This window comes from Drosophila suzukii, unplaced genomic scaffold (genome assembly GCF_043229965.1).
Source record: "Drosophila suzukii unplaced genomic scaffold, CBGP_Dsuzu_IsoJpt1.0 scf_10, whole genome shotgun sequence".
NCBI classification, from domain to species: Eukaryota; Metazoa; Arthropoda; class Insecta; order Diptera; family Drosophilidae; genus Drosophila; species Drosophila suzukii.
Window position 1 is genome coordinate 1,184,834 of NW_027255897.1, and position 245,167 is coordinate 1,430,000.

The 245,167-nt window shown below is 40.9% G+C and overlaps 2 protein-coding genes, 1 long non-coding RNA gene and 2 pseudogenes across 6 annotated transcripts; 3 read left to right on the plus strand and 2 right to left on the minus strand.

Annotated features, from left to right (window-relative positions):
• The first annotated feature begins 30,633 nt into the window (after positions 1 to 30,633).
• On the plus strand, positions 30,634 to 38,578 carry LOC139354590 (uncharacterized; annotated as a pseudogene).
• Positions 38,579 to 61,570: 22,992 nt separating this feature from the next.
• LOC108020456 (thyrostimulin beta-5 subunit-like) lies at positions 61,571 to 62,092 on the plus strand (annotated as a pseudogene).
• Positions 62,093 to 65,419: 3,327 nt separating this feature from the next.
• Positions 65,420 to 236,563, minus strand: Tim23 (translocase of inner mitochondrial membrane 23). 2 transcript variants are annotated; one of them, XM_070998822.1, is made up of 4 exons: positions 236,357 to 236,563; positions 235,984 to 236,260; positions 235,752 to 235,921; positions 65,420 to 65,566 (listed from the first exon to the last, which is right to left on the minus strand). In XM_070998822.1, exons 1-4 carry the CDS (start codon positions 236,406 to 236,408, stop codon positions 65,451 to 65,453), a joined length of 615 nt encoding a protein of 204 aa, XP_070854923.1. In that variant the 5' UTR covers positions 236,409 to 236,563; the 3' UTR covers positions 65,420 to 65,450. The 2 variants fall into 2 exon arrangements, with proteins under 2 accessions (XP_070854923.1, XP_065724748.2); XM_065868676.2 differs by lacking the exon at positions 65,420 to 65,566 and adding an exon at positions 235,425 to 235,688 and having other exon boundaries at positions 236,357 to 236,534.
• On the minus strand, positions 226,606 to 227,400 carry LOC136117707 (uncharacterized). 2 transcript variants are annotated; one of them, XR_010655272.1, is made up of 4 exons: positions 227,386 to 227,400; positions 226,983 to 227,153; positions 226,827 to 226,916; positions 226,606 to 226,772 (listed from the first exon to the last, which is right to left on the minus strand). It is a non-coding gene; the product is annotated as an uncharacterized lncRNA (long non-coding RNA). The 2 variants fall into 2 exon arrangements; XR_010655271.2 differs by lacking the exon at positions 227,386 to 227,400 and having other exon boundaries at positions 226,983 to 227,257.
• LOC118879092 (thyrostimulin beta-5 subunit-like) lies at positions 234,380 to 236,552 on the plus strand. Of its 2 annotated transcripts, XM_065868678.2 has the most exons (3): positions 234,418 to 234,557; positions 234,712 to 234,857; positions 234,919 to 236,552. In XM_065868678.2, exons 2-3 carry the CDS (start codon positions 234,835 to 234,837, stop codon positions 235,397 to 235,399), a joined length of 504 nt encoding a protein of 167 aa, XP_065724750.1. In that variant the 5' UTR covers positions 234,418 to 234,557; positions 234,712 to 234,834; the 3' UTR covers positions 235,400 to 236,552. The 2 variants fall into 2 exon arrangements, with proteins under 2 accessions (XP_065724749.1, XP_065724750.1); XM_065868677.2 differs by lacking the exon at positions 234,712 to 234,857 and having other exon boundaries at positions 234,380 to 234,557.
• Positions 236,564 to 245,167: the final 8,604 nt, after the last annotated feature.

Here is a 245,167-nt window from a genome sequence, read left to right on the forward strand (position 1 = left end):
CAACCTTCGTTTTGGCAAAGAAACGGTTGTCATTTTGCACTCTCACCACCGTGTCCACCACCTTTTGCTTGAGTCGGCGATAGTCTGCTCGGGCATCATATAATTTTAGTATTTTCCGTGTTGTTCGTGTCTCGCTGTCTGCATCTTCCGAGCCAGTGAAGATACGTTTACGAGTAAGTTCGTACTCCCTCTCTCGTTGTTCTTGGAACTTATGGGGGGAGATTTGGTTGGGCCTCGGTGTTCTTTCCGGGAAGGGTTGGTCCTGATCCGCCCGGCTATCCCGGTCTTGCCTGACAGACTCCGCGCAAAAGCCGCTGGGTTAGCATCTACATCCGTCCCGCTTTCTAGCAGAACCTACACGTGGCATCGTGGAATTTGATCGGGCAGGATTCGTCGTTCGAAGGATGCTTCCTGTAGAAGTCTGCTCCTTTTCCACACTTATAACACACCAGCGCGTGTAATGGGCCTCGGCATCCTTGTCCATCCTCATAACGCCCTCGTGTGTCTTTCCGCTGCCGGTTAAATTCTTACACCGTGACCGTGTCCGGCAAGTCCTCCAGGGTCTGGAATTCTTCTATTTCGTTGACCGCCGCTCGGCTGCGCATGTTTTTTCCTGTGTTTCTCAACCAGCGATCAACTCGGAGACCCTCTCTTTTGAGCTCCGCTAATGAGGTTTTTGGGGATGTTAACAGCAATCCCCCCATCTGGGAATTCATATTGTCCTTTAAGAGCTCGACAAATTCATCTTCAGCCATTTTGTGCTTGATCTTGAAATGCAAGTTGTGCATATCCGAGACAATCGCTAAAGGTTTCGTGCGGCCCTTGCTTGCGTTCCATTAATTCCTTGACTTTCATAAGGTCACTTCCGGTAGTGGAAAATGCCCGTCTCGTTTCCTGGGTCAATGAGTAGTAGTCGAAATCGTAATCTTCTGTCTTGTCCTCCATTAACTGCCAATACCATTTCGTGGCTGCATCTGCCAGCAGAAGATGGAATTCATGAAAGACTTGTTGACGGCTGAAGTCATACAATTCTTGCAATCGGTCCACGCGGAACAGGAAACTTTCAACTGTCATGCGGCGACAGCTTCCATCGAACTTTAGGTTCCACCTGTCTAGTCTGGCATCTGGCTATTGAGCATGTCCTGCGTTACTGGTTCAAGAGGCGGATTCTCTTGATATCTCAAGAAGCTGTCTGTTGGATTCGGAATAGTTCGGGGCGACGAGGGCTGCCCCTTCTGTTCAGGTCTCCTGGGTGTCGGAGACTGCAATTCGGTAATTTGTGCCTTCAGCGCTTCTATCTGGGCGCCTATACCACGCTGCATTTCGTTGCTCTGCCCTAAGAGCTCCATCAACCTTTTTTCCCGCCGCTCGGCAGCCTCTAATTTGTCCTCCTCATGCCTCTGAAATTGGGGAATTATACTTGATCTCCCCTTCGGCGGTCCTAGGGGTAGATTCTCCCCACCAGCGGCTCCTTCCATTTCAGTGTATTGGTTCAGATTGTTTTCTTCAGACAGGGTATTTACATTGCCTGGCTTAATCCGTGCGAGCTCCAACGGCTCTCATTCAGGTGAATCTCCCAGCCTTGACGCGCTTGCACTACGGTGTTGGTGATTTTCTCCGCTCGTTGTTGCTCGGGTCACTCTTCCGGTGCTGGGTTGGAACAAGAACTTCTTCTTGGCCATCTTCATTTATATGATTGGTCCTTTTTTTTAAAAACCTCCTCTTTTTTTTATTAACTTTAACTTTGTGCTGATTACTACACGCACTAAAATTGTCTTCACGTTTTTTTTTTCGTTTAATATAAAAGGTTCTCGTGATTCTTTTTAAGACACCCGGTCAGCAACGTAAACGCTGAATAAGTCGACAATAAAAATGTTTATAAACTGGGGGTGCTTCTCTCTGCTTCTCAAGTTTCTTTTCGATCAAGAACCGTCCGATATTTAAGCCCCAAACATATAACAAAACAAATATTCCTAACTAGGGGTATTAGCCGCTTATACACAACGGGGTTCAGCTAAGCTAACATGTCCTTACTTTCCCTTTTCCTAGTCAGCTCAAATGTTCCAAACGGAAACTGGCTGTGTTCTGTCCAAAAAAAAACCCCTCCCACCAGTCGTCGGAAAACTGGTTGTTTGACCGATCATTCTCGGGCTTCACAACCGTCTCCTATTTCTCGGGACTCGAACCAAGCAAACGACCTGACCAACTAGCCTAATACGTTGTGGGGCGTCGGCCAGAGAAACTAAAGATCGTCCACCGCCCAAATATGTCAAGAGAAACCGCATAGACTCGAACCGAGCAAACGACTGGACAAATGCCTAGTACGTTGTAAGGCTTCGGCATTGCGTTTCCTGTCAGTTCCCAAACCTCCCATTCTGTCCTGGATCGACAAACGAGCAGTAGACCCGCACCGCAACAGCTAAATGCGTTACCGTAATGCTCGCGCTATTGCTCTTTCTGGACTCGAACCTATCAAACGACGACAAATGCCTAGTACTTCGTGGGGCGTCGGCCAGAAAGCACCTATAAATTGTATTTACGTTAGTTTCAACAAATAGTCGTTCAGCACGTAGTTATAAGTATAGTATTGTAAAAAGGATAACTTATAGTTCTTGATTTAAGGAAATTCTGGTAAATTTTCCCATCAACTCAACAGGAAATTCTTCGATTAATAGAAACATTTCAAAGTCAGGCCTCTATTCTGCGACAAAGTTCTGATTGAGTGACCTCTCAACACTGACGGTCACATAAGTTGGGGACTTTACAGTTACTAATTTAAAGACAAAAAGATGTATATATATATAAGTTCCCTGCTCTATAAAACAGTCAAATTACTCATGGCAAATAAAGATGAAAGCTTTGCCATCCCTAGGTACATCCACTCTGATACCGCAGTCATCGGTAAAATTCCTTAAGGAATATGGAATGTCCTAGCGTTGGGCGCCAATTCTGTTACGTGGGCATATTAGTGCCCGAGTCCTAAGAGGGACTTGGGCCGAGGGAGAGGCGTCCGATGTTCAGGCATTATTTGCCGGCATAAGCTACGTCGTATTCGGGTCGTGGGATCTTGTAAGCCTCTCTCCTCTCCAACATAAAGAGAATAAATATTAAAAGTGCCTGGAAAATAAAAACAATACATATTTTTCTCAAACTAAATACTAAATCCTTACAACCACTTTAAAGCCCAAAAACCGCAAACAAACTTCAAAAAATCTTAAGTATGAATGCGGATATCTCAGAAACTATCAAAGATAGGGAATTGGGATTTCAGATTTAGATTCCGTAGCACCGCAAGTTTGTTACGCGAATATGCCACGCCCACAAGCCGCCTAGGCCTGTGGCGCCCACAATTTTCATGCTAGGAAAACATTTTAACTGATATGTATTAGTCTCGTCAATACCTATCGATAGACCCAATAAAAAAGTTTGCCACGCTCACTCTAACGCCCATAACGCTGAAATCTGTCTACCGCCCACATAACCATATATTGACACCTCGGGTGGGTGGCCCGTTTCAATCTCGCTTTGCTGCTTGCATACCTCCATTTCCCTTTTGTCTGTTTAGCTGATTAACGGGTATCTGATAGTCGAGGTACTCCTTGTTATTTATGTATTAGTTTGACTTTAAAATGTTCTTTATTGGTAAACAATTTTATTTCAGTGTGTATAATTAAACAAATATTTTTTTTGTAATTTTGGGATTACTTTTATTAATATAGCGATTTTAGATCTGAGACTTTTTTTGCACTTTTGTGCACTTTGAACAACTTAAAAAAAAAATTCCGCATAAAATGAGAACGATTATTATACCCGTTACTCGTAGAGTAAAAGGGTATACTAGATTCGTCGGAAAGTATGTAACAGGCAGAAGGAAGCGTTTCCGACCCCATAAAGTATATATATTCTTGATCAGGATCACTAGCCGAGTCGATCTAGCCATGTCCGTCTGTCCGTCTGTCTGTCCGTCCGGATGAAACTATGGGAGCTAGGCTATTGAGATTTGGCGTGCAGATTCCTGAGCTTCTTACGCAGCGCAAGTTTGTTTCAGCACAGTGCCACGCCCACTCTAACGCCCACAAACCGCCCAAAACTGTGGCTCCTACAGTTTTGATGCTAGAATAAAAATTTTAACTGAAATGTATTGTTCTCATCAATACCTATCGATTGACCCAAAAAAAAGTTTGCCACGCCCACTTTAACGCCCACAAACCGCGAAAACCTGTGACGCCCATAATTTTCATGCTAGATAAAAAAATGTATTGGTCTCGTCAATACCTATCGATTGGTTAAAAAAAAAATTTGCCACGCCCACTCTAACGCCCATAACGCTTAAATCTGTATACCGCCGGTAGGTGGCGCATTTTAATCTCGCTTTGCTGCTTGCATATCTCTATTTAGCTGAGTAACGGGTATCTGATAGTCGAGGTACTCGACTATAGCGTTCTTCCTTGTTTTAAAAAAATATCTAATAACAACAAAAACATGAACACAATAAGCAATTCACTTTGAATCAAAGCGTAATGTGTACTCGAGAAAACTATTTTTTATTTTATTTGGATGAATATGAATATTAAATGCAAATGTTCTATAAATAGATTAAAGCTTTACTGTTCAAAGATCCACAGGTATTTATTTATTTATGACGAAGTATATTTAGCTTATTGCTAGTGTTACATTTGTCTAGTGCTAAACGCCTTTTTCGAATGACAAAGGCAACATCAACTTTGGTTGGATTAAGAACACGTAAATAGGCAACAGCTGCAAGGGCGGCCTGGCTTGCGTCAACAAAAATATTCATTTCCAATTTTTCATAACAACTTAAGTTGGAAGGTATACAGTTCTGATAGCCAGAAGTTCCAGTTTTGATGTAACTCTGTTGGTATAGCCTCATCCCAATTTGTACCATTGCTCCATGTATTCTGTACAAGAATTTTGGCAGCTATGCCTAGTAGCTCTCTCTTAGTTGGAACTCGATCTCCATATATTACTTCTTTTGGTATTCGATGAAACTTAGTTTCGAATTGAAAGACATCTTGCTGCGTATTCCAATACATGCCCAAGAACTTTTCACTGCTCAATTGGTTTTGTAGATAACTTGACAGCTTTTGGAAGTTTTTACCATTCATGACGCTCTGTAATGTATCGGAATTCAACCAAAAACTACGTACCTCGTAACCTCCATAACCATGAACCTCCACAATTTATTTACAGATTTCGATGCCTTCTTCCTCTGAAGTAAAACTTATGAAGAGATCATCCACGTAATGATGTTCAATAATAGCATCTGCTGCTCTTGGAAATTGCTCACTGTACTTTTCAGCATTGCGATTCCTGACATAATAATAATATGGCGCCAAATATTAAGGAAGTCATAGCATAATGCCGAATTGGCTGAGTCGAGTCTCCATTTCGCCATAAAAAGCGATGTGCGTGTTGATCAGTTTCGTGCACCTTTATTTGGGAAAACATTCCCCGTATATCTGCAGTTACACCGATTTTGTTTAGTCTGAACTGCATAAGAATGGCTACCAAAGACTTTAAGTTGTCAGGACCTTTAAGTAACGCTTTGTTAAGTGACATACCTTCGACCTCAGCAGCACATCGAAGACAATTCGCATTTTATCTTCGTGAGTACTGTTGTACCGCGAAATGGGGTACTTACCATACAAGATTGGAAGAGTCACTAATTTCATAGGTACTAAGTTCTCGAGCGTAGTCCTTTGAGAGATATTTGGCCATTTCTGTTTTGTATTCTTTAGCAAAATCTGAGTTAGCGTTGATTTTCCTGTCGATTCCATGTAACCTCTTTTCAGCCATCTTGTAGTTGTTAGTCATAATTTCGTTTTCCTTCCATGGTAATCCTATTGCAAAATGTTTTCCAAATCAAATTGTTGTTTCGGTCAACAGCTTTTTATACCCGTTACTCGTAGAGTAAAAGGGTATACTAGATTCGTCGGAAAGTATGTAACAGGCAGAAGGAAGCGATTCCGACCCCATAAAGTATATGTATTCTTGATCAGGATCACTAGCCGAGTCGATCTAGCCATGTCCGTCTGTCCGTCTGTCTGTCCGGATGAACGCTGAGATCTCCGAAACTATGAGAGCTAGGCTATTGAGATTTGGCGTACAGATTCCTGAGCTTCTTACGCAGCGCAAGTTTGTTTCAGTAGACTGCCACGCCCACTCTAACGCCCACAAACCGCCCAAAACTGTAACTCCTACAGTTTTGATGCTAGATAGAAAATTTTAACTGAAATGTATTGTTCTCATCAATACCTATCGATTGACCTAAAAACGCCCACTTAAACGCCTACAAACCGCGAAAACCTGTGACGCCCACAATTTGCATGCTAGATAAAAAATTTTAACTGAAATGTATTGGTGTCGACAATACCTATCGATTGATCCAAAAGTAAATTTACCACGCCCACTCTAACGCCCATAACTCTTAAATCTGTCTACCGACGGTAGGTGGCGCATTTTAATCTCGCTTTGCTGCTTGCATATCTCCATTTCCCTTTGAGTAACGGGTATCTGATAGTCGAGGTACTCGACTATAGCGTTCTTCCTTGTTTGCTCTAGTATTGTCAACGGGTTCTATTGGAGGAAATTATTAAAATCAAAATTTTCAGATTCCACGAACTCGATAAATAAATCCTGCCATTTGGTCTCTGTTTCCACGAAATGTACTTGAAAAGTTTCATATTGCGTTCTTTTGACATTTGCGGGTATAATGAAGAATTGGTAGGTTGGTGAGGTGTTCATAGTGATACCTTGAATAGGACTGTACTGGTAAATCTAGGTTCTTTGCAGTTTGTACGCCTTTCAGGTCGTAATGTACTTCAGCGTGTACACCAACTATTTGAATTCTTACTCTTTTAGACATTTCAATACTCTTTTTGTTATCTTACCACTGTAGAATTAATGGAAGGTGTTTTCCTTTTAAGCCCAATAGATCTGCGATAACTTCCTTCAACAAGGATACTTCACTTCCGTCGTCAAATACGGCAAATGTTTCCATTTTTCCATTCGGTTTCCATTTTAAACAGGTATAGAAGTGCGACTGCAGAGTTTGGATAGCAATTGAGTAAAGGCTTGTGTGTAGAATTGTGCATGGCAACCTTGAATGGCGCACATTCGCTTGTTTCTGCAAACCTGCATGTTATGCCCATATTTAAGGCATGCGAAGCACAAACGGTTATCTTTCACAATTTCCCATCGTGATTTGACATCAGTTTGTTCATTCCAAATTTACCATGAGTCTGTTACGTGGGCATATTAGTGCCCGAGTCCTGACAGGGACTTGGGCCGAGGGAGAGGCGTCCGATGTTCAGGCACCATTGGCCGGCATAAGCTGCGTCATATTCGGGTCGTGGAATCTTGGTAAGCCTCTCTCCTCTCCAAGATAAAGAGAATAAATATTAAAAGTGCCTGGAAAATAATATTAGTCATAAAGTTTGTAAGTCATCAGTCCACACTGCCCAACAAGCTTAGCTGTCGCTTGATCGCAATACGACCTCCCCTCCACACATTCGTGTGCCAATGGATCGTCGCGGGCCGCGATATACGATCCCCTATTGTCAAGGTTGTCCGTCGAAAGTTATGTCATTATTCTTGACCTACTCCACTTCTGGCGTCAGCACGCCCCCCTTAATAAAGCTCTAGCACTTCATGTTTTGATATTCTTTTACATTACAAATTTATTGGGTAATACTAATATCGGCGTGCGCCGTGGATAAGTAACACAATGTTGGCTAATTCATATGGAAATTAAATTAATTGACAATTACTTTTGTTAGCGGAGAGTATCGAATTTACCACCTGTGAAGGTGCACACATCAGCAAAATGCTGACTATTCACGTCTACAAACGTCGCTCAGAGGGCTCTTGCAATTGTCATACAAGGCTGATACTCGCCGCTGAAAAATTAACATTTAATTATTATATATAAAAATTTAAAATGTATAAAAAGAGGAATGTATATCTAAATGATTATTATTATATTTGAATATTATTATACGAATTCCTAAAAGATTAATTCTTGGTCTTAACTAGGAAGGTATTAACATTGCCAAAAAATAAATTCCTATCTAAACGGGAAAGGACAATGACCGTTGGAACGGTAGAGATAATGATTGCCTTTTCGGTCTTGTTACAGTGGGCAAGTGGTGAAAAATCTAGACGGAAGGTCGCAATATATAAGTACTCTAATTCATGCACAGTTATTGGTAATTTTGCTTTGGATAACAAGTATAGAATTCTTACGTTAAACTTCGGATCATTGTTTATAGTCTTTGCTAAAGTTTCTGAAGTGATCATGGTGCACGGAGATATATATATATTTATTTATAAGAAAGGAACCGTGTTCCGACAAACTTACCCTCCTTTTAATCCTGTGCGATGAGATCTCGACGCTCCGGATCCTGGGCTTTGGGAGATGTTATAATGGGTTTATATATTTGATGGCGGTTCACAAATACATAACACAACAAGGGAGAACGCTATAGTCGAGTACCTCGACTATCAGATACCCGTTACTCAGCTAAATGGAGATATGCAAGCAGCAAAGCGAGACTAAAATGCGCCACCTACCGGCGGTATACAGATTTAAGCGTTATGGGCGTTAGAGTGGGCGTGGCAAATTTTTTTTTGGATCAATCGATAGGTATTGACGAGACCAATACATTTCAGTTAAAAATTTTTATCTAGCATGAAAATTGTGGGCGTCACAGGGTTTTGCGGTTTGTGGGCGTTAAAGTGGGCGTGGCAAACTTTTTTTTGGGTCAATCGATAGGTATTGATGAGAACATTACATTTCAGTTAAAATTTTCTATCTAGCATGAAAACTGTAGGAGCCACAGTTTTGGGCGGTTTGTGGGCGTTAGAGTGGGCGTGGCAGTCTACTGAAACAAACTTGCGCTGCGTAGGAAGCTCAGGAATCTGCACGCCAAATCTCAATAGCCTAGCTCCCATAGTTTCCGAGATCTCAGCGTTCATCCGGACAGACGGACAGATGGACAGACGGACAGACGGACATGGCTAGATCGACTCGGCTAGTGATCCTGATCAAGAATATATATACTTTATGGGGTCGGAAACGCTTCCTTCTGCCTGTTACATACTTTCCGACGAATCTAGTATACCCTTTTACTCTACGAGTAACGGGTATAAAAATTACGTTACACAAAAAAAAATAACACTATCGCTGTATAGATATGTATGTATGTGTAAATTAAGTTTCTCACTAGTGAATCGATTAAAAAAATTTATTTTTATTTTTTACAATCACTTATTCACTATTACAATTTTACAATAGGTCGAACTTATTTAATTCACTGCTCTTGTATTTATTCTCGAATAATTGTTCTGCTCGATTCGGATCTCAAAAACGGACTGCCTGCTCTCTAGTTCAATGATCAATAATCAAACCTCGGCTTAAGAGATTTTATCCCCAAAAATTGATAAAGAGAATGACTCAAGAGAGTCGGAAAATAGGATGATGCAATTTGCCAATTAAATTCGAAGTCCAATCTTGGCCGGAAATTGGTGTTTACATTAGCGGAGTTTAGGGACCGCTTTGGGGATCTTTTTGTTTACGTTAGCGGACTCGGGACTCGCTTTGGGGATCTTTTGTTTACGTTAGCGGACTCAGGGCTCGCTTGGGTCTCCGATTGTTTACAATATCGGTTTGGATGTTTACAGCATCCGTTTGATTCGGACTGCGTGAAATTGATCTGGGTGGGAATGATTTGGAGGCCTGCTTGGCAGAAATAGCTGACCACGGATTTATCTCGGGTCTGTCAGAGTTCTTTGGAAATTAGCTCTCGGCTCAAAGTTGTTTATAAATTGGGTAAGAGCCCCTAAATAATGTGTCATATAACTCCCCCCATTCTAAATTGAATCGTCCCGATTCATTGGAACTGTTGGGTATATTGAATGTAATTGATTGGTTAATTCGACAATGATATTTTCTTCTAGGGTATTTTCATTGTCGGGTGTATTATTTATCTCAATATCGGAAATATTGCTTTCTGGTTCGATTTCTATACGAATTTGCCATGGTTTGAATATTAAAAATTTTCTGAATTTGATTATAATCATAATAATTAAATATATTAATGCTAATATGATTAATATTAACGTAATTGGTATTTGAGTTTGTTTAATTTGAATAAATGGATTTAGTACGTTAATATTATCAAATGAGAGTTCCGAATCATTAGATATAATATATTCGGATATTAAAAAATCTGTATATTTTCGAGCTGTGATGTATTCCAATATCTTATTGTCTACATTGGTGTAGGAAATATTATTAATTATAGAGGTGCCATTAAAAGTAATTAAATATGACCCATTTAAATGAGTGTCATTAACCGTATTTTCTCCATTTACAAAAATGGCTCCATCTTGGATTACATCTACTTTTTTATTTTTTTCTCTGATTTTGTTACAAAAAGATTTTTCTCCATTTAGTAATCTGGTGATATAAGAACCTTCTGGGTTAAGTGTGCAATAATTGTTAAATATTTCTGTCTTAAAATTAGACATTACATAGTACTTATTTCTACATTTTGCGACGTGATTATCAATTAATAATTTTCCATCATCATGTGAAATGGATCTTGAATTGTAAACGTCACAGCGATCGGTAATAATAGGGTATTTTATGTAAATTATAATAAGATCTTGATGCAAAGCGATTTTAAATTCAGATATATCTAAAAGGTCTGTTATAACTACAGGTCTATTTTCGTGCTTATAAATTTCTTGTATATCGTCGTTGTTTAGAATTTTAGTATTAAATACATCGATTTTGGCGAGTGTAATTGTGTCCATTAAATTCATAAGATCGTAAGTAAGCAAACGCAGACGATATTTTCTAAGCGGAATTTCTTGATCTTTAAAGGCTGTTTTGAATTCTTCAGATAAAGATTTTATCTCTTTAAATATTTTAGAATTAATAACGTATTGATCGTTATTATTTTGTATTAAATCATCGATTTTATTTTGAACAGTTATGAAATCATCATGATCTGGTGTTCCCGCTATCCATTTCCAAATAGTGCCTATTTCATTAATGCCTCTTTTCGATCTACTGGGTATAATTTGGGAGATAAGTATTTGGATAATTTTTAAATCGTGGGATATTTCCCAAAGAAAATTGTTGCTGTCGTGACTCTTCAGAAATTCTGTTTCAAGATTAATTATATCTCTATAAAGACTTATATTAGTTATATGAAATAAATCTGCGTATGATTCATAAATAAGAACATCTTTGGTATCCTTGTAAAGAAGGAAATCATGGTTCGTGTAATCCATAATTTCGGATTTGGTTGTAGCTACCAGCAGTAATAAGTACATTATTGAAATCATTATCTGTAATTTGAAACAAATTATTTTATATTATCTTTATGAATCGTACGGTTTCTGTTATTTATAATAACTTTATTAGGGAGATTTTCCTTAACTACTTGTTTTTTGTATCTAGAATTTAGCTTGTTTCTTTCCCCATGTTTCTTTTCGTAAATTACCTCTCCTACGTGATAATTCTTATTTTGTCTATCTTTATTGTGGGAATGCAACATTTTCTCTTGAGCTTGTTGCAATAATTTAGGCATATCTTCGTGTTTGATTTTATTAAATAGTATGTCAAAAGGTCGTTGGTTGGTTATTGAGTGAATTGTTAAATTATATTTTTGTGCTGCTTTAATAATAATTTCGGAATAATCTACTAAATTAAGCTCATCTTTAATGCAGCGAGCAATTTCTGTTAAAGTAGAGTGTGCCCTTTCTATTTGTCCGTTGGACGTACTATGTCGAGGATCTGCAAAGAATAGAGATATCCCATTTCTTTGAGCAAAGGATTTGAATTGGGATGAAGAGAAACTTGGTTCGTTATCTATCATCAACGATTTGGCTAATGGAAATTGTTGTAAAATTTCTGAAACTTTATTTTCTATATTTAGTTTGTTAGGGATTTCTTTTACGACCAAATATTTCGAATAGGAATCTATACAAGTAATGAATATAAGATTTTGGGCGTAATATATGTCAAGATGCAAATTTTCACCTTCTCTTTCTGGAATAGGCGCTTGACCGATAGGAATCTATACTGGGTGTCTGTTGTATTTGTTTTGATTGCAGATTGTGCAATTCTTTATAAATTCCTTAAGCTTTTTGTATAAATTAGGCCAATAATAGAGTCTAGTTATTTGCTTATAATTTTGTGATAATCACGGATCTGTCTTCAGCGTCTTCGACATCCTGGACAAATGTCTTAGTGTATAAAAATGTATTTATAAAATTGTCTTTAAGTGGTTTTTGAATTCTATATAAATCTTCTAGAGTACAGTGAACTCCTATTGTTATATTGGGTGGAATATATTCTCTTAATATTGATATTAAATTTTCTGGAGTATCATACTCTATTATATGTCTAGTATTTCCGAATACATTAATCGACTCATGTATTGTATACCTCCCCGTTGCTATTAGCAATTGTTGCTTAAATTGGTTTAAGGGTTTTCGGGTTTCTTGTATAACATTCTCAAAACTACTCTCTGCTGAATGCTGAGTATTTTGATCTGAGACCGATTCATTACTTTCCGTTAAGTTATTAATTTGTATCCTTGATAATGCGTCCGCAACAGCATTTGTTGCTCCTGGCTTATAAATTATTTTGGGTGAATAGCTTTCAATAAAAGAATACCATCTTTTCATTTCGATATTTGGATTTTTTTGAGAAATGGAAAATGAAAGAGGTTGGTGATCGGTATAGATCTCGATGTTGTTAACCCCATATAAGTAATTACGAAGGTTTTTAAAAGCCCATACTATGGCTAAAAGTTCCTTTTTATTTGTCGCGTATAATTGTTCAGTTTTGGTTAGAGTTTTTGAAATAAATGTGATTGGTTTTCCTTCCTGAGAAAGAACCGCACCAATTGCTAAGTCAGACGCGTCAGTTGTTAGAGTAAATTTTTTATTATAGTCCGGTTGTACTAGTTCTACTTGTGCAATTAAATTTTCTTTGAGCTCGTTAAAAGCTCTTACAGCTGAATCATCAAACTGTATTAAAGTTTTACGTGATGCTTTTTTAGATACTTTGCCGTTTTGGCCTTCTAAATATTTTGTTAATGGTTTAGCTATCTTTGCGTAATTTTGCACAAATTTCCTGTAATATCCTGTAAGGCCTAGGAAGCTTCAAAGCTCTCGAATATTTTTAGGGATCGGATATTTTACAATTGTTGAAATTTTTTCGGGATCGGTTTTGATCACATTGTGAGAAACAACGTAACCGAGAAAGTTTGTTTCTAATTTAAAGAACTTTGATTTTTCAATCGAAATTTTCATGTTTGCGTTCAGCAAAATTTTAATAATGACAATTAGGTCTTTGTAATGTTGCTCAATTGTTTTTGAAAATATGATTATGTCATCCATATAAACATGACATGTTTTACCCACTTGTTCTCTCAAAATATCGTCCATCGCTCGTTGGAATATTCTAGGAGCGTTTGTCAAGCCGAAAGGCATTCTTAGGAATTCGTATTTCCCATTATTTATTGAAAATGAGGTTTTTTGTATGTCAGGTTCGTTCATGAGAATCTGATGAAATCCAGATTCCAAGTCAATTGTTGAAAAGTATTTGGCTTTTCCGAGATTTGATAAAATCACTGAAGGGTCCTGCATTGGATACCTATCAGGTATAGTATTTTCATTTAGTTTTTTATAGTCAATTACGAGTCTTAGTTTTGGAGTTCCATCTTCATTGAAACCCTTTTTTGGTACCACTAGTACAGGGGAATTATAAGGACTTCTACTTGGCCTTATAATTTCTTCTTTTAGCATTCGACTTATTTCAGAATTTACAAAATCTGAAGCTGATAAAGCATAAGGGTATTGTTTGCTGTAAATGGCCCTATCATTTACGGTGTTTATTTCACCGCGTATATCTGTCCTAAAAGGAATCTGCATATTTATTTTTGAATGCTCTTTATTTATAATATTTAATATTTCATTCTCCAGATCTTTTCTTTGATCTGCAGATGATATTTTTATGTTGTTTATTTTTTGATTGTCGGATAGTTCAACGACGGCGTGTTCAGAATTTTTTAATTCCAAACTTTTATTTTTGTCGGATATTTCAACGACGGCGTGTTCAGAATTTTTCAATTCCAAACTTTTATTTTTGTCGGATATTTCAACGACGGCGTGTTCGGAATTTTTAAATTCCAAACTTTTATTTTTGTCGGATATTTCAACGACGGCGTGTTCAGGATTTGCATATCCCAAACTAAATTCGCTTTGATTACCCATTTCAGATTCGGATCTGATTTGAGCCTTTTCATCAAAGTATTTTTTTAATATAAATTCTTTTAATGGAAGAATGGTGTTTTCTTCTGTTAAAGAATGTTGGTTTAAATTGTTTCCGTTGTCATAATTTAATTTCTCTTCTATTCCGTTATATTTAATAACTCCCTTAGCTGTATCAATCACAGCTCCTATTTTTTTCAATAGGTTATAGCCGATCAGTAGATCTGAGTCTAGCCCTTCTATTTCATAAAAAGTATACCGTGTATCCAAAATAGTTATTATATGATAATATTTAATTATTGAATATCCATTCACTGTGGATACTCTTTTGTATATTGGAAGCTCATTCTTATTTTTGTAAACTCCAGTTCTAATATAACACGAGGTTGCCCCAGTGTCAATTAATATTTTTAATTTTTTATTTATTTTCGGGTCATTTCTAAATAAGTAGGGTAAGCCTACTCCTGACTTTTGTCTAAAAAATGGTTCTCCTCAATGTTGTTTAGTCTCATTGTCTTGTTAGCCGGTTGGTTAACAGTTCCAGTTGGTACCCTTTTATTTTGGGCTTGTCCTTGCTGAGTATTCTGGGTCTCAAACTTTTTTGTTTGATCCCACTTGTTTTGGCTATAATTATTATTTTGATATTTATTATAGTTTTGTTTATAGCCGTTGTTAGCCCTATTCTGAACCTGGATAGACTCGTCTACCTCCATTGGTTCTGGCTTATTTTGTGGCTGCCTATAGGTGTTCCACTGATTTTGTTGGTTATTATTAAATCTACCCTGGTTCCAGGAATTATTTTTGTTCTGATTATAATAACCATAATTATTTTTGTTCTGGTTGTTGTCATGATTAAACCTTAAATTATTACTATTTCGATGGTTATTGTAATTGTTGTTTTGTTGTCTTTGCTTTTGGTTGAAATGTGTTTGTCCATTTCCACCAGAGTTTGGCTCACTATTTTTTCTCTGAGTGGTTGAGAAACTATTTGCGAAATGCGCCCTCATGTTGTTGCTTTCCAATTCCTGAACTATGACCATTGCATTCGGTAGGTCAGGTGGATTCATTGAGAAAATTGTGTCTGAAATTTGGCCGTTTAGGCCGGTAATGAAAACTCTAAGAGCAGTCTTCCTATGTTTTTCATTCATTTCTGCTGTTATCGGTTTGTTTCTCCCGTAGGTCATAATTGTTTTATTAATAAGTAGAGTTAACTTTCTATTAACTGTACCATAATAATCCATAATTGATAATTTTCCCTGACTCAAAACACTTAGTTCCTGTTCAATAATATGAATAGGACGTTTGTCGCTAAAGACAAAGTCAAGTCTGGCCATTATGGCATCGAAATTTAATACCGTTCCGTTATGGGTTAAGGCATCGTTTGCCATTCCCGTTATTTTGTTTCTTAATATTGATAGGGCGGAATAAAATCTTTCACTCCCTCTGGCATATTGCCCCATGGCTATTTCAGCCGATTCTCTCCAACTTACATATTTATCTTCTTCTCCTTTATATTCCCTAACAGATTTGATGATCTCATAAGATGTGTCGCACTTTATATTTGGATCTATAATCTCTATCTGATAATCTTCAACCGTTTTAATTTTATGAGAAAGCTGCGATCTTAAGTTAACGATCTCTTCCTTTAATGGATTCAATTCAAAATTTACAATTTGTTTAATTAAATCGCCTACATTTAACATGGTATTGTTTGTAATCGCCTGATGATGTTCTTGAGGCGAGCTTACGTGGAGTCTTTTATTTGCTCCGTTCTGGCTTGTAGAAGGTTCTGACATTTTGAGAATATTTTCGAAATCAGAAATTAATTCTTCCACTTTGTATAATTATATTTTTTTTACAAATTTCTTATTAAATAATAATAATAAAAAAAGGATTATATCGCTCACGAATCGTCCTCCTTATTTTTCTTGTCGTTGTTTTTTTGGGGTTGTCGTTTTTCTTAGATGATGATCCTGCTTGGGGTCGTCCTTCCTTTTTTGTATCTTGGGGTCTTCCTTCCTTCTTCGGGTTTTTAAATTGATGTCTTCCTTCTTTCTTCAGTGTTTATTTCTTGGCGAGGGATTGCCCTTCAGCCTTTTTGTCTTTAAATGTCTTTTCGAAGATTTGTTTGTAGATTTTTGTTTTTAGATATTTTTTTAATTAAATTGTTTTTCACAATGGTTATTTATTTCGATGAATTTTGTTGTCACTTTTTAAATTTTTTATTTTGTCCGAGCAGTGAATTTATGTTACGAACACTATTTTGTAATGTGAGATTTTAAGGGGATTATTCCATTAATTATTTTCCACCTTATTATTTTTTGATCAACACAAACTTTTTATTTTTTTGCCGGTTGTATAGAGTTTAAGGGGATTATTGCATTTATTGATTTCCACCTTATTTTTTTCAACACAGGCTTTATATTTTCGTCGGTTGTATCGGGTTGTTGGCCGCGCAAAATTCCTTTTTCACTTTTAAACTTTCTTGGGGTTTATTTAAAAGCTTAGCTTTAGAATTTTTTAATCACACGGCCCCACGTTGGGCGCCAATTAAGTTTCTCACTAGTGAATCGATTAAAAAAATTTATTTTTATTTTTTACAATCACTTATTCACTATTACAATTTTACAATAGGTCGAACTTATTTAATTCACTGCTCTTGTATTTATTCTCGAATAATTGTTCTGCTCGATTCGGATCTCAAAAACGGACTGCCTGCTCTCTAGTTCAATGATCAATAATCAAACCTCGGCTTAAGAGATTTTATCCCCAAAAATTGATAAAGAGAATGACTCAAGAGAGTCGGAAAATAGGATGATGCAATTTGCCAATTAAATTCGAAGTCCAATCTTGGCCGGAAATTGGTGTTTACATTAGCGGAGTTTAGGGACCGCTTTGGGGATCTTTTTGTTTACGTTAGCGGACTCGGGACTCGCTTTGGGGATCTTTTGTTTACGTTAGCGGACTCAGGGCTCGCTTGGGTCTCCGATTGTTTACAATATCGGTTTGGATGTTTACAGCATCCGTTTGATTCGGACTGCGTGAAATTGATCTGGGTGGGAATGATTTGGAGGCCTGCTTGGCAGAAATAGCTGACCACGGATTTATCTCGGGTCTGTCAGAGTTCTTTGGAAATTAGCTCTCGGCTCAAAGTTGTTTATAAATTGGGTAAGAGCCCCTAAATAATGTGTCATATAACTCCCCCCATTCTAAATTGAATCGTCCCGATTCATTGGAACTGTTGGGTATATTGAATGTAATTGATTGGTTAATTCGACAATGATATTTTCTTCTAGGGTATTTTCATTGTCGGGTGTATTATTTATCTCAATATCGGAAATATTGCTTTCTGGTTCGATTTCTATACGAATTTGCCATGGTTTGAATATTAAAAATTTTCTGAATTTGATTATAATCATAATAATTAAATATATTAATGCTAATATGATTAATATTAACGTAATTGGTATTTGAGTTTGTTTAATTTGAATAAATGGATTTAGTACGTTAATATTATCAAATGAGAGTTCCGAATCATTAGATATAATATATTCGGATATTAAAAAATCTGTATATTTTCGAGCTGTGATGTATTCCAATATCTTATTGTCTACATTGGTGTAGGAAATATTATTAATTATAGAGGTGCCATTAAAAGTAATTAAATATGACCCATTTAAATGAGTGTCATTAACCGTATTTTCTCCATTTACAAAAATGGCTCCATCTTGGATTACATCTACTTTTTTATTTTTTTCTCTGATTTTGTTACAAAAAGATTTTTCTCCATTTAGTAATCTGGTGAAACAAGAACCTTCTGGGTTAAGTGTGCAATAATTGTTAAATATTTCTGTCTTAAAATTAGACATTACATAGTACTTATTTCTACATTTTGCGACGTGATTATCAATTAATAATTTTCCATCATCATGTGAAATGGATCTTGAATTGTAAACGTCACAGCGATCGGTAATAATAGGGTATTTTATGTAAATTATAATAAGATCTTGATGCAAAGCGATTTTAAATTCAGATATATCTAAAAGGTCTGTTATAACTACAGGTCTATTTTCGTGCTTATAAATTTCTTGTATATCGTCGTTGTTTAGAATTTTAGTATTAAATACATCGATTTTGGCGAGTGTAATTGTGTCCATTAAATTCATAAGATCGTAAGTAAGCAAACGCAGACGATATTTTCTAAGCGGAATTTCTTGATCTTTAAAGGCTGTTTTGAATTCTTCAGATAAAGATTTTATCTCTTTAAATATTTTAGAATTAATAACGTATTGATCGTTATTATTTTGTATTAAATCATCGATTTTATTTTGAACAGTTATGAAATCATCATGATCTGGTGTTCCCGCTATCCATTTCCAAATAGTGCCTATTTCATTAATGCCTCTTTTCGATCTACTGGGTATAATTTGGGAGATAAGTATTTGGATAATTTTTAAATCGTGGGATATTTCCCAAAGAAAATTGTTGCTGTCGTGACTCTTCAGAAATTCTGTTTCAAGATTAATTATATCTCTATAAAGACTTATATTAGTTATATGAAATAAATCTGCGTATGATTCATAAATAAGAACATCTTTGGTATCCTTGTAAAGAAGGAAATCATGGTTCGTGTAATCCATAATTTCGGATTTGGTTGTAGCTACCAGCAGTAATAAGTACATTATTGAAATCATTATCTGTAATTTGAAACAAATTATTTTATATTATCTTTATGAATCGTACGGTTTCTGTTATTTATAATAACTTTATTAGGGAGATTTTCCTTAACTACTTGTTTTTTGTATCTAGAATTTAGCTTGTTTCTTTCCCCATGTTTCTTTTCGTAAATTACCTCTCCTACGTGATAATTCTTATTTTGTCTATCTTTATTGTGGGAATGCAACATTTTCTCTTGAGCTTGTTGCAATAATTTAGGCATATCTTCGTGTTTGATTTTATTAAATAGTATGTCAAAAGGTCGTTGGTTGGTTATTGAGTGAATTGTTAAATTATATTTTTGTGCTGCTTTAATAATAATTTCGGAATAATCTACTAAATTAAGCTCATCTTTAATGCAGCGAGCAATTTCTGTTAAAGTAGAGTGTGCCCTTTCTATTTGTCCGTTGGACGTACTATGTCGAGGATCTGCAAAGAATAGAGATATCCCATTTCTTTGAGCAAAGGATTTGAATTGGGATGAAGAGAAACTTGGTTCGTTATCTATCATCAACGATTTGGCTAATGGAAATTGTTGTAAAATTTCTGAAACTTTATTTTCTATATTTAGTTTGTTAGGGATTTCTTTTACGACCAAATATTTCGAATAGGAATCTATACAAGTAATGAATATAAGATTTTGGGCGTAATATATGTCAAGATGCAAATTTTCACCTTCTCTTTCTGGAATAGGCGCTTGACCGATAGGAATCTATACTGGGTGTCTGTTGGGTGTCTGTTGGCCGTTTTGGCCTTCTAAATATTTTGTTAATGGTTTAGCTATCTTTGCGTAATTTTGCACAAATTTCCTGTAATATCCTGTAAGGCCTAGGAAGCTTCTAAGCTCTCGAATATTTTTAGGGATCGGATATTTTACAATTGTTGAAATTTTTTCGGGATCGGTTTTGATCACATTGTGAGAAACAACGTAACCGAGAAAGTTTGTTTCTAATTTAAAGAACTTTGATTTTTCAATCGAAATTTTCATGTTTGCGTTCAGCAAAATTTTAATAATGACAATTAGGTCTTTGTAATGTTGCTCAATTGTTTTTGAAAATATGATTATGTCATCCATATAAACATGACATGTTTTACCCACTTGTTCTCTCAAAATATCGTCCATCGCTCGTTGGAATATTCTAGGAGCGTTTGTCAAGCCGAAAGGCATTCTTAGGAATTCGTATTTCCCATTATTTATTGAAAATGAGGTTTTTTGTATGTCAGGTTCGTTCATGAGAATCTGATGAAATCCAGATTCCAAGTCAATTGTTGAAAAGTATTTGGCTTTTCCGAGATTTGATAAAATCACTGAAGGGTCCTGCATTGGATACCTATCAGGTATAGTATTTTCATTTAGTTTTTTATAGTCAATTACGAGTCTTAGTTTTGGAGTTCCATCTTCATTGAAACCCTTTTTTGGTACCACTAGTACAGGGGAATTATAAGGACTTCTACTTGGCCTTATAATTTCTTCTTTTAGCATTCGACTTATTTCAGAATTTACAAAATCTGAAGCTGATAAAGCATAAGGGTATTGTTTGCTGTAAATGGCCCTATCATTTACGGTGTTTATTTCACCGCGTATATCTGTCCTAAAAGGAATCTGCATATTTATTTTTGAATGCTCTTTATTTATAATATTTAATATTTCATTCTCCAGATCTTTTCTTTGATCTGCAGATGATATTTTTATGTTGTTTATTTTTTGATTGTCGGATAGTTCAACGACGGCGTGTTCAGAATTTTTTAATTCCAAACTTTTATTTTTGTCGGATATTTCAACGACGGCGTGTTCAGAATTTTTCAATTCCAAACTTTTATTTTTGTCGGATATTTCAACGACGGCGTGTTCGGAATTTTTAAATTCCAAACTTTTATTTTTGTCGGATATTTCAACGACGGCGTGTTCAGGATTTGCATATCCCAAACTAAATTCGCTTTGATTACCCATTTCAGATTCGGATCTGATTTGAGCCTTTTCATCAAAGTATTTTTTTAATATAAATTCTTTTAATGGAAGAATGGTGTTTTCTTCTGTTAAAGAATGTTGGTTTAAATTGTTTCCGTTGTCATAATTTAATTTCTCTTCTATTCCGTTATATTTAATAACTCCCTTAGCTGTATCAATCACAGCTCCTATTTTTTTCAATAGGTTATAGCCGATCAGTAGATCTGAGTCTAGCCCTTCTATTTCATAAAAAGTATACCGTGTATCCAAAATAGTTATTATATGATAATATTTAATTATTGAATATCCATTCACTGTGGATACTCTTTTGTATATTGGAAGCTCATTCTTATTTTTGTAAACTCCAGTTCTAATATAACACGAGGTTGCCCCAGTGTCAATTAATATTTTTAATTTTTTATTTATTTTCGGGTCATTTCTAAATAAGTAGGGTAAGCCTACTCCTGACTTTTGTCTAAAAAATGGTTCTCCTCAATGTTGTTTAGTCTCATTGTCTTGTTAGCCGGTTGGTTAACAGTTCCAGTTGGTACCCTTTTATTTTGGGCTTGTCCTTGCTGAGTATTCTGGGTCTCAAACTTTTTTGTTTGATCCCACTTGTTTTGGCTATAATTATTATTTTGATATTTATTATAGTTTTGTTTATAGCCGTTGTTAGCCCTATTCTGAACCTGGATAGACTCGTCTACCTCCATTGGTTCTGGCTTATTTTGTGGCTGCCTATAGGTGTTCCACTGATTTTGTTGGTTATTATTAAATCTACCCTGGTTCCAGGAATTATTTTTGTTCTGATTATAATAACCATAATTATTTTTGTTCTGGTTGTTGTCATGATTAAACCTTAAATTATTACTATTTCGATGGTTATTGTAATTGTTGTTTTGTTGTCTTTGCTTTTGGTTGAAATGTGTTTGTCCATTTCCACCAGAGTTTGGCTCACTATTTTTTCTCTGAGTGGTTGAGAAACTATTTGCGAAATGCGCCCTCATGTTGTTGCTTTCCAATTCCTGAACTATGACCATTGCATTCGGTAGGTCAGGTGGATTCATTGAGAAAATTGTGTCTGAAATTTGGCCGTTTAGGCCGGTAATGAAAACTCTAAGAGCAGTCTTCCTATGTTTTTCATTCATTTCTGCTGTTATCGGTTTGTTTCTCCCGTAGGTCATAATTGTTTTATTAATAAGTAGAGTTAACTTTCTATTAACTGTACCATAATAATCCATAATTGATAATTTTCCCTGACTCAAAACACTTAGTTCCTGTTCAATAATATGAATAGGACGTTTGTCGCTAAAGACAAAGTCAAGTCTGGCCATTATGGCATCGAAATTTAATACCGTTCCGTTATGGGTTAAGGCATCGTTTGCCATTCCCGTTATTTTGTTTCTTAATATTGATAGGGCGGAATAAAATCTTTCACTCCCTCTGGCATATTGCCCCATGGCTATTTCAGCCGATTCTCTCCAACTTACATATTTATCTTCTTCTCCTTTATATTCCCTAACAGATTTGATGATCTCATAAGATGTGTCGCACTTTATATTTGGATCTATAATCTCTATCTGATAATCTTCAACCGTTTTAATTTTATGAGAAAGCTGCGATCTTAAGTTAACGATCTCTTCCTTTAATGGATTCAATTCAAAATTTACAATTTGTTTAATTAAATCGCCTACATTTAACATGGTATTGTTTGTAATCGCCTGATGATGTTCTTGAGGCGAGCTTACGTGGAGTCTTTTATTTGCTCCGTTCTGGCTTGTAGAAGGTTCTGACATTTTGAGAATATTTTCGAAATCAGAAATTAATTCTTCCACTTTGTATAATTATATTTTTTTTACAAATTTCTTATTAAATAATAATAATAAAAAAAGGATTATATCGCTCACGAATCGTCCTCCTTATTTTTCTTGTCGTTGTTTTTTTGGGGTTGTCGTTTTTCTTAGATGATGATCCTGCTTGGGGTCGTCCTTCCTTTTTTGTATCTTGGGGTCTTCCTTCCTTCTTCGGGTTTTTAAATTGATGTCTTCCTTCTTTCTTCAGTGTTTATTTCTTGGCGAGGGATTGCCCTTCAGCCTTTTTGTCTTTAAATGTCTTTTCGAAGATTTGTTTGTAGATTTTTGTTTTTAGATATTTTTTTAATTAAATTGTTTTTCACAATGGTTATTTATTTCGATGAATTTTGTTGTCACTTTTTAAATTTTTTATTTTGTCCGAGCAGTGAATTTATGTTACGAACACTATTTTGTAATGTGAGATTTTAAGGGGATTATTCCATTAATTATTTTCCACCTTATTATTTTTTGATCAACACAAACTTTTTATTTTTTTGCCGGTTGTATAGAGTTTAAGGGGATTATTGCATTTATTGATTTCCACCTTATTTTTTTCAACACAGGCTTTATATTTTCGTCGGTTGTATCGGGTTGTTGGCCGCGCAAAATTCCTTTTTCACTTTTAAACTTTCTTGGGGTTTATTTAAAAGCTTAGCTTTAGAATTTTTTAATCACACGGCCCCACGTTGGGCGCCAATTAAGTTTCTCACTAGTGAATCGATTAAAAAAATTTATTTTTATTTTTTACAATCACTTATTCACTATTACAATTTTACAATAGGTCGAACTTATTTAATTCACTGCTCTTGTATTTATTCTCGAATAATTGTTCTGCTCGATTCGGATCTCAAAAACGGACTGCCTGCTCTCTAGTTCAATGATCAATAATCAAACCTCGGCTTAAGAGATTTTATCCCCAAAAATTGATAAAGAGAATGACTCAAGAGAGTCGGAAAATAGGATGATGCAATTTGCCAATTAAATTCGAAGTCCAATCTTGGCCGGAAATTGGTGTTTACATTAGCGGAGTTTAGGGACCGCTTTGGGGATCTTTTTGTTTACGTTAGCGGACTCGGGACTCGCTTTGGGGATCTTTTGTTTACGTTAGCGGACTCAGGGCTCGCTTGGGTCTCCGATTGTTTACAATATCGGTTTGGATGTTTACAGCATCCGTTTGATTCGGACTGCGTGAAATTGATCTGGGTGGGAATGATTTGGAGGCCTGCTTGGCAGAAATAGCTGACCACGGATTTATCTCCGGTCTGTCAGAGTTCTTTGGAAATTAGCTCTCGGCTCAAAGTTGTTTATAAATTGGGTAAGAGCCCCTAAATAATGTGTCATATAACTTGTATGCATCGTATGGGAGTTCCACTGCGGCTCACGACAGTTCCAATGCTCGGGCTGGGGCTGGTCGGTGCAGCTCCAATTTCTTGTTCTGCGTATGTATTTGGGGGTTCTGTTTACACTTGCATTCAGAAACGCATGTACTCGAAAATTGTTTGTAATTGTTTTTGCGATTCACTTTTTCTGTATAATTTTGGGGTGAAATTTGTTCGCCTTTTATTGTTTTCTATTGTCTTTTTGCCGCTTAGGAGTAGTCTAACGATGAGCTACATGGTCTTGTTGACATCTTGAATATCGTTCTTGTGGTCAACGATCTCTACGGTGTTAATCACATTGGCGGTGCTGCCGACCACTTTGGACATTTTGCTGCCCATCTTGGGGTCCTTAGGCCATATACTTGGTCCACTAGTTCTTTTCGTCCTTCGGAATTTTGCAGGTTGACTTCCTTCAGAGTGTGGCCGATCGCAGGACCGGTAATCAGGTCGTTCTCCTGGGTGAAGTTGATCCTAGGGAAACGGTCAAGACATCTTTCTGGACACCAGGCTTTTTCCAGTCGTGGTCTGTGTTGATGGGAGTTGTACTTCTAGACCACTGTCAGGGAGATCCCAACAATTTCTGTCTCTCTGTACTCTCTTCGCTCTGGAGCCATTCCATCTGTAAGTGAGTTGGAAGTTTATTGTACTGAAAAAGAGATGTTGAGTCATCAAAACTTCTTTTGTACAGCGGGCATTCCTCAGTATTTTCAGAAAACATAGGTAGATCATGAAGGACTGCGGTGGATCCCTGAGGATTTTGAATATTCGCGTACTAAGGTTGATCAAGGCATCCGTTGGTGTCAGTACTGTTTTCTTCACCCGTTCTATGTTTACTCTCATCGTATTGCGTATCGCGTTCACATTCAAACTGCCTCAATTGTCGATCAGATGGAGATTTAATGTTGTTGTTTTATTTTCCCTGGCGGCTGGCTATGCCTCTGTTCATATCCGTCTTTGGTCACCAAAAATACGCTCTCCGCTTCCTGAGACAATTTTCGAACAGACTTGCAGAGTCTAGATTGAGTACGGTAAAAGTGGTGCACAACGGTTTCTGTGTCTACATGTTCTTGTAGTTGTATTCAATACGTCAAAAACTTGGCGTTCTTTTTCGCACGTTTTCGCAGATTTCTGTTGAATTTCACAATGAACAAATTGCCTATAGACAGTAACGGCGTCAACTCTGTAACAGCAATTGTTCTACCAACAACAACAACAAAATATGCCTACAGACAATAACGGCATCTGGTCTGTGACAGCTATACTTTGAACTTCCTCCAGTTTACACAGATTTAGGATCGCTCTAAAAAATTCAAAATGCTTCACAATTTTCAAGACAAAATTGAAAGATGTTCAGACAAATACACAAAAATCGTCGTTTTCAATCTTTATTATGCGTTTCAATTTTGTGCTTTCTTAGCGCGTCAACTTTTCACAACTATTTTTTTCACATTGCCAGTATAACCAGCTCATAACAAATCAAACTTCTTTTCTTTTCAATTCAAATTAAAATATTAAAAACAATACATATTTTTCTCAAACTAAATACTAAATCCTTACAACCACTTTAAAGCCCAAAAACCGCAAACAAACTTCAAAAAATCTTAAGTATGAATGCGGATATCTCAGAAACTATTAAAGATAGGGAACTGGCATTTCAGATTTAGATTCCGTAGCACCGCAAGTTTGTTACGAGAATGTGCCACGCCCACAAGCCGCCAAGGCCTGTGGCGCCCACAATTTTCATGCTAGGAAAACAGTTTAACTGAAATGTATTAGTCTCGTCAATACCTGTCGATAGACCCAAAAAAAGTTTGCCACGCTCACTCTAACGCCCATAACGCTGAAATCTGTCTACCGCCCACATAACCATATATTGACACCTCGGGTAGGTGGCGCGTTTTAATCTCGTTTTGCTGCTTGCATACCTCCATTTCCCTTTTGTCTGTTTAGCTGACTAACGGGTATCTGATAGTCGAGATACTCGACTATATCGTTCTTCCTTGTTATTTATGTATTAGTTTGACTTTAAAATGTTCTTTATTGGTAAACAATTTAATTCCAGAGTGTATAATTAAACGAAATCTTTTTTTTTTAATTTTGGCGTTACTTTTAATAATATCGCGATTTTAGATCTGAGACCTTTTTTAGACACTTGTTGTGCAATGTGTACAACTTAAAAAAAAATTTTGCATAAAATGAGAACGATCATTAACCCGTTACTCGTAGAGTAAAAGGGTATACTAGATTCGTCGGAAAGTGTATAACAGGCAGAAGGAAGCGTTTCCGACCCCATAAGTATATATATTCTCAGGATCACTAGCCAAGTCGATCTAGCCATGTGCGTCTGTCCGTCCGTCCGTCCGTCTGTCCGGATGAACGCTGAGATCTCGGAAACTATAAGAGCTAGGCTATTGAGATTTGGCGTTCAGATTCCTGAGCTTCTTACGCAGCGCAAGTTTGTTTCAGCAAAGTGCCACGCCCACTTTAACGCCTACAAACCGCCCAAAGCTGTGGCTCCTAGAGTTTTGAATCTAGAATAAAAATTTTAACTGAAATGTATTGTTCTCATCTATACCTATTGATTGACCGAAAAAACGTTTGCCATGCCCACTTTAACGCCCACAAACCGCCCACACCTGTGACGCCCACAATTTTCATGCTAGATAAAAGTTTTTAGCTGAAATGTATTGTTCTCGTCAATACCTATCGATTGATAAAAAAAAATTTGCCACGCCCACTCTAACGCCCATAACGTTTAAATCTGTGTACCTCCGGTAGGTGGCGCATTTTAATATCGCTTTGCTGTTTGCATATCTCCATTTCCCTTTGGTCCCTATAGCTGAGTAACGGGTATCTGATAGTCGAGGTACTCGACTATAGCGTTCTTCCTTGTTTTTTATAGTACTGTTGTAGTTTCCATATAAATCTTTTGTGATTCTACTTTATTTATTACATTTGCCGGGGCTGAAATCTTTACAGCGCACACCCACCAAACTTTAACCAAGGATAAACAACTACTGTAACCGAAAAGAACTACATTAACATTACAAAACTATTAATTTTATTTAAATAAATAACAAACTAAATCTTACCAAAGACCGTAGACTACCAAGATGTACATAGGCGTATTTTTTGCAAAGCAACCCTCACACGCATATGAATCTGTTTTTGCCGTTGCTTTACATCCTTCTCTCTCCCACTCCACACTGGGAAAAAGTTAAAAATTCAACTCTTATCTCAATTGTCGATTCTTGAATTATGTTGACGAAAAGGAATCGATCTAAAAGACGCATTGCACATGTGGTTCATATACGGGCTGTGGCGCTCTGCGTATGATGGTGGCCCGTGGATAATGGGTTTGAGTTCCAGGTTCGTGTCCACTTTGAGGCTGGATTCAACTTAATTTTTTTTATAGTTTTGTTTTTTTTTATATTTTCTTAGCTGTTTTTTTTTTCTTTTTTTTTTATATTTTTGATAGGTTTTTATTTAGTTTTTTTAATTTCATATTTTTTTTATTTGTTTTTTAGTTTTTTAATGTTTTTTCTTATTTTAAATCATGTTTTTATAGACGAACATTTTTTTAGATGTACCAACTGGGACTTTAGGAATTAATCACACCTATAGATATATTTTTTTTTGTAAATTACATATCAAAGGTTTTAAAAAAATATCTAATAACAATAAAAACATGAACACAGTAAGCAATTCACTTTGAATCAAAGCGTAATGTGCACTCGAGAAACGATTTTCCTTTATATTTGGATGAATATGGTGAGTGCTTTCCATATCATATGCAAATGTTCTATAAATAGATTAAAACTTTTCTTTTCAAAGATCCCAAGTATTTATTTATTTATGAAGAAGTATATTTAGCTTATTGCTAGTTTTACATTTGGCTGGGGAGTCTAGCCACTTACAATGTTTGTACAGCAAAACTCTAATAAATTTATCTAACATAAGCATATTATGTGAATAGCACTCATCATATTTATCAAACCACGATGAAAAATCGCTTTCTCCAGTACACGTTACACATTTACTAATTATAAACTGTTTAATGTGTTCTGGTTTTTTATTGTTATCAAAAATGTTTACAAGAACCTTGATATGTATTTTACATACATTAAAGAATATATCTGAAGTAGAACTTAACTTTCCAAACTCCGAATCGTTAGAGAAATTTTTCTCTGCAATATAAATTTCGGAAGGCTAATTTAACATATCTCCCTGTTTTAAAATAATCGCTTCACATCTTTTGCAGTTGTTTGATTCCTTACCAATATAACCTACAAAATATCGAGTTGATGTCAATTCATTGGGTATATTGGTGTAACAAAATCATCTGCGGAGCTAGCAAAATGAGCTTGATTTTCCTTCTCAATTTCGGAAAATGAAAAAGTGTCATCATTGCTTGCAAATTAATTTTCATTATGCTCGTAAATTATCGAGTCCAGCTCGACAGGAAGCATAATATCGGTATCGGATTCGCAATTTGATTTCGAAGAAAAATGATGAATTTTTGGGACATTAACTAAGCAATTATTGTATTGAATTGATGGACTGAGGGGATTCTGCAGTTCCCACCATTTGCCCGAACGCAAGCAAACAATTTTTCCAAAGGATCTTGATTAAAACGGCTTGTAAAAACGAAGGAATGTTCCTGATTATCATTAAAAAGATCGTGAACTATTCCTAAAATTGCTTCAGTTGTTTGCAGCAAACCGTCTATACAATATATTTTATATCCCTGCGTTTTGACATTGGATAAATATATTTGCACTTCCTTCAAATTTTTCCAAACCCTATTATCAATTTGTAGAGTACACTTAAATGGATTTTTATCATACAAAACGCCGCTGTTAAGACAGCCAAAATAGTCATTTATTTTCTTTGCAAAGGTTGCAGTTGATTTGGCTATTTCTAAAGAAATTCTTTGCAACTGTCCGTTTCGATAGCATGATCTTATAGCAGCAGCGACTGTATGACTAAAAGTTTGGGTGGCTAAGCAAACACTCATCTGCTCAAACCGGGTTGGGTAAACGTGAGATCTAGTTAGCTTAGTCATTCTTGTGACAGATCCCTTTTCCAAGTCATAAAGCTGTGAGGAGTTGAATAACTCCCCACAAATAGAAGCAGCAGCAGATGGCCGGCCGCTTACCAGATACGCGGCGAATTCGCGTAGTAACGGCGCGGCGAAGAGAGTTTGGAGGCTTGGATGGAGAACGAGAGAGTTTGGAGACCAAGGATGGAGAACGAGAGAGTTTGGAGACCAAGGATGGAGATCGAGAGAGTTTGGAGACCAAGGATGGAGAGCGAGAGAGTTTGGAGACCAAGGATGGAGATCGAGAGAGAATGGAGACTTCGCGGGCAATGCAAGAGTGCTATGTGCAAAAACAGGATAACGGAACTCCACCGGACTTTGGACTCTCCCGTGAACTTTGGACCGGGAGAGGAAGTGCCACATCTCGGCAGTGGAGCGGCATACAGGCGTGCCACAAGCATCACGGGAATCAGCGGAATGGCAGCAGTGGGCGGAGCATCGACTGGAAGCGGTACGTGAAGGACAAGTGGGTCAACCATGAGTCACGGACTTTGGAAACGGAGTGGAGGGATCCAGCGGACTGTGCGCAAAAGGGAAATAACGGTTCCCGGAGGCCCTATATAAGGCCGCAGAGCGCTGGCAGCTGGATCAGTCGATCACGAGGAGTCAAACCTTCAAGATCAGTTAAAGTACCAAGTGAACAGTCAGTCAAGCACGTAATCTACGAGGGAGCCACAACCAAGCGAGTCGTCGGAAGCAGCGCCGTGGGAAGCACACAAGGAGCAAGATCGCCACGTCGAGACGTTCGGGATTGGGACTTATCGCCTCAAGAAGGAGGACTTCGCCCATGTCGCACAGAGGCTTAATGTCGCCCTGGAGGGCAGGCTAGAAGACATGAGGAAGGACTGTCGGAATACCACTCAGAAACAGAGAACGACCCACAACTTGTCGACATCTGGACCGAGCTGGAAGCAACATACCACGACAGAGCCGGCCCAAGCATGACGGTAACAAACGCTGAAGAGGACAACCTGGTGGCAAGCCTGAGCTTTGACAACATGCAAAAAGAGGCCCACAGGAGAGAGTCAAGCCAGGATAAGAAAACAACAGCGCTGACCCCGAGACCAAGCAGTCGGACTATGCAAAGGTCGCTAAACAGGTCCGCGACGGGGCGGAAAAACCATTTGAGTTCTTGGAGCAGGTAGAATGGTCCGCCAACACGTACGGCTTGGACCTTGATATGATCCCTCCAGCGATGCCGGAGTTGCTTAAAGGCCATAGAACTACTCTACGAAAGAAACGTTAAGGGTCATTAAAGAGGACTGCACACCAAGCCTACGGATTTTCTTAAGAGCATACAAAGTGTCGGACCTCGATACCCTAATGATCCTAGCCGACGAGTACGAAGAACTTGAAAAGGAACGGGAAGTTTTCGCACAGGAGAACAAGTTCTCAAAGACCAAGTCGGCGTCACCAACGCAGGTGACATGCCAAAGATGCGAGGAGACAGATTACCAGGATACACGCGGAAATGACCAATGGTCACCACCACACCAAGCCAGACGACAGCAGGTAACAGAAGCACCACGCGGAGGCCATTGGACACCACCCCCACAGCAACAGAGACAGCCAAACAATACCGTGTGGAAGTGCCACCATATCACAGACCCGCAGGAGGCCTGTCGAAAATGCGGTGGGAACGGACACTGGGCTAGAGGATGTCGAAACCAGCGGCTGTTATTTTGCTGGATATGCGGGAAGGTGGGTGTCAGGAGCGTCGATTGCTGCCAACGGTCGGGAAATGGGAAGCGATCTCAGCCGCAGAGAGGCGAGCGGGGATCGCACAATGTCACCTCTCCAAACTAACGGGCAAGCTAATCGAGGAGGAGCAGCAGTTGTCCGCAGCTGTGATGATTGGTGGGAACAGCTACAAAGCCACAATCGACAACGGAGCAACGGCAAGCCTCGTTAGCGAAGAATTGGCGGACAACATTGCTGCTCTAGGTAGGATTACAAAGACGAGACGGCAAGTTAGTTACCCGGAGTAGTGGATCCACTAGTGTTGGAATGGAACTTCCTGAAACAAGTCGGAACCGAGATAAGGTGTGCTGGACACGAGATAATAATACCAGCCAGAAACCGACACAATGGATGGCTCGAGGAGAAGCTATCAGTAGCAGTCGTTCAACAAGTAAACGAGTTGGACGATACTACAGCGTTTATTGAAGCAGAGCTGGCAGACTACAGCACAATGACGGGAACATCGAATATGGCAGAACACCAGATCAAAATGAAGGACGACAAGCCAATCAAGCAGAGATACTACCCAAAGAACCCAAAAACTCAAGGGGAAATCAACGCAAAGGTGGACGAGCTTCTCCAAATGGGGTTCATAGAGCATTCAAAGAGCCCATACAGCTCCCCCATCGTGATGGTGAAAAAGAAGACAGGCAAGTGGAGACTGTGTGTCGACTTCAGGCAGATCAACGCGAAGTCAGTGAAGGATGCCTACCCAATGCCCCGCATAAACTACATCCTGGATCAACTAAGGGAAGCGCGGTACATCAGCAGTTTGGACCTGAAGGATGGATACTGGCAAATCCCACTGGAAGAAAGTAGCAGGCAATACACGGCGTTCACGGTACCACGCAAAATTCTGTTTCAGTGGAGGGTAATGCCGTTCGGACTTCACTCGGCGTTGGCAACGTTTCAGCGAGTTTTGGACCAAGTAATTGGTCACCTCACGCATTCGCTTACCAGGATGACATAATAGTGATCGGTCGCACGCTGGAAGAACACAAAAGAAACCTGAGAGAAGTGTTCCGGCGTCTAAGGGAGGCGAACCTGAGGCTGAGTCCAGAAAAATGCCAATTCTTTAAAAAGGAACTGCTGTACCTGGGACATCGAGTGACAAGCGAGGGAATAGGAACAGATCCAGAAAAAGTAGCCGCCATCGCCGAACTGGAACCGCAATCGACCGTCAAAGAACTCCGGCAATACCTAGGAGTAGCGTCGTGGTACCGCCGATTTGTACCAGATTTTTCCAGAATCGTCAAACCATTGAATGACCTGCTCCGCGAAGGCAGTAAGTGGGAGTGGACACCAGAGCACCAGATGGCGTTTGAGGACGTAAAGGCAAGATACGTGGCAGATCCGGTGCTAGCATGCCCGGACTTCAGTAGAACTTTCATCCTGCAAACAGACGCCAGCGACAACGGCATCGGAGCAATACTGACCCAGGACACCGAAAAAGGCGAAAGAGTAATCTCCTATTCGAGCCGAACAACTACGGAGAAGGAGTGCTTGGCGATCGTCTGGGCGATCCGGAAGCTCAGGCCATATCTGGAAGGTTACCACTTTAAGGTAGTAACCGACCACATGGCCCTGAAGTGGCTCAACGGCATCGAAAGCCCTTCAGGAAGGATCGTCAGATGGGCCCTGAAGCTACAACAGTACGACTATGAGATAGCGTACAGAAAGGGTCAGCTAAACGTGGTGGCCGACGCATTATCAAGAACACCACTACCAGAGACGCTACGAGGATTAAAAGAGGCGTCGGTAACAATAACTTCAGGAGGGTGCAGCTGGATCAAGGACATGGGCGAAAAGATAAGGACCCAACCGCAGAAGTACCCGGACTATGTTATGGATGGAGAGACACTGTACAGAAACATACCTCACCGATCAGGCAGTGAAGACGTCGCGTCATGGAAGATGTGCGTCCCAAAGTCGCTACGAGAAACAGTGTTGAGAGAAAACCGCGACGCACCGTCTGCGGGACACGTAGGAAGCCGGAGGACAATTGCACGGTTGGCAGCCCGATACTACTGGCCAGGCATGCATAGAGACGCCCGAGCTCACTTAAGAAAATGCGAGATTTGCATGCGGTTTAAGCCCAATCAGATGCAGGCGGCCGGGAAGATGTTGACCCAAGTCCCGGAAAAACCATGGGCCACGGTATGTGCAGACTTTGTTGGACCCCTACCAAGATCTAAGCACGGGGACCAAATGCTGCTGGTCATGATAGACAGGTTTTCGAAATGGACGGAACTGGTGCCCCTGCGCAGTAAGACAGCAGAGTCGCTCAAGAAGGCGTTTAGGGAGCGCATAATTGCAAGGTACGGGGTCCCGAAGGTGGTCATAACGGACAATGGAGTGCAGTTTGCAAGCCGCATCTTTAAAAATGTCCTAGCTGAGATGGGTATCAGTCAACAATTCACCGCGCCATACACACCACAAGAGAATCCGACCGAACGAGCAAACAGAACGGTCAAGACCATGATTGCGCAATTCGCAGGGAAGGACCAGAGAAACTGGGACGAGAAGTGGCCGGAGATTATGCTAGCAGCGAACACGAGCACATCGGAATCCACCGGCCATACACCGGCGTTTCTTATATGATAAGGAAACCCTAGGCACTGGACGAGCTACGGAGACCCCTGAGGAAAATGCCAGCAAACTAAGAGAGGTATTCGAGATCGTGCGGCGAAATATGGAAAAGGCGTCCCAGGACCAAGCCAGACTCTACAATCTGAGAAGGAGGCAATGGTCACCAGCGGTGGGCGACATAGTGTGGGCCAAGGAACATCGCCTGTCCAAAGCGGCTGAAGGATTCGCTGCAAAACTAGCCCCGAGATACGATGGCCCTACCAGGTTGTAGATTTCGTCTCTCCAGTGATCTGTAAAATTCGCCAACAACAAAACGAGCAGACAGCAGAAACGTCAGATTGTCTAACGACAGGTACGAGGCGACAGGATTAGGCGTCAGGCCGAAGCGAGAGTCATCCATACGCCACATGGAAAGGACAATCAGGATAGCACAAGGACGTGGATAAGGATTTCACGTTAATCCAGACTGCGAGGCCAAAGGATTATGCGTCAGGCCGAAGCGAGAGTCATCCAAACGCCACGCAGAAAGATCAACCATAAATATAGGTCACAAGAACGGGGATAAGGGTGGATGGTGATCCCGACCGCAAGGCAACAGGATTCAGCGTCGGGCAGTTGCCAGAGTCATCCGCGATTACGCCAGGCGAAAGGGAGACTTAGAAAACGGCACAAGGATACGGGCAACGTGTAGGGATCCAACCACAAGGCAGCAGGATTCAGCGTCGGGCAGTTGCCAGAGTCATCCGCGATTACGTGTAGGGATCCAACCGCAAGGCAGCAGGATTCAGCGTCGGGCAGTTGCCAGAGTCATCCGCGATTACGCCAGGCGTGTAGGGATCCAACCGCAAGGCAACAGGTTTCAGCGTCGGGCGCGAGCCAGAGTCAACCGATTACGCCACGTAGAAGAGAGTATGCGCAGAGGGAGACAAGCAACACAAGTCGCGCAGTCTAGACATACACCGCAGCATCCGGAAATTCTATACGGAATGCGCCGGACGAGCTCGCCCAGTTGTTACCCGAGGAAAAGGGGAGGACGGTGCAGAATCAGATCTACACCGTAGCCAGCTGGTCACAAAAGACAGAAACACGCACCACATCACCAGTTAACTTAAAAAAAAAAAGGAACGGGGCATACATGGGCCGCACCAGCAACCTGAAATTCAAAGGGGGCTTAATGCAGGAAGCAGAAACGGACATCATAATACTTACTTGCTGTCCCGGTTGCAAAGTGAATGCGAAGACCTCTCCGCACCCGCTCTCGTAAGCTGCCAATATGGAGTCAGATACAGCCAACAGAGGACAAGTGAAGAGCGAGAGAGGACGAGAAGAGAGAAAGGGATGAGATCAAAAGCAGTGAAAGGTCGCGGTAATTTTCCGTTACCCCTTTTTTTCTGAAAATTTTTTGGTCTTCCTTTTGACCCACGCTATTATTTTTCGCCCGAGCGTCATTTCGTTGCGCGATTTGTCTGTGTACAGTGCGGTTTTGTATCAATTTTGTGCGTTTTAAAAATATTGCTTTTTTTTTCTAAATGTTATTAATTGCTTAACATATTTAAATATCCCCCTTAACAAAGGGTGCGAAATTAAGTGCTTATCGTGAGCTGTACGATTATTTAAAGCTATTTACGGACAAGCAAGCTGTGGACATTACTTGGCGTGTAACTGCGTATCCAACGATTCTAAACATATTTCATTGTAAAAGGTAATGTCTTCTAGTTTATTTTTACTTTGACGGAACAAAAAAAATTTTTGTTTCTGTTTCCTTTAGAAATGGTTATTAATAAATTTCTTATGTCGACGGAGCTGGACCTAAATAACATTGTTCCGTGTAACAAGCGGACAAAGCCCTTATACAAATAATAAATGCAAAATATTGAAAGTATACAAAAATATGTTTTTATTCAAGTTTTTCCAATTGGGAAAGACTCTTCTAGATGTCTTCTACAAGCAAATGTAAAGTCACCTCGGAGTAACTTCCAGAAGTGACTACGGTGACACTTTTAGAAGTTACGTCGGCGATATCGCAATCGGATCGCGGAAGTGACTCCCGTCGGGAAGAAATGTGCCACTTAGGCGGCACTTCTATGAGTGACTTCGGCAACACTTCCAGAAGTTATTTCGGCGATATCGCATTCGGATCGCGGAAGTGACTCCCGTCGGGAAGAAATGTGCCACTTCGGCGGCACTTCTCGGAGTCACTTCGGCAACACTTCCAGAAGTTACTTCGGCGACACTTCCAGAAGTAACACAGAAGTGACTTCAAGAAGTGTCGCCGAAGTGGCACATTTCTTCCCGACGGGAGTCACTTCCGCGATCCGAATGCGATATCGCGGACGATCGTTTTCATCTTCTCGAAGTCACTTAATAGTGCCTTCCGCGATAGAAAATGCTTGCAGGGGAGCTGGGCATCGATAGCCCATGAGTATCGATGTCCCAGCGGAAACATGGGAGATATCGGCGCGGGAGATTTCAAGTTGCTACGAGGAGGATGACCAGCGCTGTAGAAACTCAAGGGAGTTAAGAGCGTCGAGGGAGCATCGAGGGAGCAACGAGGGAGCGCCGCGGGAATCACAAGGACTCGAAGGCTAGGGCATGCAAGGAAACGCCGGAGAGTAGAGATGGCCGGCCGTCTATCAGATACGCGGCGAATGCGCGTAGTAACGGCGCTGCGAGGAGAGTTTGGAGACTTGGATGGATCAACCAGGAGTCACGGACTTTGGACCCGGAGTGGGGAGATCCAGCGGGCCGTGCGCAAAAGGGAAATAACGGTTCCCGGAGGCCCTTTATAAGGCCGCAGAGCGCTGGCAGCTGGATCAGTCGATCACGAGGAGTCAAACCATTAAGATCAGTTAAAGTACCAAGTGAACAGTCAGTCAAGCAAGTAATCTACGAGGGAGCCACAACCAAGCGAGTCGTCGGAAGCAGCGCCGTGGAAAGCACACAAGGAGCAAGATCGCCACGTCGAGACGTTCGGGATTGGGACATCAGGAATCTCCGAATTGAGACACAAGTGGCTGAGTTCTGGAAGGCATCACGCGGCTAAATCAAGGCGTTTGTTTTCCAACTTTGTCACGACCACACCCTGGCGAGTCGACCGGCGGGTCTGTCAGAGACAAGCAGAAGAGTCCTACGACGAAGAACCGTCAGCTTGGGGAGGAAAGATGTCTGCGACCCAGCGTACCTTGCCCGACCAAGCAGGACCTGGCGTGACGGACGAGCGGTAGATCGATTTGCGGTTTCAAGAGGCGGCCGCCTGGAGAGCCCTGCGATTACCGGCGAAGTTCCCGAACAGCAACCGCCCAACTCCCCGAGTGCCAGAACGACGAGATACTGGTCAGAGGACAGCGCAGAGGACATCGACAGCAACGCCAGCAGACATTTCCGGCACCCACGTTACCATCGCCGCGCGGAGCTCATTGGGAAGCGCAGGAGCGTCGCGGACGTCACGCATTAGGGTGAAGCCGGGTGGAACGTCCGCCTGCGCTAGGCGTAAAGCAAAGTGAACTGCTAGACAGCTTCCTGGCGGCAGCCTTGACTGTCAGCGCGAACTGAGCAAGAACCTAGCGGGACCGTCCGGTACAGAGCAAGGGACAGGTATTGCCTCGAAAGGCGTCGGCCTGGAGAGCAAGGCTTGTTCACCCTAGTTTGAGAACGGTGACGCTTCCCTAAGCCCACAAGGCCGAACTCTCTGCGGGTCTAAGGCGCAACAAGCGACCCCGAGGCAGCGCGTCGGCAAGCAAGCGGAGGCGGCCACTACGAGCGTCCCGAAACCCAGGATCCAGTGGAAGCCGAGTCAACGCGTCGAGGAGCCAGAAAGAGGAGTGCCAGCAGCCGGCGGAACCAGAGCCATGAGATACCGAAGCCAGCCCAGCCACACACCCGCTGTACTAATACCACGAGAATAAATCCATCTGTTACCATTTGAACCCTTTGTTTTCTCACTGATCTACGGGGCAATCACGACATATACATTTGGTGGGACGAACTCACAGTCTTCTGAGCTAGCCGCACGAATCTCGTAGCGAGCAGACACACAAAATCAGTTCTTTACATCTGGCGCCCAACGTGATTGTCCCAACAGTGAGAACAGCACAGTAAAAATGGGAAAGAAGTGGATTTACCGTCTCAAGAAGGAAGACTTCGCCCATGTCGCACAGAGGCTCAACGTCGCCCTGGAGGGCAGGCTAGACGACATGAGGAAGGCACTATCGGAATACTACTCCGAAACAGAGAACGATCCACAGCTCGTCGACATCTGGGCCGAGCTGGAGGCGACATACTACGACAGAGCCGGAGACTGTGTGTCGACTTCAGGCAGATCAACGCGAAGTCAGTTAAGGATGCCTACCCAATGCCTCGCATAAACTACATCCTGGACCAACTAAGGGAAGCGCGGTACATCAGCAGTTTGGACCTGAAGGATGGATACTGGCAAATCCCACTGGAAGAGAGTAGCAGGGAGTGTATGGCGTTCACGGTACCAGGCAAAGGTCTGTTTCAGTGGAGGGTAATGCCGTTCGGACTTCACTCGGCGTCGGCAACGTTTCAGCGAGTTTTGGACCAAGTAATTGGCCCCGAGATGTCACCTCACGCATTCGCTTACCAGGATGACATAATAGTGATCGGTCGCACGCTGGAAGAACACAAAAGAAACCTGAGAGAAGTGTTCCGGCGTCTAAAGGAGGCAAACCTGAGGCTGAGTCCAGAAAAATGCCAATTCTTTGAAAAGGAACTGCTGTACCTGGGACATCAAGTGACAAGCGAGGGAATAGGAACAGATCCAGAAAAAGTAGCCGCCATCGCCGAACTGGAACCGCCATCGACCGTCAAATAACTTCGGCAATACCTAGGAGTAGCGTCGTGGTACCGCCGATTTGTACCAGATTTTTCCAGAATCGTCAAACCCCTGAACGACCTGCTGCGCAAAGGCAGTAAGTGGGAGTGGACACCAGAGCACCAGATGGCGTTTGAGGAGGTTAAGGCAAGACTAGTGGCAGATCCAGTGCTAGCATGCCCGGACTTCAGTAGAACTTTCATCCTGCAAACAGACGCCAGCGACTACGGCATCGGAGCGATACTGACGCAGGACACCGAAAAGGGCGAAAGAGTAATCTCCTACTCGAGCCGAACACTGAACGGCGCGGAAAAGAGCGGCACACAGGCGTGTCACAAGCGGCCCGGGAATCAGCGGGACTGCAGCAGTGGGCGGAGCATCGATTGAAAGCGGTACGTGAAGGAGAAGTGGGTCATCCAGGAGGCACGGACTTTGGACCCAGAGTGGAGAGATCCAGCGGGCCGTGCGCAAAAGGGAAATAACGGTACTTGGAGGCCCTATATAAGGCCGCAGAGCGCTGGCAGCTGGATCAGTCGATCACGAGGAGTCAAACCTTCAAGATCAATTAAAGTACCAAATAAACAGTCAGTCAAGCAAATAATCTACGAGGGAGCTACAACCAAGCGAGTCGTCGGAAGCAGCGCCGTGGGAAGCATACAAGGAGCAAGATCGCCACGTCGAGACGTTCGGGATTAGGACATCAGGAATCTCCGAATTGAGACACAGGTGGCTGAGTTCCGAAAGGCATCACGCGGCTAAGTCAAGGCGTTTGTTTGCTAACTTTGTCACGACCACACCCTGGCGAGTCGCCCGGCGGGTCTGTCAGAGACAAGCAAAAGAGTCCTACGACGAAGAGCCCTCAGCTTGGGGAGGAAAGTTGTCTGCGACCCAGCGTACCTTGCCCGACCAAGCAGGACCTGGCGTGACGGACGAGCGGTAGATCGATTTGCGGTTTCAAGAGGCGGCAGCCTGGAGAGCCCTGCGATTACCGGCGAAGTTCCCGAGCAGCGACCGCCCAGCTCCCCGAGCGCCAGAACAACGAGATACTGGTCAGAAGACAGCGCAGAGGACATCGACAGCGACGCCAGCAGACATTTCCGGCAGCCACGTTACCATCGCCGCGCGGAGCTCATTGGGGAGCGCAGGAGCGTCGCGGACGTCACGCATTATGGTGAAGCCGGGTGGAACGTTCGTCTGCGCTAGGCGTAAAGCGAAGTGAACCGCTAGACAGCCTCCGGGCGGCAGCCTTGACTGTCAGCGCGAACTGAGCAAGAACCTAGCGGGACCGTCCGGGACAGAGCAAGGGACAGGTATTGCCTCGAAAGGCGTCAGCCTGGAGAGCAAGGCTTGTTCACCCTAGTCTGAGAACGGTGACGCTTCCCTAAGCCCACAAGGCCGAACTCTCTGCGGGTCTAAGGCGCAACAAGCGACCCCGAGGCAACGCGTCGGCAAGCAAGCAGAGGCGGCCACTACGAGCGTCCCGAGACCCAGGATCCAGAGGAGGACGAGTCAACGCGTCGAGGAGCCAGAAAGAGGAGCGCCAGCAGCCGGCGGAACCAGAGCCAAGAGATACCGAAGCCAGCCCAGCCACACACCCGCTGTACTAATACCACGAGAATAAATCCCACTGTTACCATTTGAACACTTTGTTTTCTCACTGATCTACGGGCAATCACGTCATATAAATTTGGTGGGACGAACGCACAATCTTCTGAGCTAGCCGCACGAATCTCGTAGCGAGCAGACACACAAAAATCAGTTCGTTACATAGTGATAGTTGTACATTTTATATTTTGATAATTCTGGAACGGTGAAACCAATATAGACAGGTCTATCATAACGAACTTGCACTTTTTCATTTGTATTGCAAACTTATCATCGGTAAATTGTAATACATTTCTAAAATTGAATTCTGCGATAAGTGCTCTAGTTCCTAATTTTCTACCTTTACTCTCCCATCTAGACACTAATTTAGTTGATTTTCTCTTGTCAACGTTCTCCATGGTCTTACCGTAGACTGCATTGTTTAGCAGTTTGAACAAATTATTTTAAAATTCATTTACAGCCAGTGTTCTGTGATGATTATTACAATCAATATATTTTTTAAGCCAATAAGATGTATTCTAAGTCTACCTCTAAAATATAACCAATTGATTGATCATCTACGCATGTGTTTAAATCAAAATTTTCAAAATTTTCCCCTTCTGTTGTTTCTATCCATTTAAAATTTTTATATGGAAAAGCTTGCAACATGGCATATTCAACCAAAATCCGTGATCACCGAAAATTCCATTGAAACTGTGCGTGAATTCATAAAAAATCAGCCGAAATCATCATTGAAATTCATGGAAATAGAATTGAACATCTCCAAAATTTAACTCAGCCACAGTAAAAAATTCCCGATCATAAAGATTGTCCTTAAGATTTGCACTCTTTATTTTTTACTGTGTTCCAGCTGCATGTGTATATTTACAAAAACAATCTAATACAGTCCACTCGAACTACTTTTTTCTAATACAGTCCACTCCAACTACTTTTCTCGACCTACAAATACGGCTAAACTGTTTCTAAAACAAAGTGACAATATCCACAAATTTACTCCAGCAAATCGTTTGCAATTTAGTTGTGCAGGTGACAAACAAACGCACCGACATACAAACATAAGCGAAGTCTTCCCATTCCCGCAACGTTATTCTGCTATTCGCACCCCAAATATATACGTACGTACAGTGTACATACATACGTATACCGTATATCGCCAGTGCACAGTGGGTCAAGAGCTCACAAAAAGTGTTCCTTTCAAACAAACAATATTAAAGACCGTAATTCCATACATAAGTCCGACCATCCGATATAATAAATATTTATTGCCTATCCGACAGTGTGACCGTATATATTTACAATCTTAATTGGTTCCTAAATTCCAATTTGATTCCAATCCGTTTCCTTACATCAGAATTAAAATTCTAAATTTTTTAACGTCATGGCAACATCAGTAAAATCCGCTTTAACCCGATTTATGGCCACAGCTGACTGTCTGATCCACTTTGAGGCCACTGTGAACGCTCCAGGTGCTCCTACACCAACGTTATCCGCCTGAAAAATCCGTCGCGATCACCTCAATTCCTTGTGGCAAACGGTAAAGGCAGCATACGACATATGCTCCGACTGCATTATAGCTGCAGGCGAGAGCGCCGCAGACACAAAATCCATACTAAAGTCCAAGTATTACCAAACGTACTCCACTTACGAAATATTTGCCGCGCAGCTGATGGAACAAATCCAAAAGGGCTCCTCCCAAATACCTCAAGCTCCAGTAACTCCGTCCCAAAATTTCACGTCTTATGGCTGTCGGCTCCCTCCTATCGACACAGAGGTTTTCTCTGGCGGTTATCTTCGCTGGCCGACTTTCCGGGACCTTTTCACGGCAATATACATTGACAATCCGAGTCTAACGCCCGTTGAAAAATTATTCCACTTAAATTCAAAAACAAGTGGCGAAGCTCATTCCATAGTTTCAAGATCCCCACTCACCAATGATGGCTTTCGCTCAGCCTGGAATAACCTAACTGAGCGTTTCGAAAATAAGCGATTGCAGGTAAACAGTCACCTGAAAACACTTTTCAATGTGCAATCCATAGCACAGGAGTCGGGAGCAGCCTTAAAGGAACTTCAACGCACTTTTCAAGGTTGCTTAACTTCCTTAAAATTTTCCGGTGTTAATATTGAGAATGGGGACCCTATCCTGGTTTATATGTGCTCGACAAAACTACCAAAGCTCACTCTCTCATTATGGGAGCAATCCATCCAAAATAAAGCCGAAATTCCTACGTGGCTTGAGCTTGATTCATATTTGACGGAGCGCCATCTAACTCTTGAGGCCGTCGATAGCTTCCGATATGCCAATTTCCACCACGTCCAGTCCAAAGACACAAATCGAGAGGCAGAATTTCCAAAAATAAATTCCTTCAACACAAGGTTAGTTCCGATAACCAAAGGCTGCGATCTGTGTTCGAAGAAGAACCACCCCGTGCGTATATGTCCACGCTTCCTACAGATGACGGTAGAAGATCGCTTAGCCTATATCCAAAGGAAGCAGTTGTGCTCCAATTGCTTTGCAAGTAGCCATCAATTCCGGGATTGCACAAGCGCTCACAACTGTCTCACTTGCCAAGATCGGCATCACACATTGCTGCATCGAAACAGCGGTCCTACTACTCCGACGATTCCATCCGACCCTCCAAGGCCAGTATCCGCCTCAGTTCCACACATCATTTCGTCCTATTCAACGCAAGTTTCCGTACAAAAAGTTCCTCCTAAGAATACTCCATCCGAATATTGGGTTCCATACCCCGCCTTGGATGGCAGACGTACTCGAGGTATTAAATCCTACCAATGCCGAGTCTGCCAAAAGGTCCATCCTCTACGGAAGTGCCACCACTTTCTACGGCTAAGCCCCCAGAATCGGCTTCAGGAAGTACACATCCAGAAGTACTGCTCCAATTGCTTGGCTCACAATCATTCCAAGGACTCCTGCCGCAGTGGTCATCACTGCCACAAGTCAGGAAAGGCCCACCACACTCTCCTACATACGGACGACCGATCTACACTTCCAACATATTCCTGAGCCTACTATCCTGAGGTTCTTGCTACGGGTGTCCTCGCAAGGGGGGGGGGAGAATGTTCACGCCAAAAGGGCGTTTAATTTCAGGAGACAGTGTCGAGCGGCAGTTTTATCCAGATTTCTATATCTCGCCATCTCTCCCCTAAGTCTCCGCTCTGCTCTGGAGCGCTTAAGTTAAGTTAGGCTTAAGCAGTTCATGTTTCAAAGTGATACAATAAACATCTACGCACGTCGCGTAAAAACCCCAAAATACTCCCGTGTTTTTTGGGTACCACTCAATCTTGGGGCTTCAATTATTTCAACGATCAAGCCGCACCGCCCCAACACAAAAGTTCATCTACACGGTTAAGCGCATCAAATCTGTACAAAGACCTTGTATTTTTTATGCTTTCCTGCTAAAACCTTAGCATTCTACAGGAGTTTGTGACATGAGTTTGAACTATTCACTTGAGCTAACAGGTATAAGCAATACAGCGACGATATGCCTAACCCAAAAGCGCCACCAAATGTACACCTCCGTAGGCCAGCTGTAAAATTTAATAAAGTAAATTTACAAATACTACTTAAAGATGTAAGCGAAATCTGCCCACCGCTGGGTTAGCATCTGCATCCGTCCCGACTTTCTCGCAGAACCTGCACGTGGCATCGTGGAATTTGATCGGGCAGGATTCGTCGTTCGAAGGATGCTTCCTGTAGAAGTCTGCTCCTTTTCCACACTTATAACACGCCAGCGCGTGTAATGGGCCTCGGCATCCTTGTCCATCCTCATAACGCCCTCGTGTGTCTTTCCGCTGCCGGTTAAATTCTACCACCGTGACCGCGTCCGGCAATTCCTCCAGTGTCTGGATTTCCTCTATTTCGTTGATCGCCGATCGGCTGCGCATGTTTTTTCCTGTGTTTCTCAACCAGCGATCAACTCGGAGTCCCTCTCTTTTGAGCTCCGCTAATGAGGTTATTGGGGATGTTAACAGCAATCCCCCCATCAGGGAGTTCATATAGTCCTTTAAGAGCTCGACGAATTCATCTTCAGCGATTTTGTGCTTAAGCTTGAAATGCAAGTTGTGCATATCCGAGACAATCGCTAAAGGTTTCGTGCGGCCCTTGCTTGCGTTCCATTAATTCCTTCACTTTCATATGGTCACTTCCGGTAGTGGAAAATCCCCGTCTCATTTCCTGGGTCAATGAGTACCAACCCGCCTGGGTGTTCTTAGCCGGTGCATCTGAGCATCGGAGCATGTCCTGCGTTACCGTTTCCAGAGGAGGAGTCTCTTGATATCTCAATAAGCTGTCTGTTGGATTCGGAACAGTTCGGGGCGGCGAGGGCAGCCCCTTCTGTTCGGGTCTCCTGGGTGTCGAAGACTTCAATTCGGTAATTTGTGCTTTCAGCGCTTCTATCTGGGCGCTCATACCACGCTGCATTTCGAGCTCCATCAACCTTTGTGCCCCCTCCCACCAGTCGTCGGAAAACAGGTTGCTTGACCGATCATTTTTGGGCTTCACAACCGTCTCCTATTTCTCTGGACTCGAACCAAGCAAACGACCTGACCAACTAGCCTAATACGTTGTGGGGCGTCGGCCAGAGAAACTAAAGATCGTCCACCGCCCAAATATGTCAAGGGAAACCGCAAAGACTCGAACCAAGAAAACGACCTGACAAATGCCTAGTACGTTGTGGGGCGTCGGCATTGCGTTTCCTGTCAGTTCCCCCACCTCCCATTCTGTCCTGGATCGACAAACGAGCAGTAGACCCGCACCGCAACAGCTAAATGCGTTACCGTAATGCTTGCGCTCCTGCTCTTTCTGGACTCGAACCTTTCAAACGACCTGATAAATGCCAAGTACTTCGTGGGGCGTCGGCCAGAAAGCACCTATAAATTGTAATTACGTTAATTTCAACAAATAGTTGTTCAGCACGTAGTTGTAAGTATAGTGTTATAAAAAGGATAACTCATAGTTTTAGATTTAAGGAAATTCTGGTAAATTTGCCCATGAACACAACAGGAAATTCTACGATTAAAAAAAACATTTCAAAGTCAGGCCTCTATTCTGCGACAAAGTTCTGATTGAGTGGCCTCTCAACACTGACGTTCAAAGAAGTCGGGGACTTTACAGTTACTAATTTAAAGACAAAAACAAGTATATATATAAAAGTTCCCTGCACTTTAAAACAGTCAAATTACTCATGGCAAATAAAGATGAAAGCTTTGCCATCCCTAGGTACATCCACTGTGATACCGGAGGCATCGAGATTGTGGACCCTGGTAAAATTCCTTAAGGAATATGGAATGTCCTAGCGTTGGGCGCCAATTCTGTTACGTGGGCATATTAGTGCCCGAGTCCTGACAGGGACTTGGGCTAAGGGAGAGGCGTCCGATGTTCAGGCACCATTTGCCGGCATAAGCTACGTCGTATTCGGGTAGTGGGATCTTGGTAAGCCTCTCTCCTCTCCAACATAAAGAAAATAAATATGAAAAGTGGCTGGAAAATAATATTAGTCATAAAGTTCGTCAGTCATCAGTCCACACTGCCCAACAAGCTTAGCTGTCGTTTGATCGCAATCCGATCCGGCTGTGTTTTGGCCATATTCCCTCCTCTTCACAAATTCGTGTGCCAATGGATCGACGCGGGCCGCGATATACGATCCCCTATTGTCAAGGTTGTCCGTCGAAAGTTATGTCATTGTTCTTGACCTACTCCACTTCTGGCGTCAGCACGCCCCCCTTAATAAAGCTCAAGCACTTCATGTTTTGGTATTCTTTTACATTACAAATTTATTGGGTAATACTAATATCGGCGTGCGCCGTGGATAAGTAACACAATGTTGGCTAATTCATATGGAAATTAAATTAATTGACAATTACTTTTGTTAGCGGAGAGTATCGAATTTACCACCTGTGAAGGTGCACACATCAGCAAAATGCTGACTATTCACGTCTACAAACGTCGCTCAGAGGGCTCTTGCAATTGTCATACAAGGCTGATACTCGCCGCTGAAAAATTAACATTTAATTATTATATATAAAAATTTAAAATGTATAAAAAGAGGAATGTATATCTAAATGATTATTATTATATTTGAATATTATTATACGAATTCCTAAAAGATTAATTCTTGGTCTTAACTAGGAAGGTATTAACATTGCCAAAAAATAAATTCTTATCTAAACGGGAAAGGACAATGACCGTTGGAACGGTAGAGATAATGATTGCCTTTTCGGTCTTGTTACAGTGGGCAAGTGGTGAAAAATCTAAACGGAAGGTCTCAATATATAAGTACTCTAATTCATGCACAGTTATTGGAAATTTTGCTTTGGATAACAAGTATAGAATTCTTACGTTAAACTTCGGATCATTGTTTATAGTCTTTGCTAAAGTTTCTGAAGTGATCATGGTGCACGGAGATATATATATATTTATTTATAAGAAAGGAACCGACAAACTTACCCTCCTTTTAATCCTGCGCGATGAGATCTCGACGCTCCGGATCCTGAGCTTTGGGAGATGTTATAATGGGTTTATATATTTGATGGCGGTTCACAAATACATAACACAAAAATTAAGTTACACAAAAAAAAAAACACTATCGCTGTATAGATATGTATGTATGTATGCATCGTATGGGAGTTCCACTGCGGATCACGACAGTTCCAATGCTCGGGCTGGGGCTGGTCGGTGCAGCTCCAATTTCTTGTTCTGCGTATGTATTTGGGGGTTCTGTTTACACTTGCATTCAGAAACGCATGTACTCGAAAATTGTTTGTAATTGTTTTTGCGATTCACTTTTTCTTTATAATTTTGGGGTAAAATTGATTCGCCTTTTATTGTTTTCTATTGTCTTTTTGCTGCTTAGGAGTAGTCTAACGATGAGCTACATGGTCTTGTTGACATCTTGAATATCGTTCTTGTGGTCAACGATCTCTACGGTGTTAATCACATTGGCGGTGCTGCCGACCACTTTGGACATTTTGCTGCCCATCTTGGGGTCCTTAGGCCATATACTTGGTTCACTAGTTCTTTACGTCCTTCGGAATTTTGCAGGTTGACTTCCTTCAGAGTGTGGTCGATCGCAGGACCGGTAATCAGATCGTTCTCCTGGGTGAAGTTGATCCTAGGGAAACGGTCGAGACATCTTTCTGGACACCAGGCTTTTTCCAGTCGTGGTCTGTGTTGATGGGAGTTGTACTTCTAGACCACTGTCAGGGAGATCCCAACAATTTCTGTCTCTCTGTACTCTCTTCGCTCTGGAGCCATTCCATCTGTAAGTGAGTTGGAAGTTTATTGTACTGAAAAAGAGATGTTGAGTCATCAAAACTTCTTTTGTACAGCGTGCATTCCTCAGTATTTTCAGAAAACATAGGTAGTTCATGAAGGACTGCGGTGGATCCCTGAGGATTTTGAATATTCGCGTACTAAGGTTGATCAAGGCATCCGTTGGTGACAGTACTGTTTTCTTCACCCGTTCTATGTTTACTCTCATCGTATTGCGTATCGCGTTCACATTCAAACTGCCTCAATTGTCGATCAGATGGAGATTTAATGTTGTTGTTTTATTTTCCCTGGCGGCTGGCTATGCCTCTGTTCATATCCGTCTTTGGTCACCAAAAATACGCTCTCCGCTTCCTGAGACAATTTTCGAACAGACTTGCAGAGTCTAGATTGAGTACGGTAAAATTGGTGCACAACGGGTTCTGTGTCTACATGTACTTGTAGTTGTATTCAATACGTCAAAAACTTGGCGTTCTTTTTCGCACACTTTCGCAGGTTTCTGTTGAATTTCACAATGAACAAATTTGCCTACAGACAGTAACAGCGTCGGGTCTGTGACAGCAATTGTTCTACCAACACATACAAATATGTTGATCGGTGTCTCTTTTAAACTTGGTTCAAAATATGCCTACAGACAATAGCGGCATCTGGTCTGTGACAGTTATACTTTGAACTTCTTCCATTTTACACAGATTTCAGATCGCTCAAAAAAATTCAAAACGCTTCTCAATTTACAAGACAAAATTGAAAGATGTTCAGTCAAATACACAAAAATCGTCTTTTACATCGCTCTAAAAAATTCAAAACGCTTTTCAATTTACAAGACAAAATTGAAAGCTGTTCAGTCAAATTCACAAAAATCGTCGTTTTCAATCTTTATTATGCGTTTCAATTTGGTGCTTTCTTAGCGCGTCAACTTTCACAACTATTTTTTTTTACATTGCCAGTATGACCAGCTCATAACAAATCAATTTTCTTTTCAATTCAAATTAAAATACCTATAACAATACATATTTTTCTCAAACTACATACTATATCCTTACACCCACTTTAACGCCCAAAAACCGCCAGCAAACTTCAAAAAATCTTAAGTATGAATGCGGATATCTCAGAAACTATTAAAGATAGGGAACTGGCATTTCAGATTTAGATTCCGTAGCACCGCAAGTTTGTTACGAGAATGTGCCACGCCCACAAGCCGCCAAGGCCTGTGGCGCCCACAATTTTCATGCTAGGAAAACAGTTTAACTGAAATGTATTAGTCTCGTCAATACCTGTCGATAGACCCAAAAAAAGTTTGCCACGCTCACTCTAACGCCCATAACGCTGAAATCTGTCTACCGCCCACATAACCATATATTGACACCTCGGGTAGGTGGCGCGTTTTAATCTCGTTTTGCTGCTTGCATACCTCCATTTCCCTTTTGTCTGTTTAGCTGATTAACGGGTATCTGATAGTCGATGTACTCGACTATAGCGTTCTTCCTTGTTATTTATGTATTAGTTTGACTTTAAAATGTTCTTTATTGGTAAACAATTTTATTTCAGTGTGTATAATTAAACAAATATTTTTTTTTGTAATTTTGGCCTTACTTTTAATAATATCGCGATTTTAGATCTGAGACTTTTTTAGCACTTGTTGTGCAATTTGTACAACTTAAAATAATTCCGCATAGTTTCCATTTCCTTTTGTGATTCTACTTTATTTATTACATTTGCCGGGGCCGAAAACTTTACAGCGCACACCCACGAAACTTTAACCAAGGATAAACAACTACTATAACCGAAAATAACTATATTAACAATACAAAACTATTAATTTTAATTAAATAAATAACAAACTAAATCTTACCAAAGACCATAGAATTCCAGGATGCGTAACGTGGAGTAAGAAAATGTACACAGGCGTAATTTTTGCAAAGCAACCCTCACACGTATGGGAATCTGTTTTTAGAATGCCGTTGCTGGAAAAAGTACAAAATTCAACTTTTGTCTCAATTGTCGATTCTTGAATTATGTTGACGAAAAGGAATCGATCTAAAAGACGCATTGCACATGTGGTTCATATACGGGCTGTGGCGCTCTGCGTATGTTGGTGGCCCGTGGATAATGAGATTGAGTTCTGGGCTCGAGTCCACTTTGAAGCTGGATTCAACTTAATTATACCTGTTACTCGTAGAGTAAAAGGGTATACTAGATTCGTCGGAAAGTATGTAACAGGCAGAAGGAAGAGTTTCCGACCCCATAAAGTATATATATTCTTGATCAGGATCACTAGCCGAGTCGATCTAGCCATGTCCGTCTGTCCGGATGAACGCTGAGATCTCGGAAACTATAAGAGCTAGGCTATTGAGATTTGGCGTTCAGATTCTTGAGCTTCTTACGCAGCGCAAGTTTGTTTTAGCAAAGTGCCACGCCCACTCTTACGCCCAAACCTGTAACGGCCACATGCGAGATAAAAAATTTTAACTGAAATGTGTTGGTATCGTCAATACCTTTCGATTCGAAAAAATTTTGCCACGCCCACTCTAACGCCCATAACGCTTAAATCTGTCTACCGCCGGTAGGTGGCGTATTTAAATATCGCTTTGCTGCTTGCATATCTCCATTTCCCTTTGGTCCCTTTAGCTGAGTAACGGGTATCTGATAGTCGAGGTACTCGACTACAGCGTTCTTCCTTGTTTTTTTATAGTTTTGTTTTTTTTTAATATTTTTTTAAGCTGTAGTTTTTTGACTATTTTTTTTATATTTTTGACAGGTTTTTTTTTAGTTTTTTTAATTTCATATTTTTGTATTTTTTTTAGTTTTTAATGTTTTGTATTGTTTAAATCATGTTTTGATAGACGAATTTTTTTTAGATGTACCAACTGGGACTTTAGAAATTAATCACTTCTATAGATATATATTTTTTTTTTAAAATTACATATCAAAGGTTTTAAAAAAATATCTAATAACAATAAAAACATGAACACAATAAGCAATTCACTTTGAATCAAAGCGTAATGTGTACTCATGAAAACGATTTTTCATTATATTTGGATTAATATGGTGAGTGCTTTCCATATTAAATGCAAATGTTCTATAAATAGATTAAAGCTTTACTGTTCAAAGATCCCCTAGTATTTATTTATTTATGACGAAGTATATTTAGCTTATTGCTAGTTTTACATTTGGCTGGGGAGTCTAGCTACTTACAATGTTTGTACAGCAAAACTCTAATCAATTTATCTAACATAAGCATATTATGTGAATAGCACTCATCATTTTCATCAAACCACGATGAAAAATCGATTTCTCCAGTACACGTTACACATTTACTCTTCATAAACTCTTTAATGTGTTCTTGATTTTTATTGATATTATAAATGTTTACAAAAACCTTGATATGTATTTTACATACATTAAAGAATATATCTGAAGGAGAAATTAACTTTCCAAACTCCGAATCGTTAGAGAAATTTTTCTCTGCAATAACAATTTCGGAAGGCGAATTTAACATTTCTCCCTGTTTTAAAATAATCGCTTCACATCTTTTGCAGTTGTTTGATTCCTTAGCAATATAACCTAGAATATATCGACTTCATGTCAATTCAATGGGTATATTGGTGCAACAAAATCATCTGCGGAGCTATCAAAATAAGCTTGATTTTCCTTCTCATATTCATTAAGCCCGAACGCAAGCAAACAAATTTTCCAAAGGACCTTGATTAAAACGGCTTGTAAAAACGAAGGAATGTTCCCGATTATCATTAAAAAGATCGTGAACTATTCCTAAAATTGCTTCAGTTGTTTGCAGCAAACCGTCTATACAATATATTTGCATTTCCTTCAAATTTTTCCAAACCCTATAATCAATTTGTAGAGCACACATAAAAGGATTTTTATCATACAATACGTCGCTATTAAGACAGTCAAAATAGTAATTTATTTTCTTAGCAAAGGTTGCAGTTGATTTGGCTTTTTCTAAAGAACTTCTTTGATAGCATGATCTTAAAGCAGCAGCGACTGTATGACTAAAAGTTTGGGTGGCTAAGCAAACTCTCATCTGCTCAAACCGGGTTGGGTAAACGTGAGATCTAGTTAGCTTAGTCATTCTTGTGACAGATCCCTTTTCCAAGTCATAAAGCTCTCAATTAACATCAAAGTCGACTATGCCATCGGCGGTTAATAGCTTAGATTTTAAAAGACTATTTCTTATTGGTATATCTAAAAACACGAAATATTTGTTATCCTTCAAAGTAAAGAAGGGGATTTCTTTAGTAACTCCAAGAAGAGAACAGCATTTTCTATTATTCCCTCCTTGATCAAAAACTAGACCTCTTAAGGAAAAACCAATTTCTTCAGAAACGAAAATGTTTTTAAAAATAAGAGATTTAAGCTCATCGCCTTTAATATTTGTAGCTGGGACAAAATAAATTAAAACGAATTTCCAATTCGAAAAAAAGACCTCTTAAAATAAAAACGCATATGTGTGTTCCCAAGATATTTGAGCGTTCCAGTAAATGCCACAAGCCGTCAATTATGTCGCTAGATGAATTATACGTTAAGTTCTTCTTAATAGATACTTCGTCGCATGCTAAAATACACTCCCTTTTAGCTTTATCCATCGGTTTGATTGCATCTTTTAATGCTTTATATAAGCATTCATTGTCGCCTGGTTGAAGTTTTTTTATGTAGGTTGATGCTGACCTAAAAACATTTTATAAACATTTTCACTAAAATGTTCTCATTTTCACTTAGGGCCATAGAATCTAATTCCGATACAAAATTCTTGCTTGCTTTTGTTTAAACCGTTCTACTCGTTTCTTTTTCCAGCAATTCCAGTCGTTTCTTTTTATATTGTACATTTTTTTTTTTAATAATTATTTTTTGAAAGGCTTTTGAAGTTGTAACATGTCTATGGCATTGGCGGCAAGACTCCGCCGGAGACTCGGATCAAGTTCTTTTTATTGGAAGGGATTGAAACAGGTTCGCGTCCTCTTCTGTATTCTCCACCTTTTGTATTGGTCTGGACAGACTTAGAACTGGAATGGCCCCCTTTTTTAAATACCTTTGACCGATATTTTCAGGTAAAAAGTGGTCTTCTCATAAAAAGAGCGAACCGGAGTTTGCCACAAAATCTTCCGTGAAGCCGCATTGCTTTGCCCATTCTATGAAAAGAAATGCATCATTAGAAGGAAACTTGAACAATTTCATGCCCGGAAAATCCCGCTTTGATTTCTTACAATGGGCCAGGGAGCATTTATTGCCGGTATTCATTGCTAAAAGTCAAAAATTAATTGGAGAGCTGTAAGATGTGTACTCGTCGACAACCAAATGAAGAATGTGACTTTTGTGCTTGGGTCAATCAAATCGTTGATATTTATTATAGCATCTATTATCGATATTCGACACAAACAATCGACAAAAACATTGAGTGTTAAATAAACATCTATGATGTTTTCAATCGGCCATTTTTTAAAAAATCAAGTAAAACATGGGCTAAATACCAAGGAGATTGTGTAAAACACCATAAACACCATGTTCATTTTACTTAATTGTTTAAAAAAAGACCGAGACAGTCGGAGTTGAACTCCGACCTGCACTTCCCGCGGTTGAGCGACTCGATCCCTGGCCTACAGGCGTTTGACACCTCGCTTTAGTCAAATACGATATTGAGCCCTTATTGCAGCAGACCACACGAAATGATACACCAACACAACCAAAGAGCTTTACACACAACGCACACTAGCAAGATCGAAAATCCACATCGAAAATCCACACCAAAAATTTTGCGGTACATTCAGTTGTATGGCCGTTACTCATCTTGTAGTTTATATTATCTTTGATCTTACCTAGTCAATCACAGTTTTTTATCAAAGATTTTCTCACGAATGTTTCGCCCTCTGCGGGTGCAAATCTTCTCCCTTCTGCGCCAAGATCCTACCCGCAGGTCAACCACTCCTGGGCATACCTCCCGTCCTGCTAAGATTCCTTCGTTCTTAACTTTCCCCCAGCCAACCACATCAAATGCAGTTGCACACAACTTTCTATTGTCCTGCAAGAAATCGATTTAGCGAATAAAAGGAAATTCGCAAGACAACTTAATAATATAAGAAATTATGGATAAAATGACGAAAAAGTGCCTTAAGATTCTGAACAGCCCATTTTAAAACCACTTTGGCATAATTTATAACAGATAAATAGCAAACGAAAAAATTGAAAAAAAAAACAAATGGAATTTTGGGGCAGTTTGGTGTCGCCTATTGCACCAATTTATTTATTTTTATTTATTGTACTCTGTTGCCAAAAGTTTAAAACTTAAGGTACAGGGAGGAATCGGCCATAGTTGCTGAGACTTTCGGCCGGACTAAATTGTAATTACATGTTTACTGAACAACTAGAAATTTACATATGAATGGGAAGAGAAGGAGATTAACAATTTAAATGAGTTGAAGTAGGTTAGCTTATTTGAGAAAGTTGAGGATTTGCTGAAGAGTTTCATATGAAGGGTTAATTAAGAGATCAGATAGTTTTATATTGGAGTTACTAGGTCTATGTGTTTGAAATGTGGTGCAGTCGTTAAGGATATGTGAGATCGATATGGCGTCTGTGGTGCAGAATCGGCATTGGCTGTTTATTGGCTGGGAGAATCGGTATTCGTGTGTCAGTTTTGTGTGTCCTAGTCGAAGCCTGATGATTTTAGTAATTTCTTTCCTTGGCAAGCTGCAAAGTTGTGCGTTTTTGGCGTATTCGTTGATGCTTATCATCTCTGGGTTAATGGCTTGGTACCAAGGAGATGCTTTCTGTTGTAGGTTTGTATTATTTTTAAGTATATTCGTTTTTAACAGTTTGTTAATGTCCGTGCGGTTTAGATTTGGGATGGAAATAAGGGGTGATCTTGTTGCATCTTTCGCTGCTGTGTCGGCGCATTCATTTCCTTTGATCCCAATGTGACTAGGGACCCATAGCAACATGATTTTTGTGGCGAGTTTTATGATTAAGTCCCGGATCGATGTAGTGTAAAATGACATGTTGTTACAATTAAGGACAGCTTCCAAGGTTGACAGTGAATCGGAGCAAATGCAGGTTTTACCTCTTTTCTTCTCGGCTATTCTAACAGCTTCCAGAAACGCGATTGCCTCTGCTGTGTATACTGAGGAGTAAGTTGGTAGGACAGCTTGCTTGACAATTTCTTCTTCTGTGGTAACTGCTAGACCTATTATTTCTTTGTTTTTGGAGCCATCGGTATATAGGAAGGAAAATTTCTTCTTTAAAAGGTTGTCTTTGATGTCCAAGAACTTTTTTAGGTAAACATGTTTGTTGGTAGTCGATTTTTTGGCACAGCTTAATTGTATGTCGACTAAGCTTTTGTCCAGGAAGGTTTTATTGATTTGGGCTTCTGAGGAGCTTGGGTTGGGATATCGAGGTGTTGGCAGCTATTAATGCATTGGTTGATGGTAGAGTTTCTGTATTTATACCCGTTACTCGTAGAGTAAAAGGGTATACTAGATTCGTCGGAAAGTATGTAACAGGCAGAAGGAAGCGTTTCCGACCCCATAAAGTATATATATTCTTGATCAGGATCACTAGCCGAGTCGATCTAGCCATGTCCGTCTGTCCGTCTGTCCGTATGAACGCTGAGATCTCGGAAACTATGAGAGTTACAATACTGGGATTAGGCACGCAGATTCCTGAGATTCCTGCGCAGCGCAAGTTTGTTTCAGTAGAGTGCCACGCCCACTCTAACGCCCACAAACCGCCCAAAACTGTGGCTCCTACAGTTTTGATGCTTGAATATAAATTTTAACTGAAATGTATTCTTCTCATCAATACCTATCGATTGACCCAAAAAAAAGTTTGCCACGCCCACTCTAACGCCCATAACGCTTAATTCTGTATACCGCCGGTAGGTGACGCATTTTAACCTCGCTTTGCTGCTTGCATATCTCTATTTAGCTGAGTAACGGGTATCTGAAAGTCGAGGTACGCGACTATACCGTTCTTCTTTGTTTTTATTTTTGGAGATCCGTTGTATGATTTCGTTGAGCGGGGTGTCTTTGGCCTGAAGGATAGTGTGGATTGATTTTGCTTTTAGGTATTCGGTTCTATTTTCTATTGATTGGATGTTTGCTTCAAGGTAGAGGTTATTTGTTGGCGTAGAGGTTATTTGTTCCGTAGTGCGGAATTTAGTAGGGTTCTGATTGGTTTTAGAGTAGATTTCTTTGACGTGCCGTAAGGGCGTAATCTATCTTGGAAATGCATAGGCTTTTTACGATTTCGATTAAGGTATGTGGGTGGCTATTGTATTTTCCGTCAAAATGTAGTCCTAGTAACGACAGTTCCGTAACCGTTTTGATGGTCGTATCTTGTGTTGATGCCTGGCATGAGCAGGCTTTCTTCCTGCATATATGAATGTGCTTGCATTTTGAAACAGAGAGCATTGCTCCTGATTTTCGGCACCAAGCGTTAATTTCGTTAAATAGATTGTTCAAGTTGATCGACACATTTTTGTCTCGTTTTAAATTGATAAATATGTTAAAGTCAACGGCGTATGCTGTGCGGGAAAGGTTTTTGTGATGGTCTATAATATCGGAGAGGCTGTTGAATGCGAAAAGAAAAAGTATAACCGAGAGTGGGGATCCTTGCGGTATGCCGTTGTGTAATGGTTGTACCGTTGACGTGGTATTGTTGGCTCTAACTCGGATTTTCCTATTAGACATAAAATGTGACACGTAGGTGGATATAATTGGACCACATCCCCATGCCGAGAGTTGGTTAATGATTGTGTGTAGCCCTATTTTTTCAAAGGCTTTGGCAAAGTCTAGGGATATGATTGAGAGATGTCTCTTTTCGTTGAGGGCTCTGTTGATAAGAGCGTCTGCGTAAAGCAGACAGTCCATAGCAGATTTCCCTTTTTTAAATCCGAGTTGTCGGCTATTTAGTAGTTTGTTGGATGTTGCAAACCACCATAGCCGTTTCGATATTATTTTATCTAGTGTTTTTGACAAGCATTGATTGAGGGAAATAGGTCTGTAGGATTCTGTTAAAGTTTTGTCCGTACCTGGTTTGTGTATTGGTATAATTATGCTAGATTTGTAGGTTTGAGGAATGTGTGACTTTAGGATGCTATTGAAGAAATTTATGATTCTCATTTGACCGGGTTTGCGACGTGTTGGATCATTGGATAATTTATTTTGTCCTGTCCTGGTGTTTGACCTTTTAGGCTGTTTAGGGCGGTAGAGAATTCAAGAAATTTTATATCTTGTTCCTTAAATAGTGCTGTTCTGTGTGTGGTGTTTCCTTGGTTGAGTGTGAGTAATTTTTGTTTTTCTTCGATGAAGCTTGTGGAAAATTGTGTGTCCTCTGAGCGAAGAGACCAAAATTTTGCAAATGTGTCGGCAATTTGTTCCGGGCAAGTAAGGAGATTGTTACTATGGTTGTCTTTAATAGCATGGATATTTGTGGCTTTGTGGAGTCCGCAGAGCTTTCTTATTTTGTTCCAAATTGTTTCCGGCTTCGATTGTGGCGTGATTTTGGATGTGAGCTCAAAGAGGCTGTCTGCTTTTCTCTATCTTATTTCTCTTCTGTATTGGGCGTTCAGTTTTTTGTAGTTAATTAGATTATTTGTCGACATATCTCTATTGAAGGTCCTCCAGGCCTTGATTTTTTCCCTTTTTAAATTTTCCAGTTTTTTATTCCACCAGGGGACATTGTGGTGCGATCTTGGAGGTTTTGTATGCGGAATACTTTGGTATGCACTTTGAAGAATAATTTTGTTTATATTACTTGCTTCTTGGTTTATATTTGTTGACGTTGGGATGGAATTACTAAGGATGTTTGTGAGTGTTTCAAATTTATTCCAATCTGCGTTTTTTGTCACAAAGCGTTGATTGAAGATGTATTTCTTTCTTCTGCTGCTTGGAAACATGTCGATAGTAATTGGGAAGTGGTCGCTCCCTTGGAGAGAGTCGCTGATCTTGAAGTCACAATAAATTCTGAGGTCGGGTGAACAAAATGCTAAGTCGATGTGTGTGAGTGATCTATGGGTCGAGAAGTGAGTTGGTTGGCCGTTGTTTAGAATGATGAATCCCTTGTTCAGGATGGATTTGCCTAGTATTCGTCCCCTACGGTTAGTTGTGGGAGAACCCCAGTAACTATTCCAGCTATTGAAGTCTCCTGTAAATAATGTTGGAGAGTTTCCTATAGGGACTATTGATTCCAGGTCTGCTTCGGTAAATTTTCTGTTCGGTGGGATGTAGGAAGAAACGATATTGAGTTTTTTGAAAGACTTAATTTCCAGTGCAATGGTGTCGAATGAGTTTTGAAGTGGAATTATGGTGTGTTCTATTGATTTGTGTATCAAAATTGCTGCACCGCCATCTGGACTGTGCGAGGATGTATAGTGAAATTCAAAGTTAACTGGGATAGGTAAGTTTTGGTAATAAGTGATGTGGGTCTCCTGGAGGGAAACGATTTTGGGATTAAGGTGTTTTAGTAGAATTAGCAGTTCGTTGTAGTTGTTAAGGTAACCATTTATATTCCATTGGAGGATCTTTAGAGTCATTTTTAGATTTGGGTTGGTGTTGGATTTGTATCAGAAGAGGAAATGGCTTTAAGTTTTGCTCTAGTCATGACAGAGTTTTGATCGTTTTTCAGCAGTCTTTTCGTTTTATTAGAGATGTTTAGAGGTAGGATTTTGGCTTTTCTTTTTGTTGTGTGATTCTGATTGGCGTCTTGTATTTCGGAACCAGATGACATGGGTTCATCTGAGTCAAAATTAGACGCGTTCGGGAGGGTAAACTCATCAGATTCGTTTTGCGCTGCATAGGTGTTATTGTAGTTTTTGATGGTTGCATTTGGTTAGATTGAGAGGAGGAAGCTTTGGCTGCGGAGGAGTACAGGGAGCCATCGTGGTGGCGGTTTTTGTAGATGGACCAGGCTGTCCTGTTGTCTACTTTATTTAAGGTCTTAATCGCTTGAACTTCCTTGTGTGACAAGAAAACTGGGCAGTTTCTGTCGCGGGCGTGGTGATCAGTGAGTGGTAGTTTTTTCTCCGTGCAGTTGATGCAGTTGGGTTTGTTTGAGCATATTATACCTTGATCTGTGTTTTCATGAGCTGCAAGGCCACAGTTTGAGCAGATTGCTGAATTTTTGCAAAACTTTGCGGTATGTCCCATTCGCGGGCAGGTGATGCAGCGCATTGGAGGAGGAATGTGTGGGCGGACCTGGACTCTTTCGTATCCAATGTATATATGTTCTGGGAGATTGGTTAGTTTGAATGTTAGTTTAATTAGACCTGTTTCATTTCTTTCAGTTTTTTGTGGTATTTGGCCAACTTCATCAACCTTTTGAGATCTAAATTCTCTAATATAATTTGCTCGTCAATTCCTCGTAGATCGTTTGAGTAAATAACTCCTTTAGTGCAATTAAGGCTTCGGTGTTCTGTTATTTTAATTGGGATAGTGATGTAGGGAGTATTTGAAGGTAGACTGAAGAGATTCTTTAGTTTTTCGGCTTGTAATAGGTTTTTGGTTAGAATTAGAAGTTTTCCGTCTTTGGTTTTTTTACAACTTGTGACTTCTCCTTGGACTGTATTGTCTATTGTTTTTTTGATGATGAATGGTGAGACTTCAGCTAGAGACTTGGAGTCGTCATCTGTCCTAGTCGCTATTAGGAATACTCCGTCTGGCGGGTGCCTTCTCCAGATGTCCGGAGGGTCGGGCATGATGAGGTCAACAAACTTTAAGGCTTCTTTAAAGCTGCCAAAATTGTTAGTTGCGTTGATCGGGAAGCGGGGGCAATCTTTGCGTTTGTTTTTATGCGTTGGGATGCTGCGGTACTTTAATGATACGCGGAAGAACTCGTCCGATGGCTTAGGGTGTCGAGAGTGAACTGGCACCAATTTATACTTAACAAGCGTCTTCGAATTATTTCCGAAATAAGGACTAAGATTAAACTGTCATCTCAACAGAGAGTGCGAAACCCACTAGCGTGAAGCTGTACGATTATATTAATCTATTTACGGGCAAGCTAGCTGTAGACATTACTTGGCGTGTAACTGTGGAAAAAATATGTTGAATTAATTAATTTCTTAACTCCTTTAAAATATTTTTAAACAAGAAAGGAAGTTAACTTCGGCAAGCCGAAGTTTATATAATTATTAAATTTATAAATACAAAACATGATATTCCCAATGGTATAACATAATATGTCTAAAAACAACGAAGCTATAATTTGTTTCATATTATTTTCCGACCATTTTTCCGATTGGTCCTATGGTAGTTATATGATATAGTCGTCCAATTTTGATAAAATTAAATTCGAAATTCAGAACTAATTAAAAAATGTTATTTCCAAGCGTAGGAGGTTATATGTTCAAAAAAACCGAAGCTATAATTTGTTTCATATTATTTTCCCACCAATTTTTCGATCGTTCCAATGGCAGCTATATAATATAGTCGTCCGATTTTGATAAAGTTTAATTCGAAATTCAAAGCTAATTAAAAAATGTTATTTCCAAGCTTATGAGGATATATGTTAAAAAACACCGAAGCTATAATTTGTTTCATATTATTTTCACACCAATATTCCGATCGTTCCCATGGCAGCTATATGATATAGTCGTCCGATTTTAATAAAATTAAATTCGAAATTCAGAACTAATTAATAAATGTTATTTCCAAGCGTAGGAGGCTATATGTTAAAAAACACCGAAGCTATACACAATTACAATTTTAAGCTGTAATTTTAAGTCACCAATCACCAATATTGGTGTCTTAGCATTAACACAACTCAAAATTTAAAAACATAATTTGAAATGGGTATTAAGTTAATTCATACGAATATTTTGTTCGCTTGTTGTAGTAAGCAGTAGCTTTTTATACCCGTTACTCGTAGAGTAAATGGGTATAATAGATTCGTCGGAAAATATGTAACAGGCAGAAGGAAGCTTTTCCGACCCCTAAAGTATATATATTCTTGATCAGGATCACTAGCCGAGTCGGTCTAGCCATGTCCGTCTGTCCGTATGAACGCTGAGATCTCGAAAACTATAAGAGCTACAATACTGGGATTAGGCATGCAGATTCCTGAGATTCCTGGTCCCACTTTAACGCCCACAAACCGCCCAAAACTGTGGGCTCTACAGTTTTGATGCTAGAATAAAAATTTTAACTGAAATGTATTGTTCTCATCAATACTTATCGCTTGACGAAAAAAAAAATGCCACGCCCACAAACACCAAAAAAACGTTAATATGAACTCGGATATCTCAGAAACTATCAAAGATAGAGAATTGGGATTTCAGATTTAGATTCCGTATGACTGTACGCAGCGCAAGTTTGTTAGGCGAATATGCCCACAATTTTGATGCTAGATAAACAATTTTAACTGAAATGTATTGGTCTCGTCAAAACCTTTCGATTGACCCAAAAAAAAGTTTGCCACGCCCATAGCGCTTAAGGCTGTCTACCGCCCACATAACCATAGATTGAGATTGCGGGTAGGTAGCGCATTTCAATCTAGCTTTGCTGCTTGCATATCTCCATTTCCCTTTGGTCCCTTCAGTTGAGTAACTGGTGTCTGATAGTCGAGGTAGTCCACTATAGCGATTTCCTTGTTTTTGTCTTAAGTAATTATTTCTTTAAAATATTTTATTTTTTTGGATGTATCCTTTTGATTATATTGATACCTTGTTTTTAAATTTTGTCGCTACTACCGCTCAAAACGGAAGAAAACTGCATTAAAAACGCTACCAGAACAAAGATTCCTAAGAAAATCCGTCGTTTGTTCAGGACATGGCTGCGTTTAAAAAGTTAAAAATCAATTGCCTCTGTTGCAAAGGAGAGCTGATGAATGGAGCCACACGCGTTCATCAAAAAATGTAAGTGTTAGGGAAGGAAATCCTTAATTCAGTAAAACTGCAAATTTTATTTTTATTTAAATCAGAATCCAGTACCTCTCTGCCCATAGCCAACGAATAGTAGACTAAAAATGAAACCCTTACGCCAAAAAATCTATTTTTGGACTTATTATAGGTGCAGGGGCTGTATCCTGGCACTGCTGGCAGCGCAGGCTCAATGTACACCTTAGTTTGTAAGGTGTGTATATAAATAGGCGATATAAGTAGATAAGGAGAATCACAGCGCACACCATGATGGTTGGTGTGCTGCTTTGTAAGACTGCCTTAGATTGCTAGATATTAATCTAGCTGCGCTCTTATTTCTTTATAGGATCCTCGCTCTCTCCATAGGAACTTCTACGGTGCGTGTTACTTCTTCGAAGTTGATGGAGTTTGAGCCCATTAACAGCGAGCTTACTGTGGCGCCATTGGGCTGTCATCGTCGGGTATATACGTATAAAGTAACGCAGTCCGATATTCTGGGACATGAGTGCTGGAACTATGTGAGCGTATGGTCGTGCTGGGGACGGTGCGACTCCAGCGAGATCTCCGATTGGAAGTTCCCTTATTAACTTTCGTTCCACCCGGTCTGCGACCACGCAAAGCGGCAGCCAGTGATAGCAATCCTGAAAAACTGTCACCCTAAAGCGGAAAAGAGCGTTAGCAACTACCGCAAGTATACGGAGGCAGTGAACTGCCACTGCCAGACGTGCTCCACACAAGATACTAGTTGTGAGGCTCCGGTTAATAACATGATGACTAGGGGCAGCAAGGCAATCATGATAGGAGCCGATACTGAAAACTTGGACTGTTAAGGCGTTCTTAATAAAGCAGTGTTGTTCAAACGGGTGGCTTTATATGCAATAAAACAAGTTTTATGCAAACAACTTTAAATAATGTAAAACAAAATGTTCACGCCAAAAGGGCGTTTAATTTCAGGAGACAGTGTCGAGCGGCAGTTTTATCCAGATTTCTATATCTCGCCATCTCTCCCCTAAGTCTCCGCTCTGCTCTGGAGCGCTTAAGTTAAGTTAGGCTTAAGCAGTTCATGTTTCAAAGTGATACAATAAACATCTACGCACGTCGCGTAAAAACCCCAAAATACTCCCGTGTTTTTTGGGTACCACTCAATCTTGGGGCTTCAATTATTTCAACGATCAAGCCGCACCGCCCCAACATTTTGGTCCTTCGAGCCGGATTTCGAAATCTTTGGACTTTCCTCTCCTGGAGTTTCCTTTGATTTTGTCCCAGCAGGCTTGAAACACTCCAGATAAGTTCCGCTTACTATAATTGCCGGTCATACAGCCAGTTTTTCGAACCCTATTTCGACTAACTTTCTGTATGATATATTGTCTAAATCCAAAAGTGATTAATCCGACGCAACGGCATTTAATATATGTATTTCGATTCCGTTACTTGTGCCCGACAATATTCCAGTTTCCTTTGCCCACAATTGTACACTTGAAACAATTCCAGAAGATATTTCAGTGCTACTATTCAACAAAAATATTTCTCAAATATATTTTCAATTCCAATTGTGTGTAAAATATAACTCAGCCACAGTAAAAAATTCCCGATCATAAAGATTGTCCTTAAGATTTGCACTCTTTATTTTTTACTGTGTTCCAGCTGCATGTGTATATTTACAAAAACAATCTAATACAGTCCACTCGAACTACTTTTTTCTAATACAGTCCACTCCAACTACTTTTCTCGACCTACAAATACGGCTAAACTGTTTCTAAAACAAAGTGACAATATCCACAAATTTACTCCAGCAAATCGTTTGCAATTTAGTTGTGCAGGTGACAAACAAACGCACCGACATACAAACATAAGCGAAGTCTTTCCCATTCCCGCAACGTTATTCTGCTATTCGCACCCCAAATATATACGTACGTACAGTGTACATACATACGTATACCGTATATCGCCAGTGCACAGTGGGTCAAGAGCTCACAAAAAGTGTTCCTTTCAAACAAACAATATTAAAGACCGTAATTCCATACATAAGTCCGACCATCCGATATAATAAATATTTATTGCCTATCCGACAGTGTGACCGTATATATTTACAATCTTAATTGGTTCCTAAATTCCAATTTGATTCCAATCCGTTTCCTTACATCAGAATTAAAATTCTAAATTTTTTAACGTCATGGCAACATCAGTAAAATCCGCTTTAACCCGATTTATGGCCACAGCTGACTGTCTGATCCACTTTGAGGCCACTGTGAACGCTCCAGGTGCTCCTACACCAACGTTATCCGCCTGAAAAATCCGTCGCGATCACCTCAATTCCTTGTGGCAAACGGTAAAGCATACGACATATGCTCCGACTGCATTATAGCTGCAGGCGAGAGCGCCGCAGACACAAAATCCATACTAAAGTCCAAGTATTACCAAACGTACTCCACTTACGAAATATTTGCCGCGCAGCTGATGGAACAAATCCAAAAGGGCTCCTCCCAAATACCTCAAGCTCCAGTAACTCCGTCCCAAAATTTCACGTCTTATGGCTGTCGGCTCCCTCCTATCGACACAGAGGTTTTCTCTGGCGATTATCTTCGCTGGCCGACTTTCCGGGACCTTTTCACGGCAATATACATTGACAATCCGAGTCTAACGCCCGTTGAAAAATTATTCCACTTAAATTCAAAAACAAGTGGCGAAGCTCATTCCATAGTTTCAAGATCCCCACTCACCAATGATGGCTTTCGCTCAGCCTGGAATAACCTAACTGAGCGTTTCGAAAATAAGCGATTGCAGGTAAACAGTCACCTGAAAACACTTTTCAATGTGCAATCCATAGCACAGGAGTCGGGAGCAGCCTTAAAGGAACTTCAACGCACTTTTCAAGGTTGCTTAACTTCCTTAAAATTTTCCGGTGTTAATATTGAGAATGGGGACCCTATCCTGGTTTATATGTGCTCGACAAAACTACCAAAGCTCACTCTCTCATTATGGGAGCAATCCATCCAAAATAAAGCCGAAATTCCTACGTGGCTTGAGCTTGATTCATATTTGACGGAGCGCCATCTAACTCTTGAGGCCGTCGATAGCTTCCGATATGCCAATTTCCACCACGTCCAGTCCAAAGACACAAATCGAGAGGCAGAATTTCCAAAAATAAATTCCTTCAACACAAGGTTAGTTCCGATAACCAAAGGCTGCGATCTGTGTTCGAAGAAGAACCACCCCGTGCGTATATGTCCACGCTTCCTACAGATGACGGTAGAAGATCGCTTAGCCTATATCCAAAGGAAGCAGTTGTGCTCCAATTGCTTTGCAAGTAGCCATCAATTCCGGGATTGCACAAGCGCTCACAACTGTCTCACTTGCCAAGATCGGCATCACACATTGCTGCATCGAAACAGCGGTCCTACTACTCCGACGATTCCATCCGACCCTCCAAGGCCAGTATCCGCCTCAGTTCCACACATCATTTCGTCCTATTCAACGCAAGTTTCCGTACAAAAAGTTCCTCCTAAGAATACTCCATCCGAATATTGGGTTCCATACCCCGCCTTGGATGGCAGACGTACTCGAGGTATTAAATCCTACCAATGCCGAGTCTGCCAAAAGGTCCATCCTCTACGGAAGTGCCACCACTTTCTACGGCTAAGCCCCCAGAATCGGCTTCAGGAAGTACACATCCAGAAGTACTGCTCCAATTGCTTGGCTCACAATCATTCCAAGGACTCCTGCCGCAGTGGTCATCACTGCCACAAGTCAGGAAAGGCCCACCACACTCTCCTACATACGGACGACCGATCTACACTTCCAACATATTCCTGAGCCTACTATCCTGAGGTTCTTGCTACGGGTGTCCTCGCAAGGGGGGGGGAGAATGTTCACGCCAAAAGGGCGTTTAATTTCAGGAGACAGTGTCGAGCGGCAGTTTTATCCAGATTTCTATATCTCGCCATCTCTCCCCTAAGTCTCCGCTCTGCTCTGGAGCGCTTAAGTTAAGTTAGGCTTAAGCAGTTCATGTTTCAAAGTGATACAATAAACATCTACGCACGTCGCGTAAAAACCCCAAAATACTCCCGTGTTTTTTGGGTACCACTCAATCTTGGGGCTTCAATTATTTCAACGATCAAGCCGCACCGCCCCAACACAAAAGTTCATCTACACGGTTAAGCGCATCAAATCTGTACAAAGACCTTGTATTTTTTATGCTTTCCTGCTAAAACCTTAGCCATCTACAGGAGTTTGTGACATGAGTTTGAACTATTCACTTGAGCTAACAGGTATAAGCAATACAGCGACGATATGCCTAACCCAAAAGCGCCACCAAATGTACACCTCCGTAGGCCAGCTGTAAAATTTAATAAAGTAAATTTACAAATACTACTTAAAGATGTAAGCGAAATCTGCCCACCGCTGGGTTAGCATCTGCATCCGTCCCGACTTTCTCGCAGAACCTGCACGTGGCATCGTGGAATTTGATCGGGCAGGATTCGTCGTTCGAAGGATGCTTCCTGTAGAAGTCTGCTCCTTTTCCACACTTATAACACGCCAGCGCGTGTAATGGGCCTCGGCATCCTTGTCCATCCTCATAACGCCCTCGTGTGTCTTTCCGCTGCCGGTTAAATTCTTCCACCGTGACCGCGTCCGGCAATTCCTCCAGTGTCTGGATTTCCTCTATTTCGTTGATCGCCGATCGGCTGCGCATGTTTTTTCCTGTGTTTCTCAACCAGCGATCAACTCGGAGTCCCTCTCTTTTGAGCTCCGCTAATGAGTTTATTGGGGATGTTAACAGCAATTCCCCCATCTGGGAGTTCATATTGTCCTTCAACAGCTCGACGAATTCATCTTCAGCGATTTTGTGCTTAAGCTTGAAATGCAAGTTGTGCATATCCGAGACAATCGCTAAAGGTTTCGTGCGGCCCTTGCTTGCGTTCCATTAATTCCTTCACTTTCATATGGTCACTTCCGGTAGTGGAAAATCCCCGTCTCATTTCCTGGGTCAATGAGTACCAACCCGCCTGGGTGTTCTTAGCCGGTGCATCTGAGCATCGGAGCATGTCCTGCGTTACCGTTTCCAGAGGAGGAGTCTCTTGATATCTCAATAAGCTGTCTGTTGGATTCGGAACAGTTCGGGGCGGCAAGGGCAGCCCCTTCTGTTCGGGTCTCCTGGGTGTCGAAGACTTCAATTCGGTAATTTGTGCTTTCAGCGCTTCTATCTGGGCGCTCATACCACGCTGCATTTCGAGCTCCATCAACCTTTGTGCCCCCTCCCACCAGTCGTCGGAAAACAGGTTGTTTGACCGATCATTTTTGGGCTTCACAACCGTCTCCTATTTCTCTGGACTCGAACCAAGCAAACGACCTGACCAACTAGCCTAATACGTTGTGGGGCGTCGGCCAGAGAAACTAAAGATCGTCCACCGCCCAAATATGTCAAGGGAAACCGCAAAGACTCGAACCAAGAAAACGACCTGACAAATGCCTAGTACGTTGTGGGGCGTCGGCATTGCGTTTCCTGTCAGTTCCCCCACCTCCCATTCTGTCCTGGATCGACAAACGAGCAGTAGACCCGCACCGCAACAGCTAAATGCGTTACCGTAATGCTTGCGCTCCTGCTCTTTCTGGACTCGAACCTTTCAAACGACCTGATAAATGCCAAGTACTTCGTGGGGCGTCGGCCAGAAAGCACCTATAAATTGTAATTACGTTAATTTCAACAAATAGTTGTTCAGCTCGTAGTTGTAAGTATAGTGTTATAAAAAGGATAACTCATAGTTTTAGATTTAAGGAAATTCTGGTAAATTTGCCCATGAACACAACAGGAAATTCTACGATTAAAAAAAACATTTCAAAGTCAGGCCTCTATTCTGCGACAAAGTTCTGATTGAGTGGCCTCTCAACACTGACGTTCACAGAAGTTGGGGACTTTACAGTTACTTATTTAAAGACAAAAACAAGTATATATATATAAGTTCCCTGCACTTTAAAACAGTCAAATTACTCATGGCAAATAAAGATGAAAGCTTTGCCATCCCTAGGTACATCCACTGTGATACCGGAGGCATCGAGATTGTGGACCCTGGTAAAATTCCTTAAGGAATATGGAATGTCCTAGCGTTGGGCGCCAATTCTGTTACGTGGGCATATTAGTGCCCGAGTCCTGACAGGGACTTGGGCTAAGGGAGAGGCGTCCGATGTTCAGGCACCATTTGCCGGCATAAGCTACGTCGTATTCGGGTAGTGGGATCTTGGTAAGCCTCTCTCCTCTCCAACATAAAGAAAATAAATATGAAAAGTGGCTGGAAAATAATATTAGTCATAAAGTTCGTCAGTCATCAGTCCACACTGCCCAACAAGCTTAGCTGTCGTTTGATCGCAATCCGATCCGGCTGTGTTTTGGCCATATTCCCTCCCCTTCACACATTCGTGTGCCAATGGATCGTCGCTGGCCGCGCAATACGATCCCCTATTGTCAAGGTTGTCCGTCGAAAGTTATGTCATTGTTCTTGACCTACTCCACTTCTGGCGTCAGCACACCCCCCTTAATAAAGCTCAAGCACTTCATGTTTTGGTATTCTATTACATTACAAATTTTTTGGGTAATACTTATATCGGCGTACGCCGTGGATATGTAACATAATGTTGGCTAATTCATATGGAAATTAAATTAATTGACAATTACTTTTGTTAGCGAAGAGTATCGAATTTACCACCTGTGAAGGTGCACACATCAGCAATATGCTGACTATTCACGACTACAAACGTCGCTCAAAGGGCTCTTGCAATTGACAGACAATTACAAAGCTGATACTCGCCGCTGAAAAATTAACATTTAATTATTATATATAAAAATGTAAAATGTATAAAAAAAGGAATGTATATCTAAATGATTAGATATGATTAATTATTATATTTGAGTATTATTATACGAATTCCTAAAAGATTAATTCTTGGTCTTAACTAGGAAGGTATTAACATTGCCAAAAAAAAAATTCTTATCTAAACGGGAAAGGACAATGGCCGTTGGAACGGTAGAGATAATGACAGCCTTTTCGGTCTTGTTACAGTGGGCAAGTGGGGAAAAATCTAGACGGAAGGTCTCAATATATAAGTACTCTAATTCATGCACAGTTATTGGTAGTTTTTCTTTGGATAATAAGTATAGAATTCTTACGTTAAACGGTGGATCGTTGTTTATAGTATTTGCTAAAGCTTCTGAAGTGATCATGGTCCACGGATATATATATATATTTATTTATAAGAAAGGAACCGTGTTCCGCCAAACTTACCCTCCTTTTAATCCTGGGTAATGAGATCTCGACGCTCCGGATGCTGGGCTTTATAAGATGTTATAATGGGATTATATATATATATACGTGCAAGATTTGATGGCGGTTCACAAAAACATAACACAAAAATTACGTTACACAAAAAAAAAACACTATCGCTGTATAGATATGTATGTATCTATGCATCGTATAAGAGTTCCACTGCGGCACACGTCAGTTCCAATGCTCGGGCTGGGGCTAGTCGGTGCAGCTCCAATTTCTTGTTCAGCGTGTGTATTTGGGGGTTCTGTTTACACTTTTGGCGATTCACTTTTTGTTTATAATTTTGGAGTCCAATTTATTCGCCTTTTATTGTCTTCTACTGTCTTTTTGATGCTTCACTTCACTGAATCTGCTCGGCTTATGCTCCGATGTGGGTCACCACTTTCTCCAGGGCGTGATGTTGGTCGCGGCGTCTCTGAACAGAGCGCTTGTACATCTTAACCACCCTAAGGATCACTAGAATTAGGAGTAGTCCAACGATGAGCTTCATGGTCTTGTTGACATCTTGAATATCGTTCTTGTGGTCAACGATCTCTACGGTGTTAATCACATTGGCGGTGCTGCCGGCCACTTTGGACGTTTTGCTGGCCATCTTGGGGTCCTTAGGCCATATACTTGGTTCACTAGTTCTTTTCGTCCTTCGGAATTTTGCAGGTTGACTTCCTTCAGAGTGTGGTCGATCGCAGGACCGGTAATCAAGTCGATCTCCTGGGTGAAATTTATCCTAGGGAAACGGTCAGGACATCCTTCTGGACCCCAGCCTTCTTCCAGTCGTGATCTGTGTTGATGGGAGTTGTACTTCTAGACCACTGTCAGGGAGATCAGAACAATTTCTGTCTCTCTGTACTCTCTGCGCTCTGGAGCCATTCCATCTCTAAGTGAGTTGGAAGTTTTGTTAGAAGTTCTTCTAATAGAATTGGGTTATGTAAGTGCTCGTTGTGGTTGGACGCTGAGAAAAAATTAACCACTCCACGAACATTCGTTGAGAAAGTTACAATCTGTTCAGGCTTCTTATATGGCACCTTTGGGAATTAACGAATTCTTGTTAGTTAAGGGCGAATTAGTGATTCCGGCCGACCAAATTTGAATTCCAGCTCTTCCATGACATTTCGTACGTTGCCGGGATATATAAGTAGAGATGCCGCTGTTTCTTTGGCATCCCCAACCAAGCATTTTCGTAAACGCATCAGATTCTGCAAGTTATTGTACTGAAAAAGAGATGTTGAATCATTAAAACGTCTTTTGAACAGCGGGCATTCCTCAGTATTTTTAGAAAACATAGGTAGATCATGAAGGACTGCGGTGGATCCCTGAGGATTTTGAATATTCGCGTACAAAGGTTGATCAAGGCATCCGTTGGTGTCAGTATTGTTTTCTTCACCCGTTTTATGTTTACTCTCATCGTATTGCGTATCGCGTTCACATTCAAACTGCCTCAATCGTCGATCAGATGGAGACTTAATGTCACGTTGATTACTCTGTGTTCCTAAATGTGCATTTCGAATGTCATGCTTAATACTTTTTATGTCTGTTCGGAGCGCTGCTAGTATGGCCACAATTTTGGAGTTGTTCTTCTTGCCTATCTTCTGTTGTCCGATACCACACATACCCTGTTGTACAATTTTGTTATGTATATCCTCTCCTACATCTTGATGTGTTCCTTCGAGTATGGTTTTGTCCAAATTTTCCTGATCAGATTTAACAGAATCTTGCTGATCGAAGGAACTCATCTTTTTGCTTCTTAAATTGTATTGGCTCATTTAGCGAGTTTTAGCGACAAGTTGGGGGTGTTTTATTTTCCCTGGAGGCTAGCCATGCCTCTGTTCATATCCGTCTTTGGTCACCAAAAACACGCTCTCCGCTTCCTGAGAAGTTTTGTTAAAAGTTCTTCTAATAGGATTGGGTTATGTAAGTGCATGTTGTGGTTGGATGTGAGAAAAAACCAACCCCTCCACGAACATTCGTTGAGAAAGTTACAATCTGTTCAGGCTTCTTATATGGCACCTTTGGGAATTAACGAATTCTTGTTAGTTAAGGGCGAATTAGTGATTCCGGCCGACCAAATTTGAATTCCAGCTCTTCCATGACATTTCGTACGTTGTCGGGATATATAAGTAGGGATGCCGCTGTTTTTTTGGCATCCCCAACCAAGCATTTTCGTAAACGCATCAGATTCTGCAAGTTATTGTACTGAAAAAGAGATGTTGAGTCATCAAAACTTCTTTTGAACAGCGGGAAATTCTACGATTAAAAAAAACATTTCAAAGTCAGGCCTCTATTCTGCGACAAAGTTCTGATTGAGTGGCCTCTCAACACTGACGTTCACAGAAGTTGGGGACTTTACAGTTACTAATTTAAAGACAAAAACAAGTATATATATATAAGTTCCCTGCACTTTAAAACAGTCAAATTACTCATGGCAAATAAAGATGAAAGCTTTGCCATCCCTAGGTACATCCACTGTGATACCGGAGGCATCGAGATTGTGGACCCTGGTAAAATTCCTTAAGGAATATGGAATGTCCTAGCGTTGGGCGCCAATTCTGTTACGTGGGCATATTAGTGCCCGAGTCCTGACAGGGACTTGGGCTAAGGGAGAGGCGTCCGATGTTCAGGCACCATTTGCCGGCATAAGCTACGTCGTATTCGGGTAGTGGGATCTTGGTAAGCCTCTCTCCTCTCCAACATAAAGAAAATAAATATGAAAAGTGGCTGGAAAATAATATTAGTCATAAAGTTCGTCAGTCATCAGTCCACACTGCCCAACAAGCTTAGCTGTCGTTTGATCGCAATCCGATCCGGCTGTGTTTTGGCCATATTCCCTCCCCTTCACACATTCGTGTGCCAATGGATCGTCGCTGGCCGCGCAATACGATCCCCTATTGTCAAGGTTGTCCGTCGAAAGTTATGTCATTGTTCTTGACCTACTCCACTTCTGGCGTCAGCACACCCCCCTTAATAAAGCTCAAGCACTTCATGTTTTGGTATTCTATTACATTACAAATTTTTTGGGTAATACTTATATCGGCGTACGCCGTGGATATGTAACATAATGTTGGCTAATTCATATGGAAATTAAATTAATTGACAATTACTTTTGTTAGCGAAGAGTATCGAATTTACCACCTGTGAAGGTGCACACATCAGCAATATGCTGACTATTCACGACTACAAACGTCGCTCAAAGGGCTCTTGCAATTGACAGACAATTACAAAGCTGATACTCGCCGCTGAAAAATTAACATTTAATTATTATATATAAAAATGTAAAATGTATAAAAAAAGGAATGTATATCTAAATGATTAGATATGATTAATTATTATATTTGAGTATTATTATACGAATTCCTAAAAGATTAATTCTTGGTCTTAACTAGGAAGGTATTAACATTGCCAAAAAAAAAATTCTTATCTAAACGGGAAAGGACAATGGCCGTTGGAACGGTAGAGATAATGACAGCCTTTTCGGTCTTGTTACAGTGGGCAAGTGGGGAAAAATCTAGACGGAAGGTCTCAATATATAAGTACTCTAATTCATGCACAGTTATTGGTAGTTTTTCTTTGGATAATAAGTATAGAATTCTTACGTTAAACGGTGGATCGTTGTTTATAGTATTTGCTAAAGCTTCTGAAGTGATCATGGTCCACGGATATATATATATATTTATTTATAAGAAAGGAACCGTGTTCCGCCAAACTTACCCTCCTTTTAATCCTGGGTAATGAGATCTCGACGCTCCGGATGCTGGGCTTTATAAGATGTTATAATGGGATTATATATATATATACGTGCAAGATTTGATGGCGGTTCACAAAAACATAACACAAAAATTACGTTACACAAAAAAAAAACACTATCGCTGTATAGATATGTATGTATCTATGCATCGTATAAGAGTTCCACTGCGGCACACGTCAGTTCCAATGCTCGGGCTGGGGCTAGTCGGTGCAGCTCCAATTTCTTGTTCAGCGTGTGTATTTGGGGGTTCTGTTTACACTTTTGGCGATTCACTTTTTGTTTATAATTTTCGAGTCCAATTTATTCGCCTTTTATTGTCTTCTACTGTCTTTTTGATGCTTCACTTCACTGAATCTGCTCGGCTTATGCTCCGATGTGGGTCACCACTTTCTCCAGGGCGTGATGTTGGTCGCGGCGTCTCTGAACAGAGCGCTTGTACATCTTAACCACCCTAAGGATCACTAGAATTAGGAGTAGTCCAACGATGAGCTTCATGGTCTTGTTGACATCTTGAATATCGTTCTTGTGGTCAACGATCTCTACGGTGTTAATCACATTGGCGGTGCTGCCGGCCACTTTGGACGTTTTGCTGGCCATCTTGGGGTCCTTAGGCCATATACTTGGTTCACTAGTTCTTTTCGTCCTTCGGAATTTTGCAGGTTGACTTCCTTCAGAGTGTGGTCGATCGCAGAACCGGTAATCAAGTCGATCTCCTGGGTGAAATTTATCCTAGGGAAACGGTCAAGACATCCTTCTGGACCCCAGCCTTCTTCCAGTCGTGATCTGTGTTGATGGGAGTTGTACTTCTAGACCACTGTCAGGGAGATCAGAACAATTTCTGTCTCTCTGTACTCTCTGCGCTCTGGAGCCATTCCATCTCTAAGTGAGTTGGAAGTTTTGTTAGAAGTTCTTCTAATAGAATTGGGTTATGTAAGTGCTCGTTGTGGTTGGACGCTGAGAAAAAATTAACCACTCCACGAACATTCGTTGAGAAAGTTACAATCTGTTCAGGCTTCTTATATGGCACCTTTGGGAATTAACGAATTCTTGTTAGTTAAGGGCGAATTAGTGATTCCGGCCGACCAAATTTGAATTCCAGCTCTTCCATGACATTTCGTACGTTGCCGGGATATATAAGTAGCGATGCCGCTGTTTCTTTGGCATCCCCAACCAAGCATTTTCGTAAACGCATCAGATTCTGCAAGTTATTGTACTGAAAAAGAGATGTTGAATCATTAAAACGTCTTTTGAACAGCGGGCATTCCTCAGTATTTTTAGAAAACATAGGTAGATCATGAAGGACTGCGGTGGATCCCTGAGGATTTTGAATATTCGCGTACAAAGGTTGATCAAGGCATCCGTTGGTGTCAGTATTGTTTTCTTCACCCGTTTTATGTTTACTCTCATCGTATTGCGTATCGCGTTCACATTCAAACTGCCTCAATCGTCGATCAGATGGAGACTTAATGTCACGTTGATTACTCTGTGTTCCTAAATGTGCATTTCGAATGTCATGCTTAATACTTTTTATGTCTGTTCGGAGCGCTGCTAGTATGGCCACAATTTCGGAGTTGTTCTTCTTGCCTATCTTCTGTTGTGCGATACCACACATACCCTTTTGTACAATTTTGTTATGTATATCCTCTCCTACATCTTGATGTGTTTTTTCACGTATGGTTTTGTCCAAATTTTCCTGATCAGATTCAACAGAATCTTGCTGATCGAAGGAACTCATCTTTTTGCTTCTTAAATTGTATTGGCTCATTTAGCGAGTTTTAGCGACAAGTTGGGGGTGTTTTATTTTCCCTGGAGGCTAGCCATGCCTCTGTTCATATCCGTCTTTGGTCACCAAAAACACGCTCTCCGCTTCCTGAGAAGTTTTGTTAAAAGTTCTTCTAATAGGATTGGGTTATGTAAGTGCATGTTGTGTTGGATGTGAGAAAAAACCAACCCCTCCACGAACATTCGTTGAGAAAGTTACAATCTGTTCAGGCTTCTTATATGGCACCTTTGGGAATTAACGAATTCTTGTTAGTTAAGGGCGAATTAGTGATTCCGGCCGACCAAATTTGAATTCCAGCTCTTCCATGACATTTCGTACGTTGTCGGGATATATAAGTAGGGATGCCGCTGTTTTTTTGGCATCCACAACCAAGCATTTTCGTAAACGCATCAGATTCTGCAAGTTATTGTACTGAAAAAGAGATGTTGAGTCATCAAAACTTCTTTTGAACAGCGGGCATTCCTCAGTATTTTCAGAAAACATAGGTAGATCATGAAGGACTGCGGTGGATCCCTGAGGTTTTTGAATATTCGCGTACAAAGTTTGATCAAGGCATCCGTTGGTGTCAGTATTGTTTTGTTCACCAGTTCTATGTTTACTCTCATCGTATTGCGTATCGCGTTCACATTCAAACTGCCTCAATCGTCGATCAGATGGAGACTTAATGTCACGTTGATTACTCTGTGTTCCTAAATGTGCATTTCGAATGTCATGCTTAATACTTTTTATGTCTGTTCGGAGCGCTGCTAGTATGGCCACAATTTTGGAGTTGTTCTTCTTGCCTATCTTCTGTTGTCCGATACCACACATACCCTGTTGTACAATTTTGTTATGTATATCCTCTCCTACATCTTGATGTGTTCCTTCGAGTATGGTTTTGTCCAAATTTTCCTGATCAGATTTAACAGAATCTTGCTGATCGAAGGAACTCATCTTTTTGCTTCTTAAATTGTATTGGCTCATTTAGCGAGTTTTAGCGACAAGTTGGGGGTGTTTTATTTTCCCTGGAGGCTAGCCATGCCTCTGTTCATATCCGTCTTTGGTCACCAAAAACACGCTCTCCGCTTCCTGAGAAGTTTTGTTAAAAGTTCTTCTAATAGGATTGGGTTATGTAAGTGCATGTTGTGGTTGGACGCTGAGAAAAAACCAACCCCTCCACGAACATTCGTTGAGAAAGTTACAAGATGTTCAGGCTCCTTATATGGCACCTTTGGGAATTAACGAATTCTTGTTAGTTAAGGGCAAATTAGTGATTCCGGCCGACCAAATTTGGATTCCAGCTCTTCCATGACATTTCGTACGTTGTCGGGATATATAAGTAGAGATGCCGCTGTTTCTTTGGCATCCCCAACCAAGCATTTTCGTAAACGCATCAGACTCTGCAAGTTATTGTACTGAAAAAGAGATGTTGAATCATTAAAACGTCTTTTGAACAGCTTGCATTCCTCAGTATTTTTAGAAAACATAGGTAGATCATGAAGGACTGCGGTGGATCCCTGAGGATATTGAATATTCGCGTACAAAGGTTGATCAAGGCATCCGTTGGTGTCAGTATTGTTTTCTTCACCAGTTCTATGTTTACTCTCATCGTATTGCGTATCGCGTTCACATTCAAACTGCGTCAATTGTCGATCAGATGGAGATTTAATGTCACGTTGATTACTCTGTATTCCTAAATGTGCATTTCGAATATCATGTTTAATACTTTTTATGTCTGTTCGGAGCGCTGCTAGTATGGCCACAATTTCGGAGTTGTTCTTCTTGCCTATCTTCTGTTGTGCGATGCCACACATACCCTGTTGTACAATTTTGTTATGTATATCCTCTCCTACATCTTGATGTGTTCCTTCGAGTATGGTTTTGTCCAAATTTTCCTGATCAGATTCAACAGAATCTTGCTGATCGAAGGAACTCATCTTTTTGCTTCTTAAATTGTATTGGCTCATTTAGCGAGTTTTAGCGACAAGTTGGGGGTGTTTTATTTTCCCTGGAGGCTAGCCATGCCTCTGTTCATATCCGTCTTTGGTCACCAAAAACACGCTCTCCGCTTCCTGAGAAGTTTTGTTAAAAGTTCTTCTAATAGGATTGGGTTATGTAAGTGCATTTTGTGGTTGGATGTGAGAAAAAACCAACCCCTCCACGAACATTCGTTGAGAAAGTTACAAGATGTTCAGGCTCCTTATATGGCACGTTTGGGAATTAACGAATTCTTGTTAGTTAAGGGCAAATTAGTGATTCCGGCCGACCAAATTTGGATTCCAGCTCTTCCATGACATTTCGTACGTTGTCGGGATATATAAGTAGAGATGCCGCTGTTTCTTTGGCATCCCCAACCAAGCATTTTCGTAAACGCATCAGACTCTGCAAGTTATTGTACTGTAAAAGAGATGTTGACTCATCAAAACTTTTTTTGAACAGCTTGCATTCCTCAGTATTTTTAGAAAACATAGGTAGATCATGAAGGACTGCGGTGGATCCCTGAGGACTTTGAATATTCGCGTACAAAGGTTGATCAAGGCATCCGTTGGTGTCAGTATTGTTTTCTTCACCCGTTCTATGTTTACTCTCATCGTTTTGCGTATCCCGTTCACATTCAAACTGCCTCAATTGTCGATCAGATGGAGATTTAATGTTGTTGTTTTATTTTCCCTGGCGGCTGGCTATGCCTCTGTTCATATCCGTCTTTGGTCATTACAAATACGCTCTCCGCTTCCTGAGACAATTTTCGAACAGACTTGCAGAGTCTTGATTGAGTACGGTAAATTTGCTGCACAACGGGTTTTGTGTCTACATGTACTTGTAGTTGTATTCAATACGTCAAAAACTTGGCGTTCTTTTTCGCACGCTTTCGCAGGTTTCTGTTGAATTTCACAATAAACAAATTGCCTACAGACAGTAACGGCGTCGGGTCTGTGACAGCAATTGTTCTACCAACACATACAAATATGTTGATCGGTGTCTCTTTTAAACTTGGTTCAAAATATGCCTACAGACAATAACGGCATCTTGTCTGTGACAGTTATACTTTGAACTTCCTCCAGTTTACACAGATTTCAGATCGCTCTAAAAAATTCAAAACGCTTCTCAATTTACAAGACAAAATTGAAAGATGTTCAGTCAAATACACAAAAACCGTCGTTTTCAATATTTATTATGCGTTTCAATTTGGTGCTTTCTTAGCGCGTCAGCTTTCACAACTATTTTTTTCACATTGCCAGTATGACCAGCTCATAACAAATCAAACTTCTTTTCTTTTCAATTAAAATAAAAATACCAATAACAATACATATTTTTCTCAAACTAAATACTAAATCCTTACACCCACTTTAACGCCCAAAAACCACCAGCAAACTTCAAAAAATCGTAAGTATGAATGCGGATATCTCAGAAACTATCAAAGATAGGGAATTGGGATTTCAGATTTAGATTCCGTAGCACCGCAAGTTTGTTACGAGAATGTGCCACGCCCACAAGCCGCCTAGGCCTGTGGCTCCCACAATTTTCATGCTAGGAAAACATTTTAACTGATATGTATTAGTCTCGTCAATACCTATCGATAGACCCAAACAAAAGTTTGCCACGCTCACTCTAACGCCCATAACGCTGAAATCTGTCTACCGCCCACATAACCATATATTGACACCTCGGGTAGGTGGCGCGTTTCAATCTCGCTTTGCTGCTTGCATACCTCCATTTCCCTTTTGTCTGTTTAGCTGATTAACGGGTATCTGATAGTCGAGGTACTCGACTATAGCGTTCTTCCTTGTTATTTATGAATTAGTTTGACTTTAAAATGTTCTTTATTGGTAAACAATTTTAGTTCAGTGTGTATAATTAAACAAATATTTATACCCGTTACTCGTAGAGTAAAAGGGTATACTACATACGTCGTATGTAACAGGCAGAAGGAAGCGTTTCCGACCCCATAAAGTATATATATTCTTGATCAGGATCACTAGCCGAGTCGTTCTAGCCATGTCCGTCTGTCCGTCTGTCTGTCCGTCCGGATGAACGCTGAGATCTCGGAAACTATGGGAGCTAGGCTATTGAGACTTGGCGTGCAGATTCCTGAGCTTCTTATGCAGCGCAAGTTTGTTTCAGCACAGTGCCACGCCCACTCTAACGCCCACAAACCGCCCAAAACTGTGGCTCCTACAGTTTTGATGCTAGAATAAATAAAATAAAATAATTTTAACTGAAATGTATTGTTCTCATCAATACCTATCGATTGACCCAAAAAAAAGTTTGCCACGCCCACTTTAACGCCCACAAACCGCGAAAACCTGTGACGCCCACAATTTTCATGCTAGATAAAAAATTTTAACTGAAATGTATTGGTCTCGTCGATACCTATCGATTAATCCAAACAAAAATTTGCCACGCCCACTCTAACGCCCATAACGCTTAAATCTGTATACCGCCGGTAGGTGGCGCATTTTAATCTCGCTTTGCTGCTTGCATATCTCCATATAGCTGAGTAACGGGTATCTGATAGCCGAGGTACTCGACTATAGCGTTCTTCCTTGTTTTTTTTTTGTAATTTTGGCATTACTTTTAATAATATCGCGATTTTAAATCTGAGACTTTTTTAGACACTTTTTGTGCAATTTGAACTTAAAAAAAAATTCCGCTTAAAACGAGAACGATTATTATACCCGTTACTCGTAGAGTAAATGTCCGTCTGTCCGTCTGTCTGTCCGTCCGGATGAACGCTGAGATCTCGGAAACTATGAGAGATAGGCTATTGAGATTTGGCGTACAGATTCCTGAGCTTCTTACGCAGCAAGTTTGTTTCAGTAGACTGCCACGCCCACTCTAACGCCCACAAACCGCCCAAAACTGTAACTCCTACAGTTTTGATGCTAGATAGAAAATTTTAACTGAAATGTATTGTTCTCATCAATACCTATCCATTGACCCAAAAAAAAGTTTGCCACGCCCACTTTAACGCCCACAAACCGCGAAAACCTGTGACGCCCATAATTTTCATGCTAGATAAAAAAATGTATTGGTCTCGTCAATACCTATCGATTGGTTAAAAAAAAAAATTGCCACGCCCACTCTAACGCCCATAACGCTTAAATCTGTATACCGCCGGTAGGTGGCGCATTTTAGTCTCGCTTTGCTGCTTGCATATCTCTATTTAGCTGAGTAACGGGTATCTGATAGTCGAGGTACTCGACTATAGCGTTCTTCCTTGTTTTTTTTGTAAATTACATATCGAAGGTTTTAAAAAAATATCTAATAACAATGAATATGAATATTAAATGCAAATGTTCTATAAATAGATTAAAGCTTTACTGTTCAAAGATCCCCAAGTATTTATTTATTTATGACGAAGTATATTTAGCTTATTGCTAGTGTTACATTTGTCTAATGCTAAACGCCTTTTTCGAATGACAAAGGCAACATCAACTTTGGTTGGATTAAGAACACGTAAATAGGCAACAGCTGCCAAGGCGGCCTGGCTTGCGTCAACAAAAATATTCATTTCAAATTTTTCATATCAACTTAAGTTGGAAGGTATACAGTTCTGATAGCCAGAAGTTCCAGTTTTGATGTAACTCTGTTGGTATAGCCTCATCCCAATTTGTACCATTGCTCCATGTATTCTGTACAAGAATTTTGGCAGCTATGCCTAGTAGCTCTCTCTTAGTTGGAAGTCGATCTCCATATATTTCTTCTTTTGGTATTCGATGAAACTAAGTTTCGAATTGAAAGACACCTTGCTCCGTATTCCAATACATGCCCAAGAACTTTTCACTGCTCAATTGGTTTTGTAGATAACCTGACAGCTTTTGAACCTCCACAATTTATTTACAGATTTCGATGCCTTCTTCCTCTGAAGTAAAACTTATGAAGAGATCATCCACGTAATGATGTTCAATAATAGCATCTGCTGCTCTTGGAAATTGCTCACTGTACTCTTCAGCATTGCGATTCTTGACATAATAATAATATGGCGCCAAATATTAAGGAAGTCATAGCAATGTCGAATTGGCTGAGTCGAGTCTCCATTTCGCCATAAAAAGCGATGTGCGTGTTGATCAGTTTCGTGCACCTTTATTTGTGAAAACATTCCCCGTATATCTGCAGTTACACCGATTTTGTTTAGTCTGAGCTGCATAAGAATGTCTACCAAAGTCTTTAAGTTGTCAGGACCTTTAAGTAACGCTTTGTTAAGTGACATACCTTCGACCTCAGCAGCACATCGAAGACAATTCGCATTTTATCTTCGTGAGTACTGTTGTACCGCGAAATGGGGTACGTACCATACAAGATTGGAAGAGTCACTAATTTCAGAGGTACTAAGTTCTCGAGCGTAGTATTGAGAGATATTTGGCCATTTCCGTTTTGTATTTTTTAGCAAACTCTGAGTTAGCGTTCATTTTCCTCTCGATTCCATGTAACCTCTTTTCAGCCATCTTGTAGTTGTTAGTCATAGTTACGTTTTCCTTCCATGGTAATCCTATTGCAAAATGTTTTCCAAATCGAATTGTTGTTTCGGTCAACAGCTTTTTTGCTCTAGTATCATCAACGGGTTCTATTGGAGGAAAGGACCTCTGCTCGTGACTCTTGTTCTGATTCTGATTCCAGTTCTGATTCTGGCAAGCGGATGCAACAATGGTAGTGTTTCGTTTTAGCAACTGGGTCAATCCACTATTTATATACGGCATTGGCCGAATATGGCCCAGGTATCGAATCCAACTGGGATGAGCTGCAACCTCAACCCTCAACTCAAAATATTCAGATTCCACGAACTCGATAACTAAATCCTGCCATTTGGTCTCTTTTTCCACGAAATGCTGGCCTGGGCCATAAGCTAACCATCCCAGCTTTGTGTTAATTGGTACTGGCTGTGTAGTTTATTTTTTCACAATATTTTGCGGCCACCCTAAGTGGGCGTTATCGAGCCCGATTAGCAAAACTGGCTTGACGTGGGTATAATCAAGAATTGGTAGCTTGGTGAGGTGTTCATAGTGATACCTTGAAAAGGACTGTACTGGTAAATCTAGGTTCCTTACAGTTTGTACGCCTTTTAGGTCGTAATGTACTTCAGCGTGTACACCGGCTATTTGAATTCTTATTTTTTTAGACATTTCAATACTCTTTATACCCGTTACTCGTAGAGTAAAAGGGTATACTAGATTCGTCGGAAAGTATGTAACAGGCAGAAGGAAGCGATTCCGACCCCATAAAGTATATATATTCTTGATCAGGATCACTAGCCGAGTCGATCTAGCCATGTCCGTCTGTCCGTCTGTCTGTCCGTCCGGATGAAACTATGGGAGCTAGGCTATTGAGATTTGGCGTGCAGATTCCTGAGCTTCTTACGCAGCGCAAGTTTGTTTCAGCACAGTGCCACGCCCACTCTAACGCCCACAAACCGCCCAAAACTGTAACTCCTACTGAAATGTAATGTTCTCATCAATACCTATCGATTGACCTAAAAAAAAGTTTGCCACGCCCACTTAAACGCTCACAAACCGCGAAAACCTGTGACGCCCACAATTTGCATGCTAGATAAAAAATATTAACTGAAATGTATTGTTGGCGCCAATACCTATCGATTGATCCAAAAATAAATTTGCCACGCCCGCTCTAACGCCCATAACGCTTTACTGCTTGCATATCTCCATTTCCCTTTGAGTAACGGGTATCTGATAGTCGAGGTACTCGACTATAGCATTCTTCCTTGTTTTGTATAGTACTGTTGTAGTTTCCATATAAACCATACATTTGCCGGGGCCGAAAACTTTACAGCGCACACCCACGATACTTTAACCAAGGATAAACAACTACTGTAACCGAAAATAACTATGTTAACACTACAAAACGATTAATTTTAATTAAATAAATAACAAACTAAATCTTACCAAAGACTATAGAATTCCAGGATGCGTAACGAGGAGTAAGAAAATGTACACAGGCGTAATTTTTGCAAAGCAACCCTCACACGTATGGGAATCTGTTTTTAGAACGCCGTTGCTTTGCTTCCTTCTCTCTCCCACTTCGCACTGGGAAAAGTACAAAATTCAACTTTTGTCTCAATTGTCGATTATTGAATTATGTTGACGAAAAGGAATCGATTAAAAAACGCATTGCTCATGTGGTTCATATACGGGCTGTGGCGGCGCGTATAATTATGGGATAATGGGTTTGAGTTCCAGGTTCGAGTCCACTCTGAGGCTTGATTCAACTTATTTTTTTTATAGTTTTGTTTTTATTTTTTTTTTAAGCTGTGCTTTTTTGACTGTTTTTTTTTTATATTTTTGAAAATTTTTTTTTTTAGTTTTTTTAATATTACTTTTTTCAAGTTCTTATTATTTTTTTTTAGTTTTTTAATGGTTTTTATTATTTTAAATCATGTTTTTATAGCCGAAATTTTTTTTTTGATGTACCAACTGGTACTTTAGGAATTAATCACTGCTATAGATATATTTTTTTTTTGTAAATTACATTTCGAAGGTTTTAAAAAAATATCTAACAACAATAAAAACATGAACACAATAAGCAATTCACTTTGAATCAAAGCGATAGGTATTGATAAGAACAATACATTTCAGTTAAAATTTTTATTCTAGCATTAAAACTGTAGGAGCCACAGTTTTGGGCGGTTTGTGGGCGTTAGAGTGGGCGTGGCACTGTACTGAAACAAACTTGCGCTGCGTAAGAAGCTCAGGAATCTGCTCGCCAAATCTCAATAGCCTAGCTCTCATAGTTTCCGAGATCTCAGCGTTCATCCGGACAGACAGACGGACAGACGGACATGGCTAGATCGACTCGGCTAGTGATCCTGATCAAGAATATATATACTTTGTGGGGTCGGAAACGCTTCCTTCTGCCTGTTACATACTTTCCGACGAATCTAGTATACCCTTTTACTCTACGAGTAACGGGTATAAATATGGCTCATAATGATCATAAAATATGGTTAAGAGAGAATAATATAAATAAAATGTAGAAGTGTGTAAAAGCTAAGAAAGGTTAAGAACAAAATTGCTGAGTGTGCCGTAACCACGCTTTTTGACCGGGTGCTACTCAGCTGTATTGTGAAAATTGAAAAGTTTTCCCATTTTCCGAAAAAAGGGATAGTATAAGATTTTTTTTTATGGTTTGGTTTTTTTTTTTATTTATTTCAAATTTGATTTTAAATATAATGATTTACAATACTACATTTTCACGATGGCGGCTATTTCTTGCCTCGCTTGGATCCCAAATTGAGGGCTTCATGCGCCTGCTCATTTTCCACGTTTCCCGTTGTATCCGGGCGATGCGTGTTTGGCTCCTTTGCAGTTGCTCCTGGACTCGGAGCAACTGATTCTGATCCTCCTCCTGATCTCGGCTCCGGTGCCGGATCTCTCGCTCGAGTTCTTCGGCGAGTTCTTCATTTCCTGTCTGGTATCTCTGTATCCAACACTGCTAGATATGGTCCTCGTTCAAGTGGATGCTACGGCTGAGCCCGTTCATCCACTCGACTAGGAGCGCAAGATATGATGCCTGGTCCCCGTATCTGACCTGTAACCGACGAAGCCGGCGGGCAGCTCGGATGGCTTGGTTGTACATGTTAGAGGACTGCATCATGTCTGGTGTTACTCTGCCTGTAGTTTTTCCTACAGACAACTTGTCCCACGGAAAACTCTACTAGCTTGCTACGGGTGTTATATGCCTTTTTCGCGCGTTCATGAGTTCGGTTTAATCCTTGGGTCACTTTTTGTCGGATGAGTTCCATCTCGTTCGGGAGACTTATCTGTGGATCTCCTGCCTGCATTCCCCCCAGCTTTCGTAGAATCGGATAGGCTGTTCCATGGGTAACCATCCGCGTTCTGAACATGGCGTAATATGGTTCCATGCCTATAGACTCGTGTAGGCCATTCCTAAGGGCTCACTCTATTCGACATAGTTGGGTATCCCAATTTCGCTAACCGGTGGCAATTGTCGCTCTCAAAATTTGGAGTACCGATCGGTTTACCCTCTCGGCCGTGTTCGCTTGCGGGGAGTAAAGTCCAGTCTTTACGTGTCGAATACCGTAGCGGGTCATAAGCTCGCCAAAAATTTCAGACACAAACTGCTTGCCGTTGTCCGAGTGTATGAACTCGGGGACCCCATTTTGATGGAAGCTTTTGTTACCCATTTGATGACTTCTGCAGCTACTGCATGTCTCATCGGCTGCAGCCAGACAAACTTTGAGAAATGGTCTAGGCATACAAAAATCACAGAATTCTCAGCTTCGGTCCTCGGGTATGGTCCCATAAAGTCGATGAACAACCTTTGGCCAGCCCGCTCCGTAACCCGCTTTACTCCCATGGGTGGTCAGTCATTTTTGTTGGCGGTCTTGGTGATCTTACAGACCTCGCATTCCTTCACTCATTTTTGGACATCTACAGCCATCCCTGGCCAATAATAAAACTTTCTTAATTTGGCTAGTGATTTGTGCAGCCCCCATGCCCTGTGGTTATGGCATGATGTGCTCTCTAGACTAAATCGGGACGCAGCTCGGCCTGAACCCAGAGCTTCCATGCTCGAGTTTCATCCACGGCGTCGTTTGGGCAGAATCCCATCCGTTTATATACATAGCCTTCTGATGTTTGAAGGTCTTTTACCTAAATTTTTGTCCACCGCCTGCACTAGGTTGACATACTCCGATGACTGGAACGCTGTCGAATCGAGGTTGATGTGTATGTCCAGTTCTTCCGCACCAGCCTTCTGTAGCTCGTCCATATGAACTCGTGAGAGAGCATCTGGGACTACATTTAGTGACCCTTTCCTGTGTTCTATGGTGAAGTCAAACGCTTGTAGCTTCAGACTCCATCGCGCAAGTCTGCCTGATAAGTCTTTCTGACCCATCAGCTATTTTAGACTAGCGTGGTCAGTGATCACTTTGAAGGGCATCCCATCTACGTAGGCACGGAATTTCGTAATGCTGAGGATAGCGGCATAGAATTCCAACTCGGTTATGCTGCAATTCCGCTGTGCTTTGTGCAATTTTGCTAACATATAGGCAATTAGATGTTCTCCGCCCTCGTCATCGGCTTGGAACAAAACTCCCCCCACTCCAGTGGTCGAGGTATCACATTGGATGGTAAATTTTGTCTTAAAATCTGGGGTGACAGGTGCTGTTGCCATGCTGGTTTTTAAAGGTTCAAACGCCTTGATTGCCTCTTCTGACAAATCAAATTTCTTTATGCGGTCTTTCTTCAAACAATCGCGAAGCGGTGCCGCTGTCTGGGCGTAGTTTTGGATGAACCTCCTGTACCATCCAGTTATTCCCAGGAACCTCCGCATCTGATTGGCGGAGCTAGGCTGGAGAAATTCCTGGATCGATTATATTTTCGCATCATCCGTTCCGATGCAACCTCCCCCAACTATATATCCTAAATATTTTGCCTGGCTGTAGCAAAACTTGCTCTTGTCTATATTTATTGTTAGCTCTGCCCGCTGTGAGCAGGGACTGACCTGGCTCAACATATCAATGTGGGCTTCAAATGTAGGTGAACAGACCAGTAAGTCATCCAGATATACAAATACATTTTCGCGTAGCGCCGCTGGAATAACTTTATCCATTAGTCGGCACATTTGCTGCGCGGCATTGCACAAGCCGAACGGCATGACTGTAACCTGATACAGTGGTCTGGCGGGCACTGTAAACGCGCGTTTTTCTCTACTTTTGGTTTCGAGAGGTATTTGCCAAAAGGCGTCTTTTAAGTCAATTGCGGAAATGTAACACGTGTCCTGTAGTCCGCTTAACAGACTCTCAATATGTGGTAGTGGATAGGCATCTTTGATCGTCCGGGAATTTACTTTACGCGCAAAGGCGATTTTTCGTCCCTTTTTGCACCAGAGTTACCGGTGAACTCCAGCTACTATTGCTCTCCTCTATCACGCCTAGACCTAACATGCGATCTAGTTCGGCATACACCAGCTTCTGTTTAGCTGGGGATATCGGGTAATGTCGCTGCTTGATTGGTAGGTCCTCGTTGGTCACTTCAATTGTATGTTGCTCTAAGCTCGTCTTTCCTAATCCTGTTTCTAGACAAGAGGCATATGTGTCTATCACTTGCTGCATACCGAGGAATGTGAGGCCGAACGTATCCCAGAAATTAATTCCGAAATAAAATCGTTGTGCCAGACCTGGCACTATCAAAAACTCTAGGTCCTTGGTTTCTTTTTCCCATTCAACAGGTAACGTTATGGCGCCGGTTACTTGGGTCTCACCACCGCTGGCAGTGCGTACACATTTTCCACTTAGCTTCCTTATCGGCCTCGTCTGGTTTATTAAAAAAGCATTCGCTCCTCTGCCAATAGAGTGCGCACTGGCGCCTGTGTCCAGTAATGCGAGTATCTCTTCTCCATCGACCTTCGTTTTGGCAAAGAAACGGTTGTCATTTTGCACTCTCACCACCGTGTCCACCACCTTTTGCTTGAGTCGGCGATAGTCTGCTCGGGCATCATATAATTTTAGTATTTTCCGTGTTGTTCGTGTCTCGCTGTCTGCATCTTCCGAGCCAGTGAAGATACGTTTACGAGTAAGTTCGTACTCCCTCTCTCGTTGTTCTTGGAACTTATGGGGGGAGATTTGGTTGGGCCTCGGTGTTCTTTCCGGGAAGGGTTGGTCCTGATCCGCCCGGCTATCCCGGTCTTGCCTGACAGACTCCGCGCAAAAGCCGCTGGGTTAGCATCTACATCCGTCCCGCTTTCTAGCAGAACCTACACGTGGCATCGTGGAATTTGATCGGGCAGGATTCGTCGTTCGAAGGATGCTTCCTGTATAAGTCTGCTCCTTTTCCACACTTATAACACACCAGCGCGTGTAATGGGCCTCGGCATCCTTGTCCATCCTCATAACGCCCTCGTGTGTCTTTCCGCTGCCGGTTAAATTCTTACACCGTGACCGTGTCCGGCAAGTCCTCCAGGGTCTGGAATTCTTCTATTTCGTTGACCGCCGCTCGGCTGCGCATGTTTTTTCCTGTGTTTCTCAACCAGCGATCAACTCGGAGACCCTCTCTTTTGAGCTCCGCTAATGAGGTTTTTGGGGATGTTAACAGCAATCCCCCCATCTGGGAATTCATATTGTCCTTTAAGAGCTCGACAAATTCATCTTCAGCCATTTTGTGCTTGATCTTGAAATGCAAGTTGTGCATATCCGAGACAATCGCTAAAGGTTTCGTGCGGCCCTTGCTTGCGTTCCATTAATTCCTTGACTTTCATAAGGTCACTTCCGGTAGTGGAAAATGCCCGTCTCGTTTCCTGGGTCAATGAGTAGTAGTCGAAATCGTAATCTTCTGCCTTGTCCTCCATTAACTGCCAATACCATTTCTCCTGGGTGTCGGAGACTGCAATTCGGTAATTTGTGCCTTCAGCGCTTCTATCTGGGCGCTCATACCACGCTGCATTTCGTTGCTCTGCCCTAAGAGCTCCATCAACCTTTTTTCCCGCCGCTCGGCAGCCTCTAATTTGTCCTCCTCATGCCTCTGAAATTGGGGAATTATACTTGATCTCCCCTTCGGCGGTCCTAGGGGTAGATTCTCCCCACCAGCGGCTCCTTCCATTTCAGTGTATTGGTTCAGATTGTTTTCTTCATACAGGGTATTTACATTGCCTGGCTTAATCCGTGCGAGCTCCCACGGCTCTCATTCAGGTGAATCTCCCAGCCTTGGCGCGCTTGCACTACGGTGTTGGTGATTTTCTCCGCTCGTTGTTGCTCGGGTCACTCTTCCGGTGCTGGGTTGGAACAAGAACTTCTTCTTGGCCATCTTCATTTATATGGTTGGTCCTTTTTTTTAAAAACCTCCTCTTTTTTTTATTAACTTTAACTTTGTGCTGATTACTACACGCACTAAAATTGTCTTCACGTTTTTTTTTTCGTTTAATATAAAAGGTTCTCGTGATTCTTTTTAAGACACCCGGTCAGCAACGTAAACGCTGAATAAGTCGACAATAAAAATGTTTATAAACTGGGGGTGCTTCTCTCTGCTTCTCAAGTTTCTTTTCGGTCAAGAACCGTCCGATATTTAAGCCCAAACATAAAACAAAACAAATATCCCTAACTAGGGGTATTAGCCGCTTATACACAACGGGGTTCAGCTAAGCTAACATGTCCTTACTTTCCCTTTTTCTAGTCAGCTCAAATGTTCCAAACGGAAACTGGCTGTGTTCTGTCCAAAAAAAACCCCCTCCCACCAGTCGTCGGAAAACTGGTTGTTTGACCGATCATTCTCGGGCTTCACAACCGTCTCCTATTTCTCGGGACTCGAACCAAGCAAACGACCTGACCAACTAGCCTAATACGTTGTGGGGCGTCGGCCAGAGAAACTAAAGATCGTCCACCGCCCAAATATGTCAAGAGAAACCGCATAGACTCGAACCCAGCAAACGACTGGACAAATGCCTAGTACGTTGTAAGGCTTCGGCATTGCGTTTCCTGTCAGTTCCCAAACCTCCCATTCTGTCCTGGATGGACAAACGAGCAGTAGACCCGCACCGCAACAGCTAAATGCGTTACCGTAATGCTCGCGCTATTGCTCTTTCTGGACTCGAACCTATCAAACGACGACAAATGCCTAGTACTTCGTGGGGCGTCGGCCAGAAAGCACCTATAAATTGTATTTACGTTAGTTTCAACAAATAGTCGTTCAGCACGTAGTTATAAGTATAGTATTGTAAAAAGGATAACTCATAGTTCTTGATTTAAGGAAATTCTGGTAAATTTTCCCATCAACTCAACAGGAAATTCTACGATTAATAGAAACATTTCAAAGTCAGGCCTCTATTCTGCGACAAAGTTCTGATTGAGTGACCTCTCAACACTGACGGTCACATAAGTTGGGGACTTTACAGTTACTAATTTAAAGACAAAAACAAGTATATATATATAAGTTCCCTGCTCTATAAAACAGTCAAATTACTCATGGCAAATAAAGATGAAAGCTTTGCCATCCCTAGGTACATCCACTCTGATACCGCAGTCATCGGTAAAATTCCTTAAGGAATATGGAATGTCCTAGCGTTGGGCGCCAATTCTGTTACGTGGGCATATTAGTGCCCGAGTCCTAAGAGGGACTTGGGCCGAGGGAGAGGCGTCCGATGTTCAGGCATTATTTGCCGGCATAAGCTACGTCGTATTCGGGTCGTGGGATCTTGTAAGCCTCTCTCCTCTCCAACTTAAAGAGAATAAATATTAAAAGTGCCTGGAAAATAATATTAGTCATAAAGTTCGTCAGACATCAGTCAACACTGCCCAACAAGCTTAGCTGTCGCTTGATCGCAATTTTAATTCTTTTTATGTCTGTTCGGAGCGCTGCTAATGTGGCCACAATTTCGGAGTTGTTCTTCTTGCCTATCTTCTGTTGTGCGATACCACACATACCCTGTTGTACAATTTTGTTATGTATATCCTCTCCTTCATCTTGATGTGTTCTTTCGAGTATGGGCTTGTCCAAATTTTTCTGATCAGATTCAACAGAATCTTGCTAATCGGAAGAACTCATCTTTTTGCTTCTTAAATTGTATTGGCTCATTTAGAGAATTTTAGCGACACGTTGGGCGTGTTTTATTTGCCCTGGCGGCTAGCTATGCACCTGTTCATATCCGTCTTTGGTCACCAAAAATACGCTCTCCGCTTCCTGAGACAATTTTCGAACAGACTTGCAGAGTCTTGATTGAGTACGGTAAAATTGGTGCACAACGGTTTCTGTGTCTACATGTTCTTGTAGTTGTATTCAACACGTCAAAAACTTGGCGTTCTTTTTCGCACACTTTCGCAGATTTCTGTTGAATTTCACAATGAACAAATTGCCTACAGACAGTAACGGCGTCGGGTCTATATAAGCAATTGTTTTACCTACACATACAAATATGTTGATCGGTGTCTCTTTTAAACTTGGTTCAAAATATGCCTACAGACAATAACGGCATCTGGTGTGTGACAGTTATACTTTGAACTTCCTCCAGTTTACACAGATTTCAGATCGCTCTAAAAAATTCAAAACGCTTCTTAATTTACAAGACCAAATTGAAAGATGTTCAGTCAAATACACAAAAATCGTCTTTTACACAGATTTCAGATCGCTCTAAAAAATTCAAAACGCTTCTCAATTTACAAGAAAAAATTGAAAGATGTTTAGTCAAATACACAAAAATCGTCGTTTTCAATCTTAATTATGCGTTTCAATTTGGTGCTTTATTAGCGCGTCAACTTTCACAACTATTTTTTTCACATTGCCAGTATGACCAGCTCATAACAAATCAAACTTCTTTTCTTTTCAATTAAAATAAAAATACCAATAACAATACATATTTTTCTCAAACTAAATACTAAATCCTTACACCCACTTTAACGCCCAAAAACCACCAGCAAACTTCAAAAAATCGTAAGTATGAATGCGGATATCTCAGAAACTATCAAAGATAAGGAATTGGGATTTCAGATTTAGATTCCGTAGCACCGCAAGTTTGTTACGAGAATGTGCCACGCCCACAAGCCGCCTAGGCCTGTGGCTCCCACAATTTTCATGCTAGGAAAACATTTTAACTGATATGTATTAGTCTCGTCAATACCTATCGATAGACCCAAACAAAAGTTTGCCACGCTCACTCTAACGCCCATAACGCTGAAATCTGTCTACCGCCCACATAACCATATATTGACACCTCGGGTAGGTGGCGCGTTTCAATCTCGCTTTGCTGCTTGCATACCTCCATTTCCCTTTTGTCTGTTTAGCTGATTAACGGGTATCTGATAGTCGAGGTACTCGACTATAGCGTTCTTCCTTGTTATTTATGTATTAGTTTGACTTTAAAATGTTCTTTATTGGTAAACAATTTTAGTTCAGTGTGTATAATTAAACAAATATTTATACCCGTTACTCGTAGAGTAAAAGGGTATACTACATACGTCGTATGTAACAGGCAGAAGGAAGCGTTTCCGACCCCATAAAGTATATATATTCTTGATCAGGATCACTAGCCGAGTCGTTCTAGCCATGTCCGTCTGTCCGTCTGTCTGTCCGTCCGGATGAACGCTGAGATCTCGGAAACTATGGGAGCTAGGCTATTGAGACTTGGCGTGCAGATTCCTGAGCTTCTTATGCAGCGCAAGTTTGTTTCAGCACAGTGCCACGCCCACTCTAACGCCCACAAACCGCCCAAAACTGTGGCTCCTACAGTTTTGATGCTAGAATAAATAAAATAAAATAATTTTAACTGAAATGTATTGTTCTCATCAATACCTATCGATTGACCCTAAAAAAAAATTTGCCACGCCCACCCTAACGCCCATAAACCGTCCACAATCTTAAAAAAATGTAAATATGAACGTGGATATCTCGGAAACTATCAAAGATAGAGAATTGGGATTTCAGATTTAGATTCCGTAGCCTTATACGCAGCGCTAGTTTGTCACGCGAATATGCCACGCCCACTCTAACGCCCATAACGCTTAAATCTGTATACCGCCGGTAAGTGGCGCATTTTAATGTCGCTTTGCTACTTGCATATCTCTATTTAGCTGAGTAACGGGTATCTGATATTCGAGGTACTCGACTATAGCGTTCTTCCTTGTTTTTTATTGTAATTTTGGCCTTACTTTTAATAATATCGCGATTTAAGATCTGAGACTTTTTTTAGACACTTGTTGTGCAATTTGTACAACTTAAAAAAAGTTCCGCATAGTTTCCATATAAACCTTTTGGGATTCTACTTTATTTATTACATTTGCCGGGGCCGAAAACTTTACAGCGCACACCCACGAAACTTTAACCAAGAATAAACAACTACTGTAACCGAAAATAACTATATTAACAATACAAAACTATTAATTTTAATTAAATAAATATCAAACTAAATCTTACCAAAGACCATAGAATTCCAGGATGCGTAACGAGGAGTAAGAAAATGTACACAGGCGTAATTTTTGCAAAGCAACCCTCACACGTATAGGAATCTGTTTTTAGAACGCCGTTGCTTTGCTTCCTTCTCGCTCACGACACTCCGCGCTGGTAAAAAGTAAAATATTCAACTTTTTTTCAATTGTCGATTATTGAATTATGTTGACGAAAAGGAATCGATTAAAAAACGCATTGCTCATGTGGTTCATATACGGGCTGTGGCGGCGCGTATAATTATGGGATAATGGGTTTGAGTTCCAGGTTCGAGTCCACTCTGAGGCTGGATTCAACTTAATTTTGTTTATAGTTTTGATTTTTTTATATATTTTAGAGTTACTTTTTTGACTATTTTTTGTATATTTTTGATGAATTTTTTTTTTTTAGTTTTTTTAATTTTATTTTTTTAAGTTTTTATTATTTTTTTTTTAGTTTACTAATGGTTTTTATTATTTTAAATCATGTTTTTATAGCAGAAAATTTTTTTTAAGATGTACCAACTGGGACTTTAGGAATTAATCACTGCTATAGATATATATTTACACCCGTTACTCGCAGAGTAAAAGGGTATACTAGATTCGTCGGAAAGTATGTAACAGGCAGAAGGAAGCGTTTCCGACCCCATAAAGTATATATATTCTTGATCAGGATCACTAGCCGAGTCGATCTAGCCATGTCCGTCTGTCTGTCCGTCCGGATGAACGCTGAGATCTTAATACCCATCGATTGGTTAAAAAAAAAATTTTGCCACTCCCACTCTAACGCCCATAACGCCTAAATCTGTATACCGCCGGTAGGTGGCGCATTTTAATCTCGCTTTGCTGCTTGCATATCTCTATTTAGCTGAGTAACGGGTATCTGACAGTCGAGGTACTCGACTATAGCGTTCTTCCTTGTTTTGTTATCTTACCACTGAAGAGTTAATGGAAATTGTTTTCCTTATGATCCCAATTGATCTGCGATAACTGCCTCCAACAAGGTTACTTCACTTCCGTCGTCAAACATGGCGAATGTTCCCATTTTTCCGTTCGGTCCATACAAATTAACTGGGATGATTTTAAATAGGTATAGAAGTGCGTCTGCAGAGTTTGGATAGGAATTGAGAAAATGCTTGTGTGAAGAATTGTGCATATTGTGCATGGCAACCTTGAATGGCGCACATTCGCTTGTTTCTGCAAACCTGCATGTTATGCCCATATTTAAGGCATGCAAAGCACAAACGGTTATCTTTTACAATGTCCCATCGTGATTTGACATCAGTTTGTACATTCCAAATTTAGCATGAGTCAAAATTATGTTCTTCTTTGCACAAAGAGACTGAGACTGTATGTGTATTTGCTATAAATACTGGCTTCGATTTGTGTGTAAGTAATTGTCTTCCTGAAGTATCCACCACTGCTGGTAATCGACCAACAATTCTTGCAGTAGAGCTCAACCAAGAGGAAAAATCGGTGATAGAGGGAGACACGGCTTTACTCTCTGCGCTCTGGTGTCATTCCATCTGTAAGTGAGTTGGAAGTTTTGTTAGAAGTTCTTCTATGTAAGTGCTCGTTGTGGTTGGACGCTGAAAAAAAATTAACCACTCCACGAACATTCGTTGAGAAAGTTACAATCTGTTCAGGCTTCTTATGTGGCACCTTTGGGAATTTACGAATTCTTTTTAGTTGAGAGCGAATTAGTAATTACGGCCGACCAAATCTGAGTTCCAGCTCTTCCATGACATTTCGTACGTTGTCGGGATATATAAGTAGGGATGCCGCTGTTTTTTTGGCATCCCCAACCAAGCATTTTCGTAAACGCATCAGATTCTGCAAGTTATTGTACTGAAAAAGAGATGTTGAGTCATCAAAACTTCTTTTGAACAGCGGGCATTCCTCAGTATTTTCAGAAAACATAGGTAAATCATGAAGGACTGCGGTGGATCCCTGAGGTTTTTGAATATTCGCGTACAAAGTTTGATCAAGGCATCCGTTGGTGTCAGTATTGTTTTGTTCACCAGTTCTATGTTTACTCTCATCGTATTGCGTATCGCGTTCACATTCAAACTGCCTCAATCGTCGATCAGATGGAGACTTAATGTCACGTTGATTACTCTGTGTTCCTAAATGTGCATTTCGAATGTCATGCTTAATACTTTTTATGTCTGTTCGGAGCGCTGCTAGTATGGCCACAATTTTGGAGTTGTTCTTCTTGCCTATCTTCTGTTGTGCGATACCACACATACCCTGTTGTACAATTTTGTTATGTATATCCTCTCCTACATCTTGATGTGTTCCTTCGAGTATGGTTTTGTCCATTTTTTCCTGATCAGATTCAACAGAATCTTGCTGATCGAAGGAACTCATCTTTTTGCTTCTTAAATTGTATTGGCTCATTTAGCGAATTTTAGCGACACGTTGGGGGTGTTTTATTTTCCCTGGAGGCTAGCCATGCCTCTGCTCATATCCGTCTTTGGTCACCAAAAACACGATCTCCGCTTCCTGAGACAATTTTCGAACAGAGTCTTGATTGAGTACGGTAAATTTGGTGCACAAAGGGTTCTGTGTCTACATGTACTTGTAGTTGTATTCAATACGTCAAAAACTTGGCGTTCTTTTTCGCACACTTTCGCAGATTTCTGTTGAATTTCACAATGAACAAATTGCCTACAGACAGTAACGGCGTCGGGTCTATATCAGCAATTGTTCTACCAACACATACAAATATGTTGATCGGTGTCTCTTTTAAACTTGGTTCAAAATATGCCTACAGACAATAACGGCATCTGGTCTGTGACAGTTATACTTTGAACTTCCTCCAGTTTACACAGATTTCAGATCGCTCTAAAAAATTCAAAACGCTTCTCAATTTACAAGACAAAATACACAAAAATCGTCTTTTACACAGATTTCAGATCGCTCTAAAAAATTCAAAACGCTTCTCAATTTACAAGACAAAATTGAAAGATGTTCAGTCAAATACACAAAAATCGTCGTTTTCAATCTTTATTATGCGTTTCAATTTGGTGCTTTCTTAGCGCGTCAACTTTCACAACTATTTTTTTCACATTGCCAGTATGACCAGCTCATAACAAATCAAACTTCTTTTCTTTTCAATTAAAATAAAACAAGGAAGAACGCTATAGTCGAGTACCTCGACTATCAGATACCCGTTACTCAGCTAAATAGAGATATGCAAGCAGCAAAGCGAGATTAAAATGCGCCACCTACCGGTGGTGATTTAAGCGTTATGGGCGTTAGAGTGGGCGTGGCAAATTTTTTTTTGGATCAATCGATAGGTATTGACGAGACCAATACTATGGTTTTGTTAATGAATAGATGTAATACAATTAAGTATTAAACAGACAACCTCCCAATGAACAAATAATAATGCAAACTTAGATTGTGTGAACCGCACGCTCTCAACGCCAGAATCGAAGGGAACGAAAATATCAAGAGAGAAACAGAACAACGAGAAGATAGAAAAAGAAGCACGGTAGTCCCGTTTCCTTAAGCGGTTGCCTAGGAAACCAAGACATCGGAATGTGCTTCTACCTCTCGTACACATACATTCATGCAAACATGAATTGCACAATTATCCATGTGACTTTTGTATATTTGAACATGCAAACTCCAACACGCCGCCTCAAAAGTTACATTGATTATCACTTCAATTCCTGACGTGAGTTTGTGCTTTAGTTTAAATTTTTTGTTCATGTCATTTCTTTTCTTTTTCAAATCTGGGGATACATTAGATCCGGCATTTGCTGCAAGAGTTGGGGAAACCCAGTAAAACCCAACTAGATCCATACAAAAATTAACATAATTAAAGCTTTGACAAATGAAATTAAACAGGAATAAACAGTAAATATGAAAATTGAAATTAATTACAAGTACTTCATGAGATCCATTTGAAAAAATAAACAAGAATATGAATTCAATTCAATTACTTAAGTCTTAGTAAGTAAAAAAAAATAATCATAAATGACTTCATGGGATCCATTTCATGTTTTGCTTCGATGGATTTTCAGCAACAGTTCACAAGGTTCGTAGTTGGATTATTCAAAAAGATCCAGCTGGCTTCTCAGGGAAATAAACCGGGCAGATGGTAATGGCTTCGTCAATATGTCGGCTAGTTGCAGATCTGTGGGAATATACTTTACACAAATTAGTTTATTTTTAATTTGCTCTCTTGTAAAGTGATATTTAATATCTATGTGCTTTGTTCTCTTATGGCAAGTAGGATTATTTGCAATACTTATACAACCTTGGTTGTCTTCAAAAATATCAATAGATATTAATTCTAGATTAATCTCATTTATTAGCGATTTTAACCAAAGAGCTTCTCTTACACCTTCAAACAAGGCCATGTATTCTGCTTCAGTAGATGAAGCAGCAACCTACTTTTGCTTCATGGTACTCCATGAAACCAAACAATTTTCAAACATTTTAAAAAGGTACCCAGTGGTACTTCTTCTGTCAGTTTCATTTCCAGCCCAATCGGAATCTACATAGCCTGTAAGAATATTATTAAAATTAGCTACCTTCTTGAATCTAAGCTTGATATTAACAGTTCCTTTCAGATATCTAAGAACTCTCTTAAGGCATTGCCATAGTTCCTTATTGTTGTTGTTTGTATATCTGCTTAGAATACTTATTGAAGTACTTAAGTCGGGCCGTGTACATAACATTATGTACATCACGCAACCAATTAAATTTCTACACGGTGCATCACATAATTCTTTTGATTGCAGAGCTGTATAGTCTAACTTACTTGGGAGGGGAGTACTAACTGAATTACACTCTTCCATATTAAATTTTCTCAATACATTTTTAATATATGCTGACTGACTAAGACAAATCTCTCCATCAGTGCTTTCAATTTTTATGCTAATAAAGTGTCTAACTTTACGTAAATCGGTCATTTGAAACTTGTCATGAAGGTAAGATTTAAAATTGGACATTGTATCAGATTTGTTTGTAGCAATTACTACATCGTCCACTTTTAACAAGACATATATATTTCTCGAAATATCTCCCTTATCCAAAATATAAATACACCTATCAACTCCTAAGTTTTTAAATCCAACATCCTTCAACACACTTTCAAAAACTTCGAACCAACATCTAGCAGCTTGCTTAAGACCATATATAGCTTTATTAAGTTTACATACTTTATTTCCATAAGAGTGATTCAGGCCTTTTGAAACGCTCATGTAGATTTCATCCTTAAGAGTTCCGTTTAAAAAGGCAGTTTTTACGTCCATATGATGAACCATTAAATCGTATTGATTTGAAAGTGCCAACAAAAATCTAAAACTGGAAATTCGTGCAACTGGTGCAAATGTCTCATCGTAATCAGTCATATATTCTTGAGTGAAGCCCCGCGCTACAAGTCTTGCCTTGTACTTTACTAAGTTCCCAAATTCATCTTGTTTTATACTAAATAGCCATCTGCAATCAACTATGTTTTTATTTTCTGGCTTATGCACTAAGGACCAAGTATTATTTTGAAAATGAGAATTAAGTTCATCTTGTATAGCTTTCTCCCAGAAAGAGATATCATGAGATATCTTTCTAAAAATCGATATGATAATTTGGGTCTACTTTTAATTCTTTCACTGCGTCTGATTTCTTCTTCCCTTTTATTTTCTTTTAATTTATCACCAGCTTTAACAACTGGATCGGCATTCTCTAGACATGTGGAATTTTCATTGAGATGTTCACTTAACTCAGAATCAACAGATTCATTATTTTCTATCAAAGGAAAAACCAACTCTTCATTTCCTTTACTTAAAGATTCATTATTTTGTTCAACAGTATTACTTTGAACCTCAGAATCTTCCCCACGTAAAACTCTTGATTTTAACATGTTTATTTCATCCACCACAACATCTCTTGCTGTCATATATTTCCTCGATTCCTCAGACCACAACTTATAACCATTTGGTTCATATCCAACAAGTATAGCTTTAATTGACTTTTCGTCAAACTTTCTTTTTCGTATTTTATTCAAAGCATATACGGTCGAACCAAATATTTTAAGATATTTCAATGTTGGCTTTTTGTTATGCCATATCTCAAATGGTGTTTTATTAATCTTTTGCAATGCTGTACTTGGGGATCTGTTAATTAAATAGGCTGCTGTTAAAACAGCCTCACCCCAAAAATGCTTATTGAGCTTAGCACAACTGATCATAGATCGAGCCTTTTCGGTGATTGTTCGAATCATCCGTTCTGATACACCATTCAATTGTGGAGTATGAGGAACCGTTAAATGATAGCTGATGCCTTTTTCGACACAGAAATCACGCATTTCGTTAGAAAGATATTCCCTTCCATTATCGATATATAAATTCACAATTTTTAAATCGAAGTGAGCCTCGCTCTTCGCTACGAACTCTTTGAAAACAAAAAACACATCCGACTTATAAGTTATTAAATAGGTCACACAGTAATGTGTATACTGATCAATAAAGACTACATAGTAGTTTTTATTATCAATGGTAGAGGGTGTTATTGGACCACAGACATCGGAATGGACAAAAAACAATGGTCGTGTAATATTTTCTTTATTTTTAAATTTTTGAAACTTTAATCTAGCTTGCTTGCCATTTATACAAGCCTCGCATAATTCATGGTTTAAATCAATATTGTTTAATATATTAGTATCTTCAAAAAGACTATTTCGTTTTATTTCTAAAAATTTTCCTACACTTATGTGGCCTAATCTTTCATGCCATAATCGATACTCAGCACTATTAGAAATTTTAGACGTAAATATTTTACTGTTCAATTGAAATTTTATAATAGGTACATTGTACTCACATATTCCATTAAAGGCCAATTTACCATTTTTAGATACTTTTACACCTTTAGGGTCAAATTCGATGGTCATGCCTGCATCCTGCATCTTCTTTACCGATAGTAGGTTGTGTGGAATATCCTACAAAACGCTTGCAAGGTGATTTTGTTTCCGCAGCTGTTAAGATTGACCACTCCTTTGGCTGTAGCGTATATAAACTCTCCGAGTTTGGCAATCTCGATGGCCACATTTGATTGCAAACACTCATATTCGGAGAACAATGCTGTGTCATTTATAAGGTGGTCCGATGCTCCTGAGTCTAGGATAAACTCAGCCTCGCTTGACTTTGAATTGGAAGTTGCATTTCTCAACATGAAGGCAAAACTACGCTCTGCTTGGGCTGTTGCTGCTGTTGCCATCTGAGCCTGCCCATCTTTTCTTTTATTTTCACTAAAGTTCTGATTCGGCTGCCTTTTCAAAAGGAAACAATCTTTCTTTAAGTGACCTGGCTTACCGCAATGAAAACATTTTGGTTTCGGTTTGAAACTTGGCTTAAACTGAATCTTCTTGAACTTCTGCATTGGATTATTTTTAAATTTTATATCTTTTAACTCCTTTTTACTTACTGGTTGCAAAACTTTAACACTCGTATCCTTGCTTATATTCCTAAGCTTAATCTCTTGGTCAAGAAGTCGTGTTTTTACAAAAGGTAATGTTAAGTTACTTTCAGATAGAGTCTCTATTGCGGTTATAACTCCATCATAACTGGGTGGAAGAGTTAGGAGTAAATGGGAAATTTTATCCATATCATCTAACTTTGCTCCTGACGCGATAAGTTCAGTAATGAGATCTTCGAAGAAATTAAAATGATTAAGGAGTGAAGTGTCACCTTTTAATTTCATGGCTAAAAGTTTCTTTCGCAGAGATAGTTGCGGTGCCAAGCTTCTTCTCTCATAAATTGCATCTAAGTTTGCAAAAATCTGCTTAGCAGTGCTTTCACTGTTAGCGTAAGATAAGAAAGCATCACTTAAATATTCAATTATTAAACTTTTTGCATTTCGTTCTGCCTTTTTTATCTCATCAGTCACTTCTGCATGAGTTTCATCTATGACCCTCAAAAGATCGTGCTCTTCTAACAGCGTCAAACGGTTTGATATTTCTTTTCCCTTTATTCATTGTATGGTTCTCTAACAAAAAACAGCACCCCAACAACTACCTCCTCAGCAACACCAAACAGCAACCCTTCACAGCAATGTTTAGCAACAGCGGCCAGCAACTTTCAACAGCGTTAACGTCGCTCAACAATGTCTTTCAGCAGCAGCACTGTCTGGCAACACTGCCCCGTCGCAACGTGGAGATTTGCGGCAAATTTGTCGAAGCGTTTGTATGTGTGTGTTCAGGAAAGATTTCTCGGCGAAGTGTGTTCTAGAAAGATCACGGCGAATTGGTGATATGTATGCGCTTCTTCCCGGAAATAGAAAAATGTTTTGCCACGAATTTGTCGCAGCGTTATACACAAAACTAATTTAATCCTCTTTATTGTTCAGGAATTCCTTTTTACATATATGTACATACATATGTAGATGCGCATATTCGAATGCACACACACACATATAATAGTTCACTTTTATGCACTTTCAAATTGTAACAATAAAAGCACTATTATTTATTCACTGCAATTGTGTCTGGGCCCATAACCTATGGTTTTGTTAATGAATAGATGTAATACAATTAAGTATTAAACAGACAACCTCCCAATGAACAAATAATAATGCAAACATAGATTGTGTGAACCGCACGCTCTCAACGCCAGAATCGAAGTGAACGAGAATATCAAGAGAGAACAAGGAAGAACGCTATAGTCGAGTACCTCGACTATCAGATACCCGTTACTCAGCTAAATGGAGATATGCAAGCAGCAAAGCGAGATTAAAATGCGCCACCTACCGGCGGTATACAGATTTAAGCGTTATGGGCGTTAGAGTGGGCGTGGCCAATTTTTTTTTGGATCAATCGATAGGTATCGACGAGACCAATACATTTCAGTTACAATTTTTTATCTAGCATGAAAATTGTGGGCGTCACAGGTTTTTGCGGTTTGTGGGCGTTAAAGTGGGCGTGGCAAACTTTTTTTTGAGTCAATCGATAGGTAATGACGAGACGAATACATTTCAGTTAAAATTTTTTATCTAGCATAAAAATTGTGGGCGTCACAGGTTTTCGCGGTTTGTGGGCGTTAAAGTGGGCGTGGCAAACTTTTTTTTAGGTCAATCGACAGGTATTGATGAGAACATTACATTTCAGTTAAAATTTTTATTCTAGCATCAAAACTGTAGGAGCCACAGTTTTGGGCGGTTTGTGGGCGTTAGAGTGGGCGTGGCAGTCTACTGAAACAAACTTGCGCTGCGTAAGAAGCTCAGGAATCTGCACGCCAAATCTCAATAGCCTAGCTCTCATAGTTTCCGAGATCTCAGCGTTCATCCGGACAGACGGACAGACGGACAGACGGACAGACGGACATGGCTAGATCGACTCGGCTAGTGATCCTGATCAAGAATATATATACTTTATGGGGTCGGAAACGCTTCCTTCTGCCTGTTACATACTTTCCGACGAATCTAGTATACCCTTTTACTCTACGAGTAACGGGTATAAAAAGAACAACGAGAAGATAGAAAAAGAAGCACGGTAGTCCCGTTTCCTTAAGCGGTTGCCTAGGAAACCAAGACATCGGAATGTGCGTGTACCTCTCGTACACATACATTCATGCAAACATGAATTGCACAATTATCCATGTGACTTTTGTATATTTGAACATGCAAACTCCAACAAATACATTTCAGTTAAAATTTTTTATCTAGCATGAAAATTGTGGGCGTCGCAGGTTTTCGCGGTTTGTGGGCGTTAAAGTGGGCGTGGCCACTTTTGGGTCAATCGATAGGTATTGATGAGAACATTACATTTCAGTTAAAATTTTTATTCTAGCATCAAAACTGTAGGAGCCACAGTTTTGGGCGGTTTGTGAGCGTTAGAGTGGGCGTGGCACTCTACTGAAACAAACTTGCGCTGCGCAGGAATCTCAGGAATCTGCGTGCCTAATCCCAGTATTGTAACTCTCGTAATTTCCGAGATCTCAGCGTTCATACGGACAGACGGACAGACGGACATGGCTAGATCGACTCGGCTAGTGATCCTGATCAAGAATATATATACTTTATGGGGTCGGAAACGCTTCCTTCTGCCTGTTACATACTTTCCGACGAATCTAGCATACCCTTTTACTCTACGAGTAACGGGTATAAATACCAATAACAATAGATATTTTTCTCAAACTAAATACTTTATCCTTACACCCACTTTAACGCCCAAAAACCGCCAGCAAACTTCAAAAAATCTTAAGTATAAATGCGGATATCTCAGAAACTATCAAAGACAGGGAATTGGGATTTCAGATTTAGATTCCGTAGCACCGCAAGTTTGTTACGAGAATGTGCCACGCCCACAAGCCGCCTAGGCCTGTGGCGCCCACAATTTTCATGCTATGAAAACATTTTAACTGATATGTATTAGTCTCGTCAATACCTATCGATAGACCCAATAAAAAAGTTTGCCACGCTCACTCTAACGCCCATAACGCTGAAATCTGTCTACCGCCCACATAACCATATATTGACACCTCGGGTAGGTGGCGCGTTTCAATCTCGCTTTGCTGCTTGCATACCTCCATTTCCCTTTTGTCTGTTTAGCTGATTAACGGGTATCTGATAGTCGAGGTACTCGACTATAGCGTTCTTCCTTGTTATTTATGTATTAGTTTGACTTTAAAATGTTCTTTATTGGTAAACAATTTTAGTTCAGTGTGTATAATTAAACAAATATTTATACCCGTTACTCGTAGAGTAAAAGGGTATACTACATACGTCGTATGTAACAGGCAGAAGGAAGCGTTTCCGACCCCATAAAGTATATATATTCTTGATCAGGATCACTAGCCGAGTCATTCTAGCCATGTCCGTCTGTCCGTCTGTCTGTCCGGATGAAACTATGGGAACTAGGCTATTGAGATTTGGCGTGCAGATTCCTGAGCTTCTTACGCAGCGCAAGTTTGTTTCGGCAGAGTGCCACGCCCACTCTAACGCCCACAAACCGCCCAAAACTGTGGCTCCTACAGTTTTGATGCTAGAATAAAAATTTTAACTGAATTGTATTGTTCTCATCAATACCTATCGATTGACCCTAAAAAAAAATTTGCCACGCCCACCCTAACGCCCATAAACCGTCCACAATCTTAAAAAAATGTAAATATGAACGTGGATATCTCGGAAACTATCAAAGATAGAGAATTGGGATTTCAGATTTAGATTCCGTAGCCTTATACGCAGCGCTAGTTTGTCACGCGAATATGCCACGCCCACTCTAACGCCCATAACGCTTAAATCTGTATACCGCCGGTAAGTGGCGCATTTTAATGTCGCTTTGCTACTTGCATATCTCTATTTAGCTGAGTAACGGGTATCTGATATTCGAGGTACTCGACTATAGCGTTCTTCCTTGTTTTTTATTGTAATTTTTGCCTTACTTTTAATAATATCGCGATTTAAGATCTGAGACTTTTTTTAGACACTTGTTGTGCAATTTGTACAACTTAAAAAAAGTTCCGCATAGTTTCCATATAAACCTTTTGGGATTCTACTTTATTTATTACATTTGCCGGGGCCGAAAACTTTACAGCGCACACCCACGAAACTTTAACCAAGAATAAACAACTACTGTAACCGAAAATAACTATATTAACAATACAAAACTATTAGTTTTAAATAAATAAATATCAAACTAAATCTTACCAAAGACCATAGAATTCCAGGATGCGTAACGAGGAGTAAGAAAATGTACACAGGCGTAATTTTTGCAAAGCAACCCTCACACGTATGGGAATCTGTTTTTAGAACGCCGTTGCTTTGCTTCCTTCTCTCTCCCACTTCGCACTGGGAAAAAGTACAAAATTCAACTTTTGTCTCAATTGTCGATTATTGAATTATGTCGACGAAAAATAATCGATCTAAAAGACGCATTGCACATGTGGTTCATATACGGGCTATGCCGGTCTGCGTATGTTGGTGGCCCGTGGATAATGGGTTTGAGTTCCAGGTTCGAGTCCACTCTGAGGCTGGATTCAACTTAATTTTTTTTATGGTTTTTTTTTTTATATTTTTTTAGCTGTACTCTTTTGACTATATTTTTTTTATATTTTTGACAGATTTTTTTTTAGTTCTTTTAATTTTATTTTTTTTTAAGTTTTTATTATTTTTATACCCGTTACTCGTAGAGTAAAAGGGTATACTAGATTCGTCGGAAAGTATGTAACAGGCAGAAAGAAGCGTTTCCGACCCCATAAAGTATATATGTATATTCCTGATCAGGATCACTAGCCGAGTCGATCTAGCCATGTCCGTCTGTCCGTCTGTCCGTATGAACGCTGAGATCTCGGAAACTATACAAGCTACAATACTGGGATTAGGCATGCAGATTCCTGAGATTCCTGCGCAGCGCAAGTTTGTTTCAGCAGAGTGCCCACACTAACGCCCACAAGCCGCCCAAAACTGTGGCTCCTACAGTTTTGATGATAGATTAAAAATTTTTTTACTGAAATGTATTGGTCTCGTCAATACCTATCGATTGATCCAAAAAAAATTTGCCACGCCCACTCTAACGCCCATAACGCTTAAATCTGTCTACCGCCGGTAGGTGGCGCATTTTAATCTCGCTTTGCTGCTTGCATGTCTCCATTTCCCATTGGTCCCATTAGCTGAGTAACGGGTATCTAATAGTCGAGGTACTCGACTATAGCGTTCTTCCTTATTTTTTTTGAAAATTACATATAAAAGGTTTAAAAAAAATCTCATAACAATAAAAACATGAACACAATAAGAAATTCACTTTGAATCAAAGCGTAATGTGTACTCGAGAAAAAGATTTTTTATTTTATTTGGATGAATATGCATATTAAATGCAAATGTTCTATAAATAGATTAAAGCTTTACTGTTCAAAGATCCCCAGGTATTTATTTATTTATGACGAAGTATATTTAGCTTATTGCTAGTTTTACATTTGTCTAATGCTAAACGCTTTTTTCGAATGACAAAGGCAACATCAAGAACACGTAAATAGGCAACAGCTGCACAAAAATATGCATTTCCAATTTTTCATATCAACTTAAGTTGGAAGGCATACTCGCGGAATTTTAAAATGGTGCATATGACACAGTTCTGATAGCCAGAAGTTCCAGTTTTGATGTAACTCTGTTGGTATAGCCTCATCCCAATTTGTACCATTGCTCCATGTATTCTGTACAAGAATTTTGGCAGCTATGCCTAGTAGCTCTCTCTTAGTTGGAAGTCGATCTCCATATATTTCTTCTTTTGGTATTCGATGAAACTCAGTTTCGAATTAAAAGACACCTTGCTCCGTATTCCAATACATGCCCAAGAACTTTTCACTGCTCAATTGGTTTTGTAGATAACCTGACAGCTTTTGAACCTCCACAATTTATTTACAGATTTCGATGCCTTCTTCCTCTGAAGTAAAACTTATGAAGAGATCATCCACGTAATGATGTTCAATAATAGCATCTGCTGCTCTTGGAAATTGCTCACTGTATTCTTCAGCATTGCGATTCTTGACATAATAATAATATGGCGCCAAATATTAAGGAAGTCATAGCAATGTCGAATTGGCTGAGTCGAGTCTCCATTTCGCCATAAAAAGCGATGTGCGTGTTGATCAGTTTCGTGCACCTTTATTTGTGAAAACATTCCCCGTATATCTGCAGTTACGCCGATTTTGTTTAGTCTGAGCTGCATAAGAATGGCTACCAAAGTCTTTAAGTTGTCAGGACCTTTAAGTAACGCTTTGTTAAGTGGCATACCGTCGACCTCAGCAGCACATCGAAGACAATTCGCATTTTATCTGGCGTGTGTACTGTTTGTACCGCGAAATGGGGTACGTACCATACAAGATTGGAAGAGTCACTAATTTCAGAGGTACTAAGTTCTCGAGCGTAGTATTGAGAGATATTTGGCCATTTCCGTTTTGTATTTTTTAGCAAACTCTGAGTTAGCGTTCATTTTCCTCTCGATTCCATGTAACCTCTTTTCAGCCATCTTGTAGTTGTTAGTCATAGTTACGTTTTCCTTCCATGGTTATCCTATTGCAAAATGTTTTCCAAATCGTAATGTTGTTTCGGTCAATAGCTTTTTTGCTCTAGTATCATCAACGGGTTCTATTGGAGGAAAATTATTAAATTCAAAATTTTCAGATTCCACGAACTCGATAACTAAATCCTGCCTTTTGGTCTCTGTTTCCACGAAATGCTGGCCTGGGCCATAAGCTAACCATCTCAGCTTTGTGTTAATTGCTACTGGTTGTGTAGATTCTTTTTTCACAATATTTTGCGGCCACCCTAAGTGGGCGTTATCGTGCCTGATTAGCAAAACTGGCTTGACGTGGGTATAATCAAGAATTGGTAGCTTGGTGAGGTGTTCATAGTGATACCTTGAAAAGGACTGTACTGGTAAATCTAGGTTCTTTACAGTTTGTACGCCTTTTAGGTCGTAATGTACTTCAGCGTGTACACCGGCTATTTGAATTCTTATTTTTTTAGACATTTCAATACTCTTTTTGTTATCTTACCACTGTAGAGTTAATGGAAATTGTTTTCCTTTTGATCCCAATAGATCTGCGATAACTTCCTCCAACAAGGTTATTTCACTTCCGTCGTCAAACATGGCGAATGTTCCCATTTTTCCATTCGGTCCATACAAATTAACTGGGATGATTTTAAATAGGTATAGAAGTGCGTCTGCAGAGTTTGGATAGCAATTGAGAAAAGGCTTGTGTGAAGAATTGTGCATATTGTGCATGGCAACCTTGAATGGCGCACATTCGCTTGTTTCTGCAAACCTGCATGTTATGCCCATATTTAGGGCATGCAAAGCACAAACGGTTATCTTTCACAATGTCCCATCGTGACTTGACATCAGTTTGTACATTCCAAATTTAGCATGAGTCCAAATTATGTTCTTCTTTGCACAAAGAGACTGAGACTGTATGTGTATTTGCTATAAATACTGGCTTCGATTTGTATGTAAGTAATTGTCTTCCTGAAGTATCCACCACTGCTGGTAATCGACCAACAATTCTTGCAGTAGAGCTCAACCAAGAGGAAAAATTGGTGATAGAGGGAGACACGGCTTTACTCTCTGCGCTCTGGTGTCATTCCATCTGTAAGTGAGTTGGAGTTTTTGTTAGAAGTTCTTCTATGTAAGTGCTCGTTGTGGTTGGACGCTGAGAAAAAATTAACCACTCCACGAACATTCGTTGAGAAAGTTACAATCTGTTCAGGCTTCTTATGTGGCACCTTTGGGAATTTACGAATTCTTTTTAGTTGAGAGCGAATTAGTAATTTCGGCCGACCAAATCTGAGTTCCAGCTCTTCCATGACATTTCGTACGTTGTCGGGATATATAAGTAGCGATGCCGCTGTTTCTTTGGCACGCCCAACCAAGCATTTTCGTAAACGCATCAGATTCTGCAAGTTATTGTACTGAAAAAGAGATGTTGAGTCATTAAAACTACTTTTGAACAGCGGGCATTCCTCAGTATTTTCAGAAAACATACGTAGATCATGAAGGACTGCGGTGGATCCCTGAGGATTTTGAATATTCGCGTACAAAGGTTGATCAAGGCATCCGTTGGTGTCAGTATTGTTTTCGCGTATCGCGTTCACTTTCAAACTGCCTCAATTGTCGATCAGATGGAGATTTAATGTCACGTTGATTACTCTGTATTCCTAAATGTGCATTTCGAATATCATGTTTAATACTTTTTATGTCTGTTCGGAGCGCTGCTAGTATGGCCACAATTTCGGAGTTGTTCTTCTTGCCTATCTTCTGTTGTGCGATACCACACATACCCTGTTGTATAATTTTGTTATGTATATCCTCTCTTACATCTTGATGTTTTCCTTCGAGTATGGTTTTGTCCATTTTTTCCTGATCAGATCCAACAGAATCTTGCTGATCGAAGGAACTCATCTTTTTGCTTCTTAAATTGTATTGGCTCATTTAGCGAATTTTAGCGACACGTTGGGGGTGTTTTATTTTCCCTGGAGGCTAGCCATGCCTCTGTTCATATCCGTCTTTGGTCACCAAAAACACGCTCTCCGCTTCCTGAGACAATTTTCGAACAGACTTGCAGAGTCTTGATTGAGTACGGTAAATTTGGCGCACAACGGGTTCTGTGTCTACATGTACTTGTAGTTGTATTCAATACGTCAAAAACTTGGCGTTCTTTTTCGCACACTTTCGCAGATTTCTGTTGAATTTCACAATGAACAAATTGCCTACAGACAGTAACGGCGTCGGGTCTATATCAGCAATTGTTTTACCTACACATACAAATATGTTGATCGGTGTCTCTTTTAAACTTGGTTCAAAATATGCCTACAAACAATAACGGCATCTGGTCTGTGACAGTTATACTTTGAACTTCCTCCAGTTTACACAGATTTCAGATCGCTCTAAAAAATTCAAAACGCTTCTCAATTTACAAGACAAAATTGAAAGATGTTTAGTCAGATACACAAAAATCGTCGTTTTCAATCTTAATTATGCGTTTCAATTTGGTGCTTTATTAGCGCGTCAACTTTCACAACTATTTTTTTCACATTTCCAGTATGACCAGCTCATAACAAATCAAACTTCTTTTCTTTTCAATTAAAATAAAAATACCAATAACAATACATATTTTTCTCAAACTAAATACTAAATCCTTACACCCACTTTAACGCCCAAAAACCACCAGCAAACTTCAAAAAATCTTAAGTATGAATGCGGATATCTCAGAAACTATCAAAGATAAGGAATTGGGATTTCAGATTTAGATTCCGTAGCACCGCAAGTTTGTTACGAGAATGTGACACGCCCACAAGCCGCCTAGGCCTGTGGCTCCCACAATTTTCATGCTAGGAAAACATTTTAACTGATATGTATTAGTCTCGTCAATACCTATCGATAGAACCAAACAAAAATTTGCCACGCCCACCCTAATGCCCATAAACCGTGCACAATCTTAAAAAAATGTAAATATGAACGTGGATATCTCGGAAACTATCAAAGATAGAGAATTGGGATTTCAGATTTAGATTCCGTAGCCTTATACGCAGCGCTAGTTTGTTACGCGAATATGCCACGCCCACTCTAACGCCCATAACGCTTAAATCTGTATACCGCCGGTAAGTGGCGCATTTTAATGTCGCTCTGCTACTTGCATATCTCTATTTAGCTGAGTAACGGGTATCTGATATTCGAGGTACTCGACTATAGCGTTCTTCCTTGTTTTTTATTGTAATTTTGGCCTTACTTTTAATAATATCGCGATTTAAGATCTGAGACTTTTTTAGACACTTGTTGTGCAATTTGTACAACTTAAAAAAAGTTCCGCATAGTTTCCATATAAACCTTTTGGGATTCTACTTTATTTATTACATTTGCCGGGGCCGAAAACTTTACAGCGCACACCCACGAAACTTTAACCAAGAATAAACAACTACTGTAACCGAAAATAACTATATTAACAATACAAAACTATTAATTTTAATTAAATAAATATCAAACTAAATCTTACCAAAGACCACAGAATTCCAGGATGCGTAACGAGGAGTAAGAAAATGTACACAGGCGTAATTTTTGCAAAGCAACCCTCACACGTATGGGAATCTGTTTTTAGAACGCCGTTGCTTTGCTTCCTTCTCTCTCCCACTTCGCACTGGGAAAAAGTACAAAATTCAACTTTTGTCTCAATTGTCGATTATTGAATTATGTCGACGAAAAATAATCGATCTAAAAGACGCATTGCACATGTGGTTCATATACGGGCTATGCCGGTCTGCGTATGTTGGTGGCCCGTGGATAATGGGTTTGAGTTCCAGGTTCGAGTCCACTCTGAGGCTGGATTCAACTTAATTTTTTTTTTGGTTTTTTTTTTAATATTTTTTTAGCTGTACTCTTTTGACTATATTTTTTTTATATTTTTGACAGATTTTTTTTAGTTCTTTTAATTTTATTTTTTTTTAAGTTTTTATTATTTTTGAATGTGAATTTTTTTACTGAAATGTATTGGTCTCGTCAATACCTATCGATTGATCCAAAAAAAATTTGCCACGCCCACTCTAACGCCCATAACGCTTAAATCTGTCTACCGCCGGTAGGTGGCGCATTTTAATCTCGCTTTGCTGCTTGCATGTCTCCATTTCCCATTGGTCCCATTAGCTGAGTAACGGGTATCTAATAGTCGAGGTACTCGACTATAGCGTTCTTCCTTATTTTTTTTGAAAATTACATATAAAGGGTTTAAAAAAAAATCTCATAACAATAAAAACATGAACACAATAAGAAATTCACTTTGAATCAAAGCGTAATGTGTACTCGAGAAAAAGATTTTTTATTTTATTTGGATGAATATGCATATTAAATGCAAATGTTCTATAAATAGATTAAAGCTTTACTGTTCAAAGATCCCCAGGTATTTATTTATTTATGACGAAGTATATTTAGCTTATTGCTAGTTTTACATTTGTCTAATGCTAAACGCTTTTTTCGAATGACAAAGGCAACATCAAGAACACGTAAATAGGCAACAGCTGCACAAAAATATGCATTTCCAATTTTTCATATCAACTTAAGTTGGAAGGCATACTCGCGGAATTTTAAAATGGTGCATATGACACAGTTCTGATAGCCAGAAGTTCCAGTTTTGATGTAACTCTGTTGGTATAGCCTCATCCCAATTTGTACCATTGCTCCATGTATTCTGTACAAGAATTTTGGCAGCTATGCCTAGTAGCTCTCTCTTAGTTGGAAGTCGATCTCCATATATTTCTTCTTTTGGTATTCGATGAAACTAAGTTTCGAATTGAAAGACACCTTGCTCCGTATTCCAATACATGCCCAAGAACTTTTCACTGCTCAATTGGTTTTGTAGATAACTTGACAGCTTTTGAACCTCCACAATTTATTTACAGATTTCGATGCCTTCTTCCTCTGAAGTAAAACTTATGAAGAGATCATCCACGTAATGATGTTCAATAATAGCATCTGCTGCTCTTGGAAATTGCTCACTGTACTCTTCAGCATTGCGATTCTTGACATAATAATAATATGGCGCCAAATATTAAGGAAGTCATAGCAATGTCGAATTGGCTGAGTCGAGTCTCCATTTCGCCATAAAAATGCCATCAGTTTCGTGCACCTTTATTTGTGAAAACATTCCCCGTATATCTGCAGTTACGCCGATTTTGTTTAGTCTGAGCTGCATAAGAATGTCTACCAAAGTCTTTAAGTTGTCAGGACCTTTAAGTAACGCTTTGTTAAGTGGCATACCGTCGACCTCAGCAGCACATCGAAGACAATTCGCATTTTATCTGGCGTGTGTACTGTTTGTACCGCGAAATGGGGTACGTACCATACAAGATTGGAAGAGTCACTAATTTCAGAGGTACTAAGTTCTCGAGCGTAGTATTGAGAGATATTTGGCCATTTCCGTTTTGTATTTTTTAGCAAACTCTGAGTTAGCGTTCATTTTCCTCTCGATTCCATGTAACCTCTTTTCAGCCATCTTGTAGTTGTTAGTCATAGTTACGTTTTCCTTCCATGGTTATCCTATTGCAAAATGTTTTCCAAATCGTAATGTTGTTTCGGTCAATAGCTTTTTTGCTCTAGTATCATCAACGGGTTCTATTGGAGGAAAATTATTAAATTCAAAATTTTCAGATTCCACGAACTCGATAACTAAATCCTGCCTTTTGGTCTCTGTTTCCACGAAATGCTGGCCTGGGCCATAAGCTAACCATCCCAGCTTTGTGTTAATTGCTACTGGTTGTGTAGATTCTTTTTTCACAATATTTTGCGGCCACCCTAAGTGGGCGTTATCGTGCCTGATTAGCAAAACTGGCTTGACGTGGGTATAATCAAGAATTGGTAGCTTGGTGAGGTGTTCATAGTGATACCTTGAAAAGGACTGTACTGGTAAATCTAGGTTCTTTACAGTTTGTACGCCTTTTAGGTCGTAATGTACTTCAGCGTGTACACCGGCTATTTGAATTCTTATTTTTTTAGACATTTCAATACTCTTTTTGTTATCTTACCACTGTAGAGTTAATGGAAATTGTTTTCCTTTTGATCCCAATAGATCTGCGATAACTTCCTCCAACAAGGTTATTTCACTTCCGTCGTCAAACATGGCGAATGTTCCCATTTTTCCATTCGGTCCATACAAATTAACTGGGATGATTTTAAATAGGTATAGAAGTGCGTCTGCAGAGTTTGGATAGCAATTGAGAAAAGGCTTGTGTGAAGAATTGTGCATATTGTGCATGGCAACCTTGAATGGCGCACATTCGCTTGTTTCTGCAAACCTGCATGTTATGCCCATATTTAGGGCATGCAAAGCACAAACGGTTATCTTTCACAATGTCCCATCGTGACTTGACATCAGTTTGTACATTCCAAATTTAGCATGAGTCCAAATTATGTTCTTCTTTGCACAAAGAGACTGAGACTGTATGTGTATTTGCTATAAATACTGGCTTCGATTTGTATGTAAGTAATTGTCTTCCTGAAGTATCCACCACTGCTGGTAATCGACCAACAATTCTTGCAGTAGAGCTCAACCAAGAGGAAAAATTGGTGATAGAGGGAGACACGGCTTTACTCTCTGCCCTCTGGTGTCATTCCATCTGTAAGTGAGTTGGAGTTTTTGTTAGAAGTTCTTCTATGTAAGTGCTCGTTGTGGTTGGACGCTGGCACCTTTGGGAATTTACGAATTCTTTTTAGTTGAGAGCGAATTAGTAATTTCGGCCGACCAAATCTGAGTTCCAGCTCTTCCATGACATTTCGTACGTTGTCGGGATATATAAGTAGCGATGCCGCTGTTTCTTTGGCATGCCCAACCAAGCATTTTCGTAAACGCATCAGATTCTGCAAGTTATTGTACTGAAAAAGAGATGTTGAGTCATTAAAACTACTTTTGAACAGCGGGCATTCCTCAGTATTTTCAGAAAACATACGTAGATCATGAAGGACTGCGGTGGATCCCTGAGGATTTTGAATATTCGCGTACAAAGGTTGATCAAGGCATCCGTTGGTGTCAGTATTGTTTTCTTCACCAGTTCTATGTTTACTCTCATCGTATTGCGTATCGCGTTCACATTCAAACTGCCTCAATTGTCGATCAGATGGAGATTTAATGTCACGTTGATTACTCTGTATTCCTAAATGTGCATTTCGAATATCATGTTTAATACTTTTTATGTCTGTTCGGAGCGCTGCTAGTATGGCCACAATTTCGGAGTTGTTCTTCTTGCCTATCTTCTGTTGTGCGATACCACACATACCCTGTTGTATAATTTTGTTATGTATATCCTCTCTTACATCTTGATGTTTTCCTTCGAGTATGGTTTTGTCCATTTTTTCCTGATCAGATCCAACAGAATCTTGCTGATCGAAGGAACTCATCTTTTTGCTTCTTAAATTGTATTGGCTCATTTAGCGAATTTTAGCGACACGTTGGGGGTGTTTTATTTTCCCTGGAGGCTAGCCATGCCTCTGTTCATATCCGTCTTTGGTCACCAAAAACACGCTCTCCGCTTCCTGAGACAATTTTCGAACAGACTTGCAGAGTCTTGATTGAGTACGGTAAATTTGGCGCACAACGGGTTCTGTGTCTACATGTACTTGTAGTTGTATTCAATACGTCAAAAACTTGGCGTTCTTTTTCGCACACTTTCGCAGATTTCTGTTGAATTTCACAATGAACAAATTGCCTACAGACAGTAACGGCGTCGGGTCTATATCAGCAATTGTTTTACCTACACATACAAATATGTTGATCGGTGTCTCTTTTAAACTTGGTTCAAAATATGCCTACAGACAATAACGGCATCTGGTCTGTGACAGTTATACTTTGAACTTCCTCCAGTTTACACAGATTTCAGATCGCTCTAAAAAATTCAAAACGCTTCTCAATTTACAAGACAAAATTGAAAGATGTTTAGTCAGATACACAAAAATCGTCGTTTTCAATCTTAATTATGCGTTTCAATTTGGTGCTTTATTAGCGCGTCAACTTTCACAACTATTTTTTTCACATTGCCAGTATGACCAGCTCATAACAAATCAAACTTCTTTTCTTTTCAATTAAAATAAAAATACCAATAACAATACATATTTTTCTCAAACTAAATACTAAATCCTTACACCCACTTTAACGCCCAAAAACCACCAGCAAACTTCAAAAAATCTTAAGTATGAATGCGGATATCTCAGAAACTATCAAAGATAAGGAATTGGGATTTCAGATTTAGATTCCGTAGCACCGCAAGTTTGTTACGAGAATGTGACACGCCCACAAGCCGCCTAGGCCTGTGGCTCCCACAATTTTCATGCTAGGAAAACATTTTAACTGATATGTATTAGTCTCGTCAATACCTATCGATAGAACCAAACAAAAATTTGCCACGCCCACCCTAATGCCCATAAACCGTGCACAATCTTAAAAAAATGTAAATATGAACGTGGATATCTCGGAAACTATCAAAGATAGAGAATTGGGATTTCAGATTTAGATTCCGTAGCCTTATACGCAGCGCTAGTTTGTTACGCGAATATGCCACGCCCACTCTAACGCCCATAACGCTTAAATCTGTATACCGCCGGTAAGTGGCGCATTTTAATGTCGCTCTGCTACTTGCATATCTCTATTTAGCTGAGTAACGGGTATCTGATATTCGAGGTACTCGACTATAGCGTTCTTTCTTGTTTTTTATTGTAATTTTGGCCTTACTTTTAATAATATCGCGATTTAAGATCTGAGACTTTTTTAGACACTTGTTGTGCAATTTGTACAACTTAAAAAAAGTTCCGCATAGTTTCCATATAAACCTTTTGGGATTCTACTTTATTTATTACATTTGCCGGGGCCGAAAACTTTACAGCGCACACCCACGAAACTTTAACCAAGAATAAACAACTACTGTAACCGAAAATAACTATATTAACAATACAAAACTATTAATTTAAATTAAATAAATATCAAACTAAATCTTACCAAAGACCACAGAATTCCAGGATGCGTAACGAGGAGTAAGAAAATGTACACAGGCGTAATTTTTGCAAAGCAACCCTCACACGTATGGGAATCTGTTTTTAGAACGCCGTTGCTTTGCTTCCTTCTCTCTCCCTCTTCGCACTGGGAAAAAGTACAAAATTCAACTTTTGTCTCAATTGTCGATTATTGAATTATGTCGACGAAAAATAATCGATCTAAAAGACGCATTGCACATGTGGTTCATATACGGGCTATGCCGGTCTGCGTATGTTGGTGGCCCGTGGATAATGGGTTTGAGTTCCAGGTTCGAGTCCACTCTGAGGCGGGATTCAACTTAATTTTTTTTTTGGTTTTTTTTTTAATATTTTTTTAGCTGTACTCTTTTGACTATATTTTTTTTATATTTTTGACAGATTTTTTTTTAGTTCTTTTAATTTTATTTTTTTTTAAGTTTTTATTATTTTTGAATGTGAATTTTTTTACTGAAATGTATTGGTCTCGTCAATACCTATCGATTGATCCAAAAAAAATTTGCCACGCCCACTCTAACGCCCATAACGCTTAAATCTGTCTACCGCCGGTAGGTGGCGCATTTTAATCTCGCTTTGCTGCTTGCATGTCTCCATTTCCCATTGGTCCCATTAGCTGAGTAACGGGTATCTAATAGTCGAGGTACTCGACTATAGCGTTCTTCCTTATTTTTTTTGAAAATTACATATAAAGGGCTTAAAAAAAAATCTCATAACAATAAAAACATGAACACAATAAGAAATTCACTTTGAATCAAAGCGTAATGTGTACTCGAGAAAAAGATTTTTTATTTTATTTGGATGAATATGCATATTAAATGCAAATGTTCTATAAATAGATTAAAGCTTTACTGTTCAAAGATCCCCAGGTATTTATTTATTTATGACGAAGTATATTTAGCTTATTGCTAGTTTTACATTTGTCTAATGCTAAACGCTTTTTTCGAATGACAAAGGCAACATCAAGAACACGTAAATAGGCAACAGCTGCACAAAAATATGCATTTCCAATTTTTCATATCAACTTAAGTTGGAAGGCATACTCGCGGAATTTTAAAATGGTGCATATGACACAGTTCTGATAGCCAGAAGTTCCAGTTTTGATGTAACTCTGTTGGTATAGCCTCATCCCAATTTGTACAATTGCTCCATGTATTCTGTACAAGAATTTTGGCAGCTATGCCTAGTAGCTCTCTCTTAGTTGGAAGTCGATCTCCATATATTTCTTCTTTTGGTATTCGATGAAACTCAGTTTCGAATTGAAAGACACCTTGCTCCGTATTCCAATACATGCCCAAGAACTTTTCACTGCTCAATTGGTTTTGTAGATAACTTGACAGCTTTTGAACCTCCACAATTTATTTACAGATTTCGATGCCTTCTTCCTCTGAAGTAAAACTTATGAAGAGATCATCCACGTAATGATGTTCAATAATAGCATCTGCTGCTCTTGGAAATTGCTCACTGTACTCTTCAGCATTACGATTCTTGACATAATAATAATATGGCGCCAAATATTAAGGAAGTCATAGCAATGTCGAATTGGCTGAGTCGAGTCTCCATTTCGCCATAAAAAGCGATGTGCGTGTTGATCAGTTTCGTGCACCTTTATTTGTGAAAACATTCCCCGTATATCTGCAGTTACGCCGATTTTGTTTAGTCTGAGCTGCATAAGAATGGCTACCAAAGTCTTTAAGTTGTCAGGACCTTTAAGTAACGCTTTGTTAAGTGGCATACCGTCGACCTCAGCAGCACATCGAAGACAATTCGCATTTTATCTGGCGTGTGTACTGTTTTTACCGCGAAATGGGGTACGTACCATACAAGATTGGAAGAGTCACTAATTTCAGAGGTACTAAGTTCTCGAGCGTAGTATTGAGAGATATTTGGCCATTTCCGTTTTGTATTTTTTAGCAAACTCTGAGTTAGCGTTCATTTTCCTCTCGATTCCATGTAACCTCTTTTCAGCCATCTTGTAGTTGTTAGTCATAGTTACGTTTTCCTTCCATGGTTATCCTATTGCAAAATGTTTTCCAAATCGTAATGTTGTTTCGGTCAATAGCTTTTTTGCTCTAGTATCATCAACGGGTTCTATTGGAGGAAAATTATTAAATTCAAAATTTTCAGATTCCACGAACTCGATAACTAAATCCTGCCTTTTGGTCTCTGTTTCCACGAAATGCTGGCCTGGGCCATAAGCTAACCATCCCAGCTTTGTGTTAATTGCTACTGGTTGTGTAGATTCTTTTTTCACAATATTTTGCGGCCACCCTAAGTGGGCGTTATCGTGCCTGATTAGCAAAACTGGCTTGACGTGGGTATAATCAAGAATTGGTAGCTTGGTGAGGTGTTCATAGTGATACCTTGAAAAGGACTGTACTGGTAAATCTAGGTTCTTTACAGTTTGTACGCCTTTTAGGTCGTAATGTACTTCAGCGTGTACACCGGCTATTTGAATTCTTATTTTTTTAGACATTTCAATACTCTTTTTGTTATCTTACCACTGTAGAGTTAATGGAAATTGTTTTCCTTTTGATCCCAATAGATCTGCGATAACTTCCTCCAACAAGGTTATTTCACTTCCGTCGTCAAACATGGCGAATGTTCCCATTTTTCCATTCGGTCCATACAAATTAACTGGGATGATTTTAAATAGGTATAGAAGTGCGTCTGCAGAGTTTGGATAGCAATTGAGAAAAGGCTTGTGTGAAGAATTGTGCATATTGTGCATGGCAACCTTGAATGGCGCACATTCGCTTGTTTCTGCAAACCTGCATGTTATGCCCATATTTAGGGCATGCAAAGCACAAACGGTTATCTTTCACAATGTCCCATCGTGACTTGACATCAGTTTGTACATTCCAAATTTAGCATGAGTCCAAATTATGTTCTTCTTTGCACAAAGAGACTGATACTGTATGTGTATTTGCTATAAATACTGGCTTCGATTTGTATGTAAGTAATTGTCTTCCTGAAGTATCCACCACTGCTGGTAATCGACCAACAATTCTTGCAGTAGAGCTCAACCAAGAGGAAAAATTGGTGATAGAGGGAGACACGGCTTTACTCTCTGCCCTCTGGTGTCATTCCATCTGTAAGTGAGTTGGAGTTTTTGTTAGAAGTTCTTCTATGTAAGTGCTCGTTGTGGTTGGACGCTGGCACCTTTGGGAATTTACGAATTATTTTTAGTTGAGAGCGAATTAGTAATTTCGGCCGACCAAATCTGAGTTCCAGCTCTTCCATGACATTTCGTACGTTGTCGGGATATATAAGTAGCGATGCCGCTGTTTCTTTGGCATGCCCAACCAAGCATTTTCGTAAACGCATCAGATTCTGCAAGTTATTGTACTGAAAAAGAGATGTTGAGTCATTAAACTACTACTTTTGAACAGCGGGCATTCCTCAGTATTTTCAGAAAACATACGTAGATCATGAAGGACTGCGGTGGATCCCTGAGGATTTTGAATATTCGCGTACAAAGGTTGATCAAGGCATCCGTTGTTGTCAGTATTGTTTTCTTCACCAGTTCTATGTTTACTCTCATCGTATTGCGTATCGCGTTCACTTTCAAACTGCCTCAATTGTCGATCAGATGGAGATTTAATGTCACGTTGATTACTCTGTATTCCTAAATGTGCATTTCGAATATCATGTTTAATACTTTTTATGTCTGTTCGGAGCGCTGCTAGTATGGCCACAATTTCGGAGTTGTTCTTCTTGCCTATCTTCTGTTGTGCGATACCACACATACCCTGTTGTATAATTTTGTTATGTATATCCTCTCTTACATCTTGATGTTTTCCTTCGAGTATGGTTTTGTCCATTTTTTCCTGATCAGATCCAACAGAATCTTGCTGATCGAAGGAACTCATCTTTTTGCTTCTTAAATTGTATTGGCTCATTTAGCGAATTTTAGCGACACGTTGGGGGTGTTTTATTTTCCCTGGAGGCTAGCCATGCCTCTGTTCATATCCGTCTTTGGTCACCAAAAACACGCTCTCCGCTTCCTGAGACAATTTTCGAACAGACTTGCAGAGTCTTGATTGAGTACGGTAAATTTGGTGCACAACGGGTTCTGTGTCTACATGTACTTGTAGTTGTATTCAATACGTCAAAAACTTGGCGTTCTTTTTCGCACACTTTCGCAGATTTCTGTTGAATTTCACAATGAACAAATTGCCTACAGACAGTAACGGCGTCGGGTCTATATCAGCAATTGTTTTACCTACACATACAAATATGTTGATCGGTGTCTCTTTTAAACTTGGTTCAAAATATGCCTACAGACAATAACGGCATCTGGTCTGTGACAGTTATACTTTGAACTTCCTCCAGTTTACACAGATTTCAGATCGCTCTAAAAAATTCAAAACGCTTCTCAATTTACAAGACAAAATTGAAAGATGTTCAGTCAAATACACAAAAATCGTCTTTTACACAGATTTCAGATCGCTCTAAAAAATTCAAAACGCTTCTCAATTTACAAGAAAAAATTGAAAGATGTTTAGTCAAATACACAAAAATCGTCGTTTTCAATCTTAATTATGCGTTTCAATTTGGTGCTTTATTAGCGCGTCAACTTTCACAACTATTTTTTTCACATTGCCAGTATGACCAGCTCATAACAAATCAAACTTCTTTTCTTTTCAATTAAAATAAAAATACCAATAACAATACATATTTTTCTCAAACTAAATACTAAATCCTTACACCCACTTTAACGCCCAAAAACCACCAGCAAACTTCAAAAAATCTTAAGTATGAATGCGGATATCTCAGAAACTATCAAAGATAAGGAATTGGGATTTCAGATTTAGATTCCGTAGCACCGCAAGTTTGTTACGAGAATGTGCCACGCCCACAAGCCGCCTAGGCCTGTGGCTCCCACAATTTTCATGCTAGGAAAACATTTTAACTGATATGTATTAGTCTCGTCAATACCTATCGATAGACCCAAACAAAAGTTTGCCACGCTCACTCTAACGCCCATAACGCTGAAATCTGTCTACCGCCCACATAACCATATATTGACACCTCGGGTAGGTGGCGCGTTTCAATCTCGCTTTGCTGCTTGCATACCTCCATTTCCCTTTTGTCTGTTTAGCTGATTAACGGGTATCTGATAGTCGATGTACTCGACTATAGCGTTCTTCCTTGTTATTTATGTATTAGTTTGACTTTAAAATGTTCTTTATTGGTAAACAATTTTATTTCAGTGTGTATAATTAAACAAATATTTATACCCGTTACTCGTAGAGTAAAAGGGTATACTGCATTCGTCGGAAAGTATGTAACAGGCAGAAGGAAGCGCTTCCGACCCCATAAAGTATATATATTCTTGATCAGGATCACTAGCCGAGTCGTTCTAGCCATGTCCGTCTGTCTGTCTGTCCGGATGAAACTATGGGAGCTAGGCTATTGAGATTTGGCGTGCAGATTCCTGAGCTTCTTACGCAGCGCAAGTTTGTTTCAGCAGAGTGCCACGCCCACTCTAACGCCCACAAACCGCCCAAAACTGTGGCTCCTATAGTTTTGATGCTAGAATAAAAATTTTAACTGAAATGTATTGTTCTCATCAATACCTATTGATTGACCCAAAAAAAAATTTGCCACGCCCACCCTAACGCCCATAAACCGTGCACAATCTTAAAAAAATGTAAATATGAACGTGGATATCTCGGAAACTATCAAAGATAGAGAATTGGGATTTCAGATTTAGATTCCGTAGCCTTATACGCAGCGCTAGTTTGTTACGCGAATATGCCACGCCCACTCTAACGCCCATAACGCTTAAATCTGTATACCGCCGGTAAGTGGCGCATTTTAATGTCGCTTTGCTACTTGCATATCTCTATTTAGCTGAGTAACGGGTATCTGATATTCGAGGTACTCGACTATAGCGTTCTTCCTTGTTTTTTATTGTAATTTTGGCCTTACTTTTAATAATATCGCGATTTAAGATCTGAGACTTTTTTTAGACACTTGTTGTGCAATTTGTACAACTTAAAAAAAGTTCCGCATAGTTTCCATATAAACCTTTTGGGATTCTACTTTATTTATTACATTTGCCGGGGCCGAAAAGTTTACAGCGCACACCCACGAAACTTTAACCAAGAATAAACAACTACTGTAACCGAAAATAACTATATTAACAATACAAAACTATTAATTTTAATTAAATAAATATCAAACTAAATCTTACCAAAGACCATAGAATTCCAGGATGCGTAACGAGGAGTAAGAAAATGTACACAGGCGTAATTTTTGCAAAGCAACCCTCACACGTATGGGAATCTGTTTTTAGAACGCCGTTGCTTTGCTTCCTTCTCTCTCCCACTTCGCACTGGGAAAAAGTACAAAATTCAACTTTTGTCTCAATTGTCGATTATTGAATTATGTCGACGAAAAATAATCGATCTAAGAGACGCATTGCACATGCGGTTCATATACGGGCTATGCCGGTCTGCGTATGTTGGTGGCCCGTGGATAATGGGTTTGAGTTCCAGGTTCGAGTCCACTCTGAGGCTGGATTCAACTTAATTTTTTTTATGGTTTTTTTTTTATATTTTTTTAGCTGTACTCTTTTGACTATATTTTTTTTATATTTTTGACAGATTTTTTTTTAGTTCTTTTAATTTTATTTTTTTTTAAGTTTTTATTATTTTTATACCCGTTACTCGTAGAGTAAAAGGGTATACTAGATTCGTCGGAAAGTATGTAACAGGCAGAAGGAAGCGTTTTCGACCCCATAAAGTATATATGTATATTCCTGATCAGGATCACTAGCCGAGTCGATCTAGCCATGTCCGTCTGTCCGTCTGTCCGTATGAACGCTGAGATCTCGGAAACTATACAAGCTACAATACTGGGATTAGGCATGCAGATTCCTGCGCAGCGCAAGTTTGTTTCAGCAGAGTGCCACGCCCACTCTAACGCCCACAAGCCGCCCAAAACTGTGGCTCCTACAGTTTTGATGATAGATTAAAAAATTTTTTACTGAAATGTATTGGTCTCGTCAATACCTATCGATTGATCCAAAAAAAATTTGCCACGCCCACTCTAACGCCCATAACGCTTAAATCTGTCTACCGCCGGTAGGTGGCGCATTTTAATCTCGCTTTGCTGCTTGCATGTCTCCATTTCCCATTGGTCCCATTAGCTGAGTAACGGGTATCTAATAGTCGAGGTACTCGACTATAGCGTTCTTCCTTATTTTTTTTGAAAATTACATATAAAGGGTTTAAAAAAAAATCTCATAACAATAAAAACATGAACACAATAAGAAATTCACTTTGAATCAAAGCGTAATGTGTACTCGAGAAAAAGATTTTTTATTTTATTTGGATGAATATGCATATTAAATGCAAATGTTCTATAAATAGATTAAAGCTTTACTGTTCAAAGATCCCCAGGTATTTATTTATTTATGACGAAGTATATTTAGCTTATTGCTAGTTTTACATTTGTCTAATGCTAAACGCTTTTTTCGAATGACAAAGGCAACATCAAGAACACGTAAATAGGCAACAGCTGCACAAAAATATGCATTTCCAATTTTTCATATCAACTTAAGTTGGAAGGCATACTCGCGGAATTTTAAAATGGTGCATATGACACAGTTCTGATAGCCAGAAGTTCCAGTTTTGATGTAACTCTGTTGGTATAGCCTCATCCCAATTTGTACCATTGCTCCATGTATTCTGTACAAGAATTTTGGCAGCTATGCCTAGTAGCTCTCTCTTAGTTGGAAGTCGATCTCCATATATTTCTTCTTTTGGTATTCGATGAAACTCAGTTTCGAATTGAAAGACACCTTGCTCCGTATTCCAATACATGCCCAAGAACTTTTCACTGCTCAATTGGTTTTGTAGATAACTTGACAGCTTTTGAACCTCCACAATTTATTTACAGATTTCGATGCCTTCTTCCTCTGAAGTAAAACTTATGAAGAGATCATCCACGTAATGATGTTCAATAATAGCATCTGCTGCTCTTGGAAATTGCTCACTGTACTCTTCAGCATTGCGATTCTTGACATAATAATAATATGGCGCCAAATATTAAGGAAGTCATAGCAATGTCGAATTGGCTGAGTCGAGTCTCCATTTCGCCATAAAAAGCGATGTGCGTGTTGATCAGTTTCGTGCACCTTTATTTGTGAAAACATTCCCCGTATATCTGCAGTTACGCCGATTTTGTTTAGTCTGAGCTGCATAAGAATGGCTACCAAAGTCTTTAAGTTGTCAGGACCTTTAAGTAACGCTTTGTTAAGTGGCATACCGTCGACCTCAGCAGCACATCGAAGACAATTCGCATTTTATCTGGCGTGTGTACTGTTTGTACCGCGAAATGGGGTACGTACCATACAAGATTGGAAGAGTCACTAATTTCAGAGGTACTAAGTTCTCGAGCGTAGTATTGAGAGATATTTGGCCATTTCCGTTTTGTATTTTTTAGCAAACTCTGAGTTAGCGTTCATTTTCCTCTCGATTCCATGTAACCTCTTTTCAGCCATCTTGTAGTTGTTAGTCATAGTTACGTTTTCCTTCCATGGTTATCCTATTGCAAAATGTTTTCCAAATCGTAATGTTGTTTCGGTCAATAGCTTTTTTGCTCTAGTATCATCAACGGGTTCTATTGGAGGAAAATTATTAAATTCAAAATTTTCAGATTCCACGAACTCGATAACTAAATCCTGCCTTTTGGTCTCTGTTTCCACGAAATGCTGGCCTGGGCCATAAGCTAACCATCCCAGCTTTGTGTTAATTGCTACTGGTTGTGTAGTTTCTTTTTTCACAATATTTTGCGGCCACCCTAAGTGGGCGTTATCGTGCCCGATTAGCAAAACTGGCTTGACGTGGGTATAATCAAGAATTGGTAGCTTGGTGAGGTGTTCATAGTGATACCTTGAAAAGGACTGTACTGGTAAATCTAGGTTCTTTACAGTTTGTACGCCTTTTAGGTCGTAATGTACTTCAGCGTGTACACCGGCTATTTGAGTTCTTATTTTTTTAGACATTTCAATACTCTTTTTGTTATCTTACCACTGTAGAGTTAATGGAAATTGTTTTCCTTTTGATCCCAATAGATCTGCGATAACTTCCTCCAACAAGGTTATTTCACTTCCGTCGTCAAACATGGCGAATGTTCCCATTTTTCCATTCGGTCCATACAAATTAACTGGGATGATTTTAAATAGGTATAGAAGTGCGTCTGCAGAGTTTGGATAGCAATTGAGAAAAGGCTTGTGTGAAGAATTGTGCATATTGTGCATGGCAACCTTGAATGGCGCACATTCGCTTGTTTCTGCAAACCTGCATGTTATGCCCATATTTAGGGCATGCAAAGCACAAACGGTTATCTTTCACAATGTCCCATCGTGACTTGACATCAGTTTGTACATTCCAAATTTAGCATGAGTCCAAATTATGTTCTTCTTTGCACAAAGAGACTGAGACTGTATGTGTATTTGCTATAAATACTGGCTTCGATTTGTATGTAAGTAATTGTCTTCCTAAAGTATCCACCACTGCTGGTAATCGACCAACAATTCTTGCAGTAGAGCTCAACCAAGAGGAAAAATTGGTGATAGAGGGAGACACGGCTTTACTCTCTGCGCTCTGGTGTCATTCCATCTGTAAGTGAGTTGGAGTTTTTGTTAGAAGTTCTTCTATGTAAGTGCTCGTTGTGGTTGGACGCTGAGAAAAAATTAACCACTCCACGAACATTCGTTGAGAAAGTTACAATCTGTTCAGGCTTCTTATGTGGCACCTTTGGGAATTTACGAATTCTTTTTAGTTGAGAGCGAATTAGTAATTTCGGCCGACCAAATCTGAGTTCCAGCTCTTCCATGACATTTCGTACGTTGTCGGGATATATAAGTAGCGATGCCGCTGTTTCTTTGGCACGCCCAACCAAGCATTTTCGTAAACGCATCAGATTCTGCAAGTTATTGTACTGAAAAAGAGATGTTGAGTCATTAAAACTACTTTTGAACAGCGGGCATTCCTCAGTATTTTCAGAAAACATAGGTAGATCATGAAGGACTGCGGTGGATCCCTGAGGATTTTGAATATTCGCGTACAAAGGTTGATCAAGGCATCCGTTGGTGTCAGTATTGTTTTCTTCACCAGTTCTATGTTTACTCTCATCGTATTGCGTATCGCGTTCACATTCAAACTGCCTCAATTGTCGATCAGATGGAGATTTAATGTCACGTTGATTACTCTGTATTCCTAAATGTGCATTTCGAATATCATGTTTAATACTTTTTATGTCTGTTCGGAGCGCTGCTAGTATGGCCACAATTTCGGAGTTGTTCTTCTTGCCTATCTTCTGTTGTGCGATACCACACATACCCTGTTGTATAATTTTGTTATGTATATCCTCTCTTACATCTTGATGTTTTCCTTCGAGTATGGTTTTGTCCATTTTTTCCTGATCAGATCCAACAGAATCTTGCTGATCGAAGGAACTCATCTTTTTGCTTCTTAAATTGTATTGGCTCGTTTAGCGAATTTTAGCGACACTGTTGGGGGTGTTTTATTTTCCCTGGAGGCTAGCCATGCCTCTGTTCATATCCGTCTTTGGTCACCAAAAACACGCTCTCCGCTTCCTGAGACAATTTTCGAACAGACTTGCAGAGTCTTGATTGAGTACGGTAAAATTGGTGCACAACGGTTTCTGTGTTTACATGTTCTTGTAGTTGTATTCAACACGTCAAAAACTTGGCGTTCTTTTTCGCACACTTTCGCAGATTTCTGTTGAATTTCACAATGAACAAATTGCCTACAGACAGTAACGGCGTCGGGTCTATATAAGCAATTGTTTTACCTACACATACAAATATGTTGATCGGTGTCTCTTTTAAACTTGGTTCAAAATATGCCTACAGACAATAACGGCATCTGGTCTGTGACAGTTATACTTTGAACTTCCTCCAGTTTACACAGATTTCAGATCGCTCTAAAAAATTCAAAACGCTTCTTAATTTACAAGACAAAATTGAAAGATGTTCAGTCAAATACACAAAAATCGTCTTTTACACAGATTTCAGATCGCTCTAAAAAATTCAAAACGCTTCTCAATTTACAAGAAAAAATTGAAAGATGTTTAGTCAAATACACAAAAATCGTCGTTTTCAATCTTAATTATGCGTTTCAATTTGGTGCTTTATTAGCGCGTCAACTTTCACAACTATTTTTTTCACATTGCCAGTATGACCAGCTCATAACAAATCAAACTTCTTTTCTTTTCAATTAAAATAAAAATACCAATAACAATACATATTTTTCTCAAACTAAATACTAAATCCTTACACCCACTTTAACGCCCAAAAACCACCAGCAAACTTCAAAAAATCGTAAGTATGAATGCGGATATCTCAGAAACTATCAAAGATAAGGAATTGGGATTTCAGATTTAGATTCCGTAGCACCGCAAGTTTGTTACGAGAATGTGCCACGCCCACAAGCCGCCTAGGCCTGTGGCTCCCACAATTTTCATGCTAGGAAAACATTTTAACTGATATGTATTAGTCTCGTCAATACCTATCGATAGACCCAAACAAAAGTTTGCCACGCTCACTCTAACGCCCATAACGCTGAAATCTGTCTACCGCCCACATAACCATATATTGACACCTCGGGTAGGTGGCGCGTTTCAATCTCGCTTTGCTGCTTGCATACCTCCATTTCCCTTTTGTCTGTTTAGCTGATTAACGGGTATCTGATAGTCGATGTACTCGACTATAGCGTTCTTCCTTGTTATTTATGTATTAGTATGACTTTAAAATGTTCTTTATTGGTAAACAATTTTATTTCAGTGTGTATAATTAAACAAATATTTATACCCGTTACTCGTAGAGTAAAAGGGTATACTACATTCGTCGGAAAGTATGTAACAGGCAGAAGGAAGCGTTTCCGACCCCATAAAGTATATATATTCTTGATCAGGATCACTAGCCGAGTCGTTCTAGCCATGTCCGTCTGTCTGTCTGTCCGGATGAAACTATGGGAGCTAGGCTATTGAGATTTGGCGTGCAGATTCCTGAGCTTCTTACGCAGCGCAAGTTTGTTTCAGCAGAGTGCCACGCCCACTCTAACGCCCACAAACCGCCCAAAACTGTGGCTCCTACAGTTTTGATGCTAGAATAAAAATTTTAACTGAAATGTATTGTTCTCATCAATACCTATCGATTGACCCAAAAAAAATTTGCCACGCCCACCCTAACGCCCATAAACCGTGCACAATTAAAAAAAAATGTAAATATGAACGTGGATATCTCGGAAACTATCAAAGATAGAGAATTGGGATTTCAGATTTAGATTCCGTAGCCTTATACGCAGCGCTAGTTTGTTACGCGAATATGCCACGCCCACTCTAACGCCCATAACGCTTAAATCTGTATACCGCCGGTAAGTGGCGCATTTTAATGTCGCTTTGCTACTTGCATATCTCTATTTAGCTGAGTAACGGGTATCTGATATTCGAGGTACTCGACTATAGCGTTCTTCCTTGTTTTTTATTGTAATTTTGGCCTTACTTTTAATAATATCGCGATTTAAGATCTGAGACTTTTTTTAGACACTTGTTGTGCAATTTGTACAACTTAAAAAAAGTTCCGCATAGTTTCCATATAAACCTTTTGGGATTCTACTTTATTTATTACATTTGCCGGGGCCGAAAACTTTACAGCGCACACCCACGAAACTTTAACCAAGAATAAACAACTACTGTAACCGAAAATAACTATATTAACAATACAAAACTATTAATTTTAATTAAATAAATATCAAACTAAATCTTACCAAAGACCATAGAATTCCAGGATGCGTAACGAGGAGTAAGAAAATGTACACAGGCGTAATTTTTGCAAAGCAACCCTCACACGTATGGGAATCTGTTTTTAGAACGCCGTTGCTTTGCTTCCTTCTCTCTCCCACTTCGCACTGGGAAAAGTACAAAATTCAACTTTTGTCTCAATTGTCGATTATTGAATTATGTCGACGAAAAATAATCGATCTAAAAGACGCATTGCACATGTGGTTCATATACGGGCTATGCCGGTCTGCGTATGTTGGTGGCCCGTGGATAATGGGTTTGAGTTCCAGGTTCGAGTCCACTCTGAGGCTGGATTCAACTTAATTTTTTTTATGGTTTTTTTTTTTATATTTTTTTAGCTGTACTCTTTTGACTATATTTTTTTTATATTTTTCACAGATTTTTTTTAGTTCTTTTAATTTTATTTTTTTTTAAGTTTTTATTATTTTTATACCCGTTACTCGTAGAGTAAAAGGGTATACTAGATTCGTCGGAAAGTATGTAACAGGCAGAAGGAAGCGTTTTCGACCCCATAAAGTATATATGTATATTCCTGATCAGGATCACTAGCCGAGTCGATCTAGCCATGTCCGTCTGTCCGTCTGTCCGTATGAACGCTGAGATCTCGGAAACTATACAAGCTACAATACTGGGATTAGGCATGCAGATTCCTGAGATTCCTGCGCAGCGCAAGTTTGTTTCAGCAGAGTGCCACGCCCACTCTAACGCCCACAAGCCGCCCAAAACTGTGGCTCCTACAGTTTTGATGATAGATTAAAAAATTTTTTACTGAAATGTATTGGTCTCGTCAATACCTATCGATTGATCCAAAAAAAATTTGCCACGCCCACTCTAACGCCCATAACGCTTAAATCTGTCTACCGCCGGTAGGTGGCGCATTTTAATCTCGCTTTGCTGCTTGCATGTCTCCATTTCCCATTGGTCCCATTAGCTGAGTAACGGGTATCTAATAGTCGAGGTACTCGACTATAGCGTTCTTCCTTATTTTTTTTGAAAATTACATATAAAGGGTTTAAAAAAAAATCTCATAACAATAAAAACATGAACACAATAAGAAATTCACTTTGAATCAAAGCGTAATGTGTACTCGAGAAAAAGATTTTTTATTTTATTTGGATGAATATGCATATTAAATGCAAATGTTCTATAAATAGATTAAAGCTTTACTGTTCAAAGATCCCCAGGTATTTATTTATTTATGACGAAGTATATTTAGCTTATTGCTAGTTTTACATTTGTCTAATGCTAAACGCTTTTTTCGAATGACAAAGGCAACATCAAGAACACGTAAATAGGCAACAGCTGCACAAAAATATGCATTTCCAATTTTTCATATCAACTTAAGTTGGAAGGCATACTCGCGGAATTTTAAAATGGTGCATATGACACAGTTCTGATAGCCAGAAGTTCCAGTTTTGATGTAACTCTGTTGGTATAGCCTCATCCCAATTTGTACCATTGCTCCATGTATTCTGTACAAGAATTTTGGCAGCTATGCCTAGTAGCTCTCTCTTAGTTGGAAGTCGATCTCCATATATTTCTTCTTTTGGTATTCGATGAAACTCAGTTTCGAATTAAAAGACACCTTGCTCCGTATTCCAATACATGCCCAAGAACTTTTCACTGCTCAATTGGTTTTGTAGATAACCTGACAGCTTTTGAACCTCCACAATTTATTTACAGATTTCGATGCCTTCTTCCTCTGAAGTAAAACTTATGAAGAGATCATCCACGTAATGATGTTCAATAATAGCATCTGCTGCTCTTGGAAATTGCTCACTGTACTCTTCAGCATTGCGATTCTTGACATAATAATAATATGGCGCCAAATATTAAGGAAGTCATAGCAATGTCGAATTGGCTGAGTCGAGTCTCCATTTCGCCATAAAAAGCGATGTGCGTGTTGATCAGTTTCGTGCACCTTTATTTGTGAAAACATTCCCCGTATATCTGCAGTTACGCCGATTTTGTTTAGTCTGAGCTGCATAAGAATGGCTACCAAAGTCTTTAAGTTGTCAGGACCTTTAAGTAACGCTTTGTTAAATGGCATACCGTCGACCTGAGCAGCACATCGAAGACAATTCGCATTTTATCTGGCGTGTGTACTGTTTGTACCGCGAAATGGGGTACGTACCATACAAGATTGGAAGAGTCACTAATTTCAGAGGTACTAAGTTCTCGAGCGTAGTATTGAGAGATATTTGGCCATTTCCGTTTTGTATTTTTTAGCAAACTCTGAGTTAGCGTTCATTTTCCTCTCGATTCCATGTAACCTCTTTTCAGCCATCTTGTAGTTGTTATTCATAGTTACGTTTTCCTTCCATGGTTATCCTATTGCAAAATGTTTTCCAAATCGTAATGTTGTTTCGGTTAATAGCTTTTTTGCTCTAGTATCATCAACGGGTTCTATTGGAGGAAAATTATTAAATTCAAAATTTTCAGATTCCACGAACTCGATAACTAAATCCGGCCTTTTGGTCTCTGTTTCCACGAAATGCTGGCCTGGGCCATAAGCTAACCATCCCAGCTTTGTGTTAATTGCTACTGGTTGTGTAGTTTCTTTTTTCACAATATTTTGCGGCCACCCTAAGTGGGCGTTATCGTGCCCGATTAGCAAAACTGGCTTGACGTGGGTATAATCAAGAATTGGTAGCTTGGTGAGGTGTTCATAGTGATACCTTGAAAAGGACTGTACTGGTAAATCTAGGTTCTTTACAGTTTGTACGCCTTTTAGGTCGTAATGTACTTCAGCGTGTACACCGGCTATTTGAATTCTTATTTTTTTAGACATTTCAATACTCTTTTTGTTATCTTACCACTGTAGAGTTAATGGAAATTGTTTTCCTTTTGATCCCAATAGATCTGCGATAACTTCCTCCAACAAGGTTATTTCACTTCCGTCGTCAAACATGGCGAATGTTCCCATTTTTCCATTCGGTCCATACAAATTAACTGGGATGATTTTAAATAGGTATAGAAGTGCGTCTGCAGAGTTTGGATAGCCATTGAGAAAAGGCTTGTGTGAAGAATTGTGCATATTGTGCATGGCAACCTTGAATGGCGCACATTCGCTTGTTTCTGCAAACCTGCATGTTATGCCCATATTTAGGGCATGCAAAGCACAAACGGTTATCTTTCACAATGTCCCATCGTGACTTGACATCAGTTTGTACATTCCAAATTTAGCATGAGTCCAAATTATGTTCTTCTTTGCACAAAGAGACTGAGACTGTATGTGTATTTGCTATAAATACTGGCTTCGATTTGTATGTAAGTAATTGTCTTCCTGAAGTATCCACCACTGCTGGTAATCGACCAACAATTCTTGCAGTAGAGCTCAACCAAGAGGAAAAATTGGTGATAGAGGGAGACACGGCTTTACTCTCTGCCCTCTGGTGTCATTCCATCTGTAAGTGAGTTGGAGTTTTTGTTAGAAGTTCTTCTATGTAAGTGCTCGTTGTGGTTGGACGCTGAGAAAAAATTAACCACTCCACGAACATTCGTTGAGAAAGTTACAATCTGTTCAGGCTTCTTATATGGCACCTTTGGAAATTTACGAATTCTTTTTAGTTGAGAGCGAATTAGTAATTTCGGCCAACCAAATCTGAGTTCCAGCTCTTCCATGACATTTCGTACGTTGTCGGGATATATAAGTAAGCGATGCCGCTGTTTCTTTGGCATGCCCAACCAAGCATTTTCGTAAACGCATCAGATTCTGCAAGTTATTGTACTGAAAAAGAGATGTTGAGTCATTAAAACTACTTTTGAACAGCGGGCATTCCTCAGTATTTTCAGAAAACATAGGTAGATCATGAAGGACTGCGGTGGATCCCTGAGGATTTTGAATATTCGCGTACAAAGGTTGATCAAGGCATCCGTTGGTGTCAGTATTGTTTTCTTCACCAGTTCTATGTTTACTCTCATCGTATTGCGTATCGCGTTCACATTCAAACTGCCTCAATTGTCGATCAGATGGAGATTTAATGTCACGTTGATTACTCTGTATTCCTAAATGTGCATTTCGAATATCATGTTTAATACTTTTTATGTCTGTTCGGAGCGCTGCTAGTATGGCCACAATTTCGGAGTTGTTCTTCTTGCCTATCTTCTGTTGTGCGATACCACACATACCCTGTTGTATAATTTTGTTATGTATATCCTCTCTTACATCTTGATGTTTTCCTTCGAGTATGGTTTTGTCCATTTTTTCCTGATCAGATCCAACAGAATCTTGCTGATCGAAGGAACTCATCTTTTTGCTTCTTAAATTGTATTGGCTCATTTAGCGAATTTTAGCGACACGTTGGGGGTGTTTTATTTTCCCTGGAGGCTAGCCATGCCTCTGTTCATATCCGTCTTTGGTCACCAAAAACACGCTCTCCGCTTCCTGAGACAATTTTCGAACAGACTTGCAGAGTCTTGATTGAGTACGGTAAATTTGGTGCACAACGGGTTCTGTGTCTACATGTACTTGTAGTTGTATTCAATACGTCAAAAACTTGGCGTTCTTTTTCGCACACTTTCGCAGATTTCTGTTGAATTTCACAATGAACAAATTGCCTACAGACAGTAACGGCGTCGGGTCTATATCAGCAATTGTTTTACCTACACATACAAATATGTTGATCGGTGTCTCTTTTAAATTTGGTTCAAAATATGCCTACAGACAATAACGGCATCTGGCCTGTGACAGTTATACTTTGAACTTACTCCAGTTTACACAGATTTAAGATCGCTCTAAAAAATTCAAAACGCTTCTCAATTTACAAGACAAAATTGAAAGATGTTCAGTCAAATACACAAAAATCGTCTTTTACACATATTTCAGATCGCTCTAAAAAATTCAAAACGCTTCTCAATTTACAAGAGAAAATTGAAAGATGTTTAGTCAAATACACAAAAATCGTCGTTTTCAATCTTTATTATGCGTTTCAATTTGGTGCTTTCTTAGCGCGTCAACTTTCACAACTATTTTTTTCACATTGCCAGTATGACCAGCTCATAACAAATCAAACTTCTTTTCTTTTCAATTAAACTAAAAATACCAATAACAATACATATTTTTCTCAAACTAAATACTAAATCCTTACACCCACTTTAACGCCCAAAGACCACCAGCAAACTTCAAAAAATCTTAAGTATGAATGCGGATATCTCAGAAACTATCAAGGATAGGGAATTGGGATTTCAGATTTAGATTCCGTAGCACCGCAAGTTTGTTACGAGAATGTGCCACGCCCACAAGCCGCCTAGGCCTGTGGCTCCCACAATTTTCATGCTAGGAAAACATTTTAACTGATATGTATTAGTCTCGTCAATACCTATCGATAGACCCAAAAAAAGTTTGCCACGCTCACTCTAAAGCCCATAACGCTGAAATCTGTCTACCGCCCACATAACCACATATTGACACCTCGGGTAGGTGGCGCGTTTCAATCTCGCTTTGCTGCTTGCATACCTCCATTTCCCTTTTGTCTGTTTAGCTGATTAACGGGTATCTGATAGTCGAGGTACTCGACTATAGCGTTCTTCCTTGTTATTTATGTATTAGTTTGACTTTAAAAATGTTCTAAAATGTTCTTTATTGGTAAACAATTTTTTTCAGTGTGTATAATTAAACAAATTAATTTTGGCCTTACTTTTAATAATATCGCGATTTTAGATCTGAGACTTTTTTTAGACACTTGTTGTGCAATTTGTACAACTTAAAAAAATTTCCGCATAGTTTCCATATAAACCTTTTGTGATTCTACTTTATTTATTACATTTGCCGGGGCCGAAAACTTTACAGCGCACACCCACGAAACTTTAACCAAGAATAAACAACTACTGTAACCGAAAATAACTATATTAACAATACAAAACTATTAATTTTAATCAAATAAATATCAAACTAAATCTTACCAAAGACCATAGAATTCCAGGATGCGTAACGAGGAGTAAGAAAATGTACACAGGCGTAATTTTTGCAAAGCAACCCTCACACGTATGGGAATCTGTTTTTAGAACGCCGTTGCTTTGCTTCCTTCTCTCTCCCACTTCGCACTGGGAAAAAGTACAAAATTCAACTTTTGTCTCAATTGTCGATTATTGAATTATGTCGACGAAAAGGAATCGATCTAAAGACGCATTGCACATGTGGTTCATATACGGGCTGTGGCGGTCTGCGTATGTTGGTGGCCCGTGGATAATGGGTTTAAGTTCCAGGTTCGAGTCCACTCTGAGGCTGGATTCAACTTAATTTTTTTTATAGTTTTGTTTTTTTTATATTTTTTTAGCTGTACTTTTTTGACTATATTTTTTTTATATTTATGACCGATTTTTTTTTTAGTTTTTTTAATTTTATTTTTTTTAAGCTTTTATTATTTTTTTTTTAGTTTTTTAATGGTTTTTATTATTTTAAATCATTTTTTTATAGCCGTCAATTTTTTATAGATGTACCAAGTGGGACTTTAGGAATTAATCACTGCTATAGATATATTTTTATACCCGTTACTCGTAGAGTTAAAGGGTATACTAGATTCGTCGGAAAGTATGTAACAGGCAGAAGGAAGCGTTTCCGACCCCATAGCCATGTCCGTCTTTCCGTCTGTCCGTATGAACGCTGAGACCTCGGAAACTATACAAGCTACAATACTGGGATTAGGCACGCAGATTCCTGAGATTCCTGCGCAGCGCAAGTTTGTTTCAGCAGAGTGCCACGCCCACTCTAACGCCCACAAACCGCCCAAAGCTGTGGCGCCCACAATTTTTATGCTAGATACAAATTTTTTTACTGAAATGTATTGGTCTCGTCAATACCTACCGATTGATCCAAAAAAAAATTTGCCACGCCCACTCTAACGCCCATAACGCTTAAATCTGTCTACCGCCGGTAGGTGGCGCATTTTAATCTCGCTTTGCTGCTTGCATGTCTCCATTTCCCATTGGTCCCATTAGCTGAGTAACGGGTATCTAATAGTCGAGGTACTCGCGTTAGCGAGTTCTTCCTTGTTTTTTTTTGTAAATTACATATCAAAGGTTTAAAAAAAAATCTCATAACAATAAAAACATGAACACAATAAGAAATTCACTTTGAATCAAAGCGTAATGTGTACTCGAGAAAACGATTTTTCATTTTATTCGGATGAATATACATATAAATGCAAATGTTCTATAAATAGATTAAAGCTTTACTGTTCAAAGATCCCCAGGTATTTATTTATTTATGCCACTGTAATAGCGTAGCTGCGAACCCATCTTTTGACGCGTCGGTGTGTATCTCGGTTTTTGCATCTCTGCGGTAGAGTCTTAGCAACGGCTCGCTCACCAATGCTACCTTTAATATGGTCCAGACCCATGCTGCTCGTCCAAACCCATTTTAAATTTAACGTCTTTTCGCAGCAAATTCGTTAATGGTTTTGCGATCAGTGAATAGTTTTTTATAAACTTACGGAAAAACCCAGTTAATCCCAAAAACGACTGCACCGCCTTGATGTTTTGCGGCATTGGAAACTTTCTGATGGCTTTGGTTTTCTCCGGTCCAGGCTTAATTTCTCCTCCTCCAACTTGATGATGATGAAGACTGCTGGCGAGTTGCAAAAACCGAAAGGCGCTCGATTGAATTCAAAGAGGCCTCCCTTCGTTATGAACGCTGTATATTTCTTGCTGCTTTCTTTGACTGGAACGTGGAAGAAACCATTTTCCAAGTCCATTATGGTGAACATTTTTGCATTTTCCAGTTTTTCAAGCACATCTTCAACGATTGGAACGGGGAAGCAATCTTTTAACACCATCCTGTTCAACTGCCGATAGTCCACGCAGACCCTGTTGCTCCCATCTTTTTTCTTGACGATGACTGTGCGGCTGGCGAAATTTGAGGATGAGTGCCGTATTATTCCAGCGTTCACCCATATATCAATCTGCTGCTTAACTACATCAGCCTTGCTTATAGCCACTCTGCTTGGAGCGTGTCGAAACGGCGTTATGTTCTCATCCGGTAGAATTGTCAGCGTGATCGGGCACACAGCAGTCTGCTTTTTTTCGGAAAATTCTTTAATCACCGATTGGACGGTATCTCTGTACTGTAAGGGGATATCTATATCAGTATTTGCTTCAACCACATTGTAGATACTTAACTGATTCGTGTTCACAGTTTCCTCCTCATTCAGAGGAGAAAACTGATATCCTTCCGGCGTCGACCTCATTGTGAATTTGGATATAAAGTCATATCCCAGCAGCAAATCGCATCCGATAGCATGATTGGCCACCACAAGAAGCTTGTGTGCCAGTCACATTCCGTCGATCTCCACTTCTGCCATAAACTGACCAGCGGAGCGTGTGATGTTGTTTCCATGTCCTCTTAAGGTTGCACAGCTTGGCTGCAAGAAGGCGCTACCCATTTTCTCAAACACGGACATTTTTAATAGGGTAACATCTGCACCTGTGTCTATGAGCCCCTTGACTTGTACATCGTTTATTTTAAGAGACTTAAGGCGTTTTTCCTCGTATGCTACGTTTACGGCAGCCGTACCAGGACAATCTTTCGACATGTGACCACTCTGATTGCAGCGGAAGTACTTTAATGCAACTCAACAGTCCCTGCGTAGATGTTCTTGAGATCCACAACTGTAGCAGTGCTGTTTCCTCACATAGCTGTTGTGCTCGGGCTTCCTTGCGGGCCGCTGTGATTCTTTCTTCTTTACCATCAGATTCTCATCGATCTGACGCGTTCGTTCGTAGATTTCGTATTTCTCTTTTAACTGCTTGTAAGAACTGCATCCATACAGGGTGTACTTGTAATCCGTTTTAAGCCTCAATCCGTCAACAATATACCGAATTACCGACTCCGTGTCCAATGTCCCACGAGCAGCGATGCGTTTCATCTGTAGCATGTACTCGTGAAAGCTTTCATTGCTTGCTTTCACTCGCACAGACAGCTGATTGTGAATTTGGGCACTGCATAAACGATCGCACTCGAATTCCGTTGTAAGTTGGTGACGCAGCTGGCTGTACTCGCACACTTCTGTAGACTCCAGGAAAAGAGCGGCTGTACATGTCATTTTGGCACGAGCTTGTACGTATTTCTGTTTGTCGCTAAGCCCATATGCTTCAGCGTTTAATTCGAAGTTATTAAACCACTGCTGCACTGACATATTTTCTCCACTGAACTCAGGAATTATTTTCCCAAAATTTTGCACTACCAGCTTCGCATCATTTTTTTTGTCAATTTCATCGGCGCCAATTTTTAACTGTGTGGAGCGTCTGTGTGTTTTCTTCTAAGACGTTTGTGTCGATTCGGCGATTGTATCCACCTGTCCCAGATCCACTTGGGCCATCGTATGTTTCCATTTTCTCATCTGGTGGTTCCTTTTCATTTGTCATAATAATTCTGTTGCGCAATACCTTTACCGGTAGCCTGCTGAAAAATACGGTTTTCTTTTTCTGATCTTCTTTCCTCCCGGTTGTTGTCTCGTTTACTTTGCTGGCGGCTTTTGAGTTATGCGGCACCAAACTTTTTTTTTGTGTCCCTTTATCGGCTAACTGTTTCTGAGACATACGGCTTGCGCATTTTCTCACTTTTCACTGGCAGTTCGCGACTGGTTGAGCCCCCAAATGTAAGATATTATTGGATATTGTTTATTAATATTATTTCGCGGTGCACAGGTAATGAATAGAACAATTGTCTTTTATTAAACTGCTGGATAAATGCTGCTGCTTTCTGCTGACTTTTCACACACGTTCGGCTGCTTCAATTCCCTCTTGCTTACTCTACTGCTCGGCTGCTACTTGTACTTCTTCTGCTCCTTCTGCTGTTACTCTGCTGTACGACTTCTGCTGCTGTTACTCTGCTGTTCACCTTCTGCTGCTGTTATCCAGTGTGCCCTTATTAGATCTGCTTGCCTACTCTCTGTTACATACATGCCAAAGAACTTTTCACTGCTCAATTGGTTTTAGATAACTTGACAGCTTTTGAACCTCCACAATTTATTTACAGATTTCGATGCCTTCTTCCTCTGAAGTAAAACTTATGAAGAGATCATCCACGTAATGATGTTCAATAATAGCATCTGCTGCTCTTGGAAATTGCTCACTGTACTCTTCAGCATTGCGATTCTTGACATAATAATAATATGGCGCCAAATATTAAGGAAGTCATAGCAATGTCGAATTGGCTGAGTCGAGTCTCCATTTCGCCATAAAAAGCGATGTGCGTGTTGATCAGTTTCGTGCACCTTTATTTGTGAAAACATTCCCCGTATATCTGCAGTTACGCCGATTTTGTTTAGTCTGAGCTGCATAAGAATGGCTACCAAAGTCTTTAAGTTGTCAGGACCTTTAAGTAACGCTTTGTTAAGTGGCATACCGTCGACCTCAGCAGCACATCGAAGACAATTCGCATTTTATCTGGCGTGTGTACTGTTTGTACCGCGAAATGGGGTACGTACCATACAAGATTGGAAGAGTCACTAATTTCAGAGGTACTAAGTTCTCGAGCGTAGTATTGAGAGATATTTGGCCATTTCCGTTTTGTATTTTTTAGCAAACTCTGAGTTAGCGTTCATTTTCCTCTCGATTCCATGTAACCTCTTTTCAGCCATCTTGTAGTTGTTATTCATAGTTACGTTTTCCTTCCATGGTTATCCTATTGCAAAATGTTTTCCAAATCGTAATGTTGTTTCGGTTAATAGCTTTTTTGCTCTAGTATCATCAACGGGTTCTATTGGAGGAAAATTATTAAATTCAAAATTTTCAGATTCCACGAACTCGATAACTAAATCCGGCCTTTTGGTCTCTGTTTCCACGAAATGCTGGCCTGGGCCATAAGCTAACCATCCCAGCTTTGTGTTAATTGCTACTGGTTGTGTAGTTTCTTTTTTCACAATATTTTGCGGCCACCCTAAGTGGGCGTTATCGTGCCCGATTAGCAAAACTGGCTTGACGTGGGTATAATCAAGAATTGGTAGCTTGGTGAGGTGTTCATAGTGATACCTTGAAAAGGACTGTACTGGTAAATCTAGGTTCTTTACAGTTTGTACGCCTTTTAGGTCGTAATGTACTTCAGCGTGTACACCGGCTATTTGAATTCTTATTTTTTTAGACATTTCAATACTCTTTTTGTTATCTTACCACTGTAGAGTTAATGGAAATTGTTTTCCTTTTGATCCCAATAGATCTGCGATAACTTCCTCCAACAAGGTTATTTCACTTCCGTCGTCAAACATGGCGAATGTTCCCATTTTTCCATTCGGTCCATACAAATTAACTGGGATGATTTTTAATAGGTATAGAAGTGCGTCTGCAGAGTTTGGATAGCCATTGAGAAAAGGCTTGTGTGAAGAATTGTGCATATTGTGCATGGCAACCTTGAATGGCGCACATTCGCTTGTTTCTGCAAACCTGCATGTTATGCCCATATTTAGGGCATGCAAAGCACAAAAGGTTATCTTTCACAATGTCCCATCGTGACTTGACATCAGTTTGTACATTCCAAATTTAGCATGAGTCCAAATTATGTTCTTCTTTGCACAAAGAGACTGAGACTGTATGTGTATTTGCTATAAATACTGGCTTCGATTTGTATGTAAGTAATTGTCTTCCTGAAGTATCCACCACTGCTGGTAATCGACCAACAATTCTTGCAGTAGAGCTCAACCAAGAGGAAAAATTGGTGATAGAGGGAGACACGGCTTTACTCTCTGCCCTCTGGTGTCATTCCATCTGTAAGTGAGTTGGAGTTTTTGTTAGAAGTTCTTCTATGTAAGTGCTCGTTGTGGTTGGACGCTGAGAAAAAATTAACCACTCCACGAACATTCGTTGAGAAAGTTACAATCTGTTCAGGCTTCTTATATGGCACCTTTGGAAATTTACGAATTCTTTTTAGTTGAGAGCGAATTAGTAATTTCGGCCAACCAAATCTGAGTTCCAGCTCTTCCATGACATTTCGTACGTTGTCGGGATATATAAGTAAGCGATCCCGCTGTTTCTTTGGCATGCCCAACCAAGCATTTTCGTAAACGCATCAGATTCTGCAAGTTATTGTACTGAAAAAGAGATGTTGAGTCATTAAAACTACTTTTGAACAGCGGGCATTCCTCAGTATTTTCAGAAAACATAGGTAGATCATGAAGGACTGCGGTGGATCCCTGAGGATTTTGAATATTCGCGTACAAAGGTTGATCAAGGCATCCGTTGGTGTCAGTATTGTTTTCTTCACCAGTTCTATGTTTACTCTCATCGTATTGCGTATCGCGTTCACATTCAAACTGCCTCAATTGTCGATCAGATGGAGATTTAATGTCACGTTGATTACTCTGTATTCCTAAATGTGCATTTCGAATATCATGTTTAATACTTTTTATGTCTGTTCGGAGCGCTGCTAGTATGGCCACAATTTCGGAGTTGTTCTTCTTGCCTATCTTCTGTTGTGCGATACCACACATACCCTGTTGTATAATTTTGTTATGTATATCCTCTCCTACATCTTGATGTTTTCCTTCGAGTATGGTTTTGTCCATTTTTTCCTGATCAGATCCAACAGAATCTTGCTGATCGAAGGAACTCATCTTTTTGCTTCTTAAATTGTATTGGCTCATTTAGCGAATTTTAGCGACACGTTGGGGGTGTTTTATTTTCCCTGGAGGCTAGCCATGCCTCTGTTCATATCCGTCTTTGGTCACCAAAAACACGCTCTCCGCTTCCTGAGACAATTTTCGAACAGACTTGCAGAGTCTTGATTGAGTACGGTAAATTTGGTGCACAACGGGTTCTGTGTCTACATGTACTTGTAGTTGTATTCAATACGTCAAAAACTTGGCGTTCTTTTTCGCACACTTTCGCAGATTTCTGTTGAATTTCACAATGAACAAATTGCCTACAGACAGTAACGGCGTCGGGTCTATATCAGCAATTGTTTTACCTACACATACAAATATGTTGATCGGTGTCTCTTTTAAATTTGGTTCAAAATATGCCTACAGACAATAACGGCATCTGGCCTGTGACAGTTATACTTTGAACTTACTCCAGTTTACACAGATTTAAGATCGCTCTAAAAAATTCAAAACGCTTCTCAATTTACAAGACAAAATTGAAAGATGTTCAGTCAAATACACAAAAATCGTCTTTTACACATATTTCAGATCGCTCTAAAAAATTCAAAACGCTTCTCAATTTACAAGAGAAAATTGAAAGATGTTTAGTCAAATACACAAAAATCGTCGTTTTCAATCTTTATTATGCGTTTCAATTTGGTGCTTTCTTAGCGCGTCAACTTTCACAACTATTTTTTTCACATTGCCAGTATGACCAGCTCATAACAAATCAAACTTCTTTTCTTTTCAATTAAACTAAAAATACCAATAACAATACATATTTTTCTCAAACTAAATACTAAATCCTTACACCCACTTTAACGCCCAAAGACCGCCAGCAAACTTCAAAAAATCTTAAGTATGAATGCGGATATCTCAGAAACTATCAAGGATAGGGAATTGGGATTTCAGATTTAGATTCCGTAGCACCGCAAGTTTGTTACGAGAATGTGCCACGCCCACAAGCCGCCTAGGCCTGTGGCTCCCACAATTTTCATGCTAGGAAAACATTTTAACTGATATGTATTAGTCTCGTCAATACCTATCGATAGACCCAAAAAAAGTTTGCCACGCTCACTCTAAAGCCCATAACGCTGAAATCTGTCTACCGCCCACATAACCACATATTGACACCTCGGGTAGGTGGCGCGTTTCAATCTCGCTTTGCTGCTTGCATACCTCCATTTCCCTTTTGTCTGTTTAGCTGATTAACGGGTATCTGATAGTCGAGGTACTCGACTATAGCGTTCTTCCTTGTTATTTATGTATTAGTTTGACTTTAAAAATGTTCTAAAATGTTCTTTATTGGTAAACAATTTTTTTCAGTGTGTATAATTAAACAAATTAATTTTGGCCTTACTTTTAATAATATCGCGATTTTAGATCTAAGACTTTTTTTAGACACTTGTTGTGCAATTTGTACAACTTACAAAAATTTCCGCATAGTTTCCATATAAACCTTTTGTGATTCTACTTTATTTATTACATTTGCCGGGGCCGAAAACTTTACAGCGCACACCCACGAAACTTTAACCAAGAATAAACAACTACTGTAACCGAAAATAACTATATTAACAATACAAAACTATTAATTTTAATCAAATAAATATCAAACTAAATCTTACCAAAGACCATAGAATTCCAGGATGCGTAACGAGGAGTAAGAAAATGTACACAGGCGTAATTTTTGCAAAGCAACCCTCAAACGTATGGGAATCTGTTTTTAGAACGCCGTTGCTTTGCTTCCTTCTCTCTCCCACTTCGCACTGGGAAAAAGTACAAAATTCAACTTTTGTCTCAATTGTCGATTATTGAATTATGTCGACGAAAAGGAATCGATCTAAAGACGCATTGCACATGTGGTTCATATACGGGCTGTGGCGGTCTGCGTATGTTGGTGGCCCGTGGATAATGGGTTTAAGTTCCAGGTTCGAGTCCACTCTGAGGCTGGATTCAACTTAATTTTTTTTATAGTTTTGTTTTTTTTATATTTTTTTAGCTGTACTTTTTTGACTATATTTTTTTTATATTTATGACCGATTTTTTTTTTAGTTTTTTTAATTTTATTTTTTTTAAGCTTTTATTATTTTTTTTTTAGTTTTTTAATGGTTTTTATTATTTTAAATCATTTTTTTATAGCCGTCAATTTTTTATAGATGTACCAAGTGGGACTTTAGGAATTAATCACTGCTATAGATATATTTTTATACCCGTTACTCGTAGAGTTAAAGGGTATACTAGATTCGTCGGAAAGTATGTAACAGGCAGAAGGAAGCGTTTCCGACCCCATAGCCATGTCCGTCTTTCCGTCTGTCCGTATGAACGCTGAGACCTCGGAAACTATACAAGCTACAATACTGGGATTAGGCACGCAGATTCCTGAGATTCCTGCGCAGCGCAAGTTTGTTTCAGCAGAGTGCCACGCCCACTCTAACGCCCACAAACCGCCCAAAGCTGTGGCGCCCACAATTTTTATGCTAGATACAAATTTTTTTACTGAAATGTATTGGTCTCGTCAATACCTACCGATTGATCCAAAAAAAAATTTGCCACGCCCACTCTAACGCCCATAACGCTTAAATCTGTCTACCGCCGGTAGGTGGCGCATTTTAATCTCGCTTTGCTGCTTGCATGTCTCCATTTCCCATTGGTCCCATTAGCTGAGTAACGGGTATCTAATAGTCGAGGTACTCGCGTTAGCGAGTTCTTCCTTGTTTTTTTTTGTAAATTACATATCAAAGGTTTAAAAAAAAATCTCATAACAATAAAAACATGAACACAATAAGAAATTCACTTTGAATCAAAGCGTAATGTGTACTCGAGAAAACGATTTTTCATTTTATTCGGATGAATATACATATAAATGCAAATGTTCTATAAATAGATTAAAGCTTTACTGTTCAAAGATCCCCAGGTATTTATTTATTTATGCCACTGTAATAGCGTAGCTGCGAACCCATCTTTTGACGCGTCGGTGTGTATCTCGGTTTTTGCATCTCTGCGGTAGAGTCTTAGCAACGGCTCGCTCACCAATGCTACCTTTAATATGGTCCAGACCCATGCTGCTCGTCCAAACCCATTTTAAATTTAACGTCTTTTCGCAGCAAATTCGTTAATGGTTTTGCGATCAGTGAATAGTTTTTTATAAACTTACGGAAAAACCCAGTTAATCCCAAAAACGACTGCACCGCCTTGATGTTTTGCGGCATTGGAAACTTTCTGATGGCTTTGGTTTTCTCCGGTCCAGGCTTAATTTCTCCTCCTCCAACTTGATGATGATGAAGACTGCTAGCGAGTTGCAAAAACCGAAAGGCGCTCGATTGAATTCAAAGAGGCCTCCCTTCGTTATGAACGCTGTATATTTCTTGCTGCTTTCTTTGACTGGAACGTGGAAGAAACCATTTTCCAAGTCCATTATGGTGAACATTTTTGCATTTTCCAGTTTTTCAAGCACATCTTCAACGATTGGAACGGGGAAGCAATCTTTTAACACCATCCTGTTCAACTGCCGATAGTCCACGCAGACCCTGTTGCTCCCATCTTTTTTCTTGACGATGACTGTGCGGCTGGCGAAATTTGAGGATGAGTGCCGTATTATTCCAGCGTTCACCCATATATCAATCTGCTGCTTAACTACATCAGCCTTGCTTATAGCCACTCTGCTTGGAGCGTGTCGAAACGGCGTTATGTTCTCATCCGGTAGAATTGTCAGCGTGATCGGGCACACAGCAGTCTGCTTTTTTTCGGAAAATTCTTTAATCACCGATTGGACGGTATCTCTGTACTGTAAGGGGATATCTATATCAGTATTTGCTTCAACCACATTGTAGATACTTAACTGATTCGTGTTCACAGTTTCCTCCTCATTCAGAGGAGAAAACTGATATCCTTCCGGCGTCGACCTCATTGTGAATTTGGATATAAAGTCATATCCCAGCAGCAAATCGCATCCGATAGCATGATTGGCCACCACAAGAAGCTTGTGTGCCAGTCACATTCCGTCGATCTCCACTTCTGCCATAAACTGACCAGCGGAGCGTGTGATGTTGTTTCCATGTCCTCTTAAGGTTGCACAGCTTGGCTGCAAGAAGGCGCTACCCAGTTTCTCAAACACGGACATTTTTAATAGGGTAACATCTGCACCTGTGTCTATGAGCCCCTTGACTTGTACATCGTTTATTTTAAGAGACTTAAGGCGTTTTTCCTCGTATGCTACGTTTACGGCAGCCGTACCAGGACAATCTTTCGACATGTGACCACTCTGATTGCAGCGAAAGTACTTTAATGCAACTCGGCAGTCCCTGCGTAGATGTTCTTGAGATCCACAACTGTAGCAGTGCTGTTTCCTCACATAGCTGTTGTGCTCGGGCTTCCTTGCGGGCCGCTGTGATTCTTTCTTCTTTACCATCAGATTCTCATCGATCTGACGCGTTCGTTCGTAGATTTCGTATTTCTCTTTTAACTGCTTGTAAGAACTGCATCCATACAGGGTGTACTTGTAATCCGTTTTAAGCCTCAATCCGTCAACAATATACCGAATTACCGACTCCGTGTCCAATGTCCCACGAGCAGCGATGCGTTTCATCTGTAGCATGTACTCGTGAAAGCTTTCATTGCTTGCTTTCACTCGCACAGACAGCTGATTGTGAATTTGGGCACTGCATAAACGATCGCACTCGAATTCCGTTGTAAGTTGGTGACGCAGCTGGCTGTACTCGCACACTTCTGTAGACTCCAGGAAAAGAGCGGCTGTACATGTCATTTTGGCACGAGCTTGTACGTATTTCTGTTTGTCGTTAAGCCCATATGCTTCAGCGTTTAATTCGAAGTTATTAAACCACTGCTGCACTGACATATTTTCTCCACTGAACTCAGGAATTATTTTCCCAAAATTTTGCACTACCAGCTTCGCATCATTTTTTTTGTCAATTTCATCGGCGCTAATTTTTAACTGTGTGGAGCGTCTGTGTGTTTTCTTCTAAGACGTTTGTGTCGTTTCGGCGATTGTATCCACCTGTCCCAGATCCACTTGGGCCATCGTATGTTTCCATTTTCTCATCTGGTGGTTCCTTTTCATTTGTCATAATAATTCTGTTGCGCAATACCTTTACCGGTAGCCTGCTGAAAAATACGGTTTTCTTTTTCTGATCTTCTTTCCTCCCGGTTGTTGTCTCGTTTACTTTGCTGGCGGCTTTTGAGTTATGCGGCACCAAACTTTTTTTTTGTGTCCCTTTATCGGCTAACTGTTTCTGAGACATACGGCTTGCGCATTTTCTCACTTTTCACTGGCAGTTCGCGACTGGTTGAGCCCCCAAATGTAAGATATTATTGGATATTGTTTATTAATATTATTTCGCGGTGCACAGGTAATGAATAGAACAATTGTTTTTTATTAAACTGCTGGATAAATGCTGCTGCTTTCTGCTGACTTTTCACACACGTTCGGCTGCTTCAATTCCCTCTTGCTTACTCTACTGCTCGGCTGCTACTTGTACTTCTTCTGCTCCTTCTGCTGTTACTCTGCTGTACGACTTCTGCTGCTGTTACTCTGCTGTTCACCTTCTGCTGCTGTTATCCAGTGTGCCCTTATTAGATCTGCTTGCCTACTCTCTGTTACATACATGCCAAAGAACTTTTCACTGCTCAATTGGTTTTAGATAACTTGACAGCTTTTGAACCTCCACAATTTATTTACAGATTTCGATGCCTTCTTCCTCTGAAGTAAAACTTATGAAGAGATCATCCACGTAATGATGTTCAATAATAGCATCTGCTGCTCTTGGAAATTGCTCACTGTACTCTTCAGCATTGCGATTCTTGACATAATAATAATATGGCGCCAAATATTAAGGAAGTCATAGCAATGTCGAATTGGCTGAGTCGAGTCTCCATTTCGCCATAAAAAGCGATGTGCGTGTTGATCAGTTTCGTGCACCTTTATTTGTGAAAACATTCCCCGTATATCTGCAGTTACGCCGATTTTGTTTAGTCTGAGCTGCATAAGAATGGCTACCAAAGTCTTTAAGTTGTCAGGACCTTTAAGTAACGCTTTGTTAAGTGGCATACCGTCGACCTCAGCAGCACATCGAAGACAATTCGCATTTTATCTGGCGTGTGTACTGTTTGTACCGCGAAATGGGGTACGTACCATACAAGATTGGAAGAGTCACTAATTTCAGAGGTACTAAGTTCTCGAGCGTAGTATTGAGAGATATTTGGCCATTTCCGTTTTGTATTTTTTAGCAAACTCTGAGTTAGCGTTCATTTTCCTCTCGATTCCATGTAACCTCTTTTCAGCCATCTTGTAGTTGTTAGTCATAGTTACGTTTTCCTTCCATGGTTATCCTATTGCAAAATGTTTTCCAAATCGTAATGTTGTTTCGGTCAATAGCTTTTTTGCTCTAGTATCATCAACGGGTTCTATTGGAGGAAAATTATTAAATTCAAAATTTTCAGATTCCACGAACTCGATAACTAAATCCGGCCTTTTGGTCTCTGTTTCCACGAAATGCTGGCCTGGGCCATAAGCTAACCATCCCAGCTTTGTGTTAATTGCTACTGGTTGTGTAGTTTCTTTTTTCACAATATTTTGCGGCCACCCTAAGTGGGCGTTATCGTGCCCGATTAGCAAAACTGGCTTGACGTGGGTATAATCAAGAATTGGTAGCTTGGTGAGGTGTTCATAGTGATACCTTGAAAAGGACTGTACTGGTAAATCTAGGTTCTTTACAGTTTGTACGCCTTTTAGGTCGTAATGTACTTCAGCGTGTACACCGGCTATTTGAATTCTTATTTTTTTAGACATTTCAATACTCTTTTTGTTATCTTACCACTGTAGAGTTAATGGAAATTGTTTTCCTTTTGATCCCAATAGATCTGCGATAACTTCCTCCAACAAGGTTATTTCACTTCCGTCGTCAAACATGGCGAATGTTCCCATTTTTCCATTCGGTCCATACAAATTAACTGGGATGATTTTAAATAGGTATAGAAGTGCGTCTGCAGAGTTTGGATAGCAATTGAGAAAAGGCTTGTGTGAAGAATTGTGCATATTGTGCATGGCAACCTTGAATGGCGCACATTCGCTTGTTTCTGCAAACCTGCATGTTATGCCCATATTTAGGGCATGCAAAGCACAAACGGTTATCTTTCACAATGTCCCATCGTGACTTGACATCAGTTTGTACATTCCAAATTTAGCATGAGTCCAAATTATGTTCTTCTTTGCACAAAGAGACTGAGACTGTATGTGTATTTGCTATAAATACTGGCTTCGATTTGTATGTAAGTAATTGTCTTTCTGAAGTATCCACCACTGCTGGTAATCGACCAACAATTCTTGCAGTAGAGCTCAACCAAGAGGAAAAATTGGTGATAGAGGGAGACACGGCTTTACTCTCTGCGCTCTGGTGTCATTCCATCTGTAAGTGAGTTGGAGTTTTTGTTAGAAGTTCTTCTATGTAAGTGCTCGTTGTGGTTGGACGCTGAGAAAAAATTAACCACTCCACGAACATTCGTTGAGAAAGTTACAATCTGTTCAGGCTTCTTATATGGCACCTTTGGAAATTTACGAATTCTTTTTAGTTGAGAGCGAATTAGTAATTTCGGCCAACCAAATCTGAGTTCCAGCTCTTCCATGACATTTCGTACGTTGTCGGGATATATAAGTAGCGATGCCGCTGTTTCTTTGGCATGCCCAACCAAGCATTTTCGTAAACGCATCAGATTCTGCAAGTTATTGTACTGAAAAAGAGATGTTGAGTCATTAAAACTACTTTTGAACAGCGGGCATTCCTCAGTATTTTCAGAAAACATAGGTAGATCATGAAGGACTGCGGTGGATCCCTGAGGATTTTGAATATTCGCGTACAAAGGTTGATCAAGGCATCCGTTGGTGTCAGTATTGTTTTCTTCACCAGTTCTATGTTTACTCTCATCGTATTGCGTATCGCGTTCACATTCAAACTGCCTCAATTGTCGATCAGATGGAGATTTAATGTCACGTTGATTACTCTGTATTCCTAAATGTACATTTCGAATATCATGTTTAATACTTTTTATGTCTGTTCGGAGCGCTGCTAGTATGGCCACAATTTCGGAGTTGTTCTTCTTGCCTATCTTCTGTTGTGCGATACCACACATACCCTGTTGTATAATTTTGTTATGTATATCCTCTCTTACATCTTGATGTTTTCCTTCGAGTATGGTTTTGTCCATTTTTTCCTGATCAGATCCAACAGAATCTTGCTGATCGAAGGAACTCATCTTTTTGCTTCTTAAATTGTATTGGCTCATTTAGCGAATTTTAGCGACACGTTGGGGGTGTTTTATTTTCCCTGGAGGCTAGCCATGCCTCTGTTCATATCCGTCTTTGGTCACCAAAAACACGCTCTCCGCTTCCTGAGACAATTTTCGAACAGACTTGCAGAGTCTTGATTGAGTACGGTAAATTTGGTGCACAACGGGTTCTGTGTCTACATGTACTTGTAGTTGTATTCAATACGTCAAAAACTTGGCGTTCTTTTTCGCACACTTTCGCAGATTTCTGTTGAATTTCACAATGAACAAATTGCCTACAGACAGTAACGGCGTCGGGTCTATATCAGCAATTGTTTTACCTACACATACAAATATGTTGATCGGTGTCTCTTTTAAATTTGGTTCAAAATATGCCTACAGACAATAACGGCATCTGGCCTGTGACAGTTATACTTTGAACTTACTCCAGTTTACACAGATTTAAGATCGCTCTAAAAAATTCAAAACGCTTCTCAATTTACAAGACAAAATTGAAAGATGTTCAGTCAAATACACAAAAATCGTCTTTTACACATATTTCAGATCGCTCTAAAAAATTCAAAACGCTTCTCAATTTACAAGAGAAAATTGAAAGATGTTTAGTCAAATACACAAAAATCGTCGTTTTCAATCTTTATTATGCGTTTCAATTTGGTGCTTTCTTAGCGCGTCAACTTTCACAACTATTTTTTTCACATTGCCAGTATGACCAGCTCATAACAAATCAAACTTCTTTTCTTTTCAATTAAACTAAAAATACCAATAACAATACATATTTTTCTCAAACTAAATACTAAATCCTTACACCCACTTTAACGCCCAAAGACCGCCAGCAAACTTCAAAAAATCTTAAGTATGAATGCGGATATCTCAGAAACTATCAAGGATAGGGAATTGGGATTTCAGATTTAGATTCCGTAGCACCGCAAGTTTGTTACGAGAATGTGCCACGCCCACAAGCCGCCTAGGCCTGTGGCTCCCACAATTTTCATGCTAGGAAAACATTTTAACTGATATGTATTAGTCTCGTCAATACCTATCGATAGACCCAAAAAAAGTTTGCCACGCTCACTCTAAAGCCCATAACGCTGAAATCTGTCTACCGCCCACATAACCACATATTGACACCTCGGGTAGGTGGCGCGTTTCAATCTCGCTTTGCTGCTTGCATACCTCCATTTCCCTTTTGTCTGTTTAGCTGATTAACGGGTATCTGATAGTCGAGGTACTCGACTATAGCGATCTTCCTTGTTATTTATGTATTAGTTTGACTTTAAAAATGTTCTAAAATGTTCTTTATTGGTAAACAATTTTTTTCAGTGTGTATAATTAAACAAATTAATTTTGGCCTTACTTTTAATAATATCGCGATTTTAGATCTGAGACTTTTTTTAGACACTTGTTGTGCAATTTGTACAACTTAAAAAAATTTCCGCATAGTTTCCATATAAACCGTTTGTGATTCTACTTTATTTATTACATTTGCCGGGGCCGAAAACTTTACAGCGCACACCCACGAAACTTTAACCAAGAATAAACAACTACTGTAACCGAAAATAACTATATTAACAATACAAAACTATTAATTTTAATTAAATAAATATCAAACTAAATCTTACCAAAGACCATAGAATTCCAGGATGCGTAACGAGGAGTAAGAAAATGTACACAGGCGTAATTTTTGCAAAGCAACCCTCACACGTATGGGAATCTGTTTTTAGAACGCCGTTGCTTTGCTTCCTTCTCTCTCCCACTTCGCACTGGGAAAAAGTACAAAATTCAACTTTTGTCTCAATTGTCGATTATTGAATTATGTCGACGAAAAGGAATCGATCTAAAGACGCATTGCACATGTGGTTCATATACGGGCTGTGGCGGTCTGCGTATGTTGGTGGCCCGTGGATAATGGGTTTAAGTTCCAGGTTCGAGTCCACTCTGAGGCTGGATTCAACTTAATTTTTTTTATAGTTTTGTTTTTTTTATATTTTTTTAGCTGTACTTTTTTGACTATATTTTTTTTATATTTATGACCGATTTTTTTTTTAGTTTTTTTAATTTTATTTTTTTTAAGTTTTTATTATTTTTTTTTTAGTTTTTTAATGGTTTTTATTATTTTAAATCATTTTTTATAGCCGTCAATTTTTTATAGATGTACCAAGTGGGACTTTAGGAATTAATCACTGCTATAGATATATTTTTATACCCGTTACTCGTAGAGTTAAAGGGTATACTAGATTCGTCGGAAAGTATGTAACAGGCAGAAGGAAGCGTTTCCGACCCCATAGCCATGTCCGTCTTTCCGTCTGTCCGTATGAACGCTGAGACCTCGGAAACTATACAAGCTACAATACTGGGATTAGGCACGCAGATTCCTGAGATTCCTGCGCAGCGCAAGTTTGTTTCAGCAGAGTGCCACGCCCACTCTAACGCCCACAAACCGCCCAAAGCTGTGGCGCCCACAATTTTTATGCTAGATACAAATTTTTTTTACTGAAATGTATTGGTCTCGTCAATACCTACCGATTGATCCAAAAAAAATTTGCCACGCCCACTCTAACGCCCATAACGCTTAAATCTGTCTACCGCCGGTAGGTGGCGCATTTTAATCTCGCTTTGCTGCTTGCATGTCTCCATTTCCCTTTGGTCCCATTAGCTGAGTAACGGGTATCTAATAGTCGAGGTACTCGACTATAGCGTTCTTCCTTGTTTTTTTTTGTAAATTACATATCAAAGGTTTAAAAAAAAATCTCATAACAATAAAAACATGAACACAATAAGAAATTCACTTTGAATCAAAGCGTAATGTGTACTCGAGAAAACGATTTTTCATTTTATTCGGATGAATATACATATAAATGCAAATGTTCTATAAATAGATTAAAGCTTTACTGTTCAAAGATCCCCAGGTATTTATTTATTTATGCCACTGTAATAGCGTAGCTGCGAACCCATCTTTTGACGCGTCGGTGTGTATCTCGGTTTTTGCATCTCTGCGGTAGAGTCTTAGCAACGGCTCGCTCACCAATGCTACCTTTAATATGGTCCAGACCCATGCTGCTCGTCCAGACCCATTTTAAATTTAACGTCTTTTCGCAGCAAATTCGTTAATGGTTTTGCGATCAGTGAATAGTTTTTTATAAACTTACGGAAAAACCCAGTTAATCCCAAAAACGACTGCACCGCCTTGATGTTTTGCGGCATTGGAAACTTTCTGATGGCTTTGGTTTTCTCCGGTCCAGGCTTAATTTCTCCTCCTCCAACTTGATGTCCCAAAAATGTTATTGAGGACTGCAGGAATCGGCATTTCTTCCACTTTATCTTCAGCCCGTATTCAGCTGCTGCATCTAAAACCTTCTGTAGCTTTCCCAGGCATTCGTCGGCAGTTTCGGCGTGTATAACAATGTCGTCCATGTAGAGATCCAGAATGTTTTCATTTATGAGGTTTTGAAATACATGACTTATGAAGCGGATGAAGACTGCTAGCGAGTTGCAAAAACCGAAAGGCGCTCGATTGAATTCAAAGAGGCCTCCCTTCGTTATGAACGCTGTATATTTCTTGCTGCTTTCTTTGACTGGAACGTGGAAGAAACCATTTTCCAAGTCCATTATGGTGAACATTTTTGCATTTTCCAGTTTTTCAAGCACATCTTCAACGATTGGAACGGGGAAGCAATCTTTTAACACCATCCTGTTCAACTGCCGATAGTCCACGCAGACCCTGTTGCTCCCATCTTTTTTCTTGACGATGACTGTGCGGCTGGCGAAATTTGAGGATGAGTGCCGTATTATTCCAGCGTTCACCCATATATCAATCTGCTGCTTAACTACATCAGCCTTGCTTATAGCCACTCTGCTTGGAGCGTGTCGAAACGGCGTTATGTTCTCATCCGGTAGAATTGTCAGCGTGATCGGGCACACAGCAGTCTGCTTTTTTTCGGAAAATTCTTTAATCACCGATTGGACGGTATCTCTGTACTGTAAGGGGATATCTATATCAGTATTTGCTTCAACCACATTGTAGATACTTAACTGATTCGTGTTCACAGTTTCCTCCTCATTCAGAGGAGAAAACTGATATCCTTCCGGCGTCGACCTCATTGTGAATTTGGATATAAAGTCATATCCCAGCAGCAAATCGCATCCGATAGCATGATTGGCCACCACAAGAAGCTTGTGTGCCAGTCACATTCCGTCGATCTCCACTTCTGCCATAAACTGACCAGCGGAGCGTGTGATGTTGTTTCCATGTCCTCTTAAAGTTGCACAGCTTGGCTGCAAGAAGGCGCTACCCATTTTCTCAAACACGGACATTTTTAATAGGGTAACATCTGCACCTGTGTCTATGAGCCCCTTGACTTGTACATCGTTTATTTTAAGAGACTTAAGGCGTTTTTCCTCGTATGCTACGTTTACGGCAGCCGTACCAGGACAATCTTTCGACATGTGACCACTCTGATTGCAGCGGAAGCACTTTAATGCAACTGGGCAGTCCCTGCGTAGATGTTCTTGAGATCCACAACTGTAGCAGTGCTGTTTCCTCACATAGCTGTTGTGCTCGGGCTTCCTTGCGGGCCGCTGTGATTCTTTCTTCTTTACCATCAGATTCTCATCGATCTGACGCGTTCGTTCGTAGATTTCGTATTTCTCTTTTAACTGCTTGTAAGAACTGCATCCATACAGGGTGTACTTGTAATCCGTTTTAAGCCTCAATCCGTCAACAATATACCGAATTACCGACTCCGTGTCCAATGTCCCACGAGCAGCGATGCGTTTCATCTGTAGCATGTACTCGTGAAAGCTTTCATTGCTTGCTTTCACTCGCACAGACAGCTGATTGTGAATTTGGGCACTGCATAAACGATCGCACTCGAATTCCGTTGTAAGTTGGTGACGCAGCTGGCTGTACTCGTACACTTCTGTAGACTCCAGGAAAAGAGCGGCTGTACATGTCATTTTGGCACGAGCTTGTACGTATTTCTGTTTGTCGTTAAGCCCATATGCTTCAGCGTTTAATTCGAAGTTATTAAACCACTGCTGCACTGACATATTTTCTCCACTGAACTCAGGAATTATTTTCCCAAAATTTTGCACTACCAGCTTCGCATCATTTTTTTTGTCAATTTCATCGGCGCTAATTTTTAACTGTGTGGAGCGTCTGTGTGTTTTCTTCTAAGACGTTTGTGTCGTTTCGGCGATTGTATCCACCTGTCCCAGATCCACTTGGGCCATCGTATGTTTCCATTTTCTCATCTGGTGGTTCCTTTTCATTTGTCATAATAATTCTGTTGCGCAATACCTTTACCGGTAGCCTGCTGAAAAATACGGTTTTCTTTTTCTGATCTTCTTTCCTCCCGGTTGTTGTCTCGTTTACTTTGCTGGCGGCTTTTGAGTTATGCGGCACCAAACTTTTTTTTTGTGTCCCTTTATCGGCTAACTGTTTCTGAGACATACGGCTTGCGCATTTTCTCACTTTTCACTGGCAGTTCGCGACTGGTTGAGCCCCCAAATGTAAGATATTATTGGATATTGTTTATTAATATTATTTCGCGGTGCACAGGTAATGAATAGAACAATTGTCTTTTATTAAACTGCTGGATAAATGCTGCTGCTTTCTGCTGACTTTTCACACACGTTCGGCTGCTTCAATTCCCTCTTGCTTACTCTACTGCTCGGCTGCTACTTGTACTTCTTCTGCTCCTTCTGCTGTTACTCTGCTGTACGACTTCTGCTGCTGTTACTCTGCTGTTCACCTTCTGCTGCTGTTATCCAGTGTGCCCTTATTAGATCTGCTTGCCTACTCTCTGTTACATACATGCCAAAGAACTTTTCACTGCTCAATTGGTTTTAGATAACTTGACAGCTTTTGAACCTCCACAATTTATTTACAGATTTCGATGCCTTCTTCCTCTGAAGTAAAACTTATGAAGAGATCATCCACGTAATGATGTTCAATAATAGCATCTGCTGCTCTTGGAAATTGCTCACTGTACTCTTCAGCATTACGATTCTTGACATAATAATAATATGGCGCCAAATATTAAGGAAGTCATAGCAATGTCGAATTGGCTGAGTCGAGTCTCCATTTCGCCATAAAAAGCGATGTGCGTGTTGATCAGTTTCGTGCACCTTTATTTGTGAAAACATTCCCCGTATATCTGCAGTTACGCCGATTTTGTTTAGTCTGAGCTGCATAAGAATGGCTACCAAAGTCTTTAAGTTGTCAGGACCTTTAAGTAACGCTTTGTTAAGTGGCATACCGTCGACCTCAGCAGCACATCGAAGACAATTCGCATTTTATCTGGCGTGTGTACTGTTTGTACCGCGAAATGGGGTACGTACCATACAAGATTGGAAGAGTCACTAATTTCAGAGGTACTAAGTTCTCGAGAGTAGTATTGAGAGATATTTGGCCATTTCCGTTTTGTATTTTTTAGCAAACTCTGAGTTAGCGTTCATTTTCCTCTCGATTCCATGTAACCTCTTTTCAGCCATCTTGTAGTTGTTAGTTATAGTTACGTTTTCCTTCCATGGTTATCCTATTGCAAAATGTTTTCCAAATCGTAATGTTGTTTCGGTCAATAGCTTTTTTGCTCTAGTATCATCAACGGGTTCTATTGGAGGAAAATTATTAAATTCAAAATTTTCAGATTCCACGAACTCGATAACTAAATCCGGCCTTTTGGTCTCTGTTTCCACGAAATGCTGGCCTGGGCCATAAGCTAACCATCCCAGCTTTGTGTTAATTGCTACTGGTTGTGTAGTTTCTTTTTTCACAATATTTTGCGGCCACCCTAAGTGGGCGTTATCGTGCCTGATTAGCAAAACTGGCTTGACGTGGGTATAATCAAGAATTGGTAGCTTGGTGAGGTGTTCATAGTGATACCTTGAAAAGGACTGTACTGGTAAATCTAGGTTCTTTACAGTTTGTACGCCTTTTAGGTCGTAATGTACTTCAGCGTGTACACCGGCTGTTTGAATTCTTATTTTTTTAGACATTTCAATACTCTTTTTGTTATCTTACCACTGTAGAGTTAATGGAAATTGTTTTCCTTTTGATCCCAATTGATCTGCGATAACTTCCTCCAACAAGGTTACTCCACTTCCGTCGTCAAACATGGCGAATGTTTCCATTTTTCCATTCGGTCCATACAAATTAACTGGGATGATTTTAAATAGGTATAGAAGTGCGTCTGCAGAGTTTGGATAGCAATTGAGAAAAGGCTTGTGTGAAGAATTGTGCATATTGTGCATGGCAACCTTGAATGGCGCACATTCGCTTGTTTCTGCAAACCTGCATGTTATGCCCATATTTAGGGCATGCAAAGCACAAACGGTTATCTTTCACAATGACCCATCGTGATTTGACATCAGTTTGTACATTCCAAATTTAGCATGAGTCCAAATTATGTTCTTCTTTGCACAAAGAGACTGAGACTGTATAAGTATTTGCTATAAATACTGGCTTCGATTTGTATGTAAGTAATTGTCTTCCTGAAGTATCCACCACTGCTGGTAATCGACCAACAATTCTTGCAGTAGAGCTCAACCAAGAGGAAAAATTGGTGAAAGAGGGAGACACGGCTTTACTCTCTGCACTCTGGTGTCATTCCATCTGTAAGTGAGTTGGAATTTTTGTTAGAAGTTCTTCTATGTAAGTGCTCGTTGTGGTTGGACGCTGAGAAAAAATTAACCACTCCACGAACATTCGTTGAGAAAGTTACAATCTGTTCAGGCTTCTTATATGGCACCTTTCGGAATTTACGAATTCTTGTTAGTTAAGGGCGAATTAGAATTTACGGCCGACCAAATCTGAGTTCCAGCTCTTCCATGACATTTCGTACGTTGTCGGGATATATAAGTAGGGATGCCGCTGTTTTTTTGGCATCCCCAACCAAGCATTTTCGTAAACGCATCAGATTCTGCAAGTTATTGTACTGAAAAAGAGATGTTGAGTCATCAAAACTTCTTTTGAACAGCGGGCATTCCTCAGTATTTTCAGAAAACATAGGTAGATCATGAAGGACTGCGGTGGATCCCTGAGGTTTTTGAATATTCGCGTACAAAGTTTGATCAAGGCATCCGTTGGTGTCAGTATTGTTTTGTTCACCAGTTCTATGTTTACTCTCATCGTATTGCGTATCGCGTTCACATTCAAACTGCCTCAATCGTCGATCAGATGGAGACTTAATGTCACGTTGATTACTCTGTGTTCCTAAATGTGCATTTCGAATGTCATGCTTAATACTTTTTATGTCTGTTCGGAGCGCTGCTAGTATGGCCACAATTTTGGAGTTGTTCTTCTTGCCTATCTTCTGTTGTCCGATACCACACATACCCTGTTGTACAATTTTGTTATGTATATCCTCTCCTACATCTTGATGTGTTCCTTCGAGTATGGTTTTGTCCAAATTTTCCTGATCAGATTTAACAGAATCTTGCTGATCGAAGGAACTCATCTTTTTGCTTCTTAAATTGTATTGGCTCATTTAGCGAATTTTAGCGACACGTTTATTTTCAATTCAAAACGCTTCTCAATTTACAAGAGAAAATTGAAAGATGTTCAGTCAAATACACAAAAATCGTCTTTTACACAGATTTCAGATCGCTCTAAAAAATTCAAAACGCTTCTCAATTTACAAGACAAAATTGAAAGATGTTCACTCAAATACACAAAAATCGTCGTTTTTAATCTTTATTATGGGTTTCAATTTGGTGCTTTCTTAGCGCGTCAACTTTCACAACAATTTTGTTTCACATTGCCAGTATGACCAGCTCATAAGAAATCAAACTTCTTTTCTTTTAAATTAAACTAAAAATACCAATAACAATACATATTTTTCTCAAACTAAATACTAAATCCTTACACCCACTTTAACGCCCAAAAACCGCCAACAAACTTCAAAAAATCTTAAATATAAATGCGGATTTCTCAGAAACTATCAAAGATAGGGAATTGGGATTTCAGATTTAGATTCCGTAGCACCGCAAGTTTGTTACGCGAATATGCCACGCCCACAAGCCGCCTAGGCCTGTGGCGCCCACAATTTTCATGCTAGGAAAACATTTTAACTGATATGTATTAGTCTCGTCAATACCTATCGATAGACCCAAAAAAAAGTTTGCCACGCTCACTCTAACGCCCATAACGCTGAAATCTGTCTACCGCCCACATAACCATATATTGACACCTCGGGTAGGTGGCGCGTTTCAATCTCGCTTTGCTGCTTGCATGTCTCCATTTCCCATTGGTCCCATTAGCTGAGTAACGGGTATCTAATAGTCGAGGTCCTTCCTTATTTTTTTTTGAAAATTACATATAAAAGGTTTAAAAAAAAATCTCATAACAATAAAAACATGAACACAATAAGAAATTCACTTTGAATCAAAGCGCAATGTGTACTCGAGAAAACGATTTTTCATTTTATTTGGATGAATATGCATATTAAATGCAAATGTTCTATAAATAGATTAAAGCTTTACTGTTCAAAGATCCCCAGGTATTTATTTATTTATGACGAAATATATTTAGCTTATTGCTAGTTTTACATTTGTGTAATGCTACACGCTTTTTTCGAATGACGTAGGCAACATCAAGAACACGTAAATAGGCAACAGGTGCACAAAAATATGCATTTCCAATTTTTCATATCAACTTAAGTTGGAAGGCATACTCGCGGAATTTTAAAATGGTGCATATGACACAGTTCTGATAGCCAGAAGTTCCAGTTTTGATGCAACTCTGTTGGTATAGCCTCATCCCAATTTTTACCATTGCTCCATTTATTCTGTACAAGAATTTTGGCAGCTATGCCTAGTAGCTCTCTCTTAGTTGGAACTCGATCTCCATATATTACTTCTTTTGGTATTCGATGAAACTTAGTTTCGAATTGAAATACACCTTGCTTCGTATTCCAATACATGCCCAAGAACTTTTCACTGCTCAATTGGTTTTGTAGATAACTTGACAGCTTTTGAACCTCCACAATTTATTTACAGATTTCGATGCATTCTTCCTCTGAAGTAAATCTTATGACGAGATCATCCACGTAGCATCTGCTGCTCTTGGAAATTGCTCTCTGTACTTTTCAGCATTGCGATTCTTAACACAACAATAATATGGCGCCAAATAGTAAGGAAGTCATAGCATAATGTCGAATTGGCTGAGTCGAGTCTCCATTCCGCCATAAAAAGCGATGTGCGTGTTGATCAGTTTCGTGCACCTTTATTTGGGAAAACATTCCCCGTATATCTGCAGTTACACCGATTTTGTTTAGTCTGAACTGCATAAGAATGGCTACCAAAGTCTTTAAGTTGTCAGGACCTTTAAGTAACGCTTTGTTAAGTGACATACCTTCGACCTCAGCAGCACATCGAAGACAATTCGCATTTTATCTGGCGTGTGTACTGTTTGTACCGCGAAATGGGGTACGTACCATACAAGATTGGAAGAGTCACTAATTTCAGAGGCACTAAGTTCTCGAGCGTAGTCCTTTGAGAGATATTTGGCCATTTCCGTTTTGTATTTTTTAGCAAACTCTGAGTTGGCGTTCATTTTCCTCTCGATTCCATGTAACCTCTTTTTAGCCATCTTGTAGTTGTTGTCATAGTTACGTTTTCCTTCCATGGTAATCCTATTGCAAAATGTTTTCCAAATCGAATTGTTGTTTCGGTCAACAGCTTTTTTGCTCTAGTATCATCAACGGGTTCTATTGGAGGAAAATTATTAAATTCAAAATTTTCAGATTCCACGAACTCGATAACTAAATCCTGCCCTTTGGTCTGTGTTTCCACGAAATGCTGGCCTGGGCCATAAGCTAACCATCCCAGCTTTGTGTTAATTGCTACTGGTTGTGTAGTTTCTTTTTTCACAATATTTTGCGGCCACCCTAAGTGGGCGTTATCGAGCCCGATTAGCAAAACTGGCTTGACGTGGGTATAATCAAGAATTGGTAGCTTGGTGAGGTGTTCATAGTGATACCTTGAAAAGGACTGTACTGGTAAATCTAGGTTCCTTACAGTTTGTACGCCTTTTAGGTCGTAATGTACTTCAGCGTGTACACCGGCTACTTCAATTCTTATTTTTTAGACATTTCAATACTCTTTTTGTTATCTTACCACTGTAGAGTTGATGGAAATTGTTTTCCTTTTGATCCCAATTGATCTGCGATAACTTCCTCCAACAAGGTTACTTCACTTCCGTCGTCAAATATGGCAAATGTTTCCATTTTTCCATTCGGTCCATAAAATTTAACTGGGAAAATTTTAAACAGGTATAGAAGTGCGTCTGCAGAGTTTGGATAGCAATTGAGTAAAGGCTTGTGTGTAGAATTGTGCATGGCAACCTTGAATGGCGCACATTCGCTTGTTTCTGCAAACCTGCATGTTATGCCCATATTTAAGGCATGCGAAGCACAAACGGTTATCTTTCACAATTTCCCATCGTGATTTGACATCAGTTTGTTCATTCCAAATTTACCATGAGTCTGTTACGTGGGCATATTAGAGCCCGAGTCCTGACAGGGACTTGGGCCGAGGGAGAGGCGTCCGATGTTCAGGCACCATTGGCCGGCATAAGCTGCGTCGTATTCGGGTCGTGGAATCTTGGTAAGCCTCTCTCCTCTCCAACATAAAGAGAATAAATATTAAAAGTGCCTGGAAAATAATATTAGTCATAAAGTTTGTAAGTCATCAGTCCACACTGCCCAACAAGCTTAGCTGTCGCTTGATCGCAATACGACCTCCCCTCCACACTAGCACTTCATGTTTTGATATTCTTTTACATTACAAATTTATTGGGTAATACTAATATCGGCGTGCGCCGTGGATAAGTAACACAATGTTGGCTAATTCATATGGAAAGATCAGCAAAATGCTGACTATTCACGACTACAAACGTCGCTCAGAGGGCTCTTGCAATTGACATACAATTACAAGACTGATACTCCCCGCTGAAAAATTAACATTTAATTATTATATATAAAAATTTAAAATGTATAAAAAGAGGAATGTATATCTAAATGATTATATATGATTAATTATTATATTTGAATATTATTATACGAATTCCTAAAAGATTAATTCTTGGTCTTAACTAGGAAGGTATTAACATTGCCAAAAAATAAATTCTTATCTAAACGGGAAAGGACAATGACCGTTGGAACGGTAGAGATAATGATTGCCTTTTCGGTCTTGTTACAGTGGGCAAGTGGTGAAAAATCTAGACGGAAGGTCTCAATATATAAGTACTCTAATTCATGCACAGTTATTGGAAATTTTGCTTTGGATAACAAGTATAGAATTCTTACGTTAAACTTCGGATTATTGTTTATAGTCTTTGCTAAAGTTTCTGAAGTGATCATGGTGCACGGAGATATATATATATTTATTTATAAGAAAGGAACCGACAAACTTACCCTCCTTTTAATCCTGCGCGATGAGATCTCGACGCTCCGGATCCTGAGCTTTGGGAGATGTTATAATGGGTTTATATATTTGATGACGGTTCACAAATACATAACACAAAAATTAAGTTACACAAAAAAAAAACACTATCGCTGTATAGATATGTATGTATGTATGCATCGTATGGGAGTTCCACTGCGGATCACGACAGTTCCAATGCTCGGGCTGGGGCTGGTCGGTGCAGCTCCAATTTCTTGTTCTGCGTATGTATTTGGGGGTTCTGTTTACACTTGCATTCAGAAACGCATGTACTCGAAAATTGTTTGTAATTGTTTTTGCGATTCACTTTTTCTTTATAATTTTGGGGTAAAATTGATTCGCCTTTTATTGTTTTCTATTGTCTTTTTGCTGCTTAGGAGTAGTCTAACGATGAGCTACATGGTCTTGTTGACATCTTGAATATCGTTCTTGTGGTCAACGATCTCTACGGTGTTAATCACATTGGCGGTGCTGCCGACCACTTTGGACATTTTGCTGCCCATCTTGGGGTCATTAGGCCATATACTTGGTTCACTAGTTCTTTACGTCCTTCGGAATTTTGCAGGTTGACTTCCTTCAGAGTGTGGTCGATCGCAGGACCGGTAATCAGATCGTTCTCCTGGGTGAAGTTAATCCTAGGGAAACGGTCGAGACATCTTTCTGGACACCAGGCTTTTTCCAGTCGTGGTCTGTGTTGATGGGAGTTGTACTTCTAGACCACTGTCAGGGAGATCCCAACAATTTCTGTCTCTCTGTACTCTCTTCGCTCTGGAGCCATTCCATCTGTAAGTGAGTTGGAAGTTTATTGTACTGAAAAAGAGATGTTGAGTCATCAAAACTTCTTTTGTACAGCGGGCATTCCTCAGTATTTTCAGAAAACATAGGTAGTTCATGAAGGACTGCGGTGGATCCCTGAGGATTTTGAATATTCGCGTACTAAGGTTGATCAAGGCATCCGTTGGTGACAGTACTGTTTTCTTCACCCGTTCTATGTTTACTCTCATCGTATTGCGTATCGCGTTCACATTCAAACTGCCTCAATTGTCGATCAGATGGAGATTTAATGTTGTTGTTTTATTTTCCCTGGCGGCTGGCTATGCCTCTGTTCATATCCGTCTTTGGTCACCAAAAATACGCTCTCCGCTTCCTGAGACAATTTTCGAACAGACTTGCAGAGTCTAGATTGAGTACGGTAAAATTGGTGCACAACGGGTTCTGTGTCTACATGTACTTGTAGTTGTATTCAATACGTCAAAAACTTGGCGTTCTTTTTCGCACGCTTTCGCAGGTTTCTGTTGAATTTCACAATAAACAAATTGCCTACAGACAGTAACGGCGTCGGGTCTGTGACAGCAATTGTTCTACCAACACATACAAATATGTTGATCGGTGTCTCTTTTAAACTTGGTTCAAAATATGCCTACAGACAATAACGGCATCTGGTCTGTGACAGTTATACTTTGAACTTCTTCCAGTTTACACAGATTTCAGATCGCTCAAAAAAATTCAAAACGCTTCTCAATTTACAAGACAAAATTGAAAGATGTTCAGTCAAATACACAAAAATCGTCTTTTACATCCCTCTAAAAAATTCAAAACGCTTTTCAATTTACAAGACAAAATTGAAAGCTGTTCAGTCAAATTCACAAAAATCGTCGTTTTCAATCTTTATTATGCGTTTCAATTTGGTGCTTTCTTAGCGCGTCAACTTTCACAACTATTTTTTTTTTACATTGCCAGTATGACCAGCTCATAACAAATCAATTTTCTTTTCAATTCAAATTAAAATACCAATAACAATACATATTTTTCTCAAACTACATACTATATCCTTACACCCACTTTAACGCCCAAAAACCGCCAGCAAACTTCAAAAAATCTTAAGTATGAATGCGGATATCTCAGAAACTATTGTGAGGAGTTGAATAACTCCCCACAAATAGAAGCAGCAGCAGATGGCCGGCCGCTTACCAGATACGCGGCGAATTCGCGTAGTAACGGCGCGGCGGGGAGAACGAGAGAGTTTGGAGACCAATGAAGGAGAGCGAGAGAAATTGGAGACCAAGGATGGAGAGCGAGAGAGTTTGGAGACCAATGAAGGAGAGCGAGAGAGATTGGAGACCAAGGATGGAGATCGAGAGAGAATGGAGACTTCGCGGGCAGAGCAAGAGTGCCGTATGCAGAAGGGGATAACGGAACTCCTCTGGACTTTGGACTCTCCCGTGAACTTTGGACCGGGAGAGGAAGTGCCACATCTCGGCAGTGGAGCGGCACACAGGCATGCCACAAGCGGCACGGGAATCAGCGGAACGGCAGCAGTGGGCGGAACGTCTATTGGAAGCGGTACATAAAGGACAAGTGGGTCATCCAGGAGGCACGGACTTTGGACCCAAAGTGGAGAGATCCAGCGGGCCGTGCGCAAAAGGGGAATAACGGTGCTTGGAGGCCCTATATAAGGCCGCAGAGCGCTGGCAGCTGGATCAGTCGATCACAAGGAGTCAAACCGTCAAGATCACTCAGATACCAAAGTGAACAATCAAACAACCAGATAACCTACAAGGGAGCAGCAGCAAGTCGAGTCGCCAGAGAAGCAGCGCCGTGGGAGCCTACAAGGAGCGAGATTGCTACGTCGAGACGTTCGGGATTGGGATACCAGGAATCTCCGAATTGAGACGCAGGTAGCTGAGATCCAGAGGGCATCACACGGCTAGGTCAAGGCGGTCGATTAATCCTGTCCACAAAGTCCTGGCGTTACGCCTGGAAAGAGTATAACAAGCCAGAAGGGAGAGCGGTCGATCAGTAAGGTCTCGAGTGGAATTGTCCAGGAGAGCCCTACGGATTCGACTTGCGAGGTCCCGGAGCGGCGTGCCCGAACCACGAATATAACAAGCCAGAAGGGAGAGCGGTCGATCGGTACGGTCTCGAGTGGAATTATCCAGGAGAGCCCTACGGATTCGACTTGCGAGGTCCCGGAGCGGCGTGCCCGAACCCCGAGTACCACAAGCCACACGGGAACGTCCCGGACAAAAAGCAAAAGGGTGAGGCTAGGGTGGAACGTTCGTTTACACTAGGCGTGGAAGCGAAGTAAGGCGCGAGGCAGCTTCCTGGCGTTACCGCCTTGACTGTCCGCGCGGGCTGAGCAGAAACCCCAGTGGGACCATCCGGGACAGAGCAAGGGACAGGCGGCGGTGTGTCGAAAGGAGCGATCCTGGAGAGCGCAGCTTCTGTTCACCCTAGTCTGAGAACGGTGACGCTTCCCTAAGCCCGTACGGCCGATACCCCTCGCGAGTCCGAGTCGTTACCAGCAGTCACCAAGTCACGCGTGAGAAGCGAACCGCGAGCGAGCATCTTCAGGGAGCTGCGAGGATCTTCAGGGAGCGGCGAGGATCTTCAGGGAGCTGCGAGTATCTTCAGGGAGCTACAGGACGGGAGCACCGAGTCATCAAGGCGAGAGGTCGTAGAGTCATCCAGGACCGGCGGAAGCACCGAAGGTCACAAGCAACGAGTCAAAGCCAACCAAGCGACTAAGACACTTGTAATAATATACCCGCAATAAAACCCAATACGAACCCGTGAATTCTGTGCTTTCTCACTGAGCTACTGGGCGGTCACGTTAATATAAATTTGGTGGGACGAACACACAATATACTGAGCTAGCCGCACGAATCTCGTAGCGAGCAGACAATAAAAATCAGTTCGTTACATCTGGCGCCCAACGTGATTGTCCCAACAGTGAGAACAGCACAGTAAAAATGGGAAAGAAGTGGATTTACCGCCTCAAGAAGGAAGACTTCGCTCATGTCGCACAGAGGCTCAACGTAGCCCGGGAGGGCAGGCTAGACGACATGAGGAAGGCACTATCGGAATACTACTCCGAAACAGAGAACGATCCACAACTCGTCGACATCTGGGCCGAGCTAGAGGCGACATACTACGACAGAGCCGGCCCAAGCATTACGTTAACGAACGCTGAAGGGGACAACCTGGTGGCAAGCCTGAGCGTTGACAACATACAGAAAGAGGCCCACAGGAGAGAGTCAAGCCAAGAAAAGAAAGCAGCAGCGCTGATCCCGAGACCAAGCCAGTCGGACTATGCAAAGGTCGCTAAGCAGGTCCGCGAATGGTCGTTCAGGTTCGACGGGGCGGAAAAACCATTCGAGTTCCTGGAGCAGGTAGAATGGTCCGCCAACACGTACGGTTTGGAGCTTGATATGATCCCTCGAGCGATGCCGGAGTTGCTAAAAGGAAGGGCCTTGAAATGGTTCATCGCCAACAATAAGCAATGGAGAACATGGGCAGAATTCATTGAAAGCTTCCACACATATTTCCTGCCAAGAGACTTCTTCACCAGGCTGGCGGACCAGGTCCGGCAAAGGAAGCAAGGCTTCAGCGAGTCGTTCAAGGACTACATGATCGACATGCAGACGATGGTGAGGCCACTTAACTATTCTACGAAAGAGACGTTAAGGGTCATTAAAGAGAACTGCACCCCCAGTCTAAGGATCTTCCTAAGGGCATACAAAGTGTCGGACCTGGACACGCTGATGATATTAGCAGACGAGTATGAAGAACTGGAAAAGGAGCGGGAAGCGTTCGCGCAAGAAAACAAATTCTCGAAGAACAAGTCGTCATCGCCAGCGCAGGTAACATGCAGAAGATGCGAAGAGACAGGAATCCAGGAGACGCGGGGAAACGACCAATGGTCGCCACCTAACCGAGTACCACGGCAGCAGGCAACAGGAGCACCACGCGGAGGCCAATGGACACCACCACAACAGCAACAGATGCAACCAGCAAACAATGTTTGGAGGCCACCAAGTACAACACAAAGGCCTCGTGAAACGACACACATCACAGACCCCCAGGAGGCCTGCCGAAAGTGCGGCGGTCATGGACACTGGGCGCGGGGATGTCGGCACCAACGCCTGTTGTTCTGCTGGGTGTGCGGGAGAGTAGGCGTCAGGAGCGTTGAATGCTGCCAGCAGGCGGGAAATGCCCAGCGATCTCAGCCGCAGAGAGGCGAGCGGGGGTCGCAAGATGCTACCTCTCCAAACTAACGGGAAAGCTGATCGAGGAGGAGCAGCAGTTGTCCGCAGCGGTGACGATTGGTGGGGGCACATACAAGGCCACAATCGACACCGGGGCAACAGCAAGCTTTATAAGCAAAGAGCTGGCGGACGACCTGGCTGCCCTCGGAAAGATTACGAGGATACGACGGCAAGTTAGGTTGGCAGACGGAAGATGTGGCGGAATCGACGAGCAGCTGGAGGTGGAAATTGCGTTCGGGAACAAGCGACTGAGCATGAGCCTGCTGATACTACCAGGAGTAGTGGATTCATTGGTGTTGGGATGGAACTTTCTAACACAAGTCGGTACCGAAATTAAGTGCGCTGGACACGAAGTGATAATACCGGCCAGGAATCGTCACAAGGGATGGCTCGAGGAAAAGTTGTCGGTGGCAGTCGTACAACGGGCAAGCGAAGATGACGACACGACGAAATTCCTGGAGGCAGAGCTATCGACTTTCAGCAGCATGAAGGGAACATCAAACATGGCAGAGCATCAGATCACGATGAAAGACGACAAACCAATAAAGCAGCGATTTACAAGACAAAATTGAAAGATGTTCAGTCAAATACACAAAAATCGTCTTTTACACAGATTTCAGATCGCTCTAAAAAATTCAAAACGCTTCTCAATTTACAAGAAAAAATTGAAAGATGTTTAGTCAAATACACAAAAATCGTCGTTTTCAATCTTAATTATGCGTTTCAATTTGGTGCTTTATTAGCGCGTCAACTTTCACAACTATTTTTTTCACATTGCCAGTATGACCAGCTCATAACAAATCAAACTTCTTTTCTTTTCAATTAAAATAAAAATACCAATAACAATACATATTTTTCTCAAACTAAATACTAAATCCTTACACCCACTTTAACGCCCAAAAACCACCAGCAAACTTCAAAAAATCGTAAGTATGAATGCGGATATCTCAGAAACTATCAAAGATAAGGAATTGGGATTTCAGATTTAGATTCCGTAGCACCGCAAGTTTGTTACGAGAATGTGCCACGCCCACAAGCCGCCTAGGCCTGTGGCTCCCACAATTTTCATGCTAGGAAAACATTTTAACTGATATGTATTAGTCTCGTCAATACCTATCGATAGACCCAAACAAAAGTTTGCCACGCTCACTCTAACGCCCATAACGCTGAAATCTGTCTACCGCCCACATAACCATATATTGACACCTCGGGTAGGTGGCGCGTTTCAATCTCGCTTTGCTGCTTGCATACCTCCATTTCCCTTTTGTCTGTTTAGCTGATTAACGGGTATCTGATAGTCGATGTACTCGACTATAGCGTTCTTCCTTGTTATTTATGTATTAGTATGACTTTAAAATGTTCTTTATTGGTAAACAATTTTATTTCAGTGTGTATAATTAAACAAATATTTATACCCGTTACTCGTAGAGTAAAAGGGTATACTACATTCGTCGGAAAGTATGTAACAGGCAGAAGGAAGCGTTTCCGACCCCATAAAGTATATATATTCTTGATCAGGATCACTAGCCGAGTCGTTCTAGCCATGTCCGTCTGTCTGTCTGTCCGGATGAAACTATGGGAGCTAGGCTATTGAGATTTGGCGTGCAGATTCCTGAGCTTCTTACGCAGCGCAAGTTTGTTTCAGCAGAGTGCCACGCCCACTCTAACGCCCACAAACCGCCCAAAACTGTGGCTCCTACAGTTTTGATGCTAGAATAAAAATTTTAACTGAAATGTATTGTTCTCATCAATACCTATCGATTGACCCAAAAAAAATTTGCCACGCCCACCCTAACGCCCATAAACCGTGCACAATTAAAAAAAAATGTAAATATGAACGTGGATATCTCGGAAACTATCAAAGATAGAGAATTGGGATTTCAGATTTAGATTCCGTAGCCTTATACGCAGCGCTAGTTTGTTACGCGAATATGCCACGCCCACTCTAACGCCCATAACGCTTAAATCTGTATACCGCCGGTAAGTGGCGCATTTTAATGTCGCTTTGCTACTTGCATATCTCTATTTAGCTGAAACGGGTATCTGATATTCGAGGTACTCGACTATAGCGTTCTTCCTTGTTTTTTATTGTAATTTTGGCCTTACTTTTAATAATATCGCGATTTAAGATCTGAGACTTTTTTTAGACACTTGTTGTGCAATTTGTACAACTTAAAAAAAGTTCCGCATAGTTTCCATATAAACCTTTTGGGATTCTACTTTATTTATTACATTTGCCGGGGCCGAAAACTTTACAGCGCACACCCACGAAACTTTAACCAAGAATAAACAACTACTGTAACCGAAAATAACTATATTAACAATACAAAACTATTAATTTTAATTAAATAAATATCAAACTAAATCTTACCAAAGACCATAGAATTCCAGGATGCGTAACGAGGAGTAAGAAAATGTACACAGGCGTAATTTTTGCAAAGCAACCCTCACACGTATGGGAATCTGTTTTTAGAACGCCGTTGCTTTGCTTCCTTCTCTCTCCCACTTCGCACTGGGAAAAGTACAAAATTCAACTTTTGTCTCAATTGTCGATTATTGAATTATGTCGACGAAAAATAATCGATCTAAAAGACGCATTGCACATGTGGTTCATATACGGGCTATGCCGGTCTGCGTATGTTGGTGGCCCGTGGATAATGGGTTTGAGTTCCAGGTTCGAGTCCACTCTGAGGCTGGATTCAACTTAATTTTTTTTATGGTTTTTTTTTATATTTTTTTAGCTGTACTCTTTTGACTATATTTTTTTTATATTTTTCACAGATTTTTTTTAGTTCTTTTAATTTTATTTTTTTTTAAGTTTTTATTATTTTTATACCCGTTACTCGTAGAGTAAAAGGGTATACTAGATTCGTCGGAAAGTATGTAACAGGCAGAAGGAAGCGTTTTCGACCCCATAAAGTATATATGTATATTCCTGATCAGGATCACTAGCCGAGTCGATCTAGCCATGTCCGTCTGTCCGTCTGTCCGTATGAACGCTGAGATCTCGGAAACTATACAAGCTACAATACTGGGATTAGGCATGCAGATTCCTGAGATTCCTGCGCAGCGCAAGTTTGTTTCAGCAGAGTGCCACGCCCACTCTAACGCCCACAAGCCGCCCAAAACTGTGGCTCCTACAGTTTTGATGATAGATTAAAAAATTTTTTACTGAAATGTATTGGTCTCGTCAATACCTATCGATTGATCCAAAAAAAATTTGCCACGCCCACTCTAACGCCCATAACGCTTAAATCTGTCTACCGCCGGTAGGTGGCGCATTTTAATCTCGCTTTGCTGCTTGCATGTCTCCATTTCCCATTGGTCCCATTAGCTGAGTAACGGGTATCTAATAGTCGAGGTACTCGACTATAGCGTTCTTCCTTATTTTTTTTGAAAATTACATATAAAGGGTTTAAAAAAAAATCTCATAACAATAAAAACATGAACACAATAAGAAATTCACTTTGAATCAAAGCGTAATGTGTACTCGAGAAAAAGATTTTTTATTTTATTTGGATGAATATGCATATTAAATGCAAATGTTCTATAAATAGATTAAAGCTTTACTGTTCAAAGATCCCCAGGTATTTATTTATTTATGACGAAGTATATTTAGCTTATTGCTAGTTTTACATTTGTCTAATGCTAAACGCTTTTTTCGAATGACAAAGGCAACATCAAGAACACGTAAATAGGCAACAGCTGCACAAAAATATGCATTTCCAATTTTTCATATCAACTTAAGTTGGAAGGCATACTCGCGGAATTTTAAAATGGTGCATATGACACAGTTCTGATAGCCAGAAGTTCCAGTTTTGATGTAACTCTGTTGGTATAGCCTCATCCCAATTTGTACCATTGCTCCATGTATTCTGTACAAGAATTTTGGCAGCTATGCCTAGTAGCTCTCTCTTAGTTGGAAGTCGATCTCCATATATTTCTTCTTTTGGTATTCGATGAAACTCAGTTTCGAATTAAAAGACACCTTGCTCCGTATTCCAATACATGCCCAAGAACTTTTCACTGCTCAATTGGTTTTGTAGATAACCTGACAGCTTTTGAACCTCCACAATTTATTTACAGATTTCGATGCCTTCTTCCTCTGAAGTAAAACTTATGAAGAGATCATCCACGTAATGATGTTCAATAATAGCATCTGCTGCTCTTGGAAATTGCTCACTGTACTCTTCAGCATTACGATTCTTGACATAATAATAATATGGCGCCAAATATTAAGGAAGTCATAGCAATGTCGAATTGGCTGAGTCGAGTCTCCATTTCGCCATAAAAAGCGATGTGCGTGTTGATCAGTTTCGTGCACCTTTATTTGTGAAAACATTCCCCGTATATCTGCAGTTACGCCGATTTTGTTTAGTCTGAGCTGCATAAGAATGGCTACCAAAGTCTTTAAGTTGTCAGGACCTTTAAGTAACGCTTTGTTAAGTGGCATACCGTCGACCTCAGCAGCACATCGAAGACAATTCGCATTTTATCTGGCGTGTGTACTGTTTGTACCGCGAAATGGGGTACGTACCATACAAGATTGGAAGAGTCACTAATTTCAGAGGTACTAAGTTCTCGAGCGTAGTATTGAGAGATATTTGGCCATTTCCGTTTTGTATTTTTTAGCAAACTCTGAGTTAGCGTTCATTTTCCTCTCGATTCCATGTAACCTCTTTTCAGCCATCTTGTAGTTGTTAGTCATAGTTACGTTTTCCTTCCATGGTTATCCTATTGCAAAATGTTTTCCAAATCGTAATGTTGTTTCGGTCAATAGCTTTTTTGCTCTAGTATCATCAACGGGTTCTATTGGAGGAAAATTATTAAATTCAAAATTTTCAGATTCCACGAACTCGATAACTAAATCCGGCCTTTTGGTCTCTGTTTCCACGAAATGCTGGCCTGGGCCATAAGCTAACCATCCCAGCTTTGTGTTAATTGCTACTGGTTGTGTAGTTTCTTTTTTCACAATATTTTGCGGCCACCCTAAGTGGGCGTTATCGTGCCCGATTAGCAAAACTGGCTTGACGTGGGTATAATCAAGAATTGGTAGCTTGGTGAGGTGTTCATAGTGATACCTTGAAAAGGACTGTACTGGTAAATCTAGGTTCTTTACAGTTTGTACGCCTTTTAGGTCGTAATGTACTTCAGCGTGTACACCGGCTATTTGAATTCTTATTTTTTTAGACATTTCAATACTCTTTTTGTTATCTTACCACTGTAGAGTTAATGGAAATTGTTTTCCTTTTGATCCCAATAGATCTGCGATAACTTCCTCCAACAAGGTTATTTCACTTCCGTCGTCAAACATGGCGAATGTTCCCATTTTTCCATTCGGTCCATACAAATTAACTGGGATGATTTTAAATAGGTATAGAAGTGCGTCTGCAGAGTTTGGATAGCAATTGAGAAAAGGCTTGTGTGAAGAATTGTGCATATTGTGCATGGCAACCTTGAATGGCGCACATTCGCTTGTTTCTGCAAACCTGCATGTTATGCCCATATTTAGGGCATGCAAAGCACAAACGGTTATCTTTCACAATGTCCCATCGTGACTTGACATCAGTTTGTACATTCCAAATTTAGCATGAGTCCAAATTATGTTCTTCTTTGCACAAAGAGACTGAGACTGTATGTGTATTTGCTATAAATACTGGCTTCGATTTGTATGTAAGTAATTGTCTTCCTGAAGTATCCACCACTGCTGGTAATCGACCAACAATTCTTGCAGTAGAGCTCAACCAAGAGGAAAAATTGGTGATAGAGGGAGACACGGCTTTACTCTCTGCCCTCTGGTGTCATTCCATCTGTAAGTGAGTTGGAGTTTTTGTTAGAAGTTCTTCTATGTAAGTGCTCGTTGTGGTTGGACGCTGAGAAAAAATTAACCACTCCACGAACATTCGTTGAGAAAGTTACAATCTGTTCAGGCTTCTTATATGGCACCTTTGGAAATTTACGAATTCTTTTTAGTTGAGAGCGAATTAGTAATTTCGGCCAACCAAATCTGAGTTCCAGCTCTTCCATGACATTTCGTACGTTGTCGGGATATATAAGTAAGCGATGCCGCTGTTTCTTTGGCATGCCCAACCAAGCATTTTCGTAAACGCATCAGATTCTGCAAGTTATTGTACTGAAAAAGAGATGTTGAGTCATTAAAACTACTTTTGAACAGCGGGCATTCCTCAGTATTTTCAGAAAACATAGGTAGATCATGAAGGACTGCGGTGGATCCCTGAGGATTTTGAATATTCGCGTACAAAGGTTGATCAAGGCATCCGTTGGTGTCAGTATTGTTTTCTTCACCAGTTCTATGTTTACTCTCATCGTATTGCGTATCGCGTTCACATTCAAACTGCCTCAATTGTCGATCAGATGGAGATTTAATGTCACGTTGATTACTCTGTATTCCTAAATGTGCATTTCGAATATCATGTTTAATACTTTTTATGTCTGTTCGGAGCGCTGCTAGTATGGCCACAATTTCGGAGTTGTTCTTCTTGCCTATCTTCTGTTGTGCGATACCACACATACCCTGTTGTATAATTTTGTTATGTATATCCTCTCTTACATCTTGATGTTTTCCTTCGAGTATGGTTTTGTCCATTTTTTCCTGATCAGATCCAACAGAATCTTGCTGATCGAAGGAACTCATCTTTTTGCTTCTTAAATTGTATTGGCTCATTTAGCGAATTTTAGCGACACGTTGGGGGTGTTTTATTTTCCCTGGAGGCTAGCCATGCCTCTGTTCATATCCGTCTTTGGTCACCAAAAACACGCTCTCCGCTTCCTGAGACAATTTTCGAACAGACTTGCAGAGTCTTGATTGAGTACGGTAAATTTGGTGCACAACGGGTTCTGTGTCTACATGTACTTGTAGTTGTATTCAATACGTCAAAAACTTGGCGTTCTTTTTCGCACACTTTCGCAGATTTCTGTTGAATTTCACAATGAACAAATTGCCTACAGACAGTAACGGCGTCGGGTCTATATCAGCAATTGTTTTACCTACACATACAAATATGTTGATCGGTGTCTCTTTTAAATTTGGTTCAAAATATGCCTACAGACAATAACGGCATCTGGCCTGTGACAGTTATACTTTGAACTTACTCCAGTTTACACAGATTTAAGATCGCTCTAAAAAATTCAAAACGCTTCTCAATTTACAAGACAAAATTGAAAGATGTTCAGTCAAATACACAAAAATCGTCTTTTACACATATTTCAGATCGCTCTAAAAAATTCAAAACGCTTCTCAATTTACAAGAGAAAATTGAAAGATGTTTAGTCAAATACACAAAAATCGTCGTTTTCAATCTTTATTATGCGTTTCAATTTGGTGCTTTCTTAGCGCGTCAACTTTCACAACTATTTTTTTCACATTGCCAGTATGACCAGCTCATAACAAATCAAACTTCTTTTCTTTTCAATTAAACTAAAAATACCAATAACAATACATATTTTTCTCAAACTAAATACTAAATCCTTACACCCACTTTAACGCCCAAAGACCGCCAGCAAACTTCAAAAAATCTTAAGTATGAATGCGGATATCTCAGAAACTATCAAGGATAGGGAATTGGGATTTCAGATTTAGATTCCGTAGCACCGCAAGTTTGTTACGAGAATGTGCCACGCCCACAAGCCGCCTAGGCCTGTGGCTCCCACAATTTTCATGCTAGGAAAACATTTTAACTGATATGTATTAGTCTCGTCAATACCTATCGATAGACCCAAAAAAAGTTTGCCACGCTCACTCTAAAGCCCATAACGCTGAAATCTGTCTACCGCCCACATAACCACATATTGACACCTCGGGTAGGTGGCGCGTTTCAATCTCGCTTTGCTGCTTGCATACCTCCATTTCCCTTTTGTCTGTTTAGCTGATTAACGGGTATCTGATAGTCGAGGTACTCGACTATAGCGTTCTTCCTTGTTATTTATGTATTAGTTTGACTTTAAAAATGTTCTAAAATGTTCTTTATTGGTAAACAATTTTTTTCAGTGTGTATAATTAAACAAATTAATTTTGGCCTTACTTTTAATAATATCGCGATTTTAGATCTGAGACTTTTTTTAGACACTTGTTGTGCAATTTGTACAACTTAAAAAAATTTCCGCATAGTTTCCATATAAACCTTTTGTGATTCTACTTTATTTATTACATTTGCCGGGGCCGAAAACTTTACAGCGCACACCCACGAAACTTTAACCAAGAATAAACAACTACTGTAACCGAAAATAACTATATTAACAATACAAAACTATTAATTTTAATCAAATAAATATCAAACTAAATCTTACCAAAGACCATAGAATTCCAGGATGCGTAACGAGGAGTAAGAAAATGTACACAGGCGTAATTTTTGCAAAGCAACCCTCACACGTATGGGAATCTGTTTTTAGAACGCCGTTGCTTTGCTTCCTTCTCTCTCCCACTTCGCACTGGGAAAAAGTACAAAATTCAACTTTTGTCTCAATTGTCGATTATTGAATTATGTCGACGAAAAGGAATCGATCTAAAGACGCATTGCACATGTGGTTCATATACGGGCTGTGGCGGTCTGCGTATGTTGGTGGCCCGTGGATAATGGGTTTAAGTTCCAGGTTCGAGTCCACTCTGAGGCTGGATTCAACTTAATTTTTTTTATAGTTTTGTTTTTTTTATATTTTTTTAGCTGTACTTTTTTGACTATATTTTTTTTATATTTATGACCGATTTTTTTTTTAGTTTTTTTAATTTTATTTTTTTTAAGCTTTTATTATTTTTTTTTTAGTTTTTTAATGGTTTTTATTATTTTAAATCATTTTTTTATAGCCGTCAATTTTTTATAGATGTACCAAGTGGGACTTTAGGAATTAATCACTGCTATAGATATATTTTTATACCCGTTACTCGTAGAGTTAAAGGGTATACTAGATTCGTCGGAAAGTATGTAACAGGCAGAAGGAAGCGTTTCCGACCCCATAGCCATGTCCGTCTTTCCGTCTGTCCGTATGAACGCTGAGACCTCGGAAACTATACAAGCTACAATACTGGGATTAGGCACGCAGATTCCTGAGATTCCTGCGCAGCGCAAGTTTGTTTCAGCAGAGTGCCACGCCCACTCTAACGCCCACAAACCGCCCAAAGCTGTGGCGCCCACAATTTTTATGCTAGATACAAATTTTTTTACTGAAATGTATTGGTCTCGTCAATACCTACCGATTGATCCAAAAAAAAATTTGCCACGCCCACTCTAACGCCCATAACGCTTAAATCTGTCTACCGCCGGTAGGTGGCGCATTTTAATCTCGCTTTGCTGCTTGCATGTCTCCATTTCCCATTGGTCCCATTAGCTGAGTAACGGGTATCTAATAGTCGAGGTACTCGCGTTAGCGAGTTCTTCCTTGTTTTTTTTTGTAAATTACATATCAAAGGTTTAAAAAAAAATCTCATAACAATAAAAACATGAACACAATAAGAAATTCACTTTGAATCAAAGCGTAATGTGTACTCGAGAAAACGATTTTTCATTTTATTCGGATGAATATACATATAAATGCAAATGTTCTATAAATAGATTAAAGCTTTACTGTTCAAAGATCCCCAGGTATTTATTTATTTATGCCACTGTAATAGCGTAGCTGCGAACCCATCTTTTGACGCGTCGGTGTGTATCTCGGTTTTTGCATCTCTGCGGTAGAGTCTTAGCAACGGCTCGCTCACCAATGCTACCTTTAATATGGTCCAGACCCATGCTGCTCGTCCAAACCCATTTTAAATTTAACGTCTTTTCGCAGCAAATTCGTTAATGGTTTTGCGATCAGTGAATAGTTTTTTATAAACTTACGGAAAAACCCAGTTAATCCCAAAAACGACTGCACCGCCTTGATGTTTTGCGGCATTGGAAACTTTCTGATGGCTTTGGTTTTCTCCGGTCCAGGCTTAATTTCTCCTCCTCCAACTTGATGATGATGAAGACTGCTAGCGAGTTGCAAAAACCGAAAGGCGCTCGATTGAATTCAAAGAGGCCTCCCTTCGTTATGAACGCTGTATATTTCTTGCTGCTTTCTTTGACTGGAACGTGGAAGAAACCATTTTCCAAGTCCATTATGGTGAACATTTTTGCATTTTCCAGTTTTTCAAGCACATCTTCAACGATTGGAACGGGGAAGCAATCTTTTAACACCATCCTGTTCAACTGCCGATAGTCCACGCAGACCCTGTTGCTCCCATCTTTTTTCTTGACGATGACTGTGCGGCTGGCGAAATTTGAGGATGAGTGCCGTATTATTCCAGCGTTCACCCATATATCAATCTGCTGCTTAACTACATCAGCCTTGCTTATAGCCACTCTGCTTGGAGCGTGTCGAAACGGCGTTATGTTCTCATCCGGTAGAATTGTCAGCGTGATCGGGCACACAGCAGTCTGCTTTTTTTCGGAAAATTCTTTAATCACCGATTGGACGGTATCTCTGTACTGTAAGGGGATATCTATATCAGTATTTGCTTCAACCACATTGTAGATACTTAACTGATTCGTGTTCACAGTTTCCTCCTCATTCAGAGGAGAAAACTGATATCCTTCCGGCGTCGACCTCATTGTGAATTTGGATATAAAGTCATATCCCAGCAGCAAATCGCATCCGATAGCATGATTGGCCACCACAAGAAGCTTGTGTGCCAGTCACATTCCGTCGATCTCCACTTCTGCCATAAACTGACCAGCGGAGCGTGTGATGTTGTTTCCATGTCCTCTTAAGGTTGCACAGCTTGGCTGCAAGAAGGCGCTACCCATTTTCTCAAACACGGACATTTTTAATAGGGTAACATCTGCACCTGTGTCTATGAGCCCCTTGACTTGTACATCGTTTATTTTAAGAGACTTAAGGCGTTTTTCCTCGTATGCTACGTTTACGGCAGCCGTACCAGGACAATCTTTCGACATGTGACCACTCTGATTGCAGCGGAAGTACTTTAATGCAACTCAACAGTCCCTGCGTAGATGTTCTTGAGATCCACAACTGTAGCAGTGCTGTTTCCTCACATAGCTGTTGTGCTCGGGCTTCCTTGCAGGCCGCTGTGATTCTTTCTTCTTTACCATCAGATTCTCATCGATCTGACGCGTTCGTTCGTAGATTTCGTATTTCTCTTTTAACTGCTTGTAAGAACTGCATCCATACAGGGTGTACTTGTAATCCGTTTTAAGCCTCAATCCGTCAACAATATACCGAATTACCGACTCCGTGTCCAATGTCCCACGAGCAGCGATGCGTTTCATCTGTAGCATGTACTCGTGAAAGCTTTCATTGCTTGCTTTCACTCGCACAGACAGCTGATTGTGAATTTGGGCACTGCATAAACGATCGCACTCGAATTCCGTTGTAAGTTGGTGACGCAGCTGGCTGTACTCGCACACTTCTGTAGACTCCAGGAAAAGAGCGGCTGTACATGTCATTTTGGCACGAGCTTGTACGTATTTCTGTTTGTCGCTAAGCCCATATGCATCAGCGTTTAATTCGAAGTTATTAAACCACTGCTGCACTGACATATTTTCTCCACTGAACTCAGGAATTATTTTCCCAAAATTTTGCACTACCAGCTTCGCATCATTTTTTTTGTCAATTTCATCGGCGCCAATTTTTAACTGTGTGGAGCGTCTGTGTGTTTTCTTCTAAGACGTTTGTGTCGTTTCGGCGATTGTATCCACCTGTCCCAGATCCACTTGGGCCATCGTATGTTTCCATTTTCTCATCTGGTGGTTCCTTTTCATTTGTCATAATAATTCTGTTGCGCAATACCTTTACCGGTAGCCTGCTGAAAAATACGGTTTTCTTTTTCTGATCTTCTTTCCTCCCGGTTGTTGTCTCGTTTACTTTGCTGGCGGCTTTTGAGTTATGCGGCACCAAACTTTTTTTTTATGTCCCTTTATCGGCTAACTGTTTCTGAGACATACGGCTTGCGCATTTTCTCACTTTTCACTGGCAGTTCGCGACTGGTTGAGCCCCCAAATGTAAGATATTATTGGATATTGTTTATTAATATTATTTCGCGGTGCACAGGTAATGAATAGAACAATTGTCTTTTATTAAACTGCTGGATAAATGCTGCTGCTTTCTGCTGACTTTTCACACACGTTCGGCTGCTTCAATTCCCTCTTGCTTACTCTACTGCTCGGCTGCTACTTGTACTTCTTCTGCTCCTTCTGCTGTTACTCTGCTGTACGACTTCTGCTGCTGTTACTCTGCTGTTCACCTTCTGCTGCTGTTATCCAGTGTGCCCTTATTAGATCTGCTTGCCTACTCTCTGTTACATACATGCCAAAGAACTTTTCACTGCTCAATTGGTTTTAGATAACTTGACAGCTTTTGAACCTCCACAATTTATTTACAGATTTCGATGCCTTCTTCCTCTGAAGTAAAACTTATGAAGAGATCATCCACGTAATGATGTTCAATAATAGCATCTGCTGCTCTTGGAAATTGCTCACTGTACTCTTCAGCATTGCGATTCTTGACATAATAATAATATGGCGCCAAATATTAAGGAAGTCATAGCAATGTCGAATTGGCTGAGTCGAGTCTCCATTTCGCCATAAAAAGCGATGTGCGTGTTGATCAGTTTCGTGCACCTTTATTTGTGAAAACATTCCCCGTATATCTGCAGTTACGCCGATTTTGTTTAGTCTGAGCTGCATAAGAATGGCTACCAAAGTCTTTAAGTTGTCAGGACCTTTAAGTAACGCTTTGTTAAGTGGCATACCGTCGACCTCAGCAGCACATCGAAGACAATTCGCATTTTATCTGGCGTGTGTACTGTTTGTACCGCGAAATGGGGTACGTACCATACAAGATTGGAAGAGTCACTAATTTCAGAGGTACTAAGTTCTCGAGCGTAGTATTGAGAGATATTTGGCCATTTCCGTTTTGTATTTTTTAGCAAACTCTGAGTTAGCGTTCATTTTCCTCTCGATTCCATGTAACCTCTTTTCAGCCATCTTGTAGTTGTTATTCATAGTTACGTTTTCCTTCCATGGTTATCCTATTGCAAAATGTTTTCCAAATCGTAATGTTGTTTCGGTTAATAGCTTTTTTGCTCTAGTATCATCAACGGGTTCTATTGGAGGAAAATTATTAAATTCAAAATTTTCAGATTCCACGAACTCGATAACTAAATCCGGCCTTTTGGTCTCTGTTTCCACGAAATGCTGGCCTGGGCCATAAGCTAACCATCCCAGCTTTGTGTTAATTGCTACTGGTTGTGTAGTTTCTTTTTTCACAATATTTTGCGGCCACCCTAAGTGGGCGTTATCGTGCCCGATTAGCAAAACTGGCTTGACGTGGGTATAATCAAGAATTGGTAGCTTGGTGAGGTGTTCATAGTGATACCTTGAAAAGGACTGTACTGGTAAATCTAGGTTCTTTACAGTTTGTACGCCTTTTAGGTCGTAATGTACTTCAGCGTGTACACCGGCTATTTGAATTCTTATTTTTTTAGACATTTCAATACTCTTTTTGTTATCTTACCACTGTAGAGTTAATGGAAATTGTTTTCCTTTTGATCCCAATAGATCTGCGATAACTTCCTCCAACAAGGTTATTTCACTTCCGTCGTCAAACATGGCGAATGTTCCCATTTTTCCATTCGGTCCATACAAATTAACTGGGATGATTTTTAATAGGTATAGAAGTGCGTCTGCAGAGTTTGGATAGCCATTGAGAAAAGGCTTGTGTGAAGAATTGTGCATATTGTGCATGGCAACCTTGAATGGCGCACATTCGCTTGTTTCTGCAAACCTGCATGTTATGCCCATATTTAGGGCATGCAAAGCACAAACGGTTATCTTTCACAATGTCCCATCGTGACTTGACATCAGTTTGTACATTCCAAATTTAGCATGAGTCCAAATTATGTTCTTCTTTGCACAAAGAGACTGAGACTGTATGTGTATTTGCTATAAATACTGGCTTCGATTTGTATGTAAGTAATTGTCTTCCTGAAGTATCCACCACTGCTGGTAATCGACCAACAATTCTTGCAGTAGAGCTCAACCAAGAGGAAAAATTGGTGATAGAGGGAGACACGGCTTTACTCTCTGCCCTCTGGTGTCATTCCATCTGTAAGTGAGTTGGAGTTTTTGTTAGAAGTTCTTCTATGTAAGTGCTCGTTGTGGTTGGACGCTGAGAAAAAATTAACCACTCCACGAACATTCGTTGAGAAAGTTACAATCTGTTCAGGCTTCTTATATGGCACCTTTGGAAATTTACGAATTCTTTTTAGTTGAGAGCGAATTAGTAATTTCGGCCAACCAAATCTGAGTTCCAGCTCTTCCATGACATTTCGTACGTTGTCGGGATATATAAGTAAGCGATGCCGCTGTTTCTTTGGCATGCCCAACCAAGCATTTTCGTAAACGCATCAGATTCTGCAAGTTATTGTACTGAAAAAGAGATGTTGAGTCATTAAAACTACTTTTGAACAGCGGGCATTCCTCAGTATTTTCAGAAAACATAGGTAGATCATGAAGGACTGCGGTGGATCCCTGAGGATTTTGAATATTCGCGTACAAAGGTTGATCAAGGCATCCGTTGGTGTCAGTATTGTTTTCTTCACCAGTTCTATGTTTACTCTCATCGTATTGCGTATCGCGTTCACATTCAAACTGCCTCAATTGTCGATCAGATGGAGATTTAATGTCACGTTGATTACTCTGTATTCCTAAATGTGCATTTCGAATATCATGTTTAATACTTTTTATGTCTGTTCGGAGCGCTGCTAGTATGGCCACAATTTCGGAGTTGTTCTTCTTGCCTATCTTCTGTTGTGCGATACCACACATACCCTGTTGTATAATTTTGTTATGTATATCCTCTCTTACATCTTGATGTTTTCCTTCGAGTATGGTTTTGTCCATTTTTTCCTGATCAGATCCAACAGAATCTTGCTGATCGAAGGAACTCATCTTTTTGCTTCTTAAATTGTATTGGCTCATTTAGCGAATTTTAGCGACACGTTGGGGGTGTTTTATTTTCCCTGGAGGCTAGCCATGCCTCTGTTCATATCCGTCTTTGGTCACCAAAAACACGCTCTCCGCTTCCTGAGACAATTTTCGAACAGACTTGCAGAGTCTTGATTGAGTACGGTAAATTTGGTGCACAACGGGTTCTGTGTCTACATGTACTTGTAGTTGTATTCAATACGTCAAAAACTTGGCGTTCTTTTTCGCACACTTTCGCAGATTTCTGTTGAATTTCACAATGAACAAATTGCCTACAGACAGTAACGGCGTCGGGTCTATATCAGCAATTGTTTTACCTACACATACAAATATGTTGATCGGTGTCTCTTTTAAATTTGGTTCAAAATATGCCTACAGACAATAACGGCATCTGGCCTGTGACAGTTATACTTTGAACTTACTCCAGTTTACACAGATTTAAGATCGCTCTAAAAAATTCAAAACGCTTCTCAATTTACAAGACAAAATTGAAAGATGTTCAGTCAAATACACAAAAATCGTCTTTTACACATATTTCAGATCGCTCTAAAAAATTCAAAACGCTTCTCAATTTACAAGAGAAAATTGAAAGATGTTTAGTCAAATACACAAAAATCGTCGTTTTCAATCTTTATTATGCGTTTCAATTTGGTGCTTTCTTAGCGCGTCAACTTTCACAACTATTTTTTTCACATTGCCAGTATGACCAGCTCATAACAAATCAAACTTCTTTTCTTTTCAATTAAACTAAAAATACCAATAACAATACATATTTTTCTCAAACTAAATACTAAATCCTTACACCCACTTTAACGCCCAAAGACCGCCAGCAAACTTCAAAAAATCTTAAGTATGAATGCGGATATCTCAGAAACTATCAAGGATAGGGAATTGGGATTTCAGATTTAGATTCCGTAGCACCGCAAGTTTGTTACGAGAATGTGCCACGCCCACAAGCCGCCTAGGCCTGTGGCTCCCACAATTTTCATGCTAGGAAAACATTTTAACTGATATGTATTAGTCTCGTCAATACCTATCGATAGACCCAAAAAAAGTTTGCCACGCTCACTCTAAAGCCCATAACGCTGAAATCTGTCTACCGCCCACATAACCACATATTGACACCTCGGGTAGGTGGCGCGTTTCAATCTCGCTTTGCTGCTTGCATACCTCCATTTCCCTTTTGTCTGTTTAGCTGATTAACGGGTATCTGATAGTCGAGGTACTCGACTATAGCGTTCTTCCTTGTTATTTATGTATTAGTTTGACTTTAAAAATGTTCTAAAATGTTCTTTATTGGTAAACAATTTTTTTCAGTGTGTATAATTAAACAAATTAATTTTGGCCTTACTTTTAATAATATCGCGATTTTAGATCTAAGACTTTTTTTAGACACTTGTTGTGCAATTTGTACAACTTAAAAAAATTTCCGCATAGTTTCCATATAAACCTTTTGTGATTCTACTTTATTTATTACATTTGCCGGGGCCGAAAACTTTACAGCGCACACCCACGAAACTTTAACCAAGAATAAACAACTACTGTAACCGAAAATAACTATATTAACAATACAAAACTATTAATTTTAATCAAATAAATATCAAACTAAATCTTACCAAAGACCATAGAATTCCAGGATGCGTAACGAGGAGTAAGAAAATGTACACAGGCGTAATTTTTGCAAAGCAACCCTCAAACGTATGGGAATCTGTTTTTAGAACGCCGTTGCTTTGCTTCCTTCTCTCTCCCACTTCGCACTGGGAAAAAGTACAAAATTCAACTTTTGTCTCAATTGTCGATTATTGAATTATGTCGACGAAAAGGAATCGATCTAAAGACGCATTGCACATGTGGTTCATATACGGGCTGTGGCGGTCTGCGTATGTTGGTGGCCCGTGGATAATGGGTTTAAGTTCCAGGTTCGAGTCCACTCTGAGGCTGGATTCAACTTAATTTTTTTTATAGTTTTGTTTTTTTTATATTTTTTTAGCTGTACTTTTTTGACTATATTTTTTTTATATTTATGACCGATTTTTTTTTTAGTTTTTTTAATTTTATTTTTTTTAAGCTTTTATTATTTTTTTTTTAGTTTTTTAATGGTTTTTATTATTTTAAATCATTTTTTTATAGCCGTCAATTTTTTATAGATGTACCAAGTGGGACTTTAGGAATTAATCACTGCTATAGATATATTTTTATACCCGTTACTCGTAGAGTTAAAGGGTATACTAGATTCGTCGGAAAGTATGTAACAGGCAGAAGGAAGCGTTTCCGACCCCATAGCCATGTCCGTCTTTCCGTCTGTCCGTATGAACGCTGAGACCTCGGAAACTATACAAGCTACAATACTGGGATTAGGCACGCAGATTCCTGAGATTCCTGCGCAGCGCAAGTTTGTTTCAGCAGAGTGCCACGCCCACTCTAACGCCCACAAACCGCCCAAAGCTGTGGCGCCCACAATTTTTATGCTAGATACAAATTTTTTTACTGAAATGTATTGGTCTCGTCAATACCTACCGATTGATCCAAAAAAAAATTTGCCACGCCCACTCTAACGCCCATAACGCTTAAATCTGTCTACCGCCGGTAGGTGGCGCATTTTAATCTCGCTTTGCTGCTTGCATGTCTCCATTTCCCATTGGTCCCATTAGCTGAGTAACGGGTATCTAATAGTCGAGGTACTCGCGTTAGCGAGTTCTTCCTTGTTTTTTTTTGTAAATTACATATCAAAGGTTTAAAAAAAAATCTCATAACAATAAAAACATGAACACAATAAGAAATTCACTTTGAATCAAAGCGTAATGTGTACTCGAGAAAACGATTTTTCATTTTATTCGGATGAATATACATATAAATGCAAATGTTCTATAAATAGATTAAAGCTTTACTGTTCAAAGATCCCCAGGTATTTATTTATTTATGCCACTGTAATAGCGTAGCTGCGAACCCATCTTTTGACGCGTCGGTGTGTATCTCGGTTTTTGCATCTCTGCGGTAGAGTCTTAGCAACGGCTCGCTCACCAATGCTACCTTTAATATGGTCCAGACCCATGCTGCTCGTCCAAACCCATTTTAAATTTAACGTCTTTTCGCAGCAAATTCGTTAATGGTTTTGCGATCAGTGAATAGTTTTTTATAAACTTACGGAAAAACCCAGTTAATCCCAAAAACGACTGCACCGCCTTGATGTTTTGCGGCATTGGAAACTTTCTGATGGCTTTGGTTTTCTCCGGTCCAGGCTTAATTTCTCCTCCTCCAACTTGATGATGATGAAGACTGCTAGCGAGTTGCAAAAACCGAAAGGCGCTCGATTGAATTCAAAGAGGCCTCCCTTCGTTATGAACGCTGTATATTTCTTGCTGCTTTCTTTGACTGGAACGTGGAAGAAACCATTTTCCAAGTCCATTATGGTGAACATTTTTGCATTTTCCAGTTTTTCAAGCACATCTTCAACGATTGGAACGGGGAAGCAATCTTTTAACACCATCCTGTTCAACTGCCGATAGTCCACGCAGACCCTGTTGCTCCCATCTTTTTTCTTGACGATGACTGTGCGGCTGGCGAAATTTGAGGATGAGTGCCGTATTATTCCAGCGTTCACCCATATATCAATCTGCTGCTTAACTACATCAGCCTTGCTTATAGCCACTCTGCTTGGAGCGTGTCGAAACGGCGTTATGTTCTCATCCGGTAGAATTGTCAGCGTGATCGGGCACACAGCAGTCTGCTTTTTTTCGGAAAATTCTTTAATCACCGATTGGACGGTATCTCTGTACTGTAAGGGGATATCTATATCAGTATTTGCTTCAACCACATTGTAGATACTTAACTGATTCGTGTTCACAGTTTCCTCCTCATTCAGAGGAGAAAACTGATATCCTTCCGGCGTCGACCTCATTGTGAATTTGGATATAAAGTCATATCCCAGCAGCAAATCGCATCCGATAGCATTATTGGCCACCACAAGAAGCTTGTGTGCCAGTCACATTCCGTCGACCTCCACTTCTGCCATAAACTGACCAGCGGAGCGTGTGATGTTGTTTCCATGTCCTCTTAAGGTTGCACAGCTTGGCTGCAAGAAGGCGCTACCCATTTTCTCAAACACGGACATTTTTAATAGGGTAACATCTGCACCTGTGTCTATGAGCCCCTTGACTTGTACATCGTTTATTTTAAGAGACTTAAGGCGTTTTTCCTCGTATGCTACGTTTACGGCAGCCGTACCAGGACAATCTTTCGACATGTGACCACTCTGATTGCAGCGGAAGTACTTTAATGCAACTCGGCAGTCCCTGCGTAGATGTTCTTGAGATCCACAACTGTAGCAGTGCTGTTTCCTCACATAGCTGTTGTGCTCGGGCTTCCTTGCGGGCCGCTGTGATTCTTTCTTCTTTACCATCAGATTCTCATCGATCTGACGCGTTCGTTCGTAGATTTCGTATTTCTCTTTTAACTGCTTGTAAGAACTGCATCCATACAGGGTGTACTTGTAATCCGTTTTAAGCCTCAATCCGTCAACAATATACCGAATTACCGACTCCGTGTCCAATGTCCCACGAGCAGCGATGCGTTTCATCTGTAGCATGTACTCGTGAAAGCTTTCATTGCTTGCTTTCACTCGCACAGACAGCTGATTGTGAATTTGGGCACTGCATAAACGATCGCACTCGAATTCCGTTGTAAGTTGGTGACGCAGCTGGCTGTACTCGCACACTTCTGTAGACTCCAGGAAAAGAGCGGCTGTACATGTCATTTTGGCACGAGCTTGTACGTATTTCTGTTTGTCGTTAAGCCCATATGCTTCAGCGTTTAATTCGAAGTTATTAAACCACTGCTGCACTGACATATTTTCTCCACTGAACTCAGGAATTATTTTCCCAAAATTTTGCACTACCAGCTTCGCATCATTTTTTTTGTCAATTTCATCGGCGCTAATTTTTAACTGTGTGGAGCGTCTGTGTGTTTTCTTCTAAGACGTTTGTGTCGTTTCGGCGATTGTATCCACCTGTCCCAGATCCACTTGGGCCATCGTATGTTTCCATTTTCTCATCTGGTGGTTCCTTTTCATTTGTCATAATAATTCTGTTGCGCAATACCTTTACCGGTAGCCTGCTGAAAAATACGGTTTTCTTTTTCTGATCTTCTTTCCTCCCGGTTGTTGTCTCGTTTACTTTGCTGGCGGCTTTTGAGTTATGCGGCACCAAACTTTTTTTTTGTGTCCCTTTATCGGCTAACTGTTTCTGAGACATACGGCTTGCGCATTTTCTCACTTTTCACTGGCAGTTCGCGACTGGTTGAGCCCCCAAATGTAAGATATTATTGGATATTGTTTATTAATATTATTTCGCGGTGCACAGGTAATGAATAGAACAATTGTCTTTTATTAAACTGCTGGATAAATGCTGCTGCTTTCTGCTGACTTTTCACACACGTTCGGCTGCTTCAATTCCCTCTTGCTTACTCTACTGCTCGGCTGCTACTTGTACTTCTTCTGCTCCTTCTGCTGTTACTCTGCTGTACGACTTCTGCTGCTGTTACTCTGCTGTTCACCTTCTGCTGCTGTTATCCAGTGTGCCCTTATTAGATCTGATTGCCTACTCTCTGTTACATACATGCCAAAGAACTTTTCACTGCTCAATTGGTTTTAGATAACTTGACAGCTTTTGAACCTCCACAATTTATTTACAGATTTCGATGCCTTCTTCCTCTGAAGTAAAACTTATGAAGAGATCATCCACGTAATGATGTTCAATAATAGCATCTGCTGCTCTTGGAAATTGCTCACTGTACTCTTCAGCATTGCGATTCTTGACATAATAATAATATGGCGCCAAATATTAAGGAAGTCATAGCAATGTCGAATTGGCTGAGTCGAGTCTCCATTTCGCCATAAAAAGCGATGTGCGTGTTGATCAGTTTCGTGCACCTTTATTTGTGAAAACATTCCCCGTATATCTGCAGTTACGCCGATTTTTTTTAGTCTGAGCTGCATAAGAATGGCTACCAAAGTCTTTAAGTTGTCAGGACCTTTAAGTAACGCTTTGTTAAGTGGCATACCGTCGACCTCAGCAGCACATCGAAGACAATTCGCATTTTATCTGGCGTGTGTACTGTTTGTACCGCGAAATGGGGTACGTACCATACAAGATTGGAAGAGTCACTAATTTCAGAGGTACTAAGTTCTCGAGCGTAGTATTGAGAGATATTTGGCCATTTCCGTTTTGTATTTTTTAGCAAACTCTGAGTTAGCGTTCATTTTCCTCTCGATTCCATGTAACCTCTTTTCAGCCATCTTGTAGTTGTTAGTCATAGTTACGTTTTCCTTCCATGGTTATCCTATTGCAAAATGTTTTCCAAATCGTAATGTTGTTTCGGTCAATAGCTTTTTTGCTCTAGTATCATCAACGGGTTCTATTGGAGGAAAATTATTAAATTCAAAATTTTCAGATTCCAAGAACTCGATAACTAAATCCGGCCTTTTGGTCTCTGTTTCCACGAAATGCTGGCCTGGGCCATAAGCTAACCATCCCAGCTTTGTGTTAATTGCTACTGGTTGTGTAGTTTCTTTTTTCACAATATTTTGCGGCCACCCTAAGTGGGCGTTATCGTGCCCGATTAGCAAAACTGGCTTGACGTGGGTATAATCAAGAATTGGTAGCTTGGTGAGGTGTTCATAGTGATACCTTGAAAAGGACTGTACTGGTAAATCTAGGTTCTTTACAGTTTGTACGCCTTTTAGGTCGTAATGTACTTCAGCGTGTACACCGGCTATTTGAATTCTTATTTTTTTAGACATTTCAATACTCTTTTTGTTATCTTACCACTGTAGAGTTAATGGAAATTGTTTTCCTTTTGATCCCAATAGATCTGCGATAACTTCCTCCAACAAGGTTATTTCACTTCCGTCGTCAAACATGGCGAATGTTCCCATTTTTCCATTCGGTCCATACAAATTAACTGGGATGATTTTAAATAGGTATAGAAGTGCGTCTGCAGAGTTTGGATAGCAATTGAGAAAAGGCTTGTGTGAAGAATTGTGCATATTGTGCATGGCAACCTTGAATGGCGCACATTCGCTTGTTTCTGCAAACCTGCATGTTATGCCCATATTTAGGGCATGCAAAGCACAAACGGTTATCTTTCACAATGTCCCATCGTGACTTGACATCAGTTTGTACATTCCAAATTTAGCATGAGTCCAAATTATGTTCTTCTTTGCACAAAGAGATTGAGACTGTATGTGTATTTGCTATAAATACTGGCTTCGATTTGTATGTAAGTAATTGTCTTTCTGAAGTATCCACCACTGCTGGTAATCGACCAACAATTCTTGCAGTAGAGCTCAACCAAGAGGAAAAATTGGTGATAGAGGGAGACACGGCTTTACTCTCTGCGCTCTGGTGTCATTCCATCTGTAAGTGAGTTGGAGTTTTTGTTAGAAGTTCTTCTATGTAAGTGCTCGTTGTGGTTGGACGCTGAGAAAAAATTAACCACTCCACGAACATTCGTTGAGAAAGTTACAATCTGTTCAGGCTTCTTATATGGCACCTTTGGAAATTTACGAATTCTTTTTAGTTGAGAGCGAATTAGTAATTTCGGCCAACCAAATCTGAGTTCCAGCTCTTCCATGACATTTCGTACGTTGTCGGGATATATAAGTAGCGATGCCGCTGTTTCTTTGGCATGCCCAACCAAGCATTTTCGTAAACGCATCAGATTCTGCAAGTTATTGTACTGAAAAAGAGATGTTGAGTCATTAAAACTACTTTTGAACAGCGGGCATTCCTCAGTATTTTCAGAAAACATAGGTAGATCATGAAGGACTGCGGTGGATCCCTGAGGATTTTGAATATTCGCGTACAAAGGTTGATCAAGGCATCCGTTGGTGTCAGTATTGTTTTCTTCACCAGTTCTATGTTTACTCTCATCGTATTGCGTATCGCGTTCACATTCAAACTGCCTCAATTGTCGATCAGATGGAGATTTAATGTCACGTTGATTACTCTGTATTCCTAAATGTACATTTCGAATATCATGTTTAATACTTTTTATGTCTGTTCGGAGCGCTGCTAGTATGGCCACAATTTCGGAGTTGTTCTTCTTGCCTATCTTCTGTTGTGCGATACCACACATACCCTGTTGTATAATTTTGTTATGTATATCCTCTCTTACATCTTGATGTTTTCCTTCGAGTATGGTTTTGTCCATTTTTTCCTGATCAGATCCAACAGAATCTTACTGATCGAAGGAACTCATCTTTTTGCTTCTTAAATTGTATTGGCTCATTTAGCGAATTTTAGCGACACGTTGGGGGTGTTTTATTTTCCCTGGAGGCTAGCCATGCCTCTGTTCATATCCGTCTTCGGTCACCAAAAACACGCTCTCCGCTTCCTGAGACAATTTTCGAACAGACTTGCAGAGTCTTGATTGAGTACGGTAAATTTGGTGCACAACGGGTTCTGTGTCTACATGTACTTGTAGTTGTATTCAATACGTCAAAAACTTGGCGTTCTTTTTCGCACACTTTCGCAGATTTCTGTTGAATTTCACAATGAACAAATTGCCTACAGACAGTAACGGCGTCGGGTCTATATCAGCAATTGTTTTACCTACACATACAAATATGTTGATCGGTGTCTCTTTTAAATTTGGTTCAAAATATGCCTACAGACAATAACGGCATCTGGCCTGTGACAGTTATACTTTGAACTTACTCCAGTTTACACAGATTTAAGATCGCTCTAAAAAATTCAAAACGCTTCTCAATTTACAAGACAAAATTGAAAGATGTTCAGTCAAATACACAAAAATCGTCTTTTACACAGATTTCAGATCGCTCTAAAAAATTCAAAACGCTTCTCAATTTACAAGAGAAAATTGAAAGATGTTTAGTCAAATACACAAAAATCGTCGTTTTCAATCTTTATTATGCGTTTCAATTTGGTGCTTTCTTAGCGCGTCAACTTTCACAACTATTTTTTTCACATTGCCAGTATGACCAGCTCATAACAAATCAAACTTCTTTTCTTTTCAATTAAACTAAAAATACCAATAACAATACATATTTTTCTCAAACTAAATACTAAATCCTTACACCCACTTTAACGCCCAAAGACCGCCAGCAAACTTCAAAAAATCTTAAGTATGAATGCGGATATCTCAGAAACTATCAAGGATAGGGAATTGGGATTTCAGATTTAGATTCCGTAGCACCGCAAGTTTGTTACGAGAATGTGCCACGCCCACAAGCCGCCTAGGCCTGTGGCTCCCACAATTTTCATGCTAGGAAAACATTTTAACTGATATGTATTAGTCTCGTCAATACCTATCGATAGACCCAAAAAAAGTTTGCCACGCTCACTCTAAAGCCCATAACGCTGAAATCTGTCTACCGCCCACATAACCACATATTGACACCTCGGGTAGGTGGCGCGTTTCAATCTCGCTTTGCTGCTTGCATACCTCCATTTCCCTTTTGTCTGTTTAGCTGATTAACGGGTATCTGATAGTCGAGGTACTCGACTATAGCGTTCTTCCTTGTTATTTATGTATTAGTTTGACTTTAAAAATGTTCTAAAATGTTCTTTATTGGTAAACAATTTTTTTCAGTGTGTATAATTAAACAAATTAATTTTGGCCTTACTTTTAATAATATCGCGATTTTAGATCTAAGACTTTTTTTAGACACTTGTTGTGCAATTTGTACAACTTAAAAAAATTTCCGCATAGTTTCCATATAAACCTTTTGTGATTCTACTTTATTTATTACATTTGCCGGGGCCGAAAACTTTACAGCGCACACCCACGAAACTTTAACCAAGAATAAACAACTACTGTAACCGAAAATAACTATATTAACAATACAAAACTATTAATTTTAATCAAATAAATATCAAACTAAATCTTACCAAAGACCATAGAATTCCAGGATGCGTAACGAGGAGTAAGAAAATGTACACAGGCGTAATTTTTGCAAAGCAACCCTCAAACGTATGGGAATCTGTTTTTAGAACGCCGTTGCTTTGCTTCCTTCTCTCTCCCACTTCGCACTGGGAAAAAGTACAAAATTCAACTTTTGTCTCAATTGTCGATTATTGAATTATGTCGACGAAAAGGAATCGATCTAAAGACGCATTGCACATGTGGTTCATATACGGGCTGTGGCGGTCTGCGTATGTTGGTGGCCCGTGGATAATGGGTTTAAGTTCCAGGTTCGAGTCCACTCTGAGGCTGGATTCAACTTAATTTTTTTTATAGTTTTGTTTTTTTTATATTTTTTTAGCTGTACTTTTTTGACTATATTTTTTTTATATTTATGACCGATTTTTTTTTTAGTTTTTTTAATTTTATTTTTTTTAAGCTTTTATTATTTTTTTTTTAGTTTTTTAATGGTTTTTATTATTTTAAATCATTTTTTTATAGCCGTCAATTTTTTATAGATGTACCAAGTGGGACTTTAGGAATTAATCACTGCTATAGATATATTTTTATACCCGTTACTCGTAGAGTTAAAGGGTATACTAGATTCGTCGGAAAGTATGTAACAGGCAGAAGGAAGCGTTTCCGACCCCATAGCCATGTCCGTCTTTCCGTATGAACGCTGAGACCTCGGAAACTATACAAGCTACAATACTGGGATTAGGCACGCAGATTCCTGAGATTCCTGCGCAGCGCAAGTTTGTTTCAGCAGAGTGCCACGCCCACTCTAACGCCCACAAACCGCCCAAAGCTGTGGCGCCCACAATTTTTATGCTAGATACAAATTTTTTTACTGAAATGTATTGGTCTCGTCAATACCTACCGATTGATCCAAAAAAAAATTTGCCACGCCCACTCTAACGCCCATAACGCTTAAATCTGTCTACCGCCGGTAGGTGGCGCATTTTAATCTCGCTTTGCTGCTTGCATGTCTCCATTTCCCATTGGTCCCATTAGCTGAGTAACGGGTATCTAATAGTCGAGGTACTCGCGTTAGCGAGTTCTTCCTTGTTTTTTTTTGTAAATTACATATCAAAGGTTTAAAAAAAAATCTCATAACAATAAAAACATGAACACAATAAGAAATTCACTTTGAATCAAAGCGTAATGTGTACTCGAGAAAACGATTTTTCATTTTATTCGGATGAATATACATATAAATGCAAATGTTCTATAAATAGATTAAAGCTTTACTGTTCAAAGATCCCCAGGTATTTATTTATTTATGCCACTGTAATAGCGTAGCTGCGAACCCATCTTTTGACGCGTCGGTGTGTATCTCGGTTTTTGCATCTCTGCGGTAGAGTCTTAGCAACGGCTCGCTCACCAATGCTACCTTTAATATGGTCCAGACCCATGCTGCTCGTCCAAACCCATTTTAAATTTAACGTCTTTTCGCAGCAAATTCGTTAATGGTTTTGCGATCAGTGAATAGTTTTTTATAAACTTACGGAAAAAACCCAGTTAATCCCAAAAACGACTGCACCGCCTTGATGTTTTGCGGCATTGGAAACTTTCTGATGGCTTTGGTTTTCTCCGGTCCAGGCTTAATTTCTCCTCCTCCAACTTGATGATGATGAAGACTGCTAGCGAGTTGCAAAAACCGAAAGGCGCTCGATTGAATTCAAAGAGGCCTCCCTTCGTTATGAACGCTGTATATTTCTTGCTGCTTTCTTTGACTGGAACGTGGAAGAAACCATTTTCCAAGTCCATTATGGTGAACATTTTTGCATTTTCCAGTTTTTCAAGCACATCTTCAACGATTGGAACGGGGAAGCAATCTTTTAACACCATCCTGTTCAACTGCCGATAGTCCACGCAGACCCTGTTGCTCCCATCTTTTTTCTTGACGATGACTGTGCGGCTGGCGAAATTTGAGGATGAGTGCCGTATTATTCCAGCGTTCACCCATATATCAATCTGCTGCTTAACTACATCAGCCTTGCTTATAGCCACTCTGCTTGGAGCGTGTCGAAACGGCGTTATGTTCTCATCCGGTAGAATTGTCAGCGTGATCGGGCACACAGCAGTCTGCTTTTTTTCGGAAAATTCTTTAATCACCGATTGGACGGTATCTCTGTACTGTAAGGGGATATCTATATCAGTATTTGCTTCAACCACATTGTAGATACTTAACTGATTCGTGTTCACAGTTTCCTCCTCATTCAGAGGAGAAAACTGATATCCTTCCGGCGTCGACCTCATTGTGAATTTGGATATAAAGTCATATCCCAGCAGCAAATCGCATCCGATAGCATGATTGGCCACCACAAGAAGCTTGTGTGCCAGTCACATTCCGTCGATCTCCACTTCTGCCATAAACTGACCAGCGGAGCGTGTGATGTTGTTTCCATGTCCTCTTAAGGTTGCACAGCTTGGCTGCAAGAAGGCGCTACCCATTTTCTCAAACACGGACATTTTTAATAGGGTAACATCTGCACCTGTGTCTATGAGCCCCTTGACTTGTACATCGTTTATTTTAAGAGACTTAAGGCGTTTTTCCTCGTATGCTACGTTTACGGCAGCCGTACCAGGACAATCTTTCGACATGTGACCACTCTGATTGCAGCGGAAGTACTTTAATGCAACTCGGCAGTCCCTGCGTAGATGTTCTTGAGATCCACAACTGTAGCAGTGCTGTTTCCTCACATAGCTGTTGTGCTCGGGCTTCCTTGCGGGCCGCTGTGATTCTTTCTTCTTTACCATCAGATTCTCATCGATCTGACGCGTTCGTTCGTAGATTTCGTATTTCTCTTTTAACTGCTTGTAAGAACTGCATCCATACAGGGTGTACTTGTAATCCGTTTTAAGCCTCAATCCGTCAACAATATACCGAATTACCGACTCCGTGTCCAATGTCCCACGAGCAGCGATGCGTTTCATCTGTAGCATGTACTCGTGAAAGCTTTCATTGCTTGCTTTCACTCGCACAGACAGCTGATTGTGAATTTGGGCACTGCATAAACGATCGCACTCGAATTCCGTTGTAAGTTGGTGACGCAGCTGGCTGTACTCGCACACTTCTGTAGACTCCAGGAAAAGAGCGGCTGTACATGTCATTTTGGCACGAGCTTGTACGTATTTCTGTTTGTCGTTAAGCCCATATGCTTCAGCGTTTAATTCGAAGTTATTAAACCACTGCTGCACTGACATATTTTCTCCACTGAACTCAGGAATTATTTTCCCAAAATTTTGCACTACCAGCTTCGCATCATTTTTTTTGTCAATTTCATCGGCGCTAATTTTTAACTGTGTGGAGCGTCTGTGTGTTTTCTTCTAAGACGTTTGTGTCGTTTCGGCGATTGTATCCACCTGTCCCAGATCCACTTGGGCCATCGTATGTTTCCATTTTCTCATCTGGTGGTTCCTTTTCATTTGTCATAATAATTCTGTTGCGCAATACCTTTACCGGTAGCCTGCTGAAAAATACGGTTTTCTTTTTCTGATCTTCTTTCCTCCCGGTTGTTGTCTCGTTTACTTTGCTGGCGGCTTTTGAGTTATGCGGCACCAAACTTTTTTTTTGTGTCCCTTTATCGGCTAACTGTTTCTGAGACATACGGCTTGCGCATTTTCTCACTTTTCACTGGCAGTTCGCGACTGGTTGAGCCCCCAAATGTAAGATATTATTGGATATTGTTTATTAATATTATTTCGCGGTGCACAGGTAATGAATAGAACAATTGTTTTTTATTAAACTGCTGGATAAATGCTGCTGCTTTCTGCTGACTTTTCACACACGTTCGGCTGCTTCAATTCCCTCTTGCTTACTCTACTGCTCGGCTGCTACTTGTACTTCTTCTGCTCCTTCTGCTGTTACTCTGCTGTACGACTTCTGCTGCTGTTACTCTGCTGTTCACCTTCTGCTGCTGTTATCCAGTGTGCCCTTATTAGATCTGCTTGCCTACTCTCTGTTACATACATGCCAAAGAACTTTTCACTGCTCAATTGGTTTTAGATAACTTGACAGCTTTTGAACCTCCACAATTTATTTACAGATTTCGATGCCTTCTTCCTCTGAAGTAAAACTTATGAAGAGATCATCCACGTAATGATGTTCAATAATAGCATCTGCTGCTCTTGGAAATTGCTCACTGTACTCTTCAGCATTGCGATTCTTGACATAATAATAATATGGCGCCAAATATTAAGGAAGTCATAGCAATGTCGAATTGGCTGAGTCGAGTCTCCATTTCGCCATAAAAAGCGATGTGCGTGTTGATCAGTTTCGTGCACCTTTATTTGTGAAAACATTCCCCGTATATCTGCAGTTACGCCGATTTTGTTTAGTCTGAGCTGCATAAGAATGGCTACCAAAGTCTTTAAGTTGTCAGGACCTTTAAGTAACGCTTTGTTAAGTGGCATACCGTCGACCTCAGCAGCACATCGAAGACAATTCGCGTTTTATCTGGCGTGTGTACTGTTTGTACCGCGAAATGGGGTACGTACCATACAAGATTGGAAGAGTCACTAATTTCAGAGGTACTAAGTTCTCGAGCGTAGTATTGAGAGATATTTGGCCATTTCCGTTTTGTATTTTTTAGCAAACTCTGAGTTAGCGTTCATTTTCCTCTCGATTCCATGTAACCTCTTTTCAGCCATCTTGTAGTTGTTAGTCATAGTTACGTTTTCCTTCCATGGTTATCCTATTGCAAAATGTTTTCCAAATCGTAATGTTGTTTCGGTCAATAGCTTTTTTGCTCTAGTATCATCAACGGGTTCTATTGGAGGAAAATTATTAAATTCAAAATTTTCAGATTCCACGAACTCGATAACTAAATCCGGCCTTTTGGTCTCTGTTTCCACGAAATGCTGGCCTGGGCCATAAGCTAACCATCCCAGCTTTGTGTTAATTGCTACTGGTTGTGTAGTTTCTTTTTTCACAATATTTTGCGGCCACCCTAAGTGGGCGTTATCGTGCCCGATTAGCAAAACTGGCTTGACGTGGGTATAATCAAGAATTGGTAGCTTGGTGAGGTGTTCATAGTGATACCTTGAAAAGGACTGTACTGGTAAATCTAGGTTCTTTACAGTTTGTACGCCTTTTAGGTCGTAATGTACTTCAGCGTGTACACCGGCTATTTGAATTCTTATTTTTTTAGACATTTCAATACTCTTTTTGTTATCTTACCACTGTAGAGTTAATGGAAATTGTTTTCCTTTTGATCCCAATAGATCTGCGATAACTTCCTCCAACAAGGTTATTTCACTTCCGTCGTCAAACATGGCGAATGTTCCCATTTTTCCATTCGGTCCATACAAATTAACTGGGATGATTTTAAATAGGTATAGAAGTGCGTCTGCAGAGTTTGGATAGCAATTGAGAAAAGGCTTGTGTGAAGAATTGTGCATATTGTGCATGGCAACCTTGAATGGCGCACATTCGCTTGTTTCTGCAAACCTGCATGTTATGCCCATATTTAGGGCATGCAAAGCACAAACGGTTATCTTTCACAATGTCCCATCGTGACTTGACATCAGTTTGTACATTCCAAATTTAGCATGAGTCCAAATTATGTTCTTCTTTGCACAAAGAGACTGAGACTGTATGTGTATTTGCTATAAATACTGGCTTCGATTTGTATGTAAGTAATTGTCTTTCTGAAGTATCCACCACTGCTGGTAATCGACCAACAATTCTTGCAGTAGAGCTCAACCAAGAGGAAAAATTGGTGATAGAGGGAGACACGGCTTTACTCTCTGCGCTCTGGTGTCATTCCATCTGTAAGTGAGTTGGAGTTTTTGTTAGAAGTTCTTCTATGTAAGTGCTCGTTGTGGTTGGACGCTGAGAAAAAATTAACCACTCCACGAACATTCGTTGAGAAAGTTACAATCTGTTCAGGCTTCTTATATGGCACCTTTGGAAATTTACGAATTCTTTTTAGTTGAGAGCGAATTAGTAATTTCGGCCAACCAAATCTGAGTTCCAGCTCTTCCATGACATTTCGTACGTTGTCGGGATATATAAGTAGCGATGCCGCTGTTTCTTTGGCATGCCCAACCAAGCATTTTCGTAAACGCATCAGATTCTGCAAGTTATTGTACTGAAAAAGAGATGTTGAGTCATTAAAACTACTTTTGAACAGCGGGCATTCCTCAGTATTTTCAGAAAACATAGGTAGATCATGAAGGACTGCGGTGGATCCCTGAGGATTTTGAATATTCGCGTACAAAGGTTGATCAAGGCATCCGTTGGTGTCAGTATTGTTTTCTTCACCAGTTCTATGTTTACTCTCATCGTATTGCGTATCGCGTTCACATTCAAACTGCCTCAATTGTCGATCAGATGGAGATTTAATGTCACGTTGATTACTCTGTATTCCTAAATGTACATTTCGAATATCATGTTTAATACTTTTTATGTCTGTTCGGAGCGCTGCTAGTATGGCCACAATTTCGGAGTTGTTCTTCTTGCCTATCTTCTGTTGTGCGATACCACACATACCCTGTTGTATAATTTTGTTATGTATATCCTCTCTTACATCTTGATGTTTTCCTTCGAGTATGGTTTTGTCCATTTTTTCCTGATCAGATCCAACAGAATCTTACTGATCGAAGGAACTCATCTTTTTGCTTCTTAAATTGTATTGGCTCATTTAGCGAATTTTAGCGACACGTTGGGGGTGTTTTATTTTCCCTGGAGGCTAGCCATGCCTCTGTTCATATCCGTCTTCGGTCACCAAAAACACGCTCTCCGCTTCCTGAGACAATTTTCGAACAGACTTGCAGAGTCTTGATTGAGTACGGTAAATTTGGTGCACAACGGGTTCTGTGTCTACATGTACTTGTAGTTGTATTCAATACGTCAAAAACTTGGCGTTCTTTTTCGCACACTTTCGCAGATTTCTGTTGAATTTCACAATGAACAAATTGCCTACAGACAGTAACGGCGTCGGGTCTATATCAGCAATTGTTTTACCTACACATACAAATATGTTGATCGGTGTCTCTTTTAAATTTGGTTCAAAATATGCCTACAGACAATAACGGCATCTGGCCTGTGACAGTTATACTTTGAACTTACTCCAGTTTACACAGATTTAAGATCGCTCTAAAAAATTCAAAACGCTTCTCAATTTACAAGACAAAATTGAAAGATGTTCAGTCAAATACACAAAAATCGTCTTTTACACAGATTTCAGATCGCTCTAAAAAATTCAAAACGCTTCTCAATTTACAAGAGAAAATTGAAAGATGTTTAGTCAAATACACAAAAATCGTCGTTTTCAATCTTTATTATGCGTTTCAATTTGGTGCTTTCTTAGCGCGTCAACTTTCACAACTATTTTTTTCACATTGCCAGTATGACCAGCTCATAACAAATCAAACTTCTTTTCTTTTCAATTAAACTAAAAATACCAATAACAATACATATTTTTCTCAAACTAAATACTAAATCCTTACACCCACTTTAACGCCCAAAGACCGCCAGCAAACTTCAAAAAATCTTAAGTATGAATGCGGATATCTCAGAAACTATCAAGGATAGGGAATTGGGATTTCAGATTTAGATTCCGTAGCACCGCAAGTTTGTTACGAGAATGTGCCACGCCCACAAGCCGCCTAGGCCTGTGGCTCCCACAATTTTCATGCTAGGAAAACATTTTAACTGATATGTATTAGTCTCGTCAATACCTATCGATAGACCCAAAAAAAGTTTGCCACGCTCACTCTAAAGCCCATAACGCTGAAATCTGTCTACCGCCCACATAACCACATATTGACACCTCGGGTAGGTGGCGCGTTTCAATCTCGCTTTGCTGCTTGCATACCTCCATTTCCCTTTTGTCTGTTTAGCTGATTAACGGGTATCTGATAGTCGAGGTACTCGACTATAGCGTTCTTCCTTGTTATTTATGTATTAGTTTGACTTTAAAAATGTTCTAAAATGTTCTTTATTGGTAAACAATTTTTTTCAGTGTGTATAATTAAACAAATTAATTTTGGCCTTACTTTTAATAATATCGCGATTTTAGATCTGAGACTTTTTTTAGACACTTGTTGTGCAATTTGTACAACTTAAAAAAATTTCCGCATAGTTTCCATATAAACCGTTTGTGATTCTACTTTATTTATTACATTTGCCGGGGCCGAAAACTTTACAGCGCACACCCACGAAACTTTAACCAAGAATAAACAACTACTGTAACCGAAAATAACTATATTAACAATACAAAACTATTAATTTTAATTAAATAAATATCAAACTAAATCTTACCAAAGACCATAGAATTCCAGGATGCGTAACGAGGAGTAAGAAAATGTACACAGGCGTAATTTTTGCAAAGCAACCCTCACACGTATGGGAATCTGTTTTTAGAACGCCGTTGCTTTGCTTCCTTCTCTCTCCCACTTCGCACTGGGAAAAAGTACAAAATTCAACTTTTGTCTCAATTGTCGATTATTGAATTATGTCGACGAAAAGGAATCGATCTAAAGACGCATTGCACATGTGGTTCATATACGGGCTGTGGCGGTCTGCGTATGTTGGTGGCCCGTGGATAATGGGTTTAAGTTCCAGGTTCGAGTCCACTCTGAGGCTGGATTCAACTTAATTTTTTTTATAGTTTTGTTTTTTTTTATATTTTTTTAGCTGTACTTTTTTGACTATATTTTTTTTATATTTATGACCGATTTTTTTTTTAGTTTTTTTAATTTTATTTTTTTTAAGTTTTTATTATTTTTTTTTTAGTTTTTTAATGGTTTTTATTATTTTAAATCATTTTTTATAGCCGTCAATTTTTTATAGATGTACCAAGTGGGACTTTAGGAATTAATCACTGCTATAGATATATTTTTATACCCGTTACTCGTAGAGTTAAAGGGTATACTAGATTCGTCGGAAAGTATGTAACAGGCAGAAGGAAGCGTTTCCGACCCCATAGCCATGTCCGTCTTTCCGTCTGTCCGTATGAACGCTGAGACCTCGGAAACTATACAAGCTACAATACTGGGATTAGGCACGCAGATTCCTGAGATTCCTGCGCAGCGCAAGTTTGTTTCAGCAGAGTGCCACGCCCACTCTAACGCCCACAAACCGCCCAAAGCTGTGGCGCCCACAATTTTTATGCTAGATACAAATTTTTTTACTGAAATGTATTGGTCTCGTCAATACCTACCGATTGATCCAAAAAAAATTTGCCACGCCCACTCTAACGCCCATAACGCTTAAATCTGTCTACCGCCGGTAGGTGGCGCATTTTAATCTCGCTTTGCTGCTTGCATGTCTCCATTTCCCTTTGGTCCCATTAGCTGAGTAACGGGTATCTAATAGTCGAGGTACTCGACTATAGCGTTCTTCCTTGTTTTTTTTTGTAAATTACATATCAAAGGTTTAAAAAAAAATCTCATAACAATAAAAACATGAACACAATAAGAAATTCACTTTGAATCAAAGCGTAATGTGTACTCGAGAAAACGATTTTTCATTTTATTCGGATGAATATACATATAAATGCAAATGTTCTATAAATAGATTAAAGCTTTACTGTTCAAAGATCCCCAGGTATTTATTTATTTATGCCACTGTAATAGCGTAGCTGCGAACCCATCTTTTGACGCGTCGGTGTGTATCTCGGTTTTTGCATCTCTGCGGTAGAGTCTTAGCAACGGCTCGCTCACCAATGCTACCTTTAATATGGTCCAGACCCATGCTGCTCGTCCAGACCCATTTTAAATTTAACGTCTTTTCGCAGCAAATTCGTTAATGGTTTTGCGATCAGTGAATAGTTTTTTATAAACTTACGGAAAAACCCAGTTAATCCCAAAAACGACTGCACCGCCTTGATGTTTTGCGGCATTGGAAACTTTCTGATGGCTTTGGTTTTCTCCGGTCCAGGCTTAATTTCTCCTCCTCCAACTTGATGTCCCAAAAATGTTATTGAGGACTGCAGGAATCGGCATTTCTTCCACTTTATCTTCAGCCCGTATTCAGCTGCTGCATCTAAAACCTTCTGTAGCTTTCCCAGGCATTCGTCGGCAGTTTCGGCGTGTATAACAATGTCGTCCATGTAGAGATCCAGAATGTTTTCATTTATGAGGTTTTGAAATACATGACTTATGAAGCGGATGAAGACTGCTAGCGAGTTGCAAAAACCGAAAGGCGCTCGATTGAATTCAAAGAGGCCTCCCTTCGTTATGAACGCTGTATATTTCTTGCTGCTTTTTTTGACTGGAACGTGGAAGAAACCATTTTCCAAGTCCATTATGGTGAACATTTTTGCATTTTCCAGTTTTTCAAGCACATCTTCAACGATTGGAACGGGGAAGCAATCTTTTAACACCATCCTGTTCAACTGCCGATAGTCCACGCAGACCCTGTTGCTCCCATCTTTTTTCTTGACGATGACTGTGCGGCTGGCGAAATTTGAGGATGAGTGCCGTATTATTCCAGCGTTCACCCATATATCAATCTGCTGCTTAACTACATCAGCCTTGCTTATAGCCACTCTGCTTGGAGCGTGTCGAAACGGCGTTATGTTCTCATCCGGTAGAATTGTCAGCGTGATCGGGCACACAGCAGTCTGCTTTTTTTCGGAAAATTCTTTAATCACCGATTGGACGGTATCTCTGTACTGTAAGGGGATATCTATATCAGTATTTGCTTCAACCACATTGTAGATACTTAACTGATTCGTGTTCACAGTTTCCTCCTCATTCAGAGGAGAAAACTGATATCCTTCCGGCGTCGACCTCATTGTGAATTTGGATATAAAGTCATATCCCAGCAGCAAATCGCATCCGATAGCATGATTGGCCACCACAAGAAGCTTGTGTGCCAGTCACATTCCGTCGATCTCCACTTCTGCCATAAACTGACCAGCGGAGCGTGTGATGTTGTTTCCATGTCCTCTTAAAGTTGCACAGCTTGGCTGCAAGAAGGCGCTACCCATTTTCTCAAACACGGACATTTTTAATAGGGTAACATCTGCACCTGTGTCTATGAGCCCCTTGACTTGTACATCGTTTATTTTAAGAGACTTAAGGCGTTTTTCCTCGTATGCTACGTTTACGGCAGCCGTACCAGGACAATCTTTCGACATGTGACCACTCTGATTGCAGCGGAAGCACTTTAATGCAACTGGGCAGTCCCTGCGTAGATGTTCTTGAGATCCACAACTGTAGCAGTGCTGTTTCCTCACATAGCTGTTGTGCTCGGGCTTCCTTGCGGGCCGCTGTGATTCTTTCTTCTTTACCATCAGATTCTCATCGATCTGACGCGTTCGTTCGTAGATTTCGTATTTCTCTTTTAACTGCTTGTAAGAACTGCATCCATACAGGGTGTACTTGTAATCCGTTTTAAGCCTCAATCCGTCAACAATATACCGAATTACCGACTCCGTGTCCAATGTCCCACGAGCAGCGATGCGTTTCATCTGTAGCATGTACTCGTGAAAGCTTTCATTGCTTGCTTTCACTCGCACAGACAGCTGATTGTGAATTTGGGCACTGCATAAACGATCGCACTCGAATTCCGTTGTAAGTTGGTGACGCAGCTGGCTGTACTCGTACACTTCTGTAGACTCCAGGAAAAGAGCGGCTGTACATGTCATTTTGGCACGAGCTTGTACGTATTTCTGTTTGTCGTTAAGCCCATATGCTTCAGCGTTTAATTCGAAGTTATTAAACCACTGCTGCACTGACATATTTTCTCCACTGAACTCAGGAATTATTTTCCCAAAATTTTGCACTACCAGCTTCGCATCATTTTTTTTGTCAATTTCATCGGCGCTAATTTTTAACTGTGTGGAGCGTCTGTGTGTTTTCTTCTAAGACGTTTGTGTCGTTTCGGCGATTGTATCCACCTGTCCCAGATCCACTTGGGCCATCGTATGTTTCCATTTTCTCATCTGGTGGTTCCTTTTCATTTGTCATAATAATTCTGTTGCGCAATACCTTTACCGGTAGCCTGCTGAAAAATACGGTTTTCTTTTTCTGATCTTCTTTCCTCCCGGTTGTTGTCTCGTTTACTTTGCTGGCGGCTTTTGAGTTATGCGGCACCAAACTTTTTTTTTGTGTCCCTTTATCGGCTAACTGTTTCTGAGACATACGGCTTGCGCATTTTCTCACTTTTCACTGGCAGTTCGCGACTGGTTGAGCCCCCAAATGTAAGATATTATTGGATATTGTTTATTAATATTATTTCGCGGTGCACAGGTAATGAATAGAACAATTGTCTTTTATTAAACTGCTGGATAAATGCTGCTGCTTTCTGCTGACTTTTCACACACGTTCGGCTGCTTCAATTCCCTCTTGCTTACTCTACTGCTCGGCTGCTACTTGTACTTCTTCTGCTCCTTCTGCTGTTACTCTGCTGTACGACTTCTGCTGCTGTTACTCTGCTGTTCACCTTCTGCTGCTGTTATCCAGTGTGCCCTTATTAGATCTGCTTGCCTACTCTCTGTTACATACATGCCAAAGAACTTTTCACTGCTCAATTGGTTTTAGATAACTTGACAGCTTTTGAACCTCCACAATTTATTTACAGATTTCGATGCCTTCTTCCTCTGAAGTAAAACTTATGAAGAGATCATCCACGTAATGATGTTCAATAATAGCATCTGCTGCTCTTGGAAATTGCTCACTGTACTCTTCAGCATTACGATTCTTGACATAATAATAATATGGCGCCAAATATTAAGGAAGTCATAGCAATGTCGAATTGGCTGAGTCGAGTCTCCATTTCGCCATAAAAAGCGATGTGCGTGTTGATCAGTTTCGTGCACCTTTATTTGTGAAAACATTCCCCGTATATCTGCAGTTACGCCGATTTTGTTTAGTCTGAGCTGCATAAGAATGGCTACCAAAGTCTTTAAGTTGTCAGGACCTTTAAGTAACGCTTTGTTAAGTGGCATACCGTCGACCTCAGCAGCACATCGAAGACAATTCGCATTTTATCTGGCGTGTGTACTGTTTGAACCGCGAAATGGGGTACGTACCATACAAGATTGGAAGAGTCACTAATTTCAGAGGTACTAAGTTCTCGAGAGTAGTATTGAGAGATATTTGGCCATTTCCGTTTTGTATTTTTTAGCAAACTCTGAGTTAGCGTTCATTTTCCTCTCGATTCCATGTAACCTCTTTTCAGCCATCTTGTAGTTGTTAGTTATAGTTACGTTTTCCTTCCATGGTTATCCTATTGCAAAATGTTTTCCAAATCGTAATGTTGTTTCGGTCAATAGCTTTTTTGCTCTAGTATCATCAACGGGTTCTATTGGAGGAAAATTATTAAATTCAAAATTTTCAGATTCCACGAACTCGATAACTAAATCCGGCCTTTTGGTCTCTGTTTCCACGAAATGCTGGCCTGGGCCATAAGCTAACCATCCCAGCTTTGTGTTAATTGCTACTGGTTGTGTAGTTTCTTTTTTCACAATATTTTGCGGCCACCCTAAGTGGGCGTTATCGTGCCCGATTAGCAAAACTGGCTTGACGTGGGTATAATCAAGAATTGGTAGCTTGGTGAGGTGTTCATAGTGATACCTTGAAAAGGACTGTACTGGTAAATCTAGGTTCTTTACAGTTTGTACGCCTTTTAGGTCGTAATGTACTTCAGCGTGTACACCGGCTGTTTGAATTCTTATTTTTTTAGACATTTCAATACTCTTTTTGTTATCTTACCACTGTAGAGTTAATGGAAATTGTTTTCCTTTTGATCCCAATTGATCTGCGATAACTTCCTCCAACAAGGTTACTCCACTTCCGTCGTCAAACATGGCGAATGTTTCCATTTTTCCATTCGGTCCATACAAATTAACTGGGATGATTTTAAATAGGTATAGAAGTGCGTCTGCAGAGTTTGGATAGCAATTGAGAAAAGGCTTGTGTGAAGAATTGTGCATATTGTGCATGGCAACCTTGAATGGCGCACATTCGCTTGTTTCTGCAAACCTGCATGTTATGCCCATATTTAGGGCATGCAAAGCACAAACGGTTATCTTTCACAATGACCCATCGTGATTTGACATCAGTTTGTACATTCCAAATTTAGCATGAGTCCAAATTATGTTCTTCTTTGCACAAAGAGACTGAGACTGTATAAGTATTTGCTATAAATACTGGCTTCGATTTGTATGTAAGTAATTGTCTTCCTGAAGTATCCACCACTGCTGGTAATCGACCAACAATTCTTGCAGTAGAGCTCAACCAAGAGGAAAAATTGGTGAAAGAGGGAGACACGGCTTTACTCTCTGCACTCTGGTGTCATTCCATCTGTAAGTGAGTTGGAATTTTTGTTAGAAGTTCTTCTATGTAAGTGCTCGTTGTGGTTGGACGCTGAGAAAAAATTAACCACTCCACGAACATTCGTTGAGAAAGTTACAATCTGTTCAGGCTTCTTATATGGCACCTTTCGGAATTTACGAATTCTTGTTAGTTAAGGGCGAATTAGAATTTACGGCCGACCAAATCTGAGTTCCAGCTCTTCCATGACATTTCGTACGTTGTCGGGATATATAAGTAGGGATGCCGCTGTTTCTTTGGCATCCGCAACCAAGCATTTTCGTAAACGCATCAGATTCTGCAAGTTATTGTACTGAAAAAGAGATGTTGAGTCATTAAAACTACTTTTGAACAGCGGGCATTCCTCAGTATTTTCAGAAAACATAGGTAGATCATGAAGGACTGCGGTGGATCCCTGAGGATTTTGAATATTCGCGTACAAAGGTTGATCAAGGCATCCGTTGGTGTCAGTATTGTTTTCTTCACCAGTTCTATGTTTACTCTCATCGTATTGCGTATCGCGTTCACATTCAAACTGCCTCAATTGTCGATCAGATGGAGATTTAATGTCACGTTGATTACTCTGTATTCCTAAATGTGCATTTCGAATATCATGTTTAATACTTTTTATGTCTGTTCGGAGCGCTGCTAGTATGGCCACAATTTCGGAGTTGTTCTTCTTGCCTATCTTCTGTTGTGCGATACCACACATACCCTGTTGTAACATTTTGTTATGTATATCCTCTCCTACATCTTGATGTGTTTCTTCGAGTATGGTTTTGTCCAAATTTTCTTGATCAGATTCAACAGAATCTTGCTGATCGAAGGAACTCATCTTTTTGCTTCTTAAATTGTATTGGCTCATTTAGCGAGTTTTAGCGACAAGTTGGGGGTGTTTTATTTTCCCTGGAGGCTAGCCATGCCTCTGTTCATATCCGTCTTTGGTCACCAAAAACACGCTCTCCGCTTCCTGAGAAGTTTGGTTAAAAGTTCTTCTAATAGGATTGGGTTATGTAAGTGCATGTTGTGGTTGGATGTGAGAAAAAACCAACCCCTCCACGAACATTCGTTGAGAAAGTTACAATCTGTTCAGGCTTCTTATATGGCACCTTTGGGAATTAACGAATTCTTGTTAGTTAAGGGCGAATTAGTGATTCCGGCCGACCAAATTTGAATTCCAGCTCTTCCATGACATTTCGTACGTTGTCGGGATATATAAGTAGGGATGCCGCTGTTTTTTTGGCATCCCCAACCAAGCATTTTCGTAAACGCATCAGATTCTGCAAGTTATTGTACTGAAAAAGAGATGTTGAGTCATCAAAACTTCTTTTGAACAGCGGGCATTCCTCAGTATTTTCAGAAAACATAGGTAGATCATGAAGGACTGCGGTGGATCCCTGAGGTTTTTGAATATTCGCGTACAAAGTTTGATCAAGGCATCCGTTGGTGTCAGTATTGTTTTGTTCACCAGTTCTATGTTTACTCTCATCGTATTGCGTATCGCGTTCACATTCAAACTGCCTCAATCGTCGATCAGATGGAGACTTAATGTCACGTTGATTACTCTGTGTTCCTAAATGTGCATTTCGAATGTCATGCTTAATACTTTTTATGTCTGTTCGGAGCGCTGCTAGTATGGCCACAATTTTGGAGTTGTTCTTCTTGCCTATCTTCTGTTGTCCGATACCACACATACCCTGTTGTACAATTTTGTTATGTATATCCTCTCCTACATCTTGATGTGTTCCTTCGAGTATGGTTTTGTCCAAATTTTCCTGATCAGATTTAACAGAATCTTGCTGATCGAAGGAACTCATCTTTTTGCTTCTTAAATTGTATTGGCTCATTTAGCGAATTTTAGCGACACGTTTATTTTCAATTCAAAACGCTTCTCAATTTACAAGAGAAAATTGAAAGATGTTCAGTCAAATACACAAAAATCGTCTTTTACACAGATTTCAGATCGCTCTAAAAAATTCAAAACGCTTCTCAATTTACAAGACAAAATTGAAAGATGTTCACTCAAATACACAAAAATCGTCGTTTTTAATCTTTATTATGGGTTTCAATTTGGTGCTTTCTTAGCGCGTCAACTTTCACAACAATTTTGTTTCACATTGCCAGTATGACCAGCTCATAAGAAATCAAACTTCTTTTCTTTTAAATTAAACTAAAAATACCAATAACAATACATATTTTTCTCAAACTAAATACTAAATCCTTACACCCACTTTAACGCCCAAAAACCGCCAACAAACTTCAAAAAATCTTAAATATAAATGCGGATTTCTCAGAAACTATCAAAGATAGGGAATTGGGATTTCAGATTTAGATTCCTGCGCAGCGCAAGTTTGTTTCAGCAGAGTGCCACGCCCACTCTAACGCCCACAAGCCGCCCAAAACTGTGGCTCCTACAGTTTTGATGATAGATTAAAAAATTTTTTACTGAAATGTATTGGTCTCGTCAATACCTATCGATTGATCCAAAAAAAATTTGCCACGCCCACTCTAACGCCCATAACGCTTAAATCTGTCTACCGCCGGTAGGTGGCGCATTTTAATCTCGCTTTGCTGCTTGCATGTCTCCATTTCCCATTGGTCCCATTAGCTGAGTAACGGGTATCTAATAGTCGAGGTACTCGACTATAGCGTTCTTCCTTATTTTTTTTGAAAATTACATATAAAGGGTTTAAAAAAAAATCTCATAACAATAAAAACATGAACACAATAAGAAATTCACTTTGAATCAAAGCGTAATGTGTACTCGAGAAAAAGATTTTTTATTTTATTTGGATGAATATGCATATTAAATGCAAATGTTCTATAAATAGATTAAAGCCTTACTGTTCAAAGATCCCCAGGTATTTATTTATTTATGACGAAATATATTTAGCTTATTGCTAGTTTTACATTTGTGTAATGCTACACGCTTTTTTCGAATGACGTAGGCAACATCAAGAACACGTAAATAGGCAACAGGTGCACAAAAATATGCATTTCCAATTTTTCATATCAACTTAAGTTGGAAGGCATACTCGCGGAATTTTAAAATGGTGCATATGACACAGTTCTGATAGCCAGAAGTTCCAGTTTTGATGCAACTCTGTTGGTATAGCCTCATCCCAATTTTTACCATTGCTCCATTTATTCTGTACAAGAATTTTGGCAGCTATGCCTAGTAGCTCTCTCTTAGTTGGAACTCGATCTCCATATATTACTTCTTTTGGTATTCGATGAAACTTAGTTTCGAATTGAAAGACACCTTGCTTCGTATTCCAATACATGCCCAAGAACTTTTCACTGCTCAATTGGTTTTGTAGATAACTTGACAGCTTTTGAACCTCCACAATTTATTTACAGATTTCGATGCATTCTTCCTCTGAAGTAAATCTTATGACGAGATCATCCACGTAGCATCTGCTGCTCTTGGAAATTGCTCTCTGTACTTTTCAGCATTGCGATTCTTAACACAACAATAATATGGCGCCAAATAGTAAGGAAGTCATAGCATAATGTCGAATTGGCTGAGTCGAGTCTCCATTCCGCCATAAAAAGCGATGTGCGTGTTGATCAGTTTCGTGCACCTTTATTTGGGAAAACATTCCCCGTATATCTGCAGTTACACCGATTTTGTTTAGTCTGAACTGCATAAGAATGGCTACCAAAGTCTTTAAGTTGTCAGGACCTTTAAGTAACGCTTTGTTAAGTGACATACCTTCGACCTCAGCAGCACATCGAAGACAATTCGCATTTTATCTGGCGTGTGTACTGTTTGTACCGCGAAATGGGGTACGTACCATACAAGATTGGAAGAGTCACTAATTTCAGAGGCACTAAGTTCTCGAGCGTAGTCCTTTGAGAGATATTTGGCCATTTCCGTTTTGTATTTTTTAGCAAACTCTGAGTTGGCGTTCATTTTCCTCTCGATTCCATGTAACCTCTTTTTAGCCATCTTGTAGTTGTTGTCATAGTTACGTTTTCCTTCCATGGTAATCCTATTGCAAAATGTTTTCCAAATCGAATTGTTGTTTCGGTCAACAGCTTTTTTGCTCTAGTATCATCAACGGGTTCTATTGGAGGAAAATTATTAAATTCAAAATTTTCAGATTCCACGAACTCGATAACTAAATCCTGCCCTTTGGTCTGTGTTTCCACGAAATGCTGGCCTGGGCCATAAGCTAACCATCCCAGCTTTGTGTTAATTGCTACTGGTTGTGTAGTTTCTTTTTTCACAATATTTTGCGGCCACCCTAAGTGGGCGTTATCGAGCCCGATTAGCAAAACTGGCTTGACGTGGGTATAATCAAGAATTGGTAGCTTGGTGAGGTGTTCATAGTGATACCTTGAAAAGGACTGTACTGGTAAATCTAGGTTCCTTACAGTTTGTACGCCTTTTAGGTCGTAATGTACTTCAGCGTGTACACCGGCTACTTCAATTCTTATTTTTTAGACATTTCAATACTCTTTTTGTTATCTTACCACTGTAGAGTTGATGGAAATTGTTTTCCTTTTGATCCCAATTGATCTGCGATAACTTCCTCCAACAAGGTTACTTCACTTCCGTCGTCAAATATGGCAAATGTTTCCATTTTTCCATTCGGTCCATAAAATTTAACTGGGAAAATTTTAAACAGGTATAGAAGTGCGTCTGCAGAGTTTGGATAGCAATTGAGTAAAGGCTTGTGTGTAGAATTGTGCATGGCAACCTTGAATGGCGCACATTCGCTTGTTTCTGCAAACCTGCATGTTATGCCCATATTTAAGGCATGCGAAGCACAAACGGTTATCTTTCACAATGACCCATCGTGATTTGACATCAGTTTGTTCATTCCAAATTTACCATGAGTCTGTTACGTGGGCATATTAGAGCCCGAGTCCTGACAGGGACTTGGGCCGAGGGAGAGGCGTCCGATGTTCAGGCACCATTGGCCGGCATAAGCTGCGTCGTATTCGGGTCGTGGAATCTTGGTAAGCCTCTCTCCTCTCCAACATAAAGAGAATAAATATTAAAAGTGCCTGGAAAATAATATTAGTCATAAAGTTTGTAAGTCATCAGTCCACACTGCCCAACAAGCTTAGCTGTCGCTTGATCGCAATACGACCTCCCCTCCACACTAGCACTTCATGTTTTGATATTCTTTTACATTACAAATTTATTGGGTAATACTAATATCGGCGTGCGCCGTGGATAAGTAACACAATGTTGGCTAATTCATATGGAAAGATCAGCAAAATGCTGACTATTCACGACTACAAACGTCGCTCAGAGGGCTCTTGCAATTGACATACAATTACAAGACTGATACTCCCCGCTGAAAAATTAACATTTAATTATTATATATAAAAATTTAAAATGTATAAAAAGAGGAATGTATATCTAAATGATTATATATGATTAATTATTATATTTGAATATTATTATACGAATTCCTAAAAGATTAATTCTTGGTCTTAACTAGGAAGGTATTAACATTGCCAAAAAATAAATTCTTATCTAAACGGGAAAGGACAATGACCGTTGGAACGGTAGAGATAATGATTGCCTTTTCGGTCTTGTTACAGTGGGCAAGTGGTGAAAAATCTAGACGGAAGGTCTCAATATATAAGTACTCTAATTCATGCACAGTTATTGGAAATTTTGCTTTGGATAACAAGTATAGAATTCTTACGTTAAACTTCGGATTATTGTTTATAGTCTTTGCTAAAGTTTCTGAAGTGATCATGGTGCACGGAGATATATATATATTTATTTATAAGAAAGGAACCGACAAACTTACCCTCCTTTTAATCCTGCGCGATGAGATCTCGACGCTCCGGATCCTGAGCTTTGGGAGATGTTATAATGGGTTTATATATTTGATGACGGTTCACAAATACATAACACAAAAATTAAGTTACACAAAAAAAAAACACTATCGCTGTATAGATATGTATGTATGTATGCATCGTATGGGAGTTCCACTGCGGATCACGACAGTTCCAATGCTCGGGCTGGGGCTGGTCGGTGCAGCTCCAATTTCTTGTTCTGCGTATGTATTTGGGGGTTCTGTTTACACTTGCATTCAGAAACGCATGTACTCGAAAATTGTTTGTAATTGTTTTTGCGATTCACTTTTTCTTTATAATTTTGGGGTAAAATTGATTCGCCTTTTATTGTTTTCTATTGTCTTTTTGCTGCTTAGGAGTAGTCTAACGATGAGCTACATGGTCTTGTTGACATCTTGAATATCGTTCTTGTGGTCAACGATCTCTACGGTGTTAATCACATTGGCGGTGCTGCCGACCACTTTGGACATTTTGCTGCCCATCTTGGGGTCATTAGGCCATATACTTGGTTCACTAGTTCTTTACGTCCTTCGGAATTTTGCAGGTTGACTTCCTTCAGAGTGTGGTCGATCGCAGGACCGGTAATCAGATCGTTCTCCTGGGTGAAGTTAATCCTAGGGAAACGGTCGAGACATCTTTCTGGACACCAGGCTTTTTCCAGTCGTGGTCTGTGTTGATGGGAGTTGTACTTCTAGACCACTGTCAGGGAGATCCCAACAATTTCTGTCTCTCTGTACTCTCTTCGCTCTGGAGCCATTCCATCTGTAAGTGAGTTGGAAGTTTATTGTACTGAAAAAGAGATGTTGAGTCATCAAAACTTCTTTTGTACAGCGGGCATTCCTCAGTATTTTCAGAAAACATAGGTAGTTCATGAAGGACTGCGGTGGATCCCTGAGGATTTTGAATATTCGCGTACTAAGGTTGATCAAGGCATCCGTTGGTGACAGTACTGTTTTCTTCACCCGTTCTATGTTTACTCTCATCGTATTGCGTATCGCGTTCACATTCAAACTGCCTCAATTGTCGATCAGATGGAGATTTAATGTTGTTGTTTTATTTTCCCTGGCGGCTGGCTATGCCTCTGTTCATATCCGTCTTTGGTCACCAAAAATACGCTCTCCGCTTCCTGAGACAATTTTCGAACAGACTTGCAGAGTCTAGATTGAGTACGGTAAAATTGGTGCACAACGGGTTCTGTGTCTACATGTACTTGTAGTTGTATTCAATACGTCAAAAACTTGGCGTTCTTTTTCGCACGCTTTCGCAGGTTTCTGTTGAATTTCACAATAAACAAATTGCCTACAGACAGTAACGGCGTCGGGTCTGTGACAGCAATTGTTCTACCAACACATACAAATATGTTGATCGGTGTCTCTTTTAAACTTGGTTCAAAATATGCCTACAGACAATAACGGCATCTGGTCTGTGACAGTTATACTTTGAACTTCTTCCAGTTTACACAGATTTCAGATCGCTCAAAAAAATTCAAAACGCTTCTCAATTTACAAGACAAAATTGAAAGATGTTCAGTCAAATACACAAAAATCGTCTTTTACATCCCTCTAAAAAATTCAAAACGCTTTTCAATTTACAAGACAAAATTGAAAGCTGTTCAGTCAAATTCACAAAAATCGTCGTTTTCAATCTTTATTATGCGTTTCAATTTGGTGCTTTCTTAGCGCGTCAACTTTCACAACTATTTTTTTTTTACATTGCCAGTATGACCAGCTCATAACAAATCAATTTTCTTTTCAATTCAAATTAAAATACCAATAACAATACATATTTTTCTCAAACTACATACTATATCCTTACACCCACTTTAACGCCCAAAAACCGCCAGCAAACTTCAAAAAATCTTAAGTATGAATGCGGATATCTCAGAAACTATTGTGAGGAGTTGAATAACTCCCCACAAATAGAAGCAGCAGCAGATGGCCGGCCGCTTACCAGATACGCGGCGAATTCGCGTAGTAACGGCGCGGCGGGGAGAACGAGAGAGTTTGGAGACCAATGAAGGAGAGCGAGAGAAATTGGAGACCAAGGATGGAGAGCGAGAGAGTTTGGAGACCAATGAAGGAGAGCGAGAGAGATTGGAGACCAAGGATGGAGATCGAGAGAGAATGGAGACTTCGCGGGCAGAGCAAGAGTGCCGTATGCAGAAGGGGATAACGGAACTCCTCTGGACTTTGGACTCTCCCGTGAACTTTGGACCGGGAGAGGAAGTGCCACATCTCGGCAGTGGAGCGGCACACAGGCATGCCACAAGCGGCACGGGAATCAGCGGAACGGCAGCAGTGGGCGGAACGTCTATTGGAAGCGGTACATAAAGGACAAGTGGGTCATCCAGGAGGCACGGACTTTGGACCCAAAGTGGAGAGATCCAGCGGGCCGTGCGCAAAAGGGGAATAACGGTGCTTGGAGGCCCTATATAAGGCCGCAGAGCGCTGGCAGCTGGATCAGTCGATCACAAGGAGTCAAACCGTCAAGATCACTCAGATACCAAAGTGAACAATCAAACAACCAGATAACCTACAAGGGAGCAGCAGCAAGTCGAGTCGCCAGAGAAGCAGCGCCGTGGGAGCCTACAAGGAGCGAGATTGCTACGTCGAGACGTTCGGGATTGGGATACCAGGAATCTCCGAATTGAGACGCAGGTAGCTGAGATCCAGAGGGCATCACACGGCTAGGTCAAGGCGGTCGATTAATCCTGTCCACAAAGTCCTGGCGTTACGCCTGGAAAGAGTATAACAAGCCAGAAGGGAGAGCGGTCGATCAGTAAGGTCTCGAGTGGAATTGTCCAGGAGAGCCCTACGGATTCGACTTGCGAGGTCCCGGAGCGGCGTGCCCGAACCACGAATATAACAAGCCAGAAGGGAGAGCGGTCGATCGGTACGGTCTCGAGTGGAATTATCCAGGAGAGCCCTACGGATTCGACTTGCGAGGTCCCGGAGCGGCGTGCCCGAACCCCGAGTACCACAAGCCACACGGGAACGTCCCGGACAAAAAGCAAAAGGGTGAGGCTAGGGTGGAACGTTCGTTTACACTAGGCGTGGAAGCGAAGTAAGGCGCGAGGCAGCTTCCTGGCGTTACCGCCTTGACTGTCCGCGCGGGCTGAGCAGAAACCCCAGTGGGACCATCCGGGACAGAGCAAGGGACAGGCGGCGGTGTGTCGAAAGGAGCGATCCTGGAGAGCGCAGCTTCTGTTCACCCTAGTCTGAGAACGGTGACGCTTCCCTAAGCCCGTACGGCCGATACCCCTCGCGAGTCCGAGTCGTTACCAGCAGTCACCAAGTCACGCGTGAGAAGCGAACCGCGAGCGAGCATCTTCAGGGAGCTGCGAGGATCTTCAGGGAGCGGCGAGGATCTTCAGGGAGCTGCGAGTATCTTCAGGGAGCTACAGGACGGGAGCACCGAGTCATCAAGGCGAGAGGTCGTAGAGTCATCCAGGACCGGCGGAAGCACCGAAGGTCACAAGCAACGAGTCAAAGCCAACCAAGCGACTAAGACACTTGTAATAATATACCCGCAATAAAACCCAATACGAACCCGTGAATTCTGTGCTTTCTCACTGAGCTACTGGGCGGTCACGTTAATATAAATTTGGTGGGACGAACACACAATATACTGAGCTAGCCGCACGAATCTCGTAGCGAGCAGACAATAAAAATCAGTTCGTTACATCTGGCGCCCAACGTGATTGTCCCAACAGTGAGAACAGCACAGTAAAAATGGGAAAGAAGTGGATTTACCGCCTCAAGAAGGAAGACTTCGCTCATGTCGCACAGAGGCTCAACGTAGCCCGGGAGGGCAGGCTAGACGACATGAGGAAGGCACTATCGGAATACTACTCCGAAACAGAGAACGATCCACAACTCGTCGACATCTGGGCCGAGCTAGAGGCGACATACTACGACAGAGCCGGCCCAAGCATTACGTTAACGAACGCTGAAGGGGACAACCTGGTGGCAAGCCTGAGCGTTGACAACATACAGAAAGAGGCCCACAGGAGAGAGTCAAGCCAAGAAAAGAAAGCAGCAGCGCTGATCCCGAGACCAAGCCAGTCGGACTATGCAAAGGTCGCTAAGCAGGTCCGCGAATGGTCGTTCAGGTTCGACGGGGCGGAAAAACCATTCGAGTTCCTGGAGCAGGTAGAATGGTCCGCCAACACGTACGGTTTGGAGCTTGATATGATCCCTCGAGCGATGCCGGAGTTGCTAAAAGGAAGGGCCTTGAAATGGTTCATCGCCAACAATAAGCAATGGAGAACATGGGCAGAATTCATTGAAAGCTTCCACACATATTTCCTGCCAAGAGACTTCTTCACCAGGCTGGCGGACCAGGTCCGGCAAAGGAAGCAAGGCTTCAGCGAGTCGTTCAAGGACTACATGATCGACATGCAGACGATGGTGAGGCCACTTAACTATTCTACGAAAGAGACGTTAAGGGTCATTAAAGAGAACTGCACCCCCAGTCTAAGGATCTTCCTAAGGGCATACAAAGTGTCGGACCTGGACACGCTGATGATATTAGCAGACGAGTATGAAGAACTGGAAAAGGAGCGGGAAGCGTTCGCGCAAGAAAACAAATTCTCGAAGAACAAGTCGTCATCGCCAGCGCAGGTAACATGCAGAAGATGCGAAGAGACAGGAATCCAGGAGACGCGGGGAAACGACCAATGGTCGCCACCTAACCGAGTACCACGGCAGCAGGCAACAGGAGCACCACGCGGAGGCCAATGGACACCACCACAACAGCAACAGATGCAACCAGCAAACAATGTTTGGAGGCCACCAAGTACAACACAAAGGCCTCGTGAAACGACACACATCACAGACCCCCAGGAGGCCTGCCGAAAGTGCGGCGGTCATGGACACTGGGCGCGGGGATGTCGGCACCAACGCCTGTTGTTCTGCTGGGTGTGCGGGAGAGTAGGCGTCAGGAGCGTTGAATGCTGCCAGCAGGCGGGAAATGCCCAGCGATCTCAGCCGCAGAGAGGCGAGCGGGGGTCGCAAGATGCTACCTCTCCAAACTAACGGGAAAGCTGATCGAGGAGGAGCAGCAGTTGTCCGCAGCGGTGACGATTGGTGGGGGCACATACAAGGCCACAATCGACACCGGGGCAACAGCAAGCTTTATAAGCAAAGAGCTGGCGGACGACCTGGCTGCCCTCGGAAAGATTACGAGGATACGACGGCAAGTTAGGTTGGCAGACGGAAGATGTGGCGGAATCGATGAGCAGCTGGAGGTGGAAATTGCGTTCGGGAACAAGCGACTGAGCATGAGCCTGCTGATACTACCAGGAGTAGTGGATTCATTGGTGTTGGGATGGAACTTTCTAACACAAGTCGGTACCGAAATTAAGTGCGCTGGACACGAAGTGATAATACCGGCCAGGAATCGTCACAAGGGATGGCTCGAGGAAAAGTTGTCGGTGGCAGTCGTACAACGGGCAAGCGAAGATGACGACACGACGAAATTCCTGGAGGCAGAGCTATCGACTTTCAGCAGCATGAAGGGAACATCAAACATGGCAGAGCATCAGATCACGATGAAAGACGACAAACCAATAAAGCAGCGATACTATCCCAAGAATCCGAAAGTTCAAGGGGAGATCAATGCGAAGGTGGACGAGCTTCTCCAAATGGGATACATAGAACACTCAACAAGCCCATACAGTTCTCCCATCGTGATGGTTAGAAAAAAGACGGGCAAATGGAGACTGTGCGTCGACTTTAGGCAAATAAACGCCAAATCTGTAAAGGATGCCTACCCGATGCCCCGAATAAATTATATTCTCGACCAACTGAGGGAAGCACGGTACATCAGCAGCTTGGACCTAAAGGATGGGTACTGGCAAATCCCACTGAAAGCGGACAGCAGGCAGTATACGGCATTTACAGTGCCGGGGAAAGGTTTATTCCAATGGAAAGTAATGCCATTCGGACTTCATTCGGCGTCTGCGACTTTTCAACGGGTGCTGGACCGGGTGATCGGCCCAGAAATGTCGCCGCACGCATTTGCTGCTGGGCGCTCGCTGGAAGAACATAAGGCCAACCTAAAGGAAGTTTTCCGACGACTAAAGGAGGCAAATCTGAGATTAAACCCGGAGAAGTGTCAATTTTTTAAGAAAGAGCTGTTATATCTCGGTCATCGAGTGACTAGCGAAGGAATAGGCACGGATCCGGAAAAGGTAGCAGCCATCGCCGAACTAGAACCACCATCGACAGTAAGAGAGCTCCGACAGTACCTGGGCGTAGCATCATGGTACCGCCGGTTTGTACCTGACTTCGCAAAAATAGTCAAACCTCTCAACGATCTGCTACGCAAGGGCAATAAATGGGTGTGGACACAGGAACATCAGACGGCGTTCGAAGAGGTGAAGGCAAGACTCGTCGCAGACCCCGTACTGGCATGCCCGGACTTCGACAAACCATTCATCTTGCAAACTGACGCAAGCGACTACGGCATCGGGGCAATCTTGACCCAGGAAACTGAACGAGGCGAAAAGGTAATCTCTTACTCAAGCCGAACGCTCAACGGCGCTGAGAAGAATTACTCAACAACCGAGAAGGAGTGCTTGGCAATCGTCTGGGCAATCCGAAAGCTCAAGCCGTATCTGGAAGGTTACCACTTTAAAGTAGTAACCGACCACATGGCACTGAAGTGGCTCAACAGCATAGAGAGCCCTTCAGGGAGGATCGCCAGATGGGCCCTGGAGTTGCAGCAGTACGACTTCGAAATAGCGTACAGGAAAGGGCAACTCAACGTGGTGGCAGACGCTTTGTCAAGGCAGCCACTGCCGGAAACGCTTCGAGGGATCAAGGAGACGTCGGCGGCGGAAGCTTCTGCAGCATGCAGCTGGATTCTGGAAATGCGCGAAAAGATAAGGACCCAGCCGCAAAAGTATCCAGACTACGTGATGGAGGGTAACACCCTGTACAGGAATATACCCCATAGAGCGGGCAGCGAAGATGTTGCAACATGGAAGATGTGCGTCCCGAAAGCGCTGCGGGAAACGGTGCTGAAGGAGAACCACGACTCACCGGCGGCTGGCCATGTAGGAAGCCGAAAGACAATAGCACGTCTGGCAGCCCGGTACTACTGGCCAGGAATGCACAGAGACGCCCGAGCCCACGTGCGAGTATGCGAGACATGCATGAGGTTCAAGCCGAATCAGATGCAAATGGCTGGGAAAATGCTTACGCAGGTGCCAGAGGAACCATGGGCTACGGTATGTGCGGACTTCGTCGGACCCCTGCCGCGTTCGAAACACGGCAACCAAATGCTGCTGGTATTGATAGACAGGTTCTCCAAGTGGACTGAGTTGGTGCCGCTGCGAAGCGCGACGGCCGAATCCCTAATGAAAGCTTTCAAAGAACGCATAATCGCGAGGTATGGGGTCCCCAAAATAGTCATAACGGACAACGGAGTCCAGTTTACCAGCAAAACCTTCAAGAGTTTCCTGGCCGAAATGGGAGCCAGGCAACAGTTCACAGCTCCATACACCCCACAGGAGAACCCGACTGAGAGAGCCAATAGGACGGTGAAAACAATGATTGCGCAGTTCGCAGGGCAGAACCAAAGAGACTGGGACGAAAAATGGCCAGAAATCATGCTGGCAGTAAACACGAGCGTTTCAGAATCCACAGGTTACACACCGTCGTTCATTACCCAAGGCAGAGAACCAAGACTACCGAGCGCCCTATACGACAGAGAAACCGTAGGGACCGGACGACCGACAGAGACCCCGGAAGAGAATGCTAACAAACTCAGGGAAATCTTCGAGATTGTAAGGCGGAACCTGGAGAAAGCATCCCAGGACCAGGCTAGGCATTATAACCTAAGGAGGAGGCAATGGACGCCAAAGGTGGGTGACGTCGTGTGGGCCAAGGAACACCATTTATCAAAAGCGGCCGAGGGGTTCGCAGCAAAATTGGCCCCAAGATACGACGGACCTTACCAAGTCATAGGTTTTGCGTCACCAGTAATCTGCAAAATAAGACACATAAACACAAAGAAAGAGCGGACCATCCACGTAAGCGAGCTGAAACAGCAACAAACGGAAAACACAGGCGAGCCGCTACAGCAAGCAGACACAACAGATGCAAAACAACATTAAAAGTCCAAGGATACCCACAAGGATGACCAAAGGATACTACGAAGGGTGTCCAAGAATACCTTCAAGGATGCCCAAAGGATACTACGAAGGGTGTCCAAGAATACCTTCAAGGATGCCCAAAGGATACTACGAAGGGTGTCCAAGAATACCTTCAAGGATGCCCTAAGGATACTACGAAGGGTGTCCAAGAATACCTTCAAGGATGCCCAAAGGATACTACGAAGGGTGTCCAAGAATACCTTCAAGGATGCCCAAAGGATACTACGAAAGGAGTCAAAGGATACGTCCAAGGATTCCCAAAGGGTACTACGGAAAGAGTCCAAGGATACCTGCAAGGATTCCCAAAGGATACTACGAACAAATTCCAAGGATACCTCCAAGGATACTACAGGTCATCTACAAAGGCGCAATGAAACACATAAAGGACATCAGGAGAACGTTAAGAACACAAAGGGAGCGAACCAGAGCGTCTAAGGTCTCGATTGGGACTGATCGGAGGAAAAGAAAAAACACGCATCAAAAGTCTGCCGAAGGAAGAGGGAAGACGGTACAGAGCAGAGAGCTGTACCGTAGATCTGAGTAGTAAGAAGGAGAGGCCGATGGAAATAGCGGGATTGAGCAAAGAGGAAGGCTCGGAACCGAGGTGTCGTTAAAGGGAGCCCAGGCTCCAGCTGCACAATCAAAATCAACGAGCAATCATGAGCACACGTGTAACAAGAAGCGAAGCGCGCAGGATGATGGCTGCCCACCAGCCGTCCGGAGGATCTAGCCCGGGGCAAGGATGGTCGGCAGCCCGGCCTACCCGAACCTCGCGGCGGATCTCCGGGCGGGGCGTCCCCGATCCGGTAATCAGCTCCGACAGCGACGTCGAGTTGGTGAAGGACCCACGGGTGGAGCAACGGCGATGGCGGCTTCGCAAAGCGGTCAACAGGGCCGACGGCCGCATCCCGACTGGCGCGGCGGAGGTAGAGTGGGCCAGCGAAGAGTCGCCCCAGGACCAGCTGGCTCTCATGCCGAGGCTGTGGTAGCGGCCACATGGGAATTTCGGCGCAAGTGCGAGGCGCGAAGGCGAGACGAGGAGCGGCGGTTGAAGGAGATGGAGGAGACGCCGGAGTGGCAGGCCCAACTACGGATGGCCGAGGAGGAGGAGGCGCAGCTGTGGGAAAACCCGGGGTACCCACCTACGCCGAGGTATGCGCCCGAACCCTGCACCACGCCGCAAGAAGTGGCAGACGATTGGGCGTCCTCGCCTCCGCGGTGGCTGCCCGAAATCCCGCCCACACCGCGGTACGAGGGGTCACCACGGTGGACGCCAGCGCGACCGCCCACGCCGAGGCACGAGCAGCAGCCACCGCAACAGCAGCCACCACCGCAGCAGCCACCACCGCAGCAGCAGCCACCACCGCAGCAGCCACCACCGCAGCAGCAGCCACCGCAGCAGCAGCCACCGCAGCAACAGCAGCCACCGCAGCAGCAGCCACCACCGCAGCAGCAGCCACCGCAGCAGCAGCCACCGCAGCAGCAGCAGCCACCGCAGCAGCAGCCACCACCGCAGCAGCAGCCACCACAGCAGCAGCAGCCACCGCAGCAGCAGCCACCGCAGCAGCAGCAGCCACCGCAGCAGCAGCCACCACCGCAGCAGCAGCCACCGCAGCAGCAGCCACCGCAGCAGCAGCAGCCACCGCAGCAGCAGCCACCACCGCCGCAGCAGCCACCACAGCAGCAGCAGCCACCACAGCAGCAGCCACCACCGCAGCGGCAGCCACCACCGCAGCAGCAACACATCCGGACAGATATCCCGGCGGCCCACGTGAGCCACAGCACCCGGACGTTCGTGGCCGAAGGGGTAAGATGGCGACAACAGACGGTCGTCTGGACCTGGCCGGAGGGACCCGCGGAGGAGACGGCAGCGGCGGAAGAACCCCGGATCTGGGAAGAGTGTGGTCCCCGGGTGAGCCCGCTGGACCCCAGGACCCGTGGCAGACCGGAGCAGTGGGCACCACCGACGCCGAGCACCGGACCAGCAACGCCAAGGACAGGGCCGTCGACGCCAACGCCTACCGGGAGCGCAGGAACCGCGGAGCATCTGGAGCGAGGACCCTGGGTGTGGCCTGAGCCCGTGAGAAACGGCCGTCCTCCGCTCAAGCGGCAGCACTCGGCGCCCGAAGTGTCCGAGGTGGTGGCCCGGCCAAAGTTGTCGCGGACGGTGTCGGCGCCGGAAGGCCAGCGATGGCTAGAAATCGCGGAGACGGAGTGGCCCGAAGGGATCGCGGAGACACCGGTGGTGCAGGAGGCTCGCATCCTGGGCGGCAGGCGCAGCGTGCGCGTATGGAGAGAGGGGCGCGCGTTCCGCGTCCGGTTGGGGCTGGCGGGCATGAGAGTGTTCGAGGAGCAAAAATAAAAATTAAATAAACCGAAAAAAACAGAGTTTAAAAAAAAAAAAAGGAAAAAAACCGACATAGAACGGGAAACGCGGCTGAAACAGGGGCCAGAAGTAAGGGGCATACATGGCAGCTTCAGCGTCCTGAAATCAATATTGGGTTAATACAGGAAGCAGCCAAGCGACACCAAAATACTTACCTGCAGCGAAGCAAATGCGAAGTCCTCTCCGCACCAGCGTTCGAGTGTGGCCAGCGTAAAGCCAGGCTCAGCCGGCTGAGGACGATTGAAGGGCGAGAGAGAGAGACGAGAGGCGAGAGAGGTCGTGTGGAGAGAGAAAGGATGAAATAGAAAGGAGTGAGGAAATGCGAAAACTTACCTAGAAAGTTGCAAAATCACCATGAGCCAGGGAAGGGGGCGCCTCGATAGGCGATCGATTGGCACTGGACGATAGTGCGATCGATGGGCACACGTCAAATGGTAATATCGGCCAAAGGTGGAAGTATCGCAACGAGCAGGTGGCAACGCCGCACCGTCGATAGCGAATAAATATCGATCACGCACGAATGGTGTGACCAGGCGGAGGAAACACGGAAAGGAGTGAGACGCAGCAATGAGCAGCGAGCTGGGGATCGATAGCCCAGGAGTATCGATGTCCCAGTGGGAACACAGGAAATATCGGCGCGGGAGATTTAAAGTTGCTACGAGGAGGATGACCCCCGCTGTAGAAACTCAAGGGAGTTAGGAGCGTCGAGGGAGCATCGAGGGAGTAACGAGGGAGCGCCGCGGGAATCACAAGGACTCAAAGGCTAGGATAAGCAAGGAAACGCCGGAGAGTAGGAACCAGTCTTAAATGTTTCCCGAAGTAAGGGGGGAATGTGAGGAGTTGAATAACTCCCCACAAATAGAAGCAGCAGCAGATGGCCGGCCGCTTACCAGATACGCGGCGAATTCGCGTAGTAACGGCGCGGCGGGGAGAACGAGAGAGTTTGGAGACCAATGAAGGAGAGCGAGAGAAATTGGAGACCAAGGATGGAGAGCGAGAGAGTTTGGAGACCAATGAAGGAGAGCGAGAGAGATTGGAGACCAAGGATGGAGATCGAGAGAGAATGGAGACTTCGCGGGCAGAGCAAGAGTGCCGTATGCAGAAGGGGATAACGGAACTCCTCTGGACTTTGGACTCTCCCGTGAACTTTGGACCGGGAGAGGAAGTGCCACATCTCGGCAGTGGAGCGGCACACAGGCATGCCACAAGCGGCACGGGAATCAGCGGAACGGCAGCAGTGGGCGGAACGTCTATTGGAAGCGGTACATAAAGGACAAGTGGGTCATCCAGGAGGCACGGACTTTGGACCCAAAGTGGAGAGATCCAGCGGGCCGTGCGCAAAAGGGGAATAACGGTGCTTGGAGGCCCTATATAAGGCCGCAGAGCGCTGGCAGCTGGATCAGTCGATCACAAGGAGTCAAACCGTCAAGATCACTCAGATACCAAAGTGAACAATCAAACAACCAGATAACCTACAAGGGAGCAGCAGCAAGTCGAGTCGCCAGAGAAGTAGCGCCGTGGGAGCCTACAAGGAGCGAGATTGCTACGTCGAGACGTTCGGGATTGGGATACCAGGAATCTCCGAATTGAGACGCAGGTAGCTGAGATCCAGAGGGCATCACACGGCTAGGTCAAGGCGGTCGATTAATCCTGTCCACAAAGTCCTGGCGTTACGCCTGGAAAGAGTATAACAAGCCAGAAGGGAGAGCGGTCGATCAGTAAGGTCTCGAGTGGAATTGTCCAGGAGAGCCCTACGGATTCGACTTGCGAGGTCCCGGAGCGGCGTGCCCGAACCACGAATATAACAAGCCAGAAGGGAGAGCGGTCGATCGGTACGGTCTCGAGTGGAATTATCCAGGAGAGCCCTACGGATTCGACTTGCGAGGTCCCGGAGCGGCGTGCCCGAACCCCGAGTACCACAAGCCACACGGGAACGTCCCGGACAAAAAGCAAAAGGGTGAGGCTAGGGTGGAACGTTCGTTTACACTAGGCGTGGAAGCGAAGTAAGGCGCGAGGCAGCTTCCTGGCGTTACCGCCTTGACTGTCCGCGCGGGCTGAGCAGAAACCCCAGTGGGACCATCCGGGACAGAGCAAGGGACAGGCGGCGGTGTGTCGAAAGGAGCGATCCTGGAGAGCGCAGCTTCTGTTCACCCTAGTCTGAGAACGGTGACGCTTCCCTAAGCCCGTACGGCCGATACCCCTCGCGAGTCCGAGTCGTTACCAGCAGTCACCAAGTCACGCGTGAGAAGCGAACCGCGAGCGAGCATCTTCAGGGAGCTGCGAGGATCTTCAGGGAGCGGCGAGGATCTTCAGGGAGCTGCGAGTATCTTCAGGGAGCTACAGGACGGGAGCACCGAGTCATCAAGGCGAGAGGTCGTAGAGTCATCCAGGACCGGCGGAAGCACCGAAGGTCACAAGCAACGAGTCAAAGCCAACCAAGCGACTAAGACACTTGTAATAATATACCCGCAATAAAACCCAATACGAACCCGTGAATTCTGTGCTTTCTCACTGAGCTACTGGGCGGTCACGTTAATATAAATTTGGTGGGACGAACACACAATATACTGAGCTAGCCGCACGAATCTCGTAGCGAGCAGACAATAAAAATCAGTTCGTTACACTATTAAAGATAGGGAACTGGCATTTCAGATTTAGATTCCGTAGCACCGCAAGTTTGTTACGAGAATGTGCCACGCCCTTCTTCCTTGTTATTTATGTATTAGTTTGACTTTAAAATGTTCTTTATTGGTAAACAATTTTATTTCAGTGTGTTTGTGGGGAAGACAACAAATATGCCACCCTTATATTTATAATTAATAACGCACGAATAGGTTATATTAAAATGTATAGCGTTTATTCGGAGCGGCAGACGGACTGTGAATGTGTAAAAAGCTTGGCTCCAAGATCTTCATATAGACATATGCAGGCTTACAAAGTAGTTGCTGAATAGATAAGCGACAGCTTTATGGGTATAAGAAAGAAGGCGAAAGATAAGCAGAGAGCGATGCAGGTGCCGTCGTACACCTATGCGCGCATGACTAGGCGCTGGCGATCTGCTCCGAACACAGTGTGTATAATTAAACAAATATTTTTTTTTTGTAATTTTGGCCTTACTTTTAATAATATCGCGATTTTAGATCTGAGACTTTTTTAGCACTTGTTGTGCAATTTGTACAACTTAAAAAAATTACGCATAGTTTCCATATAAACCTTTTGTGATTCTACTTTATTTATTACATTTGCCGGGGCCGAAAACTTTACAGCGCACACCCACGAAACTTTAACCATGGATAAACAACTACTATAACCGAAAATAACTATATTAACAATACAAAACTATTAATTTTAATTAAATAAATAACAAACTAAATCTTACCAAAGACCATAGAATTCCAGGATGCGTAACGTGGAGTAAGAAAATGTACACAGGCGTAATTTTTGCAAAGCAACCCTCACACGTATGGGAATCTGTTTTTAGAATGCCGTTGCTGGAAAAAGTACAAAATTCAACTTTTGTCTCAATTGTCGATTCTTGAATTATGTTGACGAAAAGGAATCGATCTAAAAGACGCATTGCACATGTGGTTCATATACGGGCTGTGGCGCTCTGCGTATGTTGGTGGCCCGTGGATAATGGGATTGAGTTCTGGGCTCGAGTCCACTTTGAAGCTGGATTCAACTTAATTATACCCGTTACTCGTAGAGTAAAAGGGTATACTAGATTCGTCGGAAAGTATGTAACAGGCAGAAGGAAGAGTTTCCGACCCCATAAAGTATATATATTCTTGATCAGGATCACTAGCCGAGTCGATCTAGCCATGTCCGTCTGTCCGGATGAACGCTGAGATCTCGGAAACTATAAGAGCTAGGCTATTGAGATTTGGCGTTCAGATTCTTGAGCTTCTTACGCAGCGCAAGTTTGTTTTAGCAAAGTGCCACGCCCACTCTTACGCCCAAACCTGTGACGGCCACATGCGAGATAAAAAATTTTAACTGAAATGTGTTGGTTTCGTCAATACCTTTCGATTCGAAAAAATTTTGCCACGCCCACTCTAACGCCCATAGCGCTTAAATCTGTCTACCGCCGGTAGGTGGCGTATTTAAATATCGCTTTGCTGCTTGCATATCTCCATTTCCCTTTGGTCCCTTTAGCTGAGTAACGGGTATCTGATAGTCGAGGTACTCGACTACAGCGTTCTTCCTTGTTTTTTTATAGTTTTGTTTTTTTTAATATTTTTTTAAGCTGTAGTTTTTTGACTATTTTTTTTATATTTTTGACAGGTTTTTTTTTAGTTTTTTTAATTTCATATTTTTGTATTTTTTTTAGTTTTTAATGTTTTGTATTGTTTAAATCATGTTTTGATAGACGAATTTTTTTTAGATGTACCAACTGGGACTTTAGAAATTAATCACTTCTATAGATATATATTTTTTTTTTAAATTACATATCAAAGGTTTTAAAAAAATATCTAATAACAATAAAAACATGAACACAATAAGCAACCCTTCAGTTCCAAAAAAAAAGTTTCACTTGTGAATCACCTTGGGAATCACCTGGGACATGTCCTCGTGCACAAGTGAAGAACAAGTGACGCTCCATATAGAAAATTGTATGGGATGTCCGCATTTTCACAAGTGAAAATTCAAATGAAAATTTTTCGAAGTCCTACGGGATTTCACTTGTTCCTTATACTCATTTTTCGTATGGCCTGTCACGTGCCGGTGACTCGACCCAAGTGAATCACTTGGGAAAATCAGAATTTTTCTTTGAGTTTTCACTTGTGAAATCACTTGCAAGGGACACGTCCCAAGTGAAACACTTGGGAAAATCAGAATTTTTCCTTGAGTTTTCACTTGTGAAATCACTCCCAAGTGAATCATCCAATCATCCAAGTGAGTTTTCAATTAAAAAAATATAGAATTTAATTCATTTCATTTTAATTCATTTTAATTATATGGTACTATTTAGATTTTCAAAAATTGTACAATTATTGTTTCTATTTTTTTGCTTCGTAAGCTTATTTTTAACGTTAGACATCGCCGTTCTTAAACCTTTGTCCGGGTCCTCTGAATCCTTGGCCAACGCTCCTGAAAAAACATATGTTTAAAAAATGCGTTTTATTTGTTTAATTGTATATTTACCTTTTATAGCTGTGTTTAACCCTTTGCAGGATTTTTATTGGCACAAAACATTTCGTCATCCACTTTCGGCTAACGGAACCCATTGAATACCTTCAAAATTTACGTACTTTAAACTAAGATCAATGCACAACATCTTAAACTTAATGTAGCACTTACCTGACTTTATTATATTAACTAAACGATTAAAGTAACTCTGCTGCGCACCATTAAAATGGATGCTTCCCTTTCAATCACTCAAACAGAATGCACCAAGTCTTCTCACCCCTTTACTAGATTTCTTTTGTTTTCTCTTCGCTGTTGGCGCGTGCCACTGCACCTATACCCTTTCTAAAGTGAAATATATCCGACTATATAGTTTTTACTTCTTGAGTAAAAAATACAATACGATTTTTTTTTAAATGTTAATACTTAAATGTTTTAAATACTTAAATCAATTTTAACGGACTAAATTTCTATAACTTAACTAAAAAATTATATTGTAATAAGAATGTATAATAAGTAAATATAACATTATAAGTAAATTCAATTTACTAAATTTTACTATAATCAAATAGTTTACTTTTATAAAACAATATTAGTTGTTTTTTTCGATACACAATAATGCTCCTAAAATATTAAGGCATTCACATGTCGAAAATTTTTCCGTCGAAATATTAGTCGCTAGCCGAACATAACGGAGAGACGCAAAAAAAAATAACGGACCAGCCGAAATTTGTCTCTGCGAGCGCGGAGTGCAGGCAGATTATAAGACAAGAAAGAGAGGGAAATATCCGAATATCTGCCTCTCTTTGTTGCACGATCGTTTTTGTGGGCAGTCTTCTACGCTGCGCCGACTGCTCTGCTGACGTCAACAGCGGCACAGCGTTTTAGGCACAAAAAAAAACAGAAAAAGCTTTTTGCCTTGAGCCATGTCACCGCGTCCCTACTGCAGAACTGAAGGGAATTCACTTTAAATCAAAGCGTAATGTGTACTCATGAAAACGATTTTTCATTATATTTGGATTAATATGGTGAGTGCTTTCCATATTAAATGCAAATGTTCTATAAATAGATTAAAGCTTTACTGTTCAAAGATCCCCTAGTATTTATTTATTTATGACGAAGTATATTTAGCTTATTGCTAGTTTTACATTTGGCTGGGGAGTCTAGCTACTTACAATGTTTGTACAGCAAAACTCTAATCAATTTATCTAACATAAGCATATTATGTGAATAGCACTCATCATTTTCATCAAACCACGATGAAAAATCGCTTTCTCCAGTACACGTTACACATTTACTCTTTATAAACTCTTTAATGTGTTCTTGATTTTTATTGATATTATAAATGTTTACAAAAACCTTGATATGTATTTTACATACATTAAAGAATATATCTGAAGGAGAAATTAACTTTCCAAACTCCGAATCGTTAGAGAAATTTTTCTCTGCAATAACAATTTCGGAAGGCGAATTTAACATTTCTCCCTGTTTTAAAATAATCGCTTCACATCTTTTGCAGTTGTTTGATTCCTTAGCAATATAACCTAGAATATATCGACTTCATGTCAATTCAATGGGTATATTGGTGCAACAAAATCATCTGCGGAGCTATCAAAATAAGCTTGATTTTCCTTCTCATATTCATAAGCCCGAACGCAAGCAAACAAATTTTCCAAAGGACCTTGATTAAAACGGCTTGTAAAAACGAAGGAATGTTCCCGATTATCATTAAAAAGATCGTGAACTATTCCTAAAATTGCTTCAGTTGTTTGCAGCAAACCGTCTATACAATATATTTGCATTTCCTTCAAATTTTTCCAAACCCTATAATCAATTTGTAGAGCACACATAAAAGGATTTTTATCATACAAAACGTCGCTATTAAGACAGTCAAAATAGTAATTTATTTTCTTAGCAAAGGTTGCAGTTGATTTGGCTTTTTCTAAAGAACTTCTTTGCAACTGTCCGTTTTGATAGCATGATCTTAAAGCAGCAGCGACTGTATGACTAAAAGTTTGGGTGGCTAAGCAAACTCTCATCTGCTCAAACCGGGTTGGGTAAACGTGAGATCTAGTTAGCTTAGTCATTCTTGTGACAGACCCCTTTTCCAAGTCATAAAGCTCTCGAATAACATCAAAGTCGACTATGCCATCGGGGGTTTATAGCTTAAATTTTAAAAGACTATTTCTTTTTGACTTAAAGAGGTGTGGTATATCAAAAAACCCGAAATATTTTTTATAATTCAAAGTGAAGAAGGGGATTTCTTTAGTAACTCCAAGAAGAGAACAGCCTTTTCTATTTTTCCCTCCTTGATCAAAAACTAGACCTCTTAAGGAAAAACCAATTTCTTCAGAAACGAAAATATTTTTAAAAATAAGAGATTTATATTTTATATTTGTAGCTGGGACAAAATAAATTAAAACGAATTTCCAATTCGAAAAAAGACCTCTTAAAATAAAAACGCATATGTGTGTTCCCAAGTTATTTGAGCGTTCCAGTAAATGCTACAAGCTGTCAATTATGTCGCTAAATGAATTATACGTCAAGTTCTTCTTAATAGATACTTCGTCGCATGCTGAAATACACTCCCTTTCAGCTTTGTCCATCGGCTTGATTGCATATTTTAATGCTTTATATAAGCATTCATTGTCGCCTGGTTGAAGTTTTTTTATGTAGGTTGATGCTGACTTAATAAAATGGATTGCGCAAATAATCTCTCTATTGTATTCCACCTAACGCTTCTTCCCCATTTTTCTTTTATAAGCATTTTCACTAAAATGTTCTCATTTTCACTTAGGGCCATAGAATCTATTTCCGATACAAAATTCTTGCTTGCTTTTGTTTAAGCCGTTCTACTCGTTTCTTTTTCCAGCAATTCCAGTCGTTTCTTTTTATATTGTACATTTTTTTTTTCTTTAAAATAATTATTTTTTGAAAGGCCTTTAAAGTTGTAATATGTCTATGGCATTGGCGGCAAGATTCCGCCGGAGACTCGGATCGAGTTCTTTTTCTTGGAAGGGATTGAAACCGGTTCGCGTCCTCTTCTGTATTCTCCACCTTTTCTATTGGTCTGGACAGATTTAGAACTGGAATGGCCCCCTTTTTTAAATACCTTTGACCGATATTTTCAGGTAAAAAGTGGTCTTCTCATAAAAGAGCGAACCGGAGTTTGCCACAAAATCTTCCGTAAAGCCGCATTGCTTTACCCATTCTATGAAAAGAAATGCATTATTAGAAGGAAACTTGAACAATTTCATGCCCGGAAAAGCCCGCTTTGATTTCTTACAATGTGCCAGGGAGCATTTATTGCCGGTATTCATTGCTTAAAGTCAAAAATTAATTGGAGAGCCGTAAGATGTGCACTCGTCGACAACCAAATGAAGAATGTGACTTTTGTGCTTGGGTCAATCAAAACGTTGATATTTATTGTAGCATCTATTATCGATCAAACAATCGACAAAAACATTGAGTATTAAATAAACATAGATGATGTTTTCAATCGGCCATTTTTTAAAAAATCAAGTAAAACATGGGCTGAATACCATAGAAATTGTTTAAAACGCCATGAACACCATGTTAATTTTATTTAATTGTTTAAAAAAAGACCGATTGCATAAAAAAAAAGTGGTTCCCAGTTGGAGTTGAACTCCGACCTGCAATTCCCGCGGTTGAGCGACTCGATCCCTGGTTTACAGGCCTTTGACACCTCGCGTTAGTCAAATACGACATTGCCCTTATTGCAGCAGACCACACGAAATGATACACCAACACAACCAAAGAGCTTTACACGGACAACGCACACTAGCAAGATCGAAAATCCACATCGAATATCCACACCAAAAATTTTGCGGTACATTCAGTTGTATGGCCGTTTCTCATTTTGTAGTTCATATTATCTTTGATCTTACCTAGTCAATCACAGTTTTTCATCACAGATTTTCTCACAAATGTTTCGCCCTCTGCGGGTGCAAGTCTTCTCCCTTCTGCGCCAAGATGCTACCCGCAGGTCAACCTGCATTTGTTATCTGTGACAATGGGCAATAGCCTCCACTCCTGGGCATGCCTCCCGTCCTGCTAAGATTCCTTCGTTCTTAACTTCCCCCAGCCAACCACATCAAATGCAGTTGCAGTTGCAAGAAATCGTTTAAGCAAATAAAAGGAAATTCGCGAGACAACTTAATAATAATAACAAATATAAGAAATTATGGATAAAATGACGAAAAAGTGCCTTAAGATTCTGAACAGCACATTTTAAAACCACTTTGGCATAACTTATAACAGATAAGATAAATTAAAAAATTTAAAAAAAAAACAAATGGAATTTTGCCGCAGATTGGTGTCGCCTATTGCACTAATTTATACTAAGCAAGCGTCTTCGAATTATTTCCGAAGGAAATTAGGATTAAGATTAAACTGTCCATCTCAACAGAGAGTGCGAAACAACGTCCTTAGCGTGAAGCTGTACGATCATATTAATCTATTTACGGGCAAGCTAGCTGTAGACATTACTTGGCGTGTAACTGTGGAAAAAATATGTTGATTTAATAATTTTCTTAACTCCTTTAAAATACTTTTAAACAAGAAAGGAAGTTATCTTCGGCACGCCGAAGTTTGTATAATTATTAAATTTAACAAGGAAGAACGCTATAGTCGAGTACCTCGACTATCAGATACCCGTTACTCAGCTAATAGAGATATGCAAGTAGCAAAGCGAGATTAAAATGCGCCACCTACCGGCGGTATACAGATTTAAGCGTTATGGGCGTTAGAGTGGGCGTGGCAAATTTTTGTTGGACCAATCGATAGGTATTGTCGAGACCAATACATTTCAGCTAAAATTTTTATCTAGCATAAAAATTGTGGGCGTCACAGGTTTTCGCGGTTTGTGGGCGTTAGAGTGGGCGTGGCATATTCGCGTAACAAACTTTCGCTGCGTATAAGGCTACGGAATCTAAATCTGAAATCCCAATTCTCTATCTTTGATAGTTTCCGAGATATCCACGTTCATATTTACGATTTTTTGAAGTTTGTGGGCGGTTTATGGGCGTTAGGGTGGGCGTGGCAAACTTTTTTTGGGTCAATCGATAGGTATTGATGAGAACATTACATTTCAGTAAAAATTTGTATTCTAGCATCAAAACTGTAGGAGCCAGTTTTGGGCGGTTTGTGGGCGTTAGAGTGGGCGTGGCACTCTACTGAAACAAACTTGCGCTGCGTAAGAAGCTCAGAAATCTGCACGCCAAATCTCAATAGCCTAGCTCCCATAGTTTCCGAGATCTCAGCGTTCATCCGGACAGACAGACGGACATGGCTAGATCGACTCGGCTAGTGATCCTGATCAAGAATATATATACTTTATGGGGTCGGAAACGCTTCCTTCTGCCTGTTACATACTTTCCGATGAATCTAGTATACCCTTTTACTCTTCGAGTAACGGGTATAAAAATACAAAACATGATATTCCCAATAGTATAAAATAATTAGGGTATTCAATTGCGTTGCAAAAGTGTAAACTTTGTAAGTTTGCCAGACGAGAATTGTGAACGCCCTCTATTTTAAAACATCGTTGCAGGATATTGACGTACAAAAGAAAGCTAACTTTTAGATTTTTGTGAGAAGGCTTGACCATCGCTTAGTTTCGACCTCCCTGGCTCTCTTCCTTGGGGGTTTTTCTTCCATTGAAATTGTTATTCAATTATTTTGTTTTACAGAAGACAAATATTTTTCTTTTGCATTTAAAATTCAAATTTGTTTCTTTCCTTTTACTGTCATTACCATGGATTTAAACCCAACTTTTCAGTATACTTTTAGTATTTTAGATAAAATTCCTACCCATTATTAACCCCCTATTTCTACACAAGTACAACAGATTTGTATACATAGGCTGGGGTGTTGTAGGCCTTGAAAACTATTTTGCTGGAAAATTTTTGTTGGAACTGATTACACTTTTACACTTTTCAAAAGTTTGACACGCAATTGAATACCCTAAATATGTCAGAAAACACCGAAGCTATAATTTGTTTCATATTATTTTCCCACCAATTTTCCGATCGTTCCTATGGTAGCTATATGATATAGTCGTCCGATTTTGATAAAATTAAAGTCGAAATTCAGAACTAATTAAAAAATGATATTTCCAAGCGTAGGAGGTTATATGTTAAAAAACACCGAAGCTATAATTTCTTTCATGTTATTTTCCCACTTATTTTTCGATCGTTCCAATGGCAGCTATATGATATAGTCGTCCGGTTTTGATAAAATTAAATTCGAAATTCAAAAATAATTAAAAAATGTTATTTCCAAGTAACACCAAAGATATAATTTTATAGGATTCTATAGGAGCTATAAGATATAGTTGTCCGATCCGGCTGGTGCCGACTTATGTACTACCTGCAAAATAAATAAGACTTTTGGGAAAGTTTCAGCCCGATAGCTTTAAAACTGAGAAACTAGTTTGCGTAGAAACGGACGGACAGACTGACATGGCTAGATCGACTCGTCTAGTCATGCTGATCAAGAATACATATACTTTATACAATCTCGTCAATACCTATCGATTGACCCAAAAAAAAGTTTGCCACGCTCATGGCGCCTAAGGCTCTCTACCGCCCACATAACCATAGATTGAGATTGCGGGTAGGTTGCGCATTTCAATCTCGCTTTGCTGCTTGCATATCTCCATTTCCCTTTGGTCCCTTCAGTTGAGTAACTGGTGTCTGATAGTCGAGGTACTCCACTATAGCGTTTTCCTTGTTTTTGTCTTAAGTAATTATACCCGTTACTCGTAGAGTAAAAGGGTATACTAGATTCGTCGGAAAGTATGTAACAGGCAGAAGGAAGCGTTTCCGACCCCATAAAGTATATATATTCTTGATCAGGATCACTAGCCGAGTCGATCTAGCCATGTCCGTCTGTCCGTCTGTCCGTCTGTCCGTCTGACCGTCTGTCCGTCTGTCCGTCTGTCCGTCTGTCCGTCTGTCTGTCCGTCCGGATGAACGCTGAGATCTCGGAAACTATGAGAGCTAGGCTATTGAGATTTGGCGTACAGACTCCTGAGCTTCTTACGCAGCGCAAGTTTGTTTCAGTAGACTGCCACGCCCACTCTAACGCCCACAAACCGCCCAAAACTGTAACTCCTACAGTTTTGATGCTAGATAGAAAATTTTAACTGAAATGTATTGTTCTCATCAATACCTATCGATTGACCTAAAAAAAAGTTTGCCACGCCCACTTAAACGCCCACAAACCGCGAAAACCTGTGACGCCCACAATTTGCATGCTAGATAAAAAATTTTAACTGAAATGTATTGGTGTCGTCAATACCTATCGATTGATCCAAAAATAATTTTGCCACGCCCACTCTAACGCCCATAACGCTTAAATCTGTCTACCGCCGGTAGGTGGCGCATTTTAATTTCGCTTTGCTGCTAGCATATCTCCATTTCCCTTTGAGTAACGGGTATCTGATAGTCGAGGTACTCGACTATAGCGTTCTTCCTTGTTATTTCTTTAAAATATTTTATTTTTTTTGATGTATCCTTTTGATTATATTGATACCTTGTTTTTAAATTTTGTCGCTCCTACCGCTCAAAACGGAAGAAAACTGCACTAAAATCGCTACCAGAACAAAGACTGCTAAGAAAATCCGTCGTTTGTTCAGGACATGGCTGCGTTTAAAAAGTTAAAAATCAATTGCCTCTGTTGCAAAGGAGAGCTGATAAATGGAGCCAAACGCGTTCACCAAAAAATGTAAGTGTTAGGGAAGGAAATCCTTAATTCAGGAAAACGGCAGATTTTATTTTTATTTAAATCAGAATCCAGTACCTCTCTACCCATAGCCAACGAATAGTAGACTAAAAATGAAACCCTTACGCCAAAGAATCTATTTTTGGACTTATTATAGGTGCAGGGGCTGCATCCTGGCACTGCTGGCAGCGCAGGCTCAATGTAGGCGTATGGTGTATACATAAATAGGCGATATTAGTCGCTGGCATCACAGTAGATAAGGAGAATCACAGCGCACACCATGATGGTTGGCTGTGCTGCTTTGTAAGACTGCCTTAAATAGATTGCTAGATATTAATCTAGCTGCGCTCTTATTTCTTTATAGGATCCTAGCTCTCTCCATAGGAACTTCTACGGTGCGTGTTACTTCTTCGAAGTTGATGGAGTTTGAGCCCATTAACAGCGAACCTACTGTGGCGCCATTGGGCTGTCATCGTCGGGTATATACGTATAAAGTAACGCAGTCCGATATTCTGGGACATGAGTGCTGGGACTATGTTAGCGTATGGTCGTGCTGGGGACGGTGCGACTCCAGCGAGATCTCCGATTGGAAGTTCCCTTATAAACGTTCGTTCCATCCGGTCTGCGTCCACGCAAAGCGGCAGCCAGTGATAGCAATCCTGAAAAACTGTCACCCTAAAGCGGAAAGGAGCGTTAGCAACTACCAGTATACGGAGGCAGTGAACTGCCACTGCCAGACGTGCTCCACACAAGATACTAGTTGTGAGGCTCCGGTTAATAACATGATGACTAGGGGCAGCAAGGCAATCATGATTGGAGCCGATACTGAAAACTTGGACTATTAAGGCGTTCTTAATAAAACAGTGTAGCTCAAAGGGGTGGCTTTATATGCAATAAAACGAATTTTATGCAAACAACTTTAGATAATGTAAAACAAAAAATCATTTTACACGGTTAAGCGCATCAAATCTGTACAAAGACTTCGTATTTCTTTCTTTCCTGCTAAAACCTTAGCCATCTACAGGAGTTTGTGACTTGAGTTTGAACTATTCTCTTGAGCTAACAGGTATAAGCAATAGAGCGACGATATGCCTAACCCAATAGCGCCACCAAATGTACACCTCCGTAGGCCAGCTGTAAAATTTAATAAAGTAAATTTACAAATACTACTTTAAGATGTAAGCCAAATCTGCCCACCTGTTGACTTGTATAGCAGTCCTGTGGCAGATCCTGCAATAACTGTGTTTATGTGGTCATCCTCCCCACGGACGAACTGCAACAACACCCCACACGCCGAATAAAGTACAGCAAGTGTACCCAACGTGTTCGCCGTGCCCGAACCTTGCTTCATAACGTGATTAATTAACCTAGTCGTTGGGTTAGTTGCAATAGTATTACGGGTGCGTCAAACATTCAGCTGTTTACTCACTGCGTTCGTCGAAGTGTTCCCGTCTGTTCGAGCGCCTTGGTGACTTTGATACCATTATAGACACCTGCCATTCCGCCGATTCCGCCTCCAATCATCACAGAAGTGCCTATTTGTGAGAAGGCCAGCTCGAAACGCCCACGCTGTTTATTGGCACCCTCGGGAAATATGAATTCTGGCTGTGCTTGCTGTAGGTATCGCGAATCATAGTTGAGATACGGCGAGACGGGAGCACTACTAAATGTTTTGGTAACAGGAGCGTAGTTTGTGGTTGCCGCTTCTTCAAATGCATCGTTATTGTCGTTTTTCATTTCAATTAAAAAAAAGACAATGCGAATAAAAATTGCGTAACCAAAAAATTTACTTGCTTAATTACCGGTCGGTGCGGGCGGTGTTGCGAATGGTTTCTTTAAAAAATCGTCACTCATTTTTGAATTTGTTTGTGGTGCTTGTCAACGGATTTTATCGCAATCAGACGCCGAATTTCATTTAGAAATCAATGCACTGTGCTCTGCTCCTAGTCGAACTTCTCTCGGGTGACGTATATATCCAAGCATGCGCGTTTCTCAACACTGTCAAAGTAAAACGTTTAGAGATTGGACAGAACACTAAAAATTGCTGTACAAAAAACTAAAAGTGGATCAGTCTTAACAAGTTTTTTAGGGACTATAGCCTCTGCACACAGCTGTTCATAAAGAAACCGCTGTTGCAGAGACAGCTGATTGACTTTAAAGGAAGCGAAACGATGGTCCTGCCAGGACGGACACCAACTTGAAGTTAGTCATTCCTTAAAAAAACCCTTTCCTTTTCCGTCAATAGTGGACGGTCCCAACCAAATAAAACCTGTCCATCAAAAAATATTCAAAATCTAATTTTAGTGTCTAAACGTACTTAAATTTTTTTTAATATTAAAAATCTTAAACACAAATTGACGGACGTTACGCTTTTTCTAGTGCTCTGCGGTAGACAGGAGCGCGTAGAGCTTGCATCCATATACCGTTTACCGCGCCAATACAAACTTGTTGAGGAGGGGAGGGCATAATAATTCTGCGTTACAGGGCTGAACATTTTGTGCTATTTTCGACCTCCATTGCCCAGCAATTTTAAGACAGGGGACAGAAGCGGAAAAAATTGAATACGGACCAGGTATTTGTCTTGTGTTTTACTTACCTACCAATTTTTATTGAATGATTCTCTTTAAAGCAAATAGAAAAATGACTTGGGCAGCGGATGCCACACAATTCCTGTTGTATTTGTGGGGGAGAACATGAAATGAAGTTTATCAATTTCTCAAAACATTGTGGTAACCCTAATTTCTCTAATCCTCTCATGCATTTCTGAATCTTCTCTTGCCATTGTTTTTGGTATGCCGAATAATCTGCCAATAGTTCTGTATTCCGAGGATGACTCAAGCTAATAGAGGGCAACAGCAATACGTTTATTCAATAGAATGGTTGGGCGAAACATTGTACTGGCCTGGTGCCAGCCCCACCATCTGCTGATATCATTTCCTGTCAACGTGGAAGGATTCCTTGAAGAGCACATCCGAATTTTGCTGCGCCCCAGTCTTCCAAAAGATTCCAATTTGTTTCTATCCTTAAATAAAAGAAAACTAAATAGTAATAATAATTGTCTGTTCTTTAGCTCATGTATGATGGGCACATGCTGTCTGCGATGTCATACTACGTTATTTGAATTCATTGTTTACTTTAGCTCGCAAATTACAATACCAAAGAACAGCTCTTGCAAACGCTTTGCAAATGGAAACACCACCGCGTTGCCTATCAAAAAATCAGAAAAATACCAAAAATACCGCCTAGTGGAAATGTGGCTTAGCCCAATCTTTTGGACAGAACGTACTTTCTTTGCGAAGACGCTTCCGTCAGGAAGTGAATTTAGGGGAGCCAATGGGTTTTTTCATTGGATCACCTTCAGAACCTCCGCTATTCCCAAAATACTGGGCTACCCTTCACAGCTTGGTAATAGCGTATTCCCACAGAGATCCATCCACTATCTACCATCCGTTGAACGGATGGCCCATAAGGCCGTTCCGAAAATTTCCCAGTTAGTTCACAATCCAAATTTTACGGACTCTTTTATGCGAAAGTTATGTCAATGTTTATTTCGGTGCAACTCTGAGTTCTTCATCTTGACAGTGAAAATTGAAACATTCACTGCGAAAAAATAAACAATAATGACAAGAAACAATCGAAAAAGAAAGGCGCAAAAGCGCAGGTTTGGTTAGATTAGATGGATCAACTGTTATCTGATGGTAGATGGTGGATCTGCTCTGTGGGAATAGGAGTTTAATTGTTGCAAATGGGAGGCGCAGAGGCAACAGAATTGGTTTGATTAGCCACAAGTCTCTAGATAAGCTGTTATCGGATGGTAGATGGTGGATGTGCCCTGTGCGAGTCTGAGTTTCACATTTGTCAAAAGTGCCAACGGTTTCGGTTAGAATCCAACGGACGGACTTTATGGGAAGGGGGTATAAGGCGTCCTTTTTCTTCTGCAAAGAACTCGTGCAGGGGTTTGACCTGTAGGTTTTGCGGTTTTTCTGGACCTTAAGGAAGTAGGAGCCGATTGCGCTCAATTCGCTTGCTAAAATACAGTACTATTGGCAGATTTTTCGTCAATAACCATGCAAAATTCACCAATCTTTTTGACATAAGCGATGGTTCAATGATGTGTGGAAGGATTTGATAAATAAATATTACCACAATGTTTTGGAGAAACTGCTACACTTCATTCCATGTTCTCCCCCCACAAATACAATAGGATCCCCTGACCAAGTAATTTTTCTACTTGCTTTGAAAAGAAGCATACAATAAAAATTGGTAACTAAATAAAACACAATACAATAACCTTCTTTCTATTCAATTTTTCCCGCTTTTGTCAGCTGTGTCAGCCATCCCTGGTTTATATTGTTAATGTTGATGCAAACCTTTAGCGGTTGCCTTTTTGAGCAACCAACGGAGACAGACAGACAGACAGGCAGACAGATAGACAGACAGACAGACAGACAGACAGACAGACAGACAGACAGACAGACAGACAGACAGACAGACAGACAGACAGACAGACAGACAGACAGACAGACAGACAGACAGACAGACAGACAGACAGACAGACAGACAGACAGACAGACAGACAGACAGACAGACAGACAGACAGACAGACAGACAGACAGACAGACAGACAGACAGACAGACAGACAGACAGACAGACAGACAGACAGACAGACAGACAGACAGACAGACAGACAGACAGACAGACAGACAGACAGACAGACAGACAGACAGACAGACAGACAGACAGACAGACAGACAGACAGACAGACAGACAGACAGACAGACAGACAGACAGACAGACAGACAGACAGACAGACAGACAGACAGACAGACAGACAGACAGACAGACAGACAGACAGACAGACAGACAGACAGACAGACAGACAGACAGACAGACAGACAGACAGACAGACAGACAGACAGACAGACAGACAGACAGACAGACAGACAGACAGACAGACAGACAGACAGACAGACAGACAGACAGACAGACAGACAGACAGACAGACAGACAGACAGACAGACAGACAGACAGACAGACAGACAGACAGACAGACAGACAGACAGACAGACAGACAGACAGACAGACAGACAGACAGACAGACAGACAGACAGACAGACAGACAGACAGACAGACAGACAGACAGACAGACAGACAGACAGACAGACAGACAGACAGACAGACAGACAGACAGACAGACAGACAGACAGACAGACAGACAGACAGACAGACAGACAGACAGACAGACAGACAGACAGACAGACAGACAGACAGACAGACAGACAGACAGACAGACAGACAGACAGACAGACAGACAGACAGACAGACAGACAGACAGACAGACAGACAGACAGACAGACAGACAGACAGACAGACAGACAGACAGACAGACAGACAGACAGACAGACAGACAGACAGACAGACAGACAGACAGACAGACAGACAGACAGACAGACAGACAGACAGACAGACAGACAGACAGACAGACAGACAGACAGACAGACAGACAGACAGACAGACAGACAGACAGACAGACAGACAGACAGACAGACAGACAGACAGACAGACAGACAGACAGACAGACAGACAGACAGACAGACAGACAGACAGACAGACAGACAGACAGACAGACAGACAGACAGACAGACAGACAGACAGACAGACAGACAGACAGACAGACAGACAGACAGACAGACAGACAGACAGACAGACAGACAGACAGACAGACAGACAGACAGACAGACAGACAGACAGACAGACAGACAGACAGACAGACAGACAGACAGACAGACAGACAGACAGACAGACAGACAGACAGACAGACAGACAGACAGACAGACAGACAGACAGACAGACAGACAGACAGACAGACAGACAGACAGACAGACAGACAGACAGACAGACAGACAGACAGACAGACAGACAGACAGACAGACAGACAGACAGACAGACAGACAGACAGACAGACAGACAGACAGACAGACAGACAGACAGACAGACAGACAGACAGACAGACAGACAGACAGACAGACAGACAGACAGACAGACAGACAGACAGACAGACAGACAGACAGACAGACAGACAGACAGACAGACAGACAGACAGACAGACAGACAGACAGACAGACAGACAGACAGACAGACAGACAGACAGACAGACAGACAGACAGACAGACAGACAGACAGACAGACAGACAGACAGACAGACAGACAGACAGACAGACAGACAGACAGACAGACAGACAGACAGACAGACAGACAGACAGACAGACAGACAGACAGACAGACAGACAGACAGACAGACAGACAGACAGACAGACAGACAGACAGACAGACAGACAGACAGACAGACAGACAGACAGACAGACAGACAGACAGACAGACAGACAGACAGACAGACAGACAGACAGACAGACAGACAGACAGACAGACAGACAGACAGACAGACAGACAGACAGACAGACAGACAGACAGACAGACAGACAGACAGACAGACAGACAGACAGACAGACAGACAGACAGACAGACAGACAGACAGACAGACAGACAGACAGACAGACAGACAGACAGACAGACAGACAGACAGACAGACAGACAGACAGACAGACAGACAGACAGACAGACAGACAGACAGACAGACAGACAGACAGACAGACAGACAGACAGACAGACAGACAGACAGACAGACAGACAGACAGACAGACAGACAGACAGACAGACAGACAGACAGACAGACAGACAGACAGACAGACAGACAGACAGACAGACAGACAGACAGACAGACAGACAGACAGACAGACAGACAGACAGACAGACAGACAGACAGACAGACAGACAGACAGACAGACAGACAGACAGACAGACAGACAGACAGACAGACAGACAGACAGACAGACAGACAGACAGACAGACAGACAGACAGACAGACAGACAGACAGACAGACAGACAGACAGACAGACAGACAGACAGACAGACAGACAGACAGACAGACAGACAGACAGACAGACAGACAGACAGACAGACAGACAGACAGACAGACAGACAGACAGACAGACAGACAGACAGACAGACAGACAGACAGACAGACAGACAGACAGACAGACAGACAGACAGACAGACAGACAGACAGACAGACAGACAGACAGACAGACAGACAGACAGACAGACAGACAGACAGACAGACAGACAGACAGACAGACAGACAGACAGACAGACAGACAGACAGACAGACAGACAGACAGACAGACAGACAGACAGACAGACAGACAGACAGACAGACAGACAGACAGACAGACAGACAGACAGACAGACAGACAGACAGACAGACAGACAGACAGACAGACAGACAGACAGACAGACAGACAGACAGACAGACAGACAGACAGACAGACAGACAGACAGACAGACAGACAGACAGACAGACAGACAGACAGACAGACAGACAGACAGACAGACAGACAGACAGACAGACAGACAGACAGACAGACAGACAGACAGACAGACAGACAGACAGACAGACAGACAGACAGACAGACAGACAGACAGACAGACAGACAGACAGACAGACAGACAGACAGACAGACAGACAGACAGACAGACAGACAGACAGACAGACAGACAGACAGACAGACAGACAGACAGACAGACAGACAGACAGACAGACAGACAGACAGACAGACAGACAGACAGACAGACAGACAGACAGACAGACAGACAGACAGACAGACAGACAGACAGACAGACAGACAGACAGACAGACAGACAGACAGACAGACAGACAGACAGACAGACAGACAGACAGACAGACAGACAGACAGACAGACAGACAGACAGACAGACAGACAGACAGACAGACAGACAGACAGACAGACAGACAGACAGACAGACAGACAGACAGACAGACAGACAGACAGACAGACAGACAGACAGACAGACAGACAGACAGACAGACAGACAGACAGACAGACAGACAGACAGACAGACAGACAGACAGACAGACAGACAGACAGACAGACAGACAGACAGACAGACAGACAGACAGACAGACAGACAGACAGACAGACAGACAGACAGACAGACAGACAGACAGACAGACAGACAGACAGACAGACAGACAGACAGACAGACAGACAGACAGACAGACAGACAGACAGACAGACAGACAGACAGACAGACAGACAGACAGACAGACAGACAGACAGACAGACAGACAGACAGACAGACAGACAGACAGACAGACAGACAGACAGACAGACAGACAGACAGACAGACAGACAGACAGACAGACAGACAGACAGACAGACAGACATGACAGACAGACAGACAGACAGACAGACAGACAGACAGACAGACAGACAGACAGACAGACAGACAGACAGACAGACAGACAGACAGACAGACAGACAGACAGACAGACAGACAGACAGACAGACAGACAGACAGACAGACAGACAGACAGACAGACAGACAGACAGACAGACAGACAGACAGACAGACAGACAGACAGACAGACAGACAGACAGACAGACAGACAGACAGACAGACAGACAGACAGACAGACAGACAGACAGACAGACAGACAGACAGACAGACAGACAGACAGACAGACAGACAGACAGACAGACAGACAGACAGACAGACAGACAGACAGACAGACAGACAGACAGACAGACAGACAGACAGACAGACAGACAGACAGACAGACAGACAGACAGACAGACAGACAGACAGACAGACAGACAGACAGACAGACAGACAGACAGACAGACAGACAGACAGACAGACAGACAGACAGACAGACAGACAGACAGACAGACAGACAGACAGACAGACAGACAGACAGACAGACAGACAGACAGACAGACAGACAGACAGACAGACAGACAGACAGACAGACAGACAGACAGACAGACAGACAGACAGACAGACAGACAGACAGACAGACAGACAGACAGACAGACAGACAGACAGACAGACAGACAGACAGACAGACAGACAGACAGACAGACAGACAGACAGACAGACAGACAGACAGACAGACAGACAGACAGACAGACAGACAGACAGACAGACAGACAGACAGACAGACAGACAGACAGACAGACAGACAGACAGACAGACAGACAGACAGACAGACAGACAGACAGACAGACAGACAGACAGACAGACAGACAGACAGACAGACAGACAGACAGACAGACAGACAGACAGACAGACAGACAGACAGACAGACAGACAGACAGACAGACAGACAGACAGACAGACAGACAGACAGACAGACAGACAGACAGACAGACAGACAGACAGACAGACAGACAGACAGACAGACAGACAGACAGACAGACAGACAGACAGACAGACAGACAGACAGACAGACAGACAGACAGACAGACAGACAGACAGACAGACAGACAGACAGACAGACAGACAGACAGACAGACAGACAGACAGACAGACAGACAGACAGACAGACAGACAGACAGACAGACAGACAGACAGACAGACAGACAGACAGACAGACAGACAGACAGACAGACAGACAGACAGACAGACAGACAGACAGACAGACAGACAGACAGACAGACAGACAGACAGACAGACAGACAGACAGACAGACAGACAGACAGACAGACAGACAGACAGACAGACAGACAGACAGACAGACAGACAGACAGACAGACAGACAGACAGACAGACAGACAGACAGACAGACAGACAGACAGACAGACAGACAGACAGACAGACAGACAGACAGACAGACAGACAGACAGACAGACAGACAGACAGACAGACAGACAGACAGACAGACAGACAGACAGACAGACAGACAGACAGACAGACAGACAGACAGACAGACAGACAGACAGACAGACAGACAGACAGACAGACAGACAGACAGACAGACAGACAGACAGACAGACAGACAGACAGACAGACAGACAGACAGACAGACAGACAGACAGACAGACAGACAGACAGACAGACAGACAGACAGACAGACAGACAGACAGACAGACAGACAGACAGACAGACAGACAGACAGACAGACAGACAGACAGACAGACAGACAGACAGACAGACAGACAGACAGACAGACAGACAGACAGACAGACAGACAGACAGACAGACAGACAGACAGACAGACAGACAGACAGACAGACAGACAGACAGACAGACAGACAGACAGACAGACAGACAGACAGACAGACAGACAGACAGACAGACAGACAGACAGACAGACAGACAGACAGACAGACAGACAGACAGACAGACAGACAGACAGACAGACAGACAGACAGACAGACAGACAGACAGACAGACAGACAGACAGACAGACAGACAGACAGACAGACAGACAGACAGACAGACAGACAGACAGACAGACAGACAGACAGACAGACAGACAGACAGACAGACAGACAGACAGACAGACAGACAGACAGACAGACAGACAGACAGACAGACAGACAGACAGACAGACAGACAGACAGACAGACAGACAGACAGACAGACAGACAGACAGACAGACAGACAGACAGACAGACAGACAGACAGACAGACAGACAGACAGACAGACAGACAGACAGACAGACAGACAGACAGACAGACAGACAG

Excerpts from the sequence above, each read along its gene's own strand:
- LOC118879092 (XM_065868677.2), top strand. The coding sequence starts at position 234,472 with ATGGCTGCGTTTAAAAAGTTAAAAATCAATTGCCTCTGTTGCAAAGGA. Across the intron at positions 234,558-234,918 it reads AAACGCGTTCACCAAAAAAT|GATCCTAGCTCTCTCCATAG; the intron begins GTAAGTGTTAGG and ends ATTTCTTTATAG.
- Tim23 (XM_070998822.1), bottom strand. The coding sequence starts at position 236,408 with ATGAGTGACGATTTTTTAAAGAAACCATTCGCAACACCGCCCGCACCG. Across the intron at positions 235,922-235,983 it reads GGAACACTTCGACGAACGCA|GTTAATTAATCACGTTATGA; the intron begins GTGAGTAAACAG and ends CCCAACGACTAG. Across the intron at positions 65,567-235,751 it reads ACTGCTATACAAGTCAACAG|CTGGCCTACGGAGGTGTACA; the intron begins GTGGGCAGATTT and ends TAAATTTTACAG.